The sequence below is a fragment of the Anabrus simplex genome, chromosome 10 (assembly GCF_040414725.1).
Source record: "Anabrus simplex isolate iqAnaSimp1 chromosome 10, ASM4041472v1, whole genome shotgun sequence".
In the NCBI taxonomy this organism is placed as follows: Eukaryota; Metazoa; Arthropoda; class Insecta; order Orthoptera; family Tettigoniidae; genus Anabrus; species Anabrus simplex.
The window spans coordinates 117,622,031-117,896,234 of record NC_090274.1 but is presented as its reverse complement, the minus strand read 5'-3'; the positions used below and the strand labels follow the sequence as shown (position 1 = coordinate 117,896,234).

General features: G+C 40.0%; 2 protein-coding genes across 2 annotated transcripts; both read right to left on the bottom strand.

Moving 5' to 3' along the window:
- Positions 1-55,906: 55,906 nt before the first annotated feature.
- LOC136881752 (zinc finger protein OZF-like) lies at positions 55,907-174,678 on the bottom strand. Its single transcript, XM_068229557.1, has 8 exons — positions 174,609-174,678; positions 170,377-170,503; positions 168,374-168,469; positions 151,798-151,880; positions 113,953-114,083; positions 109,786-109,881; positions 75,600-75,682; positions 55,907-58,176 (listed from the first exon to the last, which is right to left on the bottom strand). Exons 5-8 carry the CDS (start codon positions 114,016-114,018, stop codon positions 57,369-57,371), a joined length of 1,053 nt encoding a protein of 350 aa, XP_068085658.1. The 5' UTR covers positions 114,019-114,083; positions 151,798-151,880; positions 168,374-168,469; positions 170,377-170,503; positions 174,609-174,678; the 3' UTR covers positions 55,907-57,368.
- A 47,692-nt stretch (positions 174,679-222,370) lies between these two features.
- Positions 222,371-271,836, bottom strand: LOC137502356 (zinc finger protein 41-like). Its single transcript, XM_068229367.1, has 6 exons — positions 271,772-271,836; positions 269,049-269,178; positions 263,310-263,405; positions 233,292-233,374; positions 224,877-225,096; positions 222,371-222,445 (listed from the first exon to the last, which is right to left on the bottom strand). Exons 2-6 carry the CDS (start codon positions 269,112-269,114, stop codon positions 222,371-222,373), a joined length of 540 nt encoding a protein of 179 aa, XP_068085468.1. The 5' UTR covers positions 269,115-269,178; positions 271,772-271,836.
- Between the last annotated feature and the right edge of the window lie 2,368 nt (positions 271,837-274,204).

Below are 274,204 nucleotides of genomic sequence, written 5' to 3'. Positions count from 1 at the left end.
TGTTTTCGGACTAAAGTAGAAGAGTGCTAATTAACAATCATAGGGGAGCCGTCGAGATGCGAGAATAAGTAATCCGGATAACACAGAGGAATCATACAGCAAAGACAAGTGGTGAAGGACTAGAAGTGTAGGAAAGAAGTACTCAAACTTTCGATTAAACAAGTCAAGGGATACGTAAGTGCCTATTCAAGTTATAATAGTTATAATTGAAGAAATTGTTGCTGAAAACTGAGCACACCTGTGCTCCCCCTTCCTACTCGTCGTGTGTTCCTTTAGTTATGAGTAGACCAGTAGCTCAAAACTGTACATGCTCCCTCGGCACTTCTACGATAATATTGGTCTGTCAACCGGTTCTGATTGCAAAATGAAAGTTCAACAGTTCCCGTTGCTATTCATGAAGATCACGTAGTTCTTGAGGGGGCGTCTAGGTAAGGACTCGTATGGCGACAGCTGCAGTATACTCGTACTTAAGTTTCTCCATTTGTGTTTACCTGGTGGCAGATAATTGACCACTCGCTTTTCTCTGATGAAACCACAAGGAAGTCACTAAAGATCTCATATATCTCAACGTTGCGATTGTTGAAGGGAGATACTGAGTACTGAACTTTTTCCTCGTGTCAAACTGATGTTGCAAGTTATAAATCTCATTCCGTATTGACGGTTATCACTTTACAAATAAAAATATTTATAAAATCCTCCTTATCAATTCAAGTCAAGTCGTCTGTTAGATGAAGCAACCACATCGACATAGATACACAGTAAGCCGCACACAGGCTTAGTTGTCAGTGTGACTTGAGGCTGACAAGGTCATCTCCATTCGAGACAACAACTTTTATTTACATGTAAGTTAAATGAGTTTTCATTTCGTAAATTATTTTTTTAACTTGTTTTTCGTCCACTCATATATTCCTTTTTCTCATTACAGATGTCACACACGTTTTAAGCTATAGTATTGACGGTCTCAGTAAGCTTCTCAGCACAGTGTTTTCATTTTAACAGTCAGCAAGTTTTATTTCACAATTCAAGAACGATCTATTAGACGAGAGGACTTTGTACCTCAATATGTCTTAACTCACTAATCATGATCACTGTCACTTCACTTCATTACGATTTTTAATTTCTTTGTGTATTAGACGGAATGAGTAATTTGAAGATAAAGGTTGCCAAATTAGGTAAAGATTTATGTATTTTAAGAAAATGTCTAACTAATGACGTCACTAATTTTTAAAAATTTGCTAAGAAGACTCATAGGGACACGGCTAAAACCCGCGCGACTCAACGAAAAACGGATAAAATTTGAATAAGAGAGGAAATTAAATTCCTTCAAAAGAAAAAAAGCTCTTCTTAACAATAATCTTTACGACACTCATTTAGAAGTTTCGACCTTATTATGTCCCCTCCAATGGAATACTTTTCTGGCTAACGTCACCAATAGACTCGATAAGGTTTTACTGCAAAAACCAAAGCACTCTTGATAAGAAGTGGAATAACTTAATAAAAGCTTCCCACAATACCCCAAACACGCAGAATCGAACGTTTTTTACCCGCCAGTAGTGAACCTCAGTCAAGTTGACCTTGATCCTAAGGACCTCACGATATCGAATAAGGGACAAAAACAACTGGGACACGTCCTTCAACCACGACGATTTAATCATTCCGTTGGCTGAATCTGAATTAGCAGTTAATAGGTTACCTACAGAGTAGTATAATGGGACAGTTCGGCGGCCACCTCCTCCTCCAGGCTCCCAGGGGCCACTCCGCCTCCTCCTCCCAGAGGCCCCCTCTTCCTCCCGCGGGAAATTTGAATTTTGGCGGGAAATTGGAATTTTGGCGCGAGATTTGAATTTGTAAACAAAGCCGCGTGCCTTTTTTTACAGCCAAGTGCTTTTTGACAGACAACAACGTGTCGCTAACCTCAGTGCAGCCATCTTGACGGACCTAATCCTCAGTGCTAACAACTTAACCTCACTAGCGCGAGATTTGAATCGGTAAACAAATCCGCGTGCTTTTTTGATAACCACGTGCTTTTTGACAGCTATCATGGACAACAACGCATCGCTAACTTCAGCGTTGCCATCTTGACGGGCCTAAACCTTAGTGGTACCAACTTAACCTAACTAGCGCGAGATTTGAATCGGTAAACAAATCCACGTGCTTTTTGACAGCTGACATCTGCCATCTTTTATCGACAGAGCCCAGTGCTGCCCTCTTTAGCTACTTACCTTTGAAATGTGGTGGCGGATAATTCGAAAAATGCTTTTTGATTGCAGCCATCTTTAATCGACAGAGCACCGTGCTGCACTCTGGTGACAGGCAATTCCACGTGACAGCAGCCATCTTTAATCAAGAGAACACCTGGCTGCACTCTATGTGGTGGCGGCAATTTGAAAAATTTCACTTGCTCTTGTTTGGAAACAAAGCCACGTGCTTTTTTGACAGCTACCATCCGCCATCTTTAATCAAGAGAGCATCGTGCTGCACTCTAGTTGAAATGTGGTGGCGGCAATTTGAAAAATTCCACGTCCTCTTGTTTGCAAACAATGCTACATGCTTATTTGGCAGCTACCATCCGCCATGTTTAATCAAGAGAGCACCGTGCTGTACTCTCTAGTTGAAATGTGGTGGCGGCAATTTGAAAAATTCCACGTGCTCTTGTTTGGAAACAATGCCACATGCTTATTTGACAGCTGCTATCCGCCATCTTTAATCTATAGAGCAAAGTGCTGCCCTCTTTAGCTGAAATGTGGTGGCGGATAATTTGAAAAATGCTTTTTTGACAGCAGCCATCTTTGAGCACCGTGCTGCCCTCTTTAGCTAGGTACCTTTGAAATGTGGTGGCAGGCAATTCCACGTGGCAGCAGCCATCTTTAAGCACCGTACTGCACTCTCTGTTTCGGTGGCAAATTCCACGTGCTCTTGTTTGGAAACAAATTCACATGCTTTTTTCTGACAGCTTTCATCCGCCATCTTGCATCACAAACCTCAGTGCTGCACTTTTTAGCTAGATACCTTTGAAATGTGGTGGCGGCAATTTGAAAAATTCTATGTGCTCTTGTTTGGAAACAAAGCTACGTGCTTTTTTGGCAGCTGTCATCCGCAATCTTTAATCAATAGAGCACTGTGCTGCTATCATGCGCGCAATTTCGTCAGCTGTTATCCGCCATCTTTAATCTACAGAGCACCGTGATGCCCTCTGTAGTAGCGGGCAATTTGAAAAGTTCTGTTAGCTGTCATCCGCCATCTGTAATCAAGAGAGCACCGTGCTGCCATCTTTAGCTAGATACCTTTGAAATGTGGTGGCGGCAAATTGAAAAATTCCACGTGCTCTTGTTTAGTAAACAAACTCACGCGCTTTTTGTCAGCTGTCATCCGCCATCGTGCATCGCAATCCTCAGTGCTACACTCATTAGGTACATACCTTTGAAATATGGTGGCGGATAATTTAAAAAGAAAAATTCTACAGCAGCCATCTCTCGACGCTAATTGCACAAGATGGTGGCTATACATGACTCCTTAAAGGTGCTTATGCAAGATGGCCGCTATACATAGGTTCTTATGAGACGCACTTGGGATGCTTGCGCAAGATGGCTGCTGCTCTTATGAAGAAAGCTAGCTTAGAGGCTAACGTGTCTTGCTAGTTCGATTCATTAAATTTGGGGCTTAAATATAAAATGTTAAATATCTCGAAAACGGTGCATCGTAGAGCAAAACGGACAAAAAATTTCTGCCCAATACCTCGGTTCGCAGTATGGGGAACAAGAAAAACATAGTCTAATGATGAGATAAACGGTTCGGTTCCTACTTAGGCCCTTTGGCATTCGCTCTGTTTTAGCTTGTATTGAAGCAAGTCTTCGTAACATGATCAGGTCTGGCTATGGTAGAGTGTATAACGAGCCGTGCAGGTTCGATTCATTAAATTTGAGGCTTAAATGCAAAATGTTAAATATCTCGAAAACGGTGCATCGTAGAGCAAAACGGACAAACTCTTTCTTCCCAATACCTCTTTTCGCAGTACGAGGAACATGAAAGCATAAGAAAAACGTAGTCTAATGATGAGATCGACGGTTCGATTCCTACTTAGGCCCTTCGGCATTGGCAGGTATTTAATTCTACAAGATGGCGGCTATGCATAGCTTCTTATGAGACAGCTTAAGAGCGCTTGCACAAGATGGCTGCTGTTGTTATGAGACGCCCTAGGGGTGCTTGCGCAAGGTAGCAACGACAAGACGGTGACTATACACAGCTCCTTATGATACGGCCTAGAGGTGCACACACAAGATGGTGGCTGCTCTGATAAAGAAAGCTAGCTTTGCATCGGGCAGGTATCTTTACAGCACTAAACCTCATACCTTTGAAATGTGGTGGCGGGTAATTTGAAAAATTCTACGTGCTTTTTCTTAACAGCAGCTATCTTCAAACAATAGCGGCTATACATAAGCTGTTAAGGCTTCCCCTTATGTCAAGACATACCTCTATCGAACAAGTTTAAACTTGCATCGGGATAGCTAGAGTAAGCACGTGCTGCAGTGATGACGTCATTATGCATGTTTAGACTTGCAAATCACAAAAGAAACATAACAAGGCTAGAATCGAACACTGCACTCTATGCCGTTAACTTTATCATGTTATGGGAACATTGATTGAAGTGTTTGGAACACTAAATAAGTGATCAAGACTAAAATAGAACACTGTACTCGATACAACATGTGTTTAGAACATGTTAGGGGATACCTTTGTTCTAAGAAGATTAGATGACCGCACTTTCCTTGTAGGGCTAATAGGCTAAAGGGCTAATGGGCAAAAGGGCTAATGGGCTAAAGGGCTAGGGTGTCTCTCCTCTCTTTATCGTGTCTTGAGACCGGCTCTACAACTAGAGGCGGAGTTAACACCCTATGGAAGGGAGAATGTTGAGAAATAATCTATACGAATATAGCTACTCGATCGACTATATACTACAGATGGATGACTTAGGTGAGGGTAAGCGCTTACTTAATAATACCTACATGTCGTAATTCATGCTCTATTTCAAAAATATCCTCTTTGTACTGTGTGTAACCAGCATCACGATTGGCTCTTAGCAGTTGTCAACGTTTTACGAGTACATTGGGGTCTTTACAGTATCTTATATCTACATAGGGTAACAGAGGCTTGTTGTGAACTTTGAGTCTATATGCAGATAGTTGATGTGTAGGGACGTGTTTTGATGTAATACGTGCTTCAGCATTAGCGTTTCTAGGCACAAACTTAACTTGTTTCGGTAGCGATGAAGCGTTGAAATTTCCTTCTTCTTTACCTTGTATCTCTTCCTGAGATGTTTGCACTGCGACAGAACGTGTAGTAGGCTTAGGAAATGAAGTAAAATTATCAAGCTGTAATGGCAATGAAACATTAAGATTTCTTCTTCTTCTACTTTCCCTTTACTACTGTTTTGATCAACATCATTTTCCCTATTATATTAATCATGATCTTGCCTCTCATTACCTTGAAGTTTGTGATTAGTAACAGGGCTTGTAACAGGCCTAGACTACAAGGGAGAATTAAAAAACTCTCGCAGAGGTGTACTTTTTAAACATAAATCAGTGTTCGCTTGAATATAGTTGAGCTCTTTGTATTTTGTTCCCGATGAAACTACATTACACGCGGCTTCATGACGTTGAGCGTTGTATGCGTTCTTGAACTCTCTTCTACAATGTTTGCATTGAAAAATTGTCCTACATGATATCTCATGACGTCTCTTGTGATAGCTTCGGGAAAATGCTTTTCCACTCTCTTCGCAAACATACCTAGAAATAGGTTTTTCCATGACGGACTTTTATCTTCTGCTAACAGATTCTTCTTTAAATCTACTTGACACTTGTTACTCTGTACTTCGATGATGCGAACAGCTTAGCGATTAACAGTAAACTAACATAAAAGCGTATAACCAAGGTAGCAACAGTAAGGTTTAAGCCCATCAAGATGGCAAGAGTGAGGTTAGCAATGTTCTGCTGTTGGATTTTAAATTCCGCACTATAACATGCATAAGGTGGCAGCCTTGAGGTTTACCGCCGCCAAGAAGGCAGCAGTGAAGTTAGCAACGCTCTATTGTCCTTTAAAGTGAGGTTAGGGTCCATCAAGACGACAGCTGTCAAAAAAGCACGCGGCTTTGTTTACCAAACAAGATGTTCTAAACACATGTTGTATCGGGTACAGTGTTCTATTTTAGTCTTGATCACTTATTTAGTGTTCTAAACACTTCAATCAATGTTCCGATCACATGATAAAGTTAACGGCATAGAGTGCAGTGTTCGATTCTAGTCTTGTTATGTTTCTTTTGTGATTTGGAAGTCTAAACATGCATAATGACGTCATCACTGCAGCACGTGCTTACTCTAGCTATCCCGATGCAGGTTTGAACTTGTTCGATAGAGCTATGCCTTGACATAAGAGGAGGCCTTAACAGTTTATGTATAGCCGCTATTGTTTAAAGATAGCTGCTGTTAAGAGAAAAGCACGTAGAATTTTTCAAATTACCCGCCACCACATTTCAAAGGTATGAGGTTTAGTGCTGTAAAGATACCTGCACGATGCAAAGCTAGCTTTCTTCATCAGTGCAGCCACCATCTTGTGTGAGCACCTCTAGGCCGTATCATAAGGAGCTGTGTATAGTCACCGTCTTGTCGCTGCTACCTTGCGCAAGAACCCCAAGGGCGTCTCATAAGAGCAGCAGCCATCTTGTTCAAGCGCTCTTAAGCTGTCTCATAAGAAGCTATGTATAGCCGCCATCTTGTTGAATTAGATAGCTGCCAATGCCAAAGGGCCTAAGTAGGGATCGAACCGTCGATCTCATCATTAGACTATGTTTTTCTTATGCTATCATGTTCCTGATACTGCAAACCTGGGTATCAGGTGGAAAAATTTTATCCGTTTTGCTCTACGATGCACCGTTTTCGAGATATTTAACATTTTGCATTTAAGCCCCAAATTTAATGAATCGAACCTGCACGGTACGTTATAATCTCTAGTAGTTATGTAGAAAAGTGACTACGTAAATAAAGCACAATCCTTTGACGTAATAAAAAATATCCTACTAATAGAATACAAAGAGAACTGAAATCTTTAATTAAGAACCTTTTATTCTTGTTTATTGAGATAGAAAAATCAAAATTGTTCATCATGAATCCCAAGTTACCTACGGCGAAAGCGTTACCGAAGATTCACAAGGCGGATGTCCCATAAGGCCAGTTATTAACTTCAGAAGTAGTCCGACGTACAAAATATCCCAATATATTCACAATTTTCTTAAAACATATTATTTCTTTCAAGCTAGCACGTCAATTTAAAATTCCCTGGAATTCTGCAATAGAATAAAAAATCTCATTTTACCGAAACAATACACCCTTCACTCCTTTGACATAGTCAATATGTACGCGAATGTACCCGTCAATAAAACCATGGAAGTAGTAAAAAACAATCTTCCCAAATTCAGTAAATTGACTGTAGGGGAGATAGAAGTGTTTATTCAGATCCTCAAGTTTACATTAAATAATGGCTTCTTCACTTTTAATAACATCATATACCAACAGAAGGGTCTTCCTATGGGGTCACCGGCTGATATTTACGTAGATTTCCTTGAATTATAAGTAAAATTAATTGGGCTCGGTATATGAATGATACTTTTATTATCCTGGATTCTCACATTACTGATAGCAACACCGTTCTTGAATTACTTAATAACCTGGATCCGCACATAAAGTTTACGATATAATCCGAGAACAACAATTCCCTTAATTATTTCGATTTAACTATTACTCGCAATCAGAATAAAACCATTTCTTTTAATATTTACAGTAAGCCCACTCACACAGTAAACACAATCCACCAAACTTCTCTACACCCAGGGACACAGAAGAAGACAGCTTACAATGGTATGTTTTCCAGAGTTCTTAATGTTCGTTTATCCCATAAGAGTTTTAGAAAGGAAATCAACACCATTTATGCAATAGCCGAAGGCAATGGTTTCGGTAAAGCTTTCGTGAACAAAATTCTCAATAAATGTTAAAACCAAGACCACCTTAGAAAAAGAATCTTCCCCTAAGGAGAAGTTCACCACATTTACCTTTAATAATAGCATATATCCTATTTCAAACATCTTTAAAAAACACAAGTTAAAAGTAGCTTTCAAGACCGTTCACACCAATGCAAAAACGTTTTTTAATTATCATAACTACACATTTACCATCTTGAGCCCAGATTTAGGGTCTGATGTCCATCCCGCCACCATTTTGGAGGGGCCTAACTGCACAGTGGCTATTTTGGACCTATGTTTAACGGTCAGATACACTTACCTCATCACAGACGCTGTTTTGGAGTTGCCTATCAACACAGTCGCTATCTTGGACGCAGTTTTACTGTTAGATGTCCTTCCCTCATCTTAGACACCATTTTGGATGTGCACAACTACACAGTCTTCATCTTGGGCCGGTTTTACGGTCAGGTAACCTCTCCTCATAGGCACCATTTTGGAGGGACCTAACTACGCAGTCGCCAACTTGGAATCCAGCTGCTGAAAGGTCAGCTGAAGCCTTTACGTCTCCATACGACAGTAAAGAGCAAGTCCAAAAATGCATGGTCTTGAGGCGGACTGGCGCAGGCCTTTAGAGCTGTGACATTATAATATGACAAATGTCACCCGAGAGACTGATGCCGTCCTCATCTTCTGGCCTCCAGTTTATGGGTAGATGCCCTCCTTCTCCTCCTCATCTTCTGGCCCAGCTTTACGGATAGATGCGTTCCTCCTCCTCATCCTCTTGCGCAGTATTACTTACAGATGCTCTGTCCGACTGTAATACTGAAGTCATTCGGTTTTTTAACATGTAGCGGTCACGTCGACATGGTTATGCATGATATGACTTGTTCGTTGAAAAGGTTACTCTCTAGTAAACTCAAGCTTTTACGATAGGTGTACGGAGGCAAAGGGAATGCAATAAGTAGAATTTTTTAAATTAATAAAATAGTTATTTTGTAATTATTTACAAAATTAAACAAGCTACTGCCGGTTTTATCCCATTTCCAGTGGTGGCCGGTGCAGAAAATCAGTTGTGTGCTGTAACCCATCCCCACTCCAAAAAGTAAAAATATTTAAAAACATACCGGTATGTGGTTTTCAAGAGGCTCTCCACTGAGTTTTCCACACCAAACAAACGCGCAAATAACCCCAACACATATACACATTCCTCATAAAAAACTATATAATTAAACACATAATAACACCTGCAATAGCAAAATCACGATCTCAAACACTTGGTCTGAGCGCGCATAAACAGAACTGCCCAATGTTACTAACATCATTGAAATAAAACCAGCAACGTCGTAATGCAAAATTATATGTTATGTTTTTATAGTGTCATTTATAAACTAGACATTTTAATTAAAGAAAATCACAAGATCGTGTCCTTATTTTGACAACATAAAAAGTACAATTTTTATAGTTCATCGATTTTTTTTTTTTTGCTAGGGGCTTTACGTCGCACCGACACAGATAGGTCTTATGGCGACGATGGGATAGGAAAGGCCTAGGAGTTGGAAGGAAGCGGCCGTGGCCTTAATTAAGGTACAGCCCCAGCATTTGCCTGGTGTGAAAATGGGAAACCACGGAAAACCATTTTCAGGGCTGCCGATAGTGGGATTCGAACCTACTATCTCCCGGATGCAAGCTCACAGCCGCGCGCCTCTACGCGCACGGCCAACAGTTCATCGATTTACAAATGTGGCTATGGAATAGGAAAGTTGGTAGCATTCTGTCCTCTTTGGTATTAAAAGACCTGGCGCGAACAGCTCTATAGTATTTTGTTTTAGCGTTTGCCTTGAGCGATCCCCTCTTAAATACTACCGCTGTGTCAAGAGGGTGCCAGCTGCCACGTTCTTATGTCGGTCGTAATGCAAGTGCTGCCTCTCTGTGGTCGAACGAGGAATCACTGTGAAGTGATGTCTTGGCTGTTGTTTCCACAGCCTATCGGAACACATTCTCTTTGTGTCGGAAAAGTTCGGCACGCATGCGCAAAAGGCAGAGTTCCTGGTTTCTCTGAGCTGTGATCGCACAGCACCCGGCGTGGAGCGCACCAGTAGTTACCTGGTTGTGAGGGGAGTTGAATAATTTCCTATTCTTTGGCTGACGTCTCTTTCAATGCACTGCATTTGATTGTAGATAATATTTTTAATCTAATTTATTTTCCCAATAGGCAGTGTGCTGCAGCCTCTGCCCATTTCTACATGTGATGTCGCCGTCTACAACGGTAGGTGCAATGAATTCGTTCTTGTAACTCATGTGCGTCTTATCTTTAAAGAGCAGTTACACAATACTACCCCTACGTACTTCTTCCTCTGTTTCTTGAATCTCTCGTCCATACACTTTGTAACCAGCATCTTGATAAGCTCTTAGGAGTTGTAATCGTTCAACGTGTAAGTTAAGGTCTTTACAGTATCATACATCTGCATAGGGGAACAGAGCTTTGTTGTTAACATTAAGAATACCTGCAGTCAGTTGATGCATACAGAACGGAAGAACTTGGTTTGATGTAGTATGTGGTTCTGCAATGTTATCTGTTGATAAAATCTTAATACGGTTTGGTTGTGAGGAAGCGGTAAATCTTCTTCCTTTTCTTTATCTTCTATTACCACATCTTGCTTCTCTTCTTGAGATATTTGCACAGCGACAGAACTTGTAGACGGCTTATAAAATAAAGTAGAATGAAAAACCTCACATGGTGTTGTATGCGCGAACAAACGTCTACGTTCCACAGAGAGGCTGTAAGGATCAGATTTTCAGTATGTGCCAGGTAATTGAAAAATGCTACGAGAGGAACAGGCACTTGTGTTTATGTTTCGTTGATCTAGAGAAAGCATATGACAGAGTACCGAGGGAAATAATGTTCGCCATACTGGGGGGACTATGGAATTAAAGGTAGATTATTAAAATCAATCAAAGGCATGTATATTGACAATTGGGCTTCCGTGAGAATTTATGGTAGAATGAGTTCTTGGTTCAGGGTACTTACAGGAGTTAGACAAGGCTGTGATCTTTCACCTTTGCTGTTCGTAGTTTACATGGATGATCTGCTGAAAGGTATAAAATGGCAGGGATGGATTCAGTTAGGTGGAAATGTAGTAAGCAGTCTGGCCTATGCTGACGACTTGGTCTTAATGGCAGATTGTGCCAAAAGTCTGCAGTGTAATATCTTGGAACTTGAAAATGGTTGCAATGAGTATGGTATGAAAATTAGCCTCTCAAAGACTAAATTGATGTCAGTAGGTAAGAATTTCAACAGAATTGAAAGTCAGATTGGTGATACAAAGCCAGAACAGGTTGATAATTTCAAGAATTTAGGTTGTGTGTTCTCCCAGGATGGTAATATAGTAAGTGAGATTGAATCAAGGTGTCTTAAAACTAACGCAGTGAGCTCACAGTTGCGATCAACAGTATTCTGTAAGAAGGAAGTGAGCTCCCAGACGAAACTATCTTTACATCGGTCTCTTTTGAGACCAACTTTGCTTTACGGGAGCGAAAGCTGACATGAAAGTAGCAAGAATGATTGCTTGTACAAACAGGTGGGAACAATGGCAGGAGGGTACTCGGAATGAGGAGATAAAGGCTAATTTAGGAATGAAGCTGTACGCATAAACCGGGTTCGGTGGTGGGGTCATGTGAGGCGAATGGAGGAGGATAGGTTATGGACTCTGTTATGGAGTGTAAGAGAAGTAGACGGTGATGGCTAGACTCAGTTTCTAACGATATGAAGATAAGTTGTATAGAACTAAATGAGGCCACAACACTAGCTGCAAATCGAGGATTGTTGCGACGTTTAGTAAATTCACAGAGGCTTGCAGACAGTCTGTAATGATAATGTATGTATGTTGAAATATTCACGGAACATGATGTGTCCTGGATATGTATTTGCAGGTAGTTTGAGCATATCTCAATAGATGGCTATAGTATTCCTGAAATTTTGAAGAGAAATGCACTTGAAAAATAATGGAACAAAAGTCTCTGTTACCTCGTTTCCCGCGCGTGCGCTCGAAAATATCACGAATTGAACGCAGTGTAATGAACACATTCTAGTCCGGAGATTGTTCTGGTTTGTTCCGTCTTATATTACTGAGTTTGTTACTGATCGAAACCATAATCATGCAATCAGACGGTAGTGATGTGCTGTTGTCCCCAAACAGTGTACACAAGTTGATGAAAAACAGATGCAGGAAAAGGAAACGTGACCCTAGTGAGTGAAAAGATGTTCGCACCAAATCATAATTAGCCCAAACATTTAAAATAACACAATTCTCCTCTGCATGCATACATTATGTACGAATGAGTGAGCGTGTGCACTTATAACCTGTTGGTTTACGGAACAAAGGTCTATGTTACATTCTCTCGCGTAGCCATGTCCCGCGATCAACAATTATGTTTTTTGCCGTTTTTTCTAAATATATAGGGAATGTAACATAGACGTTTGTTCGCACATACGACTCAAATATTGAGTTCTTCTTCCTCTTCCTCCTTATGGACCTCCTCTCCTTGCTTCTCTTTATCTGGTGGTGTGAGGTTAGTAACAGATCTTGTAGTAGGCTGAGACGATGTCGTATCGTTTGGATCACGCTTCTTTATATTGCGCTTTCGACATTTAGTCAAAGTTTCTAAGCGTTCTGCTGGTAGATTACTTAAACAAATGTGTTTAGAATTCACATGTCGTGTGAGATTATCACGCCTGGAAATATTCCGAAGTTACTCCGTACAGTTTTATGTCGTTGAAAATTGTCTCGTCTTGAAACATCATACATAAAAATCATACATAAAAACAATACTTTTTTAATATTATCGTGCACACTTAGGTAGATATAATGTATAGTTTTACACTGCAACATACAATAACAACAACTGTCCATCTGTCATAAGTAGAACTGATTGTCATGTGAATGTAAGTAATAACACATTTCCTTTTCTTGTAGAACTACAAAGTCTATAAGGGGAATAGTGATCAGCGTTGTGGTGAAAACGGTGACGGGAGGCGCATCTGTCTCTAAAAGTAGGTCCTGCGTAGTTAAGCCCCACCAAAATGTGGACGGGAGGAGGAATATTTCCGTAAAATTAGGCCCTGTGTCGTTAGGCGCTTCAAAATGTTGACGGGAGGGGTATCTGTCCGCAAAACTAGGCTCTGTGTAGGAAAGCACCTCAGAATAGCAACATGAGGGGCATCCGTTTGTAAAACTAGTCCCTGTGTAGTTAGGCTCTCAAAATGGTGATGGGGAGGGCATCTGTCCGTAAAACTAGGTCCAAGATTGCGACTGTATAGTTAGGCCCCTCTAAAATGGTGGCGAGCGGGGCATCTGACCCTAAAACTGGGCCAAAGTTGGCGAGTGTGTAGTTAGGCTCTTCCAATATGGCGATGGGAGGGGCAACTGACCTTAAAACTAGGTCCTGTGTAGTTAAATCACTCCAAAATAGCGACAGGAGCGACATCTGACCGTAAAACTGGGCCCAAGGTGGCGATTGTATAGTTAGACACATGACCGGGCGAGTCGGCCGTGCGGATAGGGGTGCGCAGCTGTGTGCTTGCATTCGGGAGATGGTGATTTCGAACGCCACTATCGGCAGCCCTGAAGATGGTTTTCCATGGTTTCCCATTTTCACACAAGGCATATGTTGGGGCTGTATCTTAATTAAGGCCACGGCCTCTTCCTTCCCACTCCTAGACATTTCCTACCCCTTCGTCGCTATAAGACCTTACTGTGTCGGTGCGACGTAAAACAATTCTAAATAATAATAATAATAATAATAATAATAATAATAATAATAATAATAATAATAATAATAATAATAATAATATAATTAATTAATTAATTAATAATAATAATAATATAATTAATTATATTATTAATAATATAATTAATTATATTATTATTATTATTATTATTATTATTATTATTATTATTATTATTATGATGCCACGTAACCTCCGGAGAAGCCCGGAGCGTCTGCCATGCTAGAGACTGCACATGACGTCGGCTACTCAGCTAAGGATAGTCAAGTAAGTAGGGGCAGGTACGTGGTTTTCGGTTTCCCATCCCCCTACATAGCCTCCGTTCTGCATAGCAGGTGTGAACCACCTAGGGTGCGAGGTACTGACATTATCTCTAGTTGTATCCGTGCGGTTAGGGGCGTGCGGCTGTGAGCTTGCATCCGAGAGAAATAGTGGGTTCGGAAAATAACGGATTTTCTGAGTGGCGATCTATAACAGTGTTTATTAATTTTGTCGGGAAAACACTAAATGATTTACCGATGGTCTTTTACATGTCATCATCATCATATTTTCCATCTCCCCGTCCTTTAAGATTCCGACTATCTATGTCTGCATGGTAGCCATGTTCGTTAAGGAGTTAAGTCTGGTCCAGGCCTCAGCGTTATGTTAGGTACAATCCGGCATTTGCATAGAGGGGAAGCGGTAAACCCTGGAAATCTACTTCACGTTTAGCTGATGTGCGAATCGAACCCACCTCCACTCAGAAAAATCCCTGACTTGACCGGAAATCGAACACGGCCACGGACTATCTGACGTAGACTGTGCAGACTGCAAACTGGACTTAGATGCAAGTAAAAAGAAATCCCTAACCTGGCTGGGAATCGAACCCGACGCAGCATTTTCCCTGGTGTAAAAATGTTAAACCACGGAAAACTAACATCATGGGAGCTAATGACAGTAGGGTGGGGAGGGGTCCCCGGATGCAGCTGCACATAATAGATGAGACAATACGAATACTAATATTATTGTTTCGTTTCTGTCGTGTAGTGGATAATGTCATTAGCTAGTACTGTATGTGTGAGATGTCCAGCGCATGCAGTATGCTGACACACAATGAAACTGAATTCATCCGTTTTCCTGTTGGCAAGCAGCAGACACAGTCGAAAGCTGGTTGACGGCCACTGTGCACTTAGCTCTGTCCTATCCGCTACACAACAGAGATCTTTTCTTCAAAGATTATATTACCTAATCCAAGGTAAGTGTATACAATTTCTTAAATGTAGTCAACGATTATACGGCATTAAACGTGTTCTGTGTTCATGGATAATCAATAATTATTATTTTATATTTTTTTTTCGGAAACACGAATAATAATATTAATAGCCACAGCCTACCGAGCGACCGTCTCGCTCCTTACCCATAACTGATCAAAGAAGATGACTTTCCGTGGTATCTCATTTTCACTCCAGGCAACTGTTAAATCGCATTCATTTACGTAAAAATTGCAATAATTTTTAACTGCCTAATTATTTACTGTGGCAGAAGATGCTATTTACGGGTTCGATTCCCGGCCAGGTCAGGGATTTTTCCCTGCAGCTGAGGGCTGATTCTATATTTTTTAAAATATCTTAAATGTAGTCATCGATTATACGCCATTAAACGTGTTCCGTGTTCGTGTTATTCATGATTAATCAATAATAATAATAATAATAATAATAATAATAATAATAATAATAATATTTTTCTGCTTTTCCGAAACAATATAAATAGCCGTAGCCTACTACGAGTGAAATCGTAATTCTTTTGCATTCAGCGTTTTAAGAAGTGCGGAACATCCCCTCCAGGGCAGCTTATGTAGGGGTATGAACCCACATCTTGAAGTTTTTATTAAAAGTCGTTGTTGATTTATGTATAGGTTGGAAATATCGTGGTCATCAGCCTGCTGTACTTGTAGAATTTTATAACCTGTGTTATTGCAGTGTCTGTAGTAGTGTGCTTATTTGTAATGTGAGCTGTGATCGGTTGATGATGGAGAGGCGTAGAGCAACCCTCGCAGTTGTGTTAATGTTAGTTTTTCTACCTTCTATCATCCTGATTGGCTTACAAAGATATACGTTCAAAATGTTACTGTTTCGATATAAAATATTTGAACTCATCTCAAATCATATTTTACATAAAACTGGAGGAGCTTTACTCCCCCTCCACCACCTCAGAATTGAAGGGTCGTACAAGAGTTGGGCGAAGGGACGATAGATAGTCAACAGCTTAGCATAAATAATGGGTGAGGTCAGGAGGAGGGAACAGAACGTCACTAGTCACTTCTGTGCTGATTGCAGTGGAATTTTCTATAGACTGGTCCAGTATTTTGAAAGCCCGATTTTGCAATAGGAAGGCTGCTGCTTGAGTAGTTGGCATCTTTATTTCGAAATGCATCTGGAGCTGCGTGGTGGATGTTCGAAGAAGTGGGTGCGTCAAATACATGAACTTTTAGTTTTCTCCACTTAGGACCCAAAAATATTGGGATGCATAAATTATGCAAGGGCGTTAATTATGCGAGAAAATGCAGTATATTTACGTGAAGTAATGATATAAAGTACAGGTACGTGTAAGAAGTTTTCAGCATCTCAAATGTTACCCTGTACCGGTACATTATCTTCTCGAATTTATTTTTTGATAAAGTCTGTGATTATTTTCTGAACACTCCCAGACACAAACTAATATTCAAGGTAGTCAGCAACCGGTGCAGATGAATTCAACACAAATTAATTAAAGACTGCTTTTACATTTAAAAAATAATACTTTACAGAGTAACTTAAATTCAACACTAATCCGCGTGAGGATATGTTTGTCGGTGAGTTATGCGAGTGCATTGTCTGAATACTGCAATTGCACCTTGTTGGATACATTACATTTGAAAGATTTAAACTTTGAATCAATGTTAATTGCATGCTGTAACGTGTCTTACAATAATTTGTGATGCGGCAATATTTGGCAGTTCTGAATTACGAGTTGATGGTTAATTCGAAGTCCGATTTTTGTGTCTCAAGACTTGGATTTAACGAGGCTTTACTGTAATGGCGTTCTGTACCGGTACACCAAAACGCAACCCGCTCGTCAGACTTGTGATGAGTTTGCTTACTTTTCCCTGTGTGTTGTATAGAGACATGTTGTGCGAAATACCCGGCGATTAAAACAGGATGAATTTCAGTTATATTTAGAAAAAAAAAACAAGGCTACATTTCACTTCTTTATTCTGAAAGTTCCAAATTCGTTAGAATGAAATACTTTTAACACATGTTAAGTAGGGAAATGGGAAGGAGCCTAAAATAATTTTGCTATTCTGAATATTTCGTTAAACTGGCGTTCGTTACAATGACACAAATTGCCTCATGGTGGAAGTCTGCAACACATTGTTTTATGATCGAGCATTGCCCTGTATGAACATCGATTTAATGCATAGAGCATTCAAAGAAAAGCTTCAGAATGTGTGATATGTATTACATTTGTTAATTGTCAATGCCTTCGTACTGTATATGGACCTTTTATCATTTTGCTTGCCACCAGCCTAATCAGAAATGTCTGGTTTCCTGATCCTCTGTGGGTGGAAGACGCAGACGAAAAATACTTACAGTATCCCCTGCCTGTCTTAGGAGACGACTAAAAGAAGCGACCAAGCGATGATGATTTTAGAACCATGAGAGCACTTAGTACCATTATGTGAGGAACACCATGGGTTGACGTTACTTACGATTAGTACCACCCTGCGAGGAACAACATGGGTCTACAGTACCTAGGAGTAGTGTCATTCTGCTGGGCTGAATGGACCAGACGGTTGAGGCACTGACCTTCGGACTCCAGCTTGGCAGGTTCGATCTTGGCTCAGACCGGTAGTATTTGAAGACGCTCAAATACGCCAGCGTCGTGTCGGTAGATTTACTGGTATCTAAAAGAACTCCTGTGGTACTACATTCCGGCACCTCGGCGTCTCCAAAAACCGTAGAAATTACTTAGCTTGACATAATGCTAATATTATTATTGTTATTGCAGTACCATTCTGTGAAGGTCATCACAGGTCTGGGCATTGCCTATGATTAGTACTATCGTGTGCATCACACCGAGGATGCAGGGAGTAGTGTCTAGTAAGAGAATGGGCTGAGCACTGCGCTCGAATATGTTGGCTCTACCGTGTTCGGAATGGGTAGTACATATGTATAGTAATTCCATGGGTACAGGTTGCCTCTGATTAGTACCACTATGAGAGGAAAACCACAGGATTGTGCATTGCCCGTGCTTAGTACCACTATGTGAGTAACACCATGGGTCAGGGTTGCCTCTGATTAGTACCGCTATGTGAGGAACACCCTGGATCTGTATTGCCCGTGATTATATAAGGAATTCCATGGGTCTTGGTTGTCTGTGATTAGTACCACTATGTGAGTAACACCATGGGTCTAGGTTGCCTCTGATTAGTACCAGTATGAGAGGAAAACCACAGGATTGTGCATTGCCCGTGCTTAGTACCACTATGTGAGTAACACCATGGGTCAGGGTTGCCTCTGATTAGTACCGCTATGTGAGGAACACCCTGGATCTGTATTGCCCGTGATTATATAAGGAATTCCATGGGTCTTGGTTGTCTGTGATTAGTACTACTATGTGAGGAACACCATGGGTCTAGGTTGCCTGTGATCAGTACTACTATGTGAGGAACACCACGGGTCTTGGTTGCCTGTGATCAGTACTACTATGTGAGGAACACCACGGGTCTAGGTTGTCTGTGATTAGCACTACTGTCTGAGGAACACCCTGGATCTGTATTGCCCGTGATTATATAAGGAATTCCATGGGTCTTGGTTGTCTGTTATTAGTACTACTATGTGAGGAACACCATAGGTCTAGGTTGCCTCTGATTAGTACCACTATGTGAGGAACACCATGTATCTATATTACCTGTTATTAGTATCACTATGTGAGGAACACCACGGGTCTGTATTGCCCGTGATTATATAAGGAATTCCATGGGTCTTGGTTGTCTGTGATTAGTACTACTATGTGAGGAACACCATGTATCTATATTACCTGTTATTAGTACCACTATGTGAGGAACACCATAGGTCTAGGTTGCCTGTGATTAGTACTGCTATGTAAGGAACACCACGGGTCTTGGTTGTCTGTGATCAGTACCACTATGTGAGGAACACCACGGGTCTTGGTTGTCTGTGATCAGTACCACTATGTGAGGAACACCATGGGTCTAGGTTGTCTGTGATCAGTACCACTATGTGAGGAACACCATAGGTCTAGGTTGTCTGTGATCAGTACCACTATGTGAGGAACACCATGGGTCTAGGTTGTCTGTGATTAGTACTGCTATGTAAAGATCACCATGGGTGTAGGTTGTCTGTTCTCAGTACCACTATGTGAGGAACACCATGGGTCTTGGTTGCCTGTGATCACTACCACTAACAAAGGAACACCACCGGATCGAGCATTACCCGTGATTAATACCACTTTCAAAAGTAAAAAATCGGGAGATGTTGCTTTTGCGGCATATCCCGACACCTAAATGACTTAACTTTGAAGAATATTTCACACATTATACTACTCAATTAAATCTGTCAAGTTTGAACGAGGGCAGTTGAAGCAAGCAGCGTTAAAGGATCTGAAATTGGCTCTGTGTAACGCCCCGGTCTTTGTTATGCCAGGTTTCTCCAAAACGTTAGTTGTACACACAGACGCCTCTCCATCCGCGTTCGCTGGGTTCTTTTACAGGAACCTGAACTAGGATGGCGGCCAATCGCCATTGCGAGTAGAACCTTGTCAGCTCAAGAGGCCAAGTACTCTACGTACGAGTTAGAAGGACTGGCCGTCCCATTCCCCTTAGAAAATTTCCTCCTTTACCTCGAGTATGTTAAATTTCATTTAGAGACTGACAATAATTCTCTGAGGTGGGTTCTTGCTAGGCCCCGTCGTACCGGGTGAATCGGATATGGGTGTTTCAGTTTGACGTGTGAGACATTCGGTGATATGAAATTATGGTCGCAGATGGATTAAGCCGAATATTTCCCGGCGATTCTGTTGTTGTTGTTGACTCGAAGAAAAGCCCTTTGCCTTCTATTTCAATACTTCCTACTGTAAGTGCCATTGTAACTGGTGCCCTTTGTTATTTCATGATATAGCGAAATACCGCCGTGAAGAGGTGCTAGCTCCTGGTATGGAAACGCTTTCTTCTGTGGAACATGTTGTCTATTACGTTTAGATGAATGGGGTTCTGTGTTGCCCTTCGAGGCATGATCAGAGGATGCAAATTGTGGTTCCAGCTGTTCTAGGGCCTATGATTTTCAAGTATTACCATGAGGCCCCATTAGATGGACAGCTAGGCGTCTTCAAAAGTAGAGAAAAGATAAGGGAAATGTTTATCTGGAAGAGTATGGACGGCGAGACTAGGGAACTGCTTAAACATGTAAGTCTTGTTTCATTAGCGGCTGTACATCGATTCCGTCGGACCGTTCCCTCAATCTGAAGGGAATGGGAATAAATTCATTCTTGAGTGTGTGGATCGTTTTACACGGATCTCATTGCTCTTTCCGACTAGGATTGACACTGATCAGTCTACTTTTTCTTGTTTCAACACTATTTTTCCATCTCTTGGACCCTGTCAATATATTGTTTCTGATAACGCTAATGCATTTCCCTCTAATTTATTTCGTAAGTTCTCTTTCGATCTCTGTATTCACATGTCACGACGTCTGCGTACCACCCACAACCATCTCTAGCCCAGCGGGTTAATCATAATCCCCAAAATGAACTTAATGCTTTCCACCACGAAGATCATTCCCGTTCGGACACTTCCTTACACTGGTTATTATTAGCCTTTAACTGGGCCGTTCATCAGTCCCACAAGTTTTCTCCACTTTCTTATTCGTTTAAATTTTTCCCACATATTCCTTTGACAAATTTGTAGTCGATCAATGAGCTATTGCCAGATGCAATAGATCCAGGGAATATCCAGGATTTATGGAGGAAAGTTAGAAATAACATTAAGGCCTCTCATAAGAGAGCAAAAATTGTGTATGACCATTGACAAAAACCCACCAATTTAGAAATTGGAGATTTGGTTATGGTTAAAAGCTTTCTTCCTGCTGGCAAGCTTGCTCCCAGATTTCATGGAACTTGCATTATACTTGATTTCCTTACACCTGTCACCCTCTTGGTGAGTAACCCAAGAATCGGAAGGATTTTTTAGGGGTCCATTTGTCTCAAGTAAAACCTGTGTGAAGACCTTTGCTTTTTCATTATACGCCACCAAGTGATGATGTTGCTGATTTAATTATATTTCTTAGCTTAGTATCTTAATTAGTTCAAGTTTTATGTAAGCAAGTTAGAATAAGCAGGCCTTCTGTCCCTGTAGGTTGTGAAATAGTGTATGTATTTAAGTTATATCCTACGTTAACTTTCATTTTTTGTTTGAATAGTTTTTGAAAATCTTCCCTTCAATTATTTCAATACCATTCTGCCTCCAAACGTGTGTCAGAAACTTCGTGCAATCCTCCTCCAAAGTCGCCATTTACCTGCACCACATGTAGCACTCTCTGTGATTCAGTTATTGTTGCCCCAATGTTCAGTCTTAGAGCGCCCAACTTTCACCTCAGGCCACATCGTGTCAACCTGCGAGAGTTGCCGGCGCGGGGTATAGGCCCGCCTCGTTCCGGCCGCGACTCCGTCTAAACTGCCTCCTTTGGGACTATCATGCTTGGGATAGGCTTGGAAGCTGGGTTCCGATCGCCCACTCTATCCTTGGCCCGAACAATGCTATTTGGTACTTTGTGACCATCGCCTTGTTTGTTCCCCACAGTATACGGGAGGATGGTACCTCAAGATACCTTAGGAGTTCGGGCGACCCCATCCAGTCATCGTTAGCGGCAGCCGCTCTTGCCATCGACTCTGGGCACAACAGTCCGAACTTCTACTACTTCGCAAACACTACCGGAACTACTTCAGTTCAACAAATAGACAAGAAAGGAAACTCTATCAAGAGATACTCCAACCTATATACGTGTTTTCAAAAATTATACATGGCAAGATTCAAGATTTCAAGGCTGGTCATACCGTGGTAAGAGCTTAGGGGGTGGCGATCTGTACCGAGGGTGCACATTCTCCGTTCGGTAGAAATGCGTTCCATCTATAACGCCATCTATGAAATTGAACTAGAACTAATGTTTTGCAAGACACTTGGATTTTCAACTGTTAGATGTCTCTAAAATCGGCCCAAGTGCCCCCTCTGGGTGGGATTAAGGACAATTAATTCCTAAGAGAAAGTTAATCTTTAGAGGTGGCTTACCTTTGTTTTGAAGATTATTTTGTTCTTTGTGAAGGTTAACAACACATCTGCTCCCCCCTCAATAGCCTGTATCATTAAAAAATTCGAAATTTTGTGATTATTTTCTCTAGCCAAATAACACTTTGGGTGTGTACAAGCATCCAGCCTATCTGTAAAGAGCTCTGGACTTCCCCTCGAGATACTATAAAAGCTGGGTGCGTTAAGGCCTATTTTCATTGTCGTGGCTCCAGTTAATTGTGTGCGGCGTTTACTAAAGTGGCAGATGTCGCAGATCGGCGTTCGGAAGGCCCAGCAACTCAAGGTAATGGCAGAATTTTCTTAACATGTTATAGCTCCCGGAGATAGCTTGAGGGGAATGCTTCAAAGCTCATTTATTTCGTGTACATTTCTAAACCTGGTGGTTTAAATGTAAAATTTTCTCCAGTCCAAGGGCTCTGTTTTATTCCCTACTGGGAAATATGTAATGTAAGGGGACAAGAGTGATTACCCTCTGTTGAGTACCATTCCACTCGGTATGGGATGACTCAAGTTTCTTAGCCTCCAAAATTATCAACAGTTTTTGGTATTTGATGTTTATCATTTAGCCGCCCTGGCGCGGAATAGCCTTAGCCTCTGTACCTTGGGGCCATGAGCCCACTTTATGTTTTAAGAGTCTTCTAGAAGGAGTGCAGGTTTTTCGCCTCCCAGAATGCTGTTTTTGGCCGATAATTATCAACCTTTTCCTTCCTACATTATGGCTATTTAGTACGGGCACTCATTTCCCATCTTTATGTTTCCGGAAAATAATATGAAAATAAAAGAGCAGAAGTGACTGTAAGTAACTCATTTGAAGATTGCCATTGTATAACCTTGAGCGCTGTAAGAAATTTGTGGCTCTGCGGAACAGGACTGCATAAGAGTTTGGAGCTCAGACACCTAGGCTATGGAAGTTAATGGACCAAACCTGCTCTTATAAAATAGTATACCTGTTTCAGACCTAAAAATACTCATCCCTCGTATATTATAATGCTGATAAATCTCTCTACTTTTGTACCTGATTTCGGACTTTACGTCGTTGTTGTTGGAGCTAACGAGTTCATTATTATATTGTTATTGTTTATTCAGATAATAATGATGGTTCATGGTGTGGGTTACTGTAGTCACGTTCTAGTTCGTGAACCATTGGCAACGGCTGAGTGGCCTAGTAAGTGGTCCTGAGGGTCGGGATACCAATTGCTATGGAACGGGAATGGATTCTCGGACATAATCTGTGCAATGGCCCTTCTTGTGCTCAGGAGGCTAGGACTAAAATTCCACCGTTGTCCCTAACCCGTTAAAGAAGCGATTCTCACTGTGACTATGTGTAAGTAGGATAGCATCCTGCTTCATGAATTTACCGAGTTCAGAACGTTTTAAGCAAACCTCGGACCTATGGGAGTAATGGAGTCCCACTCTCATTTGACAGGCGAAGGACTCCTTTGAGACAACTTGTCGAACGAAATGGAATTCGATGGGGAACTATCAGTATTAATGGGGCTACTGGAAGAAAGAAAGTAAAACTGGCTGATTCAGCAAACGGGACGAATCCGGATGTACTGGGGGGTACCGTAAGTGATATTCGGGTTAGAAGAGATAACAGGCAAGAGACAGGAGATGATAAAAGGTACTTGATGGGTATTAATTAGGGAAGGGCAGAGTATGTGGAAGGACTGTTTATGTGGAAAACTACTGTACGCAGCATAGTTTCTTTTAGGCACGTAAATGAGCGAACGCTGTGGGTATATATGGCAGCTGGAGGAATTACGGCGAGAATTGTCTCAATATATTCGCCATAGGAAGTAAAGGAAAAAGGAAATGAGCAGTGTTTAGGGTAATTCAGGTGAATCATAATAGATCCCAGGGTATGACTGGAGAGGTGGAGCAAATATATTGAAAAATCTTCTCACCGTAAAAGGAAATCTTCCCGGTGGTGTCGCGCACAACCAAGCTAATAATGGGCAGGCAGAAAGTGATGTCGGTGAAATTACGCTTGAGGAAGTTGAAAGGATGGTAAATAAACTCCATTGAAATAAAGCAGCAGGAATAGATGAAATTAGACCCGAAGTGGTGAAGTATGGTGGGAAGGCAGGGATGAAATGGCTTCATAGAGTGTAGTATGATTACAATGGCGTGTTGGTAAGGTACCTTCAGATTGAATAAAAGCAGTAATTGCACCTATCTATAAGCAAGGGAACAGGAAGGATTGCAACAACTATCGAGGTATCTCATTCATTAGCATAGCAAGCAAAGTATTCACTGGCATCTTGGAAGGGAGGGTGCGATCAGTGGTTGAGAGGAAGTTGGATGAACACCAGTGTGGTTACAGAGCACGGAGGGGCTGTCAAGATCCGATGTTCAGTACGCACCAGATAAAAGTAAAATGTTACGATATGAATAGATAGTTGTGTTTATGTTTCGTAGATCTAGAGAAAGCATATGGCAGGGTACCGAGGGAAATAATGTTCACCATACTGGGGGGGGGGATATTAAGGAATATTAAGGGATATTAAGGGTAGATTATTAAAATCAATCAAAGGCATTCATGATGACAATTGGGCTACAGTGAGAATTCATGGTAGAATGAGTTCTTGGTTCAGGATACTTACAGGGATTAGACAAGGCTGTAATCTTTCACCTTTGCTTTTCGTAGTTTACGTGGAACATCTGATGGAAGGTATAATTTGGCAGGAAGTGATTCAGTTAGGTGGAAATGTAGTAAGCAGTCTGGCCTCTGCTGACGACTTCGTCTTAATGGCATATTGTGCCGAAAGCCTGCAGTCTAACGTCTTGGAACTTGAAAATAGGTGTACCGGTAATGAGTATGGAATGACGATTAGTCTCTCCAAGATTAAATTAATGTCAGAAGGTAAGAAAGTCAACAGAATTGAATGTCAGATTGGTGATACAAAGCTGGAACAGGTAGATAAGTTTAAGTATTTTTGTTATGTGTTCTCTCAGGATTACATGCCAGTGTATATCAACAAAGACAAGACTTATTGTATTGATTAGGTGGTCAAATTAATAAATTAACTTATTGTTATTATTATTCCCCCAGGATGGTAATATAGTAGGTGAGATTGAATCAAGACGTAGTCAAATACAGCAGAGGCAATACGCGACACTTCCGGATTTAGCCTTGTTTAAATGGGAGACAAGTCGCAAGTGGCGCTCCTAGTGGCGTGACCTGAAAATTCGCGCTAAATTCAAATATCAATGGAAATGTATATACGGAAATGGACAAATAAATTACATCCTGAAAGAAAGTGTTACTAAGATATTAACTTCAAAGTTGGTAAAGCAATTCTGGGTAAATGAATGAAGGATTATTTAATAGGTTATTATTTAAAGACTGAAATTAGACATGTAATAAAGAAGTGAAATGGACTGCTGTGAAGGGGCTTGATCTTTCATTTATGCATTACTTTTTTAGCTTTAGCATTCCTGCCTGAACGTTCACGGCTAGATTTGTCTTTTTTTTATTTATTTAAAAGCATAGCATGATCACATTTAAACGCTTGTCAACAAAAATATCGGCACATTCCTTACACACATGATTCAATGAATTTACATTTAAGAGCTGGATAATTTTCCTTTTAACTTGAAGCCTACTAACAGAAAGAAAATCTATAAATTTAGCCTCAAAAACATTCAAATTTTCCCTGTAAGCAATACTTGCCATAATGCCATTTCATTAGGGTAAAGCAAATTTGCATCATCATATTATTTCAATAAAATATGTACATTTCTTAAATCACCCATATTTTCTTCAGTGCTTGACTACGCATTACGGCATTCCAAATAGGGTAATTTGGAACACAACTAGCCACACACATGTGCATATGTATTTTCCTGAGTTAAATCAAACCCACAGATCACACCTACAACAACACATTGGTATTTTAGATTAACTGCTGCACAATACAATAAAATAAGCTTATTATATTTTTTCTTAGCCAATTCAAATGTGGGTCGCCCAGGTCACAAGTTTAGGAAGTACTATTAAAATCTCTTTGTAACTGGAAGAATATATATGCAAACACAATATTTACTTCGATTTTCTTGTCACGAGGGACAAGACCGCGAATCCTTCTGCACTTCATAGTTATTGCAGCCAAACACAGCAGATATCATTCCACTCATATTGAGTGGAGATATAAAGGAATGACACACGCTACTATTTACTTATGTCAACTTAATGCAAACGCACATATAACGCCAAAAACTTCACAAACAAATACACGTGCTCTTATGACAGATTCAGTAACTCTCAGGTCACCCCGCTAGAGGGAGCTCAAATAGCTGTCCCTCTATATCTCGCAGAGTGTCGCGTATCGTCTCCACTGTATTTGGTGTATTAAAGCTAGTGCAGTGATCTGGCAGTTGCTATAAAGATTGTTCTGTAAGAAGGAAGTGAGCTCCCGGACGAAACTGTCCTTACATCGGTGTGTTTCCAGACCATCTTCACTTCACGAGAGCGGAAGCCGGGTGGACTCAGGATATCTTATTCATGAGTTAGAAGTAACAGACGTGAAAGTAGCGAGAATTATTCCTTTTACAAATAGGTGGGAACAATGGCAGGAGAGTAGCCTACTCGGAACAAGCTGATAAAGACTAAGTTACGAATGAACTCGATGGATGAAGCTGTACGCGTAAGCCATCTTCGGTGGTGGGGACATGTGCGACGAATGGAGGAGGATAGGTTATCTAGGAGAACAATAGTCTATAATATGGAGGGTAAGTGGAGTAGGAGGAGACCAAGATGACAATGGAGTGACTCAGTTTCTAACGATTTAAAGATAAGAGGTATAGAACTAAATGAGGCCACGGCACTAGTTGCAAATAGAGGATTGTTGCGACGTGCCGTTTTGGTAAACTTACAGAGGCTTGCAGATTGAACGCTGAAATGCATAGCGGACTATAATGATAATGCATGTATATATGTATAAAAACCTTAAGATTTTATTTCTGTTAGTGTACGAAGAATTGGATCGTAAATTTCAGTCAGTTGATCCCTCCTTCCATGCCGTCCACATACGTTAAGACTTATGGACTTGCTTTCTTTTTTTTTTTTTTTTTTTTTTTTTTTTAACCGGAGAGACTCCACTCTTATACATCCTCTTTGAGCCAGACATAGCGTAACATTGCACCCAGTGCTGCCAGTGCTCTTTTCAGTAAGTGTCCCATACTACAGTTGTAGACATTACGGATATGTTAAACTACAACTCTCCCCACAGTTGTGTATTTTGTTATGTATGAGTGTTACAGTGTGATTTATTACAATTATTGGAACTGGGTGATATAACAAGCCCATTCACATTTCAAGAGGAGAAGAAGTGTCGCATACTCTGCAGTTTTCACTAGTAATACATCCTTTCCTAAATTCAGTCTGTTTTACTGACTGTTACAAGTCAAATTTGTTCTTCAAGAGTTTGTTTTAAGTGATTAAACAACATTCAAATACGGGGTTTTGTTTCGAAGTGGCTGATATGTTGGCAAATAAGGCATATATAGCCTATTCTACGGCTTATTCCGTGAAGTGAGTTACGGATTTTCTTCATTGAGGTATTGTGATTTCTATCATTTTATTGTGTTGTTGTTGTTGAGTCATCAGTCCATAGACTGGTTTGATGCAGCTGTCCATGCCACCCTATCCTGTGCTAACCTTTTCATTTCTACGTAACTATTGCATCTTACATCTGCTCTAATCTGTTTGTCATATTCATACCTTGGTCTACCCCTACCGTTCTTGCCACCTACACTTCCTTCAAAAACCAACTGAACAAGTCCTGGGTGTCTTAAGATGTGTCCTATCATTCTATCTCTTCTTCTCGTCAAATGTAGCCAAATCGATCTCCTCTCACCAATTCGATTCAGTATCTCTTCATTCGTGATTCGATCTATCCATCTTACCTTCAGCATTCTTCTGTAACACCACATTTCAAAAGCTTCTATTCTCTTTTTTTCTGAGCTAGTTATCGTCCATGTTTCACTTCCATACAATGCCACGCTCCACACAAAAGTCTTCAAAAACATCTTTCTAATTCCGATATCAATGTTTGAAGTGAGCAAATTTCTTTTCTTAAGAAAGCTCTTCCTTGCTTGTGCTAGTCTGCATTTTATGTCCTCCTTACTTCTGCCATCGTTAGTTATTTTACTACCCAAGTAACAATATTCATCTACTTCCTTTAAGACTTCGTTTCCTAATCTAATATTTCCTACATCACCTGCCTTCGTTCGACTGCACTCCATTACTTTTGTTTTGGACTTATCACCTGCCTTCGTTCGACTGCACTCCATTACTTTTGTTTTGGACTTATTTATTGAATAACGGACATTTTTTAATCACAGTTATAACTGTGATTGCTACTTTTCAGTATCTGTTATTTTTACCTGTGATTTGATAACAGTTAGTAACAACAGGTTACCTTCAACATAATTTTTTGTAATGTATTTAGGCCACTCCCAAATTATCATTTGAAGATGTTATGATATATTTAATTTATTCACATGGATCGAATAAAAATGATAGCAATGGAATGGAAATTAATGTCTTACTGCACGAGAACATTTTAGGCATCCAATAATAATAATAACAACAATAATATATGAGAATATCGTCATAAATCAAACATTGCTGATAGTGTTTACTTATAGGTACCGGTAATAAACACAAAACCTGCCCACTTCCTTTAGATATTTCTCCTGCAATCTCCTCGTATGCTGACGTGCTTTTAATTCTATTGTGGTAATCTATGGAGCCCACTGGATATATAGCAGCCAGGGATGTGCCTCCTACTTAGCAGTTAATACGCAGTTACGCACATAACATTCTCCGGCTATGAAGACGAAGCCATTTTTGTTGTTTATATTAACAGCATGCTTAGAGGCGTAGAGCGCACCGCTAATACCCATATTTCATTTGTCAATTCTGTCAAAGACTTAGCAATTCTTTGACCGATTATAACATGTTCTGATTCAGTTTCAAGACTTTTGAAGACTTCTAAAGTACTGCAAACGGCCTGACAAGTAAACTAGAGAATTATTGGAAGTTCTCATGAAGTATCCTTAACAAATAAACTTTAAGGTTATGAAAAATTAAAATCATTGAAACTTGTTTAATCACAAGCACGCGGCTTCTCAGAACAAATAAAAAATCGTGAATTTTTTTAAAAAACTACAACTAGAGGTCTAATTACGCTTGTCTCCTTAATCTACAGTTAAATCTACTAAATCAACATCCAAACATAAAATAAAATAAGCCCACACGTCAACAAGCTTAAGCCTACTTATGTAACTAACACAGTACACTAAATTACAGTTAGAATTTGGGATGTCACCAAATTCTCCCCTGTGGGTGGGGGCAGTAGAATAACACCCACGGTATCCCCTGCCTGTCGTAAGAGGCGACTAAAAGGGGCCCCAGGGGCTCTGAACTTTGGAGCGTTGGTTGGCGACCACGGGGCCCTCAGCGGAGTCCTGGCATTGCTTCCACTTACTTGTGCCAGGCTCCTCACTTTCATCTATCCTAACTGACCTACCTTGGTCAACTCTTGTTCTTTTCCGACCCCGACGCTATTAGGCTTGCGAGGGCTAGGGAGTCTTCCATTTTCACGCCCTTCGTGGCCCTTGTCTTCCTTTGGCCGATAACTTCATTTTTCGAAGGGTCGGTCCCTTCCATATTTTCTCTCTGATTAGTGTTATATAGAGGATGGTTGCCTAGTTGTACTTCCTCTTAAAACAATCACCACCACCACCACCTGTCACCAAATTAAGTCTGCTTGTTAAGTGATGCATTCGCATTCAGAAACAAAAGCATGCTAGTTTTCTTGTCACTTAACCTGGTGCGACGTTCGTTCAGCATATTACCAGCTTTGGAAAATACCATTTCGCATGGCACGGACGAAGCCAAAGCACACAGATACTCTCTAGCAACCAAACTAAGGTGTGGATAGTTGTACACTCTCTCTCGCCACCATTGCAAAGGGTCCATTTGCCGTGGTAGAATGTCATCTTCTAAATATTTCTGTACTTCAATTATAGCTCTAGACTTTCCAGTACCGCAGGGTTGAGCTTTAGCCACGGACTTGTCGAATGAATCCCATAAAGAAAGTTCATCTGGATCATCATGAGAAACACCCTGAGTAGTCTGATTTCAGTTGGAGTATTCTGATTAAGTTTTTCAGCAATCATTTCAATCACATGTTTTTTTTTTTTTTTTTTTTTTTTTTTTTTTTTTTTTTTTTTTTTTTTTTTTTTGCATTTTCAGCAGCAGTGGCATTTTTGAATGGCAGAGTCTTAAAACGTGGATCAAGGAATGTGCCGATAGATATTGTTTTGCTACTCTCAACTGATCCCAGCCTTGTTAACAAACCACTTTCAATCTTCAAGACCACAGCTTTTACTTTTTCGCTCAAGTTACTGCTAAGCGATTTTCGGCACATATCACTTAAGCAGTTAACCACCACAATGACGACTGATGCAGGGGCATAGTTTTCCCCACTAATAAACCTTGTAGCACTTTCAAATGGTTTTAGAACGCGACACATTTCTTTCATTGTTGCCCACTCATCTGCAGTGATCACTGGTAAATCTGTGTCAAGTAATGAAACTGTGCTACGTATGGCATCTTCAAGTTCAACAAATCTGTCAAACATAAAATAAACAGAGTTCCAACGTGTCGCCACTTGCTGCAATAACTTTTTCGGCTGTCCTGGGCCATTCTTGGTCTGGTAACTGCACAGCTTCTCGTTGGCAATAGTGCTTCTCTTGCAGTGCGCAACTATGCTTTTTACCTTCTCGACGACTGGCATCACTAAATTCAAGGCATCCATTAAAATCAAATTCAGTGTGTGTGCGAAACATTCGAAATGTTTCCACCTAAGTTCGTTCACTATAGCACTTTTAATATTGGCTGCATTGTCCGAAACAGCTAGCAAAATAGCACTTTCCAGACCCCATGAACTGACACATTCTTTTATTTTATTAGCAAGGTTGACATTAGTGTGGCTACCCTCAATTAAAGTACAGTCAAGCAATACTGACACCAGTTCGAAGTTTTCATTTACGAAGTGGATTGTTATGGCTAAGAAGCTCTGATTATTTAGTGACGTCCAACAGTCTGTAGTCAAACACAGTTTTGTAACAGACTTCAAAATACTTCTGACATTTGTCACACGCTCTTCATATAGTGCAGGAATCAATGTTTTCGAAATGGTTTAGCGGCTTGGTGGCTGATAATCTGAATTCAGTGCATGAGAATATGCTAGAAAACCTTCGTCTTCGACCACACTGAATGGTTGTAAGTCACAAACAAACAATTTCAGTAATGAATTATCAATATGATTTTTTTTCTTTAGCGGTTAACTTCTTCGGAACAAATTTTGATACAGATTCCTGACGTAATGTTGTTCTGGGTGCTATGCGTCTGGGAACACTAGATAATGCGCAAGGTATCTCAGTTAAATGTTCTCCAGCAGACGAAGAGCAAGTAGGAATTTCATCAGGTGGAGTATCTGAACTTCTCCCTATTGAAGAAATAGGGGCAAGAGATGTTTGTTGCGAGTCATAGCTGTCTTCTTTACGGTGGGACACCTACAATAAACACACATACTAGGGATGTAACATTTTCAATACAAATGGCTCATCTGTACATTTTAAAAAAATAACACCATTGATTAATGAACATATAGCTAAAAATTAAATTTACTTGATTCAGACTTACTGAGGGCGCTGCCACGGTTGGGTGTTTACTGGTTATGTGCTTTTTCAGATTTGATGTTGAAGTTTTGTACGAAAATTTATTCTTACACATTCTACACCGAGCGAAGTTATCGTCAATGATATTATAGAACGTCCATGTATCACTTGTTTTCCTCCTTTTCGTTGAAAGCTCCATTTTAATACCTCAATATTACCCACAACACTAACTAATAATAACCTCGGCAAATTAAAAAGTAACGGTTCATCAGCTGTAAAAACATAGGAATAAAAGTGTAGGTATTTTTGTGAGTGCTCTCTATCGGATATTGGTGGCGATTTGATGTGACAGGCGAACATCTGGGTAGCAGGTATAAGGACTCCTCTCCTATTGGCTTCACGGTAACAATCACAGCTAAGCGGGCAGGTCGATTGCAAAGTTACTCTTATGCAGGGCACTGTGACTCCATAAGGTGACAGACGGACCTCTGTGTAGCAGATATAAGAACTCCTCTCCTATTGGCTGCACGGTAGCAATCACAGCTACATCGACTGCAATTGGTCGGCCGGTAGCAGTCGTAGGCTCTCAGCTGCATGGCAGTGGCAAGCAGCGTCACACAATAATAGTTTTTAATGTTGCCACTTGAGTTCGTTGCTACGAGAATGTCTGCCTAATTCGGCACGTTTTTAATACAAATATGATTTAAATCAGTTTAATGCATGTTCTACAGGGACTGCAGTTATTCGTCGAACAAGACGAAAAAATTGTAAATCACAGATATTTTGCTCCATCAATCACATATTGTGATTGCTACTCTTTGGTATCTGTGAGTAAATAACAGTTCGTGATTGTGATGCACATCTCTACATTTTATACTGTGTCCACAACCTCTAACATACTGTCGGTAATGTTCAAAATTCAATTTCGCTAAATTCAATTGAGAATATTAGAAGTTAATACTAATCTCTCTCAGTTCCAGCATTCTACATATTTCTAATATTTAATGTTATTAATATTCTTAAATTTTATTTTTTATTAAGCATGAAAAATGAATACGCATATAACTAGCTTGCTTTTTAGAAAACTCCCAGCCTTTGCGTTAAAGTGCCTGCAAGCTGTGTGTAGTAGCCAGGGTGCGAAATCGGGGCGGAAGGGATGGGGGGGGGGGAGGGAGGGAAGGATGTCTCCCCCACCGATGATTTTATTTCAGAGGTCCCCCACCCCACTAAAATTGACCGGAGGGTTCCTTTCATTATAAAATAAACAGGAAAATGTAGAACCCATAATTTATTACTGAAATTAATGATTCTTACTAGGCATATATTCATAAAAACATCAGAAATAATTCAAATGACTGCCAGACCTTGAGCAATAAAACAACGCAGCAGTGGCAACTCTCCACCTGCAGCCTAGAAAAGAGGCTGGAATTGATCAGATTTCTGGGGATATACTAAAGGCAATGGGTTGGGATATAGTACCATATCTGAAGTACTTATTTGATTATTGTTTGGTCGGAGGAGCTATACCAGATGAATGGAGAGTTGCTATAGTAGCCCCTGTGTATAAAGGAAAGGGTGATAGACATAAAGCTGAAAATTACAGGCCAGTAAGTTTGACATGCATTGTATGTAAGCTTTGGGAAGGCATTCTTTCTGATTATATTAGACATGTTTGTGAAATTAATAACTGGTTCGATAGAAAGCAATTCGGTTTTAGGAAAGGTTATTCCACTGAAGCTCAACTTGTAGAATTCCAGCAAGATATAGCAGATATCTTGGATTCTGGAGGTCAAATGGACTGTATCGCGATTGTCCTGTCTAAAGCATTTGATAGGGTGGATCATGGGAGACTACTGGCAAAAATGAGTGCAATTGGACTAGACAAAAGAGTGACTGAATGGGTTGCTATATTTCTAGAAAATAGATCTCAGAGAATTAGAGTAGGTGAAGCTTTATCTGACCCTGTAATAATTAAGAGGGGAATTCCTCAAGGCAGTATTATCAGACCTTTATGTTTTCTTATATATATAAATGATATGAGTAAAGGAGTGGAATCGGAGGTAAGGCTTTTTGCGGATGATGTTATTCTCTATAGAGTGATAAATAAGTTACAAGATTGTGAGCAACTGCAACGTGACCTCGAAAATGTTATGAGATGGACAGCAGGCAATGGTATGTTGATAAACGGGGTTAAAAGCCAGGTTGTGAGTTTCACAAATAGGAAAAGTCCTCTCAGTTTTAATTACTGCGTTGATGGGGTGAAAGTTCCTTTTGGGGATCATTGTATGTATCTAGGTGTTAATATAAGGAAAGATCTTCATTGGGGTAATCACATAAGTGGGATTGTAAATAAAGGGTATAGATCTCTGCACATGGTTATGAGGGTGTTTAGGGGTTGTAGTAAGGATGTAAAGGAGAGTGCATATAAGTCACTGGTAAGACCCCAACTAGAGTATGGTTCCAGTGTGTGGGACTCTCACCAGGATTACCTGATTCAAGAACTGGATAAAATCCAAAGAAAAGCAGCTCGATTTGTTCTGGGTGATTTCCGACAAAAGAGTAGCGTTACAAAAATGTTGCAATGTTTGGGTTGGGAAGAATTGAGAGAAATAAGAAGAGCTGCTTGACTAAGTGGTATGTTCCGAGCTGTCAGTGGAGAGATGGCGTGGAATGACATTAGTAGACGAATAAGTTTGAATGGCGTTTATAAAAGTAGGAAAGATCACAATATGAAGATAAAGTTGGAATTCAAGAGGACAAACTGGGGCAAATATTCATTTATAGGAAGGGGAGTTAGGGATTGGAATAACTTACCAAGGGTGATGTTCAATAAATTTCCAATTTCTTTGAAATCATTTAGGAAAAGGCTAGGAAAGCAACAAATAGGGACTCTGCCACCTGGACGACTGCCCTAAATGCAGATCAGTATTGATTGATTGATTGATATTGTTGATGTTTCACCTGGTAAGTCCATCCTCCCTTGTCATTGCTATAAGTAGCTCGAGTTTACACCACTCCTGTACTTCTTGGAGTGGGTGTGTTTCGTGTAGGTATCAGTAGGACAATATTCACTTGAGCAGGGTACAAACTGCCAAATTTGTTCAGTCAACACATAGCCTTGGTAGAGGAAAGTTCCATTAAAAAAGCAATAAACCATGGAAACTCTCGCCTCGTCTGGCCTTTCTTAAGATAGCGAGTCTGTCATAAACTTCTCAGCTGACTGTAATAACGTTCTAATGTATATCATTCCCGTTATAACAGCAAAATTCGAATAAAGAAATCTCAAATTTACATTTTTCTGGATGGAGAGTGTAATTAAAATACAGGGGAATTTTATACCTGCCCCACCAGGTACTGCCTGAAAAAAAATTAGTAATAAAGCCCTATGATTCTCCTCCCCCCATCACCAATTCTTTCTGATTTCACTCCCTGGTAGTGGCAATATATCGTATATCTAAATTTAGTGGAATGAGGAACTTTTTGCTGAAGAGCAACGCAGATGAAGAAATGCGAATGGTAGTTTAAGAAATAAATTGCGATATGTAGGGTGTAATCTTAATTATGATTTTGCTGTGAATGTTGAGTTGTTCTTTACTCTGTATGCTGCGACATATGGTTGTAGGGTTCAAAATCTTGAGAGGTTTCCATTTAGGCTATCTGTATGTTGTTATATCATTGTTGTTATGGAGATTAATGTGTATCACATTATTACCCCACCGCAGCTATATCCGGTATTTATTCGTGATGATTTAGGTAACAGTTGGCTTCCTCTCTGATTTATTGGTGTGTAAAAGATTTTCAGGGGTGAGTGATGGTGAGTTTGCATGGGATCGAATCCTAGGATCTGCAGTCCTGAAAACGTTTCCGTGGTTTCCCCATTTTACCATTAATTTACCTTAATTAATGCTGCTGCATACCTAATCTTATCCCTTTCCCTTGGAGTTGTTAGTGCAACATTAAACTGCTAGCAGGAATGGAAGAACAATCTTCGGGAATAAATTCTGGCTGTGGAAACAGTAAAAGGTTGTTGCTTGAAAGTAAATTCAGTAACATATTATTAGAATAACCTGTGATGGCCAGAACAAGTCCCCTCTTGTGAAATATACAAAATACAATTGGTCATAGTTACCTGAATAGATATGTGTTTACATATAAATCTGTTCCCTGGCAATTCATAAGATTCAACTCAATTAGCCACAACAACGAAGCTTGTATTACCTGTACGAGAAATTTTAGTATTCATTGTTAGTGCAGTATGTTTACACTTACAGTAAAATATAACATAGTGAGTAGCGAACACTGCTATTGGGTGAAGTGAATTCTCCGAGGCACAACTCGAGGTATTCAACATAGACAATTTTCGTGCCACCTGGGGAACAATAAAAACTGCTAAACATTTAAATCACTCATTTGACATGGAACTCCCTACAAGGGGCACTCTGGTAAACACCACTCCATTGAATCATTAGACATGACATGCATAGAAAAATAAAGAAAACGCACCTAAGTAAAGGTGGTGGCATTGTTCGATGAAATGAACTGATAGCACTATTGTATAAAGTTTCCAGTATATGGACCTGGGTGATCAGAGTGATATGCACACCGTACAGTCACTGAATTTTCAGGAAAGGTCATCTTGTTGTGGTTTCCGTTCCATATAAAACTGTATGTTAGATAACTATTAATACGATATAAGGTGTCATGTAATAATAGGGGTCCTTTTGACTATGATCTTGATATTGACAGATAAGTTAAATTATATTTCCTATGGAAGTGATCACTGTTTTAGAAATCATGTAAAACTGCAGGTCCGTAGCTTTGATAGAATTATCAGTCATAGAAAACTTTTTTTTGCTAGGGGCTTTAAGTCGCACTGACACAGATAGGTCTTATAGCGACGATGGGATAGGAAAGGCCTAGGAGTTGGAAGGAAGCAGCCGTGGCCTTAATTAGGGTACAGCCCCAGCATGTGCCTGGTGTGAAAATGGGAAACCACGGAAAACCATCTTCAGGGCTGCTGATATTGGGATTCGAACCTACTATCTCCCAGATGCAAGCTCACATCCGCGCGCCTCTACGCGCACGGCCAACTCGCCCGGTAGTCATAGAAAACTAGAGGTCCTATAGGTATGATTGCAATATCAACAGTCATGTAATGAATTAATTTATTCTTTCCTATTGTTGGATAGAATAATTAGACGGTATGTGAGGGCCAAATTTTGATATGAATTTTATCATTAACTAGCTTGCCAGAAAATGTTTTGGGGCAACCTCTAATGCTAAGTAGGACAGTTATACTGCTGAGATTGATTAAAATCGAACTCTCACCTGTCTTCAACTTTCTAGCATGATGAAATCAATTATTATTGTTATTAGTATGAGATCATTAATGCAAATATTAATTGATTTTAGTGATGTAACCATATGCCTAATAAATAAATAATTATTACTATTATTGACATTTACAAATTACAAGTTGACCAAAACTTTCCAGTTTGCATACACAACTGGTTCTACGTCTGTGGACATGAAATATAGCAAATTAACGTACTTAAAATTCCTCTTAATTTCACTGCTCTACTGCAAACGTGCTTCATTACGTCCGAAAAAATTCGATGAGGAGTGCACCAAATTTAACGTCCCATGCCGAAGAAAGATTTTACGAAATTTTTGTTATAACACTGCAAACTTCTAAAATACACAAGCATCGTGAATTTCGCCTCGTGTATTCTCAGCACAGAAATTAATAGTTGGAACTGTGATAAACTTCCACTAACATAATACAAGGTCATATCAGCCCTACATACAGAAAAATACACCGGACGACATTGTAGAAGTTACTGAAATTTACAGACCTTATTTAACTTTTATCAGCTCCCACCTTCTGCTCATCGTCGTCCTCTGTACGTATGAATTTAGTGGTTTATTTTACGCATATATTTTGCATTTTCATTATTTTATTTCTATTGTTGACTTAATTCTAAGAATCTGAAAAAAAAACACAAAATATATACCCTCACAATTTTCTCCACACGCTAATAATATGCATTCAAGGAACTCACCGGGACTAGAATCTTCGCATTCAAAAAATCAAAGGCATGCGTTTAGTGGTTTAACATCCTCAGTGCTGTCCAACATCCACATCCTCTCCCGTCATGACATTGAAACTCTCACAGTAGAGCTCAACAAGCCACCAGGTACTGTGTTTAGATTTGTGGACCCTTCCAGCATCAATATGTGAATTTGTGGTTGGTGACTTCAACAGTCATAACACAATATGGGGCTACCCATTTACCGACAAAAGAGGAGAGTGTGGCATAGAACGGGCAGATTTGTGCGATCTCATTCTACTGCATTATAACAAACATCCAACATCATTCAACAGTGCGAGATGGAACATGGAAATAATGTTTTAATCTGTTTACCCTCCAGGGTTGGTTTTTCACTCCGACGTAGCGAGGGATACCACCTCTACCGCTTCAAGGGCAGTGTTCTGGAGTTTAAGACATTGGGTCGGGGATACAACTGGGAAGAGGCTCTACGTCGTGATAACTCCGACATGGCGCGACCCAGGTGGCTCATAGGGGAGTCCTACCCGGTTTTCCTGCCGACTTGAGCGAAATAAATATTTTCCCGCGTACCAAACACGCAAACATCTATGATTTGGGGACGAGTCCAAGAGATGCTGGATTTTCAACCAAATTACCTGTGTTTAATCCATCCGCGTAAACAAACACATATCTCAGTTATCAGCGGAATCATTGGGGCAAAAATCCGTCATCATCGTGTTATATGCCAGATATATGCTACAATCTGACCGCAGACAGTTCCTTTTCATACATACATATTCATTACAGGCTATTATGCCTTTCAGCGTTCAGCCTTCGACCTTCTGTGAATTTACTAAACGCCTCCACAATCCTGTAATTGCAACTAGTTCTGTGGCTTCGTCTTAGTTTTATACGTCTTATCTTTAAATCTTTAGAATCTGAGTTCCTCCTCAAAGAAGATACTTCAAGAAGGCTGATTGGGAGAAATGTACCATTTCACTGGACGAGAACATTTTGAATATCGTGAATCCTATGATTATATTGCAAATACCGTGAAGCATTGTTCTCGTATCTCAATTCCCTGATGCTGCATACTATATATAGAAATTAGGGGAATATTGTGTAACCATCGTGATCTCTTTGACAACGATCCTTTGAGCTCCGAAACCGTCCAAACTGGGGAAGATCTCTTAAAAGCGATATCTAATAACAGGAGCGATGGGGGAGATTGACCTCAGGAAGAGTAGTCACAATGCCCGGAGGTTTCTTAAGCGTCTGAGTTGTAAACCTAACAACTAGAGAGCGTCATGCGTATGCAACATCTAAACATATTGCCCGCCACCTCGTTGAAAATGGTAATCCTCACAATCACACTTCAATATTTTACGGTCAGAAGAATTAGAGTCTAGTCATCTTATGGGGCTTTTCTGTATGGCTGCCATTGACTGTTGTAAGAGCGGTAAGCCAGGGGGGATAGACGACTTCCGATTACAGCAGATTAACCTCGATCCTATTACGCTGCTGTGATAACTCCCACATGGCGCGTCGCAGGTGGCTGATAGGGGGAGACCTACCCGGTTTTCCTGCCGACTTGACCGAAATAAATTTTTCCCGCGGACCAAACACGCAAACCTCTGTGATTTGGCGACGAGTCCAAGAGATACTGAATTTTCAACCAAATTCCCTGTGTTTATTTCCATCATCCTTGGGATTACAACCACTATGAAGGAAACATATGGGTTTGCGTTCCGAGAAATAACACGGGTATGAGTTTTATTTGTCCATAGTACACACTATTGGAGGAACACAACGGGATAGTACGATTCCCCGAGATTTGTACAAATATGTGACGAACACCAGGTGCTTGCGTTCCGAGAAACACCAAGGGTCTGGTTTATTTATTTATGTACTCGTGTCAGAATCATACTTAATCATACAGTTAAAATAATATAATTTTTAAACTATGTACAAAAATTATTAAACAAATGAAATTGACCAAATTTACTGTACATCTAGATGGTGTTTCCAAAATTGAGCCACACCTAGGGCAATGCAATCTTGCTCTTAGCATGAAAATGGACAGAGAGGAAATTGATACTTATGGTTCACTGTTCTTCTCCGCAGTCGCACATGCTTTCCTCTGATGTGAAGCCCCCTAACTTAAGTGAGTACTCAACCGCACCATATCATTTTATGGTACGTTTGCCTTTTCTGAAGTCTTCACGTTCGTAGCGAACTCTTGTATCTACGAACTGTTACTCTTTCCCAACATTTGTTGTTACCACTACGTAATCTTTCCTTATTCCGGTAGATGGCATCTCATACGTTAGTATAGGTCAAAGCATTTCTTTTCTGCTCCGTCTTGTTGGGTTATCTTTCTGGTTGGTGGTGTGGGGAGTTTTTGACTTGAGAAGATGGAAGGATTGGATTTCCAAGTCGCCTTTGTGGTATATAAAATATATTTTAACTGATTCAAGGTGTGTTTGTACATATCTCGGCCTTTCGAGAATGTTAATTGCTTATGTAATCGAGGTATTTATTTTATCTTTAATCTTCTCCTGGTTTTATTATTGTTTCGTTCTGTGCTCACCATGGTTGGGTTAGAAAGACTTCCCTCATCACATGTGTTTCACTTACCGATCGTGTATGTTTGTTTAAAAAACAGAAGGTGACAAGGATCCATCTGTGTGTGTGTGTGTGACATTGTTTGCTGTGTGCCGGCCGAGAACTTTCACTCATGTCGCTTCATTAACATACCGCTTAAGCTCATGTTGTATTATTTTATCGGATGTTCTGTATATGTTATGTCCACCAAAATAGGTGTTGTATGAATACAAACTAACAACGCGATTGGCCTGCTTCTGTGTGTTTTGGTGTTGGAGACACTTCGTCTCTTTAAGATGGACCACTTTCCGGTTCATATTGTGTGAGCTCGATAGCGGTTGTTTATTTTATTATGTGCTGTACATTGACGTTCTTATTCGTCCCCCGGCGACCTAACCCCTTGGTCTCTGTGTGAGCGTGTGTGGTTCAAACGCTTGAATCCGTAACACCGTTTGTGTCTAGTTTACTTATTCATTGTTCGTTTCACATTGCCGTCATTGGCTTTCTTTACCTATTTTCTAGTTTAATATGTTTTATTTTTTGCGGGATGCCTTTCCATGTTATTTTAGTTGTTTTGCGTGAAGCCATGGTAACTTCCCCCTTGCTATTTGATTTAATTCTTCCGTTTTAAGCTCTTTGACTTAATGATATTTTATTCTCGGGAGGATGTGGGTTTTTATTGTTGAGAGCTTAATGTCTGACCTCATGAAATGAAAGGGAGGCGCTGTTACTCTTGTTTAGACGTGATGTGCATAAAAGAAATACTTTATACCCACCTGAATTCATATTCTTCAATTAATTATGATAGATGCCAAGTCCTTGTACTTAACTTTTCATCACGTCTTTTATCAAGGTAAGCGTGTTTGAAGTTGCTATAATCAATGAATATTGTGTATTTTGATTATGGGCCACGTATTATTAATATTATCTATTTGAGTTTTGGCTTCCTTGTTATGCCTATGCAAACTTATTTTTTATTCTCTCTCCATAATAAATTTATGTTCTTGCCCTTATTACTGTTATATTTTTATTTCTTTGCGTCTCTTATATGTTTGTTATCTGTAAGAGGCCCGGGTCCAGCTCCTGGCAGTTTTTGCTAGTTTTGTCCAAATCCACCGCAATGGGTCTTCGTCGTGTTCTTAGTGTCAGTTCAGTACTTAGCCCACCCGACACCAATTCTTAATCGGTTGAGGGACCTCCAAACACTCCAGTCTTCATTGTAGCCATCCATTCTTGCTGCTTAGATTTCTACAAGCAAATTCTTGCCTTATCTGGTGGTTCGTTCAAGGGCTTTGATGTGTGTAGGAAAATTTTCCTGGTTTTCAGCGTAGATTGAGATTGTTGATGACAAAACAGTGGGTGAGCTTCAACATTCTCAATCTTTAGTCGTTCTTGATCAGTAGCGACTTCTCGACGATTACTTGGAGGTGCAACGCCAGCAAGACAGTGTATCTTCTCAACAGGGGTAGGTTTCAGGCATCCTGTGATTAATCTACAAGCTTCATTCAGTGCAGGTCCACAGTCTTGGCGTTGGGTGACCTATACCACACAGGGGATGCGTATTCTGCAGCAGAGTATCACAGAGCCAATGCCGTAGTTCTAAGAACTTGTGGCTTTGCACCCTAGTGTGTACCTCTCAGCTTCCTCAGGATGTTGTTTCTGGCACTGACTTTGTGTTTGATGTTGGAACAGTGTTTTCTGAAAGTGAGGTAGCGTTCCAACGTTACCCGTACGTACTTTGGGGTGAAAGATTGTTGAGGAGGTTTCCATTCCAGGAGACGTGTAATTTCCTTGATGCCTCTCTATTCTTGGGTTGGAAAGCACAAAGCAGAGATTTTGACGGATTCAGCTTTAGGTGGTTAGCCTTGTAATACGTGCCTAATTCCTTCAGAGCGCTGTCAAGTGTGAGTTCTACTTCTTCAAAAGTTGCACACTGGCAGGCTAGTGCAACGTCTTCTGCATATATGAAACTTCTTGATTTGTTAAGGAATGGTTGGTCATTGGTATAAACATTAAATAGCAGTGGAGCCAGTACACTTACTTGGGGGAATCTTTGTTTTGTGATCCCCATCTGCTTCTTTGTCCTTGAAAGTAAAAAACTGCGGTTCTGCAACAATGTTGACATCAGTCTGGTAAGTTCTGAATCTTTCGTGTGTGTAAAGATCTTCTGAAGCAGTATACGGAGGTTCACTCTGTCATATGCAGCACTGAGGTCAATGAAAGCTACCCCTGTGACTTGTCGATTTTCAAAACCGTCCTCAGTGTACTGCGTGAGGTTGAGAACTTGTGCAACTGCATTCTTGCCTGGTCTAAAGCCTTCCTGTTGTGGAATGAGATTTTTGTTGATAGCCTGGACGAGTCTTTTGAGTACATTTCTATCAAGAATCTTATATAGGTGGCGCAGGAGAGATATTGGTCTGTAGTTCCTTGGGGTCTCTGTTGTCCTTTCCATTCTTTAGAACAGCAATTACACGTGCTTTGCTCCACAATTTAGGAATATTGGACATCTGTAAGCAGTTCTTATAAAATTGTAGCAACCATTCTTTCGTGTTTCCTCCAAAGTGCACTTGATATTTGCATTTTCCAACTCAAGTGAAATTGAAATGTTGCTTAAACTCAGATGTTTCTTCATCCTTACCCGCAGGTACTTTCAACATAGCTCTCCGTGTTTTGGCTTCTTGTTTTATTTTGCCATTCATGAGAAGTTGGTGGGCAATCTGGTAGGCTGTAAGAGAAGAATGTGTGTTACTCATGGTTGGATCTCCGCTCAGCTTCTTTAGGAGTCTGCAGGCGTTCTGGGTGCTCTGCGTCATAATCAATTCTTCCATTAATTCTGATCAGCTCTCTCATTTCGATGAGGCTTATGAGAGAAGTTAGGGCGTGTGCTGCTGTAAGATACAAGGTATCTACGTTTAGGAAAGGCAGCAAGTTTCCCTTCAGAAGAGACTGATTAACCTTGGCGTGTCTTTATTTCCAGTTGTCCGTAGACTTTTTAGTTACATCTTAAATTGACTAAACTATATGATATTGGTCTAGATATAAAATACATACGAACCGTTGCCAGCCTGTATTAAAATCAGTCCTCATCTGTTAAGGCTGATAACACCAACAACCGTGCTATTGAAATAAAGCAAGGGATGAGGCAAGGTTCTGTTATAACTCCACTCCTCTTCAATATCTACTGTGAAAGGGTGTTTTTCTTAAACACTGCAAGGAAAAGAGGATATCAATTTTGTTAATGGAATCGTAATAAATGATCCGCAATATGCATATGATACTTTTCTGCTTGCAATAAGTACTGATGATTCACAGATATTAGCAAACTGATTGGTCAAAGAAAGTTCTGCGTTTAAACACAAAAATACTATCTTAGTGTCCGTAAGAAAACATTTCATGAACTTGACAGTACCTGGCACATCACTGGAGCATGTACAGTGCTGCTCAAGTCACACTGATCCATTACCTTCGGTTTATAGCGACAACGAGAGCACAATTTACCTATCTGTGATGGTGTGAAAGGGAAATGGCAGAATGCACTAGAAAAGTATGCCGTATGTTATGTTTAACATTCGTTAGTAGGGCTTAAATTTATGATTTCAACTGGCCACTCTTCTTTGACTGATAATTTTATTCAAACTTTTCACCTTTTGTTATCTTTCATAAACCAAGGAAACTAAATGTTATGTACATAGTCATTGAAAATTTACAGGCTCATAAGTTCCATAGATTCATGGTTTAGGAACTATTGTAATTAGGATACAACTAAATTTGGCTTAGAATTATTGTAGTGTGATTATTTTATTAGTAAATATCATTCTTGGTTCATTATTACTTAATATTTTCATTGTGGGGGTATATGTCCCTAGAAATGTAGTTCTCACTGAAATTCTATTGTTTCAGACAACCTGTTGTAATTAGGATGATGTAAATCTGGTTTAGAATTGAAGAGTAGCTATGTTAATTAGATAGTAAGTTGCTTGCTTCGGAAAGGCCAGAAATATCATGACGTTAGAGATGTCTATGAAGTAATCTACCAGGTTACATCCAGCAGGAATTGAAAATCAAACGTTCTTATGGATAATTCCAGTCCAAGAAGAGCTGTAGAAAAAGGCAGAGACAAACTGTAAATAAACTGGGTTTCAAATAGACTCCAGAGCACAGGGAAAGAATTGTCTTTGCTGAATGTGTGGCTAAGAAATCTGTTGCACTCACTGTAATAACATGTGTACAAGGTGTATCAGAACTAAACTGACAAAGAAATCAGGCATACACGTCGTGTGATGTTGAGAGTGATGATGCAGTTGGATTGCCGGTGAAATGTATCCTTATGAGGAAATGAAATGACCTTAATACTTCTGGGCGTGCAGTTCAAATTGACGAAATTGCTGTATATGCTGTGCCAGAGAGTTAGCCGCTGTGCGTGCGAAGAGGGAAGGGAGGGGAAGTGAAAAGTGGGAGGCAGAGGTAATGCTCGGTGCGAATGCGCAAGTTTCTCGTTCATATCGCATAGTCGCTTCCGAGCTCCGGTAGGCAGTGAACAGTTTGTTCAACACAAATTGACTTCTATGTGAACCCCATAGAAAGATAAGAGATACTTGTACCAAGAATACAGACAACTTTCCAAGCCGTTCGTCACACACAGTTCACACCCTGGACAGAGTCCAAAGCCACTTACTACTACACCATTGCGATCTATGCACCTAATCAAAGGGGGCCATATTGAACATCTACGTGTTCATTCCTTCTTTAACTATTTCATTGAATTCACAACGTTGTGGGTGAAGGAATACACAATCACAACGCGGCAGCTTTGCCTCTTCGAGCATGTTAATTAATATAGAATATTACTGCGACAAACAGGGGAGAGGAGAAACAATCTGGTGCTTTCCTTGACTTCCATCAAACACGGCATCGGCTCTTTAATTTGAATCGCGCACCCGGAAGTAACAATTTAATCTAATTTTCTCAAAGCGAAAAATTTCCCCCGCCAGTCTGACTGAACCATTATTCTTAACATAACACGAAGAGCATCCTTGAATATTTGTCGGTATAGTTCTGATAAACACAGTACATAACTGAACTCAAAGGAAGGAAAAATGAACTATTTTCCAGCTGACCAAACTTGACACAAGTATTGAGCACTCTGTGTGCATTAGAGGCAAAAACGACCAATGATTACAAGACAAACAAGAAATCCTCAAACATTGGCAACAACATTTGTAGAGATTTCCTGCATTGAATTCCCACATCACCCTATTGCAGATGCTAAGTCCCATCTTATCCAGCACATAAAAAGATGTCGACAGTCCTATTAGGAGTATGAAGAACTAAAAATCGCCAGGACCAGATGATCTTTCAGAAACCTCTGGAATTTGTAGCAATTTTAAGAGCTCATTGTCAACTAGCTTACAAGCGTGTTCAGTGCCAGAGTTGACTCTGGCTCTGTCCCCAGTAATTGGACTACAAACCTCCTTGTGCTGTTTTTAAGCAAAGTTACAATCCAGCAGAGTGTGCACATTATCGTCCAAATTGCCCCCAATTGTACATGAGAAAATCTTTGAGGGTATCCACCATTATTTACTGCTTGAAATCGTCGGTATTATTGCTAACCAGTGCATCATCATTCAGGGTGCTGGAACAACTCATGCAAATTTCACTGCCAGAATGCTAATCGAAAAGCACTCAGAGCATCAGCAGTCAGTGTACATTGCTTTCCTTGATCTTGAAATGACTTTCGACCGTGTTCCTCACCGTGTGATCTGGTCTGCACTCGTTACCATGACGTACCAGAAATGCTTATAATATGCATCAAGATGCTATACACGAACACCAAAGGTTGTGTATGTTACGCTGTCAACGTCTCGGAGAGCTTCTCACTGAAAGTTGGTGTGTACACCAATGCACCACTCTGTCCCCATTGCCCTTTGTCCTCAGCATGGACACCACTACGTGAGACCTGCAAAGGAGTGTTCTCTCTTATATGCAGATGAAGTTGAACTTTTGATAGATCCAGAATGCGACTGCAGCATCAAGGTGAAGATTGGTATACCTATTTCCCACAATACTACCTTAGAATGAACAAAAAGAAGAGTGAATACCTTTTAAGGGCTCCATCCAAGTTGATTCAGGTATATAGGATCTTGCCTACAGACTGATAGTGGGGTAGTTATTGAAGTGCGAGTTATGTTGTAGGCAGTGGGATGAGATGAAGGGAAGTCACATGCACACTCTCTGACTGAAGGATACCACAACATCTGAAGTTCAGAATATACTGCATGGTACTACGTCTTGTTGCTGTGTACTGTGTTGAAGGTATGGAGTGGCAATTATACAATATGGGAAAGTGTATTCTCCATTAGTCGATGGGCATCACAGTCCTGCATTACGTATAAAAGACACCGTTCACCAGCAGACGAGCATCGCACCCGTCACTCGTGAGGCATAAGACACGTCACCAATGGTATGGTTATGTCTTTTTGCAGTACGTGACGCAGTTGTCAATTTCACCCAATCTCTTGAAATTACGTTGCAATGTACACATGGACCTACAATAACAAATAGGTATTGAAAATATACATATTTTTAAAACTAGAAATGCTGTAGGAATTGGTAACATTTCTGGGCATATACCGCCCCCATTATTGCCTAGCTTAGCCCAGCCAGTGAGCGAGAGATCCCAAGGGGACCGTTCGTTCATTGGCTACTGTTTTCTAGAGGCATTTAAGGGAAAGAAGGGTTGGTGACCAAGCCAGAAAAATAAATTTTAAAACACTCTGACATATATTAACACAAGCAAATCACAAATAAAAATATTCTAGCAGATATTACTTTCTTTTACATCGAACTTTCATAACATCCATTTCTTCCTCAGTCTTTGAGAAGCACGTATTTCTTCATGGACAGCCTTACTATTGTGTAACGAAAATCAAAGAAAAATTAGGCCTACCGCCTTTTAAAAATCAAAATATTCACTGAAAGAAAGTCAGAAAACTTAACAAAGAGGTTCACAAAATAAGTCGATAACGGTCTTGCTGATATTTTTACAACAAGGTAGTTAAAGGCTTCATGACCTTAAAGTAGCCTCAACACGTGGTTTAAGTTGAATTCTACTAAGTTTTATCATTTAAAGTATTTACCATTGGTCAATAACACCAGTATAAGCTTTAATAGAAAATCGAAATTAATTTCAAAACTTCAAAATTAATTAATTATTATTATTATTATCAATCTCTCTCCTTATCTAATTAACACGTCCTTCACCATCACACGATCGTGTTTCTAATTAATTTCTTACTGCATCATTCACTTAGCAATTGTCATTAACATTCCAAAATAATTATTTTCCAATTAATTATTGTGACTAATATCACCAAAATTCAAAGTAATTATGCAGCTAATGAACGTCTACTTCTGATCTTTGCATGGCATTTACGTTTCAAATTAATTTTAAAATATTTCAAAATTCAAATATAAATGTGTTAGAAAACTTTGTTATCCACGTGTGGGCTAGTTAATAAATCGTTTACTTTACAAATCGATTGCCTTCGTGAAAATAACGAGATGATCTTTTATTTTAAATCACGTTCATCAACAAAAATTAATCCTTTCCTAGTCTTCCTCGACTTAAACTTAGCAAATTTTTCCTTAAGGAAACGAAAATTACTTCTTAAGGTAACACACAACGATGAATGTAATCTGCATCGTCACAGGCACACGACCAGATCAAGTTAAATAGAATAAACATGATACAAGAAAAATACACATATTTACACACACACTCATTCATACTGGGAAACACGTATTTTATATACATTATTTACATCGAATCCTGTTCCTGCAAGTTTACTCTTGACTTTAAAGAATGGTCGGGTCACGTCATATCCAGTGGGAGATAATTTGTGTACAGAAATTATTTTTATCATTAATAGTGACTAGTGATCGAAGTTAGGGAAATCACTTGGATAAGAATATGCTTCTCATACAGATAGAAATCATCTAAGTTTTGAAATTATAATCGAAGATTCCAATAAAATCCGTAATCACTACCAGCACATGGGTTACAGTTGAAACTATCGCGTCCGTGAGCCTCAATCGCATTATTATTATTCCCTGTCCGTGAAATACACACGCAACACGTGCTCCAATAATTATAATTTATCTTGCGCTCCCAATAACACAAGAACAAGTCAATCATCATAAATAACTCATCCAGTAACTCAATTACATAAGAAATATCCCGCAGGATTGGTCATATTCCAGACACTTCATGAACAGAGCACATCCTATCTCACATATAAGGAATCTACTGTAAAGTTATGGCTCACGAGCGTTTAATCCTCCTTTACCCGATCTTTAGTCATTTTTATTATTAGTCAAGTGATTATTACATCTACTGATCCTCGTGAAATATCATAAAATCAGATGACTCGATCCTAAGGAATGCAAGTGATCTTGAAGTGACACTAGGCCGTTCGACCCCATCTCACAAAATGTACACGTAAATTCAAGTCCGATAAATTTCAACATTACACAAAAGTTGTGGAGAAGAGCATATCATCCAGATTTGATCTTCGACACTAATAACATAGGAGAACAATGCAGCAAGGGAGTATGCAACCCAGTCCCTATGTCTCAACACACACCAATCCTATGTCAGTTTTACTCCGCTATCCGACCTCAGTATGTTCCCTTTCGTGGTAGATACAACTTCCAAAAGGCAGATAGGTCAAAATTCTGTGCTTAACTGGATGATATGGTCCAAAACAATAAACCAATTCCTGAATCATATTAACAGGTCACTGAGTCTGTTAGGGAAAGTTCTCGTAAATCTATTCCCCGTGGATGTCGCACTAGTTACATCGAAGGTTTTAATCTGGATGCCGTCTCGCAAGTCAATGACTACTACAAGCTATTCAAAGAGAAACCAGTAGGTGAAGAAACTATTACAGCAGCACACGTCCTAACTTCTCTAATAAGCCTCATCGAAAAGAGAGAGCTGGTCAGAATTAATGGAAGAATTGAATATGACGCAGAGCAGCCAGAACGCCTGCAGACTCGTAAAGAAGCTGAGCGGAGATCCAACCATGAGTAACACACATTCTTCTCTTACAGCCTATCAGATTGCCCACCAACTTCTCATGAATGGCAAAATAAAACAAGAAGCCAAAACACGGAGAGCTATGTTGAAAGTACCTGCGGGTAAGGATGAAGAAACATCTGAGTTTAAGCAACATTTCAATTTCACTTGAGTTGGAAAATGAAAATATCAAGTGCAAATCAGGTAATGCTGCGGGTGTTGATGATATGCGAGTTGAGCAAATAAAGCACTTTGGAGGAAACACGAAAGAATGGTTGCTACAATTTTATAAGGACTGCTTACAGATGTCCAATATTCCTAAATTGTGGAGCAAAGCACATGTAATTGCTGTTCTAAAGAATGGAAAGGACAACAGAGATCCCAGGAACTGCAGACCTATATCTCTCCTGCGCGACCGATATAAGATTCTTGATAGAAATGTACTCAAAAGACTCGTCCAGGCTATCAACAAAAATCTCATTCCACAACAGGAAGGCTTTAGACCAGGCAAGAATGCTGTTGCACAAGTTCTCAACCTCACGCAGTACATTGGGGACGGTTTTGAAAATCGACAAGTCACAGGGGTAGCTTTCATTGACCTCAGTGCTGCATATGACAGAGTGAACCTCCGTATACTGCTTCAGAAGATCTTTACACACACAAAAGATTCAGAACTTACCAGACTGATGTCAACATTGTTGCAGAACCGCAGTTGTTTACTTTCAAGGACAAAGAAGCAGATGGAGATCACAAAAAAATGGATTCCCCCAAGTAAGTGTACTGGCTCCATTGCTATTCAATGTTTATACCAATGACCAACCATTCCTTAACAAATCAAGAAGTTTCATATATGCAGAAGACCTTGCTCTAGCCTGCCAGTGTGCAACTTTTGAAGAAGTAGAACTCACACTTGACAGCGCTCTGAAGGAATTAGGCACGTATTACAGGGCTAACCACCTAAAGCTGAATCCGTCAAAATCTCTGCTTTGTGCTTTCCAACCCAAGAATAGAGAGGCATCAAGGAAATTACACGTCTCCTAGAAAGGAAACCTCCTCAACATTCTTTCACCCCAAAGTATCTACGGGTAACGTTGGAACGCTACCTCACTTTCAGAAAACACTGTTCCAACATCAAACACAAAGTCAGTGCCAGAAACAACATCCTGAGGAAGCTGAGAGGTACACACTAGGGTGCAAAGCCACAAGTTCTTAGAACTACGGCATTGGCTCTGTGATACTCTGCTGCAGAATACGCATCCCCTGTGTGGTATAGGTCACCCAACGCCAAGACTGTGGACCTGCACTGAATGAAGCTTGTAGATTAATCACAGGAAGCCTGAAACCTACTCCTGTTGAGAAGATACACTGTCTTGCTGGCGTTGCACCTCCAAGTAATCGTCGAGAAGTCGCTACTGATCAAGAACGACTAAAGATTGAGAATGTTGAAGCTCACCCACTGTTTTGTCATCAACAATCTCAATCTACGCTGAAAACCAGGAAGAGATTCCTACACACATCAAAGCCCTTGAAGGAACCACCAGATAAGGCAAGAATTTCCTTGTGGAAATCTAAGCAGCAAGAATGGATGGATGAACATCTTCCGGCTGGCTACAATGAAGACTGGAGTGTTTGGAGGTCCCTCAACCGATTAAGAACTGGTGTCGGGTGGGCTAAGTACTGAACTGACACTAAGAACATGACGAAGACCCAGTGCGGTGGATTTGGACAAAACTAGCAAAAACTGCCAGGAACTGGACCCGGGCCTCTTACAGATAACAAAAATATAAGAGACGCAAAGAAATAAAAATATAACAGTAATAAGGGCAAGAACATAAATTTATTACGGAGAGAAAATAAAAAATAAGTTTGCATAGGCATAACGAGGAAGCCAAAACTCAAATAGATAATATTAATAATACGTGGCCCATAATCAAAATACACAATATTCATTGATTATAGCAACTTCACACACGCTTACCTTGATAAAAGACGTGATGAAAAGTTAAGTACAAGGGCTTGGCATCTATCATAATTAATTGAAGGATACGAATTCAGGTGGGTACAAAGTATTTCTTTTATGCACATCACGTCTAAACACGGGTAAAAGCGCCTCCCTTTCATTTCGTGAGGTCAGACATAAAGTTCTCAAGAATAAAAATCCACATCCGCCGAGAATAAAATATCATTAAGTCAAAGAGCTTAAAACGGAAGAAGAGGGAAGGGTGCACCGAGATCATAAAATTAAATCAAATAGAAAAGGGGAAGTTACCATGGTTTCACGCAAAACAACTAAAATAACATGGAAAGGCATCCCGCAAAAATTAAAACATATTAAACTAGAAAATAGGTAAAGAAAGCCAATGAGGGCAATGTGAAACAAACAATTAATAAGTAAACTAGACACAAAAGGTGTTACGGATTCAAGCGTTTGAACCACCCACGCTCACACAGAGACCAAGGGGTTAGGTCGCCGAATGATGGGACGTATATGAACGTCAATGCACAGCACATAATAAAATAAACAACTGCTCTCGAGCTCAGACAGTACGAACAAGAAAGTGGTCCATCTTAAAGAGACGGAGTGTCTCCAACACCAAAACACACAGAAACAGGCCAATCGCGTTGTTAGTTTGTATTCATACAACACCTATTTTGGTGGACATAACAATACAGAACACCCGAAAAAATAATACAACATGAGCTTAAGCGGTATGTTAATGAAGCGACATGAGTGAAAGGTCTCGGCCGGCACACAGCAAACAATGTCACACACACACACGCGGATCCTTGTCACCTTCTGTTTTTAAAACAAACATAGAATATCGGTAAGTGAAACACATGTGATGAGGGAAGTCTTTCTAACCCAACCATGGTGAGCACAGAAAGAAACAATAATAAAACCAAGAGAAGATTAAAGATGAAATAAATACCTCGATTACATAAGCAATTAACATTCTCGAAAGGCCGAGACATGTACATTTTTTTTTGCTAGTTGTTTTACGTCGCACCGACACAGATAGGTCTTACGGCGACGATGGGACTTGAAAGGGCTAGGAGTGGGAAGGAAGCGGCCGTGGCCTTAATTAAGGTACAGCCCCAGCATTTGCCTGGTGTGAAAATGAGATATGTACAAAGACATCTTGAATCAGTTAAGATATCTTCTATATACCACAAATGCGACTTGGAAATCCAATCCTTCCATGTTCTCAAGTCAAAAACTCCCCACACCACCAACCAGAAAGATAACCCAACAAGACGGAGCAGAAAAGAAATGATTTGACCTATGCTAACGTATGAGATGCCATCTACCGGAATAAGGAAAGATTACGTAGTGGTAACAACAAATGTTGGGAAAGAGTAACAGTTCGTAGATACAAGAGTTCGCTAGGAATTGAAGACTTCAGAAAAGGCAAACGCACCATAAAATGATATGGTGCCGTTGAGTACTCACGTAAGTTAAGGGGCTTCACATCAGAGGAAAGCATGTGCGACTGCGGAGAAGAACAGTGAACCTTAAGTATCAATTCCCTCTCTGCCCATTTTCATGCTAAGAGCAAGATTGCATTGCCCTAGGTGTGGCTCAATTTTGGAAACACCATCTAGATGTACAGTAAATTTGGTCAATTTCATTTGTTTAATAATTTTTGTACATAGTTTAAAAATTATATTATTTTAACTGTATGATTAAGTATGATTCTGACACGAGTACATAAATAAATTAACCAGACCCGTGGCGTTCCTCAGAACGAAAATCCATGGTGTTCGTCACATATTTGTACAAAGCTCAGGGACCCATACTACCCCGTGGCGTTCCTCACATAGTGGGTACTAATCAAATGTGAAGCCCAGACCCGTGGTGTTTCTCGGAACGCAAGCACATGGTGTTCGTTACATATTTGTACAAATCTCGGGGAATCGTACTATGCCGTTGTGTTCCTCCAATAGTGTGTACTATGGACAAATAAAACCCATACCCGTGTTATTTCCCGGAACGCAAACCCAAATGTTTCCTTCATAGTGGTTCTAATCCCAAGGCTGATGGAAATAAACACAGGGAATTTGGTTGAAAATTCATTATCTCTTGGACTCGTCGCCAAATCACAGAGGTTTGCGTGTTTCGTCCGCGGGAAAATTTTTATTTCGGTCAAGTCGGCAGGAAAACCGGGTAGGACTCACCCTCTCAGCCACCTGGGACGCGCCATGTGGGAGTTATCACAGCAGCGTAATAGGATCGAGGTTAATCTGCTGTAATCGGAAGTCGTCTATCCCCCTTGGCTTACCGCTCTTACAACAATCAATGGCAGCCATACAGAAAAGCCCCATAAGATGACTAGACTCTAATTCTTCTGACCGTAAAATATTGAAGTGTGATTGTGAGGATTACCATTTTCAACGAGGTGGCGGGCAACATGTTTAGATGTTGCATACGCATGACGCTCTCTAGTTGTTAGGTTTACAACTCAGACGCTTAAGAAGCCTCCGGGCATTGTGGCTACTCTTCCTGAGATCAATCTCCCCCATCGCTCCTGTTATTAGATATCGCTTTTAAGAGATCTTCCCCAGTTTGGACGGTTTCGGAGCTCAAAGGATCGTTGTCAAACAGATCACGATAGTTACACAATATTTCCCTAATTTCTATATATAGTACGCAGAATCAGGGAATTGAAATACGAGAACAATGCTTCACGGCATTTGCAATATAATCATAGGATTCACGATATTCAAAATGTTCTCGTCCAGTGAAATGGTACATTTCTCCCAATCAGCCTTCTTGAAGTATCTTCTTTGAGGAGGAACTCAGATTCTAAAGATTTAAAGATAAGACGTATAAAACTAAGACGAAGCCACAGAAGTAGTTGCATTACAGGATTGTGGAGGCGTTTAGTAAATTCACAGAAGGTCGAAGGCTGAACGCTGAAAGGCATAACAGCCTGTAATGAATATGTATGTATGAAAAGGAACTGTCTGCGGTCAGATTGTAGCATATATCTGGCATATAACACAATGATGACGGATTTTTGCCCCACTGATTTCGCTGATAACTGAGATATGTGTTTGTTTACGCGGATGGAAATAAACACAGGTAATTTGGTTGAAAATCCAGCATCTCTTGGACTCGTCCCCAAATCACAGATGTTTGCGTGTTTGGTACGCGGGAAAATATTTATTTCACTCAAGTCGGCAGGAAAACCGGGTAGGACTCCCCTATGAGCCACCTGAGTCGCGCCATGTCGGAGTTATCACGACGTAGAGCCTCTTCCCAGTTGTATCCCCGACCCAATGTCAAACTCCAGAACACTGCCCTTGAAGCGGTAGAGGTGGTATCCCTCGCTACGTCGGAGTGAAAAACCAACCCTGGAGGGTAAACAGATTAAAACATTATTTCCATGTTCCATCTCGCACTGTTGAATGATGTTGGATGTTTGTTATAATGCAGTAGAATGAGATCGCACAAATCTGCCCGTTCTATGCCACACTCTCCTCTTTTGTCGGTAAATGGGTAGCCCCATATTGTGTTATGACTGTTGAAGTCACCAACCACAAATTCACATATTGATGCTGGAAGGGTCCACAAATCTAAACACAGTACCTGGTGGCTTGTTGAGCTCTACTGTGAGAGTTTCAATGTCATGACGGGAGAGGATGTGGATGTTGGACAGCACTGAGGATGTTAAACCACTAAACGCATGCCTTTGATTTTTTGAATGCGAAGATTCTAGTCCCGGTGAGTTTCTTAGCGTGTGGAGAAAATTGTGAGGGTATATATTTTGTGTTCTTTTTCAGATTCTTAGAATTAAGTCAACAATAGAAATAAAATAATGAAAATGCAAAATATATGCGTAAAATAAACCACTAAATCCATACGTACAGAGGACGACGATGAGCAGAAGCTGGGAGCTGATAAAAGTTAAATAAGGTCTGTAAATTTCAGTAACTTCTACAATGTCGTCCGGTGTATTTTTCTGTGTGTAGGGCTGATATGACCTTGTATTATGTTAGTGGAAGTTTATCACAGTTCCAACTATTAATTTCTGTGCTGAGAAAACACGAGGCGAAATTCACGATGCTTGCGTATTTTAGAAGTTTGCAGTGTTATAACAAAAATTTTGTAAAATCTTTCTTCGGCATGGGACGTTAAATTTGGTGCACTCCTCATCGATTTTTTTCGGACGTAATGAAGCACATGTTTGCAGTAGAGCAGTGAAATTAAGAGGAATTTTAAGTACGTTAATTTGCGATATTTCATGTCAACAGACGTACAACCAGTTGTGTATGCAAATTGGAAAGTTTTGGTCAACTTGTAATTTTTAAATGTCAATAATTGTAATAATTATTTATTTATTAGGCATATGGTTACATCACTAAAATCAATTAATATTTGCATTAATGATCTCATACTAATAACAATAATAATTGATTTCATCATGCTAGATAGTTGAAGACAGGTGAGAGTTCAATTTTAATCTATCTCAGCAGTATAACTATGCTACTTAGCATTAGAGGTTGCCCCAAAACATTTTCTGGCAAGCTAGTTAATGATAAAATTCATATCAAAATTTGGCCCTCACATACCGTCTAATTATTCTATTCAACAATTGGAAAGAATAAATTCATTCCCTGGAAAACTTCCTGAAATTCCATTTAAACGAATCCAAATCTCATATTAGAAAACCCGATACACGCAAGTATCTACACGGCATTTATACTCGTACAAACTAAACCTGGTAACTCAGTTTGGCAAAATTCCTCAGGTAAATAATTTCAAATACTTGGGGAAATAATCCATCAATCTGCATTAAACCATGAAGGAAACGGAAAGATTTCTATATTACAAGTAGGTCATAGTATCACATGCAAAGGGTACAAAAAAAATCAATATCCCGGAACGTTAAATTAAAATACTATAACACCGTAATTAAGTCGGACGCATTACATATGTCAGAAACCTTGATCACTGGAGAAGGATCACTGTCTAAAATTATCGAAAAACTAAAAAGAACGATCCTGAGGGGCATCTTTGGACCAGTATGCATAGAAAGGGGGTGGATGAATAGGAGGTCTCCGGAATTATACCAACATGTTGAGAAAATGTCGTATAAAATTGGGAAAAGGCGATTGAAATTTGATGACCATATTCAAAGAAAGGATAATGAGTGACAAACTAAAAGGATATTTAATTATGCCTCTTCGCTAAAATTCAAGAATAATTGCATTATCGATATTGAAAAGGACCTCAAGAAATCAGCATTCCAGACGAAATTACATGGGACACGCGCGGTCTTAGAATGTTGGTGAACAAACATCATTGTGCTAAAAACCGAGGATGAAAACAAAGGGATCGACCACTCTCCGGTGTACATCACGAGGTGTGCTATCGCATGTGCCTGGTTACATCCCCAGAATTGTGGAACTCCGAACTCTCGTGCAGTAGTTAGTGTGACTTGAAACAAAATCACATTATTATTAAATCACGTGCGGCTTCATCGCGGCGAGACGTGACACTCGTGCGCCGTCTCGCCGCGTGTGCACCGACAGCATGGTGCTGCGAGCGAAGATTTGCCAAAAAAAAACACGTCACAGACCAGCATCTCTCCAGTGTTGTTCACATGTACATCGTTTAGTTACATGAATTTTTGAACATTTTATCGCATCACTGAGGACTCCTGTGCTTACAAACATGTGTGTGTTCGGATATGAACTAATAGATTCACTCTCTGGCTGAAGAATTGCCACAAACTTTTCATTAGTTTAGCTTCTCGCCAGTAAGCGTACTGAAAATTCGATCCACCCGCGGAAGTGATTAGGTTTGACTATTCTCCCGTGTGAGTCTGTATGTGACGTGCAAGGCGGAATTTACTGATGAATGACTTTCCACATTCATTGCAGCGGAAAGGCCTCATATTTGTGTGAGTAAGCATGTGTTCTGTTACTCGAGATTTCTTGATGAATAACTTTCCACAAATATTGCACGAATGAGGCTTGTTACCAGCGTGAGCCTGGAGATGATATTTTAGACTGATTTTCTCCCTGTAGGAATTGCCACAGACATCACAGGAGTAAGTCATCGCGCCTGTGTGAGTCCGCATATGTGTCGAAAGTCCACATTTGTCGGTAAAGTTCTTCCCACAGATACTGCAGAAAAATGGCTTATCGCCCGTATGAATCCGAGCATGACAAGCTACGTACGATCTCTGGCTGAAGCCTTTGCCACACAATTTGCACGTGTAGGGCCTCTCGCCAGTATGTGTCCGCATATGTCTCACTAGTTTACTTTTTATGAAGAACTGCTTGCCACAGATGACGCAAGAATATAGCTTCTCGCCTGTGTGAATGCGGTTATGATAATCTAAGTAGGATTTCCTCTTGAAGGATTTGCAACAGATATTGCAGCGGTACAGTTCCCCTGTATGATTCCGGGTGTGAGCAACAAGGTGTTCTTTCTGGATGAATGATTTGCCACATACACTGGATTCGTGCGGCCTTAAATCCGTGTGAGTATTAATATGTCTTGCCAGGTGGCATCTCCTGCTGAATAACTTGCCACACACATTGCACCTAAAGCAATTTGCTCCGCCATCCGGAGATTGATGATCTGCATAGTTCACGTCAGCTCTCGATCTACAGAGACAAATTAAAACCATGTGACGAATAGTTCAACAGCCAACTGAACCTAAACTCTCACACAAAGGAAATGCTACTGAACCTTCCATTCACTAATATCCCATACAGAGAATTTCATTACACGTGAACATCACATTCATTGGGTAAACGTCATCTCAGATCAAATTTAGAGTGTACACTTAAATTTCAAAAGCTCTCACTTGTTACGAGGATGTGTTGCGTCTTTTCCCTCGAATCACGATATCACGTGCAAGAAAATTCTGACGAATAGGGAACGAACAAATTCATAGACAAAATCATTTAAAGAATGCGTGAGAAGAGTGGTACAGTCTGAAAGGAGAAATACGAGCTCTTTGATCCGGCACACATTTATCTACTTAAATCCGTATATACATGTTCTCCTACATAAAGCCGGCATATGCTTAGGAGTTTTGATCTTGTTCAAGTGCTCTGCACTTTGTGGCAGGCATGTAATAATTTTTGTAAAAACCTTGTTGTTGAGGATGTTTGAGAGAATCCCAGTAATGTAGATATTAATAAATTTGAGAACATTGTTTGCCGACAGTCAGCAAGGTCTGCTTAACCATGGCTAATCTTCTATGAATGTTATTTACGGTCACGAAAAACATACGTAGTGTAGCAGTCTATTACGTGACAGTGTGGTTATTTCTAATTACGTAGCACTGATGTGCAATCAAACAGAGCCAACCCACATATAGGACGGTAGGTTTATACAAGGAAGTTCATACTTAATACCATGTGTTACATCAGTCTACGTCTTACTTGCTGCCTTTAACAGAGGCCATATGCAACATGGAAACCTTTCATCCTGATAAAATACTGCAAAAGGTGAAATATAACTTGCATATTATAATTCCCTTTCCAAAACTGACGCTTTCTATTTTCCTCCAGATTCTGTTGTCATAGACATTATGCAGTCAGCAATGCATATGGCTTTGGTAGTGTTTTATTGCAATGTTCTGATATCCTGAATTTCAAACCAAATTCAAGCTATCATGTCTGAATATACTTACAAGTGTTCTTTTAACACTACGGCTAGAAGGAGCATGAAAATCAAGGCTTGAGCCAAAATTCGCGATGACAGGAATTTGAGTTGCCACGTAATTGATATTGCTCCTATGTAAAGGAAGGAATGAGATCACTTTAATTTCAAAAGATCGCAGAAAACGTGAATATTTTTAGTTTATTGATAACATAGTTGGATAGATCCGAAGTCTGTGCCTGTCTCCCCACCGCAGAGTTGTTCTACATATTCTATGAAAGAAGAGTGAAAAATAAAAATGTCTTCGTTAAAGGTGACAACAGGCACGTGGGAAAAGCCAATCACGCAGGCCAAAATATATCGTAACATGAACTGGTACTTCTCAATTCATGGTGTATGCACTGAATTCACATGGCCCAGTAGAATGCATAACTTCCTCACAAGCAAAGTAATGGGATCCTCGACCACGTGTTGTTACTGCACTCATAGGAGAAAATAAGTGGGCAAATAAAACGGGACATTGATTCCAGATACGACAGACTAGACTTCTTGATCAACACACAGGATATTGATCTTGGTACCACTAGGCAACAGGGGACAGAAAATATGACACTGGATTGTATGTCATACATTTTGTGGCATATCACGCCAAGCAAAATGTCCAAAAAGGCAGTGGCCATTTTCTTTACGTGATTACGCGATTTTTGTGACTAATGATTTATCAGGTTTACAATTAGTTTTTCAGTAAAATGATATTTCATTTTGCATTGATTAATATTCTCCACGAATCAGCTATATTGTTGTAACATATGGCACGTCCCAGGTGATGGATACGGGTTCACCACTGGCCTGTCGGCAGACATGAACAAAATATGATAGCTCTCGCGGAGCAAACACACACAAAGTCTTTAATGGCAAGTTTGGCGGAGATGGAAACGTTCGGTACGGAGCAGCTTGCAGAAGAGGTACTCCAGCTTTCTGGAAGTTAATGAAGAAAGAAGCGTAGCGTTTCATTTGTAGAGGAGGGGCTGCAAAAGGCGTCTGTTCCCCATGTCCGGAGCGGGGTAACTGCCTGCTGTCATGAGCTCTAAAATCCTTCAAGACATGCCGACCGTAAAATAATACTGTCACATGATTACAGAAATACGTCACATGGAATCGGAACCAGGGTTAGGGAGTCCTCTGGAAGGAACACTCTTTGGCAGGGCCCAGCCAGCATGAAACGTATGCAAGGGTTACAGTCGCGCGGGCTGTGATGCTAATCAAGCGAGTACAACCATTCTGTAACCCCTCACTGAACTATGTTCGGATGAAGTAGCGAATTAGCCACAGCACATAAGGGAAGGCATATAGGCATCTGCGAGATGCAGCAAAAAAGATGGAGTGGAGAAAAGTCATGCGAAGCGGAGTGCGATTACTAACTCATGTACAATGGAAGCCGAAGAACAACTAATGGTGTTGGCACGAAAACCAAAGATTCCTGCTGGGCACTGCCTGACAAGAAGACAGATTACTATCTTATCGTTCCCGATGATCTGAATGGACGTGAGCGACGGAGGAAAGAATCACACACAGTCCATGGCGTTCATGGATATATTCAGAAGAAAGACGATGGCCAACAAATTCCCGATTATGCAGAAAATGATCAGCGCGAACACATAGTTCAAAAAGCGTGATATTCACCTAGTCACGTACTACAGTGACTCCTATCCAACTCACATGGACTACATCCTTGTGAGAGGAAGGAATCTGAAGGATGTTCTAGAGACAAAAGTTGTTCCTTACGAAACCGTTGCGATGCAACATCGACCAGTCATCTGTAAGCTGCGGATAAAGTCACCAATACTTCGTAGGAAATGGACCAAATGGGATCAAATGGTGGCGCCTGAAGAAGGGGGGCTACGTTGTTGCAAACGTTACAGTGCCAAAAGTCACCAGAGTTGAAATGAGCCGGACTAAAATTCAAGGCGCCGCACAACTAAGTCAGGGCGACGAAAATAAAGGATTAACTATGACACGTGGCTTCTGAATGAAGATGTTAAATATGCAGTACGGTTGAAGAAACAGCTGTAGAACGAGTTTCTAGCTCGTTAGAATGCCTACAAAGCAGCCAGTAGTAATGTAAAGGAGGTTGCTGTTGTAACAAAAGCAAAGCGGTAAGCAGGTCTATATATGAAACTTGACATGAGCGAAAACGAGGGGGATATTTCACGCCTAGTCAAATCGAGGCATCGTAAAACGGAAAAAAGACCAACGTTTTACATCATCAATGAGGAAACAGACTGACACTAGGAACACAACGAAGACCCAGTGCGGTGGATTTGGTCAAAACTAGCAAAAAACTGCCAGGAACTGGACCCGGGCCTCTTACAGACAACAAACATATAAGGGACGCAAAGAAATAAAAATATAACAATAATTAGGGCAAGAACTTAAATTTATTACGGAGAGGAAATAAAAAAAGGTTGCATAGGTAAAACAAGGGGGCTAAAAATCAAATACCTAATATTAATAATATGTGGCCCATAAGCAAAATACACCAGACTCATTGATTATAGCACCTTCACACACGCTTATCTTCATTAAAGACGTAAAGAAAATTTTGGAATAAGGACTTGGCATCTATATTAAATAATTGAACAATATGAATTCAGGTGGGTAGCACATCGGGTCTAAACAGTCATAAGTTTAGGGAGTAACAGCACCTAATCATAACATTCTCCCTTACAATTCCCCAGATAAGACATAAAACTCTGAACAATAAAAATAACGTCCCCCGGGAATAAATATCATTAAGTAAAAGAGCATAAAATGGAGAAGAGGGAAGAGTGCACCGAGCTCATAAAATTCAAGCAGAGTGAAAAAGGGAAAAGGGGCGGTTACCATAGTTTCACGAAAAACAACTAAAATAACGCAGAAGGCGCCCAGCAAAGAATAAAACAAATTAAACTAGAAAAAGGGTAAAGAAAGCCAATGACGGCAATGTGAAACGAACAATAAATAAGTAATAATAATAATTTTATTTGTTTCACGTCCCACTAACTACTTTTTGAGGTCTTCGGAGACGCCGAGGTGCCGGAATTTAGTCCCGCAGGAGTTCTTTTACGTGCCAGTAAATCTACCGACACGGGGCTGTCGTATTTGAGCACCTTCAAAAGACACCGGACTGAGCCAGGATCGAACCTGCCAAGTTGGGGTTAGAAGGCCAGCGCCTTAACCGTCTGAGCCACTCAGCCCGGCAATAAAAAAGTAAATTAGACACAAAAGGTTTCACGGACTCAAACGACAGAACCACCCACGCTCACATATAGACCGAGAGGTTAGGTCGCCGAATAGAGGGACGTATAAGAACGTCAACACACAGCACATAACAAAATAAACAAACGCTCTCGAGCTCAGACAGTATGAACAAGAAAGTGGTCCATCTTAAAGAGATGGAGTGTCTCCAACACCAAATCACACAGAAGCAGGCAAATCGCGTAGTTAGCTTGAATACATACCAGGTCAATGAAGTGGACATGAATTATACAGAACACGCGATAAAATAATACAACATGAGCTCAAGCGGAATGTTAATGAAGTGACATGAGTAAAAGGTCTCGGCCAAACACAGCAAACAATCTCACACATACACTTACATGAATCCGTGTCACCTTCTGTTCTCAAAATAAACATAGTGGATCGGTAAATGAAAATACCGAAAGAAGCATGTAAAAGAAAAGTTAACACTCAAATAAATTAGAAACACATGTAATGTGGGAAGCCTTTCTAAGAAAACCATGGTGAGCACAGAACGAAGCAATAATAAAACCAAGAGAAGATTAAAGAAAAATAAATACCTTGATTACTTAAACAATTAACTTTCTCGAAAGGCCGAAATACGTACAAAGACATCTTGAATCTATTAAAATATCTTTTATATGCCACAAAGGCGACTTGGAATTTCAATCCTTCTATCTTCTCAAGTCAAGAATCTCCACACCCAACCAACAAGAAAGATAACCCAACAAGACGGAGCAGATAAGATCTGCTTTGACCTATGCTAACGTATGAGCTGCCATCTACCGGAATAAGCAAAGATTACATAGTGGTAACAACACATGATGGGAAAGAGTAATAGTTCATAGATACAAGAGTTCGCTAGGAACGTGAAGACTTCAGAAAAGTCAAACGTACCATAAAATGATATGATGCGGTTGAACACTGATGGAACTACTTTGACAAAATTTCAATCTTGTAATTTCCGTATCTACCAATCCCAATCACCTCCGCTGTTGAAGGTCCAATGTAGGAAATTGACGTCCCCGAAGTCCAGGCTATGATGAAAGAAGTGACACCAGGGGAAGCCCTCTGTCCTGATTATCTTCCAGCAGGGTTTTGTTTCTCTCAATGGGTGGATGCAGCAGTGTGGCTAAAGCAAGCTGTCCAACCAGATTATCAAGGAAGATCAAAAACCAACAGATTGACGACGGAGTATCCATTCAAAAATAAGGGAGGCCCTGCCGATTTTTCTAATTACCGTCCGATCATACTTCTGAGCCACGTAGTGACAGATTTTGAACAAATCTTCGACAAAAGGATTAGCGATTTAAACAAACACACAACAATCCAAGCTGGATTTGTGCAAAATTGTGGCACAACAGGGGCAACCCACGTTGCAGGGTTGAGAGACACTGTGAAAACATTACGGGGCTTCATCACGACTTCCTGAACCCTGAGAAAGTCTTCCATCCAGTACATCATAACCTGATCAGTCAGCGCTACTAGAACTTGGATTTACAGAGCACCTTGTTGAGAGGGTATAACAGATCTATAGAGAACCAAGGAGTTATGATCAAGCTGCCGCAGGAGCGTCTGATGACTTCCGCATAACTGTAGAATTCGACCAAGGCCCTGCCTTATCACCACTGCTGTTCATTCTTGTGATGGACATCATTACATCAGACCTGCACAGTCCAGTACCATGGACACATCTGTATGCAAATGCTGCAGGGAGTAAGCGCCAAACAGAAGATTAGGACAATCGACTAGCATAATATGTCCCGCGCCTCAACAAAAGGAGAGAGAATACATGACGTTACATCGTCGAGAAGTTGGAAGCAAGCATGATGACGGTGAAGATATAGTACGAGAAGAGAAATGTAAGTATCTTGGCTCCAAAATCTCACATGATGGCCGACTTACTTATGAAGTCAACATGCAAAGCCTGGCTGAAGTTGAGAATAACAACGCTCTTCCGACCGTCGGATGAAGGACCATCTGAAATCTAAGATCTACTGAACTGTTATCCGTCCTGTCGTTTTCTATGGCAACGATTGCTGGCTAGTTAAAGAGGAGGTAGAACGCCAGTTAAGCATCATGGATACGAAGATACTTAGGTGAACGGCTGGCATAACTAGACTCAATCACATTTCAAATGATGTTATTAGAAAACGTTCTGACATTGCACCGATAAAGAAGAAAATTGAGGAAAAGCGTGTGCGCTGGTTTGGGCATATTTGCGTGCAGACGACGATATGTTGGGAAATTCAGCGTATACACAGAAAGTAGGTGAAGAAAGGCGCAAGAGATGAACAAGACAGCATAGGACCGACAAAGTGCACAATGAACTGAAAGATGTGAGACTAAATAGAAACATGGCCCAAGACCGAACTAACTGGAGACAATGAATCACAACACCGAACCCTGCCACGAGGCAGGACTAATACTAAAGGAACAGAATAACAAGAAGCAGATTGATGAATATTCTGTTATAGAAATGGGCTACAACGGATATTTTACACACCCTATCATTTAACTTAGTATTGTCAAATTCTCTCCTTTAAAACCTATGTCTAATATCTGTAACGTCTTATTTTGACAAAATAGTGTTTGAATGACAGAACACTTCTGGATTTTGTGCTAAAGTGACTACTATAAATGCATTATAAAGAAAAATATATAACTCAACAAAATAAAACAAATCAGGAGTATCTGTTTTAATCGGGAGTGACAGTTTGAATATCCGATGAAATTCCACGAGTACCAACAAGACGTGAGACCTTCAGTGTATTCTAGCTTGAATGGAATTTTGCAATTCATATTTCTGCTTACATCCGTCATAGATAGCAGACAATCATAATAATTAATTTGATATTTTCACCCTAATCACGTCTACAAATATGAAGTCTATGGAGGAGTGGCACAAAGAGGTCAGCTCAGGGCCATGTGACACTAGACATTGTGCAAGTGGAAGGACAACGCATCAATACATGTTTAGTTCAGGACCATGTGTCTACACAAACGGAAGTTTGCCTCATCACTAATTACTTAGCTCAGGGCGATGTGTTGTTCCACAGATGGAAGGTAATCTCATCACTAATTGGTATGCTCATAAATATGAGCCTTTCCACATGTCAGCAATTAGGAAATTTTATGAATCTTAAAATCTGTTCATATGTAATTCAGTACCAAACTGACTCGGCAAATATCATACACATTTTAAAAGGAGTCCTTTAAGTTGCTGCACGATATTCGTAGACTGCTGAAATGAGAGTCAAGATAACATAGCACCTGAGGTGAGGCTTAAGAAAAGTGGGAAGATAAAATCTGGCCGACTGAATCCTTCAGAAGCATCTAAAATCTATGATACACAATGGAGGAAGGTACGTAGACAATGGACTGCCCTCTGCCTTATATACCTAGGAAAAAAGCATACACACAAACAGCTTGTTGCTTTGCTGGTTCGAGACTGCCCCTGCACAAAATATGTTTAGCAAGAAGAAAGCTTATTTAAACTCCATCCAAAAACAGGAATGTGCATTTTGTATGTAAAAAGTATTCATAAGAAACATTTTTATTGGCGGTCATAATACATGATTATCGTCGCCATAAGACCTATCTGTGTCGGTGCGACGTAAAACAACTAGCCACTAATACATGATTGTTCTCTAACATAGCCTATTGTATCCTGTTACACAAAAATTATAAAGAAACAGCAGAATTTCAACCTCGAAGAGTTGACGAATTTGGCGATCTTCAGTTGTGTGCATGGTTCTACTCTGACTAACGAGAGTGTGAGCTGGTACTGGGCTGTTCTGAGGACTGAAATGAATATTTCTTCCCGCTAGTTGCGAATGTACAGTAGGAACCAGTCGATGCGTCACATAACAGTCGAGAAGACTCTAACCACCCACAAAGTCAAATAAACCTTTCAGAATTCGTAGTTTCCATCACTAATCTGGTTTGAAGTCAAACCTTAGGCTATGAGGAGCCATTGCAGGACATGCCAACACAGGGGCTCAGTTAAGAGCACCAATCCGAGATTATACAAACATCGTTTAGGTTGCGCACAGTAACGAACAAAGGTGTGACAGCACAAAATTAATTATCAAGTAGTCCAAAGGTACACCTACAGTTCAAAAACTAACTGCATTAAATGTTTGATACACTTGAGCTACTTTATAACGTCAGTGATAAAAATTACAATTTTGAAATAATATATCATTACATTATTACTTATTTACTTTTAGAAGATAATAAATTCACTTACTTGAAGTATTCTGAATTTTTTAAGCGACCTGCATAAATTTAAGGTTCACTTGTAGCTGTCTATTTTATCAGTGTTTACTAATTGTGTAAATGTGTTTGCAATCAACACGCTACAAGCACTTGAATGGCAATGAGCACTAAAATTAAAAGGGGTAATTGGTGACAATCACCAAGTGTGACCACAACACTGGAACAAACATAAATACAATGCCACAAATGTTTATAGCTTACAAGAATGTGGACATTTCATTTGAAAACTATGATATCTAAGATGTAGCACTACTGACCTCAATGTTTCATTTCTACTACACATTATTATCTGCTTTGGCACCTACAAATGGAGGAATTTGACTTAATACACGAGAGAAGAGAAAAATATCATAAAAGAGGAATCTAAATAAACAAATACTTCAAAAATGGCATACATTGAGTTATCACATTATTTTTCTTTTTGCTAGGGGCTTTACGTCGCACCGACACAGATAGGTCTTATGGCGACGATTATCATATTATTGAACTCAGCCATCATTATATTGATTAATGAACCTAATTATCTTAGTTTGAAATTATTATACTGTTTACAATGTACATAAAAAACTTAACAGCTCTGAATTTGTATATTTAGTTTATAATCTACAAACACGGCTATTTCTGTGTGTCAATGTTGGTACTGAGTCAGGAAAAATAAAGGATATAAGCATGAGAATCTTGCAAAGGGGTGAACGTTCCTTTCGGAGCTGGTACAGAGAGATGTAGATGTGGAGCGAAATAATGGATAGATTTTAAAAATTTATTCAGCTGGAGAATTTGATGAATAAGTTCCCTGTTATTACCGAGTTGTAGCATTAAATCAAATTAAAATATGATCTGAGTAAATTCATGTCGCCTGGCTAATTGAAACAAAATAAATTTATATGACTGTTCATATTTTAACATGAAACGATTATCTTTCGTTGAAAATCAATAAGTTATTTCCTGATAAAGTTCGTAAAATTCTTCAAGTATTGGTTTAAATGACAAAAACTGAAAATGAATGTAACATCCTTTCACTTGAAAAATGAATTTCCCCAGAGCCCTTTTAATGTTTTAACACTTCAAAAAATTTTATCTTCTTCTAAAGTTCTGCGCTACAGTCTATTTTAGAACTGTCATTCAACACTTATAAAATATAATGTGAATTCCAATGAGCGAAATGATTTGTTGAATTATGAATGATTTATTTATTTCGTGTCAGAGTGTTGAGAAACTTAAAAAATATGAATAAGGTATTATATACAAATAAAACAGAATACATTTTGTCACAAAACATGTTTCACACAATGTCTGCCCAGAAATGGGCTACAGAAATTCCCTCTTCAGTGGCTTGAATCAAGTCTTGAAGTGTACAACGAACAGGGCAGGACTGACAGTCATACAGGTGTTGGGTAGTTTGTTGCTCCCCACAATCGCAGAAATCTGACTGATCTTTCAGATAACCCCATTTTTTAAGGTTATCCTTGGATTTACCTACTCCACTCCTCAAACGATTAAGTTCCTTCCAGGTTGTCCATTCCAAATGATGACCAGGGGGTGGAGATTCAGAAGGCACCATCCAATCAGAAAGATGCTCCATTTTTGCTCGCCACATATCACAACGTGCTGTTCTTGCTGGTTTATCCAGAGCCTTGGAGACATTGAGGAAACTTTTCCTGGACTTCAGTCTTCTGGTTGGAGGTCGATGTCCAAATAACGGGTGGTTGCTTGTGAGATCCACCTTCGACCTCTCTTGCCTTGCAAACACTTCTCGCCGAATGTCTGGAGGAGAAATACCAGCCAAGCAGTAGAGTTTGTCAGTGGGAGTAGGTTTCAGGCACCTAGTTACTATTCTACATGTTTCATTAAGGGCTGCATCCACCCGCTTCATATGGGCTGACCTAAACCAGACAGGACACGCATACTCAGCTGCAGAAAAACTCAGAGCAAGAGCTGAGGTTCTTAACAAAGTTGGATGGGCTCCCCATTTGCTTGAGCCAAGTTTACGGAGGATGTTATTTCGGGCTGAGACTTTCTGTCCAGAGTTAACACAGTGTTTCTTGTATGTTAAGGTCCGGTCTAAAGTGACACCCAGGTACCTAGGTGTAAAACAATGCTCCAGTTGCTTACCCTCTCACGCCACGCACAGCTGTCTAGTAGCTTCTCGATTTCGAAGATGAAATGCACACACTTGGGTCTTAGTCGGGTTTTGCAGTAGCCGGTTCTTCTGATAGTACACTGAAAGTTCCTTAAGTGCATTTGAGAGCTGCATTTCAGTGGTTTGAAAGTCGTCGCACTGGACAGCTAAAGCCAGGTCATCGGCATAAATGAAGCTTCTTGTATAGGAAGGCCTTGACTGGTCATTTGTGTAGATGTTAAAGAGGATTGGCGAGAGGACACTGCCCTGAGGAAGTCCTTTCCGTTGGTCTCTCCACCTACTGCACTTTCCTTGAAACTCAACAAAGAACTGGCGATTCTGCAGGAGAGTTTCAACAATCTTCGTGAAACCATAGTCTCTGGTGAAGTTATAAAGCTTGGTGATCAAAGTTCTATGGTGCACTGTGTCGTATGCTGCTGTAAGGTCCACAAATAACACACCTGTGATTTTACGTCTTTCAAACCCATCCTCTATGTGCTGGGTTAAATTGAGCACCTGTGAAATGCAATTCCTTCCAGATCTAAACCCTGCCTGTTCTGGAATAAGAAGTTGATCTACTTTAGATGTGAGGCGCTCAAGTAGGATCCTTTCAAATATCTTATATAGGTGACAAAGTAATGATATTTGCCTATAGCTCTTAAGATCGAATGGATCCTTACCTGGCTTCAAAATAGCTATCACTCTAGACTTCCTCCATACCTTAGGTATCTGTTTACTCTGCAGGCAATTGTTTAGAAAATCAACAACCCACTTCCTTGCTCTGGAACCAAAATGTTTTATTTGTTCCACTCTCATATCATCCAGACCTGTAGCCTTGCCATTTTTGGATTTGTTTATGGCTTTCTCTAATTCCTCTGGGGTGATATTATTAGTGAAGTCGCTAGACTCCTTATCTATTTGGCGTTCTATTTTAACTCTATTCATATAACCCCCTATTTTTCCATTGAGCAAAAGTTGATGAGCAATGGCATCTGGGGACAAATTGACGTGTACAGGGGCTTTTGTCAAGTCATTATTAAGCCTCTTTAAAAGTCTCCAGGCTTTCTGACTACTTTTAGACATGTCCAGCCCTTCAAGGGTAGATATCCAACGATTTCGTTTATCTTCCCCTAACATTGTTGTCAACTCTAGACCTTTCTGCACAGTCTCTTTGCCAAAGGGATTCTTCTCAAATAGATCAATGTATTCAGCCAGCAGAGCTGAGGAATGTTGATTGAGTCCAGGAACATAATTCATTCGACAACCTCTGGGAATTGACTGTCTGGAGCTCTTGTTCACTGCATCTACAAACAGATCGCAGTCAGTCATAGAAATACCTATATCAGATACAGCATCTTCCAGATATGCAGTAAACTTGTTCCAGTCTGATTTCTTAAAATTATATCGCCTGTGGAAAGGTACGCTCATAGGACGTACCGCAGCAAATACCTGACACATGAATGATATCACGGATTCTAAAGTTCAACTTGTAATATAGTCTGTTTAAATCTCAATCTCACTAACCACGTTCCAAATCCAACGTCAAACCGCGTTCCATCTCCCGCGTAGTAGTTAAAATTCCATGAAGTCACCACGTTCCAACTCCCACGTAGTGGAAATGACAGCAGGTTGATATGACAAAATAGTCACTCGGTTATAGCTTCAGCGTGTCACTTATAAACTTTATAAACACGAAAACATTCAATCAAGAAATCAACTTGTGGGTGTTCTATGCTTGTAAGTCGTAAAATTGGCACTGCATTTTACAACGTGCATTTCCTCTAATGCTTAATCACTGGCAGACAACGGTTATTGCTCATTAGATTGGATACACTGTTCAGGTTGAAGCACAGTTAGAACATATAGCAGTCTTATTCGCCATAACGAAATATTTAATTCACGGATATTTACAAGTTCCTATGATGGCAATGTCATATTCATTTCTGATGAAGGTTTAGCCTTATTAAAACTTTAACAAATAACTTAGTTATTTATTACACACGTATTTAAGGTAATTTTATAAAATAGATTAGTTTGACAGATTAAATGTTCAATTACTTCACTTGAAAATCGTCTTAATATTCATACGCTTATTTCTCATGAATGTTTAGCCAATTTCATTTGAATATGAGCAAAGTTTAAATCAATTAAATTTGTTTGATTTGCAGTGGAAAGTACTAAGTCTGTGAAGTGATTTGAAAACACTTTGATATTATTAAGTTAGTATCATATCTCTCGAAAAGTTTCCAAGTTCCAACACGACTTATTGTTGTACAAGTCTTGTCGAAAACTTTACCGTAGTGTTCATAGGATGTGATGTCTTAAAAACGAACCTTGCGAACCCGTTCATGTGAGACAGCATGACTACACGACGGCAGCGAATTGAGAACTGAACTGACTTGACTTAGAATAACCCTGCTCTCTTATACCAATTTGCTGAGGTCAGCTTCCGCCCCTCGTCGAGAAATCAAGTTCCTTTATACTTGAATTACTCTCAAGTCCGTAGGACGATATTAATAAAATTGCAGTATGTTTGTCTTTAAATAATGGGCTATACGATGGCGTATTTCATTAATTGACATCTCAATGGGTTCCAAGGTTAGTACCATTTAATCCAGTATGTTCAACAATATCAGGAGGTGCTCACGTGATAGCTGGATCACGCTCGTGCGTGACGTGTCTTCTCTGCTGTATTGATGCCCAAACCGTTCTGTTGCGCTACTTTTCATGCTAGGGTCGTCAGGGTGCGCTGACTTCCATTCAATAAAATTATGTTCCAGGCCACACATGGTTCCTGGCACAGCACGAATGTACAAAATTACTGATACTATCTGCAGGTAATAGTTGCAAACGGCATTTCAGATGATAAGAATGTAATGAACAGAAGACGCATTGACAGTGAAAGAAAGAAAATATTTTACGTGGTTGCTTAAAGGTATTGTACACAAATACACTTCAAAAATATCTAGCTTTACCAGATATTATTTTTGTATATATATATATATATGACCTTTCAATGTGGTGGTCGTATGTTAAGGAATCATTGAAAGTCGTAAGTTAAACAGATTTAAGCAAATAGCACAGAAGTAATCTGAATCGCCGGTATATGGCTAGTTTTAGATGTTCATCATATATGAAAGCCAGTACAACTCGCAAATTTATGGTGGATCTTATGGTTGGAAATAGGAAAATCAAGCTCAGAACCCCGTGGTGTACGAAAAATTGAGTGAAGGATAATTCTGATACAAGCAGATGTCAATAAGGAATAATTAAATAAACAACTGACAAGAGGAAATGTCAGACATGGTATTTTGTCTGGAAAGCCTCAGAGGAGGCCATGGATCAACTTGGAATCATGCACGGTTAATCATCTAGAATGCGTACGGCAGTGGCGAATATAGAATATATTTTGGGGGGGGGGCAAGATTGATGTAAGGTTAGATTAAGTAATTTTTAAGAGGTCAGACGATTTCAAACACTTTAGAAAGGAAAAAGGAAACATTGATTTCGGCTGATACATACATACATACATACATAGATACATTCATACAGTACACCAATGGTTACAAAACGAAGTCCAGGTTTCTTGGTACACTTGCAAACTTATCAAGAACTTCTTCATCACTAACTATAATGTCTCTGTGGATAGAGAGTAAAGCAAGCCCGTTAAACCTACTTTCAGATGTGCTGTTCCTTAAGTAAGTCTTCAGTCTCCTTAGGCTAGAGAAAGTTCTTTGTACGGTTGCGACAGAAACAGGAAGAACGGCAAATAATTTGAGAAGAGTATAAATGTTGGGGAAGAAAGTCTTGTCACATTTTTCTAGAGAACTTTACAGCCATTTTGGGAAGATTTGAAGGATTTTCCTGACTCCACTTTTCTTTCCACAACATAAACTCACTTTGCACAATCTCTTTATGTGACAGATCTTCTTCGTAGAAGTTAAAAGCAGCCTCCAGTGAACCGAAATCTGTTATGATACACAATTGTGGAAGGATGTTTTGTAAGGATGCAACTATTTCCTTGTGAGATTCAAAGCGTTCTTCTAGTGAGTTACAAAAATCGTCCAGGTATGGCACATAAACTGCTAACTGTTGGCTCGGAATCTCAACAACGATCGAAAATTCCCATCATTTTGGTCCGGTTTTTCAAGGCTTACACATTTTTTTTGGGGGGGGGGCAGGCCCCCTGGGTCCCCCCCCTTATATACGCCCCTGGCGTACGGTGTGACGTGTTACATGTGTTAATACAGTAAATAATTGCAGGATGTTTTTCTTTGTGAGGTTCTGTGAATATGAGAGAGCGATTGTGGTGACAAGTTCCTCAAATGTCAAAGTCAGGTGAAATGAAGTTGTAATATGGTAGCTCTGTGGATTAAGAAAAGCGAATCATTTATTATTGTAAGATAATGAAAATATAATTTTGTTTTTTCCTACAATACCTGTATGAAGAAAGCATTCAGTAAGCAGATAGTGAGCATAGCTTGGAGATACGCTCTTAAAATTGAGAAAGTCTATTGAGTTTGAAGGGCTATATAGCATTAATAAGACCAATATTTGTTTACACAGCACTGATATATGCAGGCAGGTGTTATCTAATGAAAGTGGAATTGTAAAATACGTATGAACTCTGTTTAACGTCTTTTGTACGAGTTTCAGGTTTGGAGCCAGTAATGTTGTCTACGATCATGAACCAAGGCAATAATAAAATGGAAATGCGTGCTTAAACTGGTAGGGTCCCAGATGGATCCGAACTCTGCTCAAATGTCCGAGATAACATGAACAGATGACCAGGATACCACTACTAGCATGACGGGATGAACGACTGGATCGTCAAACGTTGAGTAACCGTACATTGTCTTACCTTGCTCTATTTGTAGTTGCTTATTGTAGAAGTAGATGTTGATATCACGCAGGTGATTTTAAAAGAGATAACTTGATAACCTAACGGGCCATTTGTGTTAATTTAGTGAAATGTTGTCCGGCTGTTCATATGATAGAATTTCGCTTGCCATCAGTAACTATTGTAGTTAGGCGCGATCTCGTTCGTTCGTTCGCTGCTCCTGCACTGATGGAAATAATCGTGGAAGTGAATTGTAAGATAGTCTTGAGAGCTACAGGTAAGTTTCTGGTGACATGTGTGTGTAATATAATTAGTGCTGTGATCCTTTATTGTGAATAGTTCCGTAAAGTGTTGTTATGTATTTATTCGGTAGGAATTATGTGATGTCTGTATGCACGAAATTAAGGCTCTTCGGTTGCTTTGCTTGTTTATTTAATTAATGTTTGTTGATGCGGTGCACATTATGATGGTATAAGACGAGTGTAGGATCGTCTGAAGTTATGATTTGGTATGAGATGATTAGTAAATGAGATTTATTGAATTGTTTATTACAGTAGTAGATTGATTCTTCGAGACGATCAATGTGATAGGAGGGTGTCATTGAATGATGTGTCTTGTCGCGTATGTTGAGTAATGGATAAACGAGCGATATATTTAATGCTGGAATTGTAAGCGTCTTTCGAAGAGATTTCTGATGAGGGCGTATGAATTGTCACGGTTCGAGTTTGAACATAATATAAATAGTGGAATAGACGAGTGGATATGTAGATAGGATCTTCGATAAGTATTACACCTGAACTGCAGATGGAATTATTTGTTATCAATGTCACCTGTGATTGTGAATTAGTATTTGTAGTACTGCTTGAGGTGGCTATTTATGCATTTGCATTACTTTCAGCGTTATGGAGAGGAGTTGACGCAGCGCTGATCTTCCGCCATTGGATTATTTTATCATGTCAGTAGTTAGTAGTTGATTTTCAGGTGCAGCTATGCGGAACATTCAGGTGTATGACGGCATTTGATCATTTAGTTACTGAATAATTATATTATGATGGTTCATTAAAGATAATTCTATATTGCATTGAAAGACCGTTAGGAAATTCAAGTTGTCAATAGCTAGTTAGATATTTGAGAATGAAATAGATAGAACAGGGAAGACAAGATGCGGATATAAGTGAATTATGTTGAATGAACAAACAAGTTAAAAAGAGGTGAAAGACTCGATTAACTAATTTCCAAAGTATTTAATAATTTATTTAAATGAAGTATCGAAAGGTATAATGAGTTATTGTGATATTTGAATTTAATGTTGGACAATTCTTTCAAGAGGGACTTTGATTGAAGAGAGTGCGATAGGGTTTGCATAAGAATATCTTCCAAACGTGTTGCTTGTTCAGATCATTATAATTATATTTAATTTAGATTGTTTATTAAAATTTAATGCCCTTCCAAATTTTTATTGTAGTTATTATTTCTTGTCTGATATATATAAGAACCTAGTGTAATGAGATGGGAGGTAGAATCATCAGTTTCTGATTAATTATTGAGGTTGTGACCGGTTTCTCATCGAAGGGCCATGGTCTTGCGCAAACCACTGATTTCTAGACGAGGCCTATTGAAGAAGATCATTATTTCGAATCATACGCGTCCACGAACGGTCACAATATATATAGTATAACTACATGACAGAACAATAAATGTGATCTTAACATTCCTGAATATTTTAGAAAAATATAACGAATAGAATTTCATGACATTAGTGCTTACATGAAACCATGTAAAGAAAGGATTAAACTGATGAAAATAGCGAGCTTTTGGACATAAACCAACCACTACTGAACACAACTGTGAATAGGTACAACATATTCTATATTGCATAGGATTTGTAGTGTACGTACTTTGTTTCTTCTTTGATGTACGGCGACAACTGATCATCAGTATGTTCTTCTATTAATATTTCCTCCTTAATATCTTCAGAAGGCTATAAGTAATAAAAAAGAAAATTAGAATAAAGAAGGAACGGAATAAAATATATAGGCCTAAATAAGAAATCCTCCTTAATATCTTCAGAAGGCTGTCAGTAAGAAATAAGAAAATTAGAATAAAGAAGTAACGGAATAAAATATACAGGCCTAAACAAGAAACAGCTGAGAAAATAAATTTCACAGTAGCACAAGAATAGTATAATTAATTTATCTCCCATTTTAAAAATATAAGAGTGTAAAGGAACAATGATTTCAAAATAACTTTAAATGCAAAGGAGGTGTCTACCTTGGTGGCAAATGGTACACAAAAATACCTTGTTATCAAGAAGTAAATTGTCAATGAACAGAGAGGAAGACCATTTCCTAAAATGCAGTATTATACAATTTACACTTGACTTTTTTTTTAAACACACAGCTCATCATTAATAAATTTATATCATTTACAAAATGTTACTCGTAATATCCTCTGTATTTACAAACATAATCAACTCACACACAGCATGTGGAATTATTTCAAATAATACTATACAAGGGCTATTACATTAAAATTAATATTGCATTTATATATTTTCTTTTCTTACGCTTTTTGGAACCTAACTTGCATAACAACCTGTTGCGTCCTAACCCAAGTTCCTTTTACTGCTGCTTTTCAGACAACTGATAGGAGAGATAGGAACGTGAAAAGGAACACACTGTAGGATAGCAGTAGACAAGGTAGCATACAAAGAGAGGAAAATATGTAAATATGTAAATTTAAAATTGTCTATATATTTGTGAATATTCAGCAGATTATATGTATACATACTTGTGGGGATGGAGGCACTTCCGTGTATTTGTACATGTACAATTTAAGGAAAATAAATTAATATCAATAATGAATACTATCTCCAAAACATTACTAAATACCATTCCTTGCTTCCTCCTCTCTTTCTGCTGATCACTGTTTTCACAATGACTAACTATTTTCTTTATCCTCTTATATTCACATTCCCCTGTTCCAATCTTTCTATAGATGACTTGACTTGTCACCTTTTTGTTCATTTTCATGTTCCTATATACTTTCATTCCCAAAACACTTCACTGTAATATCAAGTAATCCCATATTATTCCAACCACTTTCCCAAAAATTGGACAATGCTTAAATCATAACTTTAGAAATATCCATCATCACTCTCTGTAACTCATATTAAGATGGATCAATCAATCAATCAATCAATCAATCAATCAATCAATCAATCAATCAATCAATCAATCAATCAATCAATCAACGGCATTTAGGTCTATCTGTTGTTTATGCAGAAAAAGATTGTGGAAATGTACGAAACGACTCCCTTGGTAAGTTTTTCAATCACTAAATCATCTTCCTATAAGCGAACATTTCCCAAACTTTGTCCCCTTGAATTTCAAGTTATCTTCATGTTGTGACCTTTCCTACATTTAGAAAACATGACTTAAATTTATTCATCAACCAATGTCATTCCAATCCATCCCTACAATGACATCTCAGAACATACTGCTTAATCGAACAGATTGTCTCCTTTCTCCGAGTCTTCCCAGCCAAAAGTTTGCAACATCTCTGTAACACCACTCTTTTGTCAGATATCACCTACAAGAAATAGAGCTGCTTCTGTGGATCACTTCCTGTTCTCTAATCAAGTAATACTCGTGGCGACCTCATACTCTCATTGTGGCCTAGCAGGAGATTTACAGCCCTGTCCTTTACAATCCCTAAATAACCTCATAATCACATTAAGAGATCTGTAAACTTTATTTTTAATCCCACTAATGTGATTACCACAATGAAAATCTATCCTTGTTATGAATACCTAGATACTTACTGAGATCCCCATGAGGAACTATCACGCCATCATCACAACAATTAAACCAGAGAGGACTGTTTCTATTTGTGAAACACACAACTTGACTTTTCATTCCTTTTACCAACATAACATTGCCCGATGTCCATATTTCAATACTGTCAAGGTCTTTTTGCAGTCACTCACAATCCTCAAACGTATTTATTACAAAGAGCCTGATCTCTGACTATATCTTATTTCAGTTCTTTATACATATTGTTCATATATACCAGAAAATAAAGGTCTCATAATAATGCTCTGTGGCTTTAGGTCGGACCGACACAAAGAAGTCTTATGGCAACGAAGAGACAGGAATGTCCTAGAGTGGGAAGGAAGCGGCCGTGACCTGAAAGATATATATTTCTATGCTAATGTAAATTATCGACCTTCATAGCCCAATCATTGAACTTGTTTGGTGGTAAAGTTACGCCTGGGGATATCCCAGTCCTCACTAATGTAGTTTTTCATATAGTGGCTACAGTGAGAACCACAACATAATTTCATTATTTAGATGAATTGTGTCAGTTTTGGTAGTGCTCATGCTCTGTTGTTTAAGGTCTATATCTGCATATTGTTGTGTATGCAAGTAAATAATGTAACCTATTGTTAAGATCATGCATACTGTAAGTTACATGCATTATTGATTCTATTCATGAGTTCAGTTGATATTTTTTAAGAGTTGTTCAAGAAAACTGTAAAATTTTGAGGTTATGGGGAGACAAAAGGACCTTTAGCCAAGAAAGGAATTAACAGATACCTACTTATTGAGAAATATTATTTACAGCAAGAGATAGTTTCTTGATTGCAAATATCACAGAAATCTGTAAGTAGAATTTTAAAATGTGGAGATAAGTGGAAGACAAAATGTCAAAACGTGCTGGAAACTCTGTGCAAAAGAGGAAACTAACCCCAAGGAGTAAACAAGACTGATTAATTTGTCAATAAACAATTGCAAGGTTACTAGTGCCGATTTACGTAAGAAATTAGAAGAGTATGGGTCATTGGTACCAGCCATGACTGGGAAGCAAAGGCTGGTTAATACTGGAATGAGAGCAAGATGACCTCAAAGAAAAGCGAAGATATCTTCTGCCATGGCTGCAAAGAGGAACCAGTGGGCCAAGACTGTAAAGAATTGTTCATCTGAATGACTGTAAAAAGGCAAGTCCATGACAATAATTCCTAAATTGTCATATATTATTCCATTTTTAAACCAATCCAACTGATGTTACCGTACAGTGCAGTATAAATATGAGTTTTCTTTGAAACTCTACAGCTAGGTTTATTTGGTTTATTTACTCCAGGTATATTTTAGTGACGAATCGGCATTTCCTGTCGACGAAGAGACAAGTCAATATGTCAGGAGGAGAAGCATTGCATCCAGATTGTGTGAAGCTTCCAACTTTAGTGATGGTCTGGAGTGTGTTTTCTTGGTACGGCTGTGGACAATGATATATTGTAGAACGAACTATGAGACGTGAACAGTATGGTACTAAGAACCCGTATGCTACCTCATGTGCAAGAGTGGTTTAGACAAAGTTAATTTCTTTTTATGCCACAAAGCAAAAAGAATGGAATCTTTAAGGGAAAACAATGTCAAAGTGCTGATTGGCCTGGAAACAGTATAGACATGAACCCTATAGAAAATCTTTGGGATAGCAAAGAAAAATCCAAAAAACAAAAATAACGACAAAAATAGGCTTGATTGAGAAGCCCGTTCATATGGTTTCATGATGACGATTTAAAGAGTCGAATCAAGTCACTCATGAAAGCTAAGGGGATGCATACCAAGTACCAAAGTAATAAACTTAAAAATTGGTAACACCTTATGTGTTCATTTCTCAGTTTGTTTACTCTAATAAATTGGCCACATCTTTATAGCCATTCATTTAGCCACTATTTTATCTAGCCCACATGTATGAATTTTTGCCATTTGTCTCCAAATATCTACCCTGTCAAAAGCCTTAGAAATGTCAATCGTGATACATTTGACCTCCTGAATCTAATATATGTGCTATATCTTGCTGGAATCTACAAGATGAGCTTCAGTGGAATAACGTTTCCTAAACCAGAACTACCTCCTATCAAACCAGTTGGTAATTTCATAAATGTGTATAATAAAATCAGAAAGAATGCATTCCAAGAGCTTGCATACAACACCAGTCAAGATGACTAGCGTGTAATTGTTGGCTTTATGTTTATCACATTTTTTATACACACGGTGTTACTCTACTGATTCTTTATTTATCTGGTATAGCTGCTTCAGACATACACTAATCACGCACTACAGATTTGGTTCTATATCTCAACAAATTGACTTTTGTATATGCCCAGAAATGTTACCAATCCCAGCAGAATTTCTGGTTTTAAATTATTGTATCCTATTTTCAATGTCTTTTTTCATTGTAGACCAATGTGGACTTTGCAAGGTAATTTCAAAGGATCGGTTGAAATTGTCAACTGCGTCAGGTACTGCAAAAGGACATGACCATACCATTGGTGACATATCCTATGCCTCACGATTCACGGGTGCGATGCACATTTGCTGATGAATGGTGTTTTTTTTATGTAATGCAGGACTGCGATGCCCATCGACTAATGGAGTATACACTTTCCCATGTTGTATAATTGCTACTCCATACCTTTCTCAGTTTGTCAACATTCTACACCGTACACAGCAACAAGACGTAATATCATGCAGTATATCCTGGCTTCAGATGTAGTGGCATCCTTCAGTCACAGAGTGTGCCTGTGATTTCCCTTCATCTCATCAATGCTGCCTTTATCATAACTTGCACTTCAACAACTACCCCACTATCAGTCTGTAGGCAATATCCTAGTTACTTGAATCAACTTGGATGGAGCCATTAAATGATTCAGATGACTCCAGGTATTCACTCTTCTTTTTGTTCATTCTAAGGTTGTATTGTAAGAAACAGGTATTCCAATCTTCACCTTTTTGCCACAGTCCCATTTTGGGTCTATCAGCAAGTGGAACATCATCTGCATATGAGAGAGAACACTCCTTTGCAGGTCCCATGTGGTGGTGTCCATGCTGAGGACAAAGGGCAATGGGGACAGAGTGGAACATTGGTGTACACACCAACTTTCACTGAGAAGCTCTCCGACACGTTGACAGCACGACGTACACAACCTCTGGTGTTCGTGTATTGCATTTTCATCGAAATTATAAGCATTTTTTGTACACCATGGTCATGAGAGCAGACCAGATCACACGATGTGGAACACGGTCGAAAGTCAAGGAAGGCCTGCTGATGCTCTCAGTGCTTTTCAATCAGCATTCTGGCAGTGAAAATTGTATGAGTTGTTCCAGCACCCTTAATGAAGATGCACTGGTTAGCAATAATGCTTATCATTTCACCCAGTCAATAATGAAGAATACTCTCAAAAGATCTTATGTACAATTGGGGGCAATTTCGACGGTAATTTGCACATTCTGCTGTATCGTCATCTAAAAAAAAGGCACAAGGATGTTTGTAGCCCAATGACTGGAAACAGAGCCAGTCAACTCTGGCACTGAACAACCTTGTCAGCCAGTTGATAGAGAGCTCTTTAAACTGCTATAATTTCCAGAAGTTTGTTGGAAGGTCATTTGGTCCTGTCGCTTTTTGGTTCTCATACTCCTTTTTTTTGCTATGGGCTTTACGTCGCACCGACACAGATAGGTCTTATGGCGACAATGGGACAGGAAAGGCCTAGGAGTTGGAAGGAAGCGGCCGTGGCCTTAATTATGGTACAGCCCCAGCATTTGCCTGGTGTGAAAATGGGAAACCACGGAAAACCATTTTCTGGGCTGCCGATAGTGGGATTCGAACCCACTATCTCCCGGATGCAAGCTCACAGCCGCGCGCCTCTACGCGCACGGCCAACTCGCCCGGTCTTCATACTCCTAATGGCACCGTCGACATCCTTTGATGTGATGCATAAGATGGCACTTACCATCTGGAATACGGTGGTGTGGGAATTCAATGCAGGAACTCTCCACAAATGTTGTTGCCAATGTTTGAGAATTTCTTGTTTGCCCTATAATCACTGGTCACCTTTGCCTCTAATGCACAGAGAGTGCTCAATACTTGTGCGAATTTTGGTCAGCTGGAAAATAGTTCTTTTCTCCTTCGTTTGAGTTCAGTGGTGTACAGTTTTTATTAGAACTATACCGACAAAAAATCAAGGATGCTCTTTGTGTTGTGTTAAGAATAATGGTTCAATCAGACTAGCGAGGAAAATTATTTTTGTAGATAAAATGAGGTTAAATGGTTACTCCCGGGATTCAAACTGACGAGCTGCTGACAAATTTCAGGGAAAAGAAGGGAAGGGAGGAGTGGTGGGGTGTATGAAGCACACAGAGATGATGCTTCGCGCGTATGACAAATTTTCTCATATGACTCGGACAGAACTCTCTCTAACAGGCAATATCCAGAGTTATCCAGATTGTTTCTACTCTCGTCTCTTTGTTGCAGTAACGTTCTATATTATTTAAAATGCTCGAAGACGCAATGCTGCCGCGCCAGGATTGTGTATTCTTTCGATCAAAATATTTTAAATTCAATGAAATATTGAGCGAAGGAAAAATACGCCCAATGGTTTGATTACAGTAGATGTTCAATGTGGCTCCCTCCCTCTGTGGTGCATAGTTCACAATGGTGTGGTAGTGAGACCCTTGGACTCCGTTCAGGGTGTGTAGTGTGTGGCAAATGACTTGGAAAGCTGCCTGTATTTTTGGGGTTCTCATAGGAGTCAATTTGTTTAAAACAAACTTTACACTGCCTACCAGAGCTCGGAGGCGACTATGAGAAACGAACGGGAAACTTTTGCATTCACTCCGAGCATTACCTCTGCCTCCCACCTCTCACTTCCCCTCCCTTCCCTCTTCTGACGCACAGCAGCTGACACTCTGGCATACCAAATACAGCAAGTTTGTCAATTTGAATTGCGCGCCCGGAAGTAAGAAGGTCACTTCATTTCATCGAAAAGAAAAAATCCCCGGCAATCCGACTTCACCATCATTCTCAACATCACACGCAGAGCATGCCTGGTATCTTTGTCAGTATAGTTCTGATACACCTCGTACACAGGTCATTACAGTGAGTGCGCCTCGATTCAGCGACCCACACGTTCAGCAATGACGATTCTTTCCATGTTCTGGAGTCTTTTGTGAAACCCAGTTATATACAGTATGTCTTTGTCTTCTCCTACACTCCTCTAGGACTGGAATCAGCCATAAAAACGTTTGATTTCCAACTAGTTTATGTTGTACCCAAATTTACAGTGATTATTACAGTGAACGATCTGTAGAATATGTGCACATGTTGTCAATTGCATTCATGTCAACGAGAGGAAAATTTATCCTGTCTGCTTCTGCTCTTCAAGCTTCCACCACTTGATATTCTTGGGGGCATTTATCCCTCCACTTCTACGATGCATTAAATCCGCTATGACTACCTTATGCTGAGGTGGTACAGAGATGACATGGTATTCACATCCTTTCTTAGTCGGAGATCACGGAGCCGAACAACGATAAGGTCAATTTGTTTGCTTCAGTCTCCACAAGTATAGGTGATGAGGTGATTGATGCATTTTTGAAGAACGTATTGCCAGAAACCAAGTCATTTGCCTCAATGAAATATAAATATAAGTTCCATCATTATATCAGATACCATAGGTATTACGACCATGGCAGCTATAACGGTTCTTAGTGTGACCAACATGCGCATTAGAATCACCACAGATAAGTGGGAACTCGTCTTCAGGACGCTCTGAAACATGATCTCGTAGCTCCTGCCACTTCTGTTCCTTATCTAGGTCATCACATCCAGATTGTGGCAGAGAAAACAAAAGTTCCAGAGGATGCAATGTTGAGTGTAATTGACATAAGGCTGTCTGAATAGCGCTGAACATCAGCAACTTAATCTCGCAGACTTGCGCACAATGAAGTGAACACCATTCCTGCTGGATGTACCTTCGTAGAAAAGTTCATAGACATCTCTGACGCCATGAGATATTTCTGGCCTTTCCAAAGCAAGTAACCGAATTAACATAGCTACTCTTCAATTCTAAACCGGTTTTACATTATCCCAATTACAACAGATTAACTGAAACAATAGAATTTTAGTAAGAACTCAATTTCAAGGAATGAAATTATTATGTAATAATAAATCAAGCTTAATATTTACAAATAAAATAACTGCACCACAGTAATTCTAAGTCACATGTATATGTCCCCTAATTACAATAGTTTAATTGAAACAACGAATATTCTTAAACTATGAATCTATGGAACTTATAGGCCTGTAAATTTTCATTGACTATGTACATAACATATAGTTTGCTTAGTTTATGAAAGAGAGAAAAAGTGAAAAGCCTGAATGTAATGATCAGTGGCCGGTTGAATTCATAAATTTAGCCCTTTTTAAATATAACCTACGGCGTATTGGTTTTTTGAAGATTTCTGCCATTTCTCTTTCACCAAAGAAGTGTCTTTTAATATTGTTTTACATCACACCGACAGAGATAGGTCGTATGGCAAAAGCTACAAATTGGCTAGGAGTGGGAAGGAAGCCGCTGTTGCCTTAATTAAGGTACAGCCACACCATTTGCTTGATTTGAAAATGTGAAACCATGGAAAACATGCATTTCTGGTCTGACAACAGCGGGTTCAAACCCAGCATCTCCCAAATGCAGGTTTATAGCTACACGACCAGTCCTTCAGTACCATAATGAAGCAATTGCTTGAATTCCTCCTCTTCCAATACTTATTGTGAGGGTATCTTAATATGTAATTTCAAACAACACGTTACCCAGAGCCACATGCACCTTTGAGCATAAGTTTTCATATACATATCCAAAATTTTACGACACATGGAGTTACTTTGGAAAAGTACAGAGTAAAATAGAACCCCATCCTCCCTTGAAATCAAGATGGGCTGCCTAAATATGCTCGTCGGTTCTAGGATCGAGGTAGCCATTGCTTCTTCGCAGCTTCTCCGTATGTCTTTCACCAAGAATTCCTTTAAGGCATTTATCAAGCATATCGGCATTGTAATTACGATAGACTATGCTTCCAAGTTTATGCTTATATTCTTGCAGCACAGTCCGAAGTAACTCCATGAAACCACCTTTTTCATAAAAACCACCAAAGACATGATACGTGAGGTGATCAAGCTAATGCAAGTTGATCCTAACAGAACTTCAGTTGGTGTAAAATATTCAAAAACAATTCACTTTAACTACCATATTTACAAGGAGAACATTCAGTACCACACGATGAAACAAACGAATTCTCCCACTGAAGGACAGAGAAAAAGAGACAACAATCAAGAAATAGGTGTATCGCAATAGTTCTATGAACTTTGACTGTCCTATATCAACACAGATCTATCCGTATTAGGAAACAAAGTGTACACTTGTTTGAGGATAAACCGACGTCCGAAATTATCCCATGGAATATTTAGAAGCTAATACTCATAGAAATGTAAGAAAACACTAGCAAATTGCAGGGTACATCCTGTAAAAGGGATTCGTGGATCAAAGGTATCTGGGCATAGAGAAGCGCACATGGGTCAATTTATTTCCAAAGGGAAGAAACTGGGTTGGATCAAACACATTTCAAAGACACTTGGGTGAATTATCAATTAACAAATAGTTAAATTTAATGATTATCATTATTTTACTGTAAAACCAATTATAGTATTAAAATTAACAGCTAAAAGGAAAGTTTTAATAATGCAGAATGACACTGCGTAAGCACTGTACAAGTCTACAGATAGTTACACTTTAAAGTTCTACACAACAATTTATAATGAGAATGAGATTTTCACACCACACAGGATTTCTACAAACCAATGTTACTAATTCAACAACACATCAATACATCAAAATATTATATTTTTAATAATTCTGTATCATTTATACAGCAGTATATAGTGTTGACATAACCGGAGTTTGAGATTGACGCAAAAGCCTAATTTAAATCGGTCAGTGCGCCACTTATAACAGCTGTAGTGTAAGTGGAACATGCAGTGGCTACTGCATTCACCTTCACTCACGACGCTTATAAAGTCACCAACGTTCTTCAAAAATACAATATGAAAGTTTCTTTCAGAACAATAACATAAATCTTGATATATAACACAACTCTAACTAATTAAATAAATCTAATGCTTTTCTAAATCTGGAGTTTACAGACTGAAATATAACAACTGTAGCACTTCGTACAATGGTCATACTGGACGTAATTTTATTATCAGATACTCCGAAAATATCAACGCCATAAAATATTATAGATTCTCTGCAATAGGACAATTCATACAAGACTCTAAACATAATTTCACCAAATTGAACAGGACATGGTAATACATAAAATTAATAACAAAGGCCTTCTTCTAAACACAACTGAAAATACTTTCATTCACCTTGACGAATACTTCAACCCTAATTTCTATTTAAACGACATTTCTGTAAATCCCAATAATCTATTCGACTTCCTCATTTTCAAAAATTCTACATTTCTAAACTCGAATTCGAAATTTCCATGCCTTACACAGTTCTTACCCACGTTTTCTACCTTCAATAATCTATCCGTCTGCCCCAGCTTAAACTACAACTCCTCCTGAATTTCCCTATTCTCCATCAATCATCTCCTATCTAATTCAACGCCGTCGGCCGTAGCCATGTTGAAACACCGGATCCCGTGAGATCTCCGAAGATAAGCAACCATGGGCGTGGTCAAGATTTGGATGGGTTGCCATGCGCTGCTGGTGGAGGTAATGGAAAGGAGGAGCGGAAAGGAACTGGCCACCCTACCGTACATAAACTCTGGCTCAGGAACACCATTGCGGAGGTTCGGACCTGCCTTCGGGCAGAATACCTTATCTAATTCAACCCCTCCACATATAATGTTTTTACCTGTTTTAGTCATTATTTATATTCTGATCTACACCTATTTATCTTCCATTAACATCTTTGTTTACCTCTCTTTTTCTTTTCTGCACTGATCTGCGTATTATAATATCACTTACGATTCAGATCATTACAACATTTAAATTTAAAGATTACATCACCGCAAGAACCACCTGAGCTCTTATCTTCAAAGAAATCACACGCTTTGTGAATGTGTTTCTCAATTGTTCTAATATTGCGCTTTTTAACTTCTTTCTTTTCAAAATTGTTTTATATGTCAACTGTTTTGCATTCTCCAAACTTCAAAAATCTGATATACGAGATTCTATAAACATAAATACATATTTCTAATATCAAGTATATTAAACATTATTGTACGATTTCACGCCTAGCAGCGTTTGCAGGCGTGCTTCTTGAACAATTTAATTTTTCATCGAGTTTCACAGTAATTCGGAAGCACAGTCCCGGTTAGCACATATGTTTTGCGGCTCTCCTAGAACTTGCGTCTGGCTTCATTTGTGTGATTGATCCTTGACTTCTTCAGGATCTTGGGAACCTTCAACACGCAGTGCTAATCACTAAAGTGTTGTAGTGCTTCATGAACTGCAACTGGTGAAATATTTTTACATCAACTATTGTTTCCCGGTGTATTGTTTTTTATATTTTAAGTGATCGGCTGATGATGACCCGGAACAGGGGCTGAAACCGGTACCGCTTGTAATCGACTAGCAATGTAACATTACATGTCTAATTCTAATGTTATTCGAAAGGTTGAACCATTATATATCTTAGTTCAATTTAATTGTGTTCCCACTACAATTCTACAAGATATTCCACGCCAAGCGATGTTTATTAGCCGTGCTGGCTTACAAAGGGAACACTTCAGTTTATTTTCTGCAAGACATAACCACTACAATACTAATTCAAGAACACGTGAGGTATGCATAGATCATCTGAACTTGCAAGTTAAGTGTCGACTGACATTTAAAAATTAATGGTTGGAGCACATATTAATGTGCCGTTTTAGTTTCAGTGTGTGTGAGAGGTGTATGTATGGGTGTGAGGAAGCCTACTGTTACAGGAAGCCTGCAAGACAAGGAACAAGGGAATCATCATGCTGCTTTCAAGAGGAATCTCCAATTCCATCCTGGTGCACTTTGCAAGTGAAATTCCTTCCAGAATGTGCTACTAAAAGGGGAGATCCCACCACAACCTAAAGGGTCCTAAAGGGATGAATCGTGAGACGATGCAAGCCAGGACTGAATCAATTCTAACATAAACATTTAAGTATCATTTTCAAATATTAATTTATTTTTCAGATGGATTTCTTTCATGAAATAGTATTTTCTATTACCTTGTGTTGTTGCAGATTCTTATCACTTCTGATCTACTTATTGGTGTTGGTAAATTTTGTGAATGATTGAAGTACATTCATTTCCATAAAATCTAGAACACCTTGAAAGACTAGAGATAGGAAGTTCATTTTCACAGGACATATGCTCTAGTATGCCCTGAAGAAATGATTAGCATTTGAACCATGTCGACCCTCAGGTTCAAGGTCCACATCGATATCTCTGCACACCACCAACGACTGGTAAAATGCGCGTGCGGCTCGTGTTGTCGCTTTAAACTGAAGGTAATGAATACATGCGACTTGAGCAGACGTGCAGGATTCCTCGCAGACGTATGCAAAAAAAAGTACTGTCAAATGAGCGAGTTTGAAAGAAGGCGCATTATTAACATGAGAGAAGATCGACTCGTCACCCGAATGGCATTGCAGCACAGATCTGCTTCCTCCTCGCCTCTGGCGCAACAGTAGAACAGTGTAACACATCGTACACTATAAGGAGCGACAGTCCATCACTGTTTATTACGATCTAGTTACAGGCGCGTCGTCCACTTCTCCGCCTACCGTTGACTAATGTGCATAAACATGCTAGACTGCAACGCTGCATGGAACGACGTCACTGGGGACAGGAGTGGCAGCAGATAGCGTTTTCGGACAAATCCAGGTTCTGTTCGTTTGTAAATGATGGCCACATTTTTGTTCGCCGCAGACAGAGGGGAGGCATCACAATGACCACATTCACACAATGCATACGGGGCCAACTCAAGGCTTTATGGTGTACAAACACAAATCACAGTTGTTGCGTGCCCAGGTCACTGTTACCAGTTTGACCTATGTGAATGACTTCCTGCGACCCGTAGCCATACCCATTCTGCACGACACTCCAGACGCCATTTTTCAACATGACAATGCGCGACCACATGTTGCTCCACAAACACGTGCCTTCTTGTTGTCACAGGATGTCAGACTGTTGCCTTGGCCCACCTGATCACCGGACTTGTTGCTAATCGAAAATGTGTGGGATATGGTGAAAAGATGGGTGCGGCACTGTGACACAATACCAACCACCAAAGATGAACTGTGGAACTAGCTGAATGCAGCATGTCCTGTGAAAATGAACATCCTATCTCTAGTCGTTAAAGGTGTTCTGTTTTTATGAACATGAGTGTACTTCTATCAGTTGAAATGTGTTGATATTGCAAGTCATCAATTATTTGCATATCATTAACAGCGTAGTGCACTAACAATCAAGAATTAAAACTCATAGACCGATTTGTTTAACTTAGAACCTAGAAGAATACCTGGGATGGATACGATGCATTCCTTTGTGAATTTTTTATATAATATGACACCTCATCTTGCATAATTTCATCAATGAAGTATAAATTGTCACCCAAATGTTATTCATGTACATTAGGGACTAAACCTATGATATAAAAGTAAGTTATGTTAAAAGTAATGAACGAGGATGTAAACGATTGAGTGTTAATAACAGGCTTTAATGACACAGGATGCTCTATTTAAGGCGGATAGTGCTCAATGGAAATAGCGTAGCCTTGTTAAGTGACAGAATGCGATGATAGCTCATATTTATGAACAGTGAGGAAGTAGCAACACATACTGCATTATCGAGAGTATATTACTGAGCAAATGAAGCGACCAGCCAAGTTTAAGGTATCAAACACTCTCTGTTCTCACTCAACAACACCAAGCTTGTCTAATTCAAGAAACGTATATAATTAATGCAAATTTTAAACCATTATTAGTCTGTCTTCTATAGCGTGTGAAGATAGATTGACAAATCTCCTTAATGTGCGAAAGTTATCATTCTTCTAGTTATTCGGTCATGATTTCTACACTGAGGGTGATATAAATACCAGAATGTTCATAAAGTTAGGGTTTTCAATACATGATGAATATACGTAATGTAATAATCATGATTAAATAAAATGACTTACCTCACATGACCTAACTTTTGGGGGGAGGGGGATTTGAAAGGTAGGACTCGACAAAGAGTGCAAGCTTAACCTAATAGGATATTGAATTTTCATGACCGCATTGTAAAAAAATCCCCACACCGAAAGGGAACCTTGCTCGGCAATCATCCCCTCCTACTGCTGACTACCGTAGTAACTAAATGATTGTGTGTTAAATACAAAAACCCCAATTTTGAGCTAGAAGAAATGAACAATTCGCCGACCCGACTAGGATTCGAACCCGGGACGCATTTACTTGGGAAGCAAACAAGCATGCTAACTACTTCGTAAATGACCGCACATTAACAGCTTATGTGTTTCACTAAAAGACCTAGCTTTAGTATTACAAGATTCAAAGGAAGAAATCACCAACAGAACTAGGATTTGAACATGGAGCTCGCTTGGTCCCAAAGCTGAAGTGCTATTGAAATATTTAACTCCAAAAATTCAAACTCCTAATTCTGAGCAAAGAAAACAATCGCTGATTTGGGTTCTCAAACCTGGAGCTAACTTCGAATCAGAACTTAAGGTTTTAAGTTCATAAGAAGAAAATCGATGACGAGTTTCCCTTTCACTGAAGACTAAATTTAAGCGATTAGCACAAACTATGTCATAGAAAGAAAGAGATCCACCTTATCAATACTAAATTTAATGTTGTAACTTTTTAAAAATTTTTAATGTGTTAAAGATAGATATCTTTTTAATATTAATGATCCTTTAAACCTAGATGTAAGAAGCAGAATTTCACTTCTAGACATATTACCAAATGTCTATCAAACACGACATGTTTATTTGTAAGATACAACTGTTTGATTATGTATTCTAATGTGTATGTAAATGACAGCTGAAGATGACTTGTAATAAGTCGAAACCGGTCCTGTTTTAAAAGATAACAACATTAAATTTAGTATTGATAAGGTGGATCTCTTTCTTTCTATGACATACTATAGATATCAATACGGAACATCATGAAATTTATTAATCAAGATAGCACAAACTATGTTAATTGAATGTGGAAAGAGAATGCAACAAATTTTGTATTAAGTTAGGTCGTGACATATGTGCGTCTCAGCAAAAAAGATTGATTCCTGGAACATTCTGATTAGACTTGGAAATATTTGCTGTAACATGAAATACCAAGTTCTTTGTTTTAGCAGTTAACTTAGTATGCACATATCAGCAAAAGAACATTAGCAGTACGAGTAAGTTGACTAGACTTGGAAGTAACTTATTTGCTAAGACAGGGAACACTAAGTTTCTTGCTCCGCATTGAGCTCTGGGCTGCAGATTTGAACCCTGGAGACGTGTAATTGCTTCCTGTAATGTCAACATTACAGCAGCGAGCAATTAAAAATTTCCCAGGCTGCCTGGGAATCAAACTCGGCACACTTTTTCTTGGACTGTTAACATAATAGCTAAAGGATACAAAACGCACAATCTTCGAGCTAAAAGAAATTAAAAATCACAAATCAGACTAGAAATCGAACCAGTGGCTTCTTTACATCGGCCAGAAATGAGAATGCTAACTAAATGACTGTATATTAAAAGCTTGTGTATTTAATTGAAGCTCGACTTCCTTTCATGGGGGGGGGGTCGACAATATTAATGTTCGCCTTACGTCTTACTAACTACACTCGAATGTTTGAAAAAAATCGAAATTATAATTTTGAAGATCCAAGCTGCTTTCATAGTGAATACTCAACATTCATGCACAATAAAAAAAATAAGGCTAGCACTTGAAACGCCAGAGCTGCTCAGCTCGGCAATTAAACTATTAAGTGCCAAAAACACACACACTAATAATGATGATAACTGTACCGAGAGGTGAACCTCAACACCGTGCATTTAAAAGAAGCGCCATGAAGACCGCTAACTATAACATAAAAATTGAAACAACTAGTGCAAGAAGTTGGTCAACAGATTACACTACAATAGTGATAGAGTAATGTGTTATTTTTAGGTGTCCTAAACCTACGGGATTTCTTTTGTTTTTGGTATATCACAGTTGGCAACACTAATTTCAAGAAGTTTGGACTTTTCTCCGTAGATGTCTCTATTAAAAAACTGATATCATGCACTCTGGTGTACGGTGGAACTAGAAATTAAAAGAAATTTTGTGTTGATGGGATTCTCAAATGAACGGACTTTGTTTTGACACTTCTAGGTTTTCAACACCTTTTTACCAATCCTGCCAGCTTTGGAGTCTGGCCAATCATAAAAATTTTATATTAATTTTTCTGCCAACCATAGGCTACTTGTAACTTTTCGATCTCAGTAGTTATCTCCGCAAGCGGACTCGAGGGGAAATTTCCAATCTAACTATGTAACAGTCTATTTCCTAAAATGTAAATTTCTCTTTCTTCTCGTGTTAAAGTTCGAGTAAATCAACTGTACTTAACTGAAATTCGGGAATAGAGAGTCTGACACCCTCTCGAGTTCCCTATCAACTTGTTTTTGAGGTGACTATGTTTTTGTAACCGTTTTCTATCTGAAGCCTTGTAACTTATATTTCCTCCATCTAGTCACCTCAGTAGTGTGGGATTAGCCTCAGCATCGTCGGGCCACTAGCCTATATAGGGTTCTAATCTTTAATTCCAAGGAGCGCAAGTTTTCGCCTCCATACTTTTCGATTTTTGGGCCAGTTATAGAACCTGTAATTTTTTACGAAGCCCTGGGAGAATGGGTACTCGATACGCCTGTGTAAACTGAAAACTCAACTGATATGGTCTCGTTAAATATAGGTTGTGCCAAGAGAGGCCGGAAAGTGTAAATTTGATTGAGCAAGACGCTCTAATCACTAGTGTAAAAGTTAAAGGCTGTAAGGGTTTGGGAGCGTAGTCTCCTTGGTAGAACTGTAGAGCATTGAGGCTCTTCGCTTCAAATGTAACATGTATTCATGTGATACTGAATGGTGCATTTGTAACGTTTGGAGCAAAGTTCTCTTGAAAACTGTGATTTAAAATTTCCTGTAAAACGAATTGGGAGATTCGTCTCCTTGTCTATCGAACTAAACGCAACTGTAGTGACGTAAGGACCTTGTAAATATGGAGCTGGAATCTCAGAATTTGTAATTAATTTTTCTAGGTTTTTATGTTTTGTACAAACTACCTCTGTACCTGATATCTTGTTGTTTGTTAAGATTTAATATCTGAAAAGAAATATAATATTTATTTTAAATTTTTAAATTAATCTTTGACTATCGTAGAGAGACACATTCAACCAATGCCTTCTTTCACCTCTCTGTGATCCACGAAAACTCGGTAACAACTGGTAGCAGAGCGTGGTCGAATAGGTCTAGATAAAGCCACATTTGACAGCTAAACGTAGAATTCGCTCCGAAATATAAGCATTTCTTCGCTTGCTGGAAATTCTCTAAATTGTTCCATATTTCTGTCAACATGTCGGGCCCTCGCAAGGAGAAATTAATCTATGGGCTCGTAATCAGGAAGGTCCAATCTGGAGGCACGGTTGTGGAAGATATTGCCAAACTTAAGAAATCTCTAGAACTTCTCATTTGTATCCCAGTATTTGGGGAAAAGGACATGGATGAGATTCTATCCACTATTACTGGTAATACCACTGAACTAGCGTCTGTAGTTAGTTTTATCTTAAATGAGTGACCCTTCTGCCAAAGAACTTAACAGAGTTCAAGCTAGACTGTTCATTTTTACAATAGAGCTAGGACCTATTGTCTCTAAAATTGAAGGGCGATCATGCTAAGGAAGCCAGTAATCTATTAGAACACCTCTCTGATATATCGAATAGGGTTAGTCAAACCTTAATTGGTTAATTCCAGTGGGTCGGGGCTGGGTGTGTGTGGCGTATTCAACATTAGAAATCATCCTAGGTAGGGCCCTCATCTTCACAGACACGCAGGTCGCCTAACAGGCCGTCTACTAGAAAAAGACCTGCACCAGGCCTCTCTGGAGGCCATATGCCATTATTATTATTATTGATGTTTGTTGTTTAAAGTGGCCTAACACCGAGGTCATCAGCCCATTATTATTATTATTATTATTATTATTATTATTATTATTATTATTATTATTATTAGTCAACTGCTGTCCGTGGCCGCTACGCCTAAGAAACGACAAAGACCATACGATAAACTTGTCTACTGAGGAAGAATCTAGTAGAGTGATTGAGAGTAGAAAATCTGTGGGTACTCAACAAACATCTGCCCCATCGGAAAGAGTCTGGTCATTCAAGACAACTTCCACCGTTCTTTATGACTAATGCTGTGGTCAAACCTTCTTCACCTTCAATGCAGTCTCCTATTATGTCGCCCGGTTTCAGCAGCTTACCACACCACTTGGCTATGTTGCTTAGACATTTCCAAGTGTTCAGTAAATTCAACTAATGAACTCAGTTCTTTCTTAAGATTTTTAGTGGAATTTCAAGACCATGCTTTAGTGTTTGCTGTCTCTCACTCCCAAGTACATCAAATTATTTGCCCTTATTCTGTAGGCGTTCTCTCGGACGAAACAGTTAAAGCAATAGCTGATCGATCATCTAAGAAGACTTCCACGCCCACCTACTGGCTAACTTCATTCCGGCTAGATCCATGTCTTCGTTAATCCAAAAGTACTAAGTTAGAGTGCAGAGGTCGGATGAGAACCTGGAACTTTATTCAGGATATTAAGTTTTACACCAGGGTATTCGCTCTTCATTTCCCTGAAGACCAAATTGTGCAGACGATCGTTGAAGGTATCTCTCCACCCTATACGTCGTACCTACGTTTTGCACCTCGACCTCAAACCTTCTCTGAATTAGAGGCAACGGCTGTGTCAGGTACGTCGAAACGTTACGAGTCGCCAAGGAGCCACCTCCGTCTCCTAACAATTCGCGGACACCATCTCGCCGAACTTGTCCCACTCGCAAGTGTTATACATGTGGATCAACTGAACATCTTCGAAAAAAATGCCCCTTGATAAAATCTAGTGGGACAAGGAACGGAGAAGGTCCATCTCAAGGCGGCTAATTTGGTCATCTTGTAGGACTTCTGGTGCTGCCTCCACAAATTCAAGTGATAGGAAGCGACTAGCGCGCTTGGCTGAGTCACAGGCTCAGGCCCCGTTAAACCAAGTAACAATTCACTCAAGGGTAAAATTTCTCCTAATTTATCATTTGAAGGCCCTAGAGAATACCTCAGAACTGCCATTTCTGAATATTGAAGTAAATAACGAACCAGTCACGGCTGTATTAGACTCAGGGAGTGGGAGTTCCACTATTTCTATTTCCATTAATCTAAATTAAAAACCTGTTGTAAATTTCCTGACTACTGTTCATCTTTTGTTAAATGTGTTTCGGCTAAAACCCTCCAGTAGAAATTTTAGGTTTCATTTTTGCTATAGTTCGTATTTCAAAGTTTACCTGGAAGGTTAAGTTGTTTGTAGCTAAACAATTGTCTTGCCCTGTAACATTAGGGGCTGACTTCATGTCTAATACTCGTCTTGTGCTCGACATTCAGAGCAAAGCGTGCACCTTCACATTTGCTAGTAACTTAATATTCCCCTTTTGAAATACAATTCTGTATCATGTTCATCTATTTCGCCTACACAGAGTGAGATGTCGTTAGATATTAGGCATCTACCCGAGGAGCAGGCTGGAAGTATTAGAAGGATGTGTCAGTCCTTTCCTGATGTATTTTCTGATACCCTTGGAGTTACTGGCCTTATTGAATATAAGATTGAGCTAACAGATTCTATTCTAGTTAGGTTTCCGCTTTTGGGCTGTTCCCACCTAAAATGAAGGCTCATAAGGAAATCATCGATCAGATGTTAAGGGATGGTATTATTCGACCTTCAAAGTCTGCGTATTCATCGCCCATTTTTCTTGTGCCAAAACCTCAAGGTGGCTTTAGGCCTGTTATTGATTACAGGGCTTTGAACCGTAAGGTGGTGTTACAATCTGTGACTCTTCCTGATCTTCACTCTTGTTTTTCCTTGTTTCGAAAGGCCAACTTCTTACCATCCTTGCTCTTAATCAGACATATAACCAGATACCTCTAGCAGAAGAATTGAAACATCTAACGGCTTCTGCTACGGATTGGAACTTGTATGAATTTAACCGCGTGCCTTTCGGCTCCCCATGGGTGCAGCTGTTCTTGCTAGACTGCTAGATAGGGTCGTCTCCAATATCAAATTCGAATATCTGTATCATTACCTCGATGATGTCATGTTTTCAGAGACCTTCGAAGAACACTTAGATTATCTGAAGGAAGTCTTCAATCGCCTTCAGGAGGCTGAGTTGACTGTTAAACTATCTAAGGTAGCTTTTGCTAAGCCTTCTATGTCGTTCTTAGGGCATATTGTGTCGCGCGATGGTGTTTCCCATGATCACACCAGAACACAGGCTATCCGTGATTTCAAGCCTTCTAAGGACATCAAAGGCATTGCCAGGTTCATAGGCATGGTGAACTTCTTCAGAATGTTTTTTCCTAACATCCCTCATAGGGCGCCGCCCCTTAACCTACTACGGAGAAAAGGGCGTGAAATTTGAATGGGGGCCGTCATAACAAGCCGCTTTTGAAGACATGAAATTAGCTCCTTGTAACGCCCATGTATTAGCCAAGCCAGATTTCTCTAAGAAATTCATAGTCCAAACAGATGCCTAAACAGTTCCCTAGGTTTGTTACTTGTTCCTGAAGTCCGGAGTTTCCTTCAGTTCGGTTAGATATTCTGGTGAACTGACTTGCCAAATTAAAAAAATTGCCCTGTATAAGTACGGAAAATATATCACAGGTTGTATGCTATTCGGGTTCGTTAACAACTCTTATACGTAGATGGCTATGAATAGTTATTCTTCTCAGCGGTGTATGTAGCAAAATTATAATTATTTAACATGATATTGATATCTTATTGCACTGTGTATTGTTCGAGTCCATTCCATTGCTGATAAGTTCGCATAATATGTGCGACACTGAAGATAGATCCAAGAGAACTGTTGGCAATACTGGCTGCTACAGCATGTTCAATATTCATAATGGCTGCCAACTGTGAGCAAGACGTGTGTGATGCTGTGACGCTTGATTCCCCTGTGAAATACTTTAATGCTAACAAAAGTGGAGAAAAATTAAGTAGAAAATCTAAACCAAATGTTTTAAAGGTTTGCAGTAATCTACGAGATGACAATCCGCTGTGGACTGTGGAAGACGTGGTGAATAACACCGCGCAGCTGACCGGCCTTTCTGTGTACAGTATTTACACCATTCACGTGGAATTAAACTCCACGGTAAATCTAAGTCTCCAGCGTAAGGTCGATGTGTCAGCTCAGCACTCGCCGTAAATTAAACAGAACAGGAAGGGCCTTAAAACAGTATGGGAATAGGATCCTTGGCGTATTCGATAATGATAATAATAATAATAATAATAATGTGTACTTTGCTATATATTCGTAACCGCCCTCTACCTGCACAAATGTTGTCATGAGGGGATCATGAGTTCATTTCTACCTTCCGAATGACGAGACTACAATATTTACAACATTCCTGGAAACATTGTATTTTGCAATCCCACTCACAGGTGGTTTTTCAGCTGTTTGAACTGTGAGAAACTGTCACTGACAGTCGTTGCACGAGAGCGGAATCGTATACCGGTACTTATGTTGTAAGTCGCCATGTGCCTCACACAAATTACATTGAAATGAAAACCTACAACCTGTTTTCCAGTCATTGACCGGGTCAGGAATGGAATGAATGAAGCAGATATAGGCTGTTATAACGATGGGGTCGCCACTCCCAAAGTGATTTATTAATGACTGACAGATGCAATGAAATGAGAATGGAGAGCATTGCTGGAATGAATGATGACAGGGAAAACCGGAGTACCCGGAGAAAAACCTGTCCCGCCTCCGCTTTCTCCAGCACAAATCTCACATGGAGTGACCGAGATTTGAACCACGGTATCCAGCGGTGAGAGGCCGACGCGCTGCCGTCTGAGCCAAGGAGGCTTCACAAATTGCATTATGAAATAAAAATAAACCTTGCTTCTCTTGCCTCGGTATTCGTCAGTAATCTGTAGGTTTTACATGGTCAGTAAGGGAATAAATAGGTATGGTACGTAATCAAAGTACAGGTATGTGAAAGGAAGTGATTTCGTTTGATGTTTCACTATTTGAGAATGATGTACTCGACAGATAGACGCACGGCGTTAATAATAAGCTGGTTGTGGCGGAGATGGAGAACGGAGACGGGAAGGGGAAACAGGGACGTGCTCACGTGCGGAAGGATACTTTTCCTAAGCTCTTGGGTTGAATTTCAGTATAGCACCTTATTGGCTCAAGAAGCCAAATATTTTATCTATGAACTTGAGGGTTTGGCAGTATTGTTTGCCCTGGAGAGGATCCGCCCTTATCTGGAACATGTCCGATTTGAATTAGAGACGGACAATCAAGCCTTAAGTTGGGTAATAGCCAGGCCTCATCGTACTGGACGTATTGCACGTTGGGCTATCAGGATTTCTGCATTCCAATTTGATGTAAGACATGTAAGGGTTTCAAAGTATATAGTTGCTGATGGACTAATGGGGTTGAAACCGGTGAAAGGGGAGATAGTTCTGCTCTTCCCACGCCCATACCTTCATGTATTAGTGCTACTCTGACTGATGCCCCAATGTTATTTCGGGATATTGAGAAATATCAACATGAAGATCCATTGCTGGCTCCCATTATAGAAATCCTTTCTGCTGGGGAACAGGTTGTCCCTTATGTACTGAGGAACGGGGTTTTGTGTTGCCCTTCGAGGCACGATCAGAAGAGGAAAGTATTGGTTCCAGCTGTGCTTGTACCCATGATCTTCAAATACTATCATGAGGCATTTAGGCATCTTTTAAACTCAGGAAAACATCAGAGAGATGTTTATTTGGAAGAGCATGGACGGTGAAATTAGAGAAATGGTTAAGGCTTGTAAATATTGCTTGCTTAGGAAGCCCACTTTGTCCACTAAGCCAGGGCTATTGTCATCGCATCAAGCATCTCGCCCCATGGAGCGTTTATATATAGACTCCGTCGGACCTTTCCCCCAATCAAAGGGGAACAGGAATAAATTCATTCTGGTGTGCGTAGATGGCTTCATTTGATTTTCATAGTTGTATCCAACTAAACTGGCAACTGCTCAGTCAACAATTTTTTGTCTCAATATCTTTGATTCTTTTGGTCCCTGCTGATATATTGTTTCTGATAATGCTAAGGCTTCCACATCTAACTTATTCCGACAATTCTGTTTCGACCTGTCTATTTCACATGTAACAACTTCTGCTTATTACCCTCAACCATCTCTGGCTAGGCGGGTCACTCGTAATCTTCAATTGGCGTTGATCACTTTCATCATGAAGATAATTCCAGGGGGGATACTTCTTTGCATTGGTTATCTTTTGCTTTAAATTCATCATTTCATGAGTCACACAAGTTCACCCCTGCCTCTCTCATGTTTATATTTGTTCCCAATACGCCGCTGTCTAATCTATGATCATTTAATGACATATTGCCAGAGACAATAGATCCTGATAATATTAGAGATCTATGGAAGAAGGCTAAGAATAACCTTAAAGCTTTTCATGAAATGGTTAGAGAGAGATATGATCGTGGACGGAGACCTACCAATTTAAAAGTTGGAGATCAGGTTATGTTTAAAAATTTCGTACCTGTCCGCAGATTTCATGGGCCATGTATTATTTTGGATTTCTTAGCCCTTGTCACCTTATTGGTCAGCAACCCACCCACTGAGAATACATTTAGGGTTCACCTTTCTCAGGTGAAACCAACATAAATTCCTTGTTTGAGTACATAGGCCAATAAATCTTGGCAGTATGCAAAGATTACATCCCTTACAGTTATGATTTTAAATCGTTAAATTAAGTAGGTAAATTGTTTTGAAATTTGGAGGCATTCTTCCCCGATCATAAGAAATTCACATCATGTATTGAAAAAAGATTTGTACAAACTTCCCCTCCAATAAGGGTTTCAGTTTGTCCATGGCCTGGCGGCCATTATCTAGCCCCCATCTCCAAATCCCGGCCAACAAACACACACTCATCATCTACGCCGCCCGCCTCATCACGACCTGCAAAAAATAAAGACCCTCGATCTCCAGCAAACAATCTCTGTCGACGAATAAATCATGGTTTCAGTGCTCTCTCAGCCATCGGCAGCCGTGTTGCAACATATGGCGAGCGATGCAGACGTAGTGTGGGGGCCCACTTTACTCTAGTCCAGCCTCCTTCTGAATGGCGCGCCAGATATCCTTTCTTTCCGGCAAGGACTGGGGTGCGGTAACTCAACCACCTACCCATCTTGGAGCAGCATTACTATATTTGGTCTGTGGCGACCCTTACCATGGCTACCTCTCTCAAAGTAGCGGGAGAGGAGTAACTAAGGGTACTTGCGGGGTGCGGGTGACCACACCTGGGTATCGGCAGCGGTGGCCGCTCTTCCCGTCAAACTTAAAACAAGGCATCACAGACTTTGACAACTTCTGGAAGACTTCAAACAGGTTTTCAAAATATATTTTCTAAATTAAACTTTCAGCAAGAAATTTTCCATCTGTGAAATTCCAACATAATATTTTGCAAATTTCTAGTGTAACTCCAGGGTAGGACTTTTGGGGAGAAGGTCTGTACCGGGAGGTACACCTCAACCCCATGCATTTAAAAGAAGCGCCTTGAAGAAGCTATCTGTCACATAAAAATTGAAACAACTAGTGCAAGAAGTTGGGACGTTGATCAACAGATGTCACTACTAACGTGATAGAGTAATACGTTACTTTTTAAATGTCCTAAACTGACTGGATTTCTTTTGTTTTTGTATATAACAGTTGGCAACAGCTATTTCCAAGAAGTTTCTGACTCTTCTCCATAGATATCTCTATTAAAATGTGACATCATGCACTCTGGTGTAAAGTAGAACAATTAGAAATTTAAATAAATTTTGTGTTTATAGATTTTCTGAACTGAACATTCTTTGTTTTTTATACTTCTAGGTTTTCAACACTTCTTACTCATCCCACCAGCATTGGATTCTGGCCAATCAAAAATTAAGTATATTAACTTTTCTGCCAATCATAGGCTTCTCGTAACTTTTCAAGTATCCAATAAGAATGAGGGGGTGTGTCTGGTCTTAACCTTTCCTCTCATCTATACAAGCTGACGCTTTGTCGAGTTAAGATGTCTTACTGATCGTCGTACTATTGAGTGTGTGTGCTAAGAGAGGAGGCGAGGGCCTCATCCATCAGCAGGCAGAACATCAGCTAAGGTAATGGCCAACATTTTTATATCTCAGTAGTTATCTCCGACAGCTGACTCGAGGGGAAAGTTTCAACATTTAACTATGTAAATGTCCAGTGTCTAAAATGTAAATTTCTTTTTCTTCTCATGTAAAAGTTCTAGTAAATCAACTGTACTTAACTGAAATTCGAAAAAAGAGAGTGTGACAACCTCTTGAATTCCTTATCAACTTGTTTTTGAGGTGACTATGTTTTGGTAACCGTTTTCTATCTGAAGCCTTGTAACTTAAATTTCCTCCATCTAGTCACCTCAGTAGTGTGGGATTAGCCTCTGCATCATCGAGCCACTAGCCCAAGTAGAGTTTTAATCTTTGATTTCATGGCGCGCAAGTTTCCGCCTCCGTACTTTCTGATTCTTGGGCCAGTAATTAACCTGTTATCTTTTATGAAGGCCCGGGAGAATGGGTACACGATACCCCTGTGTAAACTTTAAAATCAATTGATACAGTCTTGTTTTGTGCCAAGAGAGGACAGAAAGTGTAAATTTGATTGAGCAAGACGCTCGAATCACCAGTGCAAAAGTTAGAGGCTGTAAGGGTTTGGGAGCGTAATCTCCTTGGTAGAATTGTAGAGCATTGAGGCTCTTCGCTTCAAATGTAAAATATATTTGCATGATATTAAATGGTGGCATTGGAAGGCCATAACTTGTAACGTTTGGAGCAAAGAGCTTTTGAAAATTGTGATTTAAAATTTCCTGTAAAACAATTTGGAAGATCTGTCTGCTTGCCTATCTAACTAAATGCAACAATAGTGACATAAGGACGTTGTAAATAGGGAGCTGGGAGCTCGAAATTTGTAATTAACATTTTCTAGGGTTTTCTGTTTTGTACAAACTACCTCTGTACCTGAAACCTTGTTGTTTGTTTAAAGAAATATAACATTTATTTTAAAGTTTTAAATTAGTGTTTGATTATCATAGATAGACCCACTCAAACCAGCACCTTCTTTCACCTCTCTGTGATCCACCAAAACTCGTTAACAATAATATTAATAATAATAATTTGGAGGATCCAAACCACCTTCATACTGAATACTCAACATGCATACCCAATAAGAAAAAATTAGCTGGTGCCAGAAGTTAGTCCTGCAGTAGTTTGCGTCTTATCAGAATCACCTACCTGGTAATAAATAATAAAATCCCCGACCCAGCTGGAAATTACCAAATTTAATAAATTTAAATCAGCCTGCATTACACACACACACAAAATAATAATTTGGAAGAACCAACACACCCTTGTACTAAATACTCTACATATCTACTCATCAGAATTACCCTATCAAGAATAAAACCCCAACCTAACTGAGAATTAAAAAATCTAGAATATTTAAATCAGCCTGGATTACACCTATGAGCAAATTATTTCTGTAATATTCAATCATTACTAAGCAAAGTGCTTACTCTGAGCCAAGCACATGTTCCAGATTCAGTTATCAGAGACCAAAGGGGTTACTCTATTGTAGTTTCTAAGAACTAGGCTCACAGGAACTCAAGTTTTCATGCAACATCTAATAATAGATCAGAGAACTCATGAAACCTAACCAGTTCTCCAAAACAAAAAGCTGAGGTGTATCTGTGATGGATAGGTTAGCATAATTACTTACGAAAGATAAAGATGATCGTCGAAGAGACATATGCAAGTGCCGGCCAACAAGGGGTATACCTTGGATGGCACATGGGGGAAGATATAAATAATAGGCAAGCAGTCACACAAACAAAAGGACAGTAGTGTATGAACAAGAATTGGCTACTTCAGATGTACTGAACCACGAGACAACAACTTACAAATAGTACTGCACAAAAGATATTGAAAAATATTTCAAAACTAATCACAAAGGAAATATTACAAAGTTCTGTTCTGGTGTGAACTAATTGCCTTTGCAGCATCAGAACGAATGACACTTGCACTTCATGTATTGTATCTGTGCGGTATTTAGGGAAAGGGGCGTGGCGGAGGAGAGGAGATGGGCGGAGTATTGAGCTTATGCGCTGTTGGCTGTAGGCTGAACATTTACACCAATAATGGCACAGACTTCTTCAGAGCAGCCCATAGAAAACCAACTCTTCACACAACTGCAGGCATGAGACTGACATAGCATTTCATCCCTCCTGCAGCACCACACTATGGTGGAATCTGGGAAGCAGCTGTCAAGAGTCTGATATATCACCTTAGAAGAGTGATGGATTCTTATCGCTGCCTCTGTGGATCAGCGGTAGAGTGTCGGCCTCCGGATCCCAAGATAGCGGGTTCAAACCCGGCAGAGGTAGTCGGATTTTTGAAGGGCGGAAAAAAGTCCATTTGACACTCCATGTCGTACGATGTCGGCATGTAAAAGATCTCTGGTGACACATTTGGTGTTTACCCGACAAAATTCATTAAATCTCAGCCATAGACGCCCAAGAGAGTTTCGGTTTACTCGGTCTGCCATCTAGTGGGGGCCTAGAGTAAAACGGAACGTCGAAATTGACGAGCAGACAGCCAGATGGCATCAAATTGAAATGCCTGCACATGGTAGCTGAGGCCATACGATTATTATTATTATTATTATTATTATTATTATTATTATTATCGCTTCAACAACAAAGAATGGATCACTCTTATAACACATACCCACATCCTTTCACCAAACACTTTTTAGACATGTCTTAATTGTGTCAATTGTCGTTTGTGAACTTACAACAAGTTTCCTCATTTTTATAACACACGTTCCTCTATGTAACACTTTGACTAGTGTAATAGGAATCCTGATTTTTATCCCTTAGGCATGAGATCATGGCTGATGATGACCATGCATTGGGCGAAACATGTCCCATTAAATTAGCATGACAAGATGTAAATGTTCATTTTAAGAACCCAATTTGTATTGATTACATGGACTTCAATAATCTTTTGTAACATTGTTGAATAAATCTACATAACAATACGGACCAGTCATGAAATTTGTAACATATAATTATCTGAGATTATTGTAAACAACCCGGAGAGTGAAATTAAAGTCCACTGTTTGTATCGGAGATGAACCCTGTACACGAATGGTAGATTATTGTTGTGTAGGAAACTATCAACTCATATAAAGACTATACATCCAATCATACATCAAGAAGGTCATCTTCTTGATGGTGCAAGACTGCGCAATACTCCAACACTAGTGGAGTGGAAACATCAGATATTCTGTTTCATGTCACAAATATAATTTTGATGGCAGAACACCTTCAACTACTTCATCCTGGCACTCAACACTCGGAGAGAAATGTTTAGGATCGACTCGACAAGGGGGACGGATAGAAGCCACACTCATACATGTCTCAAGTGAATGCAGATAACTCAGAACAAAGAATGCAAAATACACAAATGGTGCCTGTAACCCCAACATACCCATTCCATAAAACTAGCAAAGACTATGCTGGCACAATTCTAGTAAAAAATCATGTGAAATCGAATAAGACCAGACTGCCTAGCTACCAAGGCTGTCTAAGTAGACATGATAACCGATCTCATCACAACATTTTTGTCCTCACTTTATCGACTTAGTTTTCATAGAGATCAACCCCTGAACATCTACAGCATTAATGGCACAAACTTATTTGGAGCAGCTACAGAAATCAAGGCCTTTCTGCAAAACAACCCTCACAAAACCAACTCATCACACAACTGCAGGCATGGGGCTGACGTGGCATTTCATCCCTTCTGCAGCACCATACTTTGGTGGAATCTGGGAAGCAGCTGTCAAGAGTCTGGTATATCAGCTCAGACAAGTGATGGATTCTTATCACTTCACCAACAAAGAATGGACCATTATTACAACACATATTCACATCCTCTCACCAAAGCTAAACGATGACCCTTTTGACACTTCTTACCTAACTACATCCAATTTCCTTATAGGAGAACCAATTACTACACTCTCTGATAATGATTATACTTCCTCTCTCATCACAACCTGGCCCAGATGGCTATATTTTCAGCAGCTAACCCAGAACTCCTGGAAGAGATGGTGATATTAATATCTCAATAAATGGACAATGAAATACCCCATAGCAACATAGTCATACTGAAAGAAGATGATACCCATGCCATGAAGTGGACAATGACAGTGATCAAATGTGCATCCTGGTATTGATGAATTAATTCATGTAACGAATGTTCAGGTAAGTAACTGTGAACTTACAAGGCCAATTCTCAAACATAATCCCTTACGAAGTATGAAACAGAAAGGCAAGATAACTCTTGAATGGCTTATTTATTCATTGCATGTTTAAGTAATATTGTTCTGGGATTATCTGTGGAACACAGAGAGGTGAGAGAAGGTGTCGGCTTGAATGGGTCTATCTACAATATCAAAGATTAATTTAAACTTTTACATGAATGTTATATTTTTTTTCAGATCTCAAACTTGAAAAAATTCTTCACTAGGTCAAGGAATAAAATGTCAGGTACAAAATAGCAAACAAGAATAGAAACCCAAGAGTTGGAAATTACAAGTTTTGAGCTTCCAGCTCCAATTTCCATGTTTACAACGTCACAAATGTTGCGTTTGGTTAGATAACGAGAGATATCTCCCAAGACACAGTTCAAGAGCACCTTGCTCCGAAGGTTACACACACGGCCTTCCAAAGGCCCCACTCAAAATTACACCAATATCAGAAAAGAGTTTACATGCTCTTTAAATTCAACCAAGGAGGCTGTGCTCCCAATTCTTTACAGCCTATTCAAGGAAACATTACACAAAACCTTACAATTTCTGGCATCTCTAGGCACAACCTACAATTTACAATTCCTTTACACAAGGGTATCTAGTACCCATACTACCGGGCCTTCGGGGAAAAGAAGACCAGGTTAAATTACTGGCCCAAAAACTCAAAATGTATGGTGTCGTACAACTGCGCTCCTTGAAAATCAAGTTTTAAAACTCTACTTGGGCTTGTGCCCCGATGATGCAGAGGCTAATTCCACACTAGTGAGGTGACTCGAAAGAGAAGTTCATGAGTGATTTACAGAAGAAAAAAAGGTACAAAATCACAGTCACATCAACTTAAATTGAAGGGGAATTTGAGAGGGTAATGCACTCTCTATCCTTGATTTAGAGTTTAAGTCTGTATGAAATTTTACATTAGCAGAAAGAAAGTTTACATTTTCGAAAACAGATGGTTACATAGTTAAAAATTAGAACCTTCCCCTCGGGTGAGTTGGCAAAAATAGCTAGTTAGAAAACTGGTGGCCATTACCTGGGCTGATATTCTACCTGCCAAAGAATTAGGCACCTCGCCTCCTGTCTTAACATACACACTTAGAAATTTGATGAGAATAAGACAAGGTAACTAGAAAAAGCGGCAGTTTTTATACCCAAGGGGAGGGTTCGAGAAGGCTCTGGACTAAATCTGACCACACCCACTCATTTTATTGGAAACTCAAAAATTTACGAGAAGCTTATGATTGGCTGAAAAATAAATACAGAAAATTTGTGATTGGCCATACTCCAAAGCTGGCAGGATGAGAAGAAAGAGTTGCAAAACATTGGAGTATCACAATAAATGAAAGTCAGATTAGTTGAGAAAACTTATAAACCCAAAACTTCTTTAAATCATTATTCCACCTTGCACCAGAGTGCATGACCTCAACATTTTGTAGGGACATCTATGGAGAAAAGTTCAAACTTCTTGATGTACACCAAAACAAAACAAAGAAATCCAGTCAGTTTAGGAAACTTTAAAATATCATAGTATACGTGTATACGTGGACGAGACCTGGAGACACTGGAAGGTATCAAATAGACTTCATTATGATTAGGCAGAGATTCAGAAACCAGGTGTTGGATTGCAAAACTTTCCCAGGAGCAGACGTGGACTCTGACCACAACTTGTTGGTCATGAAATGCCATCTGAAGTTGAAGAAATTGACGAAAGGAAAGAATGCAAAAAGATGGGATCTAGACAAGTTGAAAGAAAAGAGTGTGAGGGATTGTTTCAAGGAACATGTTGCACAAAGACTAAATGAAAAGGCCAAAGGAAACACAGTAGAGGAAGAGTGGAGAGTCATGAAAAATGAAGTCAGTAGGGCTGCTGAAGAAATGTTAGGAAGGAAGAAAAGATCAACTAAGAATCAGTGGATAACTCAGGAGATACTAGACCTGATTGATGAACGACGAAAATACAAGAATGCTAGAAATGAAGAGGGCAGAAAAGAATACAGGCGATTAAAAAATCAAGTGGATAGAAAGTGCAAGGTAGCTAAGGAAGAATGGCTGAAGGAGAAGTGCAAGGATGTCGAAGGCTGTATGGTCCTGGGAAAGGTAGATGCTGCATACAGGAAAATCAAGGAAACCTTTGGAGAAAGGAAATCTAGGTGCATGAATATTAAGAGCTCAGATGGAAAGCCACTTCTAGGGAAAGAAGACAAAGCAGAAAGATGGCAGGAGCATATCCAACAGTTGTATCAAGGTAACGATGTAGATAATTTGGTTCTGGAACATGAAGAGGCTGTTGATGCTGATGAAATGGGAGACCCAATTTTGAGTTTGACAGAGCTGTGAGTGACCTAAATAGGAACAAGGCACCTGGAATTGATGATATTCCCTCTGAATTACTGACTGCCTTAGGAGAAACCAGCATGGTAAGGTTATTTCATTTAGTGTGCAAGATGTATGAGACAGGAGAAGACCCATCCGATTTTCGGCAGAATGTTGTTATACCTATTCCCAAGAAAGCCGGTGCTGACAGGTGTAAAAACTACCGCACCATTAGTTTAGTATCTCATGCCTGCAAAATTTTAACACGTACTATTTACAGAAGAATGGAAAAACAAGTTGAAGCTGAGTTGGGGGAAGATCAATTTGGCTTCAGAAGAAATGTAGGAACACGTGAAGCAATCCTGACTTTACGTCTGATCTTAGAGGATCGAATCAAGAAGGACAAGCCCACGTACATGGCATTCGTAGATCTAGAAAAGGCATTTGATAATGTTGATTGGACCAGGCTATTTATGATTCTGAAGATGATAGGGATCAGATACCAAGAACGAAGAATTATCTACAACCTATATAAAAATCAGTCTGCAGTGATAAGAATCGAGGGCTTTGAAAAAGAAGCAGCAATCCAGAAAGGAGTGAGGCAAGGCTGCAGTTTGTCCCCTTTCCTTTTCAATGTTTACATAGAACAGGCAGTAAAGGAAATCAAAGAGAAATTCGGAAAGGGAATCACAGTCCAACGAGAGGAAATCAAAACATTGAGATTTGCCGATGATACTGTTATTTTATCTGAGAGAGCAGAAGATCTCGAGAAGTTGCTGAATGGTATGGATGAAGTCTTAGGTAAGGAGTACAAGATGAAAATAAATAAGTCCAAAACAAAGGTAATGGAGTGCAGTCGAACGAAGGCAGGTGACGTAGGAAATATTAGATTAGGAAACGAAGTCTTAAAGGAAGTAGATGAATATTGTTACTTGGGTAGTAAAATAACTAACGATGGCAGAAGTAAGGAGGACATAAAATGCAGACTAGCATAAGCCAGGAAGAGATTTCTTAAGAAAAGAAATTTGCTCACTTCAAACATTGATATCGGAATTAGAAAGATGTTTTTGAAGACTTTTGTGTGGAGCGTGGCATTGTATGGAAGTGAAACATGGACGATAACTAGCTCAGAAAGAAAGAGAATAGAAGCTTTTGAAATGTGGTGTTACAGAAGAATGCTGAAGGTTAGATGGATAGATCGAATCACGAATGAAGAGATACTGAATCGAATTAGTGAGAGGAGATCGATTTGGCTAAATTTGATGAGAAGAAGAGATAGAATGATAGGACACATCTTAAGACACCCAAGACTTGTTCAGTTGGTTTTTGAAGGAAGTGTAGGTGGCAAGAACGGTAGGGGTAGACCAAGGTATGAATATGGCAAACAGATTAGAGCAGATGTAGGATACAATAGTTACGTAGAAATGAAAAGGTTAGCACAGTATAGGGTGGCATGGAGAGCTGCATCAAACCAGTCTATGGACTGATGACTCAAACAACAACATTACTCATTTATTCAGTAGTGACATATTCTGATCAATGCCCCAACTTTATGCATTAGAGGTTTCATGTTTTGTTCGATAGATAGTGTTCCTTAAGGCGCTTGCTTTAAATGTGAGGGGTTGAGGTGCACTGCCCGTTACAAGTATTATAAGTCACAATGGTCTAGTACCACCACAGACCACATTAGGGAGAAAAAAGAATATATTTCACTTGCCAAGAGATGGCTACAATGTGTGTAGTATACAAGCAAACGCTCACAGTAAACAAGCAGATCGCTGCAACTTGTATCAACAAATTACTGTATTATTTAGAAATCAATAATTAATATAATCAATAAGATAACAAAGATAACATTTGGGAACAACTAATAAAATATCCTGTAACAGTAACAAAACAATCTATCTTTTAGCTATTTTGTGTTCAAAACTAATTAACGAATTCAAAAGTATTAGCAGGAATGATACGAGCTCCCAAATGACAGAGTAAAGGTCTTTGGAATAATTCTAACTGCTGCACAAGTCATAACGCATGATCATGAAACAACTTGAAGGAAAAGTGAAAACTAGGTAAGTAAACAGTCAATCTCATAAAAAGGTATATTTTCTGTAGGACTATCAATCATGTCCACTAAAAAGATGGATCAAACCATGGTATCTGTTGAGCCATTTTCTACCCATTTCCATTACCTGACGATGGCTTATCAAATTATGTACATTACCTCAAGAGAGTTTTCCTGCAATGACTCTGGCTCTGTTAACTCTGATTTGACTTCTTCTTTCAGAGCAATTACTTCTGATACATGTTCAAAATTTTCCTGTGGAAAATAAGATATATTAGGTATGCTCATAACACACATTTACAAATACAGTCACTAAGAAATGAGTGTGTTAATTCATAAATTTCCAGTATTATAGTTACTTTCAGAATTTCACTAAGGAAGATCTCTACTAGCAGAGGATTGTTATAACCAAAGGCTGTACTGAGAATGGTGTTACTATTCTTGCTCACTCCTTATGTCAGAGAAAGGATGAGACAGAGAACAAAATAAAAAATGCAAAACATTTTCTAGCCGTATCAAAAGATATATTACCAGGGATGGAAATGGGCTATCTCACACAGAATTTGGAAGGAAGCAGCCATAGGCATAAACACTAAATTGATGAACGGTTTTCATATGTACAATCATATCAATCAAATCATAAAAATTGTCGGTACCAATTAGAAGCGTTACAACTGTTCTAAATAATTGTTGTTCTCAGCACAGAGTTTGTTTATAGAGAGATTAAAATTACTTGAAATAATGGAATCACATTCTCAACTATGGTTTTGCTGAGATCACAGGGGCTACATAAAACATTCATACAGTTCTGTTTCAAACACCATATTTCAATGCTTCCAAGTGTAAGAAAAACATAAACATGAAAGAAGCAGACTTATCACAGTCATATAACAGTGAAAGATGTGATGCAGCCCAAGGTCAAAGAAGCTAGAAATGAAATATTTTACTACTATAAGCATGTTATGTAGTGTTCCGTGAGGAGCTGAGGGGATGAGGACACCGTCAGTGGAGAATCAGCAGTGTTGGAGTGTATATCTGCAGTAACAGAAGATCTTTTAATGATCTACTATGAGACATTTAAATTTCACTCCTGGATTCATAAAACCTTCTCTGCATTAAAGGGGGGAGGGACAGTAATTGAAAGCCCATATTCTAATGTAAGTGAAGTGACTAGCAAAAGTGAATTAAGTAACAAGTTCTAGAATATACCAACTTAACACATTCAATACAGAAGAGTAGCTGAACTAAGGAATGGATGAAAAGGATGCACAAAAAGGACAGGGAAATAATGAGAAAGAGGAAAGAAAAATTCTGTTTAATGTGCCTTAAGTCCTTAACACTAGGATTACCAAACACTCTTTCTACCTACTTTTACCGAAGCGGTCATTTTGACCGATAGTGGCACACGTTCGTTTCTTGAGGATATTGGTGCCAGAAAAAGGTACGAATTGAGTATAAAAACACCATAGACAATAATTTAATTATTATCATGCATGATTTGTAAACACTATTATGAATAAATACATAAATAAACAAACAGGTACACTAGTAAGGCAGAATGTTCTTCTTACACACTTTAGCTTACATTATATACATATCTGCATGAATGTCACTTTCTGGTTTTCAACTTATATGTAGCAATGTACACACACACTTTGCTTGGTCACCTTTGAAGTGAACTTAACCACAGACCAGTTTTCTACAGACTACATACCTTTCAATTCTCTTGTTCCCATTGCACTCTTCTCCCCTGATTGATGATAAACTCAGCAAGACGCAATAATACTTGTTCACTTAGGGTCCGATCGGTGGGTCGCGTTTCATCTTTTCCAAGATAGGGAAAACCATTTACAACATATTTGGCTTCCCCATCGACGGACAACCAAAATTTCATACCAAACTTTTCTGGTTTATTGGCTATATACTGCATAAATGGGCATCTAGCTTTCGATGTAAAGAGTTGTTCATCCATGGTAATGTTCTTACTTGGTCTGAAGCAAATAGTAAAATTAGATATAAATTTGTCCCGCACAACAGATACAAGCGCCAATCTATCAATTTTCAGGTGATCCCTGCTGGTAGATTTTCCATTGAATACAAGAAACCTCATGTTATCCAGGAAACGGTTTCCTGCCACAGTTTGGGAGAAAATTCCAGGACCCCAGTTCTGTGACAACAGATCGAAAACGTTCGTGTCAGCTCCATAAGTTCCGCGTGCATATAAAATACCAATGACAGCGTCCATTTCTTCCAAAGAAAGTGTCCATTCAGGATTGTTCAGAACTTTGCGGGCTACAACCTCATTATATCATTCGATGTGGTGCAGCTTGGATTCGTCAATAAAAAGAAGACAAGCTATAGCGGAACAAGTTCCTTCAATGTGGCGTTTTGCATGTCCAGTAGGACCTTGGGCTTCCCTCAGTAAATTTTACTGTCCTCGACGGCCTGGCAGGCTTTGTAGATCAACAAGAGTGCGCACTGTTCCATCCAAAGCGACTTCTTCCTTGCCGACCATCATATGCTGACCACGCCCATATGTCGACTTATCACAGCGTATGCTCGGCCTTCTGTAGTTGATATCGTGCTCCTTGCCCGTAAGTTCATTATCTTCCTTAGTGTTTCCTTCACCTGCAAAATATAATACCAAACTTACTTACACTGTGCACAGAATTACGTAAATACAAAATGACTAACTTCAAATAGGCTTACCTTTGTCATCAGGTGCTTTGCTAGTGTGCGTGCGTCACCATTTGGCGGGTAGTTCCCTAACCTTTGAGGTCGAAGGCTGCTGTGTGATTTCACGTTCACATGGAAATTCTACAGGCTCGACGCAACTAGAATCACTATCCGAACTATTTCTGTTTGTCAAGTTATACACGTCTTCGCAATTATCGAGGTGTAAATCAGTCCCAGATTCATCGCATGATTGTGATGGGGAAATTATATGCTTATGCTTCAGAATTTTGGCATCCGTTTGCAGACAACGCGAAAATATGTTTCTTTGGGGTAATTACAAACAATCGGGAAATCTAGTTTGAATGTTTGTAACGAGTGAACACGACAATTGACTGCTCGTTACGATTGCACACCTGTCATTACTGAACAAATACTGACTATACTTTCCTGTCAGTGTACTTGTATCATTGTTTGAAAAGAGCCAACAGCTGTCCCATTGCAGCACAACAATAAGTTCTATTCGATACTACGGTAATAAAGTACACTGTAACAGCTTGTTAGAATGATATCCCGTTCTAAATGAATGCCACAAAAGTCTGATCGGGTAGCTACTGCAATACCGGTCAAAATGACCGTCCGGTAAAAGTAGGTATATGACCTCATAGCGCTAACTAGAAAGGAGTTACGGGTTTTTGAAGCTATATGCTGAAAAGTACACTTAATATCAATAAAAGGCACCAAAGGGTTTGTATGTTCCAACCGTATAACGAGAGTGATAGAGAAAACAAAACTGAAAACAGACATTTTGACCGCTGCGGTAAACCTAGTGTTCAAATGTCAGAGCCCACTAAAAAGGGGCATATAAACGAAATTATTCTCTGAAATCATACATTCTAGAGCCCTTAGACATGGTTCTCTATATAACACAGAATCTGACCAGTATTTGAGGAATAAAATGAGCTAATCACTATTCTGTCTTTCTAGAAGAATTCAACATCTGAGCAAAATACTTATTTTGAGAGAACGTACATTCAGATTTTGAGCTATTTCATCCCTCGTATGTCATAGGCAAATCGGTTCGTACCTTAAAACACAATATCTTCCAGCACATTGTGGATGTCAGGGTAACCCAGAATAATCACACCTGTGTTGACATTTTGTTTAGCAGACTGGTGTATCCAGGTTCAAAAACTCAAATGAAAGATTTGTGATTTAACTTCTTCTACACTAGTTATGATAGGAGTAATAATTTTTAACACGTGGTGCTAATGCTGGTGCAGTAGTGTAGGAGGATATTAGTTTTTTAAAAAGTATGTTTCGCTAACAACTTCTATTATAATCAGAGGAGAAAAATAAAAAAGGTGCAACCCCTAAACCACAGTAATTTCGATACTGACACTAAAAAGTACAGACTAATACAAGCCCTACCTTAAGTTCCTAAAAGTTGGCAGCTTTGTGTAGTGCGTTGTGGTGTATTCCCAGACAAATAAACAAAACAGAGTTGTACTACGCATAGATGCTCATTCAGCAATTGGTGACTGCTGGTGTTAGTACTGAGGAAGCACACAGAAAATTATGCCACTGCCAAACTTATTCAGCTATTAAGGGTTAATTTCTGACCCCTATAAAGTTATCTGGAAAGGGCCTTACAAGTGATGCAGTTGTTTTTCCTTCAAGCCAGGCTGGTTCCTCTTTGATCTTTGCTTCCAGGTCCATTTTGCGCTGCAAACTGAAGTAGTTAGAAGATACTGGGATGGTTGATTACTTCCACTGACCTTACACTTAAACATAAGACAGAAAAAAATATTACCTTATTGATGTCATTGATACTTATGGTGTTTGTTAACGGACTAAGCAACAACCTTGTCATTTTCTATGACCATCAATATTATGAACATACCAAAAAATCCAAAATTTTACATCACTGCAATCATACCTATAGGACCTCTAGTTTTCTATGACTACCGGGCGAGTTGGCCATGCGCGTAGAGGCGCGCGGCTGTGAGCTTGCATCTGGGAGATAGTAGGTTCGAATCCCACTATCGGCAGCCCTGAAGATGGTTTTCCATGGTTTTCCATTTTCACACCAGGCAAATGCTGGGGCTGTACCTTAATTAAGGCCACGGCTGCTTCCTTCCAACTCCTAGGCCTTTCCTATCCCATCGCCATCGTCGCTATAAGACCTATCTGTGTCGGTGCGACGTAAAGCCCCTAGCAAAAAAAAAATTTTTCTATGACTGATACTTCTATCAAAGCTACGGACCTGCAGTTTTACATGATTTCTAAAACAGTGATCACTTCCATAGGAAATATAATTTAACTTATCTGTCGATATCAAGATCATAGTCAAAGGACCCCTATTATTACATGACACCTTATATCGTATTAATAGTTATCTAACATACTGTTTTATATGGAATGGAAACCACAACAAGATGACCTTTCTTGAAAATTCAGTGACTGTACGGTTTGCATATCACTCTGATCACCCAGGTCCATATACTGGAAACTTCCTACCATTTTTATCCTTTGCAATCAGCTTCAAAACTAACTGAACAAGTTCACAGTTCTTTGAGGTATGTTCTATCACAATTTTCCTTCCTAGGATCAAATTCTCCCAAACCATTCTCCTCCCATTAAGTTTATTCACTATCTCTTTATCTGAGACATGTTCTATCAATCTGATCTTCAAGAACTTCTGATAACACGACATTTAAAAGGCTTCAACTCTGTTTTTCTTGGCATCAGTTATTATCTGTGTTTCACTTCCATACGGTGTCATACCTCCTTACTCATGTAAACACAATTTTAAAAGTTTTCAATCTGCTGACCCTTAGGAATGTGATGGAGAACGGATGGGAATTTAGGCAGGATTCAGTGATGATATTTATAGATATTGAGAAGGCATATGTCAGTGTACCATGGCAAGTGGTCTCGGATGCACTGATAAAAAAGAAGGCAGGGAGAGGTGAAGAACCAATTATAAAAGCCATGAACGAAAAGTGAGTAAGTAGTATAAATAATATGATAGGACAAACAAACTGGTTCAAGTAGAAACATGACTTCAAAAAGAATGTGTTTTATTCCCTCCAATCTTCATTACAATCATGGATGAAATCCACAAGAGTATACAACAAAAAATGGGAACTAAGGAGGCAAAGGTCTCACTCTTTGCAGATGAGAGAGTAATATGTGGAGAAGATGAAATGGAAGCACAAGAAAAAGATAATGCAAGGAATCAGGAAATGGAGGAATATGGAATGAAAATAAGTGTGGAAAAGAGTACGATAGTAGTGGTGACGAGAGGTAATAGAGAAGGAAGTGGGAATATTGAAGTAAATGGAAGACCATTAGAAGTTGTGGAAAGCTTTGAATATTCGGGGGAAATAATCGAAGAAGATGGGAAAATAAATTAAGAAATTGTATACAGACTTGAACAAGCCAATGAGTTTTACCCATGTGTGAGATGTATAGTCTGTAACTGGGATGTCCAATGGAATGCAAGAAAATTTTTCACCCAATGTATTGCACACAAATTTTGACATATGCATGAGGCATATGGACAACAAAATAACATGATGAACACAGAATGCAAGAGGCCAAGATGAAATTCCTTAGAGAAATAATAGGGAAGGCATAAAGGGATAAAGTCAGAAACATAGAAAAGGGAGTGAATTAGATTCCCTGAACTGGAAGGCGAGATAGAGACCCATAAGCTGAAATGGTATGGACAAATGATGAGAATGGAAGAGGATAGAGTTCTACAGTAAGTATTTACAGAGAAAGTCGTAGGAGAAAGACATCGGGGAATGCCCAGAAAGGGGTGAATGGATACAGTAAGGAGAGTACAGAGAGGAGTGGAGTAAAAGTAGAAAAAATATTTGAGGAAGGAAAGGAGTGGTGGAGAAAGAAAAACTGAGGAGATTCTTGATTCACATTTCTACCCGGAAGACTGCAAATGGAAAATGAAGAAAATTCTATTGAAATGCAGACAAAAATGTATACAAAAGTGCTATCAGCTCATTTCATCGAACAATGCCACCACCTTTACTTAAGTGCCTTTTCTTTATTTTCTATGCATGTCTAATGATTCAATGGAGTGGTGTTTACCAGAGTGCCCCTTGTAGGGCGTTCCATGTCAAATGAGTGGTTTAAATGTTTAGCAGTTTTTATTGTTCCCCAGGTGGCACGAAAATTGTCTATGTTGAATACCTCGAGTTGTGCCTCAGAGAATTCACTTCACCCAATAGCAGTGTTCGGTACTCACTATGTTATATTTTACTGTAAGTGTAAACATACTGCACTAACAATGAATACTAAAATTTCTCCTACAGGTAATACAAGCTTCGTTGTTGTGGCTAATTGAGTTGAATCTTATGAATTGCCAGGGAACAGATTTCTATGTAAACACATATCTATTCAGGTAACTATGACCAATTGTATTTTGTATATTTCACAAGAGGGGACTTGTTCTGGCCATCACAGGTTATTCTAATAATATGTTACTGAATTTACTTTCAAGCAACAACCTTTTACTGTTTCCACAGCCAGAATTTATTCCCGAGGATTGTTCTTCCATTCCTGCTAGCAGTTTAATGTTGCACTAACAACTCCAAGGGAAAGGGATAAGATTAGGTATGCAGCAGCATTAATTAAGGTAAATTAAAGGTAAAATGGGGAAACCATGGAAACGTTTTCAGGACTGCAGATCCTAGGATTCGATCCCATGCAAACTCACCGTCACTCACCCCTGAAAATCTTTTACACACCAATAAATCAGAGAGGAAGCCAACTGTTACCTAAATCATCACGAATAAATACCGGATATAGCTGCAGTGGGGTAATGATGTGATACACAAGAATCTCCATAACAACAATGATATAACAACATACAGATAGCCTAAATGGAAACCTCTCAAGATTTTGAACCCTACAACCATATGTCGCAGCATACAGAGTAAAGAACAACTCAACATTCACAGCAAAATCATAATTAAAATTACACCCTACATATCGCAATTTATTTCTTAAACTACCATTTGCATTTCTTCATCTGCGTTGCTCCTCAGCAAAAAGTTCCTCATTCCACTAAATTTAGATATACGATATATTGCCACTACCAGGGTGTGAAAACAGAAAGAATTGGTGATGGGGGTGGAGGATTATAGGGCTTAATTACTAATTCTTTTCAGGCAGTACCTTGTGGGGCGGGTATAAAATTCCCCTGTATTTTAATTACCCTCTCCATCCAGAAAAATGTAAATTTGAGATTTCTTTATTCGAATCTTGCTGTTATAACGGGAATGATAAACATTAGAACGTTATTACAGTCAGCTGAGAAGTTTATGACAGACTCGCTATCTTAAGAAAGGCCAGACGAGGCGAGAGTTTCCATGGTTTATTGCTTTTTTAATGGAACTTTCCTCTACCAAGGCTATGTGTTGACTGAACAAATTCGGCAGTTTGTACCCTGCTCAAGTGAGTATTGTCCTACTGATACCTATAGGAAACACACCCACTCCAAGAAGTACAGGAGTGGTGTAAATTCGAGCTACTTATAGCAATGACAAGGGAGGATGGACTTACCAGGGTGAAACATCAACAATATCAATCAATCAATCAATCAATCAATCAATCAATCAATCAATCAATCAATCAATACTGATCTGCATTTACAGCAGTCGCCCAGGTGGCAGATTCCCTATTTGTTGCTTTCCTAGCCTTTTCCTAAATGATTTCAAAGAAATTGGAAATTTATTGAACATCTCCTTTGGTAAGTTATTCCAATCCCTAACTCCCCTTCCTATAAATGAATATTTGCCCCAGTTTGTCCTCTTGAATTCCAACTTTATCTTCATATTGTGATCTTTCCTACTTTTATAAACGCCATTCAAACTTATTCGTCTACTAATGTCATTCCACGCCATCTCTCCACTGACAGCTCAGAACATACCAATTAGTCAAGCAGCTCTTCTTCTTTCTCTCAATTCCTCCCAACCCAAATATTGCAATATTTTCGTAACGCTACTCTTTTGTCGGAAATCACCCAGAACAAATCGAGCTGCTTTTCTTTGGATTTTTTTCCAGTTCTTGAATCAGGTAATCCTGGTGAGGGTCCCATACACTGGAACCATACTCTAGTTGGGGTCTTACCAGTGACTTTTATGCACTCTCCTTCACATCCTTACTACAACCCCTAAACACCCTCATAACCATGTGCAGAGATCTATACCCTTTATTTACAATCCCACTTATGTGATTACCCCAATGAAGATCTTTCCTTATATTAACACCTAGATACTTACAATGATCCCCAAAAGGAACTTTCACACCATCAATGCAGTAATTAAAACTGAGAGGACTTTTCCTATTTGTGAAACTCACAACCTGGCTTTTAACCCCGTTTATCAACATACCATTGCCTGCTGTCCATCTCACAACATTTTTGAGGTCACGTTACAGTTGCTCACAATCTTGTAACTTATTTATCACTCTATAGAGAATAACATCATCCGCAAAAAGCCTTACCTCCGATTCCACTCCTTTACTCATATCATTTATATATATAAGAAAACATAAAGGTCTGATAATACAGCCTTGAGGAATTCCCCTCTTAATTATTACAGGGTCAGATAAAGCTTCACCCACTCTAATTCTCTGAGATCTATTTTCTAGATATATAGCAACCCATTCACTCACTCTTTTGTCTAGTCCAATTGGACTCATTTTTGCCAGTAGTCTCCCATGATCCACCCTATCAAATGCTTTAGACAGGACAATCGCGATACAGTCCATTTGACCTCCAGAATCCAAGATATCTGCTATATCTTGCTGGAATTCTACAAGTTGAGCTTCAGTGGAATAACCTTTCCTAAAACCGAATTGCTTTCTATCGAACCAGTTATTAATTTCACAAACATGTCTAATATAATCAGAAAGAATGCCTTCCCAAAGCTTACATACAATGCATGTCAAACTTACTGGCCTGTAATTTTCAGCTTTATGTCTATCGCCCTTTCCTTTATACACAGGGGCTACTATAGCAACTCTCCATTCATCTGGTATAGCTCCTCCGACCAAACAATAATCAAATAAGTACTTCAGATATGGTACTATATCCCAACCCATTGTCTTTAGTATATCCCCAGAAATCTGATCAATTCCAGCCGCTTTTCTAGGCTGCATGTGGAGAGTTGCCACTGCTGCGTTGTTTTATTGCTCAAGGTCTGGCAGTCCTTTGAATTATTTCTGATGTTTTTATGAATATATGCCTAGTAAAAATCATTAATTTCGGTAATAAATTATGGGTTCTACATTTTCCTGTTTATTTTATAATGAAAGGAACCCTCCGGACAATTTTAGTGGGGTGGGGGACCTCTGAAATAAAATCATCGGTGGGGGAGACATCCTTCCCTCCCTCGCCTCCCCCTTCCGCCCCGATTTCGCACCCTGGCTACTATACACAGCTTGCAGGCACTTTAACGCAAAGGCTGGAAGTTTTCTAAAAAGCAAGCTAGTTATATGCGTATTCATTTTTCATGCTTAATAAAAAATAAAGTTTATGAATATTAATAACATTAAATATTAAAAACATGTAGAATGCTGAAACTGAGAGAGATTAGTATTAACTTCTAATATTCTCAATTGAATGGATGAAAACCATAACCGTATAAGTAGCATTTTGGTCATTCAGAGAAAAAGGCATTTAAACATCTTCAACACTCATATAAAGCATGCTATTTGTAGTTGTACCACCCATCACTAGAGCGCAGAATATCACCGCTATCACTTGCATCTCTTTACTGGTGAAAGGATACATCCTCCCGGAGTTATATCCTGCACTTAACTCATTTTTTAAAAAATGTCACTTATACCGTTATGGTTTTCATCCATTCAATTGAGATCTATACATTTAGCGAAATTGAATTTTGAACATAACCGACAGTTTGTTAGAGGTTGTGGACACAGTGTAAAATGATAGAAATCACAATACCTCAATGAAGAAAATCCGTAACTCACTTCACGGAATAAGCCGTAGAATAGGCTATATATGCCTTATTTACCAACATATCAGCCACTTCGAAACAAAACCCCGTATTTGAATGTTGTTTAATCACTTAAAACAAACTCTTGAAGAACAAATTTGATTTGTAACAGTCAGTAAAACAGACTGAATTTAGGAAAGGATGTATTACTAGTGAAAACTGCAGAGTATGCGACACTTCTTCTTCTCTTGAAATGTGAATGGGCTTGTTATATCACCCAGTTCCAATAATTGTAATAGATCACACTGTAACACTCATATAGGTCTATAACAAAATACACAACTGTGGGGAGAGTTGTAGTTTAACATATCCGTAATGTCTACAACTGTAGTATGGGACAATTACTGAAAAGAGCACTGGCAGCACTGGGTGCAATGTTACGCTATGTCTGGCTCAAAGAGGATGTATAAGAGAGGAGTCTCTCCGGTTTAGAAAGAAAAAAAAAAAGAAAAAAGAAAAAAAAAAAAAAAAAAGAAAGCAAGTCCATAAGTCTTAACGTTTGTGGACGGCATGGAAGGAAGGATCAACTGACCGAAATTTACGATCCAATTCTTCGACACTAACGGAAATAAAATCTTACGGTTTTTATACATATATACATGCATTATCATCACAGTCCGCTATGCCTTCCAGCGTTCAATCTGCAAGCCTCTGTGAGTTTACCAAAACGGCACGTCGCGAGAATCCTCTATTTGCAACTAGTACCCTGGCCTCATTTAGTTCTATACCTCTTATATTTAAATCGTTAGAAATCGAGTCAACCCATTGTCATCTTGGTCTCCCTCTACTCCTCTTACCCTCCATATTATAGACTATTGTTCTCCTAGATAACCTATCCTCCTCCATTCGTCGCACATGTCCCCACCACCGAAGATTGTTTACGCGTACAGCTTCATCCATCGAGTTCATTCGTAACTTAGACTTTATCAGTTTGTTCCGAGTAGGCTACTCTCCTGCCATTGTTCCCACCTATTTGTAAAAGGAATAATTCTCGCTACTTTCACGTCTGTTACTTCTAACTCATGAATAAGATATCCTGAGTCCACCCGGCTTCCGCTCTCGTGAAGTAAAGATGGTCTGGAAACACACCGATGTAAGGACAGTTTCGTCCGGGAGCTCACTTCCTTCTTACAGAACACTCTTTATCGCAACTGCCAGATCACTGAACTAGCTTTAATACACCAAATACAGGGGAGACGATACGCGACACTCTGCGAGATATAGAGGGACAGCGATTTGAGCTCCCTCTAGCGGGGTGACCTGGGAGTTACTGAATCTGTTATAAGAGCACGTGTATTTGTTTGTGAAGTTTTTGGCGTTATATGTGCGTTTGCATTAAGTTGACATAAGTAAATAGTAGCGTGTGTCATTCCTTTATATCTCCACTCAATATGAGTGGAATGATATCTGCTGTGTTTGGCTGCAATAACTATGAAGTGCAGAAGGATTCGCGGTCTTGTCCCTCGTAACAAGAAAATCGAAGTAAATATTGTGTTTGCATATATATTCTTCCAGTTACAAAGAGATTTTAATAGTACTTCCTAAACTTGTGACCTGCGCGACCCACATTTGAATTGGCTAAAAAAAAAATATATATATAATAAGCTTATTTTATTGTATTGTGCAGCAGTTAACCTTCAATACCGATGTGTTGTTGTAGGTGTGATCTGTGGGTTTGATTTAACTCAGGAAAATACATATGCACATGTGTGTGACTAGTTGTGTTCCAAATTACCCCATTTGGAATGCCGTAATGCGTTGTCAAGCACTGAAGAAAATATGGGTGATTTAAGAAATGTACATATTTTGTTGAAATAATATGATGATGCAAATTCGCTTTACCCTAATGAAATGGCATTATGACAAGTATTGCTTATAGGAAAAATTTGAATGTTTTTGAGGCTAAATTTATAGATTTTCTTTCTGTTAGTAGGCTTCAAGTTAAAAGGAAAATTATCCAGCTCTTAAATGTAAATTCATTGGATCATGTGTGTAAGGAATGTGCCGATATTTTTGATGACAAGCGTTTTAATGTGATCATGCTATGCTTTTAAATTTAAAAAAATACAAATCTAGCCGTGAACGTTCAGGCAGGAATGCTAAAGCTAAAAAAGTAATGCATAAATGAAATATCAAGCCCCTTCACAGGAGTCCATTTCACTTCTTTATTATATGTCTAATTTCAGTCTTTAAATAATAACCTATTAAATAATCCTTCATTCATTTACCAAGAATTGCTTTACCAACTTTGAAGTTAATATCTTAGTAACACTTTCTTTCAGGACGTAATTTATTTGTCCATTTCCGTATATACATTTCCATTGATATTTGAATTCAGTGCGAATTTTCAGGTCACGCCACTAGGAGCGCCACTTGCGACTTGTCTCCCATTTAAACAAGGCTAAATCCGGAAGTGTCGCGTATTGCCTCTGCTGTATTTGACTACGTCTTGATTCAATCTCACCTACTATATTACCATCCTGGGGAATAATAATAACAATAAGTTAATTTATTAATTTGACCACCTAATCAATACAGTAAGTCTTGTATTTTGTTGATATACACTGACATGTAATCCTGAGAGAACACATAACAAAAATACTTAAACTTATCTACCTGTTCCAGCTTTGTATCACCAATCTGACATTCAATTCTGTTGACTTTCTAACCTTCTTTTTTTTTTTTTTTTTTTGCTAGGGGCTTTACGTCGCACCGACACAGATAGGTCTTATGGCGACTATGGGATAGGAAAGGCCTAGGAGTTGGAAGGAAGCGGCCGTGGCCTTAATTAAGGTACAGCCCCAGCATTTGCCTGGTGTGAAAATGGGAAACCACGGAAAACCATCTTCAGGGCTGCCGATAGTGGGATTCGAACCTACTATCTCCCGGATGCAAGCTCACAGCCGCGCGCCTCTACGCGCACGGCCAACTCGCCCGGTTCCTAACCTTCTGACATCAATTTAATCTTGGAGAGACTAATCGTCATTCCATACTCATTACCGGTACACCTATTTTCAAGTTCCAAGACGTTAGACTGCAGGCTTTCGGCACAATATGCCAGTAAGACGAAGTCGTCAGCAGAGGCCAGACTGCTTACTACATTTCCACATAACTGAATCACTCCCTGCCAAATTATACCTTTCATCAGATGTTCCACGTAAACTACGAAGAGCAAAGGTGAAAAATTACAGCCTTGTCTAACTCCTGTAAGTATCCTGAACCAAGAACTCATTCTACCATGAATTCTCACTGCAGCCCAATTGTCATCATGAATGCCTTTGATTGATTTTAATAATCTACCCTTAATATCCCCCCCCCCCAGTATGGTGAACATTATTTCCCTCGGTACCCTGTCATATGCTTTCTCTAGATCTAAAGAACATAAAGAGGACTATCTATTCATATCGTAACATTTTACTTTTATCTGGTGCATACTGAACATCGGATCTTGACAGCCCCTCCGTGCTCTGTAACCACACTGGTGTTCATCCAACTTCCTCTGAACCACTGATCGCAATGCTAATGAATGAGATACCTCGATAGTTGTTGCAATCCTTCGCGTTCCCTTGCTTATAGATAGGTGCAATTACTGCTTTTATTCAATTTCAAGGTACCTTACCAACACGCCATTGTAATCATACTATACTCTATGAAGCCATTTCATCTCTGCCTTCCCACTATATTTCACCACTTCGGGTCTAATTTCATCTATTCCTGCTGCTTTATTTCAATGGACTTTATTTACCATCCTTTCAATTTCCTCAAGCGTAATTTCACCAACATCACTTTCTGCCTGCCCATTAGCTTGGTTGTGCGCGGCACCACCAGGAAGATTTCCTTTTACGGTGAGAAGATTTTTCAATATATTCGCTCCCCATCTCTAGTGATACCCTGGGATCTATTATGATTCACCTGAATTACCCTAAACACTGCTCATTTCCTTTTTTCTTTACTTCCTATGGCGAATATATTGAGACAATTCTCGCCGTAATTCCTCCAGCTGCCATATATACCCACAGCGTTCGCTCATTTACGTGCCTAAAAGAAACCATGCTGCGTACAGTAGTTTTCCACATTAACTGTCCTTCCACATACTCTGCCCTTCCCTCTTTAATACCTTTTATCATCTCCTGTCTCTTGCCTGTTATCTCTTCTTACCCGAATATCACTTACGGTACCCCCAGTACATCCGGATTCGTCCCGTTTGCTGAATCAGCCAGTTTTACTTTCTTTCTTCCAGTAGTCCCATTAATACTGATAGTTCCCCATCGAATTCCATTTCGTTCGACAAGTTGTTTCAAAGGAGTCCTTAGCCTGTCAAATGAGAGTGGGACTCCATTACTCCCATAGGTCCGAGGTTTGCTTAAAACGTTCTGAACTCAGTAAATTCATGAAGCAGGATGCCATCCTACTTACACATAGTCACAGTGAGAATCGCTTCTTTAACGGGTTAGGGACAACGGTGGAATTTTAGTCCTAGCCTCCTGAGCACAAGAAGGGCCATTGCACAGATTATGTCCGAGAATCCATTCCCGTTCCATAGCAATTGGTATCCCGACCCTCAGGACCACTTACTAGGCCACTCAGCCGTTGCCCATGGTTCACGAAATAGAACGTGACTACAGTAACCCACACCATGAACCATCATTGTTATCTGAATAAACAATAACAATATAATAATGAACTAGTTAGCTCCAACAACAACGACGTAAAGTCCGAAATCAAGTACAAAAGTAGAGAGATTTATCAGCATTACAATATACGAGGGATGAGTATTTTTAGGTCTGAAACAGGTATACTATTTTATAAGAGCAGGTTTGGTCCATTAACTTCCATAGCCTAGGTGTCTGAGCTCCAAACTCTTATACAGTCCTGTTCCGCAGAGCCACAAATTTCTTACAGCGCTCAAGGTTATACAATGGCAATCTTCAAATGAGTTACTTACAGTCACTTCTGCTCTATTATTTTCATATTATTTTCCGGAAAAAATAAAGATGGGAAATGAGTACCTATACTAAATGGCCATAATGTAGGAAGGAAAAGGTTGATAATGATCGGCCAAAAACAGCATGCTGGGAGGCGATAAACCAGCACTCCTTCTAGAAAACTCTTAAAACATAAAGTGGGCTCATGGCCCCAAGGTACAGAGGCTAAGGCTATTCCGCGCCAGGGCGGCTAAATGATAAACATCAAATACTGAAAACTGTTGATAATTTTGGAGGCTAAGGAACTAGAGTCATCCCGTACCGAATGGAATGGTAGTCAACAGAGGGTAATCACTCTTGTCCCCTTACATTACAGATTTCCCAGTAGGGAATAAAACAGAGCCCTTGGACTGGAGAAAATTTTACATTTAAGCCACCAGGTTTAGAAATGTACACGAAATAAATGAGCTTTGAAGCATTCCCCTCAAGCTATCTCCGGGAGCTATAACATGTTAAGAAAATTCTGCCATTACCTTGAGTTGCTGGGCCTTCCGAACGCCGATCTGCGACCTCTGCCACTTTAGTAAACGCCGCACACAATAAACTGGAGCTACGACAAAGAAAATACGGCCTTAACGCACCCAGCTTTTATAGTATCTCGAGGGGAAGTCCAGAACTCTTTACAGATAGGCTGGATGCTTGTACACACCCAAAGTGTTATTTGGCTAGAGAAAATATTCACAAAATTTCGAATTTTTTTGAATGATACAGGCTATTGAGGGGGGAGCAGATGTGTTGTTAACCTTCACAAAGAACAAAATAATCTTCAAAACAAAGGTAAGCCACCTCTAAAGATTAACTTTCTCTTAGGAATTAATTGTCCTTAATCCCACCCAGAGGGGGCACTTGGGCCGATTTTAGAGACATCTAACAGTTGAAAATCCAAGTGTCTTGCAAAACATTAGTTCTAGTTCAATTTCATAGATGGCGTTATAGATGGAACGCATTTCTACCGAACGGAGAATGTGCACCCTCGGTACAGACCGCCACCCCCTAAGCTCTTACCATGTATAATTTTTGAAAACACGTATATAGGTTGGAGTATCTCTTGATAGAGTTTCCTTTCTTGTTTATTTGTTGAATTGAAGTAGTTCGGGTAGTGTTTGCGAAGTAGTAGCATTGTTCGGGCCAAGGATAGAGTGGGCGATCGGAACCCAGCTTCCAAGCCTATTCCAAGCATGATAGTCCCAAAGGAGGCATCTCTCGCAGGTTGACACGATGTGGCCTGAGGTGAAAGTTGGGCGCTCTAAGACTGAACTTTGGGGCAACAGTAACTGACTCGCAGAGAGTGCTACATGTGGTGCAGGTAAATGGCGACTTTGGAGGAGGAGTGCACGAAGTTTCTGACACACGTTTGGAGGCAGAATGGCATTGAAATAATTGAAGGGAAGATTTTCAAAAACTATTCAAACAAAAAATGAAAGTTAACGTAGGATATAACTTAAATACATACACTATTTCACAACCTACAGGGACAGAAGGCCTGCTTATTCTAACTTGCTTACATAAAACTTGAACTAATTAAGATACTAAGCTAAGAAATATAATTAAATCAGCAACATCATCACTTGGTGGCGTATAATGAAAAAGCAAAGGTCTTCACACAGGTTTTTCTTTTTTTGCTAGGGGCTTTACGTCGCACCGACACAGATAGGTCTTATGGCGACGATGGGATAGGAAAAGCCTAGGAGTTGGAAGGAAGCGGCCGTGGCCTTAATCAAGGTACAGCCCCAGCATTTGCCTGGTGTGAAAATGGGAAACCACGGAAAACCATTTTCTGGGCTGCCGATAGTGGGATTCGAACCTACTATCTCCCGGATGCAAGCTCACAGCCGCGCGTCTCTACGCGCACGGCCAACTCGCCCGGTCACAGGTTTTACTTGAGACAAATGGACCCCTAAAATCCTTCCGATTCTTGGGTTACTCACCAAGAGGGTGACAGGTGTAAGGAAATCAAGTATAATGCAAGTTCCATGAAATCTGGGAGCAAGCTTGCCAGCAGGAAGAAAGCTTTTAACCATAACCTGATCTCCAATTTCTAAATTGGTGGGTTTTTGTCAACGGTCATACACAATTTTTGCTCTCTTATGAGAGGCCTTAATGTTATTTCTAGCTTTTCTCCATAAATCCCGGATATTCTCTGGATCTATTGCATCTGGCAATAGCTCATTGATCGACTACAAATTTGTCAAAGGAATATGTGGGAAAAATTTTAACGAATAAGAAAGTGGAGAAAACTTGTGGGACTGATGAACGGCCCAGTTAAAGGCTAATGATAACCAGTGTAAGGAAGTGTCCGAACGGGAATGATCTTCGTGGTGGAAAGCATTAAGTTCATTTCGGGGATTATGATTAACCCGCTGGGCTAGAGATGGTTGTGGGTGGTACGCAGACGTCGTGACATGTGAATACAGAGATCGAAAGAGAACTTACGAAATAAATTAGAGGGAAATGCATTAGCGTTATCAGAAACAATATATTGACAGGGTCCAAGAGATGGAAAAATAGTGTTGAAACAAGAAAAAGTAGACTGATCAGTGTCAATCCTAGTCGGAAACAGCAATGGGATCCGTGTAAAACGATCCACACACTCAAGAATGAATTTATTCCCATTCCCTTCAGATTGACGGAACGGTCCGACGTAATCGATGTACAGCCGCTAATGAAACAAGACTTACATGTTTAAGCAGTTCCCTAATCTCGCCGTCCATACTCTTCCAGATAAACATTTCCCTTATCTTTTCTCTACTTTTGAAGACGCCTAGCTGTCCATCTAATGGGGCCTCATGGTAATACTTGAAAATCATAGGCCCTAGAACAGCTGGAACCACAATTTGCATCCTCTGATCATGCCTCGAAGGGCAACGCAGAACCCCATTCATCAAAACGTAATAGACAACATGTTCCCCAGAAGAAAGCGTTTCCATACTAGGAGCCAGCACATCTTCACGTCGGTATTTCGCTATATCATGAAATAACAAAGGGCACCAGTTACAATGGCACTTACAGTAGGAAGTGTGGAAATAGAAGGCAAAGGGCTTTTCTTCGAGTCAACAACAACAACAACAACAACACAATCGCCGGGAAATATTCGGCTTAATCCATCTGCGACCATAATTTCATATCACCGAATGTCTCACACGTCAAACTGAAACGCCCATATCCGATTCACCCGGTACGACGGGGCCTAGCAAGAACCCACCTCAGAGAATTATTGTCAGTCTCTAATTGAAATTTAACATACTCGAGGTAAAGGAGGAAATTTTCTAAGGGAAATGGGACGGCCAGTCCTTCTAACTCGTACGTAGAGTACTTGGCCTCTTGAGGTGACAAGGTTCTACTCGCAATGGCGATTGGCCGCCATCCTAGTTCAGGTTCCTGAAGAAGAACCCAGCGAACGCGGATGGAGAGGCGTCTGTGTGTACAACTAACTTTTTGGAGAAACCTGGCATAACAAAGACCGGGGCGTTACACAGAGCCAATTTCAGATCCTTTAACGCTGCTTGCTTCAACTGCCCTCGTTCAAACATGACAGATTTAATTGAGTAGTATAATGTGTGAAATATTATTCAAAGTTAAGTCATTTAGGTGTCGGGATGTGCCGCAAAAACAACATCTCCCGATTTTTTTACTTTTGAAAGTAGTATTAATCACGGGTAATGCTCGATCCGGTGGTGTTCCTTTGTTAGTGGTACTGATCACAGACAACCAAGACCCGTGGTGTTCTCCACATAGTAGTACTGATCATAGGCAACCTAGACCTACGGTGATCATTACATAGCAGTACTAATCACAGAGAACCTAGACCCGTGGTGTTCCTCACATGGTGGTACTAATCACAGACAACCTAGACCCATGGTGTTCCTCACATAGTGGTACTGATCACAGACAACCAAGACCCGTGGTGTTCCCCACATAGTAGTACTGATCATAGGCAACCTAGACCTACGGTGATCATTACATAGCAGTACTAATCACAGAGAACCTAGACCCGTGGTGTTCCTCACATGGTGGTACTAATCACAGACAACCTAGACCCATGGTGTTCCTCACATAGTGGTACTGATCACAGGCAACCTAGACCAGTGGTGTTCCTTACATAGCAGTACTAATCACAGGCAACCTAGACCTATGGTGTTCCTTACATAGCAGTACTAATCACAGGCAACCTAGACCCATGGTGTTCCTCACATAGTGGTACTGATCACAGACAACCAAGACCCGTGGTGTTCCTCACATAGTGGTACTGATCACAGACAACCTAGACCCATGGTGTTCCTCACATAGTGGTACTAATCACAGACAACCTAGACCCATGGTGTTCCTCACATAGTGGTACTGATCACAGACAACCTAGACCCATGGTGTTCCTCACATAGTAGTACTAATCACAGACAACCAAGACCTATGGTGTTCCTCACATAGTGGTACTAATCACAGACAACCTAGATCCGTGGTGTTCCTCACATAGTGGTACTAATCACAGACAACCTAGACCCGTGGTGTTCCTCACATAGTGGTACTGATCACAGGCAACCTAGACCCATGGTGCTCCTCACATAGTGGTACTAATCACAGACAACCTAGACCCGTGGTGTTCGTCACATAGTGGTACTAATCACAGACAAACTAGACCCATGGTGTTCCTCACATAGTGGTACTAATCACAGACAACCTAGACCCGTGGTGTTCCTCACATAGTGGTACTGATCACAGGCAAGCTAGACCCGTGGTGTTCCTCACATAGTGGTACTAATCACAGGCGACCTAGACCCGTGGTGTTCCTCACATAGTGGTACTAATAACATGTAATATAGATACATGGTGTTCCTCACATAGTGGTACTAAGCACGGGCAATGCACAATCCTGTGGTTTTCCTCTCATCGTGGTACTAATCAGAGGCAACCTGTACCCATGGAATTACTATACATATGTACTACTCAGAGGTAACGCAGACCCATTCCGAACACGGTACCCCAACATATTCGAGCGCAGTGCTCAGCCCATTCTCTTACTAGACACTACTCTCTGCATCCTCGGTGTGATGCACACGATAGTACTAATCATAGGCAATGCCCAGACCTGTGATGACCTTCACAGAATGGTACTGCAATAACAATAATATTATTAGCATTATGTCAAACTAAGTAATTTCTACGGTTTTTGGAGACGCCGAGGTGCCGGAATGTAGTACCACAGGAGTTCTTTTAGATACCAGTAAATCTCCCGAAACGACGCTGGCGTATTTGAGCGTCTTCAAATACTACCGGTCTGAGCCAAGATCGAACCTGCCAAGCTGGAGTCCGAAGGTCAGTGCCTCAACCGTCTGGTCCACTCAGCCCAGCAGAATGACACTACTCCTAGGTACTGTAGACCCATGTTGTTCCTCGCAGGGTGGTACTAATCGTAAGTAACGTCAACCCATGGTGTTCCTCACATAATGGTACTAAGTGCTCTCATGGTTTTAAAATCATCATCGCTTGGTCGCTTCTTTTAGTCGTCTCTTAAGACAGGCAGGGGATACTGTAAGTATTTTTCGTCTGCGTCTTCCACCCACAGAGGATCAGGAAACCAGACATTTATGATTAGGCTGGTGGCAAGCAAAATGATAAAAGGTCCATATACAGTACGAAGGCATTGACAATTAACAAATGCAATACATATCACACATTCTGAAGCTTTTCTTTGAATGCTCTATTCATTAAATCGATGTTCATACAGGGCAATGCTCGATCATAAAACAATGTGTTGCAGACTTCCACCATGAGGCAATTACAAAAAAGTGTCATTGTAACGAACGCCAGTTTAACGAAATGTTCAGAATAGCAAAATTATTTTAGGCTCCTTCCCGTTTCCCTACTTAACGTGTGTTAAAAGTATTTCATTCTAACGAATTTGGAACTTTCAGAATAAAGAATTGAAATGTAGCCTTGTTTTTTCAAAATATAACTGAAATTCATCCTGTTTTAATCACCGGGTATTTCGCACATGTCTCTATACAACACACAGGCAAAACTACCCGATTACAAATCAGGGAAAAGTAAGCAAACTCATCACAAGTCTGACGAGCGGGTTGCGTTCCCAAGAGTACGTTTTGGTGTACCGGTACAGAACGCCATTACAGTAAAGCCTCGTTAATTCCAAGTCTTGAGACACAAAAATCGGACTTCGAATTAACCATCAACTCGTAATTCAGAACTGCCAAATATTGCCGCATCACAAATTATTGTAAGACACGTTACAGCATGCAATTAACATTGATTCAAAGTTTAAATCTTTCAAATGTCATGGAGAAAGCTATTTACAAAATGTATCCAACAAGGTGCAATTGCAGTATTCAGAAAATGCACTCGCATAACTCACCGACAAACATATCCTCACGCGGATTAGTGTTGAATTTAAGTTACTCTGTAAAGTATTATTTTTCAAATGTAAAAGCAGTCTTTAATTAATTTGTGTTGAATTCATCTACACCGGTTGCTGACTACCTTGAATATTCGTTTGTGTCTGGGAGTGTTCAGAAAACAATCACAGACTTTATCAAAAAATAAATTCGAGAAGATAATGTACCGGTACAGGGTAAAATTTGAGATCCTGAAAACTTCTTACACGTACCTGTACTTTATATCATTACTTCACGTAAATATACCGTATTTTCTCGCATAATTAACGCCCTTGCATAATTTATGCATCCCAATATTTTTGGGTCCTAAGTGGAGAAAACTAAAAGTTCATGTATTTGACGCACCCACTTCGAACATCCACCACGCAGCTCCAGATGCATTTCGAAATAAAGATGTCAACTACTCAAGCAGCAGCCTTCCTATTGCAAAATCGGGCTTTCAAAATACTGGGCAACGTGCTGTTACCAGTCTATAGAAAATTCCACTGCAATCAGCACAGAAGTGACTAGTGACGTTCTGTTCCCTCCTCGTGATCTCACGCATTATTTATGCTAAGCTGTTGACTATCTATTGTCCCTTCGCCCAACTCTTGTACGACCCTTCACTTCTGAGGTGGTGGAGGGGGAGTAAAGCTCCTCCAGTTTTGTGTAAAATATGATTGGAGATGAGTTCAAATATTTTATATCGTAACAGTAACATTTTGAAAGTATATCTTTGTAAGCCAATCAGGATGATAGAAGGTAGAAAAACTAACATTAACACAACAGCGAGGTCTGACCAAAGTGTAGCAAGTTTCTCTACGCCTCTCCATCATCAACCGATCAAAGCTCACATTACAAATAAGCACACTACTACAGACACTGCAATAACACAGGTTATGAAATTCTACAAGTACACCAGGCTGATGACCACGATATTTCCAACCTATACATAAATCAACAACAACGACTTTTATAAAAACTTCAAGATGTGGGTTCATACCCCTGGAGGGGATTTTCCGCACTTCTTAAAACGCTGAATGCAAAAGAATTACGATTTCACTCGTAGAGGCTATGGCTATTTATATTGTTTCGGAAAAGCAGAAAAATATTAATATTATTATTGATTAATCATGAATAACACGAACACAGAACACGTTTAATGCCGTATAATCGTTGACTACATTTAAGAAATTGTATACACTTACCTTGGATTAGGTAATATAATCTTTGAAGAAAAGATCTCTGTTGTGTAGCGGATAATGTAATTACCTAGGACAGAGCTAAGTGCACTGTGGTCGTCAACCAGCTTTCGACTGTGTCTGCTGCTTGCCAACAGGAAAACGGATGAATTCAGTTTCATTGTGTGTCAGCATACTGCATGCGCTGGACACCTCACTAGCTAATGACATTATCCACTACACGACAGAAACGAAACAATAATATTAGTATTCGTATTGTCTCATCTATTATGTGCAGCTGCATCCGGGGACCCCTCCCCACCCTACTGTCATTAGCTCCCATGATGTTAGTTTTCCGTGGTTTAACATTTTTACACCAGGGAAAATGCTGCATCTGGTTCGATTCCCAGCCAGGTTAGGGATTTTTACCTGCATCTGAGGGGGTAATTTATGGCGGGGTTCGATTCCCGGTCGGGTTAGGGATTTCATTTTTACTTGCATCTAAGTCCAGTTTGCAGTCTGCACAGTCTACGTCGGATAGTCCGTGGCCGGGTTCGATTTCCGGTCAAGTCAGGGACTTTTCTGAGTGGAGGTGGGTTCGATTCGCACATCAGCTAACCGTGAAGTAGATTTCCAGGGTTTACCGCTTCCCCTCTATGCAAATGCCGGATTGTACCTAACATAACGCTGCGGCCTGGACCAGACTTAACTCCTTAACGAACATGGCTACCATGCAGACATAGATAGTCGGAATCTTAAAGGACGGGGAGATGAAAAATATGATGATGATGACATGTAAAAGACCATCGGTAAATCATTTAGTGTTTCCCGACAAAATTACTAAACACTGTTATAGATCGCCATTCAGAAAATCCGTTATTTTCCGAACCCACTATTTCTCTCGGATGCAAGCTCACAGCCGCACGCCCCTAACCGCACGGATACAACTAGAGATAATGTCAGTACCTCGCACCCTAGGTGGTTCACACCTGTTATGCAGAACGGAGGCTATGTAGGGGGATGGGAAACCGAAAACCACGTACCTACCCCTACTTATTTGACTATCCTTAGCTGAGTAGTCGACGTCATGTGCAGTCTCTATCATGGCAGACGCTCCGGGCTTCTCCGGAGGTCACGTGGCATTATTATTATTATTATTATTATTATTATTATTATTATTATTATTATTATTATTATTATTATTATTATTATTTAGGAATTGTTTTACGTCGCACCGACACAGTATGGTCTTATAGCGACGAAGGGATAGGAAATGTCTAGGAGTGGGAAGGAAGAGGCCGTGGCCTTAATTAAGATACAGCCCCAACATATGCCTTGTATGAAAATGGGAAACCAGGGCTGCCGATAGTGGCGTTCGAACTCACCATCTCCCGAATGAAAGCACACAGCTGCGCACCCCTATCCGCACGGCCGACTCGCCCGGTCATGTGTCTAACTATACAATCGCCTCCTTGGGCCCAGTTTTACGGTCAGATGTCGCTCCTGTCGCTATTTTGGAGTGATTTAACTACACAGGACCTAGTTTTATGGTCAGCTGCCCCTCCCATCGCCATTTTGGAAGAGCCTAACTACACACTCGCCAACTTTGGCCCAGTTTTAGGGTCAGATACCCCGCTCGCCACCATTTTAGAGGGGCCTAACTATACAGTCGCAATCTTGGACCTAGTTTTACGGACAGATGCCCTTCCCATCACCATTTTTTGAGATGCCTAACTACACAGGGACAAGTTTTACAAACGGATGCCCCTCATGTTGCTATTCTGAGGGGCTTTCCTACACAGAGCCTAGTTTTACGGACAGATACCCCTCCCGTCAACATTTTGGTGGGGCTTAATTACGCAGGAACTACTTTTAGAGACAGATGCGCCTCCCGTCACCGTTTTCACCACATTCCCCTTATAGACTTTGTAGTTCTACAAGAAAAGGAAATGTGTTATTACTTACATTTACATGACAATCAGTTCTACTCATGACAGATGGACAGTTGTTGTTCTTGTATGTTGCAGAGTAAAACTATACATCATATCTACCTAAGTGTGCACGATAATATTAAAAAAGTACTGTTTTTATGTATGATTTTTGTAGTGTGACTTTTTCAAGACAATTTTCAACGACATAAAACTGTAAGGAGTAACTTCGGAATATTTCCATGCAAACGATGTACTGCTACGTACAACAGGCGTGATAATCTCACACGACATGTGAATTCTAAACACATTTGTTTAAGTAATCTACCAGCAGAACGCTTAGAAACTTTGACTAAATGTCGAAAGTGCAATATAAAGAAGTGTGATCCAAACGATACGACATCGTCTCAGCCTACTACAAGTTCTGTTACTAACCTCACACCACCAGATAAAGAGAAGCAAGGAGAGGAGGTCCATAAGGAGGAAGAGGAAGAAGAACTCAACATGTGCGAACAAACGTCTATGTTATATTGAGAAAAGCGGCGATAAAGATAATTGTTGATCGCGGGACATGGCTACGCGAGAGAATGTAACATAGACCTTTGTTCCATAAACCGACAGGTTATAAGTGCATGCGCTCACTCATTCGTACATAATGTATGCATGCAGAGGAGAATGGTGTCATTTTAAAGTTTTAGCCTAATTATGATTTGGTGCGTACAAGTTTTCACTCACTAGGGTCACGTTTCCTTTTCCTGCATCTGTTTTTCATCAACTTGTGTACACTGTTTGGGGACAACAGCACATCACTACCGTCTGATTGCATGATTATTGTTTCGATCAGTAACAAACTCAGTAATATAAGACGGAACAAACCAGAACAATCTCCGGACTAGAATGTGTTCATTACACTGCGTTCAATTCGTGACATTGTCGAGCCCTCGCGCGGGAAACGATGTAACATAGACTTTTGTTCCATTATTTTTCAAGTGCATTTCTCTTCAAAATTTCAGGAATACTATAGCCATCTGTTGGGATATGCTCGAACTACCTGCAAATACAGTATATATCCAGGACACATGATAGATGTTTGTTCCGTGAATATCTCAACATACATACATTATCATTACAGACTGTTATGCCTTTCAGCGTTCAGTCTGCAAGCCTCTGTGAATTTACTAAACGTCGCAACAATCCTCGATTTGCAAATAGTGTTGTGGCTTCATTTAGTCCTATACCACTTATCTTTATATCGTTAGAAACTGAGTCTAACCATCATCGTCTACTTCTCTTACCGTCCACAACAGAGTCCATTATTCTCCTAGGTAACCTATCCTCCTCCATTCACCTCACATGACCCCACCACCGAACCCGGTTTATGCGTACAGCTTCATCCATCGAGTTCAATCCTAAATTAGCCTTTATCTCCTCATTCCGAGTACCCCCGTGCCATTGTTCCCACCTGTTTGTATCAACAATCATTCTTGCTACTTTCATGTCTGTTACTTCTAACTTACGAATAAGATATCCTGAGTCCACCCAGCTTTCGCTCCCGTAAAGCAAAGTTGGTCTGAATAGAGACCGACGTAAAGATAGTTTCGTCTGGGAGCTCACTTCCTTCTTACAGAATACTGTTGATCGCAACTGTGAGCTCACTGCGTTAGTTTTAAGACACCTTGATTCAATCTCACTTACTATATTACCATCCTGGGAGAACACACAACCTAAATACTTGAAATTATCAACCTGTTCTGGCTTTGTATCACCAATCTGACATTCACTTCTGTTGAATTTCTTACCTACTGACATCAATTTAGTCTTCAAGAGGCTAATTTTCATACCATACTCATTGCAACCATTTTCAAGTTCCAAGATATTAGACTGCAGACTTTCGGCACAATCTGCCATTAAGACCAAGTCATCAGCATAGGCCAGACTGCTTACTACATTTCCACGTAAATGAATCCATCCCTGACATTTTATACCTTTCAGCAGATGATCCGTGTAAACTACGAACAGCAAAGGTGAAAGATTACAGCCTTGTCTAACTCCTGTAAGTACCCTGAACCAAGAACTCATTCTACCATAAATTCTCACGGAAGCCCAATTGTCAATATACATGCCTTTGATTGATTTTAATAATCTACCTTTAATTCCATAGTCCCCCAGTATAGCCAAAATTTTTTCCCTCAGTACTCTGTCATATGCTTTCTCTAGATCTACGAAACATAAACACAACTGCCTATTCCTCTCGTAGCATTTTTCAATTACCTGGCACATACTGAAAATCTGATCCTTACAGCCTCTCTGTGGAACGTAGACGTTTGTTCGCGCATACAACCCATTTCCTTACCATGTGAGGTTTTTCATTCTACTTTATTTTATAAGCCGTCTACAAGTTCTGTCGCTGTGCAAATATCTCAAGAAGAGAAGCAAGATGTGGTAATAGAAGAAAAAGAAAAGGAAGAAGATTTACCGCTTACTCACAACCAAACCGTATTAAGATTTTATCAACAGATAACATTGCAGAATCACATACTATATCAAAACAAGTTCTTCCGTTCTCTATGCATCAACTGACTGCAGGTATTCTTAATGTTAACGACAAAGCCCTGTTCCCCTATGCAGATGTATGATACTGTAAAGACCTTAACTTACACGTTGAACGATTACAACTCCTAAGAGCTTATCAAGATGCTGGTTACAAAGTGTATGGACGAGAGATTCAAGAAACAGAGGAAGAAGTACGTAGGGGTAGTATTGTGTAAATGCTCTTTAAAGATAAGACGCACATGAGTTACAACAACGAATTAATTGCACCTACCGTTGTAGAAGGCGACATCACATGTAGAAATGGGCAGTGGCCTTATGTGCTGAAGTGCTGCAGCACATTGCCTATTGGGAAAATAAATTAGTTTAAAAATATTATCTACAATCAAATACAGTGCATTGAAAGAGACGTCAGCCAAAGAATAGGAAATTATTCAACTCCCTCACGAGGTAACTATTGGTGCGCTCCACGCCGGGTGCTGTGCGATCACAGCTCAGCGAGCTTTTAGCCAGAAACCAGGAACTCTACCGTTTGCGCATGCGTGCCGAACTTTTCCGACACAAAGAGAATGTGTTCCGATAGGCTGTGGAAACAACAGCCAAGACATCACTTCACAGTGATTCCTCGTTCGACCATGGAGAGGCAGCACTTGCACTCGTCACACTTGCATTACGACCGACATAAGAACGTGGCAGCTGGCACCCTCTTGACACAGCGGTAGTATTTAAGAGGGGATCGCTCAAGGCAAACGCTAAAACAAAATACTATAGAGCTGTTCACGCCAGGTCTTTTAATACCAAAGAGGACAGAATGCTACCAACTTGTCTATTCCATAGCCACATTTGTAAATCGATGAACTATAAAAATTGTACTTTTCATGTTGTCAAAATAAGGACATGATGTTGTGATTTTCTTTAATTAAAATGTCTAGTTTATAAATGACACTATAAAAACATAACATATAACTTTGCATTACGACGTTGCTGGTTTTATTTCAATGATGTTAGTAACATTGGGATGTTCTGTTTATGCGCGCTCAGACCAAGTGTTTGAGATCGTGATTTTGCTATTGCAGGTGTTATTATGTGTTTAATTATATAGTTTTTTTATGAGGAATGTGTATATGTGTTGGGGTTATTTGCGTGTTTGTTTGGTGTGGAAAACTCAGTGGAGAGCCTCTTGAAAACCACATACCGGTATGTTTTTAAATATTTTTACTTTTTGAAGTGGGGATGGGTTACAGCACACAACTGATTTTCTGCACCAGCCGCCAGTGGAAATGGGATAAAACCGGCAGTAGCTTGTTAAATTTTGTAAATAATTACAAAATAACTATTTTATTAATTTAAAAAATTCTACTTATTGCATTCCCTTTGCCTCCGTACACCTATCGTAAAGGCTTGAATTTACTAGAGAGTAACCTTTTCAACGAACAAGTCATATCATGCATAACCATGTCGACGTGACCGCTACATGTTAAAAAACCGAATGACTTTAGTATTACAGTCGGACAGAGCATCTTTAAGTAATACTGCGCAAGAGGATGAGGAGGAGGAACGCATCTATCCGTAAAGCTGGGCCAGAAGATAAGGAGGGCATCTACCCATAAAACTGGAGGCCAGAAGATGAGGACGGCATCAGTCTCTCGGGTGACATTTGTCATACTATAATGTCACAGCTCTAAAGGCCTGCGCCAGTCCGCCTTAAGACCATGCATTTTTGGACTTGCTCTTCACTGTGGAATGGAGACATAAAGGCTTCAGCTGACCTTTCAGCAGCTGGATTCCAAGTTGGCGACTGCGTAGTTCTGCCCCTCCAAAATGGCGCCTATTAGGAGAGGTTACCTGACCGTAAAACTGGGCCCAAGATGAAGACTGTGTAGTTGTGCCCATCCAAAATGGTGTCTAAGATGAGGGAGGGACATCTAACAGTAAAACTGCGTCCAAGGTAGCGACTATGTTGATAGGCAACTCCAAAACGGCGTCTGTGATGAGGTAAGTGTATCTGACCGTAAAACCTAGGTCCAAAATAGCCACTGTGCAGTTAGGCCCCTCCAAAATGGTGGCGGGATGGACATCAGACCCTAAATCTGGGCTCAAGATGGTAAATGTGTAGTTATGAGAATTAAAAAACGTTTTTGCATTGGTGTGAACGGTCTTGAAAGCTAATTTTAACTTGTGTTTTTTAAAGATGTTTGAAATAGGACATATGTTATTATTAAAGGAAAAAACTCTTATGGGATAAACGAACATTAAGAACTCTGAAAAACATACCATTGTAAGCTGTCTTCTTCTGTGTCCCTGGCTGTAGAGAAGTTTGGTGGATTGTGTTTATTGTGTGAGAGGGCTTCCTGTAAATATTAAAAGAAATGGTTTTATTCTGATTGCGAGTAATAGTTAAATCGAAATAATTAAGGGAATTGTTGTTCTCGGATTCTATCGTAAACTTTAAGTGTGGATCCAGGTTATTAAGTAATTCAAGAACGGTGTTGCTATCAGTAATGTGAGAATCCAGGATAATAAAAGTATCATTCATATACCGAGCCCAATGTTTGATCCCATTAATTTTACTTATAATTCAAGGAAATCTACGTAAATATCAGCGAGGATTCCCGAGGCCGGTGTCCCCATAGGAAGACCCTTCTGTTGGTATATCATGTCATTAAAAGTGAAGAAGCCATTATTTAATGTAAACTTGAGGATCTGAATAAACACTTCTATCGCCCCTAGTCAATTTACTGAATTTGGGAAGATTGTTTTTTACTACTTCCATGGTTTTATTGACGGGTACATTCGCGTACATATTGACTACGTCAAAGGAGTGAAGGGTGTATTGTTTCGGTAACGTGAGATTTTTTATTCTATTGCAGAATTCCAGGGAATTTTAAACTGACGTGTTAGCTTGAAAGAAATAATATGTTTTAAGAAAATTTGAATATATTGGGATATTTTGTACGTCGGACTACTTCTGAAGTTAATAACTGGCCTTATGGGACATCCGCCTTGTGAATCTTCGGTAACGATTTCGCCGTATGTAACTTGGGATTCATGATGAACAATTTTGATTTTTCTATCTCAATAAACAAGAATAAAAGGTTCTTAATCAAAGATTTCAGTTCTCTTTGTATTATACTAGGAGGATCTTTTTTATTACGTTAAAGGATTGTGCTTTATTTACGTAGTCACTTTTGTTCATAACTACAGAAGCATTACCTTTATCTGCTTTAGTTACTATTAAATCGTTATCTTTAATTTTCCTTTTGATCTCGCGTATGTTGGTGACTTGTTCTTTATTGGGTTTGGCAGTACCGGAATGTTTCTGATCGAAAGAAAAAAGTAACTTTCGCTTAACTTCATATCTAACCTCATTTTGAACGTCTGTAGGTAACCTATTAACTGCTAATTCAGATTCAGCCAACGTAATGATTAAATCGTCGTGGTTGAAGGACGTGTCCCAGTTATGTATTTGTCCCTTATTCGATATCGTGAGGTCCTTAGGATCAAGGTCAACTTGACTGAGGTTCACTACTGGCGGGTAAAAAACGTTCGATTCCGCGTGATTCTGCGTGTTTGGGGTATTGTGGGAAGCTTTTATTAAGTTATTCCACTTCTTATCAAGAGTGCTTTGTTTTTTGCAGTAAAACCTTATCGAGTCTATTGGTGACGTTAGCCAGAAAAGTATTCCATTGGAGACGACATAATAAGGTCGAAACTTCTAAATGAGTGTTGTAAAGATTATTGTTAAGAAGAGCTTTATTTTCTTTTGAAGGAATTTAATTTCCTCTCTTATCCAAATTTGATCCGTTTCTCGTTGAGTCGCGCGGGTTTTAGCCGTGTCTCTATGAGTTTTCTTAAAATTTTTTAAAAAATTAGTGACGTCATTAGTTAGGCATTTTCTTAAAAAACATAAATATTTACCTAATTTGGCAACCTTTATCTTCAAATTACTCATTCCGTCTAATACAGAAAGAAATTAAAAATCGTAATGAAGTGAAGTGACAGTGATCATGATTAGTGAGTTAAGACATATTGAGGTACAAAGTCCTCTCGTCTAATAGATCGTTCTTGAATTGTGAAATAAAACTTGCTGACTGTTAAAATGAAAGCACTGTGCTGAGAAGTGTACTGAGACCGTCAATACTATAGATTAAAACGTGTGTGACATCTGTAATGAGAAAAAGGAATATATGAGTGGATGAAAAACAAGTTAAAAAATTATGTACGAAAAGAAAACTCGTTTAACTTACATGTAAATAAAAGTTGTTGTCTCTAATGGAGATGACCTTGTCAGCCTCAAGTCACACTGACAACTAAGCCTGTGTGCGGCTTACTGTGTATCTGTGTCGATGTGGTTGCTTCATCTAACAGACGACTTGACTTAAATTGGTAAGGAGGATTTTATAAATATTTTTATTTGTAAAGTGATAACCGTCAATACGGAATGGGATTTATAACTTGCAACATCAGTTTGACACGAGGAAAAAGTTCAGTACTCAGTATGTCCCTTCAACAATCGCAACGTTGAGATATAAGAAATCTTTAGTGACTTCCTTGTGGTTTCATTAGAGAAAAGCGAGTGGCCAATTATCTGCCACCAGGTAAACACAAATGGAGAAACGTAAGTACAAGTATACTGCATCTGTCGTCATACGAGTCCTTACCTATACGCCCCCTCACGAACTACGTTATCTTCATGAATAGCAACGGGCACTGTTGAACTTTCATTTTGCAATCAGAACCGGTTGACAGACCAATATTATCGTAGAAGTGCCGAGGGAGCATGTATAGTTTTGAGCTACTGGTCTACTCATAACTAAAGGAACACACGATGAGTAGGAGGGGGGAGCACAGGTGTGCTCAGTTTTCAGCAACAATTTCTTCACTTGTACACCCTATTATAACTTGAATAGGCACTTATGTATCCCTTGAATTGTTTATTCGAAAGTTTGAGTACTTCTTTCGTGCACTTCTAGTCCTTCACCACTTGTCTTTGCTGTATGATTCCTCTGTGTTATCCGGATTACTTATTCTCGCATCTCGACGGCTCCCCTATGATTGTTAATTAGCACTCTTCTACTTTAGTCCGAAAACAGAAAAAGTGTAGTCCATGGTTGAGAACAAGCGGTTGTCATATATCTGTGATCGGTGAGGAGATAACAAATGAAATGTCCGTTACTCTTTTCGCAAACGGACCTGACATTATGTTACTTGAAGATTTTCTCTCAGAGAAAATGACACAAAGGGATGGACCGCCCTCCGGTGTACATCATGAGGTGTGCCGAGAAGGTGCCGTTCTGGCTGAAGCACTTGATTACTTCTATGCTGTGTGTGAACGCATGTGCCTGGCTACATCTCCAAAATTAGAGAAGGTCTTGTGGAACTCCGAACTCTCGTGCAGTAGTTAGTGGGACGTAAAGCAAAAATACATTACTATTAAATCACGTGCGGCTTCATCACGACGTGACGTAACGCTCCTGCGCCGTCTGGCCCGTGTGCACCGACAGCGTGGGGCCGCACGCGAATGATTTGCCACAAAACGCAGAGCAGAGCGGCATCTCTCCAGTGTTGATCACATGTGTGTGGTTAAGTTACATGATTCTCTGAACATTTTAACGGACTACTGAGCATTCGTGTGTTCTTGGAACTGAATTGTTAGAATGAATTTCTGGCTGAAAATTTGCCACAGACATTACATAGTATGGCTCCTCACCTGTGTGAGTCCGCATGAGAACAGCTAGCCTGGTTTTAATGCAGAAAATTTCCACAGATATTCCAGCTATAAGGCTTGTGTGAGTCAGCATCTGAATTGCTAGGTCGCCTTTCTGGATGAATGAATTGCCAAAGACATTCAACAGTGTGGCTTATAGCTGGTGTGAATACGCATGTGGTCTGTAATATGGACATTCAAGCTGAATTATTTTCAACAGTCATTCCATCAGTGCACCTTTCGACTGTGTGAATCCGCATGTGACGTTCTAGGTGGGATCTCCTGCTGAATAACTTGCCACAGACATTGCAAGAGAAAGGCTTCTCACCTGTGTGAATCCGGATGTGATTTACTAGGCTGGTTCTGATACTGAAGAATTTGCCACATACAGTGCAACAGAATGGCTTCTCGCCTGAGTGTGTCCGCATGTGGACTGCTAAGTCGCATTTCTGAACGTACGACTTACCACAGATATTGCAACAGTATGGCCTATCGCCTGTGTGAATATGCATGTGACCTGTTAGATGGACTTTCCGTCTGAAGGATTTCCCACAGACGTTGCAACAGTGCGGCCTATCGCGTGTATGTGTACGCACGTGATCTGTTACATGGCCTTTCTGGCTGAAGGATTTGCCACAGATATTGCATAAATATGGCTTCTCGCCTGTGTGAATCCGCATGTGAGTAGCTTGGTAGGCTTTCGTGCTGAACGATTTGCCACACACATTGCAAAAGTAAGGTTTCTCGCCTGTATGAGTACGCATGTGACAAGTTAGACCGCCTTTCTGGCCGAATGATTTGCCACAGACAGTGCACCTATGTGGCGTCTCGCCTGTATGAGTCCGCATGTGATAAGTTAGAATGCTTTTACGGCTGAATGATTTGCCACAGATATTGCAGTAGTGCGACTTCCTGTCTGTATGAGAACGCATGTGGTTCTTTAAGTACGTCAAATTCCTGAACTTTTTTTGACACACTGAGCACTCATTTGCCAGAAAATTTGTGTGCAACTGCATGTGCTCTGTCAGCATGTTCATTTCTGTAAAGCATTTTTTGCGACAACCGAATACTAGAAGCGGGTGGAAATTGAGGTGTTCCGACAAGCTGCTTCCGCTGTCGAAGAGTTTTTCGCAGTGATCGCACTTGAAGGGATGGTCATCTTTGCGTCTTTCCAGATGTTGCAAGAGGCCCAACTTCCCAGGCAGAACTATACCACACAAATTGCACCTATAACAAGGTGATCCACCATCCGGAGATTGATGATCTCTATAGCTCACCTCGGGTCTCGACCTACAGTAACAAATTAAAACCATGTGACCAATAGTTCAACAACCTACTCCACTGCATCTCTCATACAAACGAAATGGTACTGGACATTCCAATCACTGATATACTGTGCAGAGAGCTCATTACTCATAAACACCACATTCCTAAGAGTAAGCATCTTCTGAGGTCAAATTCTGAGCATAGACTTCAATTTCAAAACCTCCCTCTTGTTACGCGGATGTGTTGCGTATTTTCTCTCCAATCACGACATCACGCGCAAGAAACTCGTCACGATTTAGGAATGTACGAGTTAATAGACAACCAGAGGTCCAGTCTAAAAGGAGAAATGCAAGTTCTTTAATCCGGTACACATTTATCTATTGAAATCTGTATACGTCTGTTCTCCTACGTAAAGGACGTCATATGCTTTGGAGTTTCGATCTTGTTCAACCGCTCTGCGCTTCGTGGAAGGCAAGTAGTATTTCTGTAAAAGCCCTTGTTGTTGAGGTTGTTTGAGAGAATCTGTGTTGTAGATTTTAATTAAATGAGAACATTAGTTGCTGACGCTCAGCAAGATATGCTGAACCATGGATAATCTTTTATGAATGTTATTCTGTCACACAAATATACATATTGTATTTGTACATTGTTATTATATCAGTGTAGCATTCTATTACGTCACTGTGTGGTTATTCCTAAATATGTGGCTTTGATGTGATATCAAACAGAGCCATCCTACATATAGGACGGTAGGCTTAAACCAGGACGTTCATACTTACTACCATGTATTACATCAGTCTACGTCTTAATTGATGTCTTTAACACAAGCCGTGTGCAACATGGAAACCACTCATCCTGATAAAATCCTGGAAAATCTGAAATATAACAATTATATGACGGCTCTCTCCCTAACACTGATGCTGTCTTTTCTCCTCCAGGTGCCGCTCTTATAGACATTATAAAGGCAAGACATACTATGGCTGTGGTGGTAGTGTTTTATTACAATGCTCTGATTTCCTGAATTTGAATCCAAACGCAAGCTATCATGCCCTTGAATATTCTTACAAGTATTACTTTAACAATACGGCTAGAAGGAGCATGAAAGTCAAGGCTTGAGCCAAAATTCGAGATGACAAGACGTTGAATTTCACCGTAGTGGATATTGCTGCTAAGTAAACGAAGGAATGAGATTCCATTTATTTCAAAAGATCACGGAAAACGTGATTATTTTTAGTGGATTGATAACATAAATGGATAGCATCCAATTCTGTGCCTGTCACCCCACTGCAGATGGTTCTACATATTCTAGGAGAGAATGGCGAGAAATACAAATTTTTTGCTTAAACGCGAGATCAGTCGATCACGTAGGCCAAATATACGGTAACATGAATTGGTACTTCCCAATTCATGCTGTGTGCACTGAATTCACATGGCCCAGTCGAATGCATGACTTCCTCACAAGGAAAGTAAAGGGAGGCTCGACCACGTGTTATCAGTGCACTCTTAGGAGAAAATAAGTGGACAAATAAAAGAGGGACATTGATTCCAGATATGACAGACTCGACCTCTTGATCATCTCACAAGATACTCATGTTGACACCACTAGACAACAGGGGGCATAAAATACGACACTGGATTGTATGTCATACGTTTTGTGGCATATCACACCAAGCAAAAGGTGCAACAGTCTGTAACGGTTCTTCTTTTATGTGATTGCGTGTTTCTTGTGACAAATAATTTCTCAGGTTCACAATTAGTATTTCAGGGAAATAGTATTTCATTTTGCACTGCTAAATATTCTCCACGAACCCTATATACTCCTGCAACACGTGGCGCGTCCCAGGTGACGGATACGGGTTCCTCACAAGCCTGCCGACGAACTTGAGCAAAATATAAAAGCTGTTGTGTACCAAACACGTACAAAGTATTTAATGGCAATTTTGGCGGAGATGGGGGCGTTCGGTACAGATCTGTTGCCAGAAGACGATTTCTCCCTTTCTGGAAGTTAATGCAGAAAAGAGCGTAGAGTTTCTTCTCTAGAGGAGCGGCTGCAAAAGGCGTCTGTTCCCCAAGGGTTACCGTCGCACAGGCTGTGACTGCTGAGTGAGCACCCCCATTCTGTATCCCATCAGAGAACTATGCCTGGATGAAGTTGCAAATAAGCCAAAGCACTTGAGAGAAGGCATATAGGAATCTGTGAGGTGCAGGAAAAAAGATGGATGGAGGAAAGTCATGGTGCTGATATTGTCATTTGACGGTGCAGCCTCCGAGGTGCAAAACTATGACAATCGCTTGATGTAACTCATCCGCATAGGGGAGAGAAGGAACTTCAAATTTTTCAGTGCAACGCTCTACAAACTGGCGTGCGCACGGAAACCAAGGATGCGTTCTGGGCACTGCCTGACAGGAAGACCGCTGACTATCTCATCGTTGCCGATGATCTGAATGGACGTGGCGGATGGAGGAAGGAATAACGCACAGTCCATGGTGTTCATGGATATGGACAAAAGAACAACAACGGCCAACAAATTCCCGATTACGTAGAAACTGATCAACGTGAACACACGGTTCTAGTCACGTAGTACAGTGGCTCCCATCCAACTCACACTGACTACATCCTAGTGAGAGGAGGCAAACTCAAAGATGTTCTAGAGACAACAGTTGTCCCTTATTAAATCTACCAGTCATCTGTAAGCTGCTGATAGTCAACAAAAGCCCAATACTTCGCACGAAATGGACCAATTGGCGGCGCCTGAACAGCGAGACTAACGTTGTTGCAAAAGTTACAGAGCCACAAATCACCATCTTTGAATTGAGCCGAACTAAACTGAAAGACGCCGTGCGCTCTATTCTTGGAACAACTGATCAGGGCGACGACAAGGAACGATTAACCGAGGCATATGGCTAAGGAATGAAAATGTTAAGTATGCAGTACGGTTGAAGAAACAATTGTACCACGAGGTTCTTGCTCGTTAGAATACCTACGAAGCAGCCACTAGTAAAGTGAAAGAGGTCATTTCTGTAACAAAAGCAAACCGGTAGACAGGTCTACATATTAAACTTGACACGCGCGAAAACGAGTGGAATATTTAACGGCTAGTCAAATCGATGCATCGCAAAACGGAACAAATCCAACATTTTTACGGCATCAATGAGGAAACAGATGATTTGCTACTCGACTGGCGGGAAGCGCGAGTACACTGTCGGAACTATTTTGACAAAATTTCAATCACGGAATTTCCGTATCTACCAGTCCTAATCACCTCCGCTGCTGAAGGTCCAATATAAGAAAACGACGTCACTAAAGTCCAGGCTACACTGAAGGAAATGAAAACAGGGAAGGCCATCTGTCCTGATTATCTTCCGGCAGAGTTTTGTTTCTCTAAATGGGGGGATGCAGCAGTGTGGTCAAAGAAGGTCAAAACCAAACAGACTGGCGACGGAGTATCCATATAAAATTACGGGAAGCCCTGCTGATTTCTCTTATTACCGCCCGATCGTACTTCTGAGCCACGCAATGACAGACTTAGAACAAATCTTGGACAAAAGGATTAGCGATTTAGCCAAACAACAACAAGCCAATCTGGATTTGTGTAAAATAGTGGCGCAATGGGAGAAACCCACGCTGCAGGGCTGTTATTTGAGGGACACTCTGAACAGAATAAGAGGCTTCATCACGAAATTCTGGACCCTGAGAAGGCGTTCCATCGTGTACCACATAACCTTATCAGACAGCGCTACAAGTTCATGGCATCCTAGAGCACATTTTTGAGAGGGTATAATCGCTCTACAAGGAACAAAGGAGTTATGTTCAAGCTGCCGCAGGAGCGTTTGATGACTTCCGCATAACTGTAGGAGTCCACAAGGCCCTGCCTTATAACCACTGGTGTTCATTCTTGTAATGGACACCATTATATCAAACTTGCACAGTCCAATAGCATGGACACTTCTCTAAGCAAATGATATCATTTTGGCTGTAGAGAATAAGCTTGATCTCCAGCATCAAACAAAAGACTGGGGCAATCGTCTAGCCCAATAAGCCCCACGCCTCAACAAAAACATTGCATTACATTGTCAAGAAGTTGGAACCATGCATGTTGACGTTGAAGATATAGCAGGAGTAGGGAAATTTAAGTATATTGGCCCCACAATCTCTGATGATGGCCGACTTACTGATGAAGTCAACTTAAGGATATACAAAGCCTGGCTGAATTTGGGAATAACAAGCGGCGCACTAAAAGCCGTTGGATGAAGGATCACCTGAAATCTAAGATCTACTGAACTGATATCTGTCGTGTCGTTTTCTATGGCAACGAATGCTAGTCAGCTAAAGAGGAGGTAGAACGCCAACTGAACATCATGGGTACGAAGATGCTTAGGCAGAAGGCTGGCATAAATAGACTAGATCACATTTCAAATGATGTTATTAGAAAACATTTTGGCATTGCACCGATCCAGAAGAAAATTGAGGAAAGGAGTGTGCGCTGGTTGGGGATGTGTTGCGTGCAGGGGATGATATATTGGGTAAGTCAGCGTATACACAGAAAGTTGGTGAAAAGAGGCACAAGAGACGAACAAGTCATCAAAGGACAGATAAAGTGCACAACGACCTGAAAGCAGTGAGACTACATACAGACATGACCCGAGATCATACTAACTGGAGTCAATGAATCACAACACCGGACCCTGCCACCAGGCAGGACTAACACTAAAGAAGCAGAATAACAAGAAGTAGACTGATGAATAAACTGTTATAAAAATGGGATGCAATCGGTACTTTACGCATAATATCACTCAACTTAGTATGTTGTACGTTCAAATTCTCTCCCCTAAAGCCTATGTCCGATATCTATAAAGACTTATTTTCACAAAATACGGTTTGAATGGCAGAACGCTTCTGGCTTTCGTGTTACAGTGACTCCTATTAATGCATTATAAAGAAAATATATAAATCAACAAAATACAATTTTAGGATTATGTGTGTTAAATGGGAAGGACAGTTTGAATATCCGGTGAAATTCTATGAGTATTAACAAGAGGGGAGTCCGTCAGTGCATTCTAGCCTGAGTGGAATTTTGCAATTCATATTTCTGAATTCATACGTCATAGATAGTAGACGATCATAATAATCAGTTTATTTTCACCCCAATCAGTCTATAAATATGAAGATCATGGAGGAGTGGCACAAACTGGTCAGCACAGGGCCATGTGACAATCGACACGCTACTAGTGGAAGGAAACCACATCACTAAGTGGTTAGTTTAGGTCCATGTGTCTGTACATAAACGGAAGTTAGCCTGATCACTAATTATTTAGCCCAGGACGATGCATCTCTCCACAATGGAAGGTAATCCAATCACTAATTGGTAAGCTCAGAAATATGTGTATTTCCATAAGTCAGCAAACAGGAGATTTTATGAATCTTAAAACATGTTCTTATGTAATTGAGTACCAAACTGGCATGGAAAATATTTTAGATATTTTAAGATAAGTCATTTAAGTTGCTGCATGATATTTGTACTGCTGAAATAAGAGTCAGGATAAAATAACACCTGATGTGAGATGTAAAACAAAGTGGGAAGCAGTAGATAAGATCCTGTCGACTGAATCCTTCAGAAGCATCTAAAATCTATGATACACAATAGACGAAAGTAGGTAGACAATGGACCGTCGTCTGCCCTATATATCAAGGAAAACGAAGATACATAAAATTCACGTCGCTTTGATGGTCCGAGAATACCTCTGCACAAAATATGTTTAGGGAGCAGGAAGCTAATTTAGACTCCATCAAAAAATATAAATCGGCATTTTGTGTGTGAAAAGCATTCATAAGCAACATTTTTACTAGTGGTCATAATAAAAAGATTGTTCTCTAACGTAGCCAATTGTATCCTGTTACACACGAATTACAAAAAAACAGCAGGATTTGAACCTCGAAGAGTTGACGTATTAGTGTGATCTTCAGTTCTGTGCATGGTTCTACTTTGACTAACGAGAGAGTGTAAGCTGGTATTGGTAGTTCTGAGGACTGACATGAATATTTCTTGCCACTAGTTGTGAATGTACAGTATGAACAAGTCAATGCATTGCATAAGAGTCGAGAATATTCTAACCACCCTCAAAATAAAATAAACTGTTCAGAATTTTTAGTTTCCATCACTAATCCGGTTTGAAGTAAAACCTTAGGCCGTGACTTGCCGATACGAGGGCTTGGTTAAGAGCAACAATCCGAGACTATACAATCATTTCCCAGGGATTATCAAAGATCATTTCACACACCAACCAACAAACGTGTGAGAGCAAAAAATTAATTAGCATTGGCACACCTACAATTCAAAAAACACAACGAGATTAAATGTTTGAAAACAGAATATAAACTTGTGTTACTCTGTAAGGTCAGTGACAATAATTACAATTTTGAAATAATATTATATCATTGCACTATTTGCCTACTTTTATGAGATTATAAAATCACTTGAATAAATCTGAATGTTTTAGGCAAACTGCACAAGTTTAAAACTCCACTTATCCATTTTAATAGTCTATACTAATTGTGTATGGTTGCAATCAACTCATTACAAGCACTTACACTAAAATGGTTCAGCAAGTGTGACCACAACACTGGAACGAACATAAATTCAATACCAAAATGTTTTACGCTTACAACAATGCAGAAATTTTATTTGAAAACTATAATATCGAAGATGTAGAACTGCTGATCTGAACGTTTCATTTCTACAACACATTATCTGCTTTGGCATTCACAAATGGAGGAGACTGACTCAACACACAAGAGAACAGAAATGATCATAAAAAAAAGGAATCTAACCAAATAATTTTAACATGACATTCTTTGAGTTATTTCATTATTGAACTCAACCATCATTATATTGATTAATGAAACTGATTACGTCAGTGGAAATAATAATATTGTTTGAAATGTAAATAAAACTTAACAATCTTGAATTTGTAGATTAAATTTTAAACTACAAACATTGCTTTTTCTGTGTGTCACTGTTGGTATCAACGTACAAAAACTTACTCAGAATATCTGGAGGCAATAGATTCAGATGGCATTTCAGATGATACGAATGTGATGAACAAATGATGCAGAGACAGTGAAAGAAAGAACACTTTTTTCATATTTGCTTAAAGGTATTGTAAATAAATACACTTCAAAAATATTCAGTTTCACCAGATATTCTTTTCGTAGATATATATTCAATAAAAACATATGATGGAACATTAAATATGATCATAAATTTCCTGAATATTCTAGATAATTTTAACCAATAGAATTTTAAGATACTTGCATTTAAAGGTAACCTTGTAAGGAAAGGATTAAATGGACGAAAATGGCCAGTTTATGGAAATAAACCAACCACTACTGAACACAGCTCTGAATAGGTACAACATACTGCATATTGTGTAGGATTTGTAGTGTACATACTTTGTTTCTTCTTTGACGTACGGCAATGGCTGATCATCAGTATGTTCTTCTACGAAAATTTCCTCCTTAACATCTTTGGAAGGCTGTAAGTAAGAAATAAAAAAGCAGAATAAAGAAGTAAGGGAATAAAAATATATAGGCCTAAACAAGGAACACCTGAGAAAATAAATTTCATAGTGGCACAATAAGAATATAATTTATTTAACTCCTATTAAAAATATGTAATGGAAAGGAACAATCAAATGAAAATCACTTTAAATGAGAGAGGTGTCTATCTTGGTGGCAAATGGTACACAGAAATACATTATTATGAAGCACTAAATTTTAAAAGAACAGAGAAGACAATTTCCTAAAATACAGTATTACACAAACTATTCTTTTCTATTAAGCACACAGCTCATCCATAATGAATGTATATAATTTACAAAATTTTACTCATAATACCTTCTGTATTACAAACATAATCAACACATATACAACTTGTGCAACTACTTCAAATAATACTATACAACTTATATTAGATTAAAATTTACATTGAATTTATTTATTTGTTTACCATTTTTGAAAGCTAACTTGCATAACGCCTGCTGCGTTTTAATTCGAGTCCCATTTGCCACAGCTTTTCAGACAACTGATAAGAGAGATAAGAGCATGAAAAGGAATACACTGTTGGATAGCAGTAGACAAGGTACCATAGAAAAGCAGGAACATTTGTAAATATGTAACTTTAAAATTACCTACATATTTGTGAATATTCAGCAGAGTATATGTACACATACATGTGTAGGTGGACGCACTACCGAGTATGTGAACAATTTAAGGAAAATAAATAATAATAAACACTATTTTCCAAATCCTCACCCTATACCATTCCTTGCTTCTTTTTCTCATTCTATTGGTCCCTATTTCCACAAAGACTTGCTATTTTATTCATCCTCTTATATTCACATTCCACTATTCCCATCATTCTATATGTGAATCAATGAATCAATCAAACAACGGCATTTAGGACTGTTGGTTGTTTATGTAGAAAAGATGAAAAAAAGTGTGGAAATATATGAAACAACTCCCTTCGTAAATTATTTCAATCACTAAATCATCTTCCTATAAGTGAACATTTGCCAAAATTTGTCCCCATGAATTCCAACTTATCTTCATGTTGTGACCTTTCCTACTCTTAAAGAACATGACTTAAATGTATTCATCAACTAATGTCATTCCAAGCCATCTCTCCAATGACATCTCAGAATATACTGCTTAATCGAACAGCTTGTCTCCTTTCTCCAAGTCTTCCCATCAACACAATAATTAAATCAGAGAGGACTATTTCTATTTGTGAAACAGAGAACCTGACTTTCCACAACGTTCACCAATATAGCATTGCCAAATATCCATCTAACAATATTGTCAAGGTCTTTCTGCAGTTACACACAACTGTGAAAATTATTTATTACATATATAAATGCAAGTCGGTCTGAAGCGATGTATATGTAAATATTTAAAAATGAAAATAGGCGTGAATTAATGAGGCACTTCCAGAAATATCAGAAATTTGAAGCTTGGTACGGGAGAAACTGATGACCCCAGGATCCCTAGAAAAATCGAAAATTCTAGAAATTCCCTGAAGGGGCACACTGGGGTCCTCAAATTTTGGGCTTAGCATAAGAACACAGTCCGATAATTTATCCAAAGTGACAACCTATAGGTTTTGAGGGCTTAACATTTTCAGTAATTCCTAATTTTTATCCAAATCAAGATGGCGGCACAACCAGGCAGAAGAGGTAGAAAATTGAAAATTGGATACATTATAGCTTTTAGTCCCTAACCGACGGAAAAATTCCAAGATGTTCAAATTTTTCACTTTTTACCCCCAAAGATATCGAAATATGGAGGCAAATTTAATGACTATGCAGACATTCTTTTTGAGGTATTTGATGGCTGAACGTTAAGTCGTATCACGAAACGGATGACACAATATCTGTTCAACTTGGAGTGTTCTACAACTTTGCTCCTATGACTTTTTGTCGTATCTCTCTCCCTTATACGTTATATTGGGGTCTCTTTCTTCATTGTACCTGAATTTTGCACCTTGCAATTGATGGTTTGAATCACTTATGGGAAAGATAGGATCATCAAATTCTACGCGCATATTAGCCCACCGAGTAACTAAATGTGTGCTAAATTCTATGTTTTAAGCTGTCACATTAGTATCTGAAAAGTAATTCAATATGTGAAAAGCTTACATCAATTTCATCCTATTCAAATTTTCTAAAACAATCTTACCCTTAAATAGAGGAGATACTTGAACATATCATAAGACCAGCTATTTAGATCGCTAAATGTCGCCAGAGGCGTCTTATCGTACTATCCGTTTTTCGATATGATGTACCGTTTAGCAGAAGTTATCCTGTAAATGAAGGTAGACATCCATATACTTCCGTATGGCGATCTATATTCATTCATTGATTTGTAGCGATCTAGATAGGGTTTGTCTGCCATTGCAAATCGATAGTGACTGTCAGCAGGAGGGCGTCTGCTATTGTAATCAGTCCTCCCCACATCGACATTGACAGGCAGTAAGAATGGGGTCGTCATCCAACACCTGTGCACCACTGTAATGAATAGTTCCCTTCTCGATTCGACTAACTGAAGACATGGGAGCGTGCATTTTTTCAAAACTCTTTTACTCGATTCTGTTTGTCAGTAGGCAAGGGTGTCTCCCATTATAATCAAATTTACCCATCTAAAATGTAACTGACTTTAGTCATAGTGGCCTGCTATTATAATGGAAACTCACCAACTCGGAGTGACTGGCAGTAAGCTGATTGACATTAGAATATGCGTCTGCCATTATAATGATAAGAACACAACTCAATTTCGACTGGCAGTAGGGAAGGTCCTTGGAAATATAACATAAGTTCCTTAACTGTGATCTATCTGAAAGTAGGAAATGGGGTCTGCCATTGTAATGAAACCTCCCTAAATCGACTTTGGTCGCGCACTAGGCAATAGGGCCTTCCGTTAAATGAAAATTACCAACTTCTTTGTGAATTGCAGTAGACAAGTGGGCTCTCCGTTATCATCGCATTTACGCCAATCGCAATTACATTGGAAACAACGTCTGTGGATTTCACAATGCTGTAATCTACTTCGATATCCGTATATAATGTAGAGTACCGTAGCGAAGCACGGGTACATTTGCTAGTTGTTTATATATATCAAAAAATAAAGATCTCATAATACTGCCCTGTGGGAGCCAATCCAATAATCATTACAGGATCAAATAAAGCTTCACCTACCCCAATGTTCTGAGTTCTATTTTCTAGAAATACACCAGACGTGGCCAAATTCTTATGGTAAAACGTATATTTTTATCTTTATGTAAATTATCAACCTTTATAGCCAAATCCTTGAACGTGTTTGATGGTTGCCACTTGGAATATCCCTGTCCACACTATTGTATTTTTTCATACAGTGGCTACAGTGAGAACTGCAATGTAATTTCATTATTCCTATGGTTTTGTGTCATTTTTGTTAGTGAACATGTTCTGTTGTTTATTGTGTATATCTGCATATTGTTGCTGTATGGAAGTAAATAATGTGACCTATTGTTACAACTGTGCATTCTGTAAGTTACATGCATTATTGATACTATTCACGAGTTTAGTTGACATTTCTTCAGAGTGGTTCTAGAGAATTGTAAAATTATGAGGTTATGGGGAGACGAAAGGACCTTTCGCCAAGATAGGCATTGTCAGAGACCTACTTTTGAGGAACGTTATTCACAACAAGAGATATATTCTACATTGCAAATATCACAGAAACCTGTAAGTAGAATTTTAAAATAAGGGCAAGACAAGATGTGAACAACGTGTTGGAAACTGAGGGCGAAAGAAGAAACTAACCCCAAGGAGGAAGCAAAACTGATTAATTTGTCAGTAAACAACCGCAAGGTTACTAGTTTGGATTTACGTAAGAAATTAGAAGAAAATGGGTCATTGGTACCAGCCAGGACTGTGAGACGAGAGCTGATTAATGCTACAATGACAGCAAGACGACCTCAAAGAAAAGCGAAGATTATTCCTGCTATGGCTGCAAAGAGGTTCCAGTGGGCCAAGACTCTCCAGAATTGGTCATGTGATGAATGGAAACAGGCAAGTCCATGACAACTTCTGTAATTCCTAAATTATCATTCATTATTCCATTTTAACCCAACCTAAGTGGTGTAACCGTACAGTAGAGTAAATGTATGAATTTTTTCTTTCAAACAGTACAGCTTATTGCATTTAATGCTAGGCTTATTTGTTTTATTTATTTCAGGTTTGTTTTAGTGACGAATCGGTATTTCCTGTCGAAGAAGAGACAAGTCAATGTGTCAGAAGGAAAGGACAAGCATTCCATCCAGATTGAGTGAAGCAGAGAGTGAAGCATCCAACTTCAGTGACGGTCTGGAGTGTGCTTTCTTGGTACGTCTGTCAATTTTGGTCAGCCGCAAAATAGTTACTTTCTCCTTCCTTTGAGTTCAGTGGTGTGCAGTGTTTATCAGAACTATACCGACAAAAAACAAGGATGCTCATCGTGTTATGTTAAGAACAATGGTTCAATCAGACTGGAGGAGAAAATTATTCTTTTTGAGAAAATGAGGTTAAATTGTTACCTCCTGGTGCGCGATTCAAACTGACGAGCTGCTGCCGTGTTTCGGGGAAGACAAGGGCAGGGAGGGGTTGTAGAGTGTATGGTGCAGCCAGAGATAATGCTTCCTCATACGACTTCAATAGGATTGTCTGTAAGAGGAAATATCCACAGCCCATTTATTAAATAGCCGTAACTGCACACACAGTTAAAGAACACACTTTATTTAAGACACACTTGTCAGTCGAAGAAAGCACCAGATAGTTTCTCTTCTCATCTGTTTGTTGCAGTAAAATTCTATAGCAATTAACATGCTCGAAGATGCGTCGCGATTGTGTATTCCTTCACTCAGACACTGTAAATTCAATGAAATACTAAACGAAGGAATCAATACGACCAACGATTTTATTACAGTAGATGTTCTATATAGCTCCCTCCTATTTTGATGCACATTCACATTGGAGTAGTAGTGACTCTGTCCAGGATGTATAGTGTGTGGCGAACGACTTGGAAAGCTGCCTGTATTCTTGGTACAAGTATGTCTTCTCTTTCTGGGAGGATCACACAGTAGTCAATTTGCGTAGAACAAACTGTACACTGCCTACCGGAGCTCGGAACCGACTATGCGAACTGAACGAGAAACTTGTGCATTACCTCTGCCTCCCACTTTTCACTTCCCATCCCTTCCCTATTCTGACGCACAGCAACGGGCAGCGGCTGACTCTTTGGTATAGCAACTACAGCAAATACTTAAATTCCTCAAAAAGAAACATTTCCCCAGCATTCCAACTGCAACATCATCCTAAACATTACACGAAGAGCATCCCTGATTTCTTTGTCAGTAAAGTTTTGATACACCTTGTACACAGGTCATTACAGTGAGTGCGCCTCGGTACAGCAACAGATTTCTTAGCCAAAAGCTCGGCAAAGACAATTCTTTCCCTGTGTTCTGGAGTCCTTTGTGAAAACAAATTTATATAGAGTATGTCCTTGTCTTTTTCGACACCTGTCCTTGGATTGGAATCATCCATAAGAACATTTGATTTTCAATACAGTAGGAACCAGGTTATGTCGTACCCAAGTTTACTGTGATGGTTGCAGTGAAGGATCTGTAGAATGTGTCCACATGTTGTCAATTGCATGCAGGACAACGAGAGGAAAATTTATGCTGTCTGCTAGGGTCTCCTTCTAGTCTTTAAGCTTCCAACACTTGATCTTCTCGGGGGCATTTATCCCTCCACCTGCACGATGCATAGAGGTCCTTAAATCAGCAGAGGTGGTACACAGATGACATGATATGACATTCACACTCTTTGTTAGTCCGAGATCACGGTGCTGAATAACGAAAACGTCAATTTGGTTGCTGCAGTCACAACAAGTGAAACCTAAAATATGATTTCCATCATCATATAAGGTACCAAGAAGCGCATTCAGATCACCACAGAGAAGTGGAAACTCATCTTCTTCCTTATCCATGTCATCACAGCCAGATTGTGAGAGAGAGAACACAGGTTCAAGAGGATGCACTGTCAAGTGTAATTGATATAAGGCTGTTTGAATAGCGCTGAACGTCAGCAACTCGATCTTGTAGGCTTGCGCATACAATGAAGTCAATACCATTTTTGCTGCATGTAACCTGGAAGATAAGTTCATAATCATCTCCGATGTCATGAGATTTCTGGCCTTTCCAAAGCAAGCAACTTACTATCTAATTAACATAGCTACTCTTCAATTCTAAACCGGACATATCCTAACTACAACAGGTTAACAGGAATATAGAATTTTAGTTAGAACTAAATTTCTAAGGAGAAATCTCCCCTACAATGAAAAATTTAGTAATAATAAAGCAAGAATGATATTTAACAATAAAATTAATATTGTACAATAATTCTAAGCCACATTTAGATGTATCCTAATTACAATAGTTTATATGAAGCAACAAATATTCCTAAATTATGAATCTATGGAACTTATGAGAATGTGACTCTTCATTGACTATGTGCATAACATTTAGTTTCCTTGGTTTATGAAAGAGACAAAAGGTGAAAAGTCTGAATGAAATTATCAGTCAAAGAACAGTGGCCAGTTATTATCATAAATTTAAGGCTTACTAATGAAAGTTAATTGAACATAACCTACGGCATTTTGCTTATTTGATGGTTTCTAGCATTTCCCTTTCACACCGACACAGATAGGTCGTATGGTGATGATGGGCTAAAAATGGCTAGGAGTGGGAAGGAAGCACCTGTGGCATTAATTAAAGGACAGTCGCACTACTTCATTGCTGTAAAATGTGAAACCATGGAAAACATGCACTTCAGGTCTGTCGACAGTGGGTTCGAAATGCAGGCCCATAGCTAAACGGCCAGTTGTTCAGTACCACAAGGAAGCAATTGCTTGATTTCCTTCTCTTCCAATACTTTGAGAGTATCTTAATATGTAATTTCAAACAAAATGTTAAAAGTAAGTTTCTATTTTTTAAAATCAGTATTCACAGTTCCCCATATTTACATGCACATTTGGACATAAGTTTCCATATACATGTCCAAAATTTTACGATACATGGAGTTACGTTGGAAAACTAAAGAGTAAAGTAGAACCCCAAATGCACATCTTTCAAAAATCTATACAGAGCATGCTTTCCTCCCTTGAAGTCAAGATGGGCTGGCTACCTATGCTCTTCATTTCTAGGATCGAGGTAGCCCTTACTTCTTCGCCGTTTCTCTGCATGACATTCACCAAGAATCCCGTTACGAGACTTGTCAAGCATATCGGCATCGTAGTTACGATTGACCATGCTTCCAAGTTTATGCTTATATTCTTGTAGGACAATCCGAAGAAAACCGCACAAAAGAACTCTACTCAGAAAAACTGCCATATACATTGTTGTTGAGGTGATCAAACTAACGCAAGTTGAACTTCAGTTAGAGGGAAACACTCAAAAACAATTCACTTCAACTAACATTGGTTGACAATGTGCACATTGAGTACCACACGATACAACAAACAAATTCTCCCTCTGAGGTACAGAGAAAAAGAGACAACAATCAAGATATAGGTTTATCACAATAGTTCTATGAACTTTGTCCTATATCACCACAGACCTATCCATATTAAGAAACAATGTATACACTTGTTTGAAGATAAACCGACGTCCAGAATTATTCCATGGAATATTTGGAAGCTAACACTCAGCGAAGTGTAAGAAAACACTAGTAAACTGCACGGTATATGCTGTAAACGGGAATCATGGTTCAAAGGTATCTAGGCACAGAGAAATGCTCATGGGTCAGTTTATCTCCAAAGGGAAGAGATTGGGTTGGATTAAATACATTTCAATGACACTTGGGTGAATTATCAATCAACAAATAGTAAATGAAATGATTATCACTATTTTACTGTAAAACCAATTACAGTATTAAAATTAACAGCTTATATATAGCTGGGCATCTCAGAAAACTGTCAATAATGTAGAATGACACTGCATAAGCACTGTACAAATCTACAGATAGTTTCACTTTAAAGTTCTACACAACAATTTAATCCAAAAATGCAATTATCACATCACACATAGGATTTATACAAAATATCAATGCATCAAAATATCAAAATAATTCAATTTTAATACTCCTGTATCATTTAAACAGTAGTATATACTGTGGAAAGAAATCCTTCATCTACAACATATTGTATCCGAATATGGCATAATTACAGTTAACATTGAGACTGCCGCAAAAGCCAAATTTAATTCGGCCAGAGGGGCCATTTATAACATCTGTGGTGAAGACCAAGATCTGATAACCTTAGAGCAAGTCTCCTTTTAGCTCATTAGCTGCATGACCGCGTAGCGATCCGTACCTTTTCTCGTATTGGTCAGGAATTTAGCATGCGACAGATATGAATAACTAACATTTTCAAGGCTAGCACTGGCCAGCAGAACTCTTCACAAGACCAGTTTCGAACCATGATTTTAAAAGAAGACGTGAAGAAATTTTATGATTGGTTTCCAAATAATCACACGTTCTAGGCTGGGAACTGCTAACGGCAGTGTGATCAACTTACTCAGCTCTTACTGTACTGCTTTCATACTGCTCTACTTTAGACAACAATTTCGCTTCGCTTTCCCACTACAATCCTACAAGATATTCTATGCCAAGAGACGTTTATTAGCCGTTATGTCTTAAAAAGGGAACACTTTATTTCGTCTTCTGCAAGACATAACCACAACAATATTAATTCCAGAACACGTGTGGTATGCTTAAATCATCTGAACCCGCAAGTTAAGTGTCGACTGACATTTAAATAGGCGTGGTTGGAGCACCTGTTTTAGTTTCAGTGTGTGTGAGGGTGTATGTGCATGTGTGTGAGGAAGCCTACTGTTAAAGGAAGCCTGCAAGACAAGGAACAAGGGGAATCATCATGCTGTTTGCAATAGAAATCTCTACATTCATCACGGTGCACCTTGCAAGGGATATTCCTTCCGGAATGTGCTACCGAAAGGGGAGATCCCACCACAACCTGAAGGGTGGTAAAGGGACCAATCATGAGACGTCGCCAGCCAGAACTGAATCAACTTCCATCATAAAAATGTAAATACCTTTTTTAAATATTAATTTCCTTTTCAGAAGGACTTCATTCTTGAAATAATGTTTTCTATTATTTTGTGTTGTTAAAGATTCTTATCGCTTCTCATCTACTTATTGGTGTTGGTAAATTTTGTGAGTGACTGAAATACACTCATGTCCTTAAAATCCAGAACAGCTTGAAAGACTAGAGATAGGAAGTTCATATTCACAAGACATGTGGACTAGTATGTTCTGAAGAAATGATTAGCATTTGAACCACGTCAAACCTCAGGTACAAGGTCCACATCGATATATCTGTGCACCACCACTGACTGGTAAATTTTGCCTGCGGCTCTCATTGTCGCAGTAAACCGAAGGTACTGGATCAGTGTGACTTGAGCAAATGTGCAGGATGCCTCGCAGACGTATGCAAGAAAAGTACTGTCAGATGAGTGATTTTAAAAGAGGTATGAGAGAACGTGATACATTTATCTGGGAAATTGTAGCTCGTATACGAAGAAGTGTGTCGGCAGTGCAACAAGTGTGTACAGAACGTTCACAGAAGGCTGTAGAACACGACCAGATGGGTCTGGTCGCACCGCCCATAACCCCCCAACCCCAAGAAGATCGAAACATAATCCGAATGGCATTGCAGCACAGATACGCGCCCTCCTCGGCTCTGGCGCAACAGTGGAACAGTGTAATATATCGTAATTTCAGGAGTGACAGTCCGTCCCAGTTTATTACGATTTGGGTTACCGGTGCATGGTCCACTCCTCCCCCTACCTTTGACTAATGTGCATAAACATGCTAGACTGCAATGGTGTATGGAGCGACATCTCTGAGGACAGGAATGGCAGCAGACAGTGTTTTCAGACGAATCCAGGTCATGTCTGTTTGAAAATGATGGCCGCAATTTCGTTTGCCGCAGACTGGGGGAGAGACATCACACTGACTGCATTCACACAAGACATACAGCGCCAACTCAAAGCATTATGGTATGGGGTGTTATTGGGTACAACTACAAATCACAGTTGGTGCATGTCCAGGTCACTGTTACCAGTGTGACCTAAGTGAATGACATACCCTTTCTGCACGACATCCCAGACACCTTATTTCTGGAGGACACATTTCACTGCACGAACACGTGCTTTCTTGTAGTGACAGAATGTCAGACTGTTGTCCTGGCCCACCTGATCATTGGACTTGTCGCCAATTGAAAACATTCATGCACAATAAGAAAGATAAGGCCAGCACTTTACCCACCTAAGCTACTCAGCTAGGCAATTAAACTATTAAGTGTCAAAACACACACACACTAATAATGATAATTGTACCGGGAGGTACAACTCAACCCCGTGCATTTAAACGAAGCGCATTGAAGAACGCTACCTATCACATAAAAATGGAAACAACTAGTGCAAGAAGTTGGAACGTTAGTCAACAGATGTCACTACTAAAGTGATAGAGTAATGTGTTATATTTAGGTGTTCTAAACAGACTGCATTTCTTTTGTTCCTTTTTTGGTGTATCATAGTTGGCAACATCTATTTCAAGAAGTTCGGATATTTCTCCACAGACGTCTCTATTAAACAACTGATGTCATGCACTCTGGTGTAAAGTGGAACAATTAGAAATTTATAGAAATTTTGTGTATATAGGTTTCCTAAACTGAACGGATTTTCTTTGCTTTGGATACTACTAGGTTTTCAACACTTCTTACCCATCCCACCAGGCTTGGAGTCTGGCAAATCAAAAATTTTGTGTATTTATTTTTCTGCCAATCATAGGCTTTTTGTAACTTTTCGACTGTCCAATAAAAATGATGGTGTATGTCTGGTCTCAGCCCGGAGCCTTCAAGACCCTTCCTCTCAGGTATAAAAGCTTACGCTTTTTTGAGTTAACTTGTATTACTGATCGTCGTGCTATTGAGTGTGTGTGCTAAGAGAGGAGGCAGGGGTCTCATCCATCGGCAGGTAGAATATCAGCTAAGGTAATGGCCACCATTTTCCATTTCAGTAGTTATGTATACTCCTCTTTCTTCTTAAAAGTTCGAGTAAATCAAGTGTACTTAACTAAAATTCGGGAATAGACAGTGTGACACCTTCTCGAGTTCCCTATCAACTTGTTTTTGAGGTGACTAAGTTTTTGTAACCATATTTTATCTGTAGCCTTTTAACTTAAATTTCCTTCATATAGTCACCTCAGCTGTGTGGGATTAGCCTCTGCATCGTCGGGCCACTAGCCCAAGTAGAGATTTAATCTTTGATTTCAAGGAGCAAAAGATACCGCCTCCATACTATTTGATTTTTGGGCCAGTAAAATCAATTGAAATGGTCTTGTTAATTGTAGGTTGTGCCTAGAGAGGCCAGAAAGTGTAAACATGATTGAGCAAGACTCTCTAATCACTAGTGTAAAAGTTAAAGGCTGTAAGGCTTTGGGAGCGTAGTGACCTCAGTAGAACTGCAGAGCATTGAGGCTATTTTATTCAAATGTAAAATATATTTATGTGATATTGAATGGTGCCTTTGGAAGGCGACGACTGGTGACCTTTGGAGCAAAGTGCTCTTGAAAATTGTGATTTAAAATTTCCTGTAAAACAAACTGGGAGATTCATCTCTTGCCAATCCAACTAAACGCTACAGTAGTGATGTAGGGACCTTGTAAATTGGGAGGTGGAAGCTCGAATTTTGTAATTAAACTTTTCTAGGTTTATCTGTTTTTATATTTTGTACAAACTACCTCTGTATCTGAAAATTTGTTGTTTGTTAGAATTTAATATCTGAAAAGAAATATAAACTTTATTTTAAATTTTTAAATTAATCCTTGACTATCGTAGATAGACGCATTCAAACCAGCACCTTCTTTCACTTCTCTGTGATCCACGAAAACTCGGCGAAAATAATAATAATAATAATAATAATAATAATAATAATAATAATAATAATAAATTAGGGGATCCAACTCACCTTCATACTAAACACTTACGATGCATACCCAATAAGAAAAAGAGCTGGTGAATTTAGTCCTGCAGGAGTCTGCGTCTTATCAGAATCACCTACCTGGTAATAAATATTAAAATCCCTGACCCAGCTGCGAATTTCCAAATTTTATAAACTTAAAGTAACCTGCATTACACACACACACACGAATAAGAATTTAGAGGATTCAACCCACTTTTGTACTGAATATTCTACATGCATACATAAAAAGAAAAAGAAAACTAGTGCCGGATTGTAGTCCTGCAGAAGTTTGCATCTTGTCAGAATTACCCTACCAAGAATAAAACCCCAAATTAACTGGGAATTACAAAATCAAGAATATTTAATTCAGCCTGGATTACACCTACGTGCATATTATTCCTGTAATATTCAGTCACTACCAAGCAAAATACTTATCCCGAACCACAGACATGTTCCACATTTAGTTGTCAGAGACCAAAGGGGTTACCATACTGTAGTTTCTAACAACTAGGCTCACAGATACACAAGTTTTCATGCAGCATTTAATAATGGATCAGAAAACTCATGAAACCTAACCAGTTCTTCAAAAAAATTGGGGTGAATCTGTGGATAGGTTAGTATAATTACATATGAAAGGTAAAAGATGAACGTCGAAGAAACATATGCAAGTGCCGGCCAACAAGGGGTATACTATGGATGGTACATGGGGGGAAGTGTTATGATCTCCACTACATGCTACGTATATTTTCTACCTTCGCATGCTGTTTTCTCCGACCATGCCGCTGCTGCTTCACTCACTTTACTGCTCTGGTCACCTGCCGCCTGCCTACTCCGCCCACCCCGTGTCTCTCCTGTTCTTCTCCACACATCGCCTTCTCCGCTTGCTGTGTGTGTTGGTGTTATCCTGATTATGAAGTTCTTATTTCTGGAACATGCTGGCTTTCAGCTTCTCTATTCATCTCGACGCTTCCATACCACTATATATCCCTGCATATTTTATTGTGATTATAAAACTGAGAACGCAATATAGGGCTTGCCATTCCCCAACAACACAGCATATACAATAGTAAGCAGATCAAAACACTGAAAATTATCGATCGATCATAGTTGCTACTGCTTGCTAAAGGCTATCCATATAGGTATTGAAGTTATTGTTTACTCCACATTTGAGATCACACTTGGCTTCTAATGTTTATTCAGTTTTCTTTACAATTCATTCATGGCATAAAAGACATGCCCAAGATTAATGTTATAAAAATTGAAAAATGTGCTTCTAATAACAGATAAATACGGTATGTCCATCTGGCAGAAGAACAAATTTCCAATTTTTTTTCTGAATTCGTTGCATTTCCTGGATTTCCCACTATTTATCGAATTCACTGACATTCCCCGGTTTCCGGTTTTCCATATGGGTGGACACCCTGTTAAACCCGTATTTGTACGGTGAGGCCACAGTCTTCTTATTTTTGTTGAAGAAGTGTAAAAAGGTTCATGACTGTGTGTTGCCGTGTATGTCTTTACTAGCTGATGTGATAGCCTCCTCTTGTACTATTAGTCAAATGGGGACGCTCGTGCTTGAAGTTTGCTACAGCTTGAATGTTGAAATTGACTATTGAGGGATGTTTGGTGAAGAATCTGTAACAAGAGGAGGGTAGAAAGATTTTCAAGATTAGAAAAAAGGGTTAAATTTGATTAAAAACGCTGTGTATACATTTACTTACCCCCTCGACATTTCTGGTGTGAACTAGTTGCCTTTACAGCATCAGAACGAATGACACTTGCACTTCTCGTATTCTATCTGTGAGGTATTTAGGGAACGGGGTGTGGCGGAGGAGAGGAGATGGGTGGAGCATTGAGTTTATGCGCTGTAGGCTGAACATTTACACCAATAATGGCACAAATTTCTTTGGAGTAGCTAAAGAAATCAAGGACTTTCTGCAAAACAACCCACAGAAAACCAACTCTTCACCCAACTGCAGGCATGAGACTAACATGGCATATCATCCCTCCTGTAGCACCAAACTTTGGTGGAATCTGGGAAGCAGCTGTCAAGAGTCTCATATGTATCACCTCAGAAGAGTGATGGATTCTTATCGCTTTACTAACAAAGAATGGACCACTCTTATAACACATACTCACATCCTTTCACCAAACACTTTTTAGAGGTGTCTTAATTGTGTCAATTGTTGTTTGTGAACTTTCAACAAGTTTCCTCATTTTTATAACACATATTCCTCTATGTAACACTTTGACTAGAATAATAAGAATCCCGATTTTTATCCCTTAGGCAGGAGATCACGGCTGATGATGCCATTGCAATGGGTAAAACATGTCCCCTTAAATTAGTATGACAAGATATAAATCTTAATTTCAAGAACCCAATATGTACTGAATACGTGGATTTCAATAAACTTTTGTAACATTGTTGAAATAATGTATATTTCAATACGGACAAGTCATGAGATTTGTAACATATAATTATCTGAGATTGTTGTAAACAAACCATGTAGTGAAACTGAAGTCCACTGTTTGTATTGGAGATGAACCCTGTATAGAAATGTTAGATTAATGTTGTGTAGGAAACTATCAACTCACATAAAGACTATACATCCAATCATACATCAAGAAGGTCATCTTCTTGATGGTGCAAGACTGCACAATACTCCGACACTAGTGGAGTGGAAACATCAGAAATTCTGTTTCATGTCACAAATATAATTTTGATGGCAGAACAGCTTCAACTACATCATCCTGGCACTCAACACTCTGAGAGAAAGGTCTAGGATCTCCTCAGCAAGGGGGACTGAAAGAAGCCACACTCATACACGTCTCAAGTGAATGCAGATAAATCAGAACAATGAATGCGAAATACATGAATGATGCCTATAACACCAACATACCCATTCCATAAAACTAGCATAGACTATGCTAGCCCAATTCTAGTAAAAAATCATGTGAAATCGAACAAGACCAGACTGCCTAGCTGCCGAGGCTGTCTAAATAAACATGATAACCGATCTCACCACAACATTTCTCTCCACTCATTATCGACATAGTTCTCATAGAAATCAATCCCTGAACGTTTACAGCAATAATGGCACAAACTTCTTTGGAGCAGCTACAGAAATCAAGGCCTTTCTGCAAAATAACCATCAGAACACCAATTATTCACACAACTGCAGGCATGGGACTGACGTGGCATTTCATGCCTTCTGCAGCACCATACTTTGGTGGAATCTGGGGAGCAGCTGTCAGGAATCTGGTTTATCAGCTCAGACAAGTGATGAACTCATCGCTACACCAAGAAAGAATGGACCATTATTACAACACATCCTCTCACCAAAGCTAAATGATGACCCTTTTGACACTTCTTACCTAACTACATAGCATTTCCTTATAGGAGAGCCAATTACTACACTCTCTGATCATGATTATACTTCCTCTGTCATCAGAACCTTGCCCACATGGCTAAATTTTCAGCAGCTAACCCAGAACTCCTGGAAGAGATGGTGAAATGAATATCTCAATAAATGGGCAATGAAATACCCCATAGCAAGATAGTCATACTGAAAGAAGATGACACGCATGCTATGAAGTGGACAATGACAGTGATCAAATGTGCATCCTGGTAATGACTCATTCATTCATGTAACGAATGTTTAGGTGAGTAACGGTGAACTTACAAGGCCTATTCACAAACACTATCCCATACGAAGAATGAAACAGAAAGGCAAGATAACTCTTGAATGGCTTATTTATTCATTGCATGTGTAAGTAATATTGTTCCGAGATTATCTGTGGAACGCAGAAAGGTGAAAGAAGGTGTCAGCATGTGGGTCTATCTACGATATGAAAGATTAATTTAAACTTTTACATAAATGTTATATTTCTCTTCAGATCTCAAACTTACAAAAATTCTTCACTAGGTCAAGGAACAAAATGTCAGGTAAAAAATAGCAAACAAGAATAGAAACCCAAGGGTTGGAAATTACAAGTTTTGAGCTTCCAGCTCCAATTTACAAGTTTACAACGTCACAAATGTTGTGTTTGGTTAGATAACGAGACATATCTCACAAGACACAGTTCAACAGCACCTTGCTCCTTAGGTAACACATACGGCCTTCCAAACGCCCCACTCAAAATTACACCTATATCAAAAATGAGTTTACATGCTCTTTAAATTCAACCAATGAGGCTGTGCTCCCAATTCCTTATAGCCTACTCAAGGAAACATTACACAAAACCTTACAATTTCTGGCACCTCTAGGCACAACCTAAAATCTCATAAAAAGGTATATTTTCTGTAGGACTATCAATCATGTCCACTACAAAGATAGATCAAACCCTGGTATCTGTTGAGCCATTTTCTACCCATTTGCATTACCTGACGACGGCTTATCAAATTATGTACATTACCTCAAGAGAGTCTTCCTGCGATGACTCTGGCTCTGTTAACTCTGATTTAACTTCTTCTTTCAGAGCTATCACTTCTGATACATGTTCAAAATTCTCCTGTGGAAAATAAGATATATTAGATATGCTCATAACACACATCTACAAATACAGTCAATAAGAAATAAGCATGTTAATTCATTAATTTCCAGTATTATAGTTACTTTCAGAATTTCACTAATGTTTAAGGAAGATTTCTACCAGCAGAGGATTGTTACAACCAAAGGCTGTACTGAGAATGGTGTTACTATTCTTGCTCACTACTTAACTCAGAGAAAGGATGAGACTGAGAACAAAATATAAAATGGGAAACATTTTCTAGCCATATCAGAAGATATAATACCAGGGAGAGAATTGGGGCCATCTCACACAGAATTTGAAAGGAAGCAGCCATAGGCATAAACACTGAATTGTATGAACTGTTTTCATATGTACAATCATATCATTCAAATCATAAAAGTTGTCTGAACCAATTAGAAGCATTACAACTTTTCTAAATGATTATTTGTTCTCAGCACAGAGTTTGTTTATAGACAGATTAAAATAACTTGAAATAATAGAATCACATACTCTACTATGGTTTTGCTGAGATCACAGGGGATACATAAAACATTAAGACAGATCTGTTTCAAATAGCATATTTCAATGACTCCAAGTGTAAAATAAAAAAATTAAACATCAAAGAAGCAGACTTATCACAGTCATATAACAGTGAAAGATGTGATGTAGCAAAGCAACTAAAAACGAAATATTTGACTACTACAAGCATGCTATGTACTGTTCTGTGAGGAACTCTGGGGATGAGGACACTGTCAGTGGAGAATCAGCAGTGTTGGAGTGTACATCTGCAGTTTCAGAAGATCTTTTATGATCTACAATGAGACATTTAAATTTCAAACTTGGATTCATTAAACCTTTTCAGCATTAAAGGGGGGAAGGGAGTGTGATTAAAAGCCTATGTTCTAACATAACTTAATAATAAAAGTGAATTAAATTAACAAATTCTAGAATATACCTACTTAACACATTCAATATAGAAGAGAACAGTAGCTGAACTAAGGAATGGATGAAAAGGATGCACAAAAACGACAGTAAAATAATAACAAAGAGGAAAGAAGAAATTCTGTTTAATGTGCCTTATGTCCCTAAAGTGTCAGAGCCCACTAAGAAGAAGCATGCAAAAAATTATTCTCAGAAATCATGCATTCTAGAGCCCTTAAACTTGGTTCTCTATATAACATAGAATGTGACCTGTATTTGAGGAATAAAATGAGCTAATCACTATTCTGTCTGTCTAAAAGAATTCAACATCTGAGCAAAATATTTATTTTGAGAGAACGTACATTCAGATTTTGAGCTATTTTATCCCTCGTATCTCATAGGCAAATCTGCTCTTTCTTAAAAAACACATAATATAATCCAGACATTGTGGATGTCAGGGTAACTCCGGATAATCACACCTGTATTGACATTATGTTTAGCAGACTGGTGTAAACAGGCTCAAAATCACTAACGAAAGATTTGTGATTTAACTTCTTCAACACTAATTATGGTAGAAGTGAGAATTTTTAACACGTGGTGCAAATGACGATGCAGTAGTGTTGGAGGATATTAGTTTTTTTAAAAGTATGATGGGCCATGCATCCTCTATTACAATCAGAGGGGAAAAATAGAAAAGGTGCAACCCCTAAACCAAAGTAATTTCGATACTGACAATAAAAAGTACAGACTAATCCAACCCCAACCTTAAGTTCCTAAGAGTTAGTAGCTTTGTGTAGCGCGTTGTGGTGTATTCCCAGACAAATAAACAAAACAGAGTCGTACTATGCATAGATGCTGATTAAGCAATTGGTGACTGCTGGTGTTAATACTGAGGAAGCACACAGAAAAGTATGCCGCTGCCAAACTTATTCAGCTATTAAGGGTTAATTTCTGATCTGTATAAAGTTATCTGGAATGAGACTTACAAGTGATGCAGTTGTTCCTTCAGGCCAGGCTGGTTCCTCTTTGATCTTTGCTTCCAGGTCCATTTCGTGCTGCAACTGAAGCAGTTAGAAGTTACTGGGATTGTTGATTACTTCCAATGACCTTACACTGAAACATAAGCCAGAAAAATATATTACCTTATTGATGTCATTCATACTTATGGTGTTTGTCAACAGACTAAGCAACCACCTTGTAATTTTACACGACCATCAATATTATGATCATACTGAAAAACTCGAAAGTTTACATGACTGTTGATATTGTGTTCATATCAATAGACCTCAAGTTTTCTATAACAGATAACTTTGATCACAGCTAAGGACCCCCCAGTCTAACATGACTTCTAAAACAGTGATCACTTCCAGGGGAAATATAAGTTAACATATCTGTCGATATCAATATCATAGTCAAAGGGCCCCTAGTATTACACGACATCTTATATCGTATTAATAACTATATAACATACAGTTTTATATGGAATTGAAACCGACACAAGTTGACCTTTCTTGTTAAAAATCCAATGTACACTGCTTGTGATCGAAATGTACAAAACTTCTTGAAAATTCAGTGACTATACGGTTTGCGTATCACTCTGATCACCCGGGTCCATATATTGGAATCTTCCTACCATTTTTATCCTTTGCAATCAGCTTCAAATCTAACTGAACAAGTTCACAGTTTTTTGAGATATGTTCTATCAAAATTTTCCTTCCCAGGACCAGAATCTCTCAAACCTATCTCCTCTCATCAAGATGATTCACTATCACTTTATTTGAGACATGTTCTATCAATCTGATCTTCAAGAACTGTTGATAACACGGTCTTTAAAAGGCTTGAACACTGTTTTTCTCAGCACCAGTTATTATCTGTGTTTCACTTCCATACGGTGTCATAGTCCTTACTCAGTGCAAACATAATTTTTAAATTTTTCAATCTGTTGAACCTGAAGAACGTGTTGGAGAACAGATGGGAATTAGGCTGGATTCAGTGATGATATTCATTGATATTGAGATGACATATGTCAGTGTACAATGGCAAGTGGTCTCGGATGAATTGATAAAAAAAAGAAGGCAGGGAGAGGTGAAGAACCAATTATAAAAGCCATGAATGAAAAGCGAGTATGAATACTACGATAGGACAAACAAACTGGTTCAAAGTAGAAACAGGACTTCAGAAAGGATGTGTTTTATCCTCTCCAATCTTCATTACAGTCATGGATGAAATCCACAAAACTATAAAACACAAAATGGGAACCAAGGAGGCAAAGGCCTCACTCTTTGCAGATGAGACAGTAATATGTGGAGAAGATGAAATAGGACAAGAACAAGATACTGTATGGAATCAGGAGATGGAGGAATACGGAATGAAAATAAGTGTGGAAAAGAGTATGATAGTAGTGGTGATGAGAAGTAATAGAGAAGGAAGTGGGAATATTGAAGTAAATGGAAGACCATTACATGTTGTGGCAAGCTTCAAGTATTCGGGCAGAATAATTGCAGAAGATGGGAAAATAAATTAAGAAATTGGAAAGAGAATTGACCAGGCCAATGAGTTTTAGCAATGTGTGAGTTGTATAGTCTGTAACTAGGACATCCAACGGAATGCAAGAAAATTTTGCAACCCAATGTGTTACACACCAATTTTGACATATGCATCAGGCACATGGACAACAAAACATGAATGCAGAATTCAAGAGGCCAAGATGAAATTCCCTAGAGAAATAATAGGGAGGGCATAAAGGGATAAAGTCAGAAACATAGAAATGAGGGAGTGAATTGGATTCCCTGAACTGAAAGGCAAGACAGAGACCCCTAAGCTGAAATGGTATGGACACATGATGAGAATGGAAGAGAATAGAGTACCACAGTAAGTATTTACAAAGAAAGTCATAGGAGAAAGACATCACGGAATGCCCAGAAAGGGGTGAATGGATTCGGTTAGGAGAGTACAGAGAAGAGTGGAGTAAAAGTAGAAAAAATATTTGAGGAAGGAAAGGAGTGGTGGGGAGAGAAAAACTGAGGAGGTTCTTGATTCACATTTCAACCCAGAAGACTGGAAATGGAAAATGAAGAGAATTCTGTTGAAATGAAGACCAAAATTTATACAATACTGCTATCAGCTCATTTCATCGTACAATGCCACCAACATTTACTTAAGTGTCCTTTCTTTATTTTTCTGTGCATGCCATGTCTAATGACACAACCGAGTGGTGTTTACCAGAGTGCCCCTTCTAGGGAGTTCCATGTAAAACAATTGGTTTAAATGTTAAGCAGTTTTTATTGTTCCCCACGTGGTACGAAAATTGTCTATGTTGAATACCTCGAGTGGTGCCTCAGTGAATTCATTTCACCCAACAGCAGTGTTTGTTAGTCACTTGGTGATATTTTACTGGAAATGTAAACATACTGCACTAACAATGAATACTAAAATTTCTCCTACAATCTTTGTTCCTCTGTCTAACTGAGTCGATTCTTATACATTTCCAGGGAACAGGTTTCTATGTAAACACACATCTATTCAGGAAACTATGATCAATACTGATGTGTGCTGTGTTTACTTGTTCGGGCCATCACAGGTTATTCTAATAATCTGTTATTGGCTTTACTTTTAAGCAACTACCTTTTACAGTTACCACAGCCAAATTTATTCTTGAAGTTTGTTCCTCCATTCCTGCTAGCAGCTTAATGTTGCACTAACAACTCCAAGGGAAAGGGATAAGATTAGGTATGCAGCAGCATTAATTAAGGTTAATTAACGATAAAATGGGGAAACCACGGAAACATTTTTTAGGACTGCAGAGCCTAGGATTCATACCCATGGAAACTCACCGCTACTCAACCCTGAAAATCTGTTACACACCAATAAATCAGAGAGGCAGCCAACTGTTACCTAAATCATCACGAATAAATACCGGATATACCTGCTGTGGGGTAATGATGATTGTGATACAGAAGAATCTCCATAACAACACTGATATAACCAGATACAGATATCCTAAATGGAAACCCCTCAAGATTATGAACCCTACTACCATATATCACAGCATACAGAATAAAGAACAACTCAACATTCACAGCGTCAAGTTTTACATTAATTAAAATTTCACACTACATATTGAATTTCTTTCTGAAACTACCATCCGCATTTCTTCATCTGCGTTGCTCTTCAGAAAAAAATACTCATTCCACTAAATTTAGATGTACGACATATTGCTACTACCAGGGTGCGGAATCAGAAAGAAGTGGTTGGTGGGGGGAGAAGGAACATAGGGCTTAACTACTAATTTTTTTCAGACAGTACCTGGTGCGGGGTTAAAGTCCCCCTGTTTTTTAATTACCCTCTCCACCCAGAAGAATTTAAATTTGAGATCTTTTTGTTCCAGTGTTATAACGGGAATGATAAACATTAGAACGTTATTCCAATCAGTTGAGAAGTTTATGAATGACTCGCTATCTTAAGAAAGGCCAGATGAGGTGCAAGATTCCATGGTTTATTGCTTTTTTCATGGAACTTTCCTCTACCAGGGCTATGTGTTGACTGAACAAATTTGTCAGTTTGTACCCTGCTCAAGTGAATATTGTCCTATTGATACCTATAGGAAACACACCCACTCCAAGAAGTACAGGAGTGGTGTAAATTCGAGCTACTTATAGCAATGACAAGGGAGGATGGACTTGCCAGCGTGAAACATCAACAACAGGCTGCAGGTGGGGAGTTGTCACTGCTGCATTGTTTAATTGCTCAAGGTCTGGCAGTCATTTGAATTATTTCTGATGTTTTTATGAAAATATGCCCAGTAAAAATCATTAATTTCAGTAATAAATTATCGGTTCTACATTTTCCTGTTTATTTTAAAATGAAAGGAACCCTCCGGGCAATTTTAGTGGGGGGGGGAACCTCTGAGATAAAATCATCGGTGGGGGAGACATTCTTCCCTTCCCCCATCCCCACCACCGCGATTTCGCACCCTGCCTACTACACACAACTTGCAGGCACTTGCAACGCAAAGGCTGGGAGTTTTCTAAAAAGCAAGCTAGTTATATGCGTATTCATTTTTCATGCTTAATTAAAAATAAAATTAAAGAAAATTAATAACATTAAATGTTAAAAATATGTAGAATGCTGAAACTGAGAAAGATTAGTATTGACTTCTAATATTCTCAATCGAGATCTATACATTTAGCAAAATTGAATTATTGAAGTTGAACATTACCGACAGTATGTTAGAGGTTGCGGACACAGTGTAAAATGATAGAAATCACAATTCCTCAATGAAGAAAATCCGTAACTCAACGGAATTAGCTATAGAATAGGCTAATACGCGCCTTATAAAACAACATACTAGCCACTTCGAAACTAAACCAGGTATTTGAATGTTATTTAATCACTGAAGAGAAACTCTTGAAGAACAAATCTGATTTGTAACAGTCAGTAAAACAGGCTGAATTTAAGAAAGGATGTATTACTAGTGAAAACTGCAGAGTATGCGACACTTCTTCTTCTCTTGAAATGTGAATGGGCTTGTAACACCACCCAGTTCAAATAATTGTAATAAATCTCACTGAAACACTCATATATACCAAAATACACAACTGAGGGGAGAATTGTAGTTTAACATATCCGTAATGTCTACAACCGTAGTATGGGACACTTACTGAAAAGAGCACTGGCAGCACTGGGTGCAATGTTACGCCATGTCTGGCTCAAACAAAGAGAATGAGTAAGAGATGACTCTCAACGTTATTTTTCACTTCTGTACGCAACGGCTGCGCAAAGATCGCCAGGAATTGCACATTAGCCCCTCTAGTGAGCACAAGGGCTGAACTAAAATTACCGGGCGGGCGATTTAAATCGTTTAGCGAGCGGAGGGTCCCCAGGTTCTCGCCCCCCACCCCCCACCCCACTCTTAAATATTATATTAAATATATTTTTGTTCTTTTTTTTTCCTTATATTATTTCTTTCATTTCCTTTTCTTGCTTTCCTTCTTTGTTACCTTTTTCTGAAATACTGCATTCTGAACAACAATACACCTGGAGGTTGGCCTGTGCTTTATTATTATTATTATTATTATTATTATTATTATTATTATTATTATTATTATTATTAATTTTTTGCTGGAGAAAAGAAGCTTACCAGCTTGTGCTGCTTATTATAATTATTTGATTTATGGAGATATATTTTTCTTTTACTAATTCACAAAGCCATGAAGGATGGGAGTGACTGGCCTTGCCTGTGCTGCTTTTGTTTGTTTCTGCTGAGGAAAATGGAAGCTAACTCACAAAGAGAGGAAGGAAGTGACCAGAAGGTGAGTGGAATTGGCAATCCCTATCTCAGATTAAGACCTATGACAGAAATAGGCACTAACATCCCCTCGTACATCAGTTCTCTTTAACACTACTTAAGCCAACCGTAACAGTCAGTAGTATCAAGATATGCCACTTATGCAGGAAATAAAATATAAATACAATGTAAGAAAGAAAACCATACACAGGAACCACAATGATGAAAGGAAACTCATATGATAAGGAGGGAGTTTGTAGGATTCAAAGATAAATTGAAATGAAACATGATCTGTTGGTTTATGGAGCTATATTCTACCTACTATCCACAGTGTTACAGGTATAAAATTGTGTAGAAATTTGCACAAAAGTTTTAGTGATCATAGTATATCATAATCTCATGACATTACATTCAGCAGTGTTACATCAATTAATATTCATCAGCCAGAAAACTATGCAATACAACACAAATACAAAATAATTCATTTAGGAAAGAAAGACTGGAACTGACAAGTTACAACATAATACTTTCCTCTCTTATTGCAGTCTAACGTTGCACTGACATTGCAAAAGTTTTCAGCAACACCATTTGTATTTTCCCAAGGAACTTACTGTATGATAAATCTTTCAGTCTGTCAAAAGAGGCACCCAGGGCCACACACTGAGAAATATTGAGATTTGTACTTCTTTTGCATCTACTAGAGGATGGCAAATCTCTGGCAGAGTAGTGTTTGAAGAAACCAAGACATGATAGCACATACTCTGTTCCTACATACTGCACCAAAACACAACATATCATTCAATCAGTCATCTGCATTTAGATGATAAACAATGTCAAGCTACAAAATTGTATGCATCCCGTGTATTCATTGATCTGCACTATTTACAATACTTAAAAATGTTCTATTTTATGTGACAGTAGGATATACCGTATCTAAATTTTTCTGCTACATGGAAAAAGATGGAATCATGAATATGTTTGTGGGTTTAAAAGACAAGAGAGCGCTTACATATTCTGTGACTGTTCCCTCTTACAACATGCAGGAGGTACAAATAATGCTTCCTTTCAGTCCATCCGCAGGAGAGGAGTTCCAATAAATGGACAGAAATATGTAGCATCAGGATCTACGTACAATAATATGGCAGCTGATCCAGCACAATACATTACCATGCCAAGTCACAACATAGCTCTGCCTATTAAGAGCTACGTCCAAGGAATTGTATGCTAATTTAGTACAGTATTATGAACAATATGCTGCTACTTCCACAACATTATGGTGTGCAAGGGCCTTTGCTGTGATCTAGACGAAATGCCTGTTGAAGACAGTGGAAACTCACTTCAGACAGTGCCATTTGTACCTACTGTATATCGAAGGCGGAAATCTACGTTGGTGGTTGCAGAGTAGGCTGATCTGTGGTCTGACAGCATGCACTCCACCCGGCCAACCAAGTGGGGAGCCTGGCACACGTAAGCGGAAACAATGCCAAAATTCAATTAAGGGCTGCGTGGTTGCCCACCCCCTACCCACAGGGGGACAATTATGATAAGGCTAGTTTCTTTACATTGCACTGACACAGATAGGTCTTAAGGTGACGATGGGACAGGAAAGGCCTAGGAATGGGAAGGAAGCAGCTGTGGCCTTATTTAAGGTACTGCCCCAGCATTTGCCTGGTGTGAAAATTGGAAACCACAGAAAACCATTTTCAGGGCTGCCGGCAGTGGGGTTCGAACCCACTATCTCCTGGATGCGAGCTCACAGCTGTGCGCTCCTAACCGCACGGCCAACTTGCCCAATACTATGATAAGGAAAGTTTGTAGAACTGTTACCATCACATCAAGTGAATGGGTTACCAACATCACAAAATTCACAAATATTAATTTAGTTACTTGGACATTGCATACATACCAGTACATACTTTTGTATAGGAGGATGTGCATACAAACTGCAAATAAGAGAGGAGAGAGCATAATATATTTCCTGTGTTCTGATGAGAAATGTTCTCCAAAATACAAGATTTTCAGTGAAACCTCCTTTGGTAGAAATGGATGCTTAACCAAAACTATGACTTCTTTACACAAATCATTCACACAATATCACACGACACTTCCACTTCAGTATTTCAATATTATCTTACAAATAATGATCTCATATAAAGGAAACCACATGTCTGAAAGGTTCATTGCTCTTGAAAATAACTCCACATTACAGTTTTTCACTTCCCATTTAGCAGATATGTTTCATGATGTACTTAATCTCCCTATAATAATATTAATAGTAATACTAATATTAATGATAATAATACATGTCCCATGAAGTTTAAATAAAGTGTTTGATTATATAACAACTGTAGGGCAGGAATTTATAAAAGTCATTATGAATGCAATTAAGACAAATGGGGGTCTGAAACATGCAGATGTATGGCATATTTTGAATTACAACACTGAACGTGAACTTAACATTTTTCCACCTTTATGAACAATTATAATGATGTTCTGGGCTTCATAATGATCTCATTTTTTTGCCTATGAGGCTCATACACCGATTCATGGCAACCATGGAATGGGCCTCAGAAGGATGCAACTGTGGCCTTAATTACGGTATGGCCTTAGTATCTGCCTGCCTATTGCAAAGAAGGGAAACCATCTTCAAGATAGCTGATAGTGGGTTCGAACCCACCACTGCCCAAGCGCAATTTCATAGATACATGACCACACTGCACAGCCTACTTGTTGGGTCTTTTGTAATACAAAATTAAATATATTGCTAAACAATTATTAGTATTCATAAACTGAAATTGCTTAATTTGAATGTAAAATTAACAATAATAACATTAGCACCAGTGTTCTCCCCAGAAATGTTTGTCAGGAGGGTGGCAAGAATGAGTAGCCGGACGGGGAATACTACGTAAAACTTCAATATGAATATAAATTTCAATTCGTTCCCCTCAGGGCGTTAACAATAATATCAGACAGGTAAATATTAACTGCACAATTGAACTATTTGAATGTTATTATCATGAACAAGTTATAACAGAGTACGTTGAACGTCTAGTGTTCTATTGCTCCTTCCAAATCATGTAACACTGGACTTAGGCCTCCCACTCGGTTGCTGTGGACATGTGGACTGCCTTACAGGTTTGTGATGTCATACGGAATAGAGGGCTCGCATGCGATTCCACGCTAATCCAGACCCCTGCTCGCGACTACATAGTGGTCAAGCTAAACATTTGATCTCCGATGTAACTGATGCAATTATGGTAATGATTTATCATTTAAATTGGCAGATTTACAGTATTTATAGGTGAATTTGGAGTAACCAATGACTCAGATGTGTACCTATTAATAATATTATGTAATTCGCATATATCTAGGTTTAGTCAAGCGGTCTCTAAAACCGGCAGGGTGGTGCACCCATTAGAAAGGTCCTAGGGAGAACACTGAGCACATAAATACCAATTAGTGAAACAACAATTACAGTCCACAGGCTGAAGAGAATAAGAAATTACCTCAATAGTTCTTCATAATAACAACTCTTTACAATGAACGACATCCACTCAGAAAGGGAAGATTTCTTTCTAAGGGTTATATATCACTGTCAGCACAGACAAGCGATGACTCATTAAAGGTTTATTCGTAGTAGCAGCAGGCGTGGAGATGGTGGTGGCAGCAACAGCACCGGTGATAGTAGTAGTAGTAGTAGTAGTAGTAGTAGTAGTAGTAGTAGTAGTAGCAGAGGCAGTAGGAGTGCAGGTGGTGGGAGCAGCAGTCATAGCAGCTGAAGGCCTTGGCCGAGGACCAGACTTGTGTTCAGGCATACCTACATGCACAAGAAAAACAATAAGAATGGTACCATTTTTTCCTCCTCTACTACAGTGAATGCAGGGTATTGATTTTCAAATCTCATAATGTCATTCATTCATAAACATGTATTATGGTTCTTACAGTAGGCAAAACAGCAATAAAATTACATTGAGCATATGATATTGTCCACCTAAATATTAAGCACTTGAATACATTAACAGTAACTGTATTGAGAGATGTCATACAACTGTTTTTGCTCCATTCATGTTCAGTTGAACTTAAGGAAGAAAACCTAATTGTACTTGCACATTTTATATTCACTGAGTCCAGAAAAGATCCCCTACATGCTGAGAGGATGTTGGAAATAAATTCAAAATGGTACATTCAAATGTTAGAAATTCCCCATCCCCTCCCCCCATGGGCCTGGTTCACCTCTGCTTAGCCAACCCGGTCACTCCAAGCACCCCCAGCGTCACCTGTGCAGACACCAAGTCAACGTAGATCACTGACCAGAACTCCTGACCTCAAACCATCCTCTAAATGAAGAGTGGACACTGCAGTTCAGCACATAATGAAAGCCATCAAAATAGTGAAAAATAAAGAGCCTGTAGTTCTGGGAGGTGACCTAAGTTGTAGAGTTAATACACCATATCAAAAGACAATGATTATACTATAATTAATAAATGATGAAGGATACAAAGTAATCAACAACTCAATGGAAAAGATATATATAACCCTAAACAGTACAGTACCACTGACTTAGTTTTGTGAAAGGCGCCATTGTATGAATTCTAGTGCAACAGATTATGTACACAGATCCGGGAAACATGATGGTAACAAGCAGGTAAATACTAAACAATGTCTTGTCACAAAATAAAGTAGGAATTCATGATGGCAAAACAACTTCAGATACTATTAAACAGTGGGGTGGGGTGGGGTGTGCGCCAGTTGAAACTCCTCTGCTGGAGGAAGTCTGAACTTTATCTACGGTATTAATTTTCTACTTTCTCAGAAGATGTCACTACCTGGAAATTTTGGACTTTTTGAACCGTGTCATTTTCGACGTATTTTTGTTTTGCTTGTAGTAAGAAGTGTGAACTTTCTCTTCTAGAGGACACTACTGAAGATCAACAATAGTGCACCCTAGTGCGGAGTGAAAGAACTGTTTTTTTGGAGAAAATTTAATTTCAAAAGTTTGTTCTTTGCTAAATTTCTTTCAGTCATTGTTTAAGTTGGCAATATTAACCCTTTCTTTTCCCTTGTTTTGTATCTAGCCAATCCCGAATTTCTTTAATTAATTTTCAACCAATAATATGTTTCTTCTTCGTATTGTGTAGGGGGTTTCTTGATGAACCAATAAAATCCTTTTGGGAGGGTGTTCTCATTCCCCTAACGCCTCGAACTTTCCGCGAGAGTATATAAACTGCTGATTTTAGGGTCTCCGCGCCACTTCTGTTCCATCTTTCAGTGTGCAAAGTACATAGCAGGGGGCGGGAAGCGCCTCTTTCTTCGGCAGCGTTCAACAACAAGGTAATGGCCGATTAATAACTTCTTTCTTTGCTAGCTCAGCAGTTTAACTCTCGGGGCGGGTCCGAAGTTTTTCCATAATGTAACCTTCCTTAAAATGTATCTATTCTATCTTTAAACTGCATTTCGGGATAGAGAGTGCTTAACCCTCTCGAGCTCCCAATCATATTGTGTTGAGGTGAACTTATTTTTCTCAACCTATTCTTCGTTAACGTAAAGTAAATTGTTCTTTTCTAAAGTCACCTCTGTAGTATGGGATTAGCCCTTGCATTAGTGGCCTAGAGCCAGATTAGGTTTTAAAACAAATGCATTAGGAGTGCAGATCGCCTCCTCTCAAATTGTTATTTTAGAGGTCATGTAATTAACCTTCTTCTCATTTAATAGACCTCAGTAGGTTGGGTATTTTACCCCTGTGTATATGTCCTTAGAGGACAGCTTGAAAGTGGAATTAGGTGTGGCCTTTTGACAGGCCTGAATTTTGAGAGCAAGTTGCTCTTTTCCCGAAAATTTTGTTTTCTGCGCGCCTCAAGGAGGCCTTACTGTGTATTTTGGAGCAAGTGCTCCTAGGCATGAATGGGGTTATCTGCCCCTTTGTTGAATACTGTATATCATAAAGTGGGGCTGATTGCTCAAGAATTGTGAGGCTGGGGCTCCAAGCCCAAATCCTGTAAATATTGTAATTGTATTTTCATTGCCTTGCTACTCTGTACCTGCCATGATTGTTATTTCTTTATTTTGAAAAGAAAATATAACCTTGTTAATTTTACATGCACTATAATTTCGTAGCTTGAGACCCGTTCACACCCGCACCTTCTTTCACGCCTAACTACCACAAAAACACGGTAACACATTCTATCGAAAATTGCCCCAAATTACAAATTGTTTATCAAAAGGTCGGAAGTAAACTGCGTCGACGACATTGTGAATCTAGGCCGTGAATACGAGTCTACTCTTCAGTCGAATCACCTGTACCAACCACCGCCCCCGCCCTCCAGTTGCTCCTTTCCTGACGTCGCCTGTCGTTCTGCATCAAAATCTGTTTCCTTTGCCAAGTCACCTGCCCGTGCATCATCTACTGAACGCCCTAGCGACCGTTTCGAGTCCCCTCGTTCACCCGGCCGCGTAGCCAGCGCGCTCCCTGATCAGAATGTTCCCCGTTGTAACACGGCAACTTCTATCAGATGTTGGAATTGTGGAAAAGGTGGGCACGTCTTCAAACAATGTAATTCAAAACCTTCTGTGAAGTGCTATCGATGTGGTCTAGCCGACGTATTCCGCAATATTTGCCCCCGATGTAACGGAAACCAGGGAAACTAACCCTGCACCGACGTTAAAGCCCGCCGTTGGTGCCTAAAACCTTTGCTCATCGCCAAATTTGTGAACTCCCCTTTCCGTCACCCTGATCCAAAATTCATTCTGGTTCGCGCACTGTATACGCTTAGCTTGATACTGGATCTTCTAGTTCATTCGTAAATCAATCTGTGTTGGAGGGAATGAATATAAAATATCTTCGAGATCGCGAATGTTCTATAACCTACATGTCCTAAAGAACGTATCAAAATCCATTTCAAATTTCATAACTTTTCTTGGGATTGGAATTTCAAAATTGTCCCCGAACTGTCTGTTCCCCTGATTCTTGGTGCTGATTTTATGTTAGCCACTGGATTGTCCATTGACTTTATCAGCCGCTCATTCGCTTTTCGTTTCCGATCTAATGAGAACTTTCCATTTGAGTACCCTACCAATAATATACCGTTATGTTTTGTGTCGAACCACAGTCCTCTAATCGATTTATCTGACCTGTCCAAAGATCAAGCCTCCGTGCTTAACGATCTCCTAAGTGATTTCCCCGATGTGCTTACCGCAAAATTAGGTTGTACTAAAGAATTTTCGTACTGTATTAGACTGAAAGACCTTACTCCCGTTAGGCACTCCCCTTTTAGTCGCTCTCCTCCCAAGCTTGCTGCCCTGAGGAAATGCATTAATAAATTGTTGGAGAAAGGTATCATCAGCCCCTCTAAGTCCTCCTTCAGTAGCCCCGTTTTTCTGATTCCCAAGAAAGACGGCCAGCCTCGCCTCGTGATCGACTATCGATCCCTCAACCGGAATGTGGTATTCGACAGCTTCCCTCCTCCGACCATCGAATCCGCGCTTCAATCTTTTGGAAAAGTCCAATATTATTCTGTTTTTGATTTTAATTCCGCCTATTTTCAAATTCCTCTCGAACCCTCTTGCCGAGAATTTACAGCTTTTGCCACGCCCTTTGGCTTATACCAGTTCAATAAGGTACCGATGGGCATTTCGGTAGGTGGACAAGCGCTGAGTCGAATTCTATATTCCGTCTTCGGTGATTTGAAATTTTCCTGCCTGTTTTCGTATTTAGACGACGTCGTTATTTATTCTAACACCTTTGAAAAGCATATTGGTCATCTGCGGGAATTCTTCAACAGATTGAAAATACACGGATTCACCATCAATCCTGAGAAGGTATCTTTATGTTCGAGAAGAATAAAATTTTTGTTGTCTCCGGGTCCGGCATTTCTGTTAATCCCGACAGAGTTAAATGTATTCGTGACTTCCCCAGACGAAGAAATTTCCGTGGTGTCCGTAGATTTCTCGGCATGGATGGATTTTATAGTAGGTTCATCCCTAACATCTCTGAAATTTCAGCCCCTAATTCTCTAACAAGAAAAATGTTAGATTCTTGTGGAGCGATGCTCAGGAACTAGCCTTTTGTCAACTTAAAGATGCCCTCTGTAGAGGCCCGGTGTTGCACAGTCCCGACTTTAATGGCGAATTTGTTCTTCAGTGTGACGCTAGTGACATGGCCGTCTCGGCTGTTCTGAATCAAAAGCTTGAGGATGGTAGCCTAGCTCCTATTGCGTATTATAGCAAGAGATTACTCGACTCTGAAACTAGATATTCCATATACGAGAAGGAATGTTTAACCGTAGTTCTTGGCGTCGAAAAATTACATTCCTACCTCGAGCATCGGTATTTTTGGGTCCATACTGACAATCAGGCGTTGTATTGGATGAGTGTAAATGTCAAAAGGTTAGGAAGAACGGCTCGCTGGATTCTCAGATTATCTTCATATAATTTCACTGTTGTACACGTCAGGGGAAAGGACAACATTGTTGTCGATTGTCTCTCGCTCATGTTTGATGGGGTTGAAACAGCTGATTGCGAGATTGGATGCAGTCCCGATAATTATCTTCCTGCCTGTGTACTTCAGAATTACCCTCTCAGTTTCACTGATCTGTCCGAGTTTCAAAAGAAAGACGATGAATGTGTTCGTCTGATTGACAAGCTTTCAAGGAAGGAACCGGGTTGTGAGTCCTTTGAATTGAAACAGGGACTTCTGTACCACAATAATCCTCGCGGTCGCTCCTGTAAAATGTTCGTCCCTCTGGATTTCAGGCCCATGATTTTAAATTACTACCATGATTCCTATTTAGGCGCTCATCTTGGCCAATTAAAGACCTTTCACAAAATTGCCCGTATCTACTACTGGCCTAACTTGAAAAAAGGTGTTTTCGAATACGTCAGGTCATGTGACGTCTGACAAAAATGCAAACCTGCCCAAAATAGTCAGATGGGTCTGCACTCTGCCGACGTTGCCAATTTTCCAGGCGAGAAATTATTCATTGATTTCTTTGGACCCTTAACGAAATCTCGAAATGGCAACATTGGGATTCTATCTGTTATTGATGCTTTCTCTAAATTCATCTGGCTGTTCCCAGTTCGCAAGATCAATTCCAACGTTACTGTAAACTTGCTGTCTAAACATATTTTCGGAATTTTTGGCTCACCTAGAGTACTGGTTTCTGACAACTCCTCTGTTTTCACCAGCGCGAAATTTCGCAATCTTTGCTTTTCATGGGGGGATCCGTCACGTTCGCCTCAGTCCCTATCACCCTCAGCCGAACCTTGTCGAGAGGTTCCATCGTAACTTAAAAATACGCTTGTCTGCTTTTCACTATAACACACAATCCCTCTGGGATTGTTACCTTTCTTTCTTCAGCCTGGGATTCAACACTGCAGTCCACGAATCAAGCCGGTTCACTCCTGCCGAGCTATTCCTAGGTAGAGTACTCAAAGATCCGCTCTCCTTGAGGTGGAATATCAGGTATCTTTCAGAGCCCTCCCGGCACCAGAGCGTACTGCAAAAATGGAAGATGGCCTCCGAGTACCTTGTCAAATCCAGAGATAGGGTGGCTAAGAGGTACAATAAGGGGAGGATATCTGTACTTTTCCATGTCGGAGACTTGGTGTTAGTAAAACGATTTCCCGTCAGTTCAGCCGTGGATCACATTACTGGGAAACTGTGTCAGAAATGGTCCGTGCCCAGGAAGATCATTGAATTTTTGGGACCTGTCACAGTCAAACTTGAGGATCTTTCCAGTCGTGTGCAGTCCAAAGCACACGTCTCCATGCTGAAACGATTTTACGCCAGCAATTCGTAATCCTTTCTATTTAACTTATCTGATAATTGCATGGTACTTTGATTTGAGTAAAATACCTACCCAGTTTTGAAGGGCGTGTACTTAAACTTTTGTTTTTGTTCCAGGAAACAATGACCTGTTGTAGGAAATGATGTACGAATGTGCAATTTATTACGATGTCTATGTTTACGAGTCTGTATGGGGCTCGCATAAAATGGGCTGACTCAAACTCTATTTCATAAAACGTAAACACGAAAATGAAATCACAACCTACGATACAAGAACTATATATATATGAACTATATATGTGTTTACTTAACGTCTGCTGTTCTGCGCGAGTCTGTGTTGGTGTGTGATAGGACTCATAGAGCCACATCTCTCTCCGCGAGTTCTTAATAAATAATGATGACAGAAGGAAAGAAAGAAAAAAACATATATGTCTGCATACATTTTCATCCTTGTATTTGTTTTGTTATATTAAATTGTTTATATCATTGCGCCTAGATTAAGTTTAGTTATAAGTGTTCCGAGGTATCTGCGGAACAGCAGAGGTGAAAGAAGGTGCTGGGTGGAATAGGTCTCAACAACGAAATTAAAGTTAATTTAAAATTTAACAAAGGTTATATTTTCTTTTCAAGATCAAGAAATAACAAGTGCAAACAGGCACCCAGTAGCATATCAACAAATTAAGAAAGTACAATTACAGTTTGTTACTGGATTTGGGTTTCGAGCCCCAGACTCACAATCCTTGAGCAATGAGCCCAACTTTACCTATGTACAAAGTTCAACAAAGGGGCAGAAAACCCCAATCATGCCAAGGAGCACTTGCTCCCAATTACCCAGTAAAGCGTCCTCGAGGCACACAGAAAATCCACTTTTAAGAAAGAGCAAACCCGCCCTCAAAGTCAAACCTATTCAAAGGCCACACCAAACTCCACCTTCAATCTGCCCTCCAGGCACAAGAGAACAGGGGTAATAATACCCAACCTACTGAGGCCCATTCAGTAAAGAAACAGGTCAATCACATGGCCCAAAATTCTGAGTAGAATGGAGGCGTAACTTGCACTCCTAATACATTTTTAAAACCTATTTGGCACTAGGGGGAATAAGTGCGCGCACTTAAATTTAAGTGGCATCCATTGGTAAAATGAGCCCTCCTGGCTGATCACCAGGAAAGGTCTGATTTTACGGGGTGTGTAGGGAAGGTGTGCCGAACCAAGCCTGCCTTAGTAGTGCACTTCCTTTATTCCTACTTCTCCTTGACTGTCGTTGTCGCCATTAGCGATAACATTACCCGAATGTGACGTGAAACTTATTCTCATTGAAGATGGCGCTCTTGCCATCTGTGTTTATACACAGTCTCTTTGACACAGTCTGTCTCTCGCTCTCCGAGTGTTAAGTTGGTCTGCTCGCGATGCCAACAATGGTCGGATCAAACGTGATAAGCAGACTGGAATTTAATATGTGCTTCTTGATCTGCGAATTGCTATTATCGTGGATTTACTTGTTTTCAAGGCTCGGTTCTCTGCTTGAAGTTTTTATTTTGATTGAGGTATATATTTCGAGACTCCTGATTGCTGCTCCCAGGTATTCATTCATTTTATTTCATTTTCATGCCAGTTACAAAAAACTGTTCTGTGTGATTGTATTTCGGTAGTCTTTTACCACCTGTCTTTGCAGGCTCTTAATTACTTCATTTTATGTGTGTGTTTTAATTTTTTCTTTCTTTGTGTGCACACGCGTGGGAACGGAGAGTGGTATTTACCTATCTGTTTGTTTGGGCCTGTGTGTGTTTGTGGGTTTTGAGACCACGCATTTTTGTTTACTCATCATTTGAAATCATGGCTGAGCATTGGTGTATTGTGTGATTTGACGCTACGGGGTTTAATTCATGTTTGTCCACGTGAGGCAATTTGGATGTCCCGTGTAGCGGGTCGACGAGTGTTGTGATTGCTACGATTATATTTGGATCAGCCTTGCCTATATTTTGCGGCGGTCCTGCATTGCATCTGCGGTGTTCGAACCATGCTCGTGAGCCCATGATATCCTTCGCTATCCTGTGCGATAGTATACGTCGCGTGCCTTTACATTCCGGCCTGATCTGGGTCGATTTTATATTGGGTCTCTCTTGTCGTTCATACGCGCGTGTGTGTGTGTGTGTGTGTGTGTGTGTGTGTGTGTGTGTGTGTGTGTGTGTGTGTGAGCCTGTGGTGTCTGCTTGTGTACAGTCTATAGAACTCTCCGTATCTCGTAATTTCAATTTTAAATTTTCTTAATTTAATTTTTACTTTTCGTTTTAGTTGGCCGATTTGGGCCATGTGTAGTGTGATATTTTATATTTCTAGGCCGTTATTTGGTCCATTGTCGGCGATTAGTTTTTGTTTTTGTAACTGTGGCAACATCTTCTTCTCCATCGCTTCTGCTCCTTTTGGGAGGCTGTGCTTTGCTTTTGTTGGGACGCGCTGGCATCGAGTGGACGCTCGCTTGGAGCGCGGATGCAAACTGTGATATGTGCGCGGCCCGTATTACTGCGACTGTATTATTCCTTTAGTGGTTCCATTTTCTGATTCCTTCGATAATGTGTTTCACGTCACATTATTTTTCTCAAACGACTTTGTAAATTCTATGTTGTCATACGTAGGTGTGTTGTGCGATCGTGTGTACTGTCGGCGTATTACACGAAACTTACTATGTCATTGAACGGGATACTACTTGATGTTTCAATTTTCTACGGTTATGTAGGTTACTTTTAATGCAGCCTCACATTTCTGTTTTCATTCTAATATTATGTGTGTTTATAATAAACCCCAGTTTTCTTGATCCATTCTTTTATTCATGGGGGTTACGGGCTCATGCCGTTCTGTCCTTTCGCTTCCCTTTGTCTACGCACGGATCCAGCTCCGAGCTGTTTTAGCGCGTTCCAGTCCATCCACGGCAATTTACGAAGAGAGGTAAGGAGGTAAGTATCTGCGCGTATATGTCGTGTACTGTGTTGATGTGTAATGGTAGCAGGGTATGGGGGGTGGTGGGTACTATACATGTGTACTGTAAACCCATAGTTATCCTCCAACAGACACATGGTATTACTCAGCATGTGGCACTAATCACAAGGATGATGGAAGTAAACACATGTAATTAGGTTCAAAATTCAGCATCCCTTGGTCTCGTCCCCCACCCACAGAGGTTTTAGTGATTGGTCCTCGAGAGCTATTTTATTTCCCTCAAGTAGGCCGGCAAATCAGTTAGGACCCACCCACCCGCCACCTGAAACGCAGCACGTGGGAGTAACACCTCTACCCCTGCCACGACAGCGTAGTAGGTTCGTGATTAATCTGCTGTAATCTGATGTCGTTTATCCCTCCTGGCTTACCGCTCTTACAACTGTCAATGGTTGCCATGCAGAAGAGCTGCATAATATGACTAGATTCTAATTCTTCTGACCGTAAAATTTTGAAGTCTGACGGCGAGGTTCACCATTTCCACGAGCTGGCGTGCGATCTGTTTAGCTGTTACATTCGCACGACCATCTCTAGTTGTTGAGTCATAACTCAGACGCATAAGAAACCTCCAGGCTTGCTGGCTAGTCATCATTAGATCAGTATCCTCAATCGCTCCTGTTATTAGATATCGATTTTAAGAACTCGTCCCCAGATTAGACTGTATTGGAGCTCAAAGGATCGATGTCCAGGATATCACGATAACTTCTCAATATTTTCCTAGTTTCTGTATATAGTGTGCAGCCTCATGGAATTGAGATACGAGAACAATGCTTCACGATATTTACATAATCATAATATGATTCAGGAAAGGCTCTCCTGTATATTCAGAATGTTCTCTTCCAGTGAAATGGTATATTTCCCCCAATCAGCCTTCTTAAAATGGTACCTTATTCGAAAAGGAACTCAGATTGTAACGATTTAAAGACAAGACGTATAGAACTAAGACGAGGCCACAAAACTAGATGCAAATGGAATATTGTGGTGATGTTTATTATATTCACAGAGTGTCGCCAGACTGAACGCGGAAAAGCATAGCAGTCTGCAATGAAGATGTATGAAAAGGTACTATGTGCGGTCAGACTGCAGCATATATCTGGCATATAAAAGGAAAATGAGGGATTGATTGCCCCACTGATTTCGCTGATAACTGAGATGTGAGTTTGCTTATGCAGGTACTGTAAGTTAATATCTTGATTATATCCACGCCACCTCCATCTCGCACTGTTGAATGATGCTAGAAGTATGTTATGCTGTAGAATTAGATCGCACGTATCTGCCCGTTCTATCCCAGCCTCTCCACTTTTGTCGGTACCTGGGTAGCCCCATGTTGTATTATGAATGTTGAAATTACCGTCCACAAAATTCACATAATGATGCTGGAAGGCTCCACAAACCTAAATACAGTACCTGGTGGGTTATTAATTGAGCTCTACTGCGAGAGTTTCAATGTCATCACGGGAGAGGTTGTTCAACCACTAAAAGCATGCCCTTGATATTTGGATGGCGAAGATTCTAGTTTCGGTGAGTTTCCTGAATGCATATTATTAACGTGTAGAGAAAATTGCGAGGGTACATATTTTGTGTTTTTTCAGATGCTTTGAATTAAGTCTATAATACAAATAAAATGATCAAAATGCAATCAATGAGCAGAAAGTGGGAGCTGGTAAGTGTTAAAAAGTCTGTATATTCCAGTAACTTCTACAACGTAGTCCGGTGTATTTTGCTATGTGCAGGACTGATTTGAGTTTATTTTATTTTAGGGGAAGTTTATCACAGTTTCAACTGATAATTTTTGTGCTGAGAATACACGAAGCGAAATTTACGACGCTTGCGTATGTTAGAGGTGTCACTTTGTTATAACAGAATTGTTGTTATATTTTTCCTCAGGATGGGACTTTAAATTTATTGCATTTCTCATCGAATTTATTCAGACGTAATGAGGAACATGTTTGCAGTAGAGTTGTGAAATTTAGAGGAATTTTATGTACATTAATTTGCGAGATTTCATGTCCACATACATCAGTTGTGTATGCTTCGCACCCGCCCCGAGAGTTAAACTGCTGTGCTAGCAAAGAAAGAATTTATAAATCGGCCATTACCTTATTGATGACCGCTGCCGAGGAAAGAGGCGCTTCCCGCCTCCTGCTATGTACTTTATACACTGAAAGATGGAACAGAAGTGGCTCGGAGACCCTAAAATCAGCAGTTTATATCCTCTCGCGGAAGGTTCTAGGCGTTAGGGGAATGAAAACACCCTCCCACAAACTTTTTATTGGCTCGGGTACAGAAACATATCCAAGTTGGGGGAAGATACATCGGATTGGTCGGAAATAACTCAAAGAAATTCAGGATTGGTTAAATGCAAAACAAGGGGAAAGAGAGGGGTATACAGCCAACTTAAACAATAACTGACAATTTTTTTAGCAAAGACCAACATTTGAAATAAAAATTTCTCCAACAAAATAGTTCTTTGACTCCGCACTAGGTTGCACTATTGTTGATCTTCAGTAGTGTCCTCTAGAAGAGAAAGTTCACACTTCTTACTTCAAGCGAAACAAAACCACATCAAAAATGACACAGTTCAAAAACTCAAAATTTTCCACGTGGTGACATCTTCTGAGAAAGTAGAGAATTGATAGCGTAGATAAAGTTCAGACTTCCTCCAGCAGAGGAGTTTCAACTGGCGCACATTTTAAATTAGCGGAGTGGAGGTGTACCGCCCGGTACAGACCTCCCCCCCCAAAAGTTCCTCCCGGGGTGACACATGAAACTGTTTGAAAACAAGGTCCAAGTTTTGATGTAGATATGGAGATTAATTGCCAAAAAAATATTTATAAGATTTTCTTAATTTGGTTTGATTTAGTTTCAAAAGTTGTTGTTGCAGATGAAGAATAGTTTTTAAGTTTGTAAAAGTAGAATTCTGAGGATAAACTTTTAATACTTAAAAGTGACGAAAATTTTTGCAATGTCCACCAAATATTGCTGTTGAATTCCCGAGTGTAGTCATTGCTTATCGTAACTGTCCATGTAGTTGAGGTTGATGAAGTTGGATGGCCAGGCCGGCCATTGCAGCTTGCGTCCAAAGGAGGCCGCTCGGACCCCTCAAGTACCCTGAGATACCGCTTGTGCCAAACCCCTCCCTTACGGATAGCATATGAAGAAAATGAAACAAACGTAACGGGAGAATGAGGTGCGGACCGCGATTAGGGAAGGCAGAAAACGGCCCTGAGCTCAAGATGGGCCTCGTTATTAACCAACGAGGACGATTATAGAACACTACTATAAATGAAACGTAGAATAAACATAAGGACGAGGTTTATTAGTAAATTAATAATAGAATCCAAATATGGAAAAAAGAAGCCAATCGCATAACAGAGAAAAGAAAAAACAAGACATAAACATACCTTCACAAGCGTTTCTGCCGAGGTCGTGGGGTGAGCTCAACATAAATAATTATAACACACACCAAATATTTCGTTATCAGCTCACTGATACAGTAATGACCTCATTACCATTAATATTTCAATTAAATTTGCCGTGCGCACGGTAGTACAGCCAATATATATTTTTTTATTTTTTTAAACTTCAGATTAAATTATTCACAGCGCATATCTTTCCATTCTCCATTCGCACGACAATAATAGAAGCCTCCTACTACAAAAACATTTTAACCCACGTCACCACAGAGATCAACATAAGACGCAAGGAGTAAAGGAATGAACCAGCCAAAGGCGCTGAGTACAGCATCTTTGGTCCAGCAAAATAAAACAGGCATGCGCAGAGATACGAAAAATAAGAATACCAACATGGCCGACCGGCGGTTAGGCCGAGCCCCAACCAACACATGGCCAAGTAAATGACAAATCTGTACCAAGATAAGGAAATGAGGTACCCAAACAAAATCGAAATGAAACCGAAATAAAACATGAATGAACCAATCGATAGCCCATCTTCTACTTGCTTCAGACACCAGCATTCACTCATAACATTCACATGAGGTACAAATACACGCCACATGACTCACCTTAAAACAGTTCCAGATCTCGCATATTGAACTAATAACGTGCACTATGGGACCACAATATAAGATTATACGTATATTGTATAATCGGGCAAAACAGGCAGGATCGTGCACCAAATCACATTAAGCTTGAGTTTCGTACGACTTCAAATTAAACTTTGTCGACACGAAAGTCGTTACTTCGAAGGCGGCCAGGTACAAACAAAACAAATGCACCCGAACAAGTGCACCAAAAACGTGATGGATTCGAGACCAAATTCCCAAATTAGCAGTAATCATAATATTAACCTCTCACAGTCACACACACCATTTACACGAACCGAAATAGAAGATGCACATCGACCGGCCCATCAGGGATCGTAAAAAGGGAATGCAAACGTAGTAATAATAAAGAGACAACAGAAAGCACATACCTGTTAAATCAAGACATTAATTATGGCATGAATGGTGGTAAACCCACGTTTAAATAAGGTAAAAATCCACCTAAAGGAAAGGAAGGCGATTTCACATCGTCTAGCCTCCATTGTAAAAAAAAAAAAAATCACGAGTGAGGAAGGCAAAGATATGCGTCAAAAGATGAAAACAGTAGTCTAGTACGGCAAAAGATCGTCAATACACACCACGCAGAGTGCTGCGCTCTGTGGCCTATCAAGGGATATGCTCAGGTTTTTCCTCGAACTGAGGTCAACAAAACTTGTATGAGTAGTAAACATAACATATGAGAAACATGCAAAAGGAGCATGGTTCACCATCCAGCAGCCCCACGTTTAAAATGTGTCTTATCTTGGTGATCAAGCAAGTAGACACGTTTTAAACGAGATTTCCCTTAAATGCGCGCATTTATTACAACTAAGACCTTAAAATTAAATTATGCCTATATACAAGCACAACATAAATGATTTTAACCATATGTTCCAACAACATTCAAATAAGTCAGTTCGTTACATATTGACGTGTGTATTTTTTCACAAAGGGTTACGCTGAATCAATCAGTCTATGCCTTATTGCATTAAACGATCCACTTCATTCATAAATTCGAGACCGGGCTTGAAAGAGGAATGGTACAAACAGGTGAACCTCTCCCGTTATGCCAAGGTTTTGAAATTCATTCGGTTCATTTTCATCGAAAAATACCAGCATCCATTCTAACCATTTCATTTTGCGTCGTTATCCCTGAAACAGGAAGGACTTTAGAATGCAAATAATGGTATGACAGTTCACTCAATTGTACGATGCTACCAAACTACAAGGCAAAAACATCCAACATTACTGGCCCGTTGACGATAGGGCTTCAACAAACTCACGTGAGCTTTTGATACCCTCTTATCGGCTAAATCCATTAACTCCACTGTAACTGGTCCCAGGAATCTTACGATTTTTTTGGGGCTAGACCATTTCAGACACAATTTACCAGTAATTTGGTCAGCAGCAGAGCTTATTGGAAACATCTTCACCACGACCAAGTCTCCAATTTCAAGAGTGACTCTTTTTCTCCCTTGGTCGAATATTTTAGCCACTCGGTTCCGGGCTCTGACTAACTGCTCCAAAGCTTCTTTCCATTTCTCCTCTACGCTCCTGTTTCTGGATGCCTCCGACAGATAGTTTATGTCCCATTTCAATTGGAGCGGGTCAGTAAGATTTCTCCCTAGAAACAGAACAGCTGGGGAATTGCGATGAGACTCATGAAGTGCATTATTAAAAGCTAAAACAAAGAAAGACAGGTTATTGTCCCAGCTACGCTGGTCCGCGCTGTGGAAGGCTGACAGACAGGCTTTCAAATTTCTATGGAAACGTTCGACATGGGAAGGCTTGGGGTAGTGGGGACTCAGAAAAACTTGTTTAACACCCCATCCGAAACACAAATGCCTAAATTGGCGACATCTGAAAGTAGAACCATTGTCAGACACTAGGACTTTCGGGGGACCATGAACACCAAATACACGTCGGGTTAAAAGCTGAACAGCGTTGCTCGAATTCATTTTACGCACGGGGAACAACCATACGAACTTGGAAAAGGCGTCGACGACGGACAGAATTCCGACGTTGCCATTCTTAGATTTTGTGAGAGGACCAAAATAATCGATAAACAGTTTTTCCCCCGGATATGTCGCAACATCGGCAGAGTGGAAACCGGTTAGGGATGATTGAGCAGGTTTAGACCGCTGACACACATCGCAGCTCCTTACATACTCAAGTACGTCCTTTTTGAGGTTGGGCCAAAAGAAATCACGAGAAACGCGGTGCAAGGTTTTGTACTGGCCAAGGTGAGCGCCTAGGTAGGAATCGTGGTAATAATGCAACATCATGGGCCTTAATTTAACCGGGACATAAACCTTGTCCTTTCCTTTTTTGCAATTACGATGAACCAACAAACCCCTTTTGACACAGAACGACTTGTCTCGCACAGACCCATCAGCGATTTCTTTTAACAATTCCTGACACTCATAATCATCCTTCTGATGCTCGGAGATGTCCGTGAAGGACCAGGGATAATTCTGCAAGATATTGATACTCTCAATACTATCAGTTTGACAATGGTCTTCCTCTAGTTCGGCTTCACTCTCCATTTCCCCGTCAAACATACGCGTCAGACAATCGGCCACGACATTTTCCTTACCACGTACATGCACAATTGTAAATTTATAGGCCGACAGCCGGAGAATCCATCTAGCCGTGCGACCGAGCCGCTTGACATTCGCGCTCATCCACGACAGGGCTTGGTTGTCCGTATGGACGAAGAAATGACGGTGTTCCAAGTATGAGCGGAATTTTTCAACACCTAATACAACAGCCAGGCATTCCTTCTCGTAAATCGAGTACTTCAATTCAGCTCCACGTAACAGTTTGCTAAAGTATGCAATGGGGACTAGCTTCCCACCCTCATCAGACTGATTAAGCACGGCAGAAATGGCGATTTCACTAGAGTCACACTGCAGAACAAAGTCTCGTGAAAAGTCGGGGCTGTGGAGGACCGGGGCTTCACAAAGAGCTTTCTTCAGTAGCTCAAAGGCACGGGTTTGATCTTGCTCCCATACGAAACGACAATTTTTCCTTTTCAAAAAATTAAGGGGGGCCGAAATGTGAGAAAAATCCTTGATGAAACGGCTGTAGAAACCGACCATACCGAGAAATCTCCTGACGCCACGGACATTTTTGGGCTGAGGAAACTCCCTAATACATTTAACTCTGTCAGGGTTAACAGCGATTCCAGAATCGGAGATGATATGACCCAGAAAGTTCAAACGTTTGGAGCAAAGGGACACCTTTTTGGGGTTGATTGTGAATCCGTGCTTTCGCAAGCGAGTCAGAACTTCACGCAGATGAGCCAGGTGCTCGTCGAAAGTGGCAGAGTAAATGAGAAGATCGTCCAGAAAATTAAACACGTAGGAAAATTTTAAATCGCCGAAGATCGTATCCATCACCCGGCTGAGCGCTTGGCCACCAATAGAGATGCCCATCGGGACTTTATTGAACTCAAATAAGCCAAAAGGGGTGGCAAAGGCAGTGCAGGGGCGGCTTTTGGGGTCCAAGGGGATTTGGAAGTAAGCAGAATTGAAGTCGAAAACAGTGAAATATTTGGCCCCATGGAAATGTTGAAACGCACTCTCGATATAGGGCAACGGGAAGCTGTCGAAGACGACGTTCTTATTTATTTTTCGATAGTCGATCACCAATCTAGATTTACCGTCCTTTTTGGGGACTAGGAAGGCGGGGCTACTATAGGGCGACTTGGAGGGGGAGATGACCTTCTTCTCCAACAGGTCGTTCACACATTCACGCATGGCGCGTAACTTAGGGGGCGAGCAACTGAACGGAGGAGATCTTACAGGGGTATTTTCTTTCAGTTCAATGGTGTAGGAGAAATCTTTAGCACACCCTAGCTCGACACTTAGAACATCACAAAACTCTTCCAACAGCGCATTTAACATAAGATTTTGATTGTCAGAAAGGTCACATGAGGCATTGGGAAGTTGGCATTGAGTTAGGGTACACACAGAGGCGCGTTGGAATGGGGCTTCAAAGGGGTAGCTAACGCCCGATTTAAAACGGAAGGCAAAGGTTCGAGTGATAAAGTCAAGAGACAGGCCAGTAGCTAGCATGAAATCAGTTCCAAGAATCATCGGTACCGACAGGTCGGGAACGACATTGAAAGTCCAATCCCAGGACAAACCATGAATTTTAATGTGACATATGACTCGACCCACCGGACATACCTCACGACCGTCAGCAGACATGAACTTTCCTAAGCTTTCACAACCTTGCAGATACGCTAAATTGACAGAAGACACCAAGGATTGATTGACAAACGAAACACACGAACCGGTGTCCAACAGAGCATAAAATATGCGCGATCCTATAAGAATTTTGGCCCAGGGTGTAGACGAAGGAAGGCCCCAGATCCTCTTATTCACACCATCATCAGGCGCCAACGACGGGCCACCACGCCGGCGCGCCTCTAGTTTCCCTGCTGGGAGTTGCACCGAGGGCATACGCGCAGTGTAACACCAGTAAGACCACACTTAGAGCATTTAGCGGGACACCTTGACCAACAATTTTTAGAAACGTGCCCCATTTTCCCACAATTCCAACAATTTCTCACTGTGGGCACACTTGCACTGGGTGGGTTGGAAGGTTGGATAAAATTTACACAACGCTGAGGGGCAGATGCAAAGTCGGCTCTACGATTGGGGGTACTAAAAGGGGGGGATGCAGAAGGTGCAGTAGCGAAGGAGACGGATTTGGCGGGCGCACGACAAGCAACATCGGGGAAAGAACAATCAGATGGGGTAGGAGGTGGGCGATACAGTTTATTTCGATTTACGGCAGACTCAAACTCACGACCAAGGTTTATGATGTCCTCTACACACTCGACCTCAGACCGCTTGATATGCAATTTATAATCAGGGGCTAAATTCCGGTAAAACTGATCGAAAACCTCGGACTCAGGTACCTTCACGCACATCCGATTAAACAAGGTGAGAATTCCAGTAGCATAATCATCAATGCTTTCCCCTATCCCTTGCGTTCTTCTAAAAGTTTCCTGCCTCAAACAATAGTCCATGTCGGACAATCCAAAGCGCTGTTTTATTCGAGCAGCAAACTCCTCCCACGACTGGATGTTACTTTTAATTAATCGGAACCATCGCAACGCCGGGCCTTCCAGCATTCCAGGAATAACAGGGATAAACAAGTCAAGGGGTATTGAGCTACACTGAGCGATATCTTCCACCCGTTCCAAAAACTCGACTACACTGAAGCCGTTCCCTTCCCCCGAGAAGTTTAATTTCCACTTACGTACAACCTCGAACACAGGGTTAACATTAACCTTATAATCGCTAGTGAATCTGGAATTTGGAGAAAAAGGGTCAACACGATTTTCGCCGAGGGCGCGATTACCATATGCAATGGGATGCCTATCATCAGTACATCTATCACTGTTACTACCAGAAGCAGGCATTTCATTAATTCTACCACTACGATCTCTCTTATCATTCTCAAGATTAGACATATCTGCCGCGAATACCTCGCTATCTTTACTCAACTCTAAATCTTTGGGGTTTTCCATGATGCAGATTATTTCTCAGAGATATTAAACAACACACACATATAATGACAAACAAACACAGAAGGTTAGAATTAAATTATATATATATATATTGGCTTCATGAACTTAAGGCATGGGAATTTGCACTAGACTAATATGTACATAATCTCCATCTCCAGCTCTATCTCGTCTGAATTTCCTTCTTTTCAGAAGAGATACCCTAATCGAGTACGCCTCTGCTACCATTTGTGCCAAACCCCTCCCTTACGGATAGCATATGACGAAAATGAAACAAACGTAACGGGAGAATGAGGTGCGGACCGCGATTAGGGAAGGCAGAAAACGGCCCTGAGCTCAAGATGGGCCTCGTTATTAACCAACGAGGACGATTATAGAACACTACTATAAATGAAACGTAGAATAAACATAAGGACGAGGTTTATTAGTAAATTAATAATAGAATCCAAATATGGAAAAAAGAAGCCAATCGCATAACAGAGAAAAGAAAAAACAAGACATAAACATACCTTCACAAGCGTTTCTGCCGAGGTCGTGGGGTGAGCTCAACATAAATAATTATAACACACACCAAATATTTCGTTATCAGCTCACTGATACAGTAATGACCTCATTACCATTAATATTTCAATTAAATTTGCCGTGCGCACGGTAGTACAGCCAATATATATTTTTTTATTTTTTTAAACTTCAGATTAAATTATTCACAGCGCATATCTTTCCATTCTCCATTCGCACGACAATAATAGAAGCCTCCTACTACAAAAACATTTTAACCCACGTCACCACAGAGATCAACATAAGACGCAAGGAGTAAAGGAATGAACCAGCCAAAGGCGCTGAGTACAGCATCTTTGGTCCAGCAAAATAAAACAGGCATGCGCAGAGATACGAAAAATAAGAATACCAACATGGCCGACCGGCGGTTAGGCCGAGCCCCAACCAACACATGGCCAAGTAAATGACAAATCTGTACCAAGATAAGGAAATGAGGTACCCAAACAAAATCGAAATGAAACCGAAATAAAACATGAATGAACCAATCGATAGCCCATCTTCTACTTGCTTCAGACACCAGCATTCACTCATAACATTCACATGAGGTACAAATACACGCCACATGACTCACCTTAAAACAGTTCCAGATCTCGCATATTGAACTAATAACGTGCACTATGGGACCACAATATAAGATTATACGTATATTGTATAATCGGGCAAAACAGGCAGGATCGTGCACCAAATCACATTAAGCTTGAGTTTCGTACGACTTCAAATTAAACTTTGTCGACACGAAAGTCGTTACTTCGAAGGCGGCCAGGTACAAACAAAACAAATGCACCCGAACAAGTGCACCAAAAACGTGATGGATTCGAGACCAAATTCCCAAATTAGCAGTAATCATAATATTAACCTCTCACAGTCACACACACCATTTACACGAACCGAAATAGAAGATGCACATCGACCGGCCCATCAGGGATCGTAAAAAGGGAATGCAAACGTAGTAATAATAAAGAGACAACAGAAAGCACATACCTGTTAAATCAAGACATTAATTATGGCATGAATGGTGGTAAACCCACGTTTAAATAAGGTAAAAATCCACCTAAAGGAAAGGAAGGCGATTTCACATCGTCTAGCCTCCATTGTAAAAAAAAAAAATCACGAGTGAGGAAGGCAAAGATATGCGTCAAAAGATGAAAACAGTAGTCTAGTACGGCAAAAGATCGTCAATACACACCACGCAGAGTGCTGCGCTCTGTGGCCTATCAAGGGATATACTCAGGTTTTTCCTCGAACTGAGGTCAACAAAACTTGTATGAGTAGTAAACATAACATATGAGAAACATGCAAAAGGAGCATGGTTCACGCTCGCCCGCACTATGAGGGGAGCAGAGGTGTTGAAACACGCCGCGCCCGCGGTGAACATATACAGGCTGCGGGCAAGTAGCAGGTCGTGCGCCGCACATCAGCCTTGGCCGGGAGGAGAGCTCCGGCTCGCCGTGCACATGTCGTCCTCGCTGGGGCCGAGGGGGCCCGTCCTCGAACCCAGCCGCGGCACAGCGCCGCGCGGCTGCGGGGGCACTGAAACATTAAAGCTAGGCGGCAGAATTGTGTTGTACCATCATGTTTCTTTTGAGGGCACAGGCATGTAGAGAGATTGAGGGGCCAGCGGCGTGCAGATATCCATGGCATTTCATCTAAGCCAGCCACTGCGTGTAGTGGAGCAGGAGACGGGAGCGTGGTAATGGCCGTGGCAAGGACAGGATGGCAGTTTAACAAATCGGGGGAGGTTTACAAGAAATGCTTAAATATAGAGAAATATAATAGAAGGAGCAGAAAGCCTTAAGAGTGGAACTCACAAAAAAATATAACCTTCATATTCCTATCAAATTATATGAAGCAAGTTGACACAAAATTTACACCGGTTTCACCTGGGACAGGTGAACCCTAAATATCCTCTCGGTGGCTGGATTGCTTACTAACAATGTAACCGGCGTAAGAAAATCGAGAATGATGCATGGCCCATGAAATCTGGGGGCAAGTTTGCCCGCGGGAACAAAATTCTTGACCATCACCTGGTCACCTACCTTCAAAGTGGTGGGCCCCCGTCCACGATCATACTTTTCTCTAACCTTTTCATGAGATACCTTAAGATTGGCTTTAGCCTTCTTCCAAAGATCTTTAATATTATACGGATCTATTGTCTCGGGTAGAATGTCACTCAGAGACCAAAGGTTAGAGAGCGGCGTGTTGGGAACAAACTTGAGCATCAAGGAAGCTGGAGTGAACTTATGAGATTCATGAACCGCCGAATTCAAAGCAAAAGCTAACCAATGCAGGGACGTGTCCCACCTGGAATGATCTTCATGATGATAGGCAATAAGTGCGGACCTGAGATTACGATTAACCCGTTCAGCCAGAGATGGTTGAGGGTAATAAGCAGAAGTAGTTACATGAGAGATGGATAAGTCAAAACAGAATTTACGAAATAAGTTAGATGTAAAAGCCTTCGCATTATCAGATACAATATATTGGCACGGACCAAAAGAAGCAAAAATAGAATTTAAGCAATTAATGGTAGACTGAGCGGTAGCCAGCTTAGTCGGAAATAACCAAGAAAATCTGGTAAAACCATCTACACACACAAGGATGAACTTGTTGGCATTACCCTTTGACTGGGGGAATGGTCCTACATAATCAATATACAGGCGTTCCATGGGGCGCGACGCTTGCTGAGAAGACAAGAGGCCTACCTTGGTGGACATGGTCGGTTTACTAAGCAAACAGGATTTACAAGCCTTTACTAATTCACGGATTTCACCGTCCATACCTTTCCAAATGAACATTTCACGAATCTTTTCACGAGTTTTAAAGATACCAAGATGCCCTCCTAATGGGGTCTCATGATAATACTTGAAGATCATAGGTACAACAACCGCTGGAACAACAACTTTCATCATCTTATCATGCCTCGAAGGGCAACATAGCACACCATTCCTCAGAACATAAGGGACAACATGTTCCCCAGAAGAAAGGGTTTCCATTATCGGAGCCAGCGTCGGATCTTCACGTTGGTATTTCTCGATATCCCTAAAGAGCATGGGAGCATCTATTAGGATGGCATTAACCTTAGATAGTATGGACTCGGAAGGTGATGAACTGTCGACCGGTTCGTTGGTCTCGACGTCGTTAGAAAACATACGGCTGAGTCCATCAGCGACAACATTTTCGGTACCTCTGATATGTCTAACATCAAACTGGAAGGCAGAAATACGGATGGCCCAGCGGGCTATACGACCAGTACGACGCGGCCTACCTAAGACCCAGCTTAAGGCTTGATTATCTGTCTCCAGGTTGAATTTAACATGTTCCAGATAGAGACGGAACTTCTCTAAGGCGAATAAGACTGCCAAACCTTCGAGCTCATAGATGGAATACTTGGCTTCTTGAGCCGACAATGTCCTAGACGCATAGGCGATGGGGCGCCTCCCTAGTTCAGTCTCTTGAAGAAGGACTGCAGCTACCGCTGACGACGATGCGTCGGTTTGGACAATGAATTTCTTCGAGAAATCAGGCATAGCAAGTACAGGGGCATTACAAAGAGCTAATTTAAGGTCTTCAAAAGCGGCTTGTTGAGAAGGTCCCCACTCGAATTTGATGCCTTTCCTACGAAGAAGGTTTAAGGGCGCCGCTCTATTAGCGAAGTTAGGAATAAACTTCCTGAAGAAATTCACCATACCAATGAACCTGGCGATACCTTTAATGTCCTTGGGAGGTTTAAAATCACGGATGGCCTGTGCTCTAGAATGATCGACTGCTACACCATCAGGTGACACAATATGCCCTAGGAAAGACATAGAGGGCTTAGCAAAGGCAACCTTGGACAACTTAACAGTTAACCCAGCCTTACGAAGGCGATCGAGAACTTCTCGCAGATGATCAAGATGTTCTTCAAAAGTCTCTGAAAATACGACGACATCATCCAAGTAGTGATATAAGTACTCAAATTTGATGTCAGAGAAGACCCTATCTAGTAGCCTAGTGAGTACAGCTGCTCCCGTGGGGAGCCCGAAAGGCACGCGGTTGTATTCGTATAAATTCCAGTCCGTGGCAAACGCTGTAAGATGTTTAGACTCTTCGGCAAGGGGAATTTGATTATAGGCCTGATTCAAGTCCAAGATAGTAAAGAACTTGGCCTTACGAAACCATGAAAAACAAGAATGAAGGTCGGGAAGGGGCACAGATTGTAACACCACCTTCCGATTGAGAGCCCTGTAATCAATGACAGGCCTGAAGCCTCCTTGGGGTTTCGGGACTAAAAAAATAGGCGAAGAATACGCTGACTTAGAGGGCCTAATAATACCGTCCTTCAACATCTGATCGATAATTTCTTTTAGAGCCTTCATTTTAGGTGGAGATAGCCTATAAGGTGGAAAACGGACAGGAATCGAATCCGTGACCTCAATTTTGTATTCAATAAGGTCAGTAACACCAAGAGTATCAGAGAACACCTCGGGAAACGACTGACACAATTTGCGAATACTATCAGCCTGCTCCTCAGGTAGATGTCTAAGGTCTAACAACATCTCATCCTGGGTAGGCGAAATAGAAGAACATGATGCAGAATTACACTTTAATAGAGGGATATTACAAATAGAGGCAAATTTGAAAGTGCAAGACCTACTCTGAAGATCGAGCACAAGACCAGTGTGAGAAATAAAGTCCGCTCCCAATATAATGGGGCAAGACAAATGCTTGGCCACAAACAATTTAACTTTCCATGTGAATTGAAAAATACGAATTTTGACATATAAGGAACCGAGAATTTCTAATGGAGAGGAATTAGCCGAAACATATTGGATCGCCGACAAACAATAGTTAGGAAGCTTACAAACAGATTTCAATTTTGAATTCCAATCAGCCGAAATAATAGAACAAACACTACCTGAATCTAAGAGAGATGTTATAGGCTCGTTATTTAACTCAATTTTGAGAAAGGGGACCGGTGCGGGGGAATCCGCCGCAATCCTAAGACACTCTTTGGGACCATCAAAAGATGAATTTGAAAATTGCTCGTTCTTTGAATTTACAACCTGTTTACCCGGGGCTGAGTCTCGGGAAGATGGATTAATCGACTCAGCCGAAGCCACTAGTCACTTTTTATTATTGGCATAGGTGGAATTTGCACCAGAAGTTGAGCAGGAGGGGGTGCTATTCGAATTGGGACAATTCTTGGCGATATGTGAGAAAGCCCCACATTTAAAAGAGCCTTGTGATGACCCGGCTCCATTCCTTGTCCCACTTGACTTGATCAGTGGACACTTGTTGCGCAGATGGTCAGGCGACCCGCAAGCATAACATTTACGGGGGTTGACTGGTCGGCGAGGTGGAGGCCGAGTATTACTAAAGGAAGGCGGGGGTTCTTTCGCGACACGCAAAGAATCGGCGTATCTAACTCCTTCCGCTGAGACGGCCAATGCTTCAAGTTCAGAGAAAGTTTGCGGGCACGCCGCGAAACACAAATATGACCTGTAGGGTGGTGAAATCCCTTCCACAATAGCTTGTACAATCTGATCCTCAGGGAAATGAAGAGCAAACACCCTAGTATAAAACTTAATGTCCTGTATGAAATCAGCCAAGTTTTCATCCAAGCGTTGTACACGGTAATAGTACTTCTGAATAAGGGAGGACCTGGCCCTAGCCGGGATGAAGTTAGCTAGCAAATGGGCATGGAAATCCTCAATAGATGATTGCTCGGCAATGGCTCTTACGATTTTATCTGAGAGAATACCAATAGCATACGGATAGATAATTTGCAAAATTTGACATGGAGAAAGAGAAAACACAAGGGCATGATCCTGAAATTCAACTAGAAATCTTAAAAAAGAAATTACATCACTGGTGGTATTAACGGAAAACTTAGAGATACCTCTGAACAACATTGCCAATGGATGAGGCAAGCTGCCAAACCCGGGTGACATAGTAGTTAAAGGTTTCAATGGCAAGGAAGTTAATTCAGAACGGATGTTACTCAATGATGCACGACGTTCAGATTCGTTGTCCAATGGGGCAGGGATAGTTTGAGCAGCAACGGTTATCCTATTAACTTCTCCCTTGGGAGGCGCTTCCTCACTACCTGCATTCACTGTGGTGGGTACATCGCTTTTGGGAGGAACCTCCCCTGTTAACAATTGAGTGACCTTGCTAGATAATTCAGACATATTTTCAAGCAGCGTACTAGCTTCCTTCTTCTGAACGTCATTCAACTTTAGAGACAACAGATCGTTAACCCTATTCGAAAAATGATATAGCCTAGCTTGCACACGCTTAATTTGATTAGGAGAAGGATCATTTTCATCAAAAAAACTAACTACAGAAGCTAGCCCAGTAATATTCTCCGTGATCGTGGAAAGAGAGTCGTCAATTTCTTTCTCTCCCAAATTGGGGATGGAAATGGGCAAATCTAGGGACTCTCTAAGCTTGTTTGTGTCTACTGCAACCGTGCCTCCAGATTGTACATTTCTAATAGTCAATTCATAGATCAACTCCTCCTTGCGCAAATAGTTAAGATGGAGAACATCGCGAGGGCCGGGCATGGTGACAGAACAATTTTGAAAAACTCAAAAAATTCCAGCAACTGGGAAAATAGTTAGAGTTCGGAACAAACAATGTTTAGCCGTCAAAAGGGGCTAAATTGAGACCCATTCAACCACGCTCTGCTACCACTTGTTACGGATTTTTCCGTGGTAGGTAGAGGTGAAAGAAGGTGCGGGTGTGAATAGGTCTCCAGCTACGAAAGCAAAACTAATTTAAAATTTAACAAGGTTATATTTTCTTTTCAAAAACAAAGAAATAACAAGCATGGCAGGTACAAAGTAGCAAATCAAAAAGGATAGTTACAATATTTACAGGAATTGGGCTTCGCGCCCTGATTTTACACTGCTTGGGCAATCAGCTCAGTTTTACCCCAAACACGAGTTTTAACAGAGGGGCAGAAAACCCCATTCGTACCTAGGAGCCCTTGCTCCAAATTACACAGAAAAGCCTCCACGAGGCATACAACACCCTTTTTTTCAAAAGAGCCACTCGCTCTCAAAATTTAAGCCTCTCCCAGGCCACACCAAACTCCACCTTCAAGTTGTCCTCACTGGACATAGACACAGGGGTAAAATACCCAATCTATTAAATGAAAAGCAGGTTAATTAAATGACCTCTAAAATAACAATTTGAGAGGAGGCGAACTTGCACTCCTAATACACTTTGATTAAGACCTACTTGGCACTAGGCCGTTAATACAAGGGCTAATCCCATGCTAAAGAGGTGACTTAAGAAAAGAACAATTTGTTTTACATTAACGAAGAATAGGTTGAGAAAATAAGTTCACCTCAAGACAATGTGAGTGGGAGCTCGAGAGGGTTAGCACTCTCTATCCCAATATGCAGCTTAAAAGAGAATAGAAGAAAAGATCGTTACATTTTAGGAAAAGGTTACATGGAGGAACGCTTCGCACCCGCCCCGAGAGTTAAACTGCTGTGCTAGCAAAGAAAGAATTTATAAATCGGCCATTACCTTATTGATGACCGCTGCCGAGGAAAGAGGCGCTTCCCGCCTCCTGCTATGTACTTTATACACTGAAAGATGGAACAGAAGTGGCTCGGAGACCCTAAAATCAGCAGTTTATATCCTCTCGCGGAAGGTTCTAGGCGTTAGGGGAATGAAAACACCCTCCCACAAACTTTTTATTGGCTCGGGTACAGAAACATATCCAAGTTGGGGGAAGATACATCGGATTGGTCGGAAATAACTCAAAGAAATTCAGGATTGGTTAAATGCAAAACAAGGGGAAAGAGAGGGGTATACAGCCAACTTAAACAATAACTGAAATTTTTTTAGCAAAGACCAACATCTGAAATAAAAATTTCTCCAACAAAATAGTTCTTTGACTCCGCACTAGGTTGCACTATTGTTGATCTTCAGTAGTGTCCTCTAGAAGAGAAAGTTCACACTTCTTACTTCAAGCGAAACAAAACCACATCAAAAATGACACAGTTCAAAAACTCAAAATTTTCCACGTGGTGACATCTTCTGAGAAAGTAGAGAATTAATAGCGTAGATAAAGTTCAGACTTCCTCCAGCAGAGGAGTTTCAACTGGCGCACATTTTAAATTAGCGGAGTGGAGGTGTACCGCCCGGTACAATAATAATAATAATAATAATAATAATAATAATAATAATAATAATAATAATAATAATAATAATAATAATAATAATAATAATAATTTATTTATTCGGCATATGGCTACATCACTATAAACAATTATTATTAAAATAACTATCTCATACTAATAACAATAATAATTCATTCCATCATGCTAGTAAATTGAAGACAGGGGAGAGTTCGATTTTAATCTATCTCAGCAGTATAACTAAGGTATTTAACACTAGAGGTTGCCTCAAGATATTTTCTGGCAAGCTAGTTAATCACAAAATTCATATCAAATGTTTGGCCTTCACAGATGATCTGGTTATTCTGTCCAACAATAGCAATGAATGAATTCGTCCCCAGAAAAACTTCATGCAATTGCATTTAAAACAAATCCAAATCTCATATAAGGAAACCCGATACATGTAGGGTTCTAATCGATACTTACACAAACAAAATATGGTAACTAAGTTTGGCAAAATTCCTCATATAAATAATTTCAAATACTTAGGGAAATCATCCAACGATCTGCATTAAATCATGAGGCAAAGAATCACATGGAGAAGGTACAACAAAAATCAATATCCCGGAACACTAAATAAATAAACCTTAATCATTGGAGAAAGATCATTATCTAAAATGATCGAAAAACGAGAAAAATATGTCCTCAGGGAATTCTTTTGCCCAGTATACATAGGAGTGTGGATGAATAGGAGGTCTCCGGAATTTTACCAACATAACAGAGAAAATATCAGATACAATTGGAAAAAGGCGACTGAAATTTGATGGCCATATTCAAAGAATGGATGACGAAAGACTCACTAAAAATATATTTGTACCAGTCGTACCGGCATTTACTGGTACAAGTAAACAAGAACAACAGATAGCAAGAAACCGGGAAAAACTTAAAAGGAAGCGGCAAAATACTTACCCAGGCTCAGAAAACAGGCCCGAAAACAGAGGTGACGAGATCGAGAACCAAAGAAATACACGGTAGTAAATAGTGGAAAACATGAAAGAAAAACTCTGTTATTTTCTTAAAGGAGATAAATAGTTTAATTACTGCGACCAAAAATTACATTCGATAATTAAGAAAACCAATGAGTAAAGATTAAAAGGTTTACCAGATAAAAATCTGGAAATTAATTACCTAAGTGATAAATTGGTTAACCAAAACTCTCAAATTAAGTAACATTTAATAAATTGATTGACCAAATTGAACTGGGTTAAAATCAGAGAGTACCTTGAAACGAGGGACGCCCTCTCAACTAAGAAAATTAGTTAAAACCTAACAAAACCAAATCAATTACAATAATTATTTGGGTTAATGTCCATCGACCAATTCTACTGCCCGACAGAGGGCTAGAGTGATTACCTAAACTTCACAAGAGTTTACTTGTATATCAGTAATTCAAACCAAAAGCTTACTTCAGGAATTTTGGTACCAACGTGTTAGTAGGTCAAAGAGAGACCGCGAGATTCTCTCCAGAACCGGGACCCAATAGCCGCAACGAGGAATTAAATAACATATACCAAAAGCTTTTTCCAAAATTAGAATTAAAAGACACGAAACAGATCATCAAATGGCCCTGAAATTACACCACGCTTTGTAAAGGAAGAAACGATAACACAAAGGATAACAAGGTGCCCAGCCAAAATTACAATACAGACATAAATTATCAGAGCAAATGGACGAAGTTAAACAGGGCGAGCACACAAAAAATAAAATCGCCGTGAAGGGCAGGGAAGCTCAAAGGAGAAGGAAAAGTTCACGGTTTCAAATTATAGTTCAATTAAAGGGATAAAGAGCCAAAACACCCAACATAATGGCACGCACGCCACAAATTAGAATAAGACATCCATCCACCATCGAACATAATTCATTCCTATCCCCAAACCAAACAATAGTTCCTTCTGGCAACGGTTGCCACAGAAACGTCAACAACAGAGAATGTACCGAAGCAAGGAACAATATACCAAAGGGAAAGAAACACAGAAAAGATGGCACAAAACAGAACTAGATCCCAATCCACGGAGAAAATCTCAGATCTCAAACCTTTAAAAATGTTAATTACATAATTAAATAAATCTTCACGAAACATCAAACATAATTTGCATAGGCAAAATCATTTGTAATATTAGTCCAAAAGTATTACTCCCACTTGAAACTGTTTAATTCATTGTAGTCATTAAACCGGAAGTTTTGACTTTTTTAAAAAATTCCTACGTTCATTCGAAACGAAGGTCCTTTGGAAATGGTGATAGTAAAGCATAAAATTTTTCACTTCAAAAATGAAGGTCATGAGACGATGCCATCCAGCTCCATGACAAACAGATAATCGTAGTTCACTTATTTTGATCCATGTGAAGGAAACTAACACATGGCGTCAGTTTGGAAAGCATGTTACTTACATTCCATGAGCACACTATTTAAGCAGGAAAGAATAACGGACGTCACCTCAGAAAAGGATAATAATGAAAAATCAAGAAAATTAAAGCACTTCAGGTCCTTAGCCCATATTTATAGCACATCATCCGGGCATATCTAAATAGAAACATGCCCAATCAGAGAGCCCACGCACAAGGCTTCTAGCCATCTTGGAACTCGACAATGCACTGGGGCTACGCTACAAGGCGAGGCTGTTGCAGAAGCCAGTAGAACAGCGAGCGGACATAAGATCAGCCTCGCTCTCAGGCTGGCCTGGAAGAGGTTCCCAAAAAGATACAAATTTCAAGGGTGATTCACCAAAGGCTAAAATCGTGTCCCACCTGGGGCATATTTAACAATACCTCTTCATTAAAAGTCATTAATAACTGGATAATCGAAACTGAGAAAGACCAAGAAATCAGCATACCAGATGAAAATATATGGGACACGTCCAGCTTTAGAACGTTGAAAAAACATAATTTTGCTAAAGAAAACCAAGATGAGAACACCATGCATGGACGGATGAACGGATGAAAAGCACAGCGAGGGAAGAAGAGAAGAAAGCACATTACATCTGCAAAATAAGTTCAATTTCACTACTCAGTTGGGCACATGTTGAAATAATGACAATAATAAGTAATGGAATGAATAATATTTACTATCCGTACGGTATGGATTGTTTTGTAAAAGGTCAGTCTGCGATAAATTTGACGGGAGGTAATAGCAGGGGGTTCTGTCTAATGAGGCTTGAGATCGATTCTGAAGTCTGTCATATGCGTCTGGAGTATTGTATTTCCAAGTGAAGTGAGAGACTTCGCAACTGTCTATAACTCTCGGTGGTAGATATGATCTATTTGTCCATGTAGTTATGACATGTGACTCAGTTAGTGAGACATGTTCCTGGTAGATATTCCAAAGTTAATAGTGTAGATAACGCCGAGGTTTCTCTGTAAAAAGGCTTGAGGTAAAATGGTGGGGACAGAATGTTTTGCAATATGGTAAGTTCCATGGTTTGAACATTGAACAGGATCTCATATCAAGAGGGATGCTTTGCTCATCTATTAACTCCATTAATACCAGTGAAACACATATCATATTCCACAGATCCCAACAGATTTGAGTTCATTCGTTACAGCAATAGTGTTGACCGATAAATTGTCTGATAATACACGGATTTTGTCGTAGATTTGTGGTGTAGTAATTGGCCGTCCGTGGCGAGATTTGTTTGCTCACTTGTAAGCCAGTGGATAGTGGCAGCTATAAACCTGTTTGACGAGATAACAGGTGCTCACATTTATATGAGGCGGACTGTATTTGGAAATAGAAGGGCGTGTTAAAACAATATTGATGTTAAAATAAATAGGGAATTAGTTGAATTTCAATTCTATTGCACAGGCAAATGACAGAGTGGAATTTCAGTAACAGTTCCAAACATTTGAATTTGTATTATATTTTCTATGTTTCCATAACACCGTCATAGCTCATGTTCCCACTGGGCATTTTAATAATTATTTAAGTGTAAGAAGAATGTCCTCAGATATTTAGGATTTTCATTTCCTGATATGTTTGTAGTGCAGCTAGGTTTTAAGGATTTTCGATGGCATGTCCTCCAGTGGAAATGTAGGATGGTGGTTGAAGTTCATGGAAGGGATTCTTGGGATTGCTCGGCCATACTGGGATCAAGGAATGATGTAGGTAGCCAACTGCTCCTAGATGAGGTGTGAGAATCCCAGTTGGACACAAAGAGTCAGTAACACATGGTTATTTCATAAGATGCAATAGCACACAGCCATTAGCCCATGGGATACCCATGATTCATGGCCATGCTGTTCATAAAAGAGTTGTAATATAGTGCACGTTTATATTTTAGCAGTGGATGTAGTTGAAATCTGTGACCAATAATATTTAAGGGCTACCCACGAGTCGAGCTTATTTTGGGGATTCGCTGAACATTATAACAAAATGACTGCATGGGTAAAATTGTGGTAGAATAGGATTTCCTTTAACACGTTTTCGTGGATTTATTCCAATCACCGACTGCATTCTGTTGTTTTGGATAGTGAAATAACACCTTACATTTAATATAAACCATACTGTTTTATCTTGTGTAATATTACACCTGTCACTGGCACTTGAGGTCCTCTTGTTTCGGTGAGTCACTTTGGTCATCAGGCATGTTCAATTAACTTAGCTCCAATGAGGGGTCACTTTGGTCATCAGGCACGTTTCCTTAACCATAAACATTAATGTTATTGTATGACCATGATAGCTCAGTACTGTGAATTGGAGGTTACACAGATTCATTTAAGGGTCCAGGTAACTTGTCCTATGCCGACGGTCTGTTAGTGGACAGCCTAACTTAAAAGAGGTCTGGAGATCACTTCCTGATATCTAGACGATCGAGAATCATAATGCACTCATGCTTATGGAGCCAAGCAGATTGAATCTCATATTGTTGTTTTCTAGGTAACCACAAAGTGGTTTCCTATATATATCCCTTGAGGCTTTCTTTTGTTGTGGATATTAATTTCATTCTGAAACCGTCCAGACGCAGCATTATGTTTAGGCCACCGACCACAGTTGATGGCCATATTTGTGAAAAAAACACCATTATATTTCATTGTTTTTGATTGTATACACATAGTCAGATTATGTAAGCCTTTAAGTAAGTAAGCCTTCCTTCAAACCCGATAGTCATGTATCGAAGTGACGAAGAGCCATTTACACCCCCTAAAACAAAACAGTTAACAATTCCTGCTAAAGACCTGGAACAGGCAAATATTAATTTGAGATGAGAAAAGGGTTCAGTACTCAGTGTGTCTCTTCAACACTTGTAAGGTTGAGATATAAGAGATTTACAGTGACTTATTGGAGGTTTCATTAGAGAAAAGCAAGTGGCCGATTCTCTGACACTAGGAAAACAAAAACTGAGGAACTTGCAGCTGTCGACAGACGAGTCCTTACTTACAGACGCCTCCTCGAGAACTACGTGATCTTCATGAATAGCTACGGGAACTGAAGTTGAACTTTCAATTTGTATTCAGCACAGGTTGACAGACACAATATTATCGTACAAGAGCCGAGGGAGCAGGTACAGTTTTGAGCTACTGGTCTACTAGTGACATGTAGGAAGGAAAGCACAGGCGTGCTCAGTCTTCAGCAAACAATTTCTTCAACTGCGTACATTATTATGACTTGATTCGGCACTTATTTATGCTTTAGAATTGTTTATAGGAACGTTTGAATATTTTGTCATCAGTTTCTAGTCTCTTACCAATTCTCCTTGTCGTATGATTCTTCTGTGTTCATCCGGATTATTTCATATCCCCACATGTGGGCGGCTCCTCAATGAGTGTTACTGACCACACTTCTACTGATGTCCGAAAGCAGAAAAAGTGTCGTCAAGGGCTGAAAACAAGCGGGTATTAGATATCTGTGACTGATGAGGAAAAAAGTCATAAAATTTCCTCTGCTTCTTTTTTTCTGCTTACTTTACGTCGCACCGACACAGACGTTCGCTTCTCCCGCACACGGACCTCGCATTATGTTATTTGAAAATTGTATCTCAGAGGAAATGGCTCTCCAGTCTACATTATGAGGTGTGCCGAGAAGGTGCCGTTCTGAATTAAAAATGTATTACTTCTCTGCTGTGCGATCGCAAGTGCCTGGCTACATTTCCAGGATTGGAGAAGGCCTTGTGGAACTCCTGAACTCTCGTGCAGTAGTTAGTGGGACGTAAAGCAAAATAACGTTATTTAATCACTTGCGGCTTTATCCCGGCGTGACGTAACCCTCGTGCGCCTTCTCGGCCGTGTGCACCGAGAGCGTTGTACTACGTACGAGCGATTTGCTGTCGTGTCCTCCCAGGGACTTGAACCCAGGACTGCTATTCCCTCCGAGGATCGAACCCAGGGAACGTAGGAGGAATAGCTGTACCTGACGTATTGGGATCAGCCTGTAATAGAGGCTAGGAGTCAGGTATAGGCATACCTAATAGGCGTACCTGATAATAATTAAAAGATGTAAAATAATTATATTCATGGAATTGAATAGTCAGTTAAGAGTGGAAATCATGTTTCTTGCATGTTAGGAAATCTTGAGTAACAGAGAAGTTTGTCATAGGACGTGAGTCATGTTGACCAGGGCATGGTTCAACCGCATAGACGCAGTAAGAAAGTACTAGAAGGTCTCTTGGATACAGGCCTCTGATTGGCCAGAATTACGGAAAGTTAGGCGGTCACGTACGCAGGTTACCACAAGCTTGGAGAACATGGGGTGTGGCCCCGGAGGCTATATAAGGGCAAGGAAGTAATTATTCAGGGCTTCTACCATTCACTTCGCGGACCAGTTGCCAGTAGAATCCCTGCCGGTCGGTAGGAAGATTACGCAATCAGTAATAATAATAATAATAATAATAATAATAATAATAATAATAATAATAATAATAAGTATTATATACTTCGACGGACGGCTAGTAGACAGACTTCTCGCTCAAGACTTGCCAACATTAAGTCTTTATTTTAACTGTACATAGTGTACATATTGTAATCAACCTTCAGTATCAGAATATATTAACTTCGTGGGATTCCACTTCGTCGATTTCCTCCTGATCTGCATCCTGGTTGAATCTTCCCAACCTATACGTTCCAACCGCTCGGGAACGATCCAAACAACCTTCCAACCAATCTGACCTTTCCTAAGAGCTCACCTATAAGCTCAAATCCTGTCTGTCACGGCAGAAGACAAACATTTTTGGTGTGCAGCTGTGAGGTGGGAAGCAGACAACCTCAGCAGAGAAGGAGACGATTTATTTTAAGCCCCGCAGAAGAGGCTAAGCTCAAGAAAGAAGTAACGGCCCAGCAGAGTTCCCGTTCCAGTGAGAGGTGCCAGCAGCTCGACAGCAGCCTACTGAGCCAGTCCAGCGCGCGGTAGCAGACAGCATCCAGAGACCGAGGATCCAGCCCATCTTCAGCACCGATCAACCTTAAGGGTGAGTGCTTATAATTTTCTCTTCTATAATGGCAGAGTCAAATGTAACGGGTAACCTGGTAGATAATGTCAGTCAGATGGCAGTAAGCCGGAACGTCTCCGCGAATTTATTGCAAATGTAGAAGCCGCACATTGCATGGTAAGACCTAATGAGAAAGGATTATTCTTTAAATACATCCTAACGAAGATAACGGGTCCAGCTCGCGAAAAGTTACTATCACGGGGGATATCATAAATTGGAGGAACGCAATGAACGCGTTATGGGAATACTATGGCAAACAAGGTACGTTTGAACTATATTTATGCAAACTATTTCAGTCCAAGCAAGGGACTAGGGATTCCGTGGCGGAATGGACTCACGAGGTTGAAGAAATCTTAGTCATGTTCAGAAACGCGATTTTAGAGGAAGAACCGATAGAAGGCCGCGAATATCAGCGCCGAATTATAGTTAAAATAGTCATAGCCGGTTTCACTCAAGGGCTCCGAAATAGGAGGATTCAGCACAAGGTGCAGGACCGAGATCCTAGAACATTCGAAGAGGCTGTAAGTACAGCCAGGCAGGAAGTGGCATTACTGCTCTCTCAGGAAGAGCGTGAAGCCCTGTACAAGCCACAACCGGATAGAACCCCTCGTAAGGAAAGTTGGCAGGTAGTACCTACAAAGGGCAGCTTTAAGGACAATTTAGGACGACGTCAGGCAACGGGAAATAGGCAAGGCAAATCCCGAAATGTAATGGTGACTTGCTTCAACTGTAAGCAAGAGGGCCATATCGCAAAAGAGTGCGAACGGCCAAGAACCAAGTCTGACACACCGGCTCCTAAGTGCACATACTGCAAAAAGTTAGGACATAAGGAGCGAGAATGTAGAAGGAAATTAAGAGACCAAGAGAAACCTACTACCGGGGAAGTAAGGATAGTCAGGTCCACAAAAGTACCAATCAAGGTACAATCCCAGCATGCGCAGGGAGCAGGAAATCGTAAGAGGCGATCTCAGCCCGTAATACGATGCTATGAATGCAATGAAGTTGGTCATAAGAGGCCCGAGTGTCCACAACGTGATAATGACCGTGGACGTGCACGTAAGCGGTGTTATGCCTGTGGGAGGCAAGGCCATTTACGGTGGCAATGTACCGCCAGGCAAAGCCGAAAGGCTCAAGTCAGCCCTCAAGGAAGGGGCAAGCAAAGCCAAGAGGCACAAGTCAGCCCTCAAGGAAAGGGTCGGAAGGTAGTCCAGGCTGGTGTGACACAGAACAGCCAAGACAAGCCGAATAGTCCTAATAAGACACGGTGTAAAATATGTAAGCGATGGTCTCACGATAGCAAAGACTGTTGGTTCAATATCCGGGACACGTTAAACTAATAAGGGGTCACGAACAAGGGACAGCTGTGAAATCCCCGAAAGTATCAAGTCCCGCCGCGACAGAATTATCTAAGACAGAAGGCTCGATCTTGATAGATTTAGCCGGTCAGAAGATCCCTACTAGATTTTTAATAGATACAGGTAGTGATGTATCTCTCATCAAGGAAAAGTGTGCTCCTAAGGACGTGTTCGTGAATCGAAAGGAGATCCTCCAGCTGAGAGGCATCAGTGGAGACGTAGTATTCACGAAGGGGGAAGTTCGAATCCCGATAGGAGGAAAAATCCTAGAGTTCCACCTGGTAGGCAATGATTTCAATCTGAAGCAAGATGGGATCATTGGGAAGGATATCCTGCATAATAGCATATTAAATTACCAGGATGGGTATGCGCTAATAGCAGGAAAGAAATATCCCTTTGGTGCACGGGAAGCCGTATGGGTCACTTTGGAACCCCGAACCGAAAAGATAGTGGCTATCGAAGTAGATAAGAATAATGCCGAAGGCCTTATTGAAAAGCAAGAAGTAAGACCGGGCGTTTACTTAGCAGAGTGCTTGACCAAGTCGGAAGATTACACGGCAATTGTCAGTATGTTGAACACTACTGATACGACTTTGAGATTATTAAGTCCAGTGGTAGAACTTCATGCTGTAGGGAAAGAGACAGCTGAATCACCCACTGTAGTAAACAAGGTCGAGCGAGCCGCCTTATCTAGAACAAGCAGCGGAACGCAAGAGCACGCAAGGAATGGCAGTAGTAATAATAATAATGTCAGTGTTGAACAAGTGGAGATCAGGTCTCCCGTCACCAAGTCCAGGGCTCAAAGATTGCGAGAGCAGTTGCGTTTAGACCACTTAGCGCCTAAAGATCGCGAAGAGATATGTGCGATCTGTACCACCTACCAAGATGTGTTTTATTTGGAAGGTGATAAGTTGATACACACGGATGTGCTGCAACATGCCATTCCGACACCCGCGGATCAACCTCCCATACATTTACGGCAATATAGATTGCCCGAAGCCCAGAAAGAGGAAATAGGTAGACAAATCGACAAAATGCTAAATGATTAAATTATAGCTCCTTCTACTTCTCCATGGTCCTCGCCGATATTTTTGATCCCCAAGAAAATGGACGCCTCTGGGAAGCAAAAGTACCGTCTGGTAGTTGATTTTCGTGAGCTCAACCGGATTACAATCGGTACAGCGTACCCGCTTCCGTTAATTACGGAAATATTAAATGCCCTAGGAAAAGCCCGATACTTTTCCACCATGGATCTAGCGCATGGCTATCATCAGGTAATGTTGAAGTCAGAAGACAGAGAAAAGACGGTATTCTCTGCACTAGGGAGGCATTACGAGTACTTAAGAATGCCCATGGGGCTCAGGGACAGTCCCGCGACGTTCACGCGGTTAATGAAAACCGTATTAACAGGCTTAGAATGCATAAAATGCCTCTGTTATTTAGATGACGTCATTGTCTATGGTAGCTCGATAGATGACCATAACCAGAAACTACGAGATGTATTGCAACGGCTAAGAGAAGCCAACTTAAAATTAGGACCGGACAAGTGCGAGTTCTTACGAACTGAAGTCACATTCTTAGGTCACGCCTTTACGAAGGACGCAGTCCAACCCGATGAAAGGAAAACCCAAGTAGTGAGGGATTTGCCACAACCTACTACTACGAAACAGTTGAAGGGATTTTTAGGGTTGTCAGGTTATTACCGTAGGTTCATACCTAATTATAGTAAGATAGCGAAGTCACTGTACGAGCTCCTAAAGAAGGACGTACCGTATGTGTGGACAGAACAGCAGGAACATACGTTCCAGGTACTGAAGCAGAAACTCATTGAAAAACCAGTTTTACAGTACCCTGACTTTGAGAAGCCATTCATTTTAACCACAGACGCAAGTGGGGAAGCGCTAGGTGCTATACTGTCTCAGGGTCCGCTAGGCAAGGATTTACCGGTGGCTTATGCCAGTAGGACAGTAAATAAGGCAGAAAGAAACTACAGTACCACAGAAAGAGAAGCGTTGGCCATTGTATTCGGTGTAAAATATTTTCGTCCTTATTTGTTTGGACGTCATTTCACAGTTGTGACCGACCATAAACCATTAAAGTGGGTTTTCAGTGTACGAGACCCATCTTCTAGGCTACTGAAATTTAGGCTTAAGCTAGCCGAATATAATTTTGATATCGTGTACAAACAGGGCAAGCGTAATTGCAATGCGGATGCTCTGAGTAGAATTCCTGCTACCCCTGAACAGGAAGTGAGAATAGTTAGCTCTGAAGGCCAAGAGACGGACATGGCAGGCAATGGGGAACGAAGTAACGAAAGGACGTCGACTCCTAACACTAGGTCGAACGGGGAAGGTGAGCAGATAGACAGACTCAGGTCTGAATCCGAGGACGCTTCGGTAGAGGTGACAGAGCCTGAGAATGAGGTATAGGAACGCCTGCTACAAGCAATTCGAAGGCTGAGCTAACCGAGCAGGAAAAACGGAACAATTGAAGAAGCGCATGCTTCGCTGGTCGGAGGTCACCAAGGCATTGCCAGAACGTATGCTAGGGTGAAAGACCACATCCAGTGGGATGGGATGCACAAGGACATAGAAAACTATATTCGTTCATGTCCTTCCTGCCAAAAGAATAAGATTACCGGGCCAAAAATGAAAGCCCCAATGGTAATAACGGACACTCCAGCGACAGTGTTTGATAAGGTCTCATTAGATATCGTAGGCCCTCTAGACCTAACAGAGGCCGGAAATCGATATATACTCACCTGTCAGGACCAGTTATCGAAGTACCTGGTCGTGAGTGCAATGCCAGATCAGACTACAGAAACAGTAGCCAGAACACTGATAAATAGTGTAATCAGTATCTTTGGAATACCAGGAACGATCTTAGCAGATCAAGGTGCGAATTTCATGGCGGACATGTTTAAGAAACTGTGTCGAACCTTACGAATGACGAAGGTACACAGCTGCTTTCCACCCACAATCAAACGGAAGTCTAGAAAGGTCGTATAGAGTGCTAGGTGAATTCCTGAGACATTATGTGTGTAGCTCTCAGAATGACTGGGATAAGTATCTCCCAATGGCTATGTTTGTGTATAATACTACCAAACATACCAGCACTGGTTATACACCATTTGAATTGATATTCGGAAGAAAGGTCAGTATTCCAGGCGTACTACAGAGAAAACCTGAGCCAACTTACAATGAATATCAGAATGTGGTAGAAGAATTAATACAACGACTCCAGGAGAGTCACGAAATAGCCAGGAAAACTCTAATTAAGAGTAAAGAGCAAGAGAAGTGCAGGTACGATGAATCACTTTTTTTTTGCTAGGGGCTTTACGTCGCACCGACACAGATAGGTCTTATGGCGACGGTAACATTGAATCACAGAACGAAGTTTCCTTTAAGGAAGGAGACCTAGTATTGCTCTGTAATGATGCTCTAAGACGAGGGCGTAGCAAATCAAAATTATCGCCACCATATCAAGGCCCCTATAAGGTCATAAGGGTAAATGGTGTGAACTGAACACTGGAGCTGAATAAGCGAGGAAAACGGACCACTGTCCACAAAAATAGATTGAAGCTGTATATTGATTAGATACGGACATAAATAGTTGTATTTGGTTCTGATTTCGGCCGCGGTAAACACACTCCCTTTACCTCAACGGCATTGTGAACTTTCGATGACTGCTGATAAGGTTAGTATGAAATACCCTGTCAAGTCACGTGCCATATTAGGGATACCGATGTTAGAAATTTAACCTAGAAATTTCAGAGCCAAGGATTATTGGTACGGGACGTCAAACAGTGCACGATCCTCAGTACCCGTCAGAAAGACCACAGTGGCGAGGCTGTGAGTCTAGATGTCAACCCTCGCCAAACTTGACCCACGAGGTCTTGAGCTGAGCACAAAGCTCACTCATGTAGTGAAAGCAAAAGACTTACAATTTAGTTCAGAGTTAATAGGAACATTGCTAATACGCAGCATAGTATATTATTGAACGGGCATGATAGAGAAAAGGCTACACAAAAATCACTAATATATAAGGTAGGAAATTGTGAATAGGTACAGTCACAGAGTCAAAAATCGGTGTTAAAGAGTTAAACAATACGGTCACATACACAGTGCTTCCCTCACGAAGGAAAAAATAGAATGAGTCCTGTAGTAAGGCACACGGAAAAAACCCGTGTGGTGCCGGGGATTAACATAAGTAGTCCTGTATACCAGAATAGCACCACAGCCGATCCAGCTTGTCGTAGGAGGCAACAAATGGATCCTCATAGGGAGCGGCCTTGCATGCGGTCCTTAGCACAAGTGCGGGCGCCCTATGGGAGGTGTGAATCCCTTGGGACAGATTCCACCTGGGGTATGCCACCATTGAGCTGGTGGTTACTCAAGGAGGTGTGATATCTGCAAGCGCAGAAACCCACCCAAAGAGAGGTTGTGAACTACAACCAGGTTTTGTTGTTGTTAGAAAGAAAAGTCATACTGTGGATATGAATTATAATGAATCCAGACCAAGGCATCATATGCCACTCTACAAGCTCCATGCACGGTTACTCTGTGCCACTCTGCGCACAGCGAATAACTGGGGAATGTATGTCCCATCAGACGTTACCCTCAAGGTAAAATTCTGACCTTCAAATTACATAGCCGTTACCCTGGGCCGGCAACGCTATGCCTCCTATCAGAGGATGTTGAAGGCAGAAGGTGAGCCACCCTTTGGCCGGGAGTCACCCGTTGAGAAGACCCCATAAGGCGGGTAGTTACCTGAGTGCTTATGGATAAGCCAGGTAAGAAGAACCATAATCTGCATCCAATGGCATATTGGAAAAGGTTCTTGCGAACTTAGGACTCATGATACCGAAGATTGCCGTGAGATGAAAAAATGAGTTGAAGACTATACTCATGGGATGGAATCGAACCCAAGATCCACGGCTCTGCAAGCGACCGTGCGGTCAGTATAAACAATAATCCCCGTCGAGTTACTCGAATGTCATTCGGAAATGAATATTAATAGCCTGTTGTGTTAACACTTTAGTGTTGTGATTATCTAACTTAAATGTAAGACGAGATTAGGCGTAAGACAACGCAAAGTTACTTTGTCAGAGGAAAAGAAAGACTGTATTCATTTGCAGGCACAATGCCCAGGACAGCGACCTTGTTGGTGCTGATAACGCTGGTAGCCGCCAGCGAGCCGTTAGATCTACAGATAACTCCCTATGACAACTCACTCGGAGTGTACTTTGAAGATAAGGGAGAAGCAAGGCTGTACAACACCGAATGGACACTAGTTACGTACGTTCAGTTAAATAAGTTGTCCAAAATGTACAATTTAGCCCGTAAGAATTTACAAAGGACCCAGACTCTTTGTATTGATATTGAAAGAGAAATGCACTTATCATGTCAGCACGACATAAGGCTAGTAGAACTCCAGCTAGCACGCATACAGGGATTAAAGGATATAATAAAGAAAATTTCAAGGGGAAGGACGTTAGACAGTAAACGAAGTAAAAGGGGATTAATTAACGTAGTAGGAACCATAGCTAAAACATTATTTGGAACCCTTGATGACGAGGACGCAAGGTTTTACCAAGGTAAAATTAATGAGCTAGAACAGGAACAATTATCCCATATAAAATCAACCAAGGAACAATTAGTAGTAGTGAGATCTACTCTTCAGTCGGTTAACAGCACACTATATGATGTCACAGCTATCGAATTAAAATTAAGCGAAAATTTTGAACAGCTAAAGACATACGTGCAGAATGAAACGTTACAAATTTCAGAGGCCTTCCGTCATTCAGAATTACAGATAATGTTAAATAAACACCTGATTGAACTGCAAGGTGTGTTACTTCAGCTGCATGAACACTATCAGATAATTTTAGATAGTATTATAAATGCTCGGTTAGGACTAGTACAAGTACGCATTCTTAGTCCTGATGATACCTTAAAGGCTTACAAGAAGCTACAAGCGGAATTTCCCATTGCCAATAGAGATAAGAGAAAGTTATGGGTATCGCTCATATCAAATTTCAACAGTGAGCGTGTACCTAACAAAGGACTCCTGTATATATATTTTAAAGCTTCCATTGACAAACGGAATTAAATATTCCCTGTATAAATGTGTTCCCTTCCCTACAAAAATAAAGAACAACCCCAACCACTTTGTGTACCTACAGGAAGAAAAAGAGTATGTAATCTTAGACAAAGAGAAGCAAACATATGCACAACTAGGTAAGGAACAAGTGCAAGAGTGCAAATTAATAGAAGACAATCAAAGGTTGTGTAAATATAATTTTCCTCTAAGAAATGTAATTACCAAGAGACCTTGTATAATCAGTCTGTTAACAGGTGTGAATCACCTCCCCGAAGATTGTGAAAAGAGGGTATTGCCAATTTTTGAGCTCACTTGGATCCCTGTGAATGATAATAAATACATTTACATATCCCCTAATGAAACCCAAGTGACATGCAATTGTAAGGAATCAACTAGTGATGTAAAATTACATGGCCTAGGTATAATAAATTTCATGGATTTGTGTACTGTATATTCTGTAGATAAGATACAAAGTTCAGGGAGTATAAACTCCACCATGAAAGAGGACATTATACCTGAAATTGCACTGGAATATGATTGTTGTGAATCAAGTCATAGTAATATAAAACTCAGTGAAATTCCTGAATTAAACAAAGTGACTTTAGGTAACTTGTTAAATCATGTAAACGACCTGAAATGGACAAGCCAGAAAGTAAGAGAAGTCGAACGCTTGGTGCAACAGCAAGAAACTGAACTCAAGCATAATATAGCATTAAGATATGTAAGTGTATATCAAATTGTAACTTGGAGTGTTTTAACCATAATGATAGTAATATTGTGTTGTTGTTGTTGTGGCTGTTGTAAAAGCTGTAAGTATAAACCCAAGTGCATTGAGGACTACAAGGAACGCTGCCCCAATCTCTGTATCTATCAAAATGTGATTACTGCCAACAGTAAGGCAAGGGTATCGGACGAAGACATTACCGTCCAATTTAAGCAACACTGGGCTACTGGAAGGGCCCCCAGTGAGTCTGATTTGCAATCAGAGTTTGAATTAATAGAAACACCCGAGTCAAGGGTGTTACCGGAAGAGATATTGGCACAGCGTAGTCCCAATAGTAGGAGAGTAAGCTCCAAAAGATTGTAATTCATAAGTATCATAAGTTGTAAAGATTACAGTTTGAGAGTAACGAAATTTATGCAAGAGATGTTTGCATTCATTTCTCCCTAGGGGAGGGAGGTGTCGTGTCCTCCCAGGGACTTGAACCCAGGACTGCTATTTCCTCCGAGGATCGAACCCAGGGAACGTAGGAGGAATAGCTGTACCTGACGTATTGGGATCAGCCTGTAATAGAGGCTAGGAGTCAGGTATAGGCATACCTAATAGGCGTACCTGATAATAATTAAAAGATGTAAAATAATTATATTCATGGAATTGAATAGTCAGTTAAGAGTGGAAATCATGTTTCTTGCATGTTAGGAAATCTTGAGTAACACAGAAGTTTGTCATAGGACGTGAGTAATGTTGATCAGGGCATGGTTCAACCGCATAGACGCAGTAAGAAAGTACTAGAAGGTCTCTTGGATACAGGCCTCTGATTGGCCAGAATTACGGAAAGTTAGGCGGTCACGTACGCAGGTTACCACAAGCTTGGAGAACATGGGGTGTGGCCCCGGAGGCTATATAAGGGCAAGGAAGTCATTATTCAGGACTTCTACCATTCACTTCGCGGACCAGTTGCCAGTAGAATCCCTGCCGGTCGGTAGGAAGATTACGCAATCAGTAATAATAATAATAATAATAATAATAATAAGTATTATATACTTCGACGGACGGCTAATAGACAGACTTCTCGCTCAAGACTTGCCAACATTAAATCTTTATTTTAATTGTACATAGTGTACATATTGTAGTCAACCTTCAGTATCAGAATATATTAACTTCGTGGGATTCCACTTCGTCGATTTCCTCCTGATCTGCACCTTAGTTGAAACTTCCCAACCTATACGTTCCAACCGCTCGGGAACGATCCAAATAACCTTTCAACCAATCTGACCTTTCCTAAGAGCTCACCTATAAGCTCAAATCCTGTCTGTCACGACATTGCCACAAAACACGGTGCAGTGCGGCGTCTCTCTCGCTTGTAGTTCACATGCGCTCCGTTAAGTTTACATGATTCTGAGAACATTTTACCGCGGCTCTGAGAAAAACGTGTGAGTTACTAACTGTATGCTTTCGGATGGGAACTGTTACATAGATTTTCTGAATAAAGATTTTGCGACAGACATTTCACTAGTATGGGTTCTCTTGTGTACGCGCCTACATGTATTTCGAGGGAGCATTTCTCTCGGAGGTGAGCATTATACAAATACAGCAACGGTGTGGCTACACGGCCGTGTGAATCCCCATGTGACGTGTAAGATGTCCTTGGCGGATGAAGGATTTGTCACAAATATTGCAGTAATATAGCTTCACACCAGTGTGAGTCCGCATATGATTAGAGTGTGTTCTTCTATCGGTGAACACCTTACCACAAATACTGCAGATATTCTCGCGCGAGTGCATGCGCACGTGACGTGTCAAATTGGGTTTCAGGCTGAAGGATACGCCACAGGCGTTGCAAACGTACGGCCTCTCGCCTGTGTGAGTCCTTATGTGCTTCGTGAGTGAACTTGTATCGGCGAAGAGCTTACCACAAACATTGCAAGAGAATGGCTTCTTCTCTGCATGAGTAGGCATGTGTTTCAAAAGTGAGCTTTTATAGTTGAAAAGCTTACTACAAATATTGCAACAATATGGCTTTACGCCTGTGTGAGTACGCATGTGGACATTCAGATGGCTTTTCCTAAGGAAATTTACACCACAGACATTGCACCAGTGTTGCTTCTGGGTTGTGTGAATCCGCGTATGATTTGAGAGTGTAGTCTTATCCGTGAAGAGCTTCTCACAAAAATTGCAGCAAAATGGCTTCTCACTTAAGTGTGTGCGCATGTGAACTGTTAAATGGGAAGCCAGGCGGAAGGATTTGCCACAGACCGTGCAGGGGTATGGCTTCTCTCCCGTGTGAGTCCTCATGTGCATCGACAGTGAACTCTTATAGGAGAAGAGCTTACCACAAATATTGCAGGAATATGGCTTATCGCCCGTGTGGATCCGCATGTGGACTTTTAAATAGCCTGTCCTGATGAAAGTTTTACCACAGATATTGCATTCTTTTCCTATCCCACTCGTATGCAAACGCATGTGCTCTTTCAGTCGGTTCCGCGTAGTAAAGAATTTATGACAAAATTTACACACAAGGAGCAGGTGGATCCTCAGGTGTTCCGTCAAGCTACTTCTGCAGCCGAAGAGCTTTCCACAGTAATCGCATTTGAAGGAACGATCATCTTTGTGTCTCTTCAGATGTCGCAAGTGGCACAACTTCCCAGCCAGAAACTGTCCGCACACATTGCACCTAAAACAAGGTGCTCCGCCATCCGGACGTTGATGATCTGCGTTGCTCACCTCGGGCCTCGATCTACAGTGACAATTAAAACCATGTGATCACTAGTTCAACAGCCAAGTACACTACAACTCTCACACAAAGAAATTGCTACTGAACATTCCACTCGCTGATATCCCATTCAGAGAGCACGTTACTAATGAACATCACATTCGTGAGGGTGAACATCATCTGAGGTCAAATTCAGTGGTCTTAAATTTCAAAACCTATCACTTGTTACGAGGATGTGGCGCGTCTTTTCTCACGAATCATAATATGTCGCGCTAGAAACTTTTGACGGTTTAGGAATGTACGAGCTCAAAGGCAACCTTCTAAATAGAGGTCCCTTGTTGGATATTACTGAAGGCTGTTACATCCACTAGGATATATAATTCAATTCAGGCTTCAATTTGAGTGAAATTTCAGAAAAATCTTATGATTTCCTGATCGCATTTTTTAGAAACAATAAAATTCTCAATAGCAGATTAGTCTTTCAAGATATGCACAATAACTTTTTCAAGCCACTCACATTCTCTGCATTACCCTCGCTAAATTCCCTGTCTTTCCATCCCTCTACACCTCACCCGCTGCCCCTCCATACTCCCCTGTCCATCTTCTACCACAGCACACGGTGCATCTGCGACACGGTGCATCATAACATTCAGTATCTTCTCTAACGCACACCACAGCACTTGGCAATAGAAGTGAGTCGTACACTGTTTCGTTACTTCATGTAAAATACTCTCTAGTCTAAATACTGAATTCCGCTATTTTTTCTTTTCTTCAGGTCTCATATTGAACTCCGAATTCCTTATAGGACACTGGCACATAATATGGCATCCACCTTACATATAAAACAATAACAAACTTCAAATTACTACTACAGCACAATTCCCAAGTTTGGAAAATGAACACAACGTCTTGCTCCTATACTGTAATTCTCAGCCAGAAATATTCAACTGATTTTTCATGTAACGAAGACACACATCACACTCCTAAAATATATTATACAAGTCTTTTTCTTATCTTAAACTATAGGCAACACAAAGTTGTACCCGGAATCTCAAGATCCTATTAGACTTGCAGAAAACTAGTTTTAAAGTGTGATGTTTTGTCATAAGAACCAGTGTCATGTTTTCAACCCAAAATTGTTGAATCTCATACTTATAAGTGGAAAAAACCTATTGAGCATTTCGTTATGGAAATTCAAGATTGGACTCTGATATTCTTATTGATATCAATAAGGAAACTATTTTAAAACGTTACGTGTTGTTATAGAATGAATGTTAACATTTTTAACAAAGTGTTGTCAAAAATTTCCTAATTCATTATCAATAATTTTAACCCTTAGTCTATCTCAATCATTTTAAACATAGAGTTACATTGTTATAGTGCATTGCCCTGTATGGTTATTTATATATGTATCTACGTTTTTTTTTCAATTTTTGGCTTAAGATGACACAGAAATTGGTGTTGAAGCTAGTCCAACTACTAATTAAACTGTTGTACATTAACCATTATAACTGTGTTCTGTATTGAATTGGTGGACCCATAAGTAGTTCCCATTATACTACTATGCATTACGTCCGTCTATGTCTCAACTGAAGTCTTAAACAGAGGCCGTATGCAACATGGAAACCCATAATCCTGATGAAATCCTGGAAAGGCTGGAATATAACAAGCAGATGACGGCTCTTTCCCTAACACTGACGCTTTCTTTTCTCCTCGAGATATTGCTGCGATAGACTTTATAAAACTAATTGCTTTACGACGCACCGACACAGATAGGTCTTATGGCGACGGTGGGACATGAAAAGGCCATGAGTGGGAAGGAAGAGGCCGTGTCCTTAATTAAGGTACAGCCCCAGCATATGCCTGGTGTGAAAATGGGAAACCATGGAAAACCATTTTCAGGGCTGCCGACAGTGGGGTTCGAACGTACTATCTCCCGAATACTGGATACTGGCCGCACATAAGGCGACTGCAGCTATAGAGCTCGCTACATTATGAAGTCGAAAAAGAATATGGCTTTAGTAGTAGTGTTTTATTGCAATGTTCTTATACCGTGAATTTGTACCCAAATGCAAGCTATCATTAGCTTTAATATTCTTACAAATGTTCCTTTAACACTACAGCTAGAAGGAGAATGAAAATCCTGGTTTGAGCCAAAATTTGAGATTACAGGACATTGAATTTACTCATAGTGGATATTGCTGCTACACAAAAGAAGGAATGAGATTCCTTCTACTTCAAAAGATCATGGACAAAGTGAATATTTATAGTGGAATGATAACATCATTGGATAGCTTCCAAGTCTATGCCTGTCTCCCCACCGCAGAGTGGTTCTACATATTCTAGCAAAGAAGAACGACGAATTCGAATTTCTTGGTTAAAGGTGAGATCAGGAACAAGAGAAAGGTCGATCACGAAGGCCAAAATACATTGTAGCATGAAGTAGCACTTCCCATTTCACGCTGTATGCACCGAGTTCACATGGACCAGTCGAATTCATGACTTCCTAACAAGCAAAATAGTGGAAGGCGCGACCACATGTTACTACTGCACTCTTAGGAGAAATTAAGCGGACAAATGATGAAAGGGGGACAATGATTCCAGATACGACAGGCTAAACCTCTTGGTCATCACACAAGGTATTGATGTTGACACCACTAGAAAACAGGGGCAGAGAATATGACACTGGACTGTATGCCATACATTTTGTGGCAAAAGGTGTAAAATTCTGTAGCCAATCTTCTTTATGTGATCATGTGATCTTTGACACAAGTAATTATATAAGGTTCACAATTAGTTTTTCAGTAAAATTATATTATATTTTGCTTTTATAAATATTCTCCACGAACCAGCTACATTGCTGTAACACGAGGCACATCCCAGGCGATGGATACGGCTTTCCCACTAGAATGTGGGCAGACTTGAGTGAAATATAATAGCTCTCGAGAAACAAACACGCACAAAGTCCTTAATGGCAATTTTGGTGGAGAGTGACACATTCCTTTCAGGAAGTTAATGCAGAAAGGAACGTAGTGTTTCTTCTCTAGAGGATCGGCTGCAAAAGGCGTCTGTTCCCCATGTACGGAGCGGCGTAACTACCTGGTGTCACTAGCTCACAAATGTTTCAAGACAAACCGGCTGTAAAATAATATCATCACATGATTACAGAAATATGTCTCATTTAATCGGTACCAAGGTTAGGGCCTCCTCTGGAAGGGAAACACTTTGGCAGCGCCCAGTCAGCATGCAAAGTTAGCAAGGGTTACTGTAGCACGGGCTGTGGCAGCTAAGCAAGCCAGTACCCCCATTCTGTATCGCATCACTGAACTATGTCTGGATGAAGCAGCAAATTAGCCACAGCACTGGTGAGAAGGCATCTGTGAGTTGCAGGAAAATGAAGGAGTGGAGAAAAGCCATGAAAAATGCGGTCCGCTTAATAAGTGATGTATAATGGAAGCCGAAGATGAACTAATGGTGTTGGCATTATTATGGAATCAACATTTGACGGTTCGGTCTGTGACGTGCAGAAGTGTGACAATCGCTTGATGTAACTCGTCTACATTGGGGAGAGAAGGAAATTATAATTTTTCAGTGGAATGCTCCAAAACTGGCCTGAGCACGGAAACCAAAGATGCCTTCTGGGCACTGCCTCACAATAAGACCGCTATCTTATCGTTGCTGGTGATATAAATGGACATGTCGGATGGATGGAAGAAGAACCCACAATCTATGGCGGACATAGATATGGGCGGAAGAACGATGGCCAACAAATTCCTAATTAAGCAGAAACTATCATTGCGAAGACACAGTTCAAAAAGTGTGATATTCATCTAGACACGTACTACAGTGGCTCCCATCCAACTCACATTGACTACATCCTCGTGAGATGAAGGAAACTCAAAGACGTCCTAGAGACAACAGACGTTCCTTACGAAACCGCTGCGATGAACATCGACCTGTCATCTGTAAGCTGCAGATAAAGTCACCAAGAGCCCAATACTTCGCAGGAAATGGATTAAATAGGATGAAATGGTGGCGCCTGAAGGAGGCCAACGTTGTTGCAAAAGTTACAGTGCCACAAATCACCATAGTTCAAGCGAGCCTGAGTAAAGTGAAAGATGCCGCACGCTATATTCTTGGAACAACTAAGTCGGGCGATGACAACGAAGGATTAACTATGAAAAGTGGCTTCGGAATGACGATGTTAATTATGCAGTACGGTTAAAGATACAACTGTATGACGAGTTTGTTGCTCGTTGCAATGCCTACAAAGCAACCACTAGTAAAGTGACGGAGGTCGTTGCTGTAACAAAAGCAAACCGGTAAGCAGGTCTATATGTCAAACTTGACACACGCGAAAACTAGCGAGACATTTAACAGCCAGTCAAATCGGGGCATCGCAAAACGGACAAAGTCCAACGTTTCTATGGCATCAATGATGAAACAGACGATTTGGTACTCGACTGGCGGGAAGCGCGAGTACACTTGGAAAAATTTCAATCACTTAATTTCCATATCTACCAATCCCAATCACCTCTGCTGTTGAAGGTCGAATGTAGGAAACTGACATCACCGAAGTCCACGCAATGTTGAAGGAAATGAAACCAGGGAAGCCATCTGTCCTGATTATCCTCCGGCAGAGTTTTGTTTCTATCAGTGGGAGGATGCAAGAGCAATCTTTTCAACCATATCACCAAAGAAGTTCAAAAACCAACAGATTGGTGATGGAGTTTCCATTCAAAAATAAGGACAGCCCTGCCGATTCTCCTCATTACCGCCCGATCATACTTCTGAGCCACGCAATGGCGGATTTCAAATAAATCTTCAACAAAAGATGAGCGAATTAGCCAAACATACTACAAGCCAAGCTGGATTTGTGTAAAATTATGGCACAACAGGAGCAATCCATGCTGCAGGGCTGTAACTTGAGAGACACTTTGAAAAGAATAAGAGGATTCGTCACGACTTTCTGGACCCTGAGAAAGCCTTCCATCGGGTACCTCATAACCTAATCAGTAAGCAGTATAAGAACATGACATTCCAGAGCACCATGTTGAGAGAGTATAATAGCTATATGAAGAATTAAGGCGTTATATTCAAGCTGCCGCAGGAGCGTCTACTGAACTCCACATAACTGTAGGAGTCCACTCGATTACATCAGACCTGCACAGTCCAATACCATGGACACTTCTCTTTGCAAATGATGCCCTTCTGGCTGAAAAGAATAAGCTCGATCTCCAGCATCAAACTGAAGACTGGAATAATCGACTAGTGCAATATATACTGCGCCTCAAAAAGAAGAGAGAATACATGACACTACATTGTCGATAAGTTGGAACCGTGCATATTGACGGTGAAGATATAGCATAAGCAGAGAAATTTACGTATCTTGGCTCCACAATCCCTGATGATGGCTGACTTACTGATGAAGTCAACTTACATATATATAATGCCTGACTGAAGTGAGAATAACACTGGTTTGGGTATGTGTTGCGTGCAGAGGACGATATGTTGGGAAAGTCAGCATATACAAAGAAAGTTGGTGAAAAGAAGCACAAGCGAGGAACAAGACATCATAGGACAGATAAAGTGTACAATGACTTGAAAGCTGTGATGCTACATACAGATATAGCCCAAGACCAAACTAACTGGAGGCAATGAATCACAACACCTGACTCTACCACAAGGCAGGACTGACACTAAAGAAGCAGAATTACAAGAAGCAGATTGATGAATACTCTGTTATCAAAATAGGATACAGTGGATATTTTACACATCCTATAATTCAACTCTGTACGTTCAAATTCTCTCCCCTCCAAGATCTAAAAAAAAACCTAATTTCACAAAATAGAGTAGTGTTTTTCATGTTTAAGGGACTTCTATAAATGCACAATAAACAAAAATATATAACTCAACAAAATAAAAATTTCAGGATTATCTGTGTTAATGGGGTCTGAGAGTTTGAATATTGGTGAATTTCTATGAATACCAGCAAGAGGGGAGTCAGTCAGTGTATTCTAGCCTGGATGGAATTTTGCAGTTCATATTCCTGCTTACATCTGTCACAGATAGCTGATGATCAGAATAATCAATTTGTTATTTTCATCACAATCAAGTCTATAAGTATGAAGACCATGGAGGACTAGCACAAAGTGGTCAGCTCAGGGCAATGAGACATTCGACACTCTTCCAGTGCAAGGAAACCGCATCACTAAGTGGTTAGTTCAGAATCATGTGTCTCTACACAAACAGAAGTTAGCCTCATCACTAATTATTTAGCTCAGGCTGATGTATCTCTCCACTAATGGAAGGTAATCTCATCACTAATTGGTAAGCTCAGAAATATGTGTCTTTTGACTGCCAGCAATTAGGGAAATTTTATGAAACTGAAAACTGGTTCTTGTATATTTCAGTACCAAATTGACATGGCAAATCTTTCAGACATTTTAAAAGAAATCATTTAAGTTGCTGAATGATATTTGTAGACTTCTGAAATAAGAGTCAGGATAACAGCGTCTGAGGTGTGATATAAAACAAAGTGGGAAGCAGCAGATAAGATCCGGTTGACTGAATCCTTCCGAAGCATCTCAAATCTAGGATATAAAATGGACTAAGCTACGTAGACAATGGTCTGTCATCTGCCTTATATACCAAGGAAAAAGAAAACACACAAAAGGCTTGTTGCTTTGCTGGTTCGAGTGTGCCTCTGCACAAAATATGTTTAGGAAGAAGAAAACTAATTTAAACTCCATCCAAAAATAGAAATATGCACTTGTGTGTGAAAAGTATTCATGAACAACATTTTCATTGGTGGTCATAACACAATACTCTTCTCTAACATAGCTTATGTGTCCTGTTACACAAGAAATACAAACAAGCAGCAGAATTTGAACCTCAAAGAGATGATGCATTTGGGCGATCTTCAGTTGTGTGCATATTTCTACTCTCACTAATGGGAGAGTGTAAGCGGGTACTGGGCAATTCTGAGGACTGACATGAATATTTCTTGCCAGTAATTGAACATTCAAGTAACCAACAATGATGTGAGAGCAAAAAATGAATTAGTGAGTATTCCAATGGCACACCTAGAATTCAAACAACACTACTGCATTCAGTGCTTGAAAACAGCATATACACTTGTGCTACTTTGCAACGTCAGTGACAAAAATTACAATTTTGAAATAATATTATATCATTATATTATTAATTACCTACTTTCACGAGATAATAAATTTACTTACTTGAAGAAACCTGAACAACAATCGGCAAACTGCACAAATTTAAAGTCCATTTTATTAGTTTATACTGATCGTGTAAATGTGTTTGCAATCAACAGACTACAAGCACGTGACTGACAATGAACACTAAAATGAATAGTAGGAATTGGCGACAATCACTAAGTGTGACCAAAACACTGGAACAAATATAAATTCAATACTACGATATATCTTTACACTTACAACAATGTGGAAGTTTTATTTGATAACTATGATATCTAAGATGTAGCACTACTGATCTGAACGTTTCATTTCTACAACACATTATTTGCTTTGGTGTCAACAAATGGAGGAATCTGACTTTACACACAAGAGAGCAGAAAAATCGTAAATATAAAGAATGTAACCTAATAAATAACTTAAAAATAATTTTTTGAGTTATTGCACTATCAAACTCAGCCATCATTACCTTGTTAATGAACGTATTTATGTTAGTTTGATATATTACGTTGTTTACAAAGTACATAAAACCTAACAATTTTGAATTTGTAGATTTAGTTCATAATGTACAAACATGGCTTTTGCCGCGTTTCACTGTTGGTACGAACGTACAAAATTACTGAGAATATCTGGAGGTAATAACTGTAAATGATATTTCAGATGATAAGAATGTGATGGACAAATGATGCGGTGACAGTGAAAGAACATTTTTTTTTGGTTGCTTAAAGGTATTGTAAAAAAATACACATCAAAAATATCTAACTTTTACAGAGATTCAATAAAACTACTTGATGGAACATAAACATGATCTTAGAGATGCTGAAAATTGTAGATAATTTCAACCAATAGAAATTTTAGATATTAGTGTTTAAATGTAACTTTGTAAAGAAAGGATTAAACTGATGAAAATGGCCAATTTTGGAGATAAACCAACTACTATTGAACACAACCGTGAATATGTAGAACCTATTCCGTACTGTATAGGATTTGCAGTGTACGTACTTTGTTTCTTCTTTGATGTGTGGCAACAGCTGATCATCAGCATGATCTCCTATGAATATTTCCTCCTTAATATCTTCGGATGGCTATAAGTAAAAAAGAACAAAAGTAGAATAAAGAAGTAAGGTAATAAAAAATATATATGCCTAAACAAGAAACATCTGAGGAAATAAATTTCATAGTGGCACAAGACGAGTACAAATAACTTATCTCCCATTTTAGAAATATAAGAATGGAAAGGAATAATCAAATCAAAATCATTTTATATACAAAAGAGCTGCCTACCTTGGTGGCAAATGGTACACACAAAAAATAAACATTTTTATCAAGCGCTAAAACTTAAATGAACAGAGAAGAAGACAGTTTCCTAAAATGCAGTATTGTACAATTTACACTAATTTTTTCTACAAGACACACAGCTCATCCTTAAAAAATTGCATTATTTACAAAATTCTGCTCATAGTACCTTCTGTATTTACAAACAATTAACTCATAAACATGTGGAATAAATTGAAATAATACTATAAAACTGCTATTAGATAAAAATTTACGTTTCATTTATTTATTGTACTTTTTAACCCTTTTTGGAACCTAACATACATAATGACCTGTTAAATCTTAACCTGAGACCCTTCTGCCCCTGCTTTTCAGAAAATTGATAAGGGAGGTAAGAACATGGAAAGGAACACACTGTAGGATAGCAGTAGGCAAGAAAAGGACGAATGTTTGTAAATATGAAAATTTAAAATTGCCTACATATTTGTGAATATTCAACAGAGTATATGTACATATGAAGGCACTTCCGTGTATGTTTATATGTACGATTTAAGGAAAATAAATGATGATAATCATAATAAATACTATCGCCAAATCATTACCCAATACCATTTCTTCCTTCTCTTTCTCTTTCTGTTGATCCCTATTTCCGCAATGACTAGCTAATTTCCTTATCCTCGTATATTCATATTTCCCTGTTCCCATCTTTCTATACATGACTTGATTTGTCACCTCTTTCTTCACTCCCATCTTTCTATACATGACTTGTCACCTCATTCCTCATTTTCATGTTCCAATATACTTTCCCTCCAAAAACACTTCACTGTAATATCAAATAATCCACATTATTCCTACCACTTCCGCAACAAGTAGACAAAGCTTAAATCATAACCATAGAAATATCCATCAGCCCTTTCTGTACATCACATTAAGATCTAAAAACAAAAATAAATAAATAAATAAATAAATAAATAAATAAATAAATAAATAAATAAATAAATCAATCAATCAATCATCATTTAGGGCTATCCATTTTTTATGTAGAAAAAAATTGTGAACATGTATGAAACAACTCCCTTGGTAAATTACCTCAATCACTAAATCATCATCCTGTAAGTAAACATTTGCCAAATTTTTCCCTTTGAATTCTAACTTATTTTCATGTTGTGACCTTTCCCACATTTAAAGAACATGACTGAAATTTATTCATCAACTAATGTCATTCCAAGCCATCTTCCCAATGACATCTCAGAATATACTGCTTAATAAAACAGCTTGTCTCTTTTATCCAAGTTTTCCCAGTCAAAACAAAACAAACATAATCAACTCGTATACATGTGGACTTAACTCAAATAATACTATAGAACTGCTATTAGATAAAATTTACATTTCATTTATTTATTGTATTTTTTACCCTTTTTGGAACCTAACATACATAATGACCTGCCGCGTCTTAACCTGAGATTCTTCTGCTATCAGGTAATAAAGTTCTCATAATACTGCGCTTTTCGACCCAATCCCATAACTGTTTCAGGATCAAATAAAGCTTTACCTCCTCTAATGCTTTAATTTCTACTTTCTAGAAATACACCACATGTAGCCTATTAATTTGGTAAAAGATATATTTCTACATTTATGTAAATTATCAACCTTTATAAACATATCCTTGAACATATTTGGTGGTGAAGTTACTGCTTGGGATATCCCTGTCCTCAATAATATATTTTTTAATGTAGTTGCTACTGTGAGAATCACAATGTAATTTCATTATTCAGATGGTTCTGTGTCATTTTGTTAGTGAAATTGTTCTGTTGTTTATCGTCTATATCTGCATATTGTTGTTGTATGGAAGTAAATAATCCAATCTACTGTTAAGACTGTGCATTCTGTAAGTTGCGTGCATTATTGATACTATTCACCAGTTGAGTTGATTTTTTTAAGAGTGTTTCTAGAGAACTGTCAAATTTTGAGGTTATTGGGAGACGAAAAGAACTATCGCCAAGAAAGATAGGCAATGTCAGGGAGCTACATTTTGAGAAATATTATTCACAGCAAGAGATAGCTTTTAGATAACAAATATCACAGCAATCTGTTAGTACAATTTAAAAATGTGAAACAAGAGGAAGACAAAATATCAACAATGTGTTACAAACCGTGGGCAAAAGAAGAAACTAACCCCAATGAGTAAGCGAAAACTGATTAATTCGTCAGTAAACAATTGCAAGGCTACTTGTTCGGATTTACTTCAGAAATTGGAAGAGTATGGGTCATTTGCATCAGCCAGGACTGTGAGATGAGAGCTGTTTAATGCTGGAGTGAAAGCAAGACGACCTTGAAGAAGAGCAAAGATTACCCCTGCTATGGCTCCAAAGAGGTTCCAGTGGGGCAAGAATTTCCAGAATTGGTCAGCTGATGACTGGAATAGACAAGTCCATGACAACAACTGCAAATCCTAAATAATCATTCATTATTCCATTTTAAACTAACCTACCTGATGTAACCATACAGTACATTAAATGTGTGAAATTTCTCTTTGGAACTGTGTAGATTACTGCATTTAATGCCAGGTTTATTTGTTTTATTTAATTCAGGTTTGCTTTAGTGACTAATCAATATTTACTGTCAAGGAAAAGGCAAGTCAATATATGTGAAGAAATGTCAGTATATAGATTGTGTGAAGCAGAGACTGAAGCATCCACCTTCAGTTATAGCCTGGAGTGTGTTTTCTTGGACGATTATATATTGTCAAAGGAATTATGAGATGTGAACAGTATAGTATAAAGAACCCGTCTGCCACCTTAGGTGCAAGAGTGGTTTGGCCTAAGTGAAACAAAAGTAATGGAATTTTAAAGCAAAACAATGTAAAAGTGCTTGATTGGCCCAGAAACAGTCCAGATATGAACGCCACAGGAAAACTTAGGGCAACAGCAATGAAAAATAAATATAACAACAAAAATCGTCTTCAAGATCTTGTTTCAAGTGTCAGTGTAAAATACTGATTCAGGGTATCCCCTGTCAAATCAAGTGACACATTAAAGCTAAGGGGATGCATACCAAGTACTAAAGTCATAGACTTAAATATTGGTAACATCTTATGTGTTCAATTCTCGATTACTTAATGTTTACTTTAATAATTTAACCACGTCCTTATAGCCACCCATTTAGTCACTATTTTATCTAGCCCGATATATTTGACCTCCTGAATCTAATATATCTGCTATATCTTGCTGGAATATACAGGATGAGCTTCGGTGGAATGATGTTTCCTAAACCTAAACTACTTTCTATCGAACCAGTTGTTAATTTCGTAAACGTGTACAATCAGACAGAATGCATTCCAAGAGCTTGCATGCAACACCAGTCAAGATGACTAGTGTGTAATTACTGGCTTATAAGTTCATCACATTTTCTTTATACACAGGATGCAACCTCACTAATTCTTCATTCATCCAGTATAGCTGCTTCATACACACACTAATCAATTAAGCACTACAGATTTGGTACTATATCTAAACGAACTAACTTTCGAATACACCCAGAAATTTTACAAATCCCAGCAGAATTTCTAGATTTAAATTTTTGTATCTTATTTTCAATGTCTGTTTTATATTGTAGATCCATGTGGACATTGTAAAGTAATTCCAAAAGATTGGAAGAAACTGTCAACTGCATCAGGTACTGCAAGAGGACATGACCATAAAAATGGTAACATATCCTATACCTCACGAGTGACGGGTGCGATGCCCACTTGCTGGTGAACGGTGTCTTTTTCACGTGATGCAAGACTGCAATCCCCACGGACTAACGGAGTATACACATTCCCATGTTGTATAATTGCTACTCCATACCCTCCTCAGTCAATATTCAACACCGTACACAGCAACAAGATGTAGTACCATGCAGTATATTCTGGACTTCAGATGTAGTGACATCATTCAGTCACAGAGTGTGTCTTCCCTTCAACTCAACCATGCTGCCTTTATCATAATTCGCACTTCAACAACTACCACAATATCAGTCTGTAGGTAAGAACAGATACCTCAATCAACTTGGATGGAGCCATTAGATGGTTCGGATGACTCCAGGTATTCACTCTCCTTTTTGTTCATTCAGAGGTTGTATTGTAAGAAACAGGTATACCGATCTTCGCCTTGATGCTGCAGTCCCATTCTGGGTCTATCAGCAAGTGCAACATCATCTTATATAAGGGAATCTTAGAAACACTCCCTTGCAGGTCCAATGTGGTGGTGTCCATGCTGAGGACAAAGGGCAATGGGGACAGAGTGGTACATTGGTGTACACACCAACTTTCAGTGAGAAGCTCTCCGAGACGTTGATAGAGCAACATACACAACCCCTGGTGTTCGTGTATAGCATCTTGATCCAAATTATAAGCATTTCTGGTACACCATGGTGACGAGAGGAGACCAGATCACATGCTTTGGAACACGGTCAAAAGTCATTCAGAGATCAAGGAAGGCAATGTACATCGCCTGATGATGCTCTCAGTGCTTTTCAATTAGCATTCTGGCAGTGAAAATTGGATGAGTTATTCCAGCACCCTTAATGAAGATGTACTGTTTAGCTATAATGCCGACGATTTCACCCAGTCAATAATGGATACTCCCAAAGGTCTCCTCATGCACAATTGGCGGCAAATTTGACGGTAATTTGCACATCTGCTGGATTATCATTTTGCTTAAAATAGGCACAAGGATGTTTGTAGCCGAACGACTGGGAACAGAGCCAGAGTCAACTCTGGCACTGAACAGCCTTGTCAGCCAGTTGATAATGTGTTCTTTAAACTGCTACAACTTCCAGAAGTTTGCTGGAAGGTCATATGGTCCTGGTCCTTTTTGGCTCTTCATACTCCTAATGGCACTGTCGACTTCCTTTGATGGGATGCATAAGATGGGACTCACCATCTGGAATAGGGTGATGGAATTTTTTGCTAGTGGCTTTACGTCGCACCGATACAGATAGGTTTTATGGCGACGATGGGATAGGAAAGGCCTAGGATCTGGAACGAGGTGGCCATGGCCTTAATTGCCTGGTGTGAAAACGAGAAACCAAGGAAAACCATCTTCAGGGCTGCCGACAGTGTGGTTCGAACTCGCTATCTTCCGGATGCGAGCTCACAGCTGCGTGCTCCAAACTGCACGGCCAACTCGCCCGGTATGACGGAATTCAATGCAGGAAATCTCTACAAATATTGTAGAGCCAATGTTGGAGGATTTCTTGTCTCTCCTGTAATCACTGGTCATCCTCGCCTCTGATGCACACAGAGTGCTCAATACTTGTGTCAATTTTGGTCAGCTGGAAAACTGTTCCTTTTAATTCCTTCGAGTTCAGTGGTGTGCAGTGTTTATCAGAACTATACCGACAAAAAGTCAGGGTGCTCTTCATGTATGTTAAGAACAATGGTTCAATCAGACTGACAGGGAACATTATTCTTTTTGAGACAATTGGGTTAAATTGTTCCTTCCTGGTGCGCAATTCAAACTGACGAGCTGCTGCCATGTTTCAGGAAAGATAAGGGTAGACAGAGGTTGTGGAGTGTATCAGACAGACATAATGCATCACACGTACGAAAAAATTCCCAAGTAACTCCAGAAAAGAACCCTACTCAGAAAAACTGCCTAAGACATGATTCTTCAATTAGAGTAAAAGACTCAAAAACAACTCACTTCAACTATTGTTGACAATGCGAACATTCAGTACCACACGATAAAACAAACAAATTCTCTCACTGAGGGACAGAGAAAATGAAACAACAATCAAGAAATAGGTTTTATCACAGTAGTTCTACGAACTCTACCTGTTCTGTATCAACACAGATCTATCCATATTAAGAAACAAGGTATACACTTGTTTGAAAATAAACCGACGACCAGAATTATCCCATGGAATATTTTGAAGCTAATACTCAGAGAAGTGTAAGAAAAAACTGGTAAACTAGTAAATTAGTAAACAGGAATCCAGGATCAAAGGTATCTGGGCGGAGAGAAACGCTCATGTTTCAATTTATCTCCAAAGAGAAGAGACTGGTTTGGAACAAACACATTTCAATGCAATTTGGCTCATTAACAAATAGTAAATTTAATTATTATTTTACTGTAAAACCAATATTCATATTAAAATTAACGGCTGAAAGACAGCTGGGCATCTCAGAAAAGTTAACTGTTAATAATGTCGAATGATACTGCGTAGGCACTGTACAAGTCTACAGATAGCATCACTTTGAATTTATACATAACAATTTATACTGAAAATGAGACTTTCACACCTCATATAGGACTTCTACACACAAATTTTACTAATTGAACAAAGATTGGAAAATGCTGTGGCCACTGCATTCACTTTCACTCAAGACGCTTATAAAGTCGCCAACGTTCTTAAAAAGTGCAACATGAAAATCTTTAAGAACCAATAGAAGAAATCTTGATATATTACACAACTCTTTTTTTGCTAGGGGTTTTACGTCGCACCGACACAGATAGGTCTTATGGCGACGATGGGATAGGAAAGACCTAGGAGTTGGAAGGAAGCGGCCGTAGCCTTAATTAAGGTACAGCCCCAGCATTTATTACATAACTCTAACTCATTAAATAAATCTGATGCTTTTTCTAATTCTGGAGTATACAGATTCTAATGTAACAACTGTAGCTCTTCGTACATTGATCAGACTGGAAGAAACCTTATTACCAGATACTTCGAACATGACAACACCATAAAATATAACAGATTATCTGCAATAGGACAACACATGTAAGACTGAACATAATTTCATCAAAATTGAACAGAATATGGAAATACGTAAAATTATCGACAAAGGCCCCCTTCTAAACACACCTGAAAAATTGTTTCATTCACCTTGACTAATACTTCAACACGAATTTCAATTTAAACACATTTCTGAATAACACAATATTCTATTAGACTTCCTCACTCTCATTTTCAAAAATGCTAAATCTCTAAACTCGAATTCGATTTTCCATGCCTTACACAGTTCCTAGCCACGTTTTCTACCTCCAATAACCTGTCCACGTGACCAGCCTTATTTCTGTATCACATCCTTTCCTTTCTTCTTTCTTCATTCCACTTCCCGCTTTACCTCCTATCTAATTCAACCTCTCTCTATATATACCTGCTTTAGTTACTATTTATATTCTGATCCACACTTATTTATCTTCTATTAACATCTTTGTTTTCCTCCCTTTCACTTTCCCGCACTGAACTGCGTATTATAATATCACTTACGGTTCAGATCATTACAACATTTAAATTTAAACCTTACGCCACCTCAAGCACTATCTGAGCTCTTATCTTCAAAGAAATCACACGCTTTGTAAATGTGTTTTTCAACTGTTCTAATATTGAGCTTTATAACTTTATTCTTTTGTCAATTGTTTCTTATGTCAACTGTTCTGCATCTCCAAACTTCATGAATCTGACATACGAGATTCTATAAACATTACTATATATTTCTATCGTCAAGTAAAATTACATAGGAAATGTCATGGGATAGTCACTTAATAGCGTTTTTTGGTCTCCTCTGGCCCTGCGAACTGCAGTGAGAAGCCATGGAAGTGAGTCTACAAGTCTCTGGTAGTCCTCTGGACGCAGCTGACACCAAATTGTTTGCAGAGCGGCCGCCAATGCTGGTCTGTTCGTGGGTGCAGGAGCCATGGTACGGGCCTGCATTCTGGGACATCCCAGATAAGCTCGATAGGGTTCATATCGGGGCTCCTGGGTGGCCATGGCAGTCGTTGGACCTCCGCTGCATGTTCCTGGAACCATTCCCGGTCGACGTAGGAGCGATGTGGCGGCGCGTTATCATCTTGAAACACCGCAGAACCGTCTGGGCGCTGGAAGGCCAAAAATGGGTGGAGATTGTCTCCGAGCAGCTCAACATACCGCGTACCATTCAAAGTCTCTTCCAGAACAACTGGGGGGCCCATTCCATACCATGAAAATGCACCCCAGACCATAACAGAGACACCAGCGCCCTGGACCACACCACCGAGGCAGGCGGGATCCATCGCTTCATGTGGTCTGCGCAATACACGGTGCCTCCCATCGGCATGGTGCAGTTGAAATCGTGATTCGTCCGACCATATCACGTTACGCCATTGCTCCAGTATCCATCCGTGATGACAAGTGACAAAGGCGCGTCGTTGTGCCCGATGATGTTAGGTTAACAGTGGAACCCGTGTGCGGCGCCGGTTCCCGGACCCCATAGGATCCATGTTCCTACGGATTGTCCACTGGGAGACGTGTCTAGCATGGCCTGTGTTGAATTGAGCCGTGATTTGTTGCACGGTTGCCCGTCTGTCACTATTGACAATCCGTCTCAGATGTCGCCGGTCACGGCCATCGAGGGTGGCTTTCGTCTGTTGTGGACGGTGACATCCGCATTAAACCATTCACACGATACACCCTGGACACGGTTGATCGTGTGAAGCCGAATTCCCGCACCACTTCCGAAATCGCACTTTCCATCCGTCGGGCACCGACCACCACTGTACACCGTTCGAACAGTGTCAGCTCACGACGTTCCATGTTACACCTGTCACATGCACAGCCACTGCTCACAAGGTCTCCTATACAACTGCCGCTGGCACAGGGGGCGTGTGGTGCGCAGACAACGCACCTGTGCATCAGTGCTCCGCTATCCCATGACATTTGCTCAGTCAGTGTATATTAAGCAGTATTGTACGATTTCACGTCTAGCAGCGTTTGCAGGCTTGCTCCTTGAACCATTTATATTGTCACCGAATTTCACAATCATCCAGAAGCACAGTACCGGTTAATGCATATGTTTTGCGGATCTCCAAGAACTTGCGACTGGCTTCATTTGTGTGATTGATCCTCGAATTCTCCCGGTTTTTTGGGAACTTTCAACACACAGTGCTAATTCCTAATGTGTTATAGTGCTTCATGATCTGCAACTGGTGAAAGATTTATACATAAACTATTGTTTTCCTGTGCATTGCTTTTTATATTTTAAGTGATCGGCTGATAATGACCAGGTAAAAATGGTCGACACCGGTACCGCTTGTAATCAACTAGGATTTTAACATTACATTTCTAATTCAACTTGTATTTAAAAGGTTGTACCGTTATATATATCTCACTTCAATTAATTGTGTCCCCACAACAATTTTATAAGATATTGTACGCCAAGCAATGTTTATTAGCCGTGACGTCTTACAAAGGAAACACTTTATTTCGCCTTCTGTAACACATAACCACTAGAATATTAATTCCAGAACATGTGTGGCATGCTTAAATCATCTGAACCACCAGCAAGTTAAGTGTCGACTGACATTTAAATAGGCATGGTTGGAGCACATATTAATGTGCCGTTTTAGTTTCGGTATGTGTGAGACGTGTGTGCATGTGTATGTATGTGAGGAAGCCTACTGTTACAAGAAGCCTGCAAGACAAGGAACAAGGCGAATCATCATGCTACTTGCAAGATAAATCTCTACTTTCATCATGGTTTACCTTGCAAGGATATGCCTTCCGGAATGTGCTACTAAAATGGCAGATTCCAACACACACTAAAGGGTGCTAAAGGGACAAACACTGCCAGCCAGGACTGAATCAAATTCCATCATAAAAATGTAAGTGTCCTTTTTAAATATTAATTTCCCTGCAGGAAGACTTCCTTCTCAATATAATATTTTATATTACATTGTGTTCCTACAGAGCCTTATCGCTTCTGATCTGGGGCCGATGACCTTCGATGTTAGGCCCCTTAAAGTAACAAGAAAGCAGCATCTGATCTATTTATTGGTGTTGGTAAATTTTGTGAATGATTGAAATACACTCATGTCCATAAAATTTAGAACACCTTGAAAGACTAGAGATAGGAAGTTCACATTCACAGGATATGTGCATTTGTATGTGCTGAAGAACTGGTTAGCATTTGAACCATGTGGACCCTCGGGTTGAAGGTATCTCTGCGCACCACCACCGACAGTTAAATTGTTCCCGCGGCTATTGTATTGCTATAGATCGAAGGTAATGGATCAGTGTGACTTGAGAAGACGTGCAGGATGCCTCGCAGACGTATGCAAGAAAAGTACTGTCAAATGAGTGAGTTTCAAAGAGGGTGTATTATTGGCTTGAATGTGATGGATCTATCCGAGAAATTGCTGATTGTGTGCGAGGAAGTGTGTCGGCAGTGCAACGGGTGTGTAAAGGACGTTCAAAGAAGGCCATAGAACACGACGAGATGGGTCTGGTCACACCACCCAGACCACCCCACGCCGCCACCACACCCCGAGGACATCGCCACCTCATTAGAATGGCATTACAGCATATATCTGCGTCCTCCTCGGCTCTGGCGCAACAGTGGAACAGTGCAACATATCGTATAATATCAGGAGTGACAGTCCATCACTGTTTATTACGATCTGGTAGCCGCCGCGTTGTCCACTTCTCCGCCTACCCTTGACTAATGTGCGTGAACATGCTGGACTTTTTTTTTGCTATTGGCTTTACGTCGCACCAAAACAGATATGTCTTATGGCGACGATGGGACAGGAAAGGGCTAGGAGTGGGCAGGAAGCGGCCGTGGCCTTAATTAAGGTACAGCCCCATCATTTGCCTGGTATGAAAATGGGAAACCACGGAAAACCATCTTCAGGGCTGCCGACAGTGGGGTTCGAACCTACTATCTCCCGAATACTGGATACCGGCCACTCTTACGCGACTGCAGCTATCGAGCTCGGTAACATGCTAGACTGCAATGGTGTAAGGAACGACGTCACTGGGGACAGGGATGGCAGCAGATAGTGTTTTCGGACGAATCCAGGTTCTGTTTGAAAATGATGGCCGCATTTTGGCTCGCTGCAAACAGGAGGGCGGCATCACACTGACTACATTCGCACAAGACATACAGCGCCCAATCAAGGCCTTATGGTGTGGGGTGATATTGGGTACAACCACAAATCCAAGTTGGAGTGTGTCCAGGTCACTGTTACCAGTTTGACGTACGTGAATGACATCCTGCGACCCGTAGCCATACCCCTTCTACACGACACCGCAGACGTCATATTTCAACATGACAATGCGCGTGGGTGTGTTTTTCTTGTGTAATTTAGGTAAGGGGATAATAGGGTTCATGTGGATTAGTGTTTGCTGCTCTTGTTCATTGAATAAGAAAGCTGAATTCATTATTAGTGTTTTTAAATTTCGTTAAATTCTGGCTGTAGGTTCCTTGTTGACTATTGAAAATGTCGCATCCGCAAGAAAGTTTTCAGTTTTTGTAATATATTTGTTCCTGTCTAATAAAACTGTGGTCCCTCCTTTGTCCGGTTAACTTACTATGATGTTATTGTAATTAGTTTTGGTTTTTAATCCTAGAATTGGATTTTGTGTGGTTGGAATCAGAAGTTTTAGTTAACTCCTTATTCACTGTCTGTAATTTTGTTTTTATTTTTAACCTGGTATCGTTTTGTAAATCTAAGGGGAGTTTCAAATTATTCAACTCAACCTCCACTATAGTAGTGTTGATCACGTCCCTTTCTTTTCGTGTGCTGGGCCAATTATGCTGTATTCCTTTGCTTAACAGGTAAATTTCTTTTATCTGAGAAGTTTGTGTTTGTCATATTATGACCATGGCTGGGGAGTTCTTATAAGGTGGAATGCTTTTTATTTTTTCAACGTTGTTTTTGAGTAACTGCAGCTGAGTTTCCTTTAAGTACCATAAGCAAGTTTATTATCTAAAGTCGTTTGTTTCCTGCTTAAGGTGTCATTTAACTTGTAATCTACACGTAGCTGAAAGGGACTCCTTTCTACTGGGGATATGGGTTGAGACACTGCTAAGTATATCTTGTTTAACTGTAAACTTAATTGTCACTTCTTTTCAAAGAATGTTTTGATTTCGTCCTTAAGCCAGATTTCAGTGATTCTATTTTGGGTTTTAGTTAAATTGGGAGCAGGTAAGCCTTTCCTCTGAACATGTCCCAAAATGTAGGGACCAACTTTAGTCTAGACATTCTTTAAAATATGCTATGTCTTGACTTATTTTACAGACCTTTACCTGTAGGTCGAGGTATTTGTTTAACTTATAGTGAGCCTGGTTGGCTGTGACATTACATGTTGCATATCTCATGACTGGTCCGTGTTAACATTTCATTAATTAAACAATGTAACAAAAGTTTATTGAGATCCACATATTCAATACATGTAGGGTTCTTAAAATTAAGATTTACATCTTGTCATACTAATTTAATGGGACATGTTTCGCCCACTGCATGGGCATCATCAGCCGTGATCTCATGCCTAAAGAATAAAAATCAGGATCCTGATTACTCTAGTCAAAGTGTTACATAGAGAAACATGTGTGTTATAAAAATGAGGAAACTTGATGAATGTTCACAAAACACAATTTACACAATAAAACATGTTTAAAAAATATGAGTGAGAATAATGGTTAATGTTGGTGCAGTCTCAAATTAATATCTTAAAAACACTTTTCAAAATAGACAATCTGTCCATATTAACATGAATGATAAGAATGTCTATAGCTAAAAATATGGTTTAAGGCAACTCAATTTGAAGTTATAGAATGGTTACTAAGAACCTTAAGTAGTTAAATCACTGAAAGATGACATTGAATATTCATGCAGAAGCTTGTAGTGTTATCATAAAGTGTACAGCTGTGTGACTGATGAGAGTTATTTTTGTTATTAAACCTGTATTTGTAAGGTGAGTCTACAGCTAAGAAAATCAAGGCTTTCCTGCAAACAACCCTCAGATAACCAACTCTTCACACAACTGCAGGCATGAGACTAGGGTTACCAACTGAAAATTTCCAAATGCAGGACATTGCTTAGCAAGAAAAATGCTTGACAATTTCAATCAATAATATAGCGATCACTCACCTATTTTCGGCTGCCGTCATCTGGAACTCCACTTATCTTCATATACTCGCCACTACTTTACTCATCTCACCGGCCTTGGACCTTCACTGCTGCCTTGCCGTGCGTCCGTCCTGCTGAATTGCTCACTACACACTGAGTCTCCACTGGATTACGTCACCCGCTGCGTCACTCTCCGATGTTTCTCGATGTTTTATGTACTTCTTTCCTGAACTTTCGCCAGTGGTATAAAGGCTTACCCCACGTACTCGGTCGTCAGGACGAGTTCGACTGCGCTAGCGAGAGGGCATACATGCCTACCGCTCCGCTGTCCCTCTCCTCTCACCGAGAGCTTCCAGACTTCGAGAGACTACACTACCTGCCCCAACCGGTTACCGCTTCTCGGTACCTAGGGCAAGATAGGGAATCTGTGGACCAGGGACCCGCTTAACAACGGATAATCCCGCGCCCACTAGCTCGTATTAGAATGTCCCCACACCAACACACACGGAACCAGGCCCGTAATTCCCAAAAGAGCAATAAATCGCATCGGAAAGGGCAATTTGTCGACGAGCCTGGGACCCTTACAGACACAATCGCCGAGCAACCAGAATGCCCAGAGGAGACCGAGAGGGAAGAGGCGCTGTTGTCACAGCGCTCTGACCAACCGGCTGGCTCCAAACCTACGGCGGAGAAAGAGACCCCCTCATGTCTCTACTCGACTGTGGCGACGCTGTACTCACAGCGCCTCAACTTCAACACCACATATCCGTGGCTACAGTTTGAGGGCAGCCCCACAGCAACGGCCGCTGGCAGGAATGCTAAGCCAGACTTTCTTAAGGCTGGCACAGGTAGCCCTGTCACGCGCGGTAGACGACCCTCGCTCAAGACACTGACCCCTTAGAGCAGGGAATTAACGTGACAGACAGTGTTTCACTCACGAAACACTACATCCTACACATGACAGGCATACATAGCACTGACACTAACACCCCCTTGACAGCTAACCGGAGCCTAAGCTCGCACCTACCAGTCCAACCAGTGCCGGCCCGCGCGGAATGCTATATAGCAGAGCCAGTAACCGACCTGGCGAAACCTGGGGGCGGCGCGCCGACCGGCCCGGTGGCCCAAGGGGCTAAACACAACACGGAGTGCACCTCTCCCCCAATGCAATCCACCACCTCCTACCTAACCTAGTGGTCGTACTGCCAGACGCCGGGAAAGAGGGACCCAGTCCTGCAGACCCGAGCAAAGAGGCGGCCGTCCAGGGAAGGAATGTTGGGGAAAAGAACCGGACTCGGCGAAAGGTGCCAACAAAAGTCCAACCCTCCCCCAAGCAAGCCAGCAACTCAGACTCCGACTCGGACGAGGCTAAACTGGTGATGGACCTATCAAGTTCATCCCAGGAGGCCGACTCTGAAAGTTCAGACGGAGAGGAGCAGCGCGAACAAGGGGTGACCGAACCCGCGGTCCCAGCCACCCAGCCTGGAAATCAGGGTAACGGTTTTAGGGAGGTCAAAGGGAGGAAGAGGGGGAAGGGGAAAGGGAAAGAACCCCAGCCCCGGAGCCGCAAGGCTCAGAAAGGCGGGGGTCGAAACCCCAGAACCCAGGCCGATAGCTCCACGGCAGACATATCAGAAATCACCTCAACCAGCCACCCGTAAGGGGTCTAAACCCCCACCCCTTACGGTCTACACAAACAACATCAAACAGATTGAAATGGAGCTTCTCAAAGAGCTGACACATGAGCAGAGAAACTACTATTTCTCTAAGCCGAGATTTAATGCGCACGAAGCAGTCCGGCTACACATGTCTAGCTTCAAAAGCTATGAAATCGCTATACAGGTGCTGAGACGGCTTAATATCACATTTGTAAAGATATTGCCCAACGCTACAGTAAAACGATTCGTAGCGAGAACGCCCAACAACATATACGAGCCGGGAGATATCAGGCTAGCCATGCAAGCCCAGGGTATCAACGCTCTTACAGTGCACCGGATGCGAACAGGAAACAGACCAGCCAAAGGCTGTCTCTTTCTAGTTGCCGTGGCGGACACCCCAGGAGCAGACAGTCTGAGGAGAATGCGGATGCTGGCGAATATGCTGGTGACAGTCGAGCCGTACCGCCCCCCAGCCACTGGCCCCCAATGTGGAGTGTGTCAGAGGCATGGGCACTCAGGAGCGGCCTGCCGGCTAGATCCCAGATGCCGCAGATGCGCAGCCTCCCACCTGTCTCGCGACTGCCCCCACGGCAGCGACCGCGCGTACTCTCAGTGCGCAAACTGCGGGGGGGAAACACGCGGCTAATTATAGAGAATGTCCCAGCCGCAGGGACTACGAAGCCGCTTACCAAGGCAAAGGGCCAAAGGGTGACAAGCGTGGCGACTCTAAAGCCCAAGCAGGCCCGTCAGGCACAGACGCTTCACGCAAGCAGAAAACAGGCCCCTCAGGTAAAAAGGACCCTTCAGGTCCTCCAGGCCCTTCAGGCTCAAAGGGCCGTAAACAAGGCCACTCAGGCAAATTAGACCCTTTGGTGGAGGCGAAACTAACTTGCAACCCACAAGGACGGAGGGTACACACAACCCTGGGCCCTCAGCCCAAGCATCCCCCACCTCCGTCCGAAGTAAGACCTCCAGGAACTACTGAAAGAAGAAGGCCCTGCCCCCAATAACTACAAGGCAGGTTAAGCCCACGCACGCTGCCCCCAAGCTGCCCCAGGGCGCCCCCGGGCCAGCTCCACCCCCCGCAGACAACCTGCCGACAAAAAACTAGCATCCGCGGCACCGCCCCCATTGCCCGCCCCCAACACCACAACAAACACACCCATCTCACCACATACACACAAATCACCAAGCCAGGTACAACAGCCCGAGGGGGACACGGCAGGGAGAACATTCAAGGAAAGGATAGAGGAAATCCTGAAAACCATCTTCCCGAACTTGAACCTCACTGCAATCATAACCTCTGCAGTTATGATAGCCAACTTGCTGCCCTTCCCCTGGCTGAGGGACCTGGTGAATGCAATATACGAACTCCTAACCTAAGATAGCTGAACAACTCAACGAGAATAATAATAATAACTGTTACGGAGTTATCCGTGGTAGTTAGAGGTGAAAGAAGGTGTGGGCGGGAATAGGTTTCAACTACGAAATTAAAGTTAATTTAAAATTTAACAAAGGTTATATTTTCTTTTCAAGATCAAGAAATAACAAGTATAACAGGTACTCAGTAGCATATCAACAAATTAAGAATGTACAATTGCAATTGGTTAATGGATTTGGGCTTCGAGCCCAGACACGCAATCCTTGAGCAATGAGCCCAACTTTACCTACTGTATGTACACAGTTCAACAAAGGGGCAGAAAACCCCAATCATGCCAAGGAGCACTTGCTCCCAATTACCCAGCTAAGCCTGCTTGAGGCACACAGAAGATACACTTTTAAGAAAGAGCAACCCGCTCTCAAAGTTCAAGCCAATTCAAAGGCCACACCAAACTCTACCTTCAAGCTGCCCTCCGGGCACACAAGAACAGGGGTAATGATACCCAACCTACTGAGGCCTATTAAGTGAAGAAAGAGGTCAATTACATGGCCCAAAATTCCAACTTGACTGGAGGCGTAACTTGCACTCCTAATACACTTTTACCTATTTGGCGCTAGGCCGTATACACAAGGGCTAATCCCATACTAAAAAGGTGACTTGTATAACAAGACTTTATTACATTTAAAAATCGAAGAAACGGTTGTGAAAACAAAGTCACCTCAAAACAATAGGAGGGGGAGCTCGAGAGGGTTAGCACTCTCTATCCCAATTTATAGTTAAAGAGCCAAAGTTTTACCAAGAGTCTATTACATTTTAAAGATGGGTTACATGAGATAAGTTTTCGAACCTGCCCCGAGGGTTAAACTGCTGAGCTAGCGAGAAATGAAGTTATGAAACGGCCATTACCTTATGGATGAACTGCTGCCCGAAGAAAGAGGCGCTTCCCGCCCCCTGCTACATAATCACACTAGGAGAGATGTTACTGAAGTGGCCAAGAGACCAGAAAATCAGCAGTTTATATACCCTCGTGGAAAATTCGAGACGTTTCATGAATGATTACAACCCGCCCACAAAATTTTATTGGATAATGGCAAAAACTAATACACCAGACGAAGAAGAAACACCTTATTGGTGGAAAATTAATTACAGAAATTCCTTATTGGTCAAATTCAAAACTGGCAGAAAGAGAAGGGTTATACTGCCAACCCAAATAATGACTGAAAGAAATTTAACAAAGACCAAACTTATGAATAACAAATTTCTTCAAAAAAAAGTCCTTCACTTCGCACTAGGGTGCACAATAGTAGTTCTTAAGTAGTGCCATCTAGAAGAGAATGTTCACACTTCTTACTACAGAGAAAACAAAAACAAATCGAAACAATTTTTTTTTGCTATTTGCTTTACGTCGCACCGACGCAGATATGTCTTACGGCGGCGATGGGGTAGGAAAGGCCTAGGAAATGGAAGGAAGCGGCCGTGGCCTTAATTAAGATACAGCCCCGGCATTTGCCTGGTATGAAAATGGGAAACCACGGAAAACCTTCTTCAGGGCTGCCGACAGTGGGGCTCGAACCCACTATCTCCCGAATACTGGATACTGGCCGCACTTAAGCGACTGCAGTTATCGAGCTTGGTACAAATCGAAACCGACATAGTTCAGAACACTTCAAAATTTACAGTAAAGACATCTTCTGAGAAACCTTAGAATTAATGTGGTTGTTAAAGTTCAGGCTTACTCCAGTAGAGGAGTTTCAACTGGCGCAATGTTTGAATTAGCGGCGAGGAGGTGTACCGCCCGGTACAATAATAATAACAATAATAATAACGATAACAATAACACGCTACTGCTTCGAGTACTAATATGGAACTACCAGGGCGTTATGTCCAGGAAATACGAACTCGAACCCTTCCTAGTTGCGAACACTATTCATGTAGCACTCTTAACAGAAAAGTTCCTCCCACCAGGGAAGAAGTTCAACATAAGAGGCTACAAAATACACAGAAGCGATAAGGCCAACGGAGTTGGAGGGGTGGCAGTTCTGGTAAGAAAGGACATCAAACATATGGAGGTGGACATGCCAGAGCTGGTCGAACTGGAGGCATGTGGAATTGCCATGGCAGTCCGAGGAACACTCATAAATTTCATAGCGGCATACTCCAGACCGAAAAGCCTGAACACACAAGACATAGATGCAGTACTAAGGCTAAATCGAAACACGATCCTAGGTGGCGACCTAAATTCGAAACACGCCAGCTGGGGCTGCCTGAGACCTAACTCAGAAGCCACAAAGCTGTACAACCACATGCTATCCCAGGACTATGTGGTAACAGCCCCCAGCGAACCCACATTCCTAGCGCCAAACGATCAGGTTGACGATATACTAGACATAGCCCTACTGCGACATATTCCTCAAAGGCATAGCATAACGGTAGTGAACGACCTTGGGTCGAGGCACCAACCAGTGATATTTACACTAAATGCGACCCCAGAGGAATATGAAAACAACCCCAAGAGTAGGCTCAACTATAAAGCAGTCAAGTGGGGCAAATTCGAACACAAACTAGACACACTCCTACAGGGAAGCGAGGGTATGCTATCAGACAGCACAGCCCAAATTGACGAAGCAGTCAAAACCCTAGTAGAAGCAATTCAGGCAGCTGCAGCAGCGAGCATACCAGAAAGCAAACACAATGAATACCCACAATTCGAAATTCCAGCCCACATTAAGGAATTAATACGCAAGCGCAACAGCCACAGACGCAACTGGGCACGACACCATAGAAGCTACGACAGAATTATGAAAAATGAACTCAGTACCGAAATACAAACCAAACTACAGGAATGTAGGTCGGGAGAATGGAACAATAAACTCCGTCTATTCGACACAAATACCAGGCCTGTGTGGAACCTAGCGAGACACTTCACTCGTGAAACACACAGCATCCCTGCTATTAAGGGACAAAACGGCCCGGTATATGAGAACCGTGATAAAGCGGAAGTCATAGCCGACTTGATCGAAGCGGCATTCACTCCGAATGAAATACCATCTGACCCTGCCTTCACCAGGCAAACCGAGGCAAAGGTAGCTGAGTTCCTCGAAAATGCACCTAAGCCGGAGGTTAAGAGGACAAATATACACGAAATTAAATGGATTATAAGTCATCTTAACCCCAAGAAGGCGCCTGGCCCAGACGAGATACAGAATATTATAATTAAGAAATTAACAAACAAAGCCCTAACACTACTTACCAGCATCTTCAATGCAATGTTCAGACTCCAATACTACCCTGAACAATGGAAAAGGGCTAGGATACTCGTATTTGGAAAACCAGGCAAAGACAAGTCAGACCCAAATAATTATAGGCCTATCAGCCTCCTAGACGCCCTCAGTAAAGTATTTGAGAAAATACTACTAAAAAGGCTAATAGGGCATATCAAGGAAAGAGGAATAATTCGCAATGAGCAATTTGGCTTCAGGAACGGGCATTCAGCCCCACAACTGCTCACGCGATTCATAGAAAAAGCAACGATAGGTTTCAATAAATGAAGGGACAGAGGTTCGGTTTTCCTTGATATCCAGAAAGCATTTGACAAAGTCTGGCACGAAGGCCTACTAGCGAAGCTAATTGACCTCGAATTCCACCCAGGCTATATAAGGCTAATCAAATCCTATCTGGAGGGCCGATAGTTCCAAGTAGACGTACACAACCACGCTGTCAAGCACGCGAAGGATTAGAGCGGGCATAGCCCAAGGGTCACTTATTGGCCCAATCCTCTTCGTCCTATATACAAATGACATGCCCACTACGGAACTCACTACCACATACCTCTACGCTGATGACACTGCTATCACAGTCCAACACCCACAACTAGCGTGCGCTCGGAAGAGGCTCCAAGTAGCGCTAAGAACTCTTGAGCCATGGCTAACGAAATGGCGCATCAAGGTCAATGTTGGCAAGTGCCAAGCCGTGCTGTTCACTAGGAAGAACAGACTCACACGCAGACCAGCCAATATTAAAACGCTAAAGCTTTACAATCAGGATATAACATGTCATGATAAAGCCAAATACCTAGGAGTAGTCCTAGACCGAAAGCTCACCATGCTATACCACATCAAAGATATCCAAAGGAAAGCTCAGATTAGACTCAGCCAGCTATACCCTATTCAAAAGTAGCCATAAATATGTATAAGGCCTTAATTAGGCCAATAATCATGTACGCAGCCCCAGCATGGGGGTTCACTGCAAAGACGAACCTGGATACGCAAGAACAAATACAAAATAAATGCATACGAGCAGCAGCCAGACTCCTTCTCGACACATCAATACGCCAACTACGCGATATTGCTAAAGTCAGCTCGATTAGGCGCCACATACGAAAACAAACACTAAGAATGTACACAAAGTCATGGGGTAATAAGATCAACCAGTCAATAAGCGGGATCGGTTGCTACAGTACGACGTCGATTTTTACAAAAAGTACCCCACACCGAAACACATTCTGTTCAGCCACAGGTTTGGGGGGACGAGGGGCCAATAGCTGGCTCCTCCCCAAGCTGACACCTAGACACCACTTAAACCCACACACTGCAGACAACATGTACCTATGTAAATATGTAAATATGCGCCCATGATTACAGCTGTCTTTAACCCAGGGACCAGGCGAGGAAAGACTGATAAGCAACACAACACGAGAAGAAGACGATGGCAACTCAGCCAGACGGCCAAGGACGAATCAACCACCTCCGCCCCCCGAAAGAGACACGGGAGTGGAACATCAGCCCGCGCCCTATAACGAAAACAGCAGTACTAATATAGTTATATTTCGTCTCATTCTTCTATTACTTAAGTAGAGCACTGGACGTGAGCGCAGGCAAGCAAGCCGGTACTCCAAGGAGCACCTGTATGTGTATATATATATATATTGTTCTAATAACCCTAGCATAGTTGCAGATCTGCAGTGACAAGTGTGTTCCAACAACACCGCCCAGAGGGACATCGCCAGGCGGAAGAAGAAGACAGCCCCTTGCACCAAGTAAGGCTTGGCTCTCTATCCCCCTCTCCAAGCGGAGACTTGGCACCAGGGACCACTGGCTGCTGGGCAAAGGGACGATCCTGTGGCCCAGAGCCCAGATGCTAGTGGACCCGAGCCGTCCTGGCAGTGACAAGATGGACTGATCCCCATAATAACAATGGCAAGGAAATGGTTATGATTGCATGACACATCTTCCTAACTAACACAACCTCTGAAATTTCCAGCCCACATCCTTGCATGTGCTATCAAAAGTTGTCAGGTTTTACACGTAGGCTCTTTCTCTTTTCTGCCTATGTGGTTTTTCGCTGACCCTTCAATACCACCTTACCAAACACAAACACTTGCCGTGGTAGCGAGTCTAACTCGGAAACCGGCAGATACTCCTTGTATCACTTCCCACTCTTCCCTGCTATCTCTTTCTACTTAGAAATTAATAGCATGTTGGAGGCCATGTAGATTGAGTCGATGGTCACGGCGGGGGGGAGCGGGCTACGGGGGCCCCCGCTAAAAAAAAAAAAAAAATACAAAAAAAATCGGTCGTCAGTCCAGCGCTGACTCCGAGTGTGGTTGGAGGGTCGTCTGAGGACTTCCCACTATTTGCTGAGAAGCTCCACTTCTTTTATTTTGCTGTATCGGGTGAGCAACAGAGTATTTATTCTTCTCCTATGGATTTTAGAGTTATCTTCATTGCTATGACCAGTTTTCTTTTACGCTTGATATGAGTGATACATTTCCTTAACAAATGAACATCAAGTAATATGCAATCTCAAGAGTTAGTGAGTGATTGAACTTGTGGCGTGGACGGTACAACTTATCACACAAACTGTTCCTGCACTTGGCAACTTTTTATACTCAGGCGACTCCCACTATTGTGATTCCCGTCCTTGGCCCTTCCCATGCCTTTCTTCTCCCTTTCTTCACCTTTTTTGGAAATTTGTGTCAATATTCTCCGAGGCTTATAGGTAATCATGTTCATTTCATTAGTTAAACATTATAATTTGTAAATGGTCTAGGGATTCTATTCTGATGTACGTCATTCACGATGAATGTTTTCTTTTATGTACCAGATTATAAAAATTTGAGTTGTAATTTGAGACTGATTTCCTTGTAGAAATAATACACTGTTTTTATTAACCTTTATCATTCGTCTTCTTATTACATCCACCAACCTCAAATTGGTCCCAGCCCTTTTCTCCTTGAACGTCTTGTCAAAGTATTTTAATCAACTATTCCGTGGGTTGCTTTGTTCTCTACAAATTAATAAGTTTGTTTCTTTTTTACATACCAAATATGTAATAATAACAACATTATACGTATATTACACACAACTTGTTATAAAAGGTAATACCTTACTTAATGATCAGTCCTTGCTGCAGTTTATTTCCTTGAAGCTGTATTTTTCAACAGAACCTACTTTTGAAAGAAGACGCGAGTTATTTTCTTGAAGTACATATTTATAAAATTCTTCACATAATACCTCTTCGAAATTGAACTTCACAAGTAACATTCCTTTCACTGATTCTACCAACAAACGGTTCCTTTCCTTTGTCCATTGGGCATTTATGAATGAAAACACACGTTCAGTGAAGGCATTGCTGCCTGGTATGGCAAAGAAAAACTGGCAAATGTTCAAAAGTTCAGAAAATACCTCAATGTTCTGCCACTTATTAAAAAAACATACCAATGTTGGTCTAGTGTTGTATCTTTATCCAAAGCTGAAGTTTTAGAATAAGCCCTTACGTTGCAGAACTGGCCGAATAATTTTGAATCATCTATTTCTACACCTTTTGACTGTAAGTACTGAATACATGGTACAATATCGTCAATGCTGAGGTCTTTAATGTTTTGAAGTTTCAACCATTTGAAAAACTTGAATTCCTCTATGGGATGCATCCATTTATCCAGGTTTCATAGAAACAAGATACATTCTCCAAACACTTTGCATTCTTTATCCAAACCATCTTCTGAAAATTTATTTAACATCTGTCTAACCTTAAGGGGAATGAATTGACCTTCAAGTCTGCCTTTCAATGAAGGTTGAACAGATTCTAATAGTTCAAGCACTTCTACAACTGAATTATGTTCTTTCTCAAGTGACAAAATTTTACAGTGAAAAATGTGCATGGTTGAGGAAAGAAGCAGAAGATAGAGCTCTCAAAAGTCATTTTCAAGGAAGTTTCTAATTGATGAAGGCACTGACTTCCTACCCTGAGAAAGAAAGTAGGATTTCAGAGCTGGGAACAATTGCAGGATTCTTTCAACTGCTGGATACAATGTTAACCACCTAGTCATAGAATGATTTAAAAGCTGCATATAATTTACATCAACAAATTCACAAACGTGTTTCAGTTGCTGAGTGCGCACCGCATATACATGAAAGAAGTTGAAAATTTTCATCACCACAGACTCAATATCAACAGGAAGAGCATCAGTTCCATGTTGCAAACAGTTATGTAGAATGTGAGCAGGACATCCAACACCTACTATATTTTCATTCAAGTCTTTTTTGAGAGCAGAGAATACATTCTTCCCTTCCCTGCGTGCATGGCCTCCAAAATTAACATTGGCATTGTCTCCAGAAAATTCAATATATCTAGAAGTAATTTTAGCTTTTTGAGAGTATCTGAAATATAGGAGGAAATACATTCAGAACTTTCACATGGACATGCTTCTAAATCAAGAACTATTATATGAATGCCATTATTTTTGTAATTAAAGAATTGGATGACAATTGGAAACAACTTTAGTACACCATGATTGCTTGCATCTGTTCCTAGGCCAAAAAATGGAACTTTATCGTTAAGAGTTTCAATTATAATATCTGTTGAGTGAGGAGCAATAACATTATTTATTATGGCTTCTGTTTTAGTTCTTGCACAGGTCAGTTTCTGTGCTATTTCAGAACCTAAGAACATACTTTTATTCAATTTAGCTGTGCAGTCCATTGATTTGTACGACTGGTGATGGAAAACTATGAAATGACATTGTAGCTTCTGCGGCTTGAACGTTTTTATCATCTGTTGAATATTTGTGAGCGACAAATGATAACATTGAACATGATATTGACCTAGTTCTCACCGTCTTTTTGTGTTTTTCTCTGTTAATGTGTCTTTTCAAGTCACCAACACCTTTGCATCCGACATTAACATAGCTATCACATACTGCACATTTCGCTTCACTTTCACTGCGTCCATGAGTAAAGCAAGGATACTTATGTTTTAGTTTCTCCGAAATATTACACTGTCTTTTTTTAGATTCACTCCTTTCAGGTTGCAAAGATGACATACCGGTACGTAATAGGATGCAATGAGATTAATATTTCACTCCACTCGCTGCATACTCGCACTATAATTTACAGCGACAACCAGATAACCAAACACGATAGCTGCAAATCATATGGCAAGCACATGTAAACTGTATCTCTCGAAACTTCCGGTTTCTCTCAACATAAACGTGGAAATGAAGTGCGTTGATTGGTTGATCGATGCCTGGACTTCGAGTTCAATATATCGAATATTAGTATTATTTATTTCCACCCTCGGAAGTAGCGCCCTGAGCACATGGAGTTGATGTACGATACAATAACATGCTGTCTTCAGCCTAAAATCTAAGTCAGCAATCTTGTAATGAAAAATGCCGGACAATGTCGATAAATTAGAAATGCCGGCCAGACATAACCAAAATGATTGAAAAGTTTGCCGGACGGTTCGTAACCCTACATGGGACTGACATGGCATTTCACCAGTCTGCAGCACCACACTTTGGTGGAATCTGGGAAGCAGCTGTCAAGAGTCTGATATCACATCAAAAGAGTGATGGTTTCTTATCGCTTCACCAACAAAGAATGGACCACTCTTACAACACATACATCCTCTCACCAAATATTTTATAGACATGTTTTAACTGTGTACATCGTCGTGTGTGAACTTACAACAAGTTTCCTCACTGTTATAACACACGTTTCCCTAAGTAACACTTTGACTAGAGTAATGAGGATCCTGATTTTTATTCTTTAGGCATGAGATCACGGCTGATGATGGCCATGAAATGGGCGAATCCTGTCCCATTACATTAGTATGACAAGATGTAAATCTTAATTTTAAGAACCCAACTTGTATTGAATAGGTGTATCTCAATAAAGTTTTGTAACAACCCACGGAGTGAAATTAACCCTTAGTACTCACGTGGCGGGCCATGCATGACAACGAGAATATCCCGCATAGGTCCTATGTCGGGTTACGGGTGCATGAATTACAGGTACAGTAAGGTACTGCAAAACTTCGACGAAAATTTGAAGCCATTTATAGCTACAATCTCTTTGAAATCAGGCTTTGTGCAGATTCTTTGCAGACCATGTGAGTTTGTAAACAAACATTGCTTATCAACATGGCATCATTCGAGCAGCGTGAGAAAGAAATCGCCATACTTTTCGGTAAAAGTGACGTTGATTTCAGCGATAGTGGGAGTGATTTTCAATTAAATGGTAAGAAAGATATTGCGGAATGAGATTGTGTTGGTGAGGTGAATGATAAAAATCCCGATAATGAGAAAATTATGCTGAATGGCGATGCTGGTACCTCTTCTGATGGATGGAGGAAATACCGCGACACTGACTTGGATTTCAAAAGCTCATTCACAGGTACATCAGGTTATAAACAACCGCATGGTTGAATGAACTTTTTCCAATTATTACCTTTGACTGACGAGTTATTGTCGGAAATTGTGTGCGAGACTAACCGGTATGCTAGTGTAAACATTCAAAACGTTACGCCCCTCACACGTGAGTCTATTAGGGGGTCGTGGATAGATGTTACTTTTCCTGAATTCAAAGCATTCTTAGGCGTAATCCTAAATATGGCAATGAACAGTAAGCCTAAATTACGATGCAAGAGTATTTTTTTCAGCAATACCTGCAGAAAAAAGCCTGGATTACATCCCAGCGAGTGTTTTGGGAAGTTTCACACAATGCACTATTACAGACAAAAAGTGACTGTCTGGGATAATTTTAGGTTTGAAAATGCTGAAAATTGCACCTGAATACTGTATTGTAGTTGTATTATATTTATTCTGTGTTTGCTTCAGCTGATTTTTATAAATATGCCGTCAATATGTTGGTGCTCTCTGTTATCCCTCTGCTAGCAGATTCTTAAATGGAGCTGGAGAGGCAGCAGTGTTCAGAAGAAAAAGAGGGCTAAGGGTTAAAGTCCACTGTTTGTATTGGAGTTGAACCCTGTACACAAATGTTAGATTAATGTTGTGTAGGAAACTATCAACTCACATTAAGACTATAAATCCAATTCGTAGATCAGAAAGGCAATCTTCTTGTTGGTAGAAAACTGCACAATACTCCAATACTAGTGGAGTGGGAAAATTGGAAATTCTGTATCCATATCATCCCACAAGTATAATTATGATGGTGATACACCTTTGACTACTTCATCCTGGCACTCAACTCTCTGAGAGACAAGTTTAGGATCTCATCAGCAACAGGGAAGGAAAGAAGCCACACTCATGCACATCTCAGGTGTTCTAAGTTGAATGCAGATACTGCAGAACAATTGATGTTAAATACACACAGGGTGCATGTAATCCCGACATACCCATTCATTAAAACTAGCACAGACTATGCTAGCCCAATACTCATAAAAAATGGTGTGAGATTGAACAAGACAAGACTGCCTAGCTACCAAGGTTCTCTACATAGATATGATACCTGATCTCACCACATTTCTCTCCGTACTTTACAGCGATAACTATATGAACTTCTACGGAGCAGCTAAGGAAATCAAGGCCTTTCTGCAAAACAACCCTGAGAAAACTACTCTTCACACAACTACAGACATGGGACTGACATGGCATTTTTCATCCCTCCTGCAGCACCCCACATTGGTGGAATCTGAGAAGCAGCTGTCAAGAGTCTGATATATCACCTCAGACGAGTGATGGATTCTTATCGCTTTACCAACAAAGAATGGACAGAATGGACCGCTCTTACGACACATACCCACATTCTCTCACCAAGCTAAATGATGACCCTTCTGACACTTCTTACCTAACAACAACCCACTTCATTATAGGAGAGCCAATTACTACACTCTCTGATCATGATTATCCTTCCTCTCCCATCAAAACCTTGCCCACACGGCTATATATTCAGCAGGCAACCCAGAACTCCTGGAGGAGATGGTCAAATGCATTTCTCAATAAATGGACAATGAAATACCCCATAGCAACATAGTCATACTGAAAGAAGACTATGCTATGAAGTGGGTGATGGCAGTGATCAAATATGTACCCTGGTAGTAACAAATTAATTCATGTAACAAATGTTCAGGTGAGTAACGGTGAACTTACAAGGCCTATTCACAAACACTATCACTTATGAAGTATGAAAAAGAAAGGCAAGATAACTCTTGAATGGCTTATTTATTCATTTCATGTTTAAGTAACATTCTACGTCACAATGGACTAGTAACACCACAGACCACATTACGAAGAATAAGAATGCTTTTCATTTGCCACGATATGGTTACAGTGTGAGTAGTAAGTGAATCCTCACAGTAAGCAACTTGTTTCTACAAATAATTGTATTATCTAGAAGACAATCTATATATACAAAATTAGTTTATGTTTGTACATTGCTCAGAATTTGAAAGGAATGGCATTTCTGTATCGGTTATGTCCACTTTTTACTTTTCGGTAATTTCTGTCTGTCTGTCTGTTTGTACACGCATCACGAGAAAACCGCTGAGAGAAATTAATGAAAATCGGTATGTAAAGTCGGGGGATGAGCCACTACAATCTATGCTATAAATTATTTTATTCATGCTGAGTGAACTGGTAGTATAGGGGAAGGCCTAAAATGTAATTATAAAATATTTGTATTATTAGTGGTCCTATCGATAAATGCTACATAACTTAAGTTATACAGAATTAAATTTCCGATCATTTATGCCGAGCCACGAGAAAATGGGTTAAAAGAAATTAATGAAAAATGGGTATATAGAGTCGGGGAATAAGAAATTACAGTCTAAGCTATAAACAATTTTATTCCACCAGGATGAAATTGTAGTTATGGGGAAGGTGCCTAAAATTTAATTTTTAAATGCCAATGTTATTGGTCCTATAAAAATGTACCACAGGACAATAGTTATAGAGAACACAACTTCCGATCATTTATGTTTTATTCAGTTTTACCGTACCGACTATGATAAGAGTGGTATTTCAGAGTTGGAAGGAAACTAAATCTGAAGGCTTACAATATTGAAAGCGCATAACATTGATCAAGAATAACAATACATTGACCATTGTTTGTTGTGTGTACCAACTATAACAGCCTGATTGAATATTGCCGTGAAATATCTGGGGAGTTAGAAAACTTTCTTATTTAGCATGCCATTCCTCTGGTTCATACATTTTCTGATACCGCTGGTTCGTAACATACTGGTTCATCATAGAATTCCACCTATGCGATCCCTACTCTGACGCGCTGTTTTGAATGAGCAGTGTGCACAAGGCCGAGGCTCACTTAGTAGTAGCTAGAATTAGAATTTAGGCCTGTTCCAAATTATAGCACCACAATTCACTAAATAACTCAAAATTTAACTCTGAAATGAGCCATTTCTTAAGAAAAGCTTCTTCCTCTTCACTTTTATTGAATTCTATATTCATTTTATTCCAAATCAGCAGTGAAGAGGGGGTTTCTCCTCTGATTTTGAGAAAAATTTGCTTCCAAGTCAATATAGATTTTCTGCCGCCAGTGTAATGAATTGAGATTTTCTGACTCATCAGGCACTCCTAGGAAACAATTTAGTAAAAGACCATAGTTTTTGCCCTGAGACTCTCCACTATTCGACTCCCCCCCCCCCGAATAAATACAAAGAGTGTTCACGGACCACAATTCTCTGCAGTTAGGTCATTTAGCTCCAGAACTTTGGACTGTTAGATTGGCAGTGTAGTACTGTTTGTTAAAAGCGAGAAAATGGGTAGTATCTCAATTGATCGAGTGTTTCATATGAAAGCACTGCTTTTAATTGCGCCATTACTACTAACGTCATTGTAATGGCCTACGTTCATTTCAGTTGGGGAAACCATGAAGACAGTTTTTCTGGCATAGTAAAAAGGCAGGTGGAGAGTGCCTGCCATTATAATGAAAACTCCCCAACCTGATTGTGACTGATGGTAGGCAAGCAAGCCTACCATTACAATGAATATTCCCTAACCCAGTCTTCATATGAGAAAAGATGTTTGGTAACTTCCCAGTCACGTTTCTAGGGTAACGTTAAGAGCTATGCAATTTAATACAATCTTGCTCACAATGTGTACACTACCTCATCTAGAATTCTGTATACAATGTAGAATTCCGTAACAAAGCATCAGAAAATCAGCTAGTAATTAATATAATCAATAAGATTACAAAGGTGTTTCATTTGGAAGCAACTAGTATAATATCCTGTAACAGTAACAAAAGAATGTATCTTATAGCTACTTTGTGATAGAAAATATTTACAAAGTAACAGTATTAGTGAGAATGATACCAGCTCCCAAATGGTATAGAGTAGAGGTCTTTGGAGCAATCCTAACTGCTGCGCCATTCATAATGCAAGATCGTGGAACAACTTGACGGAAAAGGGAAAATTAGGTAAGTAAACAGTCAATCTCATAAAAAAGTATGTTTACCATAGGACTATCAATCGTGTGCACTGAAATGGAGGGTCAAACACTGATATCTGTTGAGCCATTTTCAAACTATTTTCATTATCAGATGATGGCTTATCGAATTATGTACATTACCTCAAGAGAGTTTTCCTGCGTCGACCCTGGATCTGTTAACTCTGATTTAACTTCTTCTTTCAGAGCTATTACTTCTGGCACATGTTCAATATTCTCCTGTGGAAAATAAGATATATTTTAGGTATGCTCATAACACACATCTACAAATATAGCCACCAAAAATGAGCTTGTTAATTCATTAATTGCCTGTATTACAGTTACTTTCCAAATTTCACTAATGTTTTAAGGAAGATTTCTACCAGCAGAGGATTGTAATAACCAAAGGCTGTACTGAGAATGGTGTTACTATTCTTGCTCACTCCTTATGTCAGAGAAAGGACGAGACTGAGAACAAAATATAAAATGAGAAACATTTTCTACCCATATCAGAAGATATACTACCAGGGATGAAATTGGGGCCATCTTGGACAGAATTTGGAAGGAAGCAGCCATAGACATAAACACTAAATTGTATGAACTCTTTTCATATCCACAATCATATCAATCAAATCTTAAAGGTTGTTTGAACCACTTACAAGTATTACACCTGCTCTAAATCAGTTTTGTTCTCAGCATAGAGTTTGTCTACAGAGTAAAATACCTCGAAATATTGGAATCACATTCTCTACTCTGGTTTTGCCGAGCTCACAGGGGCTACATCAAGCATTAAGACAGTTTGGTTTTGAACAGCATATTTAATTGCTGCCAAGTGTAAAATAAAAAATAAACATGACAGAAGCAGACTTATCACAGTCATATACCAGCAAAAGATGTGATGTAGCCCAAAGTCAAAGCAAATACAAATGAAATATTTTACTACTAAAATGATGTTATATAGTGTTCTGTGAAGGACTATGGGGGTGAGAACACTGTCAGTGGGGTCAGCAGCATTGTAGTGTACATCTGCAGTTTCAGAAGCGCTTTCATGATATACTACAAGATATTTAAATTTCTCACTTGGATTCATAAAACCTTGTCAGAACTAAAGGGGGGCCAGGGAGGGACTGTGAACAAAAGCTAATGTTTTAATATAAGTGAACTTACTAATAAAAGTGAATTAAATATGAAGTTCTAGAATATATCAACTTACGCCATTCAATACAGAAGGAAAAGAAGAGTAGCAGAACTAAGGAATGGATGAAAAGGATGCAAAAAATGGAAAGGGAAATATAGACAAAGAGGAAAGAAAACTTTTTTAATGTGCCTTAAGTCCTCAAAGTGTCAGAGCCCACTAAGAAGGAGCATATTAACTTTTTTCACTGCGCTATTTTTAAACAGAGCAATTACATAAAAATGTAACTCTTTTTTTTGTATTTTCCAAATGAACTGAAAATTAAATTTTTTTTAAAGATTAGCGACCTTCAACATCATTGCACCATTTTAAATTCAACTTTGGCAAACTAGCAGTGACATTTGACCTTGAAACACACATTACTGTGATACATCTTGAAACATGGAACTGGACACATTGCAGGCTGTCTTGGGCAATTCCTGCAAAAAAATATTGTCTGTTTTCTCTTGTACACTCCCTTTCCTTTCTCTGAACAGTTAGCTGGTAATATGGAACGAACAACACAATTAGGTTCGACACTCTTGTCCTGCTGCTTTCCAAGAGAGTGCCTCTCCATCAGGCACGCCTGAGGTATGTAATCAGAAGGTCTTCCTCGTTTCGCCAGCGGACTGCGCTGATACTCTTGTGGAAGTCCAATCATGACAGATTTTCTGAAGTCGCGAGCACTAATTGCCCTTTTTTTGAAGCTTATTGTACAATATTCTTCCACTTATTAATGCAGTTTCAATTAGAAAATACCACAAGACCTGATATCACTTGAGTTTCTTGTGTACAAATGCATAGTTTTCAGTAGATCAAATTTATCAACACCATTCATTTCATGGTTGTAATTTACAACTAACTTGCGTTTTTCAACAGTTACATAGCCACTTTCACCTTTTTTTGACCTCTTCTGAATCTTCACAATCTCAGATGTGTGTACGGTCGATAACATGTTTACCCGGCCAGTATCTTGCCATGCGCACGCTAGCATTTCTTTGGATGGAAGAAGCCAGAACTTAGATTTTTGCCCTTTCTTCATTTTTAGGGTTTTCATCTCTTGAGGTAGTCCTTTGCGGTTAGATATCACTGTCCTGCAGTACCTATGTTCTTCTCAGAAAGCTGGGTGAAAACCTCTGGGACTGAAAAAAAGTTATCCACACACACAAATCTGCCAGTATACTCAAAACCCTCTGTCAGGCTTCTTACCACTTCCTCTCCCAAAGTTCCCTCACGCACTGACTATTCACTGTCCTTTCCTACATAAGTCTGAATCTTGCAAAGGTAACTACTTCTACTGTCGCATAGTGACCACAAATTTACACCCCATTTTGTTAATGGCTTTGAAGGAAGGTATTGCTTACACCACAGCCTTCCCATACATTTTAGCATAGACTCATCAACTGATAAGCATTTTCCAGGTGAAGCATGCTCCCGGTACAAATTTTCTACAATAAAAATGACAGGTCTTATCTGAATAATGGATCATAACCTGGTGACCCCTTAGCAATGTGGTTTTCATTGTTACTGAAATGCATGAAGCTTTGAAGAAGGCAGTACTTGTCTCGAGACATCACTTGGCATAGCAGTAAGCCATTATTGTTCAGAAAAGTAAGTCTGTAATGCTGATTTACGGCACAATCCCATCCCAATATCAGTAGCCAACATTGCCTGAATATCTTCTATTTTGCATTCAGTCCATTGATCACACCTCGAACGAGGAGGAAAATCAAATATTTCATCTAAACATTGCTCAGCATGTTTATATATTTCCATTACTGTGTGCTCAAACACTGAGCATGGCATAAACTGAAGAACTGCTTTGCATGGGTCATCAAAATTCGAAACTTCGCTTTTCACAGTTATATCAAAATTAGCCCCATCACATTATTTCATCTTTGTAATTCTTACGTCATCACTAATATCCCACCTGACCGATACAAAATGAAGATCTTCCTCCTTGGCACTTTCTTTCAAACAATCACTTTGCACATCATCACTTGTTTCATTGCCCAAATTTACTGAACAGTAGGAATAATAATCAGCCACTAAAAGATTGAAGATTTCATCACTGTCATTACTAATGTAGTTCTACCCGCTCACAGCTGCTGAGTGAAGCCTGCTTCAAACAATGCTTAGTACATAGTCAATACACGACTACAGATGTTTGTATTCTTAAATGCACCTTTATTAATGAAGCAAGCTGAAACTATAGCCGGAAAGTACAAAGTCGACAAGAGTCAATTACCACAGCAAATTCTATTGTGAAGTAAGTCGACAAAAGTCGACTTCCGCAGCAAAAGAGTTAAAGAGAATTTTCTCAGAATCATTCATTCTAGAGCCCTTACATATGGTTCTCTATATAACATAGAGTCTGAACCGTATTTGAGGAATAAAATGAGTTAATCACTATTCTGCCTTTCTAAGTAAATTCAATGTCTAAGCAAAGTACTTATTTTGAGAGAACGTACAATCACATTTTGAGCTATTTTATCTCTTGTATCCCGTAAGCAAATCCGCTGTTTCCTTAACACACATATCTTCCAGCACATTGTGGATGTGAGGGTAAAACAGAGTAATCACACCTGTGTTCATATTTTGTTTAGTAGATTAGTGTATTCAGTCTCAAAAACAGTGACAATAGACTTGTGATTTAACTTCTTCTACACTAATTACAATAGGAGTAATAATTTTTAACATGTGGTTCTAATAGTGGTTCAGTAATGTTGGAGGATATTTTTTAAAAGTACAATGGGCCAACCATCCTCTATTATAATCAGAGGGGAAAAATAGAAGATGTGTAACCTCTAAACCAAAGTAATTACGATACTGACAACAAAAAGTACAGAATAATCCAAATCCAACCGTAACACACTCGCTAACATTTTCCGATATTGGCATACATTTCCTTAACATAATTTTCATATATGTACAAGTTTGACACAGTAATGTTATAAGATATTAAACCTAGAGTTCTTGATCAAGAGTGTGCTCATATGCCAGGTTCAAGTCTGACACAGAACATAACAAGAAATATCAAAGGTAGAGATCTTGAACAGCAGTGCACTCACATGTAGGACATGTTCAGACACCATTCTCTTCTGCAGTGCCTGTAACTCAGAACTGAGAAAGTACATATTTATTCTGAGGATAGCACTCATTAATTGCAGAAGTTTAGCTTGAAGCACCTATTGGGCACTTATCTCATCTGTAAATTAGCAGTACACAATGTTTGCAATAGATTATTACGTCAAGTCACAGTTATTCATTGAATATCAATCTTCCAATGTTCAAGGTTTGCAAAGACACTGAGGTGCCAGAATAATGTGCAGGAAGAATTTACTTTCATGCCAGTAAAACTACAGACATGTGCTGGAATAATTCAGCTTCTTCAAATACCTCTAGGCCGAACCCAAATCACACTCACCGAAATGAAATTAGCATTAGTTTACCCTCTGAGCTATCAGATGAAGAGCCACTGAACTGAAAGCCACACACTCAGAAGATTGCAATGGACTGTGATTAGAGTAGCAACAGACAGAGGAAGGAAAGAGGAGGAAAATAGCTTACATCTTCTTCAAAATTTTCCACTGCATCTCTGCCTTCATCAGGGTGTTTTCTTTAGACGAGTTATACTCACAGTAAGCTTCCAAGGCAGAATTTTACTACGTGCTCACCCAACATTAGTGTCATTGTAAAGAAGTTCAAATGTTTTCCATGAGAGCCAGGGACCTACTGGCCATGACCTAATTCGATCTAGCACCCACCATTTGCCATCACTTCAGCAACAACTGGCATTGCAATAGGCTGAAATGATCAGAAATTACGTCAATCCCCCAATGATTCCATTACCGAACCAAACCATGCAGAATAAATACATAACCACACACCCTCCAGAAATCCATTTCAGTAGCCAACAGAGGTAATCAGTTAACAACAGACAGTCAGTCAATGGGTACTTAGCACATGAAATGCCTTAAAGCCTCAATCTTAAGACACTGCTAATCACAACTTTGTCAGTAGCTGGACCTAAACAAGGCCCCGCAGTCCGTCTGTCATCTGGCGGCCCCGGGTTTGATTCCCGGCCGGGTCAGGGATTTTTAATTGTAAATGATCAATATCCCTAGCCTGGAGACTGGGTGTTTGTGTCATCCTCAATGTTCCCTTCCTCATATTCAACACTTTACACTTCCACGATTTCCAAATACACGCAGGTTCACAACATACCGTGCAAAGTAGGGGCAAAAGATCTTCTTAGGTCAACGCCCCAAATAAACAGCAGTTTAAAAGAAATAACACCAAGGCTCCTTCAATATCAAGCCCTCAAGATTGATTCAACTTTATGCCACTATCAACCATAGAAAGCACTACCGTCTCCCTAGTACATGCTAGAGGCCAACTGTCCACTCAGTGGCCCTTTTTCCTTGTCCCACGAACAATGTTTTTCTCACTAGTTTGACACATAGATGTACATCAATACTATGGATTGTAGTTCCTAAGAGTTGGCAGCTTTGTGTAGCACATTGTGGCATATTCCCAGACAAAGGAACAAAACAGATTCGTACTACACCTAGATGCCCATGCAGGAAATGGTGACTGGCTAGTGTTAGCATTGGGTAAGCACATAGTAAATTTTGCCCCTGCCAAACTTATTCAGCTACTATGAGTTAAGTTCTGATCTTTATAAAGTTATCTGGAATGAGACTTACAAGTGATGCATTTATTGTTTCTTCAAGCCAGGCTGGTTCCTTTTTGACCTTAACTTCCAGGTCCATTTCACACTGCAACTGAAGTAGTTAGAAGTTACTGGGGTTGTTGATTATTTCCAATGACTTTACACTGAAACATAGGCCAGAAAAACATATTACCTTATTGCTGTCAATGCTACTTGGGTTATTTGTCAACAAACTAAGCAACAAGCTTGTAATTTTACATGACCATCTATATTATGATCATACCGAAAAGACCCGAAATTTTAATAATTAATTAATGTTATTTGCTCTACGTCCCTCTAACTACTTTTTAAGGTCTTCAGATACACTGAGGGGCCGGAATTTAGTCCCACAGGAGTTCTTTTACGTGCCAGTAAATCTACCGACACAGGGCTGTCAGATTTGAGCACCTTCAAATACCACCGGACTGAGCCAGGATCGAACCTGTCAAGTTAGGATTAGAAGGCCAGCACCTTAACCGTCTGAGCCACTCAACCCGGCACCCGAAATTTTACATGACTGTTGATAACATTATCATACCTATAGGACCTCAAATTTTCTATGACTGATACTACAATCATAGCTAAGGACCTCCAGTTTTATACGACATCTAACACAGTGATCACTTCCATAGGATATCTAATTTAACATATTTGTCAAGATCATAGTCAAAGGTCCCCTAGTTTTACATGACACCTTATACCATACTCGTAGCTATATAACATGCACTTTTATACGGAACTGAAAACACAGCAAGATTACTTTTCTTGTGAGAATCCAATTTACATTGTGATCGAAATGCACAAAATTTCTTGAAAATTCAGAGTCTATTCCATTTGCATATCACTCTGATCACCGGGTCCATATCTTGGAATTGTCCTACCATGTTTATCCTCTGCACTCGCTTCAAAACTAACTGAACAAGTTCACAGTACCTTGAGATTTGTTCTATCAAATTCCACCTTTGTAGGATCATATTCTCACAAACTGTTCTCTTTTTATCAAGCTGATTCACTATCTCTTTATTTCAGAAATGTTCTACCTATCTGATGTTCAACAACATCCAATAACACAGCATTTCAAAGGCTTCAACTCTGTTTTTCTCGGCACCAGTTATTATACGTGTTAAGTTTTTCAATCTGTTGAATCTAAAGAACAAGATGCAGAAGAAATATGAGTTTTCGCAAGATTTAGTGATAATATTTATAGATATTAAGGAGGCAGATGACCGTGTAGCTCTGCAAGTGGTCTTGGATGCAGTGATAAAAAGATGGCAGGGAGAGGAGAAGATGCAATTATAAAAGCCAAAAATGAAAAGTTAGTAAATAGTGTGAAGACTACGATAAGACAACAAACTGGTTCAGAGTAGAAGCAGGACTCAACAAGGATGTGTATTATCCCCTCTACGCTTCATTACAGTCATGGATGAAATCCTCAAGAGTATACAACAAAAAATGGGAACCAAGTCTTACACATGGCATTGTAATATGAGAATAAGATGAAGTGGAAGTACAAGAATATATTACTGTGTGGAATCACAAGATAGAGGAATATGGAATGAAAATGAGTGTGGAGAACTGTGTTTTTCAGAAGATGGGATAATAAATCAAGAAATTGGAAAGAGAACTGAACAAGCCAATCAGTTTTTACCACTGTGTGAGATGTATAGTCAAGAACTGGGATATCCCACAGGTACTGTCCGCACACTTTATCTTGGTGCATTTACATCCTAGTGCTGAATCAGTCGACCACGGCGATCTTCGAGATTCGTACTGGCAACCATTGAAACACAAACTATGAATCGCTTAAGCATCGTTGTGCGACATCTGGCGTAAACTTTACGTACTGGTACTGTTGTTGTTTACACATCAAAGCCAAAGTATAGAATTCATGCTAGGAACAAGATTCGCATCGAGAGATATGTTTTATAACGTTATATAATGTGTATGTGACATAGTTGTTGGCTTAAGATGATAACGGTTTAGAAATTTCATATCGATCGATCATATTCTCGATTCAATTCAGATTTCATTTTCATTCAGTTGGCAGCACCAGGCAGCACTATCGATACCGGGACAGCTCCCTCCTTACTCCTCACCCCCGTACACAAATGCATCAAAATAAAGTGTGCGGACAGTATGCAAGAATATTCTGCACCGGATGTATTACACAACAATTTTGACATATGCAACAGGCACATGGACAACCTAAATAAACAACTCTCCAGATTTCAAAACTTTCTACCATGTTTCGCAGCCTACAGTGTAAAGAAATACTGAACATTCACAGCATCAGATTTAAATCGCACACAGAATTAAACAACACATCAACACAATAATTAAAATTACCGGTATACACTACATCTTGTCATTTCTTTCTGAAACTACCATCTGCATTTCTTCATCTGAGTAGCACTTCAGAAAAAATTCCCCATTCCACCAAATTTAAATAGGCCCTATATGATAAATATTGCTACAACACACGAGGTAAGACTTGCCGGCAATTGTAACGCAAAGGCTACGAGTTTTCAACGAGGTATACAGGTATACATTTTTAAGGCTTAAGTAAAAATTAATTAAGAAAATTAAAAATATTAAATATGGTATAAAAATATGTAGGCCAGAATACTGAAACTGAGAAAGATTAGTATTAACCTATTACGGTTCTGCATTGAAATCTATGAGCTTTTCAAAAGTAAATTATTGAAACTTGAAAATTACCGACAATATGTTAGAGGTTGTGGACACAGTGCAAAATGATAGAAATCACAGTTCCTCAATGAAGAAATTCTGTCACACAACTAACGGAATGAGCTGCAAAACCACATACCTCCCACTTCGAAACAAAACCAGATATTTTAACATAGTTTAATCACTTACGACAAACGTTTGAAGAAAAAATTTGATTTCAAAACCGGATATTTTAACGTAGTTTAATCACTTAAGAAATGCGCTTCAGGAACAAATTTTATTTCTATCATTCAGTAGAACAGGCCGAATTTAGAAAAGGATTTTTTACCACTGACAACTCCGAAGGTCACGCCACTTATTGAAAGAGCACTGGGTGTTAATATCGCGCTATGTCTGACCCAAAGAGGATCTATAATAGAGAAGGAACCTCTCCAGGTATAAACATACGGTAGTACACAAATTTGACATGAGTTTCTTCAAGGGAGAAATATATTACCTTTCGTTACTCTTGTATTGGCACTTTCTGAAAGCACTGTAAAATACTTCCGTTTCAAATGATCTCTTAAATTGGAAGTTTTGGTTTTGCTCCCAAACCAAAGAACTATTCCTTCTATTCATTTTAGAATTAAGAAACGCATGCACAATAGAACATTTATGGCGCAAGCAATACTCAACACGCAAGTCCCGATGGCGACAGCGAGAGAAAAAAAACCGCCAGACATTTTTTTTTGTATGGTTGACAATATTTTGAAATTAAGACAATATTTACTGCAGGCCGTCTAGTTTAAAATCATTGCCAAATGTTAACATCGCTCCTTACACATACTTTTATTGATTTTATTTCGCAAAATTTGCGCAAGCTTTCAAGTTTGTTAACTTGTACCATCGCCCTCTACTATGACTACGCTAATACGCCTTCTCATTCGCCCGGTCACACATGTCGTTGCCTACGCTCAACGAGCTAGAATAACATAGAGGGGCTGTATACCTGACATCAGCACTCCCTCTCTTGAAGCAAGTTGATAAGGGGCAGCCATGTTAACGGTTGTCAAAACAAAGCGAATTGGCGCGAGAGCATATGTTGAGGTGACAGGGAGATCGTGCTTGCCAATTTAATTCCCTAAGTTTTAAGAAGTAAAAATATAGATTCTCGCTTTCAAGAATGCCAGCCGTAAGCTCAACGTATGGTTGTACTAATCGGAGTAATAAAACCAAGGATATATCGTACTTTAAGTAAGTATTACTGAATTATAGCCGAGATTCCTTTTTGTAATTTCTGTTTGTAATTAAATCCATTTTATTGTTTACTTAGCGAAAGTACGGATAGCCACGGTAATTATTTGTCGAATTTTGTTTCAGATTTCGTTTAAAGAACAAGGAATTAACTGAACAATGCGTTGTGAGGGCGAAAAGAGATAAATGGTATCCCACTCAATTCAGTTGCTTATGCTCTGTACATTTCCAGCCCTATTTAATTTTCATTCACATTTACAAATAAAGGAAATGGAACGCCCACCACCAAGAAAACGTAACCACAAAAAATCACTTATTTCGTTCAAACGTACACCAAGTATGATAAATACAGCATTTTACTGCTATTTTTGAAATGTATACAGCCTTTATTGTAGATGTCTGTTGCCTTGGTTTTTAAAACTACGCCACACTTCATAATGGACAACTTTCAAGCTAGTAATCCCAGTATGATATGGTAATGGGAGAAACATGATATCCCCCTATATTATAATAAATAATTACACTAAACGATTATTGTGGTAAAGTATTCATGGGCCGCCTCTGTGGTGCACTGGTTAGCGTGAGCAGCTGCCACCCCTGGAAGCCCGGGTTCGATTCCCAGCTCCGCCACGAAATTTGAAAAGGGGCACGATGGCTGTAACGCGATTCTATCAGCCTGGGGAGGTCAACTGAGTAGAAGTGGGTTCGACTCCCACCTCAGCCATCCTCGAAGTGATTTTCCGTGGTTTCCCACATCTCCTCCAGGCAAATGCCGGGATGGTACCTAACTTAAGGCCACGGCCGCTTCCTTCTCCCCCCCACAAGGCCCCTGTTCAGCATAGCAGGTGCAGCCCTCCCTCACAGTTGTATCTTCCGACCCAATGTCTCACGCCCCAGAACACTGTCCTTGAGGTGGTAGAGGTGGGATCCGTCGCTGAGTCCGTGGGAAAAACCAACCCGGGAGGGTAAACAGATTAAGAAAGGAACACAGTACTCATGAGGATGCAATAATTTTAAAAATATTAACAGAATGATGTTGTAACATATTATAGGTCCCTATGATTTTAAGGTTTCCTGTCATAAATATTTATGTCCATCGTTTTTATTCTAATTTACGCTTAACCGCAACAGCCAAGCAGGGTAACGCTCTTGTTCCGATTTCGAGGCCTATTCGTATGTCACTGTGAGATGATTTCGAACTACCCTACAATCAACTGATCGTGATGTTTG

Coding starts and splice junctions, on each gene's coding strand:
- LOC136881752 (XM_068229557.1), bottom strand. CDS start 114,018: ATGGACCTGGAAGCAAAGATCAAAGAGGAACCAGCCTGGCTTGAAGGA. Junction 75,683..109,785: donor TGCAGGAAAACTCTCTTGAG/GTAATGTACATA, acceptor TATTACTTATAG/CCTTCTGAAGATATTAAGGA. Junction 58,177..75,599: donor TACATCAAAGAAGAAACAAA/GTACGTACACTA, acceptor TTGTCTCTGTAG/ATCGAGAGCTGACGTGAACT.
- LOC137502356 (XM_068229367.1), bottom strand. CDS start 269,114: ATGGACCTGGAAGTTAAGGTCAAAAAGGAACCAGCCTGGCTTGAAGAA. Junction 263,406..269,048: donor AAACAATAAATGCATCACTT/GTAAGTCTCATT, acceptor TATTTTCCACAG/GAGAATATTGAACATGTGCC. Junction 225,097..233,291: donor CACATCAAAGAAGAAACAAA/GTACGTACACTG, acceptor TTGTCACTGTAG/ATCGAGGCCCGAGGTGAGCA.